Source organism: Phalangium opilio, unplaced genomic scaffold (assembly GCF_054372755.1).
Source record: "Phalangium opilio isolate 3A_F unplaced genomic scaffold, DU_Popi_V2 ptg000246l_1, whole genome shotgun sequence".
Classification (NCBI taxonomy): domain Eukaryota; kingdom Metazoa; phylum Arthropoda; class Arachnida; order Opiliones; family Phalangiidae; genus Phalangium; species Phalangium opilio.
Window position 1 is genome coordinate 6841314 of NW_028324225.1, and position 263919 is coordinate 7105232.

The following is a 263919-nucleotide window of genomic DNA, read 5'->3' on the forward strand; positions in this document are numbered from 1 at the left end:
GCCGCAAAATAAAAATTTTGACTACGAAACTAAATGAATCCTTTATCGTCCTCAAACTTTCACAAAATAGCCCACATTTCAACCCATCTTGCCTGCTTCTTATTGGAGCTTCAGTAGCATTGCGCTGAATCCCAATCAACCAAACCCAATCCCATTCGACCGAAAAAACCCGCACTTTGGCGGATTTACGAGTCTTTCCCCGAAAAACTCGTACTTTGGGTTTTCCTGGTGGAATTTAAATACAAAAAATGCCGGGAACTCAAAGTGAAAATTACATTAACTTAAAACAATTTAAGGCCTACTTAAAATGAACACTAGATTCAAACATTTTCTAAATTTTTATTTTAAAACTAAGGATTATAAGAACAAATAGTAATAAATGAAGAAAATATGACCAGCCTGGGGTGCTATTCTGAGGCGTTCGTTTAAGCTACCGAACGGCCTACCGATCGGATCGTAACGAAGATTTTGAAGAGATCCCAAAAGTAGCAATTCTAAGCGCGCCTCTCAATCCGTTCGTGACGATCGCGCTTTTCGGTACGGAATTGTAGGAGGTTTTTTTCCTCCTACTCTTGGTATGGATGACCATGTAGTAAATAAAGTAAGTGCCTCCCGCTTGTCGTTGGACGATTTTGTTCCAGTTTTATCTCAGAGTAATTATTAATAATGAGATATAGTTTGTTATTAATTTGTGTAATTCATTTAACTAACGTGTGACTGTAAAAGTAAATAGTATCGCGTATAAACAAAGTAGACTTTCGTTGCAATATTAAGAAAAATCAAGACGTCGCTAAGCCTTGGTCATCTTTTAAAATTGATGCTTTTGCGACTTGGAAAGAAAACCCTAATCGTTCAGAAAGGGGGAAAAAAGCCACCTATAATATGGTGAAGCCACGTGCATATTTTTTAGTTCATTGACGTGCAGTGCCGGATTACCGAACAAGCTAACTAAGCTTCAGCTTAGGGCCTCGCCCTGTAAAGGGCCTCAGCATCTCAAGGACGACCTCGAAATTCCCATAAGGGTCGCGTTCCGCAACCCAAAATTTTATACATCGCTGACCAACCGCACCATACTATCTCTCTGATTTACCGCGATTCTCTTCCCGAAGCATACCGTTCTCAAATCAAAAAATATTTCGGCGATCGGTTTTGGATATGAAATGTTTCAAATTCGACACGAGTGACACTGCCCTCTAGAGCCTCTATTGTTAAAAAAAAACCTTATGTCGCTTGCGGATTTTACAATTATCATGTTATAATAGTGTTGTACGAATGAGTCTCTCTCACGAAGTGGGTTGAGGAAAAGCGAAGGGTTTTAGCAGCCTTAAAAACTGTTGCGCTCCCCCTTCGCGCTCAGGCTTAGAAGAGAAAAATATTATATGTCACTGCACGTGATGTCTGTGGCAGCGAGGGTTGGAAATTCCGCTGAGCTGAGGGGGAAACGCGTTGAGACTCGAGTAATAGGCGGGAAGGCGGCGTACCGCGTGCGAGCGTAGGCGAGTGGCTAGTATTTATGGAGGAATAAATTTTTCTCTAGAATTTGTGTACAATACCTTTCAACACAGCTAAGTTTCTTAGGCCTTACATAAAAAATTATAAGTAGACTGTTTATTAGTGGGTATTTCCATTATGAAGAGAAGTTTTGAGAGCGGATCTCAAAAGAGAAAAAAGAAGCAAGTTCTCGATGCTCAAATTAACGCCTTTACAAAAGTCGACCGGTTTTTCAAAAAAACCTTATCTGGGGATCAGCAAAACTCGCCACAAATAAAAGATGATACAAGGGATGATCAGCGAAATTTGCCAGAAGTAAAAGATGTTGCAATTGAAGTAAAAGATGTTGCAATTGAAGTAATTTTGGACCATACAGCCGATAATAATGTTGTTGAAGAAGTTACTAATAAGCCTCATGAAATCCAACCAATACCTTCATCTTTTCACTCTTCGGAGGCGCAAGTTAATTCTCATCCTCGGTCTAATGACCTTGGTTTTTGGGGTCAAAAAATAACGGAAAGTGAAATTCAATTTTGGGTAGAAAAAGGAGTATCAGAATGCCAAAACTGGGATAAACCCTTTACTAATTCCAAAAGAAATATAAAAACCAATCGAGGTTTTGCACAAAAAGCGTCTTTCAATCAACGAAAGCTAAAGGCGAAAAATATGAAAGAGAATGGCTAGTTTATTCACCAGCTACTGGATGTGTCTTCTGTTTTGTATGTAAGATGTTTTCAACCTCAGAGACTGCATTCACAAAAGGGTTTAGTGACTGGCGCAATACATTACTAATCCAAGGACATGAAAACTCGGAAGATCATAGAAGGGCGTTAATAATATATCTATCGAGAAAGCGTGGCACATCTTTAAATTCAAGTTTGATGCAAGAAATAAAAGTTGAACAAAAATACTGGAGAAGTGTACTTGAACGAGTAGAGGCTGTCATATATTCTTTAGCGGAGCGTGGATTAGCTTTTAGAGGAGATGATGAAAAATTTGGTTCCCTACATAACGGAAATTACCTTGCATCTGTGGAACTTATTGCGAAGTTTGACCCTTTTATAGCAGGTCACATAGAAAAGTATGGAAATCGTGGAACAGGAAACCCATCGTATTTATCAAAAACGATATGTGATGAAATAATTAAACTAATGGCGAAAAAAGTACGAAAATCAATATTGGACGATTTAAGAAAAGCAGGTTACTTCAGTATTTCTGTGGATTCAACACCAGATCTTTCACACGTTGATCAACAGACCGTTATTCTTCGGTATGTGACCCATGATGATCCGCATCCTACCGAACGTTTTTTAACGTTTCTCAAGCTTGAAGGGCATACCGGTGAAGCCATGGCCAATCAGGTTATTGAATACCTAATTAATGAATGCCAGATAGATTTTATCAAATGCAGAGGGCAATCCTACGACAACGCAGCCAACTTGTCTGGAAAATTTGAAGGGATGCAAAGTAGAATCATCGATGTGAACAAATACGCAACTCATGTTCCCTGCGCTGGCCATTCATTGAATCTTCTTGGGCAAGCAGCCGTTTACTGTTGCTTAGATGCAGTAACATTTTTTTGGAATTGTACAACAGATTTACACTTTTTTTTCTGCTTCAACAAAACGTTGGAAGGTACTTATATCTTTATTTGACCCAAAATCCAAAGTACCGAAAAGACTATCGGACACAAGATGGGAGGCTCATTCAAAATCAACGTCAGCCGTATTAGAAGGCTACAATAAGTTTATTTTGGCTCTGCAAAACTTACACGATGATACTGAGGAAAAGGGGGATACGAGGAGAGAAGCGGGAGCTATTGAAGAAAAAATGGAAGAACTCGAATTCATGTTCATGCTTATTTTTTGGGATCGCGTTTTAGACCGGTTTAGAAAAACTAGTAAAGCGATTCAAGACCCGAAAATCTCATTAAGTACTTGCGCATAAATGCACGCTAGTATCATTTCGTTTTTAAAGGACACAAGAGGATGTTTTGATGAAATAGAAGGTAAAGCAAAGCACAAGTTACCGGATAAGGACTACAAGACTACTACTAAAAGGAAGATAAAGAAAAAAAGCATTTTGGCGATAGTAAAACGGTTGACGCTGATAATGAACTTTCTCCAAGAGATAAGTTTCGAATTAAAAGTTTTATTCCCATCATGGATGCTCTTGAAACAAAAAGAGCACTGGCTTACCAAGAAGTAGCAGGATTGTTTTCCTTTCTAGTAACTTGAGGCATCTCAGATAATGATCTTTCAGAGGGCGTCAATCGACTAATGGAAACCTATACCGAGGATATCGACGATCGATTAATCGGTGAATTAAAACATTTCCATATATATGTTAAAGATCACTATCAAGAAACAATTAATTCTGGAAGCCAAGATGCCTTTCGAGAACTTTATAAGATCATTATTGAACATAAAATAAAACCTGCTTTCACAGCAGTAGAATCCATTTTACGTTTATTTTTGTGTATAATAGGAAGAAATTGTTCAGGAGACAAAGATCCTTTTCCAAACTTAAACGAATTAAAAACGAACAGAGAACCACTATGGGACAATCCAAACTTACCGAATTAAGCATTCTAAGCATAGAATCAGACAAACTCAGATCTTTGCCATTTGATGTGTAGCAAGGATATTGGATAGTGTCATGGAAAACTACCTATTCCCGTACTTTTCCATGATAACGTTGTTTATTACTTTTAAACCCTTCCCTGTCCGGGGATTTCCAATGACGTGGTTGGAGAACGGGACCCCGGGGCAGAGGAGAGAGAGTAAAGAAAGGACAGTACGTTCTTAACGCTGTAAGAGGAAACACGAAATCCATTAAAGATCTTTTTGATTCAACTTTGTTTCTTCATTTATATCCAGAGTCGCGATTTCATCTTAGTAGTGATCGAGTTATTTCAAGGATTACTAAACCTCGTCACAGATGATGTTATTGACAACTTTGGCAATTGAAAAATCGAGGGAAAAAATGTTCTAATATTAAAAATTCAGTAAATTGTTTGTATGTTTGGAAGAATTTTGTCAATAAACGCTATGTATTTTTCACTTTGTGTAGACAAGGGCCTCAAATATTTTTTATAGCTTAGGGCCTCTATAGAGTAATTTCTTTCCCATATACGGCAACGTCATAACCCTCTATCTCTTACCTTAGTGATATCCCCCCTCCCCTTCCCTTTCGGGGGCAAATAGTATTCTCTAGTACAAAGTTGCCCCTAACGTAGGGGATACACAGTTCACTCCCTCTCTCAACCGAAATTACTCTATAGTCCTTAATCCGGCCCTGTTGACGTGAAATAATCAAAACCGGAGTAGATTCAATCTGATTTTATTATGAAAGGGTAACCATGTGAATATAGCTATACATAGGAAGCCATGCAAAAACTTAAAAGTGTGTTTTCTACGTGCTACCTGTGCTTCTTAGTTTACTAATGATCTGCAACCATGCCTAATTTACCGCGTACCACCACCAAGACCATTACGAGTGTACCTTCGCTGTTACAATCAAAGTCTTCCCCTAACTCTCTTAAAGTCACTCTTACCCCCTCAAAAACACGTGCATTTTTCTTACCAGTAGAGATGTAGACGCGATTTCTCTTTTATAAAATCAAGAATAAAAGCGTAGTTAAGGATATTTCGGTAGATCATAATTATATCAAAAAATACAATTCAAAGAAACCCACAAAGGCCCAACGAAAAAAGATTGAAGAAGGTAAGTGAATATTTACAAAACTTGGGAGCCAGCTTGCGAGTACCCAACTATCTATTGACAAATTTGTATAAAGCGCGTGCTAATATAATATTTTTTTTTATTTTTTCAGGCATTAAACTTGATGAAAAGTACTCAAAAGAAAATCTAGGGGCGATGCTTTGTAGTTCTTCAGATTTACAAAAGGTGACTTTTGTTGGGAGGCCGAAGCCAATTGTTGTAAGTTCTTAGTGCCATGTTATAATGTTAGCTCCCAATTAAAAATAATATCTCTCGTGTTAGGACGCTTTAGAAGAAATCAAGAAAAGTAAAATTACAGAGCTTTCAGAAGAAGGATTCGACTTTTTATCAGTTATGGATGACAAACCGGGGCTTTTACATAAAGAAAATTTTACAGTAAAAGACACGGGCTTTTTACAAACGGAGAATTTGCCGACGAGTTAAAAAAGTCTTTTTTACATATGGAGCCATTTAGGATGCTAGGACCAAAGGATCAGGGTGTATTGACTTCAATTTTTGCTCAACGTCTTTTCAATGAACTTTATTTTCTAATTATTTGGAAAAAAAATTGGCTCGTACACAGTGAACCAATTAATTGGCCTCTACGGAATCCCCAAAATTTTCAAGAAACTGCTTAGTTAAGAAGAGTGATGCAACCGAAGCATATCACCAGTGGACTGCAACTCAAGATAGAGGAGGGTTGTTATATTTGTCAAAACTAGCATATATTTTTTTTAAATATACCTGTGATAAGGTAGTTCCGTTTGTGCAGTCTGATGCACCTTTAAGAGACAATGAAAATAGAAATGCTAAGATCATTGACTTTTTAGAGGAAGATATATTTATAATGAAAAATTGGGAAAACTATGGGGAAATGAGAAGGAAAATTTGAAATCAGCCAGGAAAAAATGTTTTAGTATTCTTATTAACTTTCACTTGAAGGGATTAACGAGAAGCAAAAAAAATGTATACCAGAATGCAAAAAAGGACAGTTTAACTAGCAGCGGTATACGGAAAGAGCTTAAAGCTCCAACCCATAGAAATTTAAACAAGCCTTTCACTAAGAGTAAAGCAAACTTGATTGATTGATGGATGTATTTATTTATTTATATCTCCGATAAATTTTCTGATTTATGATGGGTTTGTGCAACATCTTGTGGCTCTTCTTGGAGTTTCTTACGAGCAATTGTTTTTCGGTTACACCGTTTTTTCTGGGTTGGCGTGCAATTTCCATTTTTAAGTTTTCCGAGTTTAAGTCTTTTAGCCCCTTGCCCATATTGACTGACAGTGGGATTTTCCCTAGAACCACAAGATCCTCTCAGACGTCCAAAATAGTTTTCAACCAAATTCTGATTTAAATTCGCTGTTAATACATACTTTTTCTAACAAAAATTTTACAATCTCTATAGTTGAATAAACTAAAACAATTAAAGAGAGTTAGAATTATTAAACAGTTTGGGATTAATCTAGTTTATTTTACCTGTTATTCTTATGCCTTCTAGATCTTCCCTACTAAGTACCATTTTATTGTTGTCGAAATCTTCTTCAAGTTCCATTTTGCTTACTTCAGATTCCCATTCGTCTAAGTAACCGAGAAAATCATCCTCTAGCCACTAGAAATAATTTAAAGTTCTAAAAATTTCTGGAATTATACATTTTGTTAGTTTTTGTACTTTAACACCTTAAAAGGCCTGTCGGTTAAGTTCTTGAATGGTTTTAATTCAGGTTTCTTCTTTGCAAAGAATGCGTAGGTGTTAGAAATATTCAAGAGGTCAAAAAAGCGTCAAAAAGTCTTAAAAACTTGACAGTCTCTTCCGCTTTATCTCCAACCAATTGCTCGACAGCGTTGGCGGTAGTACTGCTCAGGATTTGGGTTGAAAGCTTTACTCTCATACAACTGTGTGCATTAGGATACACATGATTGTATGTCAACTTGGGCGCTAACCTTAGCAAGGACTTTGAAACAATTTCATAAGCATCAACTATATGCTGCCATAGGAAATGTTTTCCATTTTTTTTAAATAGTCTGATTGGTTTAACTGAACCATCTTTGAGTTTCTTCATTTTACCACTGTTGTTTAGTCCATTTTTAAAAGTTTTATGTGACAAACATCCGACAAGAAATACAAGGGTTCAACGATATTGAAAGGATTTTGGGTTTTATACCCCACTCTGTGATTGGGGTACAAATTTTAATTAATTTCATATTCGTGGAAGCTTTATCACATACCACAGCGAGAATTCGAAATCCCGCTGCCTGTAAATTCTCGATCCCCTCCCAAAATTAAGGAATACAACTCTTCTGCGTGTAGATTTCCACAAGGAAAAAACGCGAATGGATACTTAAAATTGGTCGTCAGTCCTCTGACCATGAACTGAAGAATGTGGTTTGCCAAGTTTATGTTTACAATTTCAACCTTTCCTTTAATGTTATTTTGTAATTCAATCACTTTATTTCGGAATTCATCAAGATTTGCAGCTCCAATTAATTCTCCTGTACTGCTGTTGATTCCTGTTTTATTTGAATTTCGTCAAGGATTAACGTGAAACACTTTTGGTGTTCGTCCAAATTTTTTATATAAATTTTTCCTCTCATTTCCAAGAGATTGGCATCGTTAAATCCACTTTTTGTAGTTAGGTCCACAGAGTAATTATTAAGTGTTCGCTGAGAAGGCAATGAAATTACTTGACGCACGGCTTCGTATGCACAAGGAACCTAGCTTTTATCGAAATACACCACTGTATTATTGCTGGATGCCATTTTCTTGGCCTGAATTTTTTGGTTTGGAGTAATTTCAATTGTTCGCGCATCAATAACTTTTGCAAAACCGATTTGCTCTCAAATGGATTTTTTCTGATTATTACTTCAAAATCAAGACTTGCCTCTTCAGGCATAAAAATTGCGTCCTTTTTAAAGCTCTTCTTTACCTTCAATTCCAATACATTATTCCTTTTTTTTAAACGCCTTGTTTTTTATTTAATATTTAAACTCTGTATTTCATCTGCTCTCCCGTGAAGTAACGAAAATTGGCACGTTTTCCAAAGAATTTTACTTTTCGTTTTCGATTCTCTAAAACAATCTTCGTTTTCTGGCAAGACCGGCAAAGTCTTGAAAATTGGCTAAGAAATAATTTCTCACAATTTTGGGATCGAATTGATTGGGTTACCATGCAAACATATGCAGGCTTTAGATTTTTGTCTTTTAAACACGTAAGCAATTCTCCATCAATGCCTTGACAAGTTTGCCAATTTTCAATTTCAAGTAACACATCCAGCAGATCTTTGAAACACGTAATGGAGTTGCTGAATTTTACAGAACTTGACGAGAAAACCAAATGATCGGCAGGAATTTTTGAATTGCAAAAAAATGTTTGGTGTAAGATTTTTCGATAATTCAACTACAAATAAACTATTTCCACTTCTTCTAAATCTTAGGCATTTTAAATCATGTACATTGGCTTCAGATTCGTGCAAAATTTCCTAGAACCAATCACATGTATCTATGTTTTCCATCTGATAACTTAAATATTCTCGGGCTAGTTTTTTCTGAGAATATACTTCCATTTCAAGTGTAGGAACTCTGATTCCGAAGTGCGCTCATTTTTAAAAAATGATGCAGTTTCTGTATTTGTGAAATTTGAAGGTTGATCTAAAACTGGAGTTGTTCCACTCAGCGGAGTTGTAGCCCAAACTGTACTTTTTTCAGAAGATTCTTCATTTTCTACCATTGGCTCAGTTTTATTTAACGGTGTTCCAATATTCTTCTCAGATAGCAGGCCTAGGCCAACGATATGGTCACCTGAAGCTGAATTTCGAACAACTTGAAAAATTTGAACTCTGTTAAAATATGCACAACCTAGGTTAACTATTAGGAAACTTACGTATTCATTGGGCTTGCTGAGAATTTGAATAAGAACTGCTTTCCAAAGTAATGTTCGCCTATCATAAATGGTTATGATTGTAATTTTAGTACTACAATTTTAGACTAAAACAATTCCCTACCTGCAGGTTATCATTGTAGGGATCAGGATAATCACCTGTGGGCCCATTCCCACCAATAAAATGCATAGAGCAGGCATAATGATGTGACTTACCATCATTATGAGTTCTTATATCGTCACGGTTTATAGCCATAAGCAACCGCATACATTTGAAACAGTTTTTCCTGGGTTTTGGAACTGGATAATATTTTATGCCTTGACTACGGGACTCATCTGACGTGTTGTAGTTTTTACAACTTTTGTACACACAATAGTTTTCCATTTTCACATTAAAAATTTGTTGGAAAAACTTTCAATCAAAGACAGATGAAGACCTTGCCAAACCCAAAACCGCCAAAACTAAGCCTTTTTTCTATTTTATCATTATATCTCCAAACCGCGGCACTAGATGGCGCGAGTTACAGGGTTCTGGCAAAAGGTTTGGTTTCTATGGTAACGTATAACTTGTGTAAACGTTTTACTAGTATGCGATCTACACTTTTTCAACGCACCCCGTTCACCCGTTGTGGGAGTTCACATCACAGCTAGGTACGATTTCTACTCTTCAAAACGACTCCGTACCCCATTTTCCTTGGCCCGGTAAAGGAAAATTTCAAGTAACGAGTGACGCAAATTCAATTATAAAATGAATGATTACATGCTCACCAATTCTCTTCAATGACGTTACTATTGAATATTCCAACAAATAAATTAACTGGTGAAGAACTCCACCAGCAAGTGAACAAGCAAAAAAAAAGAGATACGGCAGCGAGAAACGGCGCGAGGCAAAAAGGAGACTTAAGAGAGAACCCACATCGCCTGCCACCGGATAGCCAGCACCCATTTTGTCTTCCACCGAATATCCAGCACCCATTTTGTCTTGCACCGAATATCCAGCACCCAATTTGCCTGCCACCGGATCGCCAACATCTTCTTCGCCTGCCACCGGATCGCCAATATCTTCTTCGCCTGCCACCGGATCGCCAACACCCTCTTCGTCTGCCACCGGATCGCCAACACCCTCTTCGTCTGCCACCGGATCGCCAACATCTTTTTCGCCTGCCACCGGATCGCCAACATCTTCTTCGCCTGCCACCGGATCGCCAACATCTTCTTCGCCTGCCACCGGATCGCCAACATCTTCTTCGCCTGCCACCGGATCGCCAATATCATCTTCGCCTGCCACCGGATCGCCAACATCTTCTTCGCCTGCCACCGGATCGCCAACATCTTCTTCGCCTGCCACCGGATCGCCAACATCTTCTTCGCCTGCCACCGGATCGCCAGCCTCCATTTTGCCTGCCACCGGATCGCCAGCCTCCATTTTGCCTGCCACCGGATCGCCAGCCTCCATTTTGCCTGCCACCGGATCGCCAGCCTCCATTTTGCCTGCCACCGGATCGCCAGCCTCCATTTTGCCTGCCACCGGATCGCCAGCACCCATTTTGCCTACCACCGGATCGCCAACACCCATTTCGCCTGCCACCGCATCGCCAGACCCATTTCGCCAGCACCGATTTCATCTGCCACCGCATCGCCAGCACCCATTTTGCCTGCCACCGCATCGCCAACATCTTCGCCCGCCACCGCATCGCCAACATCTTCTTCGCCCGCCACCGCATCGCCAACATCTTCTTCGCCCGCCACCGCATCACCAACATCTTCTTCGCCCGCCACGAAGTTGTTAATTATGGTGTAAGCTTGCCCAGCTGGGTTATATGAACTCAAAAAGAACTAGGTTGATATTTTGGTTAGGTTAAAGTTGATTATTTCAACTAAATATTATTAGGTCAGGTTAGGTTTTGATTCGTTTAGTTAGACTTAGGTTAGTAATATTTTGGAAATGGTGCAACAATGTTACACTTTTTCCAAAAACTTAATCTAGACCTAGAACATTTGAACATAAAGATGAAAATTGGTACATGTGCTGTTTTTGACCCAACAAAAAATATAATAAAAGTCCCTTGCTGTAGGGCGCGAGCTTTCGCCGCCATCTTGGAAAATGGCCGTCGGGAATGCCAGCATCAATGTATTCCACATTCTTGTTCAAAAATTACGAAAATTGGTGCATATTATGAATTTAACCACATGATCATCATAGTAAATTTTCACAGCTCTGTGTTTGATAGTTTGTTCGCCATACTGGAAAATGGCCGCCATGATTGCTAGGTACAGTTTATTTCACCATGTTTTTGAAAAATTATGAAAAGTTATAGATATTATAATGAAAGCTGTGTGAACCTCATAATAAAATATTGAAGCCATTCATGATATAGTTTGGCCGCCATGTTGGAAAATGGCTAAGAGGTTTTGGCTAGCAGACATCTCTGAGCACGTCGTAACGAGTAAACTGCGTTTTCTGGAAACCGCTTTTTTGAGGGCTTCCCCGTGAAATCAGACTTTATCTTGTAGCTCACGCGTCAATAATAATAATAATCCGCTTTTAAAACTGGTCCAGGCGCTGTAGTTACTTTATTGGCGAGTTGAGAAATGATTTGTTAAGTCTTATTTTAGGAAGATTATGACGTTGAGAGGAAAGTTCTTGACATCGGAAAGTATCACCCAGGAGATAGGCTTAGTGTGGAATTCCTATGTTATCCGAAAGGACGGTAAATTTTGAAAAGGTTGCCAGCTTATTTTAGGTTAAGATAAACGTTGAATATTTATTGGCAGGTTTAACTTGACGTATATTCCCAGCGATAATATTTTTAAGACGGTAAATTTCGTTTTTGGGTTAAAACGGTTGAATCTGCGCGAGGAAAAATTTCAAACATATAAAATTCGATTTAGGATGGAGATGTTTATCCTAGCGGGGCAATGGTTCAATCTAACGATCTGGAGATATTAGGGAAGTATAATCGAACTGTTACCTACCCGAAGTGGCTCTACGAGTCGAACATGCTGTCTCATTTCCAAGAAGCCGATTACCAAATATCACTTAGTGGAATCTTTGAGGTGTTTCGCCCGAAGGTTGGTAAATATATTCTTCTTTGGGAGACTTTGTCTACCAAAAGCATTGTCTTTCAAAGGTGTGGACGGTTATCGTTCTTTTTCTCTTCGTGTTCAATTTCATGGCGATTACGACCAGTTTGGGATCTCTGACAATTTCCCGAAAAAATTCGAAACTGCCAAGAAGGTTATTTTGGCCACCTATTTTGTTGGCTGTTTCATTTTGTTGGAAGTCTTCAAAGCCCACTTGTCGACCAAATTGATGGTGGACATTGATCGCAACATAAATAACTTGGACGATATATTGAAATATTCTGGCATACGGATTGTTATTCATCATAGCACGTTACAGGAGCTGCAGGTATGAATCACCAAGGTCCATTAAGTATCAGAATCAATAAGATATAACCTAGAAATCCTCGATTATGGCTTCTTTTTTAAACTATTACCATTCTATATTTTGGTCCAGTAACTTAATCGTCTTTAAGAAAATGCATATGTTGAAGTTAGCTATTCCTTTATATTTAACATAAACTCTGCCTACATTATTCATATCCATACTAGTATTATAAATTTAAATAGTAACAGTCTGTGTTCTGATACGTTTACTTAGCTAGAATTCTGAACCGATATTGTTGAATTTTGGTATGGTGGTTTTTTAAAGCGCCAATTTGGATTAAAAAAATCAGTGTTTTTCTCACTTGACACCCTTTCGGGTATGCTGACGCGTATCTGACCCGCAAAATGTTTATGTGCTTGCGACAGACGGTAAAACCAAAAATGTTGAAAACAAAAGTGTGCACTGTTGCCCTGGGATGTTCTTTAATTCCTATAAAATCGAAAGGTTTTCCTAGTTACTTCAGTATCCCTTTCACATATATTTTGGTCTTTATTCTCGAGTGTGTATTTAGGAACTTATTTTTCTTTATAATTAGAAGATCCGTCAGGACCTTGTGTTAGAATACGAAAGAAGATTCCGAAAGTTCAACAGAAGAAAGGGTGTCGACGACGGTATGTTATCGATTGGGCGTGTTATCAAAATAGCATTGTCCAAAACGGCTTTTTCATAAACGCGTTTGCAATTATAGCCATTTCTCGTTTCAGCGCATTTTGATTACAGCGTTTATATCTTGAGCGTTGTTTCGTATTGTTGAAGGTATAAGTATTAGAGCTCGGCATTATCTATCCATTATCCACGTTATTTTATCCATAATCCAGAATTATCAACAGAGGTTGTATATTAAATCGCATCGTAAAAGGTAGATGTGGATCTTCTTGTCGGGGACGGTCGCATGTTTTTACGCTCGTTGATACCTTAAGCCTTGCCAGTTCACGCTTTTAATTATTTTTCAACTACGGTAGATCTTAATAGATCCAAAGTTTGTTTTATCACGGATTTTAACGAGGTTTAAATTATAAACCGATATTTATTTATTTAAACTGTGTTTTTCTGAACACTTTCAAAACTTCGCGCTATGGACAAAGGCAGCCCTTCAAGCGGACGACGGAATAGTACGAGCGTTGCGAAATTTTGTTTGCGGTCCGGATGTAAATTCGATCGAAGGGAAGAGAAATCAAACAGAACTTCTACGGTAATGTGTGAATTTTGCTCACAGACTTATCACATAATATGTATTGAAATTAAGACTACTGACGCGAAAAGATTATATCTTTGTCAAGACTGTAAAAATAAATTCAACACACCTTGCCAATGCAAAGGCTTAGCATCAAAGATTAAGGAAGTAGAATTAACCGTCTCTAATACTTTGGGAGAAATTCAAGCCCTTCGAAAGGCTCATCAGGAGGATAAAGTACGCGTACAACAAGAGCTTAAACAATTAGCAACCATAAACCAAGTCTCAACTCAACTTTCGGCCCATCGAGTTACCTGTAATTCTACCTTCGACACCTTAGTAAATACCATAGAACAAATGAAACATAAGATTATTGACGATGTGGATAAGAAAGTAGAAATAAACCAAGCAAACTTACAAGAAAGCTTCGCTGTACTAGAGAGACAACTGCACGCATTTAATAAACCGCCTGCGTCCGATAGTATATCGGAACTCAGCATTATAAATGCGCCTCCATTACCAGCTAACCGCGCTGTTGAAGTTCTAACATCGGGATCATTAGACGTACCACTAGTAATGCCGTCTAATCAACAGACCCGAGCCACAGAGGCCCTCTCCCATATTTCGTCAACTAGGTTTAACCCTAGAACAAGGCCCGCCCCCATACCAAGGGCCATAAACTTTCACCCTTTACCTAATCTACCATCAAGGCAACAAAAGAAGTCCGAGCCTAAGGGCTTAGGCGCAATGCCCGCAGACAAACTTAATACATGTAAAATTAAACCGTCCCTTAATGTCAATGACTTTTTCATAGGGAACTGTGCCAAAACTAGCACAGAACCTGATCTTACCAGCTATCTCACCACACAAGGTCTTGTCGTTACTAGAATAAGACCATCCTTTAAATCCCAGTCAAATTCAGCCACTTACAACTGCTTTATCTTACGAACCCCATCAGCTGTTGGTGATGTCCTTCAGCCGAAGCTCTGGCCTCAAGGAGTCTCGTGTTTTCTACTTGGCAACTCAACAAACAACCCTAAAATCTGGGGAAACAACATATCTGAGGAGTGTTTAGCGCTCTCCAATAGCCCACTAATGAAATATTTCATATCTAACTGTGATAAAACACTTACATGTGATACCATTAGGGAACATCTACTTGATATTGGCATAGGAAACTCCATAAAAATAATACCATCGTCCAAAAATACAAATTGGACCCAGAGCTTCATTGTTGAAAGCGCTACCACCTGTGATGACATCATGCTAGACCCAAGTAACTGGCCCAATCCCATAAGAGTGCGACGTTATAGGGATAGACAGAGTACGAAACCTAGTGATTGACAACTGATAAACAATGCAGTTGACAATACATCCCCAGATCGTATTAAAGGTTTACATATCGCACATGTGAACATACGTAGTTTAAAAGCTCATACTACTGATGTAGCTAACATTTTATATACTAATAATATAGATATTCTAGCAATTACGGAAACATGGCTATCACCGGGAATGCCAGATACCCTTTTTACAATTCATGGCTATAACTTAATTCGAAAAGACAGGATAAATAAGCGTGGAGGCGGTATTGCCTTGTATTTTAAAGATCATTTAACCATCTGTGAGCTTCTTCTTGAGCATCATCAACCGGACATGTCATCATTGGTATTTCTGTGGTGTTCTCTACTAGAGAAAAACTCCAAGCCATTAAATATAATGTGTTGTTACTGCCCCCCCCAGTCTCGATTATAAAACCACATTCGAAGACATCGGTACAGTGATGTCGAAGATCCATTCAAATACCACTGAAGAGTTAATTATTCTGGGTGACTTTAACACGGACCTGCTACAAAAACCAGCAACGGCAAAGACCAAGCTACTAGCATTAACATTGAACTCTCTCACCCAGTTAGTTAAGGACTCTACGCGAATTACTTTCACAAGTTCTACGTTAATAGACCATTGTTACACTTCTCACCCCCAGTATACGAAGTATGTCAAAACTATCCCAAATGGTGCTTCGGACCACGATATTATTCTGGTTATTCGGAAAAAATCCTGTCCTAGACCTCAAAAAATTCTTGCAAAGGTTCGAAATTTCAGACAAGTAAAAATGGACGATTTTATAGAAACACTTAAGCAGGACTTAAATAACATCCAAGTCAACGATGTTAACGAAGCTACTAAACAATTAACTGAAACACTAATTACAAACGTTGACCAATTTATGCCATTCATCCATTACCGTAAATATGTTAAGTCCCCACCATGGCTTAATAATGAAATAAAGTACAATATGCATCTACGCGATTTGGAGAAAAAAAAATCATATAAAGACCCCGCAAAAATATGCAGCTATCGTAACTTAAGAAATAAGGTAACAGCAATGATTCGCAAAGCTAAAAATGATTATTTTCGATACCATCTAGTCCAGGCCTCAAATCCAAAGACTACCTGGAAAAACTTAAAACCTTTTATTAAAAGTAAAAAGCATACGGTTACAGCCCTAAAATCAGACAAAGACGCAAAGCTACAGACAGATAACAACTTAATGGCAGACCAATTTAATAGACACTTCATAAATAACCAGGCTCTCTTGGACATAGATCTAGCTACATTCAACTCTTTTCAACATGTCGGACCTCGACTTCAATTCACAGAAGTTACTGATACACTAATTTTTGAAATAATAAAGAAGTTGCCAAACAGTAGAGCCGTAGGCACTGACGGGATCTCGACCGCGCTTCTTAAGGGCGCAGCAATTTTAATAGCCCCAATTTTGAGAAAAATTATAAACTTAAGCTTTAAATCTGGCATATACCCCGACCAATGGAAGATAGCTAAGGTTATCCCATTATTTAAATCAGGTGACCCTACATTAACAAATAACTACAGAGGCATTTCCATATTACCAAGCATGTCCAAAATTATTGAAAAATGTGTACATACTCAATTAATGAGGTTTAGTATTGACAACAAGATATTTAATGCCACACAATCAGGTTTTGTCCCGGGCCATTCCACCTTGACTGGAACCCTGAACTTACACGAAAATATACTTAAAGAACTTGAGAAAGGCAAATTTGTGGGGGTAGTATTTATAGATCTTAGCAAGGCCTTCGATTGTGTAAACCACGCGATACTAATTAAAATCGTGGAAGGTTGCAACATGGACCAGACCATCACGGACTGGCTCTCCTCATATTTATGTAGTCGTAGCCAACAAGTCTGCCTTAACGAATGTAGCTCCCCTTTAAGCCAAATTAAGGCGGGAGTTCCTCAAGGAAGCATTCTGGGCCCCTTGCTTTTTAATTTGTATACTAAAGACAATCATCGGGCGGTTGGTGAATCTCTTTTGTCGGAGTATGCCGATGACGAGACTTTACTTGCCTCAGATTGTAATATAACCGCCTTAATTTCCAAACTAGAAACGGATTTCCTAGCCCTTCGTAACGGATTATTTAAAATTGGTTTAGCGACCAATATTTCGAAAACAAACTTTATGATTTTTTCTCCAACTCGCAAACATGCACTCGAAGTCCGCGATATTTCAGTTTTAGGCAAAACAGGAATCATTAGAGTCCCCCTGGTTAAATATTTAGGATTGTATATTGACGAAGATTTTTCATGGAAAACCCATATCGATTACACATGTAAAAAAATAAAAAAAAAGAATCTGGCTATTACAACCCCTATTTAATGCTCTAGAAAAGAAAGCGTCATGCAACTTATATAGTGCGCTAATTCAACCCCTATTTGACTACATGAATATTTTCTACGCTGATGGAAATAAGTCATATATGAATCAACTGCAAGTCCTCCAAAACAGTTGTGCGAGGCGAATCTTACATAGAGGGCGACGCTCATCCGCAACTGTCGCTAGGTCTGAGTTGAATTGGTTGGACGTGGCATGCAGATATGAGTTGCATCTTGCAACACTTATTTTTAATATCATAAAGGGAAATACTCCTGATTATATATTAAATATCTTTGATTACGCTCTAAATGGACCTAAAAACTATCAAACTAGAGGCAGCTCATATAATTTATACATGATGAATACCTCTAATAAATTTAATCAAAAACAAATAAAGACTAGAGGCGTAACACTATGGAACAATTTACCAGTGGGTATAAAACAAATTGAATCTAAACCATGTTTTGTAAAGCAAATGAAAATTTATTTGAAACAAAAATAGCTATTGTACATTATGTAATTTAAAAGGCGGACTCCCTCGTAAACCAGAAAATTTCTGAACGGGAATATCCGATGAATAAAGCCCAATATTATTATTATTATTATTATTATTATTATTATTATTATTATTATTATTATTATTATTATTATTATTATTATTATTATTATTATGTCCACAACATTTATCTATAAATAATCGATTATTCACTAATTTACGGATAACGGATGGATAATGCCGAGCTCTAATTAGTATTGATTTCAGCTTTAGGTTTGAATTTTAATGGTTGTCAAACAAACAGTTTCGTGGTCTAGTGTGTTAATGCGTTTTAATGTTTGGTTGGGATGGGTTTTTTGAACTCCTATAAATTACCTTCCACCTTATCCAAAATATCCTCCTTTTAATTAGCTGCCACCTTTTCCAAAATATTCTGATATTGACTAGCTGCCACCTTCTCCAAAATATTCTCCTGTTAGCTGCCACCTTTTCCAAAATATTCTCCAATTAATTAGCTGCCACCTTTTCCAAAATATTCTCCCATTAATTAGCTGCAAACCTTTTCCAAAATATCCTCCTATTAATTAACTGCCACCTTTTCCAAAATATTCTCCCATTAATTAGCTGCCACCTTTTCCAAAATATCCTCCTATTAATTAGCTGCCACCTTTTCCAAAATATTCTCCTATTAATTAGCTGCCACTTTTTCCAAAATATCCTCCTATTAATTAGCTGCCACCTTTTCCAAAATATACTTTTATTACTTTGCTGCCACCTTTTCCAAAATATACTCTTATTAATTTGCTGCCACCTTTTCCAAAATATATTCCGCGAACCAGTCCATAAACCGAGGATCACAAATGGTTATGAAACGCTGTAGTGCTAAACAGCTGGTTTGGAAAATAGCGCTATATTGAGAAACGCGGAAACAGCAACCGCTGTTTTGGGAAATAGCGCTGTATTGAGAAAAGCGGAAACAGCAACCGCGGTTTTGCTTCCACGCGGTTTTCCAAACCGCTGTTTTGGGCACCGCTTTATTCCATAACGCTCTTTTGAAAACCGCTCAACTACCCGTGAACCGACGACGACGACGTCTTCAATCGTGGGAAAGCCGTCTTCATCGCCACTCATACACATTTGGAATATTTTTGCCTTCACGCCTACGAAGCGGAAAAAGCTTTACATTAGGGCACAAATCATTTTCACTCGGTCGCCTCCGCTTACCACTTGTCCAAGGCGGCTTCGACTACAGTGAAAGACGTCGTCAATATAAGGTAATTAATAGTCTTTCTTTATTTTCCAAAATAGTTAGGCAACACTCTCTCTCTCGATAGACTGATGAACTTTTGGGAGACTGGACATCAAATGAGAGCGAACTATCTCTTGAATCAGCATGCCTGTTCAAAATACCTCAAGACAAAGCGAAACTTGGAGTTTTCGAAGACATCTCTGGGTGATGTTGGCGCCATATTTCTCGTGTATGTCTCTTCAATGACCATGTCTATTTTGGTAATGTTTGTTCAGTTACGACACGCTTTCAGCAACAGAGATGTGGAACGAAGACTTCAAGCTCTTGAACTGCGGACCTGCAGCATGCGTTGAAATTTATAAAAACCACTCTTGTCATACTTCAAATGAACAAAACTTTAAAATAATGTGTTCGAATTTAAAAAGTTTACGCTTTTTGCTCACGATTAAGGTAGCAAAAATGCGTTATTTTCAATCAGCGCGCTACCAGACCAAAAAACAGACTACAAAACTACTAACCGTTTTCAAACTGGTCGCGCAAAGCTTTTAAAGCGTGCGGTTACCGATATCACGTGATAGTGGACGGGTACCAAAACAGTTTCGCCCTTAAAACTATAAACAAGGATGTCGGTCACCTCGAAAAGACATGGTATTTTAAACCTCAGTTCCATAGGTTAGGTTTATGTCTCGCCAATCTTTAACAGCGCCACCTTTCCCGGCTGCCCCTCTTTCTATCCGTAGCATTTCTTTTGTTGCCAATTTCAATAATAGCATAATTGTTACTAGTTATTCAGTCTAAAATATAACACTAACAAGTTGGGAAAACCAAAATGTTACCTCTCCGAGGAGGACTACTTACAAACTTACTTACCCAGATATGGAAATGTTTATTTTTTTAAGAACAAATACTGAAGTTAAAATTTATGAAATATTAAAGCAGTATACAAAGCATAGCAAATATACTGTAAATCAGACGACATTTTACATCCAATAAGGATATACTTGTACACATTAAAATCATCCGATGGGGGGAAAAGCGGGAAATGAAGAGCTAAAACTTTGGAGGGATATTGCCTTTACGTTTTTGTAAAGGCCCAATTTTCTACTCCTCAACTGTATACCCTCTACCTCTATGTTCAAAGCCATATTCACAACAGGGTTGCCATATAAACACTATCCTCTCGTTTCACCTCAACGATTTTCTTAGTTTGTCAACATGACTGTTAACGTTACATAACATCAAAGCTTATTTGTGACTACACACACTGAAAGTAAATGCGCACCATAAAAAGCATGAAAACACCAAGCTATAATCCGATTACGATCAGACCTTTCACTGGTCTGGGCTGCGTCCAGCAGAGCTCCCCAAAATGACAGCGGATTTTGGAAAACGTTTACCGGTGAGATCTGTCGTCATAGCTTTTCTCCGGTCATCGGTGTTTTAAAAATGACGCTAGCGCAATAAAGCGTGCAAGATACCAAGGCTTAACAAAAATTGTATGATAACATATTTAAAGAGATAGATAACAACAACTTTTATAATTAAAATTAGAAAGTAACATGTCTCTTAAAATTCTCGCGTGATCAACTGGTTTCACGCCAATTAAATAGCTATAATCCGATCAGAATCAGCAAGAGCTATTTGCATTAATTCCTCCATGTTCTTTCGCCAAGCTGAGAACTACGCGTTTTACGTCACGTTTTCCAAAAACCCGACGATTTTCTTTGAAGACCGCGCTGGCTCAGCGCTAAGCACCGTCCGTGACGTCAAATTCAAAAACAATATCCCGTCCTGTAGGACACTGCTAACAGCGCTGAGCTCTGCTGAACGCGGCCCAGATTTCCACCATGATTATAAAATCTAAGCCTAATTATTTAACAGTGTATTAACTTTCGGCTCACTCTGAACCGTTAATGTCTCTGCATTACAGAAACGAAAACCAAACCCAAGCGTTTACTTTTTGGTTCACTAGGCCTATTGCCAAATAAAAGTTCAATAGACCTAGATCGTTGCGTTCTTCTTGAAATCACTATAGAAAGGATTATGCTAAAAACAGATGTAGTATAGCTTAAGTAATATATAAACATCCATTTCAAATAACAATATTAGAAATCACCCTTGGAATATCAAAATGAAACAGAGCTTTAAAGCTACAAAAGTACTATATGCATCGTAATTACGAAAAAGATTTCCACATATTCACTTTATTTTATGGAAAAAGTGAATATTAAGGTTCTGTAGGATTTCTTAACACATCAAAACAAAGCGAACTGCTAACTTGGCGCACTAGTGTGACAACGGACAGAAACACACAGACAAAAAAATAGACTGCTTTTTAACTCTTTCCGTTTTAATTTTGAGTTGAGAAACAAGATTATCTTAAATATTAAAATAAATATAACTAATATTAAATATTTTCTTCATTAGTTGTTCGCCTTATTGAGCGTTACATCGTTTTAAAAAAGAATAATTAAACAACCTTCAGAGACTTGACTAATATTGGCGTTTAAAATGAAGCATACGCCGGTTGCCTCACCATACTCAAATAGGTAGTATATAAGGGTGTCGAACTACAGCTAAAAGCAAGGACAACCGCAATTGCGAAAACCTTCGGTGGACGATCCCACCTTAGGGAGGCTAGACGTTTCTCGTAACCCTAGCTGATCGCCGCGAATGTCTTAAACCCAACGATGACGATGGAGTAGAAGCCAGGTGTGCAGACTGGTGTCCATGTGGGATGGACAAAAACAAAGACCAGAAGATGGTGGTGTAGAAGCCAGGTGTACAGACTGGTGTCCATGTGGGATGGACAAAAACAAAGACCAGAAGATGGTGATGTAGAAGCCAGGTGTACAGACTGGTGTCCATGTGGGATGGACAAAAACAAAGACCAGAAGATGGTGGTGTAGAAGCCAGGTGTACAGACTGGTGTCCATGTGGGATGGACAAAAACAAAGACCAGAAGATGGTGGTGTAGAAGCCAGGTGTACAGACTGGTGTCCATGTGGGATGGACAAAAACAAAGACCAGAAGATGGTGGTGTAGAAGCCAGGTGTACAGACTGGTGTCCATGTGGGATGGACAAAAACAAAGACCAGAAGATGGTGGTGTAGAAGCCAGGTGTACAGACTGGTGTCCATGTGGGATGGACAAAAGCAAAGACCAGAAGATGGTGGTGTTAGAAGCCAATGTATACAGATTGGTGTTCATGTGGAATGGATAATTGACTAGTCAGATGAAGTAATAGTGGCCAGGCGAATTGTGGATAGCCTCAAGTTTTGAATTTTCCGGGAACTGTGAATGCGGTCCGGAAATGGCGAACACATTTGCTTCGATTCGGAAACTGCGAACGCGGTCCCCTGGGGTGAAAGTGCCTGACACACACACACACACACAGACAGACAGACAGACAGACACGGCCGTTACAGAACCTCTCCTGGACTACGTCACACGGAGAAGTAATAACGTAATAATGGCAATTAAATTCTAACACAATTTGTTTGTTTTTTATGGCTTTTTCTAAAAAATTTTTGTAGAATTTCTAAATCAATTTTAAATAATAATTTCCTTTTAAAAATTAAATGGCAGGCTATAACACTAATGTCTATAACTCCGTTCGACAGAATAGTTAATTTTTATGGCAAATCTTTAAGTATTGTAATAATTATTTTTATACCAACCAAAGTAAATTTTATTTTTTTTTCTCCGCTAAATTTTATTTGGTTTTCGTTTTCTAATATTTATGGAAGGGTGAGTAATTCTGTTTATCAAAAAATGGGGGTGTACAAAAGCAACTTTGTATGTATTACTTTGTTATTATTGATTTATTTGTCATTTGTTATTTCTCTTTAGCACAATTGGTGCATAAAATATAATGATATTCTTTTTTTTTCTCATTCTGTTAAATTTCCTCAAATGTATCTTAATTTTTATTATTTTCTTTTTCAGGTATCACAAAGTGCTTACGTTTGAAGCAACGTTTTCCGTTAAACTGCGTTCATTTTTTTATTATTATTATTATTATTATTATTTTAAAAAAGGCACGGCTGAAAAAACCATTTCAGAGAGTGAGAGAGCCTCGGAGCACATTGTCCCGTTTTTTTTTCAGAATTTTCACAATCTTCTCAAAAAATTCTCCGTTAAAGTGAAAATAATTTAAATTCAAAACATGACTGAAGTGTTTTTTCGTACAAGAAAATGGTTTAAAATAAAACTGACCTACTAACAACTTTTAATTGTTCAAAATATGATTAAAACATTTCCTAGAAAGTATTATTAAACCCAAACTACTGTGATAACTATTTTGAGGGAAATTAAGGCGTAATTATCATAAACCAAAAACTTAAATAAGCGGGGAAAAAACGATAGAATAAAAATGTTTGAGTTTGCAAAAGTATCGAAACGTTCTCTCGAAATAAGGAAGAACAAAAAGTTCTCTCTTTTGGTCAGTCTAACGGATGCTCTGGACAGGAACGATTGACTTCAAACCAAGCGTCAATGCAACTTTAGTTTGTAAATAAATAAGTAAAAAACGACGAAGTTACAATTTTGTTAAAACCATAAGTTTATAAGATATGTCCCATAAGTTTGACACTGGAGCTTGTCATGAAGTGAATGAGGTAGGTCATAGATTTGAGGTAAAGCGACGCCTGGTAAGGCGCTGTCAAAGGTTTAGTTATACAGACTAAATAGGAAGATGGAAGTCCTGCAAAATTAACCACCGAGTGTAGCTTAGGACTTCAATTCTCGCGTTGTCGTTCTCCCTCGAACTAGCTCGAGCTGTAAGTCTAAGACTAGCATTACGAAGCATAGGAAGCGTCATACTTATAGAACATATCACTTATAAACTTATGGTTAAAGCCAACATTGGTGTAAACCCTAAAAATAACGTTAACTTACGTTTTGTGATATATGCATAAACAGGGTAATCTAGCAATGGTATTTCCCTGCATAAGTTCTTCCAGGCAAATTACGCATTCCCCTTTATCCTCAGTTAAAATACCCTCTTTAAATAGAACGGAGATGTTCAGAAAAAAAACAGTTCCAGGGTAAGCAAGAAGTGATATCTAGTTTATTAGAAGGAAGGTACAAATTCGCCACATTTCTAGATTATCTTGTAGCGGATCAGCTACATGAGCCTTCACCAAAACATAAACAACACACATATTAAATAGTTAAAGAGAAACCCACTTTAGTGCCCTACCGTTCAGGCTCATAATCTTTTGCATTAAGCCTATTGACTCATAGCTTATCAATAGCCGGTTAGGTGGCCTTCTATTGCACTACCTGAAGCGACCCCTATACCACGTTAGGCCTGTCCGTGGGGTATATAAAGTCAGGGTTGCCATGCAGTTCGGCTGGCAGTTCACGTTAGTCTTTAGTAGTTAACAGTTAGTAGCCGTCTAGTTAAGTAGTGGAGTTCGGTAGTTCTCTGAACTTCTCTCCCTTAAACTAACATCTGTTTTAGTGTCAAGTTAGCTAGCTTGTATCAAAGCTTGCTCACGTTTTGTCCAGTTTGAAAAACTCGTTCTTGCCCGAACCTACATCTTAACCAGTTCGCGCCGCGTTATTGGAGACTACACATAGAACACTTTCATGGCTCTATAAAACTTGGTAAGAGAGTTAATCTTTGCTATATAATCGAACCCTATTTACTGGCGCTACTTAATTACTTAATTATAACTAAAGCATTGTAAATATCATGGTCATTTATTAATTATTATTATGTACTTATTATTTATTTATGTTATATGTAAAACGTACCAGAAAGGACCTGGTTATTAAACTGAGATTCAGATAGTAATGCTTGGTCTCATTATTTCAACCTGTTAACCCACTTTTGAAGTGAATCGGTTACAGGGGGAAATAATTGGCGAGCTTGCCAGGACCGACAACATTTAAGTTGCTTAAAAACTTTAACTTTCTGGTTACGTTTCCTTCTAAAAGACTAAGCCTTTGTCTTAACTTGTTAGGACTAGTTTAGCATTGTTACGTATTAACATGAGGCCTATACGTGCACATACGTCAGATTCTGACCCAGACACGGGTGGTGCTACCGCTAGTAGGGCGGTTAGGCCTAAACATGTTCCGTCTTATCCTACGCGTAGAGATAGAAGAGAACAGTCTTCTTTATCGCGTGATAACCTCCGTTCGGGACACATGCAGGCTAGACGTTCGGTTTCTGCCGTAACGGCTCAGTTAAGCCAGTTAACTTTAACTAGTCCTCTCGTTGTCTCTGCCGGAATCTGTACTGTTTCAAGTGTGCCAATGGCTTCTAACCCAGTCACAGTAAGTGCAACTGGATTTCAATTACCTAATTTTAGTACTAGCATTTCTAATGTTAGCGGTATTACCATGCAATCGGGTTTTACTCCGTTTACAAATGTAATTGCGTCTACACCAACGCTTACCACTAATATACATGTCCCTGTTAGTGTTGTAACTACGTCTTCGGTTTTTATGGGTGCTAGGCCTAAAACTACTACTATTACAGTCTTTGGTGGACAACCTAGGGTTTCCTCCAAAATTTTTAATATACCACCACCATCCTTTGGAAATATTTCGCAATCCGCAAATATTCCATTGGTAAGGGGCGTACAGAATCCTTTCTCAGTTTCTGGACCATTGCCACCTATTTCAACTACAGTAACGGGATTTGGTAGTACTTATCCTCATGGACAACCGCCTATGGTTTCGTCTTCAACAAATATTACTCCACAAACTTTTGGAAATATTCCATCGGCAATAGGCTTACAGAATCATTTTTCATTTTCTGGTCCTTCACTATCTGTTCCTCTTCAAGGAACTACACCAGTACAGGGAATGGGAAATGTAACTGCCTATGGACCTTTTACTCCTACTTAAAGTATGGTTACCAATTTTGACCCTATGCAATCGTATCAAGCATTAAACTCTCAGCTTCAAGTTTTAACTAATATAGTAGCTTACCTCGCGACAAATAACGCAATGCTGCTGATTTCTTATTTCAATTGGATGGGTTACAACGAGCACATAGGTTAAGCGACGCAGAAGGGTTAGGTTTAATTCCTACTTTCTTAAATGAGGGTGCGCGTTTTTGGTATCGTCAGGAACGAATGCACTTAGTGACATGTTTAAATACTTTTAAATCACGATTTAGAGAGTACTTTATGTCTGCTGTTAAACAAAGGTTTATGAAGACCGCATTAATTTCTACCAAACAAAGACGTGATGAGAGCGTAGTTCACTTTTTCGAATGGATGCAAGATTTGAATCTAGCTTTAAGAGATCCCCTTCCGGAAATGGAACTAGTGCCACTCTTGGAAGAAAATTTACTTCCAGACATAAATGTTTATTTACGTCACCAATGTTCTACTATTTCGGACTTGTTAATACTAGCAGAAATAATAGAAGCTAGGGTTAAGGATCTTAAGGGGTCACGTGTCACTGCAAGTGATACTCCTAGTCAGAGTTCCAAAAATACCTTAAATACTCGTAGATCTACCGAACCTTCTCGTAGTTCTTTAACATGCCATAAGTGTGGGAAACAAGGGCATATAAGACCAAATTGTTCCAAAATAAAGCAAAATAAGCCTACTACTCAAGGGAAGCCTAGAAGTAAGAAGGGAAACTAACGGGCAGGAATGCACGTAGAGGGCGTCCTTCTTGCCGATATAAATACTCTCATAATTCCCTTATTTTAGAATCATCTTCTAGTAATACCCCAAATTCAAAGTTATCATTTGCTTTAGCTTTAAAATTTCCCGTTGGTAGAACTATATTAGCGAGAGTAGATCAAGGTGCTGAAGTTAGTTTTATATCAACTAAGGCATACCTACAAGTATTTATGGACCTTCACCACACTGACCCTGAAACATTTACACAAAATACAGAAGATTGCATCTTTTTACCCAACGGTCAATATTTCTTTACAAGAGGTAGTGTAGAGTTAGAGTTTACCATATGTGGGACTTCATTCTTACACTATTTTCATATTGTCCCTGATTTATTTTGTGACATTATCTTAGGTGCAGATTTCTTTATGGCACACTTAGCAAATCCCTGATATTTAAGTTCCCAAAAAAAACCAAGTTTCAAATCCCTGGTATCTCAAATCTCCAAAAAAACAAAGTTTCAATTCCCTGGTATTTCCTACCAATAAAGTCACTATGCCCAGAAAATCCGAGACTTTAAAACCAGACACAGGTTTCAAATCCCAGACATATCCACTTAAGAAAACCTTTTCAGAATACAAGATATTTCCAAAACTAGATTAAACTCCTAGTTATTTACAATATAAAAATTTCCATATCTCAAGAACAAATGGTTTTCGAACTCCACAAAAGAGTTTTCAAATCAGTTGTTACGAAACCTTGCCATGAAACATTTCAAATCACAATTTAAATTTTTCAAGCAAAGTAACAGAATTGGCTTACAAAGCCACTCTTAACACACCACGATATTGAAATATTTGAAAACATTTTACATCAATGGTTTAAGTTCTTCTTACGAAAATAACTTCTCTTGTTTTACTGCCTTCTATTCTTTCCTACAGCAGTTGGTACGTTTACACATCATTTTGACTTATTCGACTAACAAAGGCTTCCGTTTTAACTGCGAAAGCTGTACTTTCGTTCCGAGAGCGCATTAAGGCTTCTCAGAAAAGTCCGCACTTCTCTCGGAACTTTAAACTTTCACTTCAATTCAATTTACTTAAATTAACCTCACTTTCATTAGATATATAAACCGATTTCAACCATGGTAAGTGGCACAGTCAGAATCAACTACCACCTTGCTCGGCGTTCCTCGAAAAATAGAACCTCCTTCACGGAGCCTCCGAGAAGAACTGAAAATAGCTGAGTGACGCCGAAAGGCGAGCAACGTGGAAAGGCGATTTTCCCAGCCTCTCTCCAAAGCAGGGGTATTATAGAAGGGATAAGACACATTACCAGAAAAAACATTACACTCTTGTACATTTGGAAGAAAATAAATTCTGGTTTTAATAAAAATTATATAAATACAATTTGCGAAATTTAGTGTTTTAATGAACTTCATTTAAAATTAATTAAATTTTGAGACACGATTTTCAACGGGCTAATAGTGCCCGATCGGAGTCAGACCGTCTTTATTCCAGCTATTTAAAATTCATAGACATATAAAAGAGTAGACTCACTATTGACTGTTGAAAAATCTCTTTTTGATTCCAATTCCCCCCCATCCTCGAGAAATTACTAACGCCATCTATCGCAAACTTAAAAAATATTTTTGTTTTGCGCCGGCGCGTGAAAGTTCGCAGGAAATGCGAATTTAAAATTTTCAAATATAGAAAAGTCGCATTATAATTTTTAACTCGATGCAAAGCTTTCGTAAATTTATTATGTTTGAATACAAGTGGAAAAAAAGGAAAATTAAACTGTTTTTGTATCAAATGTTTAATAAATGTCTAAATAATTTGTAATTAAATACAAATTCTAAAAATGGTAAAATCTTGCGCAGTTTCAAAGTGTAGCAGTCCGTCTACCACACATAGGATTGCATTTCATAGGTATATTGATCCGAAAATTGGTGAAAATGTTTGTATAATTATTAGGATTTAGGTTTAATGCCTGAGTTAACATGTATTAAAAGGTTTCGAGTATCTTACCCTTCATTATGCACGAAGTGGCTCGCCGCGATAAATCGGTCGAATTTCCATCCAGGGAAACAAACACTTCGTATGTGAAACTCACTCTAACAAAAGCGATTATCAGATCTCGTCCAAGCTCAAAACGCAAATCCTTCGGTTTTCGTGGAAATAATTAGGACAGATGATACATTGATGGAAATTGTAGACGACGTTTTAAGAATTTAATAAAACTGGAACTAAAGTATTTATTGTGTTTCTAATATTTTCACATCCAGTTCGATATGTGATACATGTGTTATAGAAAACTTATAGTTGCAATGAGGTAGAATTACCATCGTGTTCCGCTTCATCTTCATCACTCGTAGATAAAACAGTGTGTCGTACCGACTCGTAAAATGTCAATGGCATCGAAACAATTCGCGAAAATTTAGTACAACCTGTTATTTTACTGGATGTCACTCAATGAATTAAGGACTTTGCTAACCATCAGTCGTTAGAAAATATTAAAAATTATATAATGGAAGATTATGTATGAAATAACTTTATTTTTCCCTTTATACCACATTTTTAACATTTTCAGTAACTTCCACAGACATACTCCATGCTGCGCGAATCTAGTGTTGAAGAAATCGAAAACAGGAATTTCTTGATCCATGAAGAAGTTGTTGATGCCTTTGTGGTTCATAAAGACGAAGTTGCCGGTTTGGAGGTCCACGATAAACTCGTAGGTGATAATGGCCATGAAGAGTCCATTGACAATACAGCACTAATCCTTGAACCACCAGCTTCAGAGGTATTAAATTCAAGAGGGCATAGTGTAATTTTGACTTTTGCTCATGAGCATAATCCTCCAGAAATCGTGCCAAACACATGTGAATTTCAAAGATCTTTAATCAACAAGCGAAAATAAAAAAACTAAAAATTACAGGTTAAACAAACCGTAACAAACTTAAGATGATTAAACAGACCAGGAAACGTTTAGACATGAAACTTGGCAACCTAAAATATACCTTAATACAAATGAAAAAGCAAAAACGTTTACTCGAAGAAAACGCCACAGATATTTATGAGGAGTATGGCCCAACAGCGGTACAGCTTTTTTCTCAACTACGAAAGTCTGGACTCAAAAATCGAAAGAAACAACAACATTCGAATCTAATTAGAAGCTTTGCCATGACGCTTCATTTCCATTCACCAAAGGCATAAACCTTCCTTCGAAAACATTTCTGCTCGCATCATCCAAACACACTTAGAGAATGGACTAGTAAAATTGGTGGCAATCCTGGCTTTACCGCAGAAAGTTTCGCCTATATAAAACAAGAGGTTGAGAAATCAGAATATCCAGTGTTAATAGCCTTGTTTCTCCTCTTTGATGAAACACACTGAATAGACAGGCAAGGAATTCGCTGGCTACGTCAACCTTGGACTAGACAATAATGCCGAAGATAACAATGTTGTTGCAACGTCGGCACTTGTGTTTATGGCAACAGCTGTCAATGGACATTGGAAAGTTCCACTAGGATATTTCTTTGTAAATTGAACTGTAGGCTGGCTTCTCAAAAATCTAGTCACCGAATGTTTCTTCAAATTAAAAAATACTGGTACCAAGTGCATTGCTTTATTTTGTGATGGCTTGCGAAGCAACATTACACAGGCAAACTCACTCGGTGTTGTTATTACTGAGGATTTAATCCAGTGCGACTTCTCTAATCCAGGTTATTTGTTTAAATATTTGATGTGCTTGAAATATGTATGTCATTGACCAAAAAACAATTTCAGCTGATTATGAAGAACGGGTTAGTTTTGTTCTTGATGCATGCCACATGTTAAAACTCTTCAGAAATTTATGGGACCACTATGGTATGCTGCTGGACACACGAACTGGCGAAGTATAGTAATCTAGAAGCGTATTAAGCACTGTATTGATTGATACCTGCTAATTATTAGGCTTTTTACTGGGCGTATGTTTCTACTCTTCATCAGTATCAGCAACATGAAGGATTGAAATTAGCCAACAAGCTAACAAAATTCCACATCAAATTTAAAACCCAAAAGATGAAAGTGATATTGGCTGCTCAAGTACTGAGAAATTCAGTAACAAAAAGCATGAAGTTCCTAAAGGAAGCGGGTGATCCTGTATTTCAGGGATGTGGGCCAACAATACAATTTATAGAGACGATTTTATTTTATTTGACTAATGATTATTCCTATCGACATTCGCAACTATACTTCTGTTACTTGCTTTTAGTCTTTTTGATGTTTTGAATTCGAGAAATCCCATGGCTAAGGGTTTCAAACTTCAAAGTGCCAATTCGGCGGTACAACCTTGAGATCACAAAAAAAAACCCGCTGAAAACCAAAAGTCTTTTATTTTATTTAAAAGACACTGTAGGAAATTTAGTTCTTAATGGACCAAGAAAGACTGCCATTTTAGGTTTTGGTGTTGCTATTCATAGCTTTCTAAAAATTGCTGATGCTTATGTCGTCCCACCTGATGCACCACTAAAGTACTTATTATATTTCAAAAACCAATTCCAAAGAAGTTTAAAGGCCTTCGTCGAACCTAGTCCATTCATGGAAAATACGGTGGTATAAAGTAAAAATAATCCCTTTTAAGATGATTTTGAGTTTGTAGTAGGCCAGAATCCTTCTTTATCGAGTAACGTTCACGTGGTTCAACTGATTTTCCCTAATGTTTAGTATTCTGTAAACGGATTTTATAGCTTAAAATTAGATGCAATCTCCTAAACCAGTAAAATTAACCGCTTTTGCTGGTACTCTTAAGAAATTCGCGAGTTTTAACATCGAGTTAACTCAAAAACGTTGGCAAATTGAGTGAGGGACAAGAGTAAGTCGTCACGGGAAGGGAGATTCGTATTACCAAAAGGGTAAGGCTTGTAATATTTTTGAACTCGCGGATAGCGGGCATGTTCCTATATTTGAAACTGCTATAAGTTAATAGTATATTCGTATTTAACTTTTCAGAATTTATCGGACAGCACCGTCCCCTGGCCAACCCCAGCCCCAAGTGGAGGAGGGTCCTCACGTGGCGTGAGGAGCTGGTGAAAATGAGGCCAGAGAGGTGACCCAAGATCCCCCTTTTTTCTTGGGAGAAAGCTTAAGTAAGTTAGCGTAAGGGGGGTCCCTCGGAAACGTTGGCATTGTGCCTATTACATCAGTTAAAACGTTTCAAATCCCAGATATTTGCAGCCCCCATGAAACGTTTCAAATCCCAGATATTTGCAGACCCCAAGGGCACGTTACAAATCCCAGATATTTTGCAGCCCCCAAGGGTAGGCACGTTTCAAATCCCAGATATTTGCAGCCCCCAAGGGCACGTTCCAAATCCCAGATATTTGCAGCCCCCAAGAAACGTTTCAAATCCCAGATATTTGCAGCCCCCAAGGGCAGGCACGTTTCAAATCCCTGATATTTGCAGCCCCCAAGGGCAGGCACGTTTCAAATCTCAGATATTTGCAGCCCCAAGGGCACTGCAAATCTCAGATATTTGCAGCCCCCAAGGGCAGGCACATTTCAAATCCCAGTTATTTGCAGCCTCCAAGGGCAGGCACATTTCAAATCCCAGTTATTTGCAGCCCCCAAGGGCAGGCACGTTTCAAATCCCAGATATTTGCAGCCCCCAAGGGCACGTTTCAAATCCCAGATTTGCAGCCTCAAAGGGCACGTTTCAAATCCCAGATATTTGCAGCCCCCAAGGGCAGGCACGTTTCAAATCCCAGATATTTGCAGCCCCCAAGAAACGTTTCAAATCCCAGATATTTGCAGCCCCCAAGGGTACGTTTCAAATTCCAGCTATTTGCAGCCCCAAAGGGCAGGCACGTTTCAAATCCCAGATATTTGCAGCCCCCAACGGCAGGCACGTTTCAAATCCCAGATATTTGCAGCCTTCATCGGCAGGCACGTTTCAAATCCCAGATATTTGCAGCCCCCAAGGGCATGCACGTTTTAAATCCCAGATATTTACAGCCCCCAAGGGCAGGCACGTTTCAAATCCCAGTTATTTGCAGCCCCCAAGGTCAGGCACGTTACAAATCCCAGATATTTGCAGCCACCGAGGGCAGACGTTTCAAAACCCAGATATTTGCAGCCCCAAAGGTCAGGCACGTTTCAAATCCCAGATATTTGCAGCCCCCGAGGGCAGACGTTTCAAATCCCAGATATTTGCAGCCCCCAAGGGCACGTTTCAAATCCCAGATATTTGCAGCCTCCAAGGGCAGACACGTTTCAAATCCCAGATATTTGCAGCCCCCAAGGACACGTTTCAAATCCCAGATTTGCTGCCTCCAAGGGCACATTTCAAATCCCAGTTATTTGCAGCCTCCAAGGGCAGGCACATTTCAAATCCCAGTTATTTGCAGCCCTTAAGGGCAGGCACGTTTCAAATCCCAGATATTTGCAGCCCCCAAGGGCACGTTTCAAATCCCAGATTAGCAGCCTCAAAGGGCACGTTTCAAATCCCAGATATTTGCAGCCCCCAAGGGCAGGCACGTTTCAAATCCCAGATATTTGCAGCCCCCAAGAAACGTTTCAAATCCCAGATATTTGCAGCCCCCAAGGGTACGTTTCAAATTCCAGCTATTTGCAGCCCCAAAGAGCAGGCACGTTTCAAATCCCAGATATTTGCAGCCCCCAACGGCAGGCACGTTTCAAATCCCAGATATTTGCAGCCTTCAACGGCAGGCACGTTTCAAATCCCAGATATTTGCAGCCCCCAAGGGCATGCACGTTTTAAATCCCAGATATTTGCAGCCCCCAAGGGCAGGCACGTTTCAAATCCCAGATATTTGCAGCCCCCAAGAAACGTTTCAAATCCCAGATATTTGCAGCCCCCAAGGGTACGTTTCAAATTCCAGCTATTTGCAGCCCCAAAGGGCAGGCACGTTTCAAATCCCAGATATTTGCAGCCCCCAACGGCAGGCACGTTTCAAATCCCAGATATTTGCAGCCTTCAACGGCAGGCACGTTTCAAATCCCAGATATTTGCAGCCCCCAAGGGCATGCACGTTTTAAATCCCAGATATTTGCAGCCCCCAAGGGCAGGCACGTTTCAAATCCCAGTTATTTGCAGCCCCCAAGGTCAGGCACGTTACAAATCCCAGATATTTGCAGCCACCGAGGGCAGACGTTTCAAAACCCAGATATTTGCAGCCCCAAAGGTCAGGCACGTTTCAAATCCCAGATATTTGCAGCCCCCGAGGGCAGACGTTTCAAATCCCAGATATTTGCAGCCCCCAAGGGCACGTTTCAAATCCCAGATATTTGCAGCCTCCAAGGGCAGACACGTTTCAAATCCCAGATATTTGCAGCCCCCAAGGACACGTTTCAAATCCCAGATTTGCAGCCTCCAAGGGCACGTTTCAAATCCCAGATATTTGCAGCCTCCAAGGGCAGACACGTTTCAAATCCCAGATATTTGCAGCCCCCAAGGACACGTTTCAAATCCCAGATTTGCAGCCTCCAAGGGCACGTTTCAAATCCCAGATATTTGCAGCCCCCAAGAGCAGGCACGTTTCAAATCCCAGATATTTGCAGCCCCAAGAGCAGGCACGTTTCAAATCCCAGATATTTGCAGCCCCCAAGGGCACGTTTCAAATCCCAGATTAACAGCCTCCAAGGGCATGTTTCAAATCCCAGTTATTTGCAGCCCCCAAGGGCACGTTTCAAATCGCAGATATTTGCAGCCCCCAAGGGCAGACCCGTTTAAAATCCCAGATATTTGCAGCCCCCAAGGACACGTTTAGGGTAGTCCTATGAGTTGAGCATATCTTACTTACGCAGATTGTCCGTTGGTCTAGGGGTATTATACTCGCTTTGGCTGCGAGTGGTCTCGGGTTCAAATCCCGGACAGACCCGAGTTCTTTCAGAAGTAATTTAGCAACTATTTAAATGCAACTAACAACAGGGTAGACCTATGAGTTGGGCATATTTTACTTGAACACACGGTCCGTTGGTCTAGGGGTATGATACTCGCTTAGGGTGCGAGTGGTCCCGGGTTCAAATCCCGGACCTACCCGAGTTTTTGCAGAAGTAATGTAGTGACTATTTAAATGCAACTAATTAATTTGTAGCCCTATGAATTGAGCATATTTCTATTCCATACATGGTGCGCTGGTCTAGGGGTATGATACTCGCTTTGGGTGCGAGTGTTCTAGGTTCCAAATCCCGGACAGACCCGAGTTCTTTCAGGAGTAATTTAGTAACTATTTAAATGCAACTAACTACAGGGTAGACCTATGAGTTGAGCATGTTTTACTTACGCAGATTGTCCGTTGGTTTTGGGGTATGATACTCGCTTTGGCTGCGAGTGGTCCCGGCTCAAATCCCGGACAGGCCCGAGTTCTTTCAGAAGTAGTTTAGCAACTATTTAAATGCAACTAACAACAGGGTAGACCTATGAGTTGGGCATATTTTACTTGAACACACGGTACGTTGGTCTAGGGGTATGATACTCGCTTAGGGTGCGAGTGGTGTCGGGTTCAAAACCCGGACGGACCCGAGTTTTTGCAGAAGTAATGTAGTGACTATTTAAATGCAACTAATTAATTTGTAGCCCTATGAATTGAGCATATTTCTATTCCATACATGGTGCGCTGGTCTAGGGGGATGATACTCGCTTTGGGTGCGAGTGTTCTAGGTTTCAAATCCCGGACGTATCCGAGTTTTTGCAGAAGTAGTTTTGTGACTATTTAATTGCAACTAATTACAGGGTAGACCTATGAGTTGAGCATTTTTTACTTACGCAGATTGTCCGTTGGTCTAGGGGTATGATACTCGCCTTGGCTGCGAGTGGTCCCGGGTTCAAAATCCCGGACAGACCCGAGTTCTTTCAGTTGTAATTTAGTAACTATTTAAATGCAACTAACTACAGGGCAGACCTATGAGTTGAGCATATTTTACTTACGCAGATTGTCCGTTGGTCTAGGGGTATGATACTCGCTTTGACTGCGAGTGGTCCCGGGTTGAAATCCCGGACAGACCCGAGTTCTTTCAGAAGTAATTTAGCAACTATTTAAATGCAACTAACTACAGGGTAGACCTATGAGTTGGGCATATTTTACTTGAACACACGGTGCGTTGGTCTAGGGGTATGATGCTCGCTTAGGGTGCGAGTGGTCCCGGGTTCAAATCCCGGACGGACCCGAGATTTTGCAGAAGTAGTTTTGGGACTATATAATTGCAACTAATTACAGGGTAGTCCTATGAGTTGAGCATATTTTACTTACGCACATTGTCCGTTGGTCTAGGAGTATGATAGTCGCTTAGGTGCGAGTGGTCCCGGGTTGAAACCCCGGACAGACCCGAGTTCTTTCAGAAGTAATTTAGTAACTATTTAAATGCAACTAATTAATTTGTAGCCCTATGAATTGAGCATATTTCTCCTCCATACATGGTGCGCTGGTCCTGGGGGTATGACACTCGCTTTGAGTGCGAGTGTTCTAGGTTTCTAATCCCGGACGCACCCGAGTTTTTGCAGAAGTAATTTAGTGACTATTTAAATGCAACTTATTAATTTGTAGCCCTATGAATTGAGCATATTTCTGTTCCATACATGGTGCCCTGGTCTAGGGGTATGATACTCGCTTTGGGTGCGAGTGTTCTAGGTTTCAAATCCCGGACGTATCCGAGTTTTTGCAGAAGTAGTTTTGTGACTATTTAATTGCAACTAATTACAGGGTAGTCCTATGAGTTGAGCATGTTATACTTACGCAGATTGTCCGTTGGTCTAGGGGTATGATACTCGCTTTTGCTGCGAGTCGTCCCGGGTTCAAATCCCGGACAGGCCCGAGTTCTTTCAGAAGTAATTTAGCAACTATTTAAATGCAACTAACTACAGGGTAGACCTATGAGTTGGGCATATTTTACTTGAACACACGGTGCGTTGGTCAGGGGTATGATACTCGCTTAGGGTGCGAGTGGTCCCGGGTTCAAATCCCGGCCGGACCCGAGTTTTTGCAGAAGTAATGTAGTGACTATTTAAATGCAACTAATTAATTTGTAGCCCTATGAATTGAGCATATTTCTATTCCATACATACTGCGATGGTCTAGGGGTATGATACTCGCTTTCAGTGCGAGTGTTCTAGGTTTCAATTCCCGGACGCACCCGAGTTTTTGCAGAAGTAATTTAGTGACTATTTAAATGCAACTAATTAATTTGTAGCCCTATGAATTGAGCATATTTCTATTCCATACATGGTGCGCTGGTCTAGGGGTATGATACTCGCTTAGGGTGCGAGTGGTCCCGGGTTCAAATCCCGGACGGACCCGAGTTTTTGCAGAAGTAATGTAGTGACTATTTAAATGCAACTAATTAATTTGTAGCCCTATGAATTGAGCATATTTCTATTCCATACATAGTGCGATGGTCTAGGGGTATGATTCTCGCTTTCGGTGCGAGTGTTCTAGGTTTCAAATCCCGGACGCACCCGAGTTTTTGCAGAAGTAATTTAGTGACTATTTAAATGCAACTAATTAATTTGTAGCCCTATGAATTGAGCATATTTCTATTCCACACATGGTGCCCTGATCTTGGGGTATGATACTCGCTTTGGGTGCGAGTGTTCTAGGTTTCAAATCCCGGACGTACCCGAGTTTTTGCAGAAGTAGTTTTGTGACTATTTAATTGCAACTAATTACAGGGTAGTCCTATGAGTTGAGCATATTTTACTTACGCAGATTGTCCGTTGGTCTATGGGTATGATATTCGCTTTGGCTGCGAGTGGTCCCGGGTTCAAAATCCCGGACAGACTTGAGTTCTTTCAGTTGTAATTTAGTAACTATTTAAATGCAACTAACTACAGGGTAGACCTATGAGTTGAGCATATTTTACTTACGCAGGTTGTCCGTTGGTCTAGGGGTATGATACTCGCTTTGGCTGCGAGTGGTCCCGGGTTCAAATCCCGGACAGACCCGAGTTCTTTCAGAAGTAATTTAGCAACTATTTAAATGCAACTAACTACAGGGTAGACCTATGAGTTGGGCATATTTTACTTGAACACACGGTGCGTTGGTCTAGGGGTATGATGCTCGCTTAGGGTGCGAGTGGTCCCGGGTTCAAATCCCGGACGGACCCGAGATTTTGCAGAAGTAGTTTTGGGGCTATATAATTGCAACTAATTACAGGGTAGTCCTATGAGTTGAGCATATTTTACTTACGCACATTGTCCGTTGGTCTAGGAGTATGATACTCGCTTAGGTGCGAGTGGTCCCGGGTTGAAATCCCGGACAGACCCGAGTTCTTTCAGAAGTAATTTAGTAACTATTTAAATGCAACTAATTAATTTGTAGCCCTATGAATTGAGCATATTTCTCCTCCATACATGGTGCGCTGGTCTAGGGGTATGACACTCGCTTTGAGTGCGAGTGTTCTAGGTTTCAAATCCCGGACGCACCCGAGTTTTTGCAGAAGTAATTTAGTGACTATTTAAATGCAACTTATTAATTTGTAGCCCTAAGTAGATAGAAAGTATTGGTTTGGGGACATGGCGTCAGCCAGTGCCAGATGGCACATGATCTGGCACCGATAAATATGGCGTCAATGAATCAGACATGGCGTCCACCGCATTTTTCCTCTTATGGCGCCAGCGAATCAAACATTTCTCCCCCAATATTGTTGTGATGTACATGACGTGTCCTCATATGGTGCCAGTGAATCAATCATGGCGTCAATGTTAGGCTTAAGCGTCATATTCGACAACGTGGTAAATAACCCTTGTCATACACGTGGTTTAAACGCCATGTCCACTATAAGAACATGGTTGGTCTAAAAAGAGCGCCATGTTTACACGGTCAGAAAGTCACGTGACATTAAAGTATAAAAGACGAGGACGGTTTAAAGATAAGACATTCTACATCCTTCCTTGAAGTACCGATCCAGATCCGAAAAATGTAAGTATAATTTCCCATAAAATCTTAGTGCTATAATCTTGGTTCGCATCCTATTTAATGTGATTACCATATTTCTATTTAATGTGAATATTTAGGGATAACTCCAACGTGTTCGAGATTTCCTCAACTAAATCAGTCAGTGTAACGCCGGACTGCAGGATTAGACTAGGAATGACCGATGGCTCAACAGGGATCGTATTAAGCGAGGAGGAATATATGCAACTTTACGGAATGAAGGACTCCATAAACGGATTTTTCGAGAAGGACGACGCTCAACCCACCACGTGCTTTTTCGAGGGATCGATGGACAAGCGAATTCAACTTGTAACTTACCAGGAAAGGAAGATGTTAAATATCCGCCAAGTGATCCAGGGGCGAGGAGCGAACTACGGAATCCAATACCCAACTAGGAATGGATTTGCCATAGGACCATTCCTATGGGAGAAGTTATTGGAAAAACACATTCAGGTGACGACATTCATTACCGAAGCGAAACGTGTGGAGAGTGCGATTAAGGACATAGTAATACAGCAACTAACTGAGGGAATAAAGAATTCGTGCAACGGCTGTATTATCGACCATCCTTCACAATTACAGCATGATTGTATAATGACGGAATGGAGCGAACGTGTAGATGAACATTATTCTAATGCCGTGTCTAATTTAAATATCGAGATGATAGTTAATATTTTTAATAATTCCACTTTCTTAAGTTTTCAATTCTGTAAGCAAATGGTATCTCTAAGTGTATGTAACTCTAAAAAATTCTTGTAATACATTGAATTTAAATAATAAATATTCAAATTTAATACTTTTTCATTAACCTAAATATAAGCCTATTTCAAATTTTAGGAGTTATTTATATTCAAATTTAATACTATTTAACTAAATATATAGGCATATTCCAAATTTTAGGAGTTATTTATATTCAAATTTAATACTTCTAAATATAAACTTTAGAAATTATTTCAACTTAAACCAATTTCTCTTTATTGATAGGCCTATTTCAAGGATAAGAAATGTAAATAACGAGGTCGATGAACGTGAATAGAGAAACTCGGATGGTAAATAAACGGCCCATGTCAATAATTAGAAATCATGATAAGCGCTTGTATGAAAGCGGTTAGTGTTGACATGGGATGATAGTTGAGGTTGCAATGTTTGCTTATGCTAGGAAACTTGTAAGTAAACAAACTAGATTGAAACTTAACGTGAATTTCGAAACACGGCGCGACTCCTTTCGTGACGTCAATGGGGAAACCCATATGATAGTTCAGGCAGAGATTAAATGGACGACGCCGCAATGTTTATTTATGCCAGGAAACTAGTAAATAAACAAAGTAGATTGAAACTTGGCGTGAATTTCGAAACATGGCGCGAATTTTCGAGTTGGCGTCTATTAGAAAACCCAAAGATTAAATGGACGGCGCCAAGAGTATAAAAGCCCGGCACATGTCCATACTCGGTCACTTTTGTTCCTGACTTCAGACGAGATCCAGCCTGCTCCCTAGTTACTTTATAGTATTTTTCAATACTTGGTAACATTTGCTGTTGGAAGTTATTTTGCAGAGGGTAAGAAAAAGTTTACGGGCTAGTACCGAAATTACTTGTGATTTTTACAAGTACTTGCGTTTTTTTTTACAAGTACTTGCGATTTTTTTACAAGTACTTGCGTATTTTTACAAGTACTTGCGATTTTTCTGAGATTAAGATTGTCTTTATCATTCTTTGAGAATGTTTAGGTGCAATATTTGTGAGTGTTCCTACCAAGGGAACAGGGAGCTTTTGAGACATAAAAGGGAGAAACACGAAGGTGTTAAATACCCATGCCCGCAATGTCCGGCCGTTTGTACCAGACTTGCGAATTTAACGTTGCACGCGGCTGCCCGACACTCTACCTTTAAGGTTCCACTCCCCCTCATGAACAATGCGGGCCCATCAACCTCTACCTTTGTCTTATTCTCGGGACCATCAACCTCTACCTTTGTTCCTCCTGTTATCCCATTCTCGGGTCCTTCAACCTCCACCTTTATCCCTCCTGAGACGCAGAGGCCGAAACGGTCCACGTCCGACCCATCCACTCCTGAGACGAAGCGGCCGAAACGGTCCACGTCCTACCCTATTCCTTCCCTAGATGAACTGTCCGACGATGAGAATCGTGCCCTGGACGCGTTCATGAACCGAGAAGAAGGTGTCATCAATGGAGCTCTACTGGGAACTCCTCCACCCGCCGTTTGCGAAAATCTTGATGAGCTGTCCGACGATGGAAATCGTGCCCTGAACGAGTTCATGGACCAGGAGGATGCCTTCCCAGCCCTTTCCAGCCAGGAGAACCGCGACATCCATCGCTTTATGGATCAGCAGGAGGGTGGTGGTGGCCAACAGCAGGAGGAGGAACCCATCGTTGCGTCACCGGAAGTTCCTCTTCACGACGAGCTAGAGGAACTGGAGGTACTCGGTAGGGCTATTTTTTGTGCACGTTTCACACCCGTAGCGACTGAGACAGACGTAGAGCTGTACGTGGGTAGACATAGGGTAGCGATTGAAAATTACTTGCGCAATAAACTGGCTAGGGATAGAGGGATTAAGTGGTATTTAACTGTCAGGGCTCGCTACACCCGTCAGTTAGTCGACACTGACGAGGAAGTGGAAAATTTAATTTATCATAGAACCCAAAACCTTACTATTTTGAACTCCGACGTTATCCCCGGTCAGATAGATTTTAGTATTAGGACTCTGAAACGTTTAATGGAGGAGTACGAAGCGCAAGGTAGTGGGTGGGTTCTAGATAAAATTCTCTTCCTGCAAATTAATATCATAGCGTACCTCCCGCTTCACGGGGGTACGTACTTTGAAACCCCTAAAAGTCTTCTAGCTAAGAGAGCCCTATTAAATGTGCAAAATACGGACAATAAGTGTTTCTTATGGTCAATTTTGGCACATTTACACCCTGTTAACCATGGAAATGCCCCTCATCGTGTAGAAAAGTACCTAGAGTATAGTAATGAAATGGATATGGCCGGTATTACGTTCCCCGTGGAAGTAAATACCGGTAAATTAGAGAATTTCGAACGGGTGAATAACCTTTCGATTAATGTTTTCGGATACGAGAAAGAGGTCTTCCCCCTTTACGTGAGTTCCAACAGAGTTGAGGAACCACGTCAAGTAGATTTATTGCTATTAACCGAGGGTGAGAAGAAGCATTTCTGCCTAATCCGAAGCATGAGTCGACTTCTAGCGAGGGCGTTCACCGCATGCACAAACACGAACTATTACTGCCGTTATTGCCTGCATCGATTCTCCGGTGTAAACTCGGAGGAAAACTACAAGGACCATATCAAGGAGTGTAGTATACACGGCCCCCAGAAGATCGAGATGCCGGTAAAGGAACCTATTCTGGAATTCAAAAACGTCGCATGGCAACAGAAGGTAAACTAAAACTTTTGTTATTTATCAGGGTATTTTGAATAGCGCGCCAAAATAGTTTACTGAGGCTAACGTTAGACGGCGCCTATAGCGAGATAAATAAAGCAGACGATAAGATGCATGGGAGAGAGGGAGAGAATGTTTTGTTTACATCTTATCTAATATACACTGTTAGAAAAAAAGGTGTTTCATAAGTGTACGGAAATACCTTGAGGTGTTTATACACTCTTTTTGGAGTGTTTTTTAACTGAGGTGGTGTTTTCTCCGTAAAAAGGTGCTAGTTGATTCTTTTAAGGTATTTTTTAAGGAAATGGTGATTCACTGGTATGTAGACACACCTTTAGGTGTTAATTGACCCTTATTAAATTGTTTTTTAAACGGAAATAGGGATTTTAATATAAATCTGTTCGAATGGTGCGAATTGACCCTTATTAAATTGTTTTTTAAACGGTAATAGTGTTTTTAATATAAATCTGTTCGAATGGTGCGAATAAACACCTTTGGGCTTTACTTTACACATTTTTAGCTGATATGGTGTTTTTTTTTATTGATATGAGCTTAGAGGAAAATAATCTACTAATTCTACCTGCATAGTTAAGCATCCTAAAAATAACCCAAAGATTTTAAAAATCGAAATTATTTAACATTTCTTAGGACTAGCTTATTCTAATATTTGAAGGAATTTACACTTATTTTGATTTTTCAATCATTGGAAAATAATTCTCGAAGAGTTCAATATGCTGGAATGTCTTGGAATTAGAGTAATTAATAAAATTATCACTTGAATTTCCCCTTGACACAGGTTTTTATCTCTCCGAGTGACGATGACGTCACGGAGAGGTATTAAACTGGACGTATCTGTGTGTCTGAGATGAAGCAAAGCTTTATAGCTACACAACTACTAAAAGAATCGTAATGCCGAAATATATTTAAAATATTTCCATTTAATATTCTACAAAATGAAAATTTTATCGTTTTGTAAGAGATCTTATCATCCTACTCGCTGTATATTAACTTTGATATGCGTGTTGTGTCTCGATTCAGATGCAATCTTCATTACTCGTTCTATATAAACTCTCTTTTTTGTCATTCCAAAGAAAGAAGTTTATCTTAAATAATTAAATAAATATAAGTAATATGAATTATTTTAATTGTCAGTATTTTACGTTAATTATAGTTAGGTCGGTTTAAGAAATTTAATTCCTAAAATAATTTTAAACATAGCTATCTATAAAGTTATACTTCTAGGAAACACCTATATCAGAACTTTTGTAAATTTTGGGTATATAAGGTGATTGATTCACACTATAGGAGATAAGAAATGCGCAATTGCGTGAACCTTTAGTGGAAGCTCTGCCATTAGGAGGCTAGACGTTTCTCATGTCTCACGTGTGGCGTATGTGGTGTACACGAAAGACTAGTGCATGGTGTTGTTGTTAGAAACCATTAAATACCAGTTAGCATTGGGTGAAACAATTGGTTGTTATACAGCAGATGAAGGTGTAACGGAGAGTCAATGATTGACGTTAAATAAGATGGATATAGCAACGAAGTAACATTTTTCGAATTTCTGTATACTGCGAACGCGTTCCGGAAATTACGAACACGTTTGCTTCGATTTGCCAACTGCGAACACGGTGACAGACAGACACACAGACAAGACCAGTCACTCGGAGAGAGGAAAAAGTTCTACTTCATTACGCTATCTCCACACTTGTTTTCCTTATGATATATACCTCATACAAGCTAATCTGTACTTATTGTCTTCTGACAACACCATCATATAGTCTTCTGTGTATACCACATAGACACCAATCTGTAACATTGGCTTCTACTCCATCGTCGTCGTTAGGCTTAAAATGTACGCGGCGAGCGGCTAGGGTTACGAGAAACGTCTAGCCTTCCAATGGCAGGGCTTCGACCAAAGGTTCACGCAATAGCTCTTATTCCTACCATTTGTGAATCAATCGCCTTATATACCCTAAATTTCCAAAAATTGTGAAAACGGTTTACGCTAGAAGTCAAACGTCAACAATAGCTATGTTTAAAATCATTTTAATAATAACGTTCTTAAAACCACTTAACTAGAATTAAGGTAAAATACTGACGATTAAACAAATTAATATCATTTATATTTAAATATTTAAGATAATTTTCTTTCTTCGGAACGACACAAGTGAAAGTTTATATAGAACGAATAATGAAGATTGCATCTGAGTCGAAACACTACATGCATATCACGAGTAGGATAAAACTATATCTTACAAAACCATAACATTTTCTTATTGTAGAATATTAAATGAAAATATGTTAAGTATGATTCGGCATTACGATTCTTTAAGTAGTTTTGTAGCTATAAAGCTCTGTTTCATTTCAATATTCCAAGAAGATCTTTTATATTAATATATCAAATTTGGTGTTTACTTTTTAATTCAGCTTTACTACATTTATATACAGTGTAATCATGAAATTTAACTTTCCTAGTTTCACTAAATATTACTTCTAAATATTTTGGTAAGCGTTGTTTGGATTGGTTCCTTGAATTCGTGTGTCTTTGAGGAGGTCTTAACGGTTCACAATGAGCCGAAAATTAAATACACATTTAAATGATGTAAATCAGGTCCTTCAATAGAACTATTGAGGATATACAGTAAAGGTTAAACGTAACCATTTCACACGCATATCAATTCTTACACGGTTGAATAAGACTTACAGCAGAAAAAACGTTTACCCTTAATCCACTGGATTTGAGCAGCAGATTTTGAGCAGCTATTTTGAAAGACTAATCTATGGTAACTCATGTGTTTTGAAAAAATAATTTCAAAAAACACCATTTACAGAGTCTATAGACACCTTTCTGGTATAATTATATTCCTCTATTAAGGGTGATGGTTTAAACCTAACAAGAATTAAAAAGCACCAACGTCAATGGAATTTAAAAACACCAAATTAGTCTCAAAAAGACCTTTTTTCAAAGGGTTTATTAACTCTTTTTCTGGTATTAATATACACCGCTATTCAAAGTGATTAAAACACCTCACAGGATATAAAAAGCACCTTCGGAGAAGGTATTATTTCGCACCGTTTTCAAAGGTGCGTATTGACATCCTCTCGAATGGTGCTTTTAAACACCAATAGGGGTGCTGCTGGGGATGCATTAGGAAACACCTCTAAAGGTGTCAAACAGTTCCATTTTTTTTAACAGTGTAGTTTTATTTCTATTTCTCACAGGTTAAATACGTCATCTATGCCGATTTCGAGTCCATTCTCCGTAAAGTTCACCGATGCGATCCCGATGCCGACCTCTCTTCAACCACGAAAACTTCGCAGCATATCTCCTGTGGGTTTAGTTATGTCATCGTTAGTCACGACGGTACAGTCTCTAAACCAGTTACTTATCGAGGGATAGATGCCACGGAAAAGTTTTTAGAAAACCTTTTGCGTGAAGACGCAATCATTCAGCGTAAGATTAAAGATAACGCCCCCATGAATCTATCACACTTAGAAAAGGCGCAATTCGCCTCGGCCCAATCCTGTTACTTATGTAACAAGCCTTTCACTGTAAATGACTGTAAAGTTCGTGACCACGACCACACTAACGGAACCTACAGGGGAGCTGCTCATAATTCGTGTAACCTGAAACTGAGGACCCGGAATTTCGTTCCGGTCTTCATGCATAACTTATCTCGTTACGATGCTCATCTTATCATGGACAAAATTGGATTGGTCAAAGATCAATAGATTACGTGTATCCCCACGAATTCCGAAACGTACATTTCGTTTTCTCTGGGTAATTTACGATTCTTAGACTCAATTAGGTTCATGCCGGCATCGCTAGAGACACTCGTATCGAATTTGGCTCGGGGAGGAGCCGATAAGTTCAAGTGTTTAAACTCTGCCTTCAGCGCTGACGAAGTTCCGCACCTGCTGAGGAAGCAGGTTTACCCCTATGACTACTTCGACTGCGAGACTAAATTCGACGAGACCGAGTTGCCACCCAAGGATGCCTTCTTCAATTCCTTAACTGACGAAGAGGTTAGTGAGGAAGATTATTCTCAAGCTCTAAAGGTTTGGGAAAAATTCCAACTCACTAACCTCGGTGAGTACCATGATTTATACGTTAAGACCGACGTTCTGCTCCTAGCGGATATTTTTGAAAGTTTCAGGGCTATGTGTCTAGAATATTACAAGTTAGATTGCGCGCATGCATATACAGGTCCTGGTTTCGCTTGGCAAAGCGCACTGCACATGACCCAAGTGAAATTAGAACTACTCCAGGATCCTGATATGCATCTCTTTATTGAGAAGGGTATAAGAGGGGGTGTTTCTTTAATTACGCATAGACTAGCCATAGCCAATAATAAGGATCTCCCCGAAACATTCAACCCAGCAGAACGTAGCTCTTACATTACCTACCTAGACTGTAATAACCTTTACGGCACCGTAATGTGTCATCACCTGCCGATGAGAGGATTTCGATGGATTCAACCATGTCAAGATTTCACTCGTGAAATTATCTTGAATCACCCAGACGATGATCCTCAGGGATTTATCCTGGAGGTGGATCTTGAGTACCCGGAAAGTTTGCACGAAGAACATAACTGTCTACCCTTAGCACCCGAACGTAGAGTTATTAACGCGGATGAGCTTTCACCGTATTCGATTGAACAGTTGAACAAACTGAAAATTAACGTACATTATAGCCTTCGAAAGTTAGTTCCCTCGCTCTACAATAGGGAAAAATATGTTCTCCACTACCGGAACCTCAAGTTTTACATCGCTAAGGGGATTAAATTGGGGAAAATCCATCGAATACTCACATTCGAGCAGGGTGCGTGGTTAAAACCATTTATCGAGTTCAACACGGAGAAGAGGAAGCAGGCAGTGAACGACTTTGAGAAGGATTTTTTTCAAGTTGGCCAACAATGGGTACGCATCTACGCTACGCTAAGTTATTATTTCACACGTAAATTAATCAAAATTTTCATATATTAACAGTGTTTTCGGGAAGACGATGGAAAACCTCCGCAACAGGATAAACTTCGACCTTGTCCACACCCGGGAGATGGCAATCAAGAAGGCCAGTTCACCGACATTCCAGAGGTTCACCATCTTTAGGAACGAGCTGGTCGGGATCCATCGTCTGAAGCAATCCCTCAAGTTGGACCGACCCATTTACACCGGTTTCGCCATCTTGGACCTCTCAAAGTTGGTCATGTACGACTTCCATTACAACACTATGAAGGCTAAATACGGCGACGACCTCAAACTTCTTTTTACCGACACAGGTATGATTTTTTAAAAACGTTTACTAGATTTAAATCCTTTTTCTACTTTCAATTTTAAAAAACTAATTAAATGTTTTTACGTATAATTGCAGACAGCCTGACCTATCAGATTTTCACCGACGATTTGCCTCGGGACTTTGCCCAGATGAAGGAGATGTTCGACTTTTCCGCCTACCCCAAGGAACATCCGCTCTTCAGCGAGGAGAACAAGAAGGCCCTCGGAAAGTTCAAGGACGAACTCAACAGCGTCCAGATTGAAGAGTTCTGCGGCTTGCGACCGAAAATGTACAGCATCTTGTCGGCAAAAGGTGAAAAGAAGACGGCGAAGGGAATCTGTCGTCGCGTAGTCAAAAAGAAGATACGTCACGCTCAATACAAGGAATGCCTGCTTCAACGTAAACTCACCACTGAGGAGATGAAGAGGATAGTCAGTGTTAAACACGAACTATTTTCCATCACTCAGAAGAAACTCGCTCTTAACCCCTGCTATGATAAGAGATTCATCATCGATGGGGTGTCTACATACGCTCATGGTCATTTTAAAATTAAGGAATAATTCCAAATGTATAATTACTTTCTGTAACCCTATCCCCTCCCATCCTGGGGGCGAAGTGGCCGAACCGGTCCACGCCCTCCTCCCATACCCTTTTGGTGCGAAGTGGCCGAATCTGTCCACGCCCAATTTCCCCTCCCATACCTTTTGGTGCGAAGTGGCCGAATCGGTCCACGCCCAACCCTTTTCCTTTTAAATTTCATAGTTTAATGGATAGTTTATAAGTTTAATTTAATGTATATATATTTTCAATGTTTAATTGTATAGTTTTAAGTTGTTTTTTCTCGAATGAGTTTTACTCCGTGATTCTACGGTTTCTCATTCAAAATAAATTTTTTTTAAATACAAATTTCCTCCCTCTTATTTCATACAACTTAGGCAAACATTTTTTTCTTTTTTCAGGTTAAATGAAGGGTAGCGCGTGGGACCTGCCGCGTGCGCGTGTTTAAATTTCCCGCGTTCGCGTATGTAGGGATAAGTTCGCGCGCGATTTAAAGAAAAACATAAATTCAATCAAAAAAAACCTTTATTAAAAATCTCTTATACATAAATTCCGATATCATTTTATCGTTCAAACTCTTATCTTTTACAAATTTTAAGCAAATATCATACATTTTAATACCTCTGCATCTATACAAAGAAAAATATACGCAAAATTCGCCACATGTCTGACTGGAATTTCCTTGAACTTTCAATTGAATGTTTTCGTTTCACAGCGTTTTCAAACTCATTTTTTTAGTAAATTAACAACACTTTCGGCCACTTTTTAGACATTCAACTTCATTATCAGATTTATTTCAGTAATATAATAACAATATCAAACACATTTAAGTTGAATAGCGGGGCTTTTATTAGACTTTAAACGAAAGCTAAACCTATTTTTGGTGTTTTGCCATTAACAACATTTCCAACCGCTTTTCAGTCATTTAACATCATTTTCTATTATATTGTATTCATTTAACGTCACTTTCAACCACATTTTAGTCATTTATCAACACGTTTAACCATCTTTTCTCAACCCTTTCAACGATTTTTTATTCATTTAACAACACTTTCATGCACGATTTAGTCGTTGAACAACACTGTAACCACCTTTTTGTCATTTAACGACATTTTCACCTCTTTTTAGTCATTTACGGTTTCAAATTACCCGTCAAAGTTTTGGCACAACATAATTTTCTATCATTTTATGGTAACTTAACGACATTTTAGTCATTTAACGACACTTTCAACCACTTTTTAGTCATTTAACGACACTTTTAAGAGAGATCCCCGCCTAAATATCCAGCTTATAACTTATATTGACAAAAGGTTCTTACAAAGTTTTTATTACTCATATGTTTCGTTTCGGAAACACCCACTTAAATTACTTAAAAATATATTAGTTGATTATCTTTATCCCAATTTAAATAGATTGTTCGCAGTGCGATAGGCTAAGAATTGGTTAGGTTTGGTTTTGTTTTGTACCCGAGATTTAAATTACCCACGCAAAGGCCTTTAACATGTCACGTCTGGAGAAAACTTTGTTGCAAACCGAACATGGGAAACCAACTTTCGCGTGTTTTACCTGTTTATGCCTATTGACGTCACGATTCCTGGAGAACTTCGTATTACAAATATCACAAATAAACATTTTAACTAGTTATAAAGACACGTGCCAGGCTTTTATACTCTTTAATCTTTGTGCGAACTATCATATGGGTTTTTCCGTTGACGTCACGACGAGAGACGCGCCATGTTTCGAAATTCACGCCAAGTTTCAATCTAGTTTGTTTATTTACAAGTTTCCTAGCATAAGCAAACATTGTGGTGTCGTCCATTTAATCTCTGCCTGAACTATCAAATGGGTTTTCCCATTGACGTCACGATGAGAGCCCGCCATGTTTCGAAATTCACGTCAAGTTTCAATCTAGTTTGTTTACTTACAAGTTTCCTAGCATAAACAAACATTGCAACCCAACTATCATCCCATGTTGACACTAACCGCTTTCATACAAGCGCTTATCATGATTTCTAATTATTGACATAGGCCGTTTATTTACCATTCGAGTATCTCTATTCCCGATCACCGACCTCGTTATTTACATTACCTATCCATGAAAATGTGAAATAGGCCTATCAATAAAGAGAAATTGGTTTCAGTTGAAATAATTTCTAAAGTTTATATTTAGAAGTATTAAATCCTAAAATTTGGAATATGCCTATATACTTAGTTAAATAGTATTAAATTTGAATATAAACAACTCCTAAAATTTGAAATATGCTTATATTTAGGTAAATGAAAAAGTATTAATGTCGGATGTGCTTATTATTGATATGTATATCGTTTCATATGTGAATTAATGCTGAAAATTAAATAAATACCCAAAAGATAAAGTTTTAAAATGGGTTTAAAATATTAATTATATTAAACCTACGTAAAATAATTAGAAACTTATATCATTCAAACATTTTCTTTTTATTCGAGATTCTACAAATATTGTTTAGTATTTAACACTATTCTTCGCCTACAAAATGTACAACTTACAAACGTTTTATTAATAAAAGAAAGTCTACGAAATACTTATTCGCGAAATAATTATTCGCGTCATTGGATCTCATGTGATAATGCACTTCGTAAAACATTAAACTGTGAGTGTTATCACACAGACACTCGGCTAACCTGCAAATCTGCAGGCCCTTGAATATATAATGCGTAGCTAGGTCGTTTTCATCACTATAATTTTTCCTTACGGTTTTGTTAGTTTTATATGCCATAAACATACACATATGAAGAGCTAAGTTCAAAACTCTTAAGTACTGTTATGGACAATGAAATTCGTATCCACCGTAATAAAAGGTACGAAATTTACATTCCTCCTCATTGCGAGGATGGCAACTTCCTAACTGGCAAATATTTGGGTTTGGTATTCCGTACATTTTGTGCGGTGTGAGGTGTACCGGAAATACGAGGATAGTATCTCCCGCAAATTCTTTCAATTTGAATTGATGGGTCTTCTTATTTATAATACATGGAAACTGTCTAGCAAACATGTCAATTAATGACCCTGCGGGTAATTGTACTGTAGAAGTTAGTAATCTGTACATCGCTAAGTGTTTCAAACCAAAATTTATATTAGGGCCGTTAACGTATTGCCATATATAACCTTCACCATCGTCTACATTATAGACTTCATTCGGTGAGGGGTTTATTAGTAAATACCCCGTTTCGGGATCTGTAGTCCTTTCGGATTTTCCGTAATCTTTATCCCATCCGATAGCACCAAAATTTTCAATTCGTCTTAAGTTGTTTCGTCTAACGGCGGCTTCTAAGGTAATGGGTGAATTCATTCTACCACCCTCAGCACAGCAGATAGGACAGGAAGGCGTGTCCGGCGTATTGTCAGTTTCGGAGAACGCTTTTGATTCGTCCCTGATGGAGTAAAAATTAGCCGAATACTCTAATTATAAGTCTGGATACCAATGGACATGCAAGGGTTAACTATATTGTTAGGAGTATACTTACAATTTAACAAAGTCCATTTCTAAGTGATGACACGTGGATATCGTTAGCTGGGGTGAAAAGCTTGAAGAGTCGTAAAATGACTTATCTTTTAAACTACCGCGTCTTTTATAGGGTCTTATCGCGAGACGATCGCCCAAGATAGGATGGGTGTATTTTCTCAATCAACGACGTAACGGAAATTTACCATGACGCCCTGAACCCGGGTATTTACCATGGCACCCTCAAACACGTTGACGAAAGAAGATATGACGCTTAATCTTTAAGCCTAACATATATAATTTCCCCCCTCCCGCCACGTTGTCGAAAGTCAATGTCACGTAGAAAGTCCCGAGTCACGTGTAAGACAAGGGTTAGCGAAAAGTTCAATTTTCAACTCCAATATCGGGGATAATATGTATTCGTATTTACACTTTAATTGCATTCTAAACCATTGCAGGTTACGAAATTCATGGTTCACCCTGTCCTCTTGAGGAATCACGTACACCGTCGTATCTGAAAACCGTACACTCTTTTTTCCGTTCATATTTCCCGCCTACTTCGTTAAAAATATTAAGCCTAACATAGTGTATTCCTATTATATATTTTAGGACAAACACAGTGTATTCAAATTATATATTTTAGGACAAACACAGTGTATTCAACGCCTCTGTTTTGGCTTACGTTAATGATACGCTATTTGAGGCGGGTGTAGGGATACTATTTAAGATAACGGTTCCAGCGTCATATTCAAGAAATTCGAGCCTATATACCTAGATATTTCGGTCTACCATATTTATATGATCTATTATCTTATCTTACTTGGTGCCCGTTCTAGTTTCAGTTACAGTTTTAGGTATGGTTCTTTTATAGGTTCAAACATGCACTTTATATGTAAAACAACATTACTTCAATTTCTTCCTCTTAACTATATGATAAATAATACACAAGTGTAATATTTTAGATTCATTTAAGAAAAATACGCATATAAGTTCAAATTTAGTGTTAACAGAATTCAACATTTTGTGCTGATATGATAAGGGAACGGAATTGTCTCCTGCGATGAGGCCTTCTACTTTAAACGCGGAAGGTATGAGTGATAGCTGCGTAGCTTATAAAGACCTGTTGATAAGAAAGTGCAAACTTCAACAATCGTGGCGCTGGGGAATTTTACATCAAATGACAGATAAGAGGGGAGCCATCATAAAATCGCAAGGCACATTTTCCCTCGTTATATTTAAGACATTCGAACCTGCGTGTATACTTAATTACAGTTTAAGATGTTCCCATTAAGAGGGGGTGCCTGATTCACTGACGTCATGGGAAGACACGTCATGTACGTTTCACTGACGTTACAACAAGATTGGGGGGAAAATGTTTGATTCACTGGCGCCATAAGAAGAAAAATGCAGTGGACGCCATGTTTGATTCATTGACGCCATATTAACTGGTGCCATCTGGCACGATGCTGGCACTACATTGACGCCATGGTTGATTCACTGGCACCATATGAGGACACGTCATGTACATCACAACAATATTGGGGGAAAAATGTTTGATTCGCTGGCGCCATAAGAGGAAAAATGCGGTGGACGCCATGTCTGATTCATTGACGCCATATTTATCGGTGCCAGATCATGTGCCATCTGGCACTGGCTGACGCCATGTCCCCAAACCAATACTTTCTATCTACTGCCCTATGAATTGAGCATATTTCTGTTCCACACATGGTGCCCTGGTCTAGGGGTATGATACTCGCTTTGGGTGCGAGTGTTCTAGGTTTCAAATCCCGGACGTACCCGAGTTTTTGCAGAAGTAATTTGGCAACTATTTAAATGCAACTAACAACAGGGTAGACCTATGAGTTGAGCATATTTTACTCACACACATGGTCCGTTGGTCTAAGAGTATGATACTCGCTTTGAGTGCGAGTGTTCTAGGATTCAAATCCCGGACGGACCCGAGTCTTTGAAGAAGTAATTTAGTGACTATTTAAATGCAACTAATTAAATTGTAGCCCTATGAATTGAGCATATTTCTCCTCCATACATGGTGCGCTGGTCTAGGGGTATGACACTCGCTTTGAGTGCGAGTGTTCTAGGTTTCAAATCCCGGACGCACCCGAGATTTTGCAGAAGTAATTTAGTGACTATTTAAATGCAACTTATTAATTTGTAGCCCTATGAATTGAGCATATTTCTATTCCATACATGGTGCCCTGGTCTAGGGGTATGATACTCGCTTTGGGTGCGAGTGTTCTAGGTTTCAAATCCCGGACGTACCCGAGTTTTTGCAGAAGTAGTTTTGTGACTATTTAATTGCAACTAATTACAGGGTAGTCCTATGAGTTGAGCATGTTTTACTTACGCAGATTGTCCGTTGGTCTAGGGGTATGATACTCGCTTTTGCTGCGAGTCGTCCCGGGTTCAAATCCCGGACAGGCCCAAGTTCTTTCAGAAGTAATTTAGCAACTATTTAAATGCAACTAACAACAGGGTAGACCTATGAGTTGGGCATATTTTACTTGAACACACGGTCCGTTGGTCTAGGGGTATGATACTCGCTTACGGTGCGAGTGGTCCCGGGTTCAAATCTCGGACAGACCCGAGTTCTTTCAGAAGTAATTTAGTAACTTTTTAAATGCAACTAACTACAGGGTAGACCTATGAGTTGGGCATATTTTACTTGAACACACGGTCCGTTGGTCTAGGGGTATGATACTCGCTTAGGGTGCGAGTAGTCCCGGGTTCAAATCCCGGACGGACCCGAGTGTTTGCAGAAGTAGTTTTGGGACTATATAATTGCAACTAATTACAGGGTAGTCCTATGAGTTGAGCATGTTTTACTTACGCAGATTGTCCGGTGGTCTAGGGGTGTGATACTCGCTTTGGCTGCGAGTGGGCCCGGGTTCAAATCCCGGACAGGCCCGAGTTCTTTCAGAAGTAATTTAGCAACTATTTAAATGCAACTAACAACAGGGTAGACCTATGAGTTGAGCATATTTTACTCACACACATGGTCCGTTGGTCTAAGAGTATGATACTCGCTTTGAGTGCGAGTGTTCTAGGATTCAAATCCCGGACGGACCCGAGTCTTTGAAGAAGTAATTTAGTGACTATTTAAATGCAACTAATTAAATTGTAGCCCTATGAATTGAGCATATTTCTCCTCCATACATGGTGCGCTGGTCTAGGGGTATGACACTCGCTTTGAGTGCGAGTGTTCTAGGTTTCAAATCCCGGACGCACCCGAGATTTTGCAGAAGTAATTTAGTGACTATTTAAATGCAACTTATTAATTTGTAGCCCTATGAATTGAGCATATTTCTGTTCCACACATGGTGCCCTGGTCTAGGGGTATGATACTCGCTTTGGGTGCGAGTGTTCTAGGTTTCAAATCCCGGACGTACCCGAGTTTTTGCAGAAGTAGTTTTGTGACTATTTAATTGAACTAATTACAGGGTAGTCCTATGAGTTGAGCATATTTTACTTGCGCAGATTGTCCGTTGGTCTAGGGGTATGATACTCGCTTTGGCTGCGAGTGGTCCCGGGTTCACATCTCGGACAGACCCGAGTTCTTTCAGAAGTAATTTAGCAACTATTTAAATGCAACTAACTACAGGGTAGACCTATGAGTTGGGCATATTTTACTTGAACACACGGTCCGTTGGTCTAGGGGTATGATGCTCGCTTAGGGTGCGAGTGGTCCCGGGTTCAAATCCCGGACGGACACGAGATTTTGCAGAAGTAGTTTTGGGACTATATAATTGCAACTAATTACAGGGTAGTCCTATGAGTTGAGCATATTTTACTTACGCAGATTGTCCGTTGGTCTAGGGGTATGATACTCGCTTTGGCTGCGAGTGGTCCCGGGTTCAAAATCCCGGACAGACCCGAGTTCTTTCAGGTGTAATTTAGTAACTATTTAAATGCAACTAACTACAGGGTAGTCCTATGAGTTGAGCATGTTTTACTTACGCAGATTGTCTGTTGGTCTAGGGGTATGATACTCGCTTTGGCTGCGAGTGGTCCCGGGTTAAATCCCGGACAGACCCGAGTTTTTAAGAAGTATTTCTATTCCATACATGGTGCGCTGGTCTAGTGGTATGATACTCGTTTGAGTGCGAGTGTTCTAGGTTTCAAATCCCGGACGTACCCGAGTTTTTGCAGAAGTAGTTTTGTGACTATTTAATTGCAACTAATTACAGGGTAGTCCTATGAGTTGAGCATGTTTTACTTACGCAGATTGTCCTTGGGTCTAGGGGTATGATACTCGCTTTGGCTGCGAGTGGTCCCGGGTTCAAATCCCGGACGGACCCGAGTTTTTGCAGAAGTAATGTAGTGACTATTTAAATGCAACTAATTACAGGGTAGTCCTATGAATTGAGCATGTTTTACTAACGCAGATTGTCCGTTGGTCTAGGAGTATGGTACTCGCTTTGGCTGCGAGTCGTCCCGGGTTCAAATCCCGGACAGGCCCGAGTTCTTTCAGAAGTACTTTAGCAACTATTTAAATGCAACTGATAACAGGGTTGACCTATGAGTTGGGCATATTTTTTACTTGCACACACGGTCCGTTGGTCTAGGGGTATGATACTCGCTTAGGGTGCGAGTGGTCCCGGGTTCAAATCCCGGACGGACCCGACTTTTAGCAGAAGTAATCTAGTGACTATTTAAATGCAACTAATTAATTTGTAGCCCTATGAATTGAGCATTTTTCTATTCCATACATGGTGCGATGGTCTAGGGGTATGATACTCGCTTTGGGTGCGAGTGTTCTAGGTTTCAAATCCCGGACTTATCCGAGGTTTTGCAGAAGTAATTTTGTGACTATTTAATTGCAACTAATTACAGGGTAGTCCTATGAGTTGAGCATATTTTACTTACGCAGATTGTCCGTTTGTCTAGGGGTATGATACTCGCTTTGGCTGCGAGTCGTCCCGGGTTCAAATCCCGGACAGGCCCGAGTTCTTTCAGAAGTAATTTAGCAACTATTTAAATGCAACTAATAGCAGGGTAGACCTATGAGTTGGGCATATTTTTTACTTGAACACACGGTCCGTTGGTCTAGGGGTATGATACTCGCTTAGGGTGCGAGTGGTCCCGGGTTCAAATCCCGGACAGACCCGAGTTCTTTCAGAAGTAATTTACCAACTATTTAAATGCAACTAACTACAGGGTAGACCTACGAGTTGGGCATATTTTACTTGAACACACGGTCCGTTGGTCTAGGGGTATGATGCTCGCTTAGGGTGCGAGTGGTCACGGGTTCAAATCCCGGACGGACCCGAGATTTTGCATAAGTAGTTTTGGGACTATATAATTGCAACTAATTACAGGGTAGTCCTATGAGTTGAGCATATTTTACTTACGCACATTGTCCGTTGGTCTAGGAGTATGATACTCGCTTAGGTGCGAATGGTCCCGGGTTGAAATCCCGGACAGACCCGAGTTCTTTCAGAAGTAATTTAGTAACTATTTAAATGCAACTAATTAATTTGTAGCCCTATGAATTGAGCATATTTCTCCTCCATACATGGTGCGCTGGTCTAGGGGTATGACACTCGCTTTGAGTGCAAGTGTTCTAGGTTTCAAATCCCGGACGCACCCGAGTTTTTGCAGAAGTAATTTAGTGACTATTTAAATGCAACTAATTAATTTGTAGCCCTATGAATTGAGCATATTTCTATTCCACACATGGTGCCCTGGTCTAGGGGTATGATACTCGCTTTGGGTGCGAGTGGTCCCGGGTTCAAATCCCGGACGGACCCGAGATTTTGCAGAAGTAGTTTTGTGACTATTTAATTGCAACTAATTACAGGGTAGTCCTATGAGTTGAGCATGTTTTACTTACGCAGATTGTCCGTTGGTCTAAGGGTATGATACTCGCTTTGACTGCGAGTGGTCCCGGGTTCAAATCCCGGACAGACCCGAGTTCTTTCAGAAGTAATTTAGTAACTATTTAAATGCAACTAACTACAGGGTAGACCTATGAGTTGAGCATATTTCACTTTCGCACATTGTCCGTTGGTGTAGGGGTATGATACTCGCTTAGGGTGCGAGTGGTCCCGGGTTCAAATGCCGGACAGACCGGAGTTTTTGCAGAAGTAATTTAGTGACAATTTAAATGCAACTAATTAATTTGTAGCCCTATGAATTGAGCCTATTTCTATTCCATACATGGTGCGCTGGTCTAGGGTTATGATACTCGCTTTGAGTGCGAGAGTTCTAGGTTTCAAATCCCGGACGTACCCGAGTTTTTGCAGAAGTAGTTTTGTGACTATTTAATTGCAACTAATTACAGGGTAGTCCTATGAGTTGAGCATGTTTAACGTACGCAGATTGTCCCTTGGTCTAGGGGTATGATACTCGCTTTGGCTGCGAGTGGTCCCGGGTTCAAATCCCGGACAGACCCGAGTTCTTTCAGAAGTAATTTAGCAACTATTTAAACGCAACTAACAACAGGGTAGACCTATGAGTTGGGCATATTTTACTTGAACACACGGTCCGTTGGTCTAGGGGTATGATACTCGCTTAGGGTGCGAGTGGTCCCGGTTTCAAATCCCAGACAGACCCTAGTTCTTTCAGAAGTAATTTAGTAACTATTTAAATGCAACTAACTACAGGGTAGACTATGAGTTGGGCATATTTTACTAGAACACGGTCCGTTGGTCTAGGGGTATGATACGCGCTTAGGGTGCGAGTGGTCCGGGTTCAAATGCCGGACAGACCGGAGTTTTTGCAGAAGTAATTTAGTGACTATTTAAACGCAACTAATTAATTTGTAGCCCTATGAATTGAGCATTTTTCTATTCCATACATGGTCCGATGGTCTAGGGGTATGATACTCGCTTTGGGTGCGAGTGTTCTAGGTTTCAAATCCCGGACTTATCCTAGTTTTTGCAGAAGTAATTTTGTGACTATTTAATTGCAACTAATTACAGGGTAGTCCTATGAGTTGAGCATATTTTACTTACGCAGATTGTCCGTTTTTCTAGGGGTATGATACTCGCTTTGGCTGCGAGTGGTCCCGGGTTCAGATCCCGGACAGATCCGAGTTCTTTCAGAAGTAATTTAGCAACTATTTAAATGCAACTAATAACAGGGTAGACCTATGAGTTGGGCATATTTTTTACTTGAACACACGGTCCGTTGGTCTAGGGGTATGGTACTCGCTTAGGGTGCGAGTGGTCCCGGGTTCAAATCCCGGACGGACCCGAGTTTTTGCAGAAGTAATTTAGTAACTTTTTAAATGCAACTAACTACAGGGTAGACCTATGAGTTGGGCATATTTTACTTGAACACACGGTCCGTTGGTCTAGGGGTATGATACTCGCTTTGGCTGCGAGTGGTCCCGGGTTCAAATGGCGGACAGACCGGAGTTTTTACAGAAGTAATTTAGTGACTATTTAAACGCTACTAATTAATTTGTAGCCCTATGAATTGAGCCTATTTCTATTCCATACATGGTGCGCTGGTCTAGGGTTATGATACTCGCTTTGAGTGCGAGTGTTCTAGGTTTCAAATCCCGGACGTACTCGAGTTTTTGCAGAAGTAGTTTTGTGACTATTTAATTGCAACTAATTACAGGGTAGTCCTATGAGTTGAGCATGTTTTACTTAAGCAGATTGTCCGTTGGTCTAGGGGTATTATACTCGCTTTGGCTGCGAGTGGTCCCGGGTTCAAATCCCGGACAGACCCGAGTTCTTTCAGAAGTAATTTAGCAACTATTTAAATGCAACTAACAACAGGGTAGACCTATGAGTTGGGCATATTTTACTTGAACACACGGTCCGTTGGTCTAGGGGTATGATACTCGCTTAGGGTGCGAGTGGTCCCGGGTTCAAATCCCGGACGGACCCGAGATTTTGCAGAAGTAGTTTTGGGACTATATAATTGCAACTAATTACAGGGTAGTCCTATGAGTTGAGCATATTTTACTTACGCACATTGTCCGTTGGTCTAGGAGTATGATACTCGCTTAGGCGCGAGTCGTCCAGGGTTCAAATCCCGGACAGACCCGAGTTCTTTCAGAAGTAATTTAGTAACAATTAAAATGCAACTAACTACAGGGTAGACCTATGAGTTGGGCATATTTTACTTGAACACACGGTCCGTTGGTCTAGGAGTATGATACTCGCTTAGGCGCGAGTGGTCCAGGGTTCAAATCCCGGACACACCCGAGTTCTTTCAGAAGTAATTTAGTAACTATTAAAATGCAACTAACTACAGGGTAGACCTATGAGTTGAGCATATTTTACTTACGCACATTGTCCGTTGGTGTAGAGGTATGATACTCGCTTTGACTGCGAGTGGTCCTGGGTTCAAATCCCGGACGGACCCGAGTTTTTGCAGAAGTAATTTAGTGACTATTTAAATGCAACTAATTAATTTGAAGCCCTATGAATTGAGCATATTTCTATTCCATACATGGTGCGATGGTCTAGGGGTATGATACTCGCTTTGGGTGTGAGTGTTCTAGGTTTCAAATCCCGGACTTATCCGAGGTTTTGCAGAAGTAATTTTGTGACTATTTAATTGCAACTAATTACAGGGTAGTCCTATGAGTTGAGCATATTTTACTTACGCAGATTGTCCGTTTTTCTAGGGGTATGATACTCGCTTTGGCTGCGAGTCGTCCCGGGTTCAAATCCCGGACAGGCCCGAGTTCTTTCAGAAGTAATTTAGCAACTATTTAAATGCAACTAACAACAGGGTAGACCTATGAGTTGGGCATATTTTTTACTTGAACACACGGTCCGTTGGTCTAGGGGTATGATACTCGCTTAGGGTGCGAGTGGTCCCGGGTTCAAATCCCGGACGGACCCGAGATTTTGCAGAAGTAGTTTTGGGACTATATAATTGCAACTAATTACAGGGTTGTCCTATGAGTTGAGCATATTTTACTTACGCACATTGTCCGTTGGTCTAGGAGTATGATACTCGCTTAGGCGCGAGTGGTCCAGGGTTCAAATCACGGACGGACCCGAGTTTTTGCAGAAGTAATTTAGTAACTTTTTAAATGCAACTAACTACAGGGTAGACCTATGAGTTGGGCATATTTTACTTGAACACACGGTCCGTTGGTCTAGGGGTATGATACTCGCTTTGGCTGCGAGTGGTCCCGGGTTCAAATCCCGGACGGACCCGAGATTTTGCAGAAGTAGTTTTGGGACTATATAATTGCAACTAATTACAGGGTTGTCCTATGAGTTGAGCATATTTTACTTACGCACATTGTCCGTTGGTCTAGGAGTATGATACTCGCTTAGGCGCGAGTGGTCCAGGGTTCAAATCACGGACGGACCCGAGTTTTTGCAGAAGTAATTTAGTAACTTTTTAAATGCAACTAACTACAGGGTAGACCTATGAGTTGGGCATATTTTACTTGAACACACGGTCCGTTGGTCTAGGGGTATGATACTCGCTTTGGCTGCGAGTGGTCCCGGGTTCAAATCCCGGACGGACCCGAGATTTTGCAGAAGTAGTTTTGGGACTATATAATTGCAACTAATTACAGGGTTGTCCTATGAGTTGAGCATATTTTACTTACGCACATTGTCCGTTGGTCTAGGAGTATGATACTCGCTTAGGCGCGAGTGGTCCAGGGTTCAAATCCCGGACAGACCCGAGTTCTTTCAGAAGTAATTTAGTAACAATTAAAATGCAACTAACTACAGGGTAGACCTATGAGTTGGGCATATTTTACTTGAACACACGGTCCGTTGGTCTAGGGGTATGATACGCGCTTAGGGTGCGAGTGGTCCCGGGTTCAAATGGCGGACAGACCGGAGTTTTTACAGAAGTAATTTAGTGACTATTTAAACGCAACTAATTAATTTGTAGCCCTATGAATTGAGCCTATTTCTATTCCATACATGGTGCGCTGGTCTAGGGTTATGATACTCGCTTTGAGTGCGAGTGTTCTAGGTTTCAAATCCCGGACGTACCCGAGTTTTTGCAGAAGTAGTTTTGTGACTATTTAATTGCAACTAATTACAGGGTAGTCCTATGAGTTGAGCATGTTTTACTTACGCAGATTGTCCGTTTTTCTAGGGGTATGATACTCGCTTTGGCTGCGAGTGGTCCCGGGATCAGATCCCGGACAGACCCGAGTTCTTTCAGAAGTAATTTAGTAACTATTTAAATGCAACTAACAACAGGGTAGACCTATGAGTTGGGCATATTTTACTTGAACACACGGTCCGTTGGTCTAGGGGTATGATACTCGCTTAGGGTGCGAGTGGTCCCGGGTTCAAATCCCGGACGGACCCGAGATTTTGCAGAAGTAGTTTTGGGACTATATAATTGCAACTAATTACAGGGTAGTCCTATGAGTTGAGCATATTTTACTTACGCACATTGCCCGTTGGTCTAGGAGTATGATACTCGCTTAGGCGCGAGTGGTCCAGGGTTCAAATCCCGGACAGACCCGAGTTCTTTCAGAAGTAATTTAGTAACAATTAAAATGCAACTAACTACAGGGTAGACCTATGAGTTGGGCATATTTTACTTGAACACACGGTCCGTTGGTCTAGGAGTATGATACTCGCTTAGGCGCGAGTGGTCCAGGGTTCAAATCCCGGACACACCCGAGTTCTTTCAGAAGTAATTTAGTAACTATTAAAATGCAACTAACTACAGGGTAGACCTATGAGTTGAGCATATTTTACTTACGCACATTGTCCGTTGGTGTAGAGGTATGATACTCGCTTTGACTGCGAGTGGTCCTGGGTTCAAATCCCGGACGGACCCGAGTTTTTGCAGAAGTAATTTAGTGACTATTTAAATGCAACTAATTAATTTGAAGCCCTATGAATTGAGCATATTTCTATTCCATACATGGTGCGATGGTCTAGGGGTATGATACTCGCTTTGGGTGTGAGTGTTCTAGGTTTCAAATCCCGGACTTATCCGAGGTTTTGCAGAAGTAATTTTGTGACTATTTAATTGCAACTAATTACAGGGTAGTCCTATGAGTTGAGCATATTTTACTTACGCAGATTGTCCGTTTTTCTAGGGGTATGATACTCGCTTTGGCTGCGAGTGGTCCCGGGTTCAAATCCCGGACAGACCCGAGTTCTTTCAGAAGTAATTTAGCAACTATTTAAATGCAACTAACAACAGGGTAGACCTATGAGTTGGGCATATTTTACTTGAACACACGGTCCGTTGGTCTAGGGGTATGATACTCGCTTAGGGTGCGAGTGGTCCCGGGTTCAAATCCCGGACGGACCCGAGATTTTGCAGAAGTAGTTTTGGGACTATATAATTGCAACTAATTACAGGGTTGTCCTATGAGTTGAGCATATTTTACTTACGCACATTGTCCGTTGGTCTAGGAGTATGATACTCGCTTAGGCGCGAGTGGTCCAGGGTTCAAATCCCGGACAGACCCGAGTTCTTTCAGAAGTGATTTAGTAACAATTAAAATGCAACTAACTACAGGGTAGACCTATGAGTTGGGCATATTTTACTTGAACACACGGTCCGTTGGTCTAGGGGTATGATACGCGCTTAGGGTGCGAGTGGTCCCGGGTTCAACTCCCGGACGGACCCGAGTTTTTGCAGAAGTAATGTAGTGACTATTTAAATGCAACTAATTACAGGGTAGTCCTATGAGTTGAGCACATTTTACTTACGCACATTGTCCGTTTGTCTAGGGGTATGATACTCGCTTTGACTGCGAGTGGTCCCGGGTTCAAATCCCGGACAGACCCGAGTGCTTTCAGAAGTAATTTAGTAACTATTTAAATGCAACTAAATACAGGGTAGACCTATGAGTTGAGCATATTTTACTTACGCACCTTGTCCGTTGGTGTAGAGGTATGATACTCGCTTTGACTGAGAGTGGTCCCGGGTTCAAATCCCGGACGGACCCGAGTTCTTTCAGAAGTAATTTAGCAACTATTTAAATGCAACTAACAACAGGGTAGACCTATGAGTTGGGCATATTTTACTTGAACACACGGTCCGTTGGTCTAGGGGTATGATACTCGCTTTGAGTGCGAGTGTTCTAGGTTTCAAATCCCGGGCGTACCCAAGTTTTTGCAGAAGTAGTTTTGTGACTATTTAATTGCAACTAATTACATTGTAGTCCTATGAGTTTAACATGTTTTACTTACGCAGATTGTACTTTGGTCTAGGGGTATGGTACTCGCTTTGGCTGCGAGTCGTCCCGGGTTCAAATCCCGGACAGGCCCGAGTTCTTTCAGAAGTAGTTTAGCAACTATTTAAATGCAACTAACCACAGGATAGACCTATGAGTTGGGCATATTTTTTACTTGAACACACGGTCCGTTGGTCTAGGGGTATGGTACTCGCTTAGGGTGCGAGTGGTCCCGGGTTCAAATCCCGGACGGACCCGAGTTTTTGCAGAAGTAATGTAGTGACTATTTAAATGAAACTAATTAATTTGTAGCCCTATGAATTGAGCATATTTCTACTTCATACATGGTGCGATGGTCTAGGGGTATGATACTCGCTTTGGGTGCGAGTGTTCTATTTTTCAAATCCCGGACTTATTCGAGGTTTTGCAGAAGTAATTTTGTGACTATTTAATTGCAACTAATTACAGGGTAGTCCTATGAGTTGAGCATATTTTACTTACGCAGATTGTCCGTTTTTCTAGGGGTATGATACTCGCTTTGGCTGCGAGTGGTCCCGGGTTCAGATCCCGGACAGACCCGAGTTCTTTCAGAAGTAATTTAGTATCTTTTTAAATGCAACTAACTACAGGGTAGACCTATGAGTTGGGCATATTTTACTTGAACACACGGTCCGTTGGTCTAGGGGTATAATACTCGCTTTGAGTGCGAGTGTTCTAGGTTTCAAATCCCGGACGTACCCGAGTTTTTGCAGAAGTAGTTTTGTGACTATTTAATTGCAACTAATTACAGGGTAGTCCTATGAGTTGAGCATGTTTTACTTACGCAGATTGTCCGTTGGTCTAGGGGTATGATACTCGCTTTGGCTGCGAGTGGTCCCGGGTTCAAATCCCGGACAGACCCGAGTTCTTTCAGAAGTAATTTAGCAACTATTTAAATGCAACAAACAACAGGGTAGACCTATGAGTTGGGCATATTTTACTTGAACACACGGTCCGTTGGTCTAGGGGAATGATACTCGCTTAGGGTGCGAGTGGTCCCGGGTTCAAATCCCGGACGGACCCGAGTTTTTGCAGAAGTAATGTAGTGACTATTTAAATGCAACTAATTACAGGGTAGTCCTATGAGTTGAGCACATTTTACTTACGGACATTGTCCGTTTGTCTAGGGGTATGATACTCGCTTTGACTGCGAGTGGTCCCGGGTTCAAATTCCGGACAGACCCGAGTGCTTTCAGAAGTAATTTAGTGACTATTTAAATGCAACTAACTACAGGGTAGACCTATGAGTTGAGCATATTTTACTTACGCACATTGTCCGTTGGTGTAGAGGTATGATACTCGCTTTGTCTGCGAGTGGTCCCGGGTTCAAATCCCGGACGGACCCGAGTTTTTGCAGAAGTAATTTAGTGACAATTTAAATGCAACTAATTAATTTGTACCCCTATGAATTGAGCCTATTTCTATTCCATACATGGTGCGCTGGTCTAGGGTTATGATACTCGCTTTGAGTGCGAGTGTTCTAGGTTTCAAATCCCGGACGTACCCGAGTTTTTGCAGAAGTAGTTTTGTGACTATTTAATTGCAACTAATTACAGGGTAGTCCTATGAGTTGAGCATGTTTTACTTACGCAGATTGTCCGTTTTTCTAGGGGTATGATACTCGCTTTGGCTGCGAGTGGTCCCGGGATCAGATCCCGGACAGACCCGAGTTCTTTCAGAAGTAATTTAGTAACTATTTAAATGCAACTAACAACAGGGTAGACCTATGAGTTGGGCATATTTTACTTGAACACACGGTCCGTTGGTCTAGGGGTATGATACTCGCTTAGGGTGCGAGTGGTCCCGGGTTCAAATCCCGGACGGACCCGAGATTTTGCAGAAGTAGTTTTGGGACTATATAATTGCAACTAATTACAGGGTAGTCCTATGAGTTGAGCATATTTTACTTACGCACATTGCCCGTTGGTCTAGGAGTATGATACTCGCTTAGGCGCGAGTGGTCCAGGGTTCAAATCCCGGACAGACCCGAGTTCTTTCAGAAGTAATTTAGTAACAATTAAAATGCAACTAACTACAGGGTAGACCTATGAGTTGGGCATATTTTACTTGAACACACGGTCCGTTGGTCTAGGAGTATGATACTCGCTTAGGCGCGAGTGGTCCAGGGTTCAAATCCCGGACACACCCGAGTTCTTTCAGAAGTAATTTAGTAACTATTAAAATGCAACTAACTACAGGGTAGACCTATGAGTTGAGCATATTTTACTTACGCACATTGTCCGTTGGTGTAGAGGTATGATACTCGCTTTGACTGCGAGTGGTCCTGGGTTCAAATCCCGGACGGACCCGAGTTTTTGCAGAAGTAATTTAGTGACTATTTAAATGCAACTAATTAATTTGAAGCCCTATGAATTGAGCATATTTCTATTCCATACATGGTGCGATGGTCTAGGGGTATGATACTCGCTTTGGGTGTGAGTGTTCTAGGTTTCAAATCCCGGACTTATCCGAGGTTTTGCAGAAGTAATTTTGTGACTATTTAATTGCAACTAATTACAGGGTAGTCCTATGAGTTGAGCATATTTTACTTACGCAGATTGTCCGTTTTTCTAGGGGTATGATACTCGCTTTGGCTGCGAGTGGTCCCGGGTTCAAATCCCGGACAGACCCGAGTTCTTTCAGAAGTAATTTAGCAACTATTTAAATGCAACTAACAACAGGGTAGACCTATGAGTTGGGCATATTTTACTTGAACACACGGTCCGTTGGTCTAGGGGTATGATACTCGCTTAGGGTGCGAGTGGTCCCGGGTTCAAATCCCGGACGGACCCGAGATTTTGCAGAAGTAGTTTTGGGACTATATAATTGCAACTAATTACAGGGTTGTCCTATGAGTTGAGCATATTTTACTTACGCACATTGTCCGTTGGTCTAGGAGTATGATACTCGCTTAGGCGCGAGTGGTCCAGGGTTCAAATCCCGGACAGACCCGAGTTCTTTCAGAAGTGATTTAGTAACAATTAAAATGCAACTAACTACAGGGTAGACCTATGAGTTGGGCATATTTTACTTGAACACACGGTCCGTTGGTCTAGGGGTATGATACGCGCTTAGGGTGCGAGTGGTCCCGGGTTCAACTCCCGGACGGACCCGAGTTTTTGCAGAAGTAATGTAGTGACTATTTAAATGCAACTAATTACAGGGTAGTCCTATGAGTTGAGCACATTTTACTTACGCACATTGTCCGTTTGTCTAGGGGTATGATACTCGCTTTGACTGCGAGTGGTCCCGGGTTCAAATCCCGGACAGACCCGAGTGCTTTCAGAAGTAATTTAGTAACTATTTAAATGCAACTAAATACAGGGTAGACCTATGAGTTGAGCATATTTTACTTACGCACCTTGTCCGTTGGTGTAGAGGTATGATACTCGCTTTGACTGAGAGTGGTCCCGGGTTCAAATCCCGGACGGACCCGAGTTCTTTCAGAAGTAATTTAGCAACTATTTAAATGCAACTAACAACAGGGTAGACCTATGAGTTGGGCATATTTTACTTGAACACACGGTCCGTTGGTCTAGGGGTATGATACTCGCTTTGAGTGCGAGTGTTCTAGGTTTCAAATCCCGGGCGTACCCAAGTTTTTGCAGAAGTAGTTTTGTGACTATTTAATTGCAACTAATTACATTGTAGTCCTATGAGTTTAACATGTTTTACTTACGCAGATTGTACTTTGGTCTAGGGGTATGGTACTCGCTTTGGCTGCGAGTCGTCCCGGGTTCAAATCCCGGACAGGCCCGAGTTCTTTCAGAAGTAGTTTAGCAACTATTTAAATGCAACTAACCACAGGATAGACCTATGAGTTGGGCATATTTTTTACTTGAACACACGGTCCGTTGGTCTAGGGGTATGGTACTCGCTTAGGGTGCGAGTGGTCCCGGGTTCAAATCCCGGACGGACCCGAGTTTTTGCAGAAGTAATGTAGTGACTATTTAAATGAAACTAATTAATTTGTAGCCCTATGAATTGAGCATATTTCTACTTCATACATGGTGCGATGGTCTAGGGGTATGATACTCGCTTTGGGTGCGAGTGTTCTATTTTTCAAATCCCGGACTTATTCGAGGTTTTGCAGAAGTAATTTTGTGACTATTTAATTGCAACTAATTACAGGGTAGTCCTATGAGTTGAGCATATTTTACTTACGCAGATTGTCCGTTTTTCTAGGGGTATGATACTCGCTTTGGCTGCGAGTGGTCCCGGGTTCAGATCCCGGACAGACCCGAGTTCTTTCAGAAGTAATTTAGTATCTTTTTAAATGCAACTAACTACAGGGTAGACCTATGAGTTGGGCATATTTTACTTGAACACACGGTCCGTTGGTCTAGGGGTATAATACTCGCTTTGAGTGCGAGTGTTCTAGGTTTCAAATCCCGGACGTACCCGAGTTTTTGCAGAAGTAGTTTTGTGACTATTTAATTGCAACTAATTACAGGGTAGTCCTATGAGTTGAGCATGTTTTACTTACGCAGATTGTCCGTTGGTCTAGGGGTATGATACTCGCTTTGGCTGCGAGTGGTCCCGGGTTCAAATCCCGGACAGACCCGAGTTCTTTCAGAAGTAATTTAGCAACTATTTAAATGCAACAAACAACAGGGTAGACCTATGAGTTGGGCATATTTTACTTGAACACACGGTCCGTTGGTCTAGGGGAATGATACTCGCTTAGGGTGCGAGTGGTCCCGGGTTCAAATCCCGGACGGACCCGAGTTTTTGCAGAAGTAATGTAGTGACTATTTAAATGCAACTAATTACAGGGTAGTCCTATGAGTTGAGCACATTTTACTTACGGACATTGTCCGTTTGTCTAGGGGTATGATACTCGCTTTGACTGCGAGTGGTCCCGGGTTCAAATTCCGGACAGACCCGAGTGCTTTCAGAAGTAATTTAGTGACTATTTAAATGCAACTAACTACAGGGTAGACCTATGAGTTGAGCATATTTTACTTACGCACATTGTCCGTTGGTGTAGAGGTATGATACTCGCTTTGTCTGCGAGTGGTCCCGGGTTCAAATCCCGGACGGACCCGAGTTTTTGCAGAAGTAATTTAGTGACAATTTAAATGCAACTAATTAATTTGTACCCCTATGAATTGAGCCTATTTCTATTCCATACATGGTGCGCTGGTCTAGGGTTATGATACTCGCTTTGAGTGCGAGTGTTCTAGGTTTCAAATCCCGGACGTACCCGAGTTTTTGCAGAAGTAGTTTTGTGACTATTTTATTGCAACTAATTACAGGGTAGTCCTATGAGTTGAGCATGTTTTACTTACGCAGATTGTCCGTTGTTCTAGGGGTATGGTACTCGCTTTGGCTGCGAGTCGTCCCGGGTTCAAATCCCGGACAGGCCCGAGTTCTTTCAGAAGTAATTTAGCAACTATTTAAATGCAACTAACAACAGGGTAGACCTATGAGTTGGGCATATTTTTTACTTGAACACACGGTCCGTTGGTCTAGGGGTATGATACTCGCTTAGGGTGCGAGTGTTCTAGGTTTCAAATCCCGGACGTACCCGAGTTTTTGCAGAAGTAGTTTTGTGACTATTTAATTGCAACTAATTACAGGGTAGTCCTATGAGTTTAACATGTTTTACTTACGCAGATTGTACTTTGGTCTAGGGGTATGGTACTCGCTTTGGCTGCGAGTCGTCCCGGGTTCAAATCCCGGACAGGCCCGAGTTCTTTCAGAAGTAGTTTAGCAACTATTTAAATGCAACTAACCACAGGATAGACCTATGAGTTGGGCATATTTTTTACTTGAACACACGGTCCGTTGGTCTAGGGGTATGGTACTCGCTTAGGGTGCGAGTGGTCCCGGGTTCAAATCCCGGACGGACCCGAGTTTTTGCAGAAGTAATGTAGTGACTATTTAAATGAAACTAATTAATTTGTAGCCCTATGAATTGAGCATATTTCTACTTCATACATGGTGCGATGGTCTAGGGGTATGATACTCGCTTTGGGTGCGAGTGTTCTATTTTTCAAATCCCGGACTTATCCGAGGTTTTGCAGAAGTAATTTTGTGACTATTTAATTGCAACTAATTACAGGGTAGTCCTATGAGTTGAGCATATTTTACTTACGCAGATTGTCCGTTTTTCTAGGGGTATGATACTCGCTTTGGCTGCGAGTGGTCCTGGGTTCAGATCCCGGACAGACCCGAGTTCTTTCAGAAGTAATTTAGTATCTTTTTAAATGCAACTAACTACAGGGTAGACCTATGAGTTGGGCATATTTTACTTGAACACACGGTCCGTTGGTCTAGGGGTATAATATTCGCTTTGAGTGCGAGTGTTCTAGGTTTCAAATCCCGGACGTACCCGAGTTTTTGCAGAAGTAGTTTTGTGACTATTTAATTGCAACTAATTACAGGGTAGTCCTATGAGTTGAGCATGTTTTACTTACGCAGATTGTCCGTTGGTCTAGGGGTATGATACTCGCTTTGGCTGCGAGTGGTCCCGGGTTCAAATCCCGGACAGACCCGAGTTCTTTCAGAAGTAATTTAGCAACTATTTAAATGCAACAAACAACAGGGTAGACCTATGAGTTGGGCATATTTTACTTGAACACACGGTCCGTTGGTCTAGGGGAATGATACTCGCTTAGGGTGCGAGTGGTCCCGGGTTCAAATCCCGGACGGACCCGAGTTTTTGCAGAAGTAATGTAGTGACTATTTAAATGCAACTAATTACAGGGTAGTCCTATGAGTTGAGCACATTTTACTTACGGACATTGTCCGTTTGTCTAGGGGTATGATACTCGCTTTGACTGCGAGTGGTCCCGGGTTCAAATTCCGGACAGACCCGAGTGCTTTCAGAAGTAATTTAGTGACTATTTAAATGCAACTAACTACAGGGTAGACCTATGAGTTGAGCATATTTTACTTACGCACATTGTCCGTTGGTGTAGAGGTATGATACTCGCTTTGTCTGCGAGTGGTCCCGGGTTCAAATCCCGGACGGACCCGAGTTTTTGCAGAAGTAATTTAGTGACAATTTAAATGCAACTAATTAATTTGTACCCCTATGAATTGAGCCTATTTCTATTCCATACATGGTGCGCTGGTCTAGGGTTATGATACTCGCTTTGAGTGCGAGTGTTCTAGGTTTCAAATCCCGGACGTACCCGAGTTTTTGCAGAAGTAGTTTTGTGACTATTTAATTGCAACTAATTACAGGGTAGTCCTATGAGTTGAGCATGTTTTACTTACGCAGATTGTCCGTTTTTCTAGGGGTATGATACTCGCTTTGGCTGCGAGTGGTCCCGGGATCAGATCCCGGACAGACCCGAGTTCTTTCAGAAGTAATTTAGTAACTATTTAAATGCAACTAACAACAGGGTAGACCTATGAGTTGGGCATATTTTACTTGAACACACGGTCCGTTGGTCTAGGGGTATGATACTCGCTTAGGGTGCGAGTGGTCCCGGGTTCAAATCCCGGACGGACCCGAGATTTTGCAGAAGTAGTTTTGGGACTATATAATTGCAACTAATTACAGGGTAGTCCTATGAGTTGAGCATATTTTACTTACGCACATTGCCCGTTGGTCTAGGAGTATGATACTCGCTTAGGCGCGAGTGGTCCAGGGTTCAAATCCCGGACAGACCCGAGTTCTTTCAGAAGTAATTTAGTAACAATTAAAATGCAACTAACTACAGGGTAGACCTATGAGTTGGGCATATTTTACTTGAACACACGGTCCGTTGGTCTAGGAGTATGATACTCGCTTAGGCGCGAGTGGTCCAGGGTTCAAATCCCGGACACACCCGAGTTCTTTCAGAAGTAATTTAGTAACTATTAAAATGCAACTAACTACAGGGTAGACCTATGAGTTGAGCATATTTTACTTACGCACATTGTCCGTTGGTGTAGAGGTATGATACTCGCTTTGACTGCGAGTGGTCCTGGGTTCAAATCCCGGACGGACCCGAGTTTTTGCAGAAGTAATTTAGTGACTATTTAAATGCAACTAATTAATTTGAAGCCCTATGAATTGAGCATATTTCTATTCCATACATGGTGCGATGGTCTAGGGGTATGATACTCGCTTTGGGTGTGAGTGTTCTAGGTTTCAAATCCCGGACTTATCCGAGGTTTTGCAGAAGTAATTTTGTGACTATTTAATTGCAACTAATTACAGGGTAGTCCTATGAGTTGAGCATATTTTACTTACGCAGATTGTCCGTTTTTCTAGGGGTATGATACTCGCTTTGGCTGCGAGTGGTCCCGGGTTCAAATCCCGGACAGACCCGAGTTCTTTCAGAAGTAATTTAGCAACTATTTAAATGCAACTAACAACAGGGTAGACCTATGAGTTGGGCATATTTTACTTGAACACACGGTCCGTTGGTCTAGGGGTATGATACTCGCTTAGGGTGCGAGTGGTCCCGGGTTCAAATCCCGGACGGACCCGAGATTTTGCAGAAGTAGTTTTGGGACTATATAATTGCAACTAATTACAGGGTTGTCCTATGAGTTGAGCATATTTTACTTACGCACATTGTCCGTTGGTCTAGGAGTATGATACTCGCTTAGGCGCGAGTGGTCCAGGGTTCAAATCCCGGACAGACCCGAGTTCTTTCAGAAGTGATTTAGTAACAATTAAAATGCAACTAACTACAGGGTAGACCTATGAGTTGGGCATATTTTACTTGAACACACGGTCCGTTGGTCTAGGGGTATGATACGCGCTTAGGGTGCGAGTGGTCCCGGGTTCAACTCCCGGACGGACCCGAGTTTTTGCAGAAGTAATGTAGTGACTATTTAAATGCAACTAATTACAGGGTAGTCCTATGAGTTGAGCACATTTTACTTACGCACATTGTCCGTTTGTCTAGGGGTATGATACTCGCTTTGACTGCGAGTGGTCCCGGGTTCAAATCCCGGACAGACCCGAGTGCTTTCAGAAGTAATTTAGTAACTATTTAAATGCAACTAAATACAGGGTAGACCTATGAGTTGAGCATATTTTACTTACGCACCTTGTCCGTTGGTGTAGAGGTATGATACTCGCTTTGACTGAGAGTGGTCCCGGGTTCAAATCCCGGACGGACCCGAGTTCTTTCAGAAGTAATTTAGCAACTATTTAAATGCAACTAACAACAGGGTAGACCTATGAGTTGGGCATATTTTACTTGAACACACGGTCCGTTGGTCTAGGGGTATGATACTCGCTTTGAGTGCGAGTGTTCTAGGTTTCAAATCCCGGGCGTACCCAAGTTTTTGCAGAAGTAGTTTTGTGACTATTTAATTGCAACTAATTACATTGTAGTCCTATGAGTTTAACATGTTTTACTTACGCAGATTGTACTTTGGTCTAGGGGTATGGTACTCGCTTTGGCTGCGAGTCGTCCCGGGTTCAAATCCCGGACAGGCCCGAGTTCTTTCAGAAGTAGTTTAGCAACTATTTAAATGCAACTAACCACAGGATAGACCTATGAGTTGGGCATATTTTTTACTTGAACACACGGTCCGTTGGTCTAGGGGTATGGTACTCGCTTAGGGTGCGAGTGGTCCCGGGTTCAAATCCCGGACGGACCCGAGTTTTTGCAGAAGTAATGTAGTGACTATTTAAATGAAACTAATTAATTTGTAGCCCTATGAATTGAGCATATTTCTACTTCATACATGGTGCGATGGTCTAGGGGTATGATACTCGCTTTGGGTGCGAGTGTTCTATTTTTCAAATCCCGGACTTATTCGAGGTTTTGCAGAAGTAATTTTGTGACTATTTAATTGCAACTAATTACAGGGTAGTCCTATGAGTTGAGCATATTTTACTTACGCAGATTGTCCGTTTTTCTAGGGGTATGATACTCGCTTTGGCTGCGAGTGGTCCCGGGTTCAGATCCCGGACAGACCCGAGTTCTTTCAGAAGTAATTTAGTATCTTTTTAAATGCAACTAACTACAGGGTAGACCTATGAGTTGGGCATATTTTACTTGAACACACGGTCCGTTGGTCTAGGGGTATAATACTCGCTTTGAGTGCGAGTGTTCTAGGTTTCAAATCCCGGACGTACCCGAGTTTTTGCAGAAGTAGTTTTGTGACTATTTAATTGCAACTAATTACAGGGTAGTCCTATGAGTTGAGCATGTTTTACTTACGCAGATTGTCCGTTGGTCTAGGGGTATGATACTCGCTTTGGCTGCGAGTGGTCCCGGGTTCAAATCCCGGACAGACCCGAGTTCTTTCAGAAGTAATTTAGCAACTATTTAAATGCAACAAACAACAGGGTAGACCTATGAGTTGGGCATATTTTACTTGAACACACGGTCCGTTGGTCTAGGGGAATGATACTCGCTTAGGGTGCGAGTGGTCCCGGGTTCAAATCCCGGACGGACCCGAGTTTTTGCAGAAGTAATGTAGTGACTATTTAAATGCAACTAATTACAGGGTAGTCCTATGAGTTGAGCACATTTTACTTACGGACATTGTCCGTTTGTCTAGGGGTATGATACTCGCTTTGACTGCGAGTGGTCCCGGGTTCAAATTCCGGACAGACCCGAGTGCTTTCAGAAGTAATTTAGTGACTATTTAAATGCAACTAACTACAGGGTAGACCTATGAGTTGAGCATATTTTACTTACGCACATTGTCCGTTGGTGTAGAGGTATGATACTCGCTTTGTCTGCGAGTGGTCCCGGGTTCAAATCCCGGACGGACCCGAGTTTTTGCAGAAGTAATTTAGTGACAATTTAAATGCAACTAATTAATTTGTACCCCTATGAATTGAGCCTATTTCTATTCCATACATGGTGCGCTGGTCTAGGGTTATGATACTCGCTTTGAGTGCGAGTGTTCTAGGTTTCAAATCCCGGACGTACCCGAGTTTTTGCAGAAGTAGTTTTGTGACTATTTTATTGCAACTAATTACAGGGTAGTCCTATGAGTTGAGCATGTTTTACTTACGCAGATTGTCCGTTGTTCTAGGGGTATGGTACTCGCTTTGGCTGCGAGTCGTCCCGGGTTCAAATCCCGGACAGGCCCGAGTTCTTTCAGAAGTAATTTAGCAACTATTTAAATGCAACTAACAACAGGGTAGACCTATGAGTTGGGCATATTTTTTACTTGAACACACGGTCCGTTGGTCTAGGGGTATGATACTCGCTTAGGGTGCGAGTGTTCTAGGTTTCAAATCCCGGACGTACCCGAGTTTTTGCAGAAGTAGTTTTGTGACTATTTAATTGCAACTAATTACAGGGTAGTCCTATGAGTTTAACATGTTTTACTTACGCAGATTGTACTTTGGTCTAGGGGTATGGTACTCGCTTTGGCTGCGAGTCGTCCCGGGTTCAAATCCCGGACAGGCCCGAGTTCTTTCAGAAGTAGTTTAGCAACTATTTAAATGCAACTAACCACAGGATAGACCTATGAGTTGGGCATATTTTTTACTTGAACACACGGTCCGTTGGTCTAGGGGTATGGTACTCGCTTAGGGTGCGAGTGGTCCCGGGTTCAAATCCCGGACGGACCCGAGTTTTTGCAGAAGTAATGTAGTGACTATTTAAATGAAACTAATTAATTTGTAGCCCTATGAATTGAGCATATTTCTACTTCATACATGGTGCGATGGTCTAGGGGTATGATACTCGCTTTGGGTGCGAGTGTTCTATTTTTCAAATCCCGGACTTATCCGAGGTTTTGCAGAAGTAATTTTGTGACTATTTAATTGCAACTAATTACAGGGTAGTCCTATGAGTTGAGCATATTTTACTTACGCAGATTGTCCGTTTTTCTAGGGGTATGATACTCGCTTTGGCTGCGAGTGGTCCTGGGTTCAGATCCCGGACAGACCCGAGTTCTTTCAGAAGTAATTTAGTATCTTTTTAAATGCAACTAACTACAGGGTAGACCTATGAGTTGGGCATATTTTACTTGAACACACGGTCCGTTGGTCTAGGGGTATAATATTCGCTTTGAGTGCGAGTGTTCTAGGTTTCAAATCCCGGACGTACCCGAGTTTTTGCAGAAGTAGTTTTGTGACTATTTAATTGCAACTAATTACAGGGTAGTCCTATGAGTTGAGCATGTTTTACTTACGCAGATTGTCCGTTGGTCTAGGGGTATGATACTCGCTTTGGCTGCGAGTGGTCCCGGGTTCAAATCCCGGACAGACCCGAGTTCTTTCAGAAGTAATTTAGCAACTATTTAAATGCAACTAACAACAGGGTAGACCTATGAGTTGGGCATATTTTACTTGAACACACGGTCCGTTGGTCTAGGGGAATGATACTCGCTTAGGGTGCGAGTGGTCCCGGGTTCAAATCCCGGACGGACCCGAGTTTTTGCAGAAGTAATGTAGTGACTATTTAAATGCAACTAATTACAGGGTAGTCCTATGAGTTGAGCACATTTTACTTACGCACATTGTCCGTTTGTCTAGGGGTATGATACTCGCTTTGACTGCGAGTGGTCCCGGGTTCAAATTCCGGACAGACCCGAGTGCTTTCAGAAGTAATTTAGTGACTATTTAAATGCAACTAACTACAGGGTAGACCTATGAGTTGAGCATATTTTACTTACGCGCATTGTCCGTTGGTGTAGAGGTATGATACTCGCTTTGACTGCGAGTGGTCCCGGGTTCAAATCCCGGACGGACCCGAGTTTTTGCAGAAGTAATTTAGTGACAATTTAAATGCAACTAATTAATTTGTACCCCTATGAATTGAGCCTATTTCTATTCCATACATGGTGCGCTGGTCTAGGGTTATGATACTCGCTTTGAGTGCGAGTGTTCTAGGTTTCAAATCCCGGACGTACCCGAGTTTTTGCAGAAGTAGTTTTGTGACTATTTTATTGCAACTAATTACAGGGTAGTCCTATGAGTTGAGCATGTTTTACTTACGCAGATTGTCCGTTGTTCTAGGGGTATGGTACTCGCTTTGGCTGCGAGTCGTCCCGGGTTCAAATCCCGGACAGGCCCGAGTTCTTTCAGAAGTAATTTAGCAACTATTTAAATGCAACTAACAACAGGGTAGACCTATGAGTTGGGCATATTTTTTACTTGAACACACGGTCCGTTGGTCTAGGGGTATGATACTCGCTTAGGGTGCGAGTGGTCCCGGGTTCAAATCCCGGACGGACCCGAGTTTTTGCAGAAGTAGTTTTGTGACTATTTAATTGCAACTAATTTCAGGGTAGTCCTATGAGTTGAGCATGTTTTACTTACGCAGATTGTCCTTTGGTCTAGGGGTATGATACTCGCTTTGGCTGCGAGTGGTCCCGGGTTCAAATCCCGGACAGACCCGAGTTCTTTCAGAAGTAATTTAGCAACTATTAAATGCAACTAACAACAGGGTAGACCTATGAGTTGGGCATATTTTACTTGAACACACGGTGCGTTGGTCAACTGGTATGATACTCGCTTAGGGTGCGAGTGGTCCCGGGTTCAAATCCCGGACGGACCCGAGATTTTGCAGAAGTAATGTAGTGACTATTTAAATGCAACTAACTACAGGGTAGTCCTATGAGTTGAGCATGTTTTAGTTACGCAGATTGTCTGTTGGTCTAGGGGTATGGTACTCGCTTTGGCTGCGAGTCGTCCCGGGTTCAAATCCCGGACAGGCCCGAGTTCTTTCAGAAGTAATTTAGCAACTATTTAAATGCAACTAACAACAGGGTAGACCTATTAGTTGGGCATATATTTTACTTTAACACACGGTCCGTTGGTCTAGGGGTATGATACTCGCTTAAAGTGCGAGTGGTCCCGGGTTCAAATTCCGGACGGACCCCAGTTTTTGCAGAAGTAATGTAGTGACTATTTAAATGCAACTAATTAATTTGTAGCCCTATGAATTGAGCCTATTTCTATTCCATACATGGTGCGCTGGTCTAGGGGTATGATAGTCGCTTTGAGTGCGAGTGTTCTAGGTTTCAAATCCCGGACGTACCCGAGTTTTTGCAGAAGTAGTTTTGTGACTATTTAATTGCAACTAATTACAGGGTAGTCCTATGAGTTGAGCATGTTTTATTTACGCAGATTGTTCGTTGGTCTAGGGGTATGATACTCGCTTTGGCTGCGAGTGGTCCCGGGTTCAGATCCCGGACAGACCCGAGTTCTTTCAGAAGTAGTTTAGCAACTATTTAAATGCAACTAATAACAGGGTAGACCTATGAGTTGGGCATATTTTTTACTTGAACACACGGTCCGTTGGTCTAGGGGTATGATACTCGCTTAGGGTGCGAGTGGTCCCGGGTTCAGATCCCGGACAGGCCCGAGTTCTTTCAGAAGTAATTTAGTAACTTTTTAAATGCAACTAACTACAGGGTAGACCTATGAGTTGGGCATATTTTACTTGAACACACGGTCCGTTGGTCTAGGGGTATAATACTCGCTTTGAGTGCGAGTGTTCTAGGTTTCAAATCCCGGACGTACCCGAGTTTTTGCAGAAGTAGTTTTGTGACTATTTAATTGCAACTAATTACAGGGTAGTCCTATGAGTTGAGCATGTTTTACTTACGCAGATTGTCCGTTGGTCTAGGGGTATGATACTCGCTTTGGCTGCGAGTGGTCCCGGGTTCAAATCCCGGACAGACCCGAGTTCTTTCAGAAGTAATTTAGCAACTATTTAAATGCAACTAACAACAGGGTAGACCTATGAGTTGGGCATATTTTACTTGAACACACGGTCCGTTGGTCTAGGGGTATGATACTCGCTTAGGGTGCGAGTGGTCCCGGGTTCAAATCCCGGACGGACCCGAGTTCTTTCAGAAGTAATTAAGTAACTTTGTAAATGCAACTAATAACAGGGTAGGCCTATGAGTTGGGCATATTTTTTACTTGAACACACGGTCCGTTGGTCTAGGGGTATGATACTTGCTTAGGGTGCGAGTGGTCCCGGGTTCAAATCCCGGACGGACCCGAGTTTTAGCAGAAGTAATCTAGTGACTATTTAAATGCAACTAATTAATTTGTAGCCCTATGAATTGAGCATATTTCTATTCCATACATGGTGCGATGGTCTAGGGGTATGATACTCTTTTTGGGCGCGAGTGTTCTAGGTTTCAAATCCCGGACTTATCCGAGTTTTTGCAGAAGTAATTTTGTGACTATTTAATTGCAACTAATTACAGGGTAGTCCTATGAGTTGAGCATATTTTACTTACGCAGATTGTCCGTTTTTCTAGGGGTATGATACTCGCTTTGGCTGCGAGTGGTCCCGGGTTCAGATCCCGGACAGACCCGAGTTCTTTCAGAAGTAATTTAGTAACTTTTTAAATGCAACTAACTACAAGGTAGACCTATTCGTTGGGCATATTTTACTTGAACACACGGTCCGTTGGTCTAGGGGTATGATACTCGCTTTGGCTGCGAGTGGTCCCGGGTTCAGATCCCGGACAGACCCGAGTTCTTTCAGAAGTAATTTAGTAACTTTTTAAATGCAACTAACTACAGGGTAGACCTATGAGTTGGGCATATTTTACTTGATCACACGGTCCGTTGGTTTAGGGGTATGATACTCGCTTAGGGTGCGAGTGGTCCCGGGTTCAAATCCCGGACGGACCCGAGTTTTTGCAGAAGTAGTTTTGAGACTATATAATTGCAACTAATTACAGGGTAGTCCTATGAGTTGAGCATGTTTTACTTACGCAGATTGTCCGTTGGTCTAGGGGTATGATACTCGCTTTGGCTGCGAGTCGTCCCGGGTTCAAATACCGGACAGGCCCGAGTTCTTTCAGAAGTGATTTAGCAACTATTTAAATGCAACTAATAACAGGGTAGACCTATGAGTTGGGCATATTTTTTACTTAAACACACGGTCCGTTGGTCTAGGGGTATGATACTCGCTTTGGCTTCGAGTGGTCCCGGGTTCAGAACCCGGACAGACCCGAGTTCTTTCAGAAGTAATTTAGAAACTTTTTAAATGCAACTAACTACAGGGTAGACCTATGAGTTGGGCATATTTTACTTGAACACACGGTCCGTTGGTCTAGGGGTATGATACTCGTTTGGCTGCGAGTGGTCCCGGGTTCAGATCCCGGACAGACCCGAGTTCTTTCAGAAGTAATTTAGTAACTTTTTAAATGCAACTAACTACAGGGTAGACCTATGAGTTGGGCATATTTTACTTGAACACACGGTCCGTTGGTCTAGGGGTATGATACTCGCTTTGGCTGCGAGTGGTCCCGGGTTCAGATCCCGGACAGACCCGAGTTCTTTCAGAAGTAATTTATTAACTTTTTAAATGCAACTAACTACAGGGTAGACCTATGAGTTGGGCATATTTTACTTGAACACACGGTCCGTTGGTCTAGGGGTATGATACTCGCTTAGGGTGCGAGTGGTCCCGGGTTCAAATCCCGGACGGACCCGAGTTTTTGCAGAAGTAGTTTTGAGACTATATAATTGCAACTAATTACAGGGTAGTCCTATGAGTTGAGCATGTTTTACTTTCGCAGATTGTCCGTTGGTCTAGGGGTATGATACTCGCTTTGGCTGCGAGTCGTCCCGGGTTCAAATCCCGGACAGGCCAGAGTTCTTACAGAAGTAATTTAGCAACTATTTAAATGCAACTAATAACAGGGTAGACCTATGAGTTGGGCATATTTTTTACTTGAACACACGGTCCGTTGGTCTAGGGGTATGATACTCGCTTAGGGTGCGAGTGGTCCCGGGTTCAAATCCCGGACGGACCCGAGTTTTAGCAGAAGTAATCTAGTGACTATTTAAATGCAACTAATTAATTTGTAGCCCTATGAATTGAGCATATTTCTATTCCATACATGGTGCGATGGTCTAGGGGTATGATACTCGCTTTGGGTGCGAGTGTTCTAGGTTTCAAATCCCGGACTTATCCGAGGTTTTGCAGAAGTAATTTTGTGACAATTTAATTGCAACTAATTACAGAGTAGTCCTATGAGTTGAGCATATTTTAGTTACGCAGATTGTCCGTTTTTCTAGGGGTATGATACTCGCTTTGGCTGCGAGTGGTCCCGGGTTCAGATCCCGGACAGACCCGAGTTCTTTCAGTAGTAATTTAGCAACTATTTAAATGCAACTAATAACAGGGTAGACCTATGAGTTGGGCATATTTTTTACTTGAACACACGGTCCGTTGGTCTAGGGGTATGATACTCGCTTAGGGTGCGAGTGGTCCCGGGTTCAAATCCCGGACAGACCCGAGTTCTTTCAGAAGTAATTTAGTAACTTTTTAAATGCAACTAACTACAGGGTAGACCTATTAGTTGGGCATATTTTACTTGAACACACGGTCCGTTGGTCTAGGGGTATGACACTCGCTTAGAGTGCGAGTGGTCCCGGGTTCAAATCCCGGACGGACCCGTGTTTTTGCAGAAGTAGTTTTGGGACTATATAATTGCAACTAATTACAGGGTAGTCCTATGAGTTGAGTATGTTTTACTTACGAGATTGTCCGTTGGTCTAGGGGTATGATACTCGCTTTGGCTGCGAGTCGTCCGGGTTCAAATACCGGACAGGCCCGAGTTCTTTCAGAAGTAATTTAGCAACTATTTAAATGCAACTAATAACAGGGTAGACCTATGAGTTGGGCATATTTTACTTGAACACACGGTCCGTTGGTCTAGGGGTATGATACTCGCTTAGGGTGCGAGTGGTCCCGGGTTCAAATCCCGGGCAGACCCGAGTTCTTTCAGAAGTAATTTAGTAACTTTTTAAATGCAACTAACTACAGGGTAGACCTATTAGTTGGGCATCTTTTACTTGAACACACGGTCCGTTGGTCTAGGGGTATGATACTCGCTTAGGGTGCGAGTGGTCCCGGGTTCAAATCCCGGACGGACCCGAGTTTTTGCAGAAGTAGTTTTGGGACTATATAATTGCAACTAATTACAGGGTAGTCCTATGAGTTGAGCATGTTTTACTTACGAGATTGTCCGTTGGTCTAGGGGTATGATACTCGCTTTGGCTGCGAGTCGTCCCGGGTTCAAATACCGGACAGGCCCGAGTTCTTTCAGAAGTAATTTAGCAACTATTTAAATGCAACTAATAACAGGGTAGACCTATGAGTTGGGCATATTTTTTACTTAAACACACGGTCCGTTGGTCTAGGGGTATGATACTCGCTTTGGCTGCGAGTGGTCCCGGGTTCAGATCCCGGACAGACCCGAGTTCTTTCAGAAGTAATTTAGTAACTTTTTAAATGCAACTAACTACAGGGTAGACCTATGAGTTGGGCATATTTTACTTGAACACACGGTCCGTTGGTCTAGGGGTATGATACTCGTTTGGCTGCGAGTGGTCCCGGGTTCAGATCCCGGACAGACCCGAGTTCTTTCAGAAGTAATTTAGTAACTTTTTAAATGCAACTAACTACAGGGTAGATCTATGAGTTGGGCATATTTTACTTGAACCCACGGTCCGTTGGTCTAGGGGTATGATACTCGCTTAGGGTGCGAGTGGTCCCGGGTTCAAATCCCGGACGGACCCGAGTTTTTGCAGAAGTAGTTTTGGGACTATATAATTGCAACTAATTACAGGGTAGTCCTATGAGTTGAGCATGTTTTATTTACGCAGATTGTCCGTTGGTCTAGGGGTATGATACTCGCTTTGGCTGCGAGTCGTCCCGGGTTCAAATCCCGGACAGGCCCGAGTTCTTTCAGAAGTAATTTAGCAACTATTTAAATGCAACTAATAACAGGGTAGACCTATGAGTTGGGCATATTTTTAAGTTGAACACACGGTCCGTTGGTCTAGGGGTATGATACTCGCTTAGGGTGCGAGTGGTCCCGGGTTCAAATTCCGGACGGACCCGAGTTTTAGCAGAAGTAATCTAGTGACTATTTAAATGCAACTAATTAATTTGTAGCCCTATGAATTGAGCATATTTCTATTCCATACGTGGTGCGATGGTCTAGGGGTATGATACTCGCTTTGGGTGCGAGTGTTCTAGGTTTCAAATCCCGGACTTATCCAAGGTTTTGCAGAAGTAATTTTGTGACAATTTAATTGCAACTAATAACAGGGTATTACTATGAGTTGAGCATATTTTACTTACGCAGATTGTCTGTTTTTCTAGGGGTATGATACTCGCTTTGGCTGCGAGTGGTCCCGGGTTCAGATCCCGGACAGACCCGAGTTCTTTCAGTAGTAATTTAGCAACTATTTAAATGCAACTAATAACAGGGTAGACCTATGAGTTGGGCATATTTTTTACTTGAACACACGGTCCGTTGGTCTAGGGGTATGATACTCGCTTAGGGTGCGAGTGGTCCCGGGTTCAAATCCCGGACAGACCCGAGTTCTTTCAGAAGTAATTTAGTAACTTTTTAAATGCAACTAACTACAGGGTAGACCTATTAGTTGGGCATATTTTACTTGAACACACGGTCCGTTGGTCTAGGGGTATGATACTCGCTTAGGGTGCGAGTGGTCCCGGGTTCAAAACCCGGATGGACCCGAGTTTTTGCAGAAGTAGTTTTGGGACTATATAATTGCAACTAATTACAGGGTAGTCCTATGAGTTGAGCATGTTTTACTTACGAGATTGTCCGTTGGTCTAGGGGTATGATACTCGCTTTGGCTGCGAGTCGTCCCGGGTTCAAATACCGGACAGGCCCGAGTTCTTTCAGAAGTAATTTAGCAACTATTTAAATGCAACTAATAACAGGGTAGACCTATGAGTTGGGCATATTTTTTACTTAAACACACGGTCCGTTGGTCTAGGGGTATGATACTCGCTTTGGCTGCGAGTGGTCCCGGGTTCAGATCCCGGACAGACCCGAGTTCTTTCAGAAGTAATTTAGTAACTTTTTAAATGCAACTAACTACAGGGTAGACCTATGAGTTGGGCATATTTTACTTGAACACACGGTCCGTTGGTCTAGGGGTATGATACTCGTTTGGCTGCGAGTGGTCCCGGGTTCAGATCCCGGACAGACCCGAGTTCTTTCAGAAGTAATTTAGTAACTTTTTAAATGCAACTAACTACAGGGTAGATCTATGAGTTGGGCATATTTTACTTGAACCCACGGTCCGTTGGTCTAGGGGTATGATACTCGCTTAGGGTGCGAGTGGTCCCGGGTTCAAATCCCGGACGGACCCGAGTTTTTGCAGAAGTAGTTTTGGGACTATATAATTGCAACTAATTACAGGGTAGTCCTATGAGTTGAGCATGTTTTATTTACGCAGATTGTCCGTTGGTCTAGGGGTATGATACTCGCTTTGGCTGCGAGTCGTCCCGGGTTCAAATCCCGGACAGGCCCGAGTTCTTTCAGAAGTAATTTAGCAACTATTTAAATGCAACTAATAACAGGGTAGACCTATGAGTTGGGCATATTTTTAAGTTGAACACACGGTCCGTTGGTCTAGGGGTATGATACTCGCTTAGGGTGCGAGTGGTCCCGGGTTCAAATTCCGGACGGACCCGAGTTTTAGCAGAAGTAATCTAGTGACTATTTAAATGCAACTAATTAATTTGTAGCCCTATGAATTGAGCATATTTCTATTCCATACGTGGTGCGATGGTCTAGGGGTATGATACTCGCTTTGGGTGCGAGTGTTCTAGGTTTCAAATCCCGGACTTATCCAAGGTTTTGCAGAAGTAATTTTGTGACAATTTAATTGCAACTAATAACAGGGTAGTACTATGAGTTGAGCATATTTTACTTACGCAGATTGTCTGTTTTTCTAGGGGTATGATACTCGCTTTGGCTGCGAGTGGTCCCGGGTTCAGATCCCGGACAGACCCGAGTTCTTTCAGTAGTAATTTAGCAACTATTTAAATGCAACTAATAACAGGGTAGACCTATGAGTTGGGCATATTTTTTACTTGAACACACGGTCCGTTGGTCTAGGGGTATGATACTCGCTTAGGGTGCGAGTGGTCCCGGGTTCATATCCCGGACAGACCCGAGTTCTTTCAGAAGTAATTTAGTAACTTTTTAAATGCAACTAACTACAGGGTAGACCTATTAGTTGGGCATATTTTACTTGAACACACGGTCCGTTGGTCTAGGGGTATGATACTCGCTTAGGGTGCGAGTGGTCCCGGGTTCAAAACCCGGATGGACCCGAGTTTTTGCAGAAGTAGTTTTGGGACTATATAATTGCAACTAATTACAGGGTAGTCCTATGAGTTGAGCATGTTTTACTTACGAGATTGTCCGTTGGTCTAGGGGTATGATACTCGCTTTGGCTGCGAGTCGTCCCGGGTTCAAATACCGGACAGGCCCGAGTTCTTTCAGAAGTAATTTAGCAACTATTTAAATGCAACTAATAACAGGGTAGACCTATGAGTTGGGCATATTTTTTACTTAAACACACGGTCCGTTGGTCTAGGGGTATGATACTCGCTTTGGCTGCGAGTGGTCCCGGGTTCAGATCCCGGACAGACCCGAGTTCTTTCAGAAGTAATTTAGTAACTTTTTAAATGCAACTAACTACAGGGTAGACCTATGAGTTGGGCATATTTTACTTGAACACACGGTCCGTTGGTCTAGGGGTATGATACTCGTTTGGCTGCGAGTGGTCCCGGGTTCAGATGCCGGACAGACCCGAGTTCTTTCAGAAGTAATTTAGTAACTTTTTAAATGCAACTAACTACAGGGTAGACCTATGAGTTGGGCATATTTTACTTGAACACACGGTCCGTTGGTCTAGGGGTATGATACTCGCTTAGGGTGCGAGTGGTCCCGGGTTCAAATCCCGGACGGACCCGTGTTTTTGCAGAAGTAGTTTTGGGACTATATAATTGCAACTAATTACAGGGTAGTCCTATGAGTTGAGTATGCTTTACTTGCGAGATTGTCCGTTGGTCTAGGGGTATGATACTCGCTTTGGCTGCGAGTCGTCCGGGTTCAAATACCGGACAGGCCCGAGTTCTTTCAGAAGTAATTTAGCAACTATTTAAATGCAACTAATAACAGGGTAGACCTATGAGTTGGGCATATTTTACTTGAACACACGGTCCGTTGGTCTAGGGGTATGATACTCGCTGAGGGTGCGAGTGGTCCCGGGTTCAAATCCCGGGCAGACCCGAGTTCTTTCAGAAGTAATTTAGTAACTTTTTAAATGCAACTAACTACAGGGTAGACCTATTAGTTGGGCATATTTTACTTGAACACACGGTCCGTTGGTCTAGGGGTATGATACTCGCTTAGGGTGCGAGTGGTCCCGGGTTCAAATCCCGGACGGACCCGAGTTTTTGCAGAAGTAGTTTTGGGACTATATAATTGCAACTAATTACAGGGTAGTCCTATGAGTTGAGCATGTTTTACTTACGAGATTGTCCGTTGGTCTAGGGGTATGATACTCGCTTTGGCTGCGAGTCGTCCCGGGTTCAAATACCGGACAGGCCCGAGTTCTTTCAGAAGTAATTTAGCAACTATTTAAATGCAACTAATAACAGGGTAGACCTATGAGTTGGGCATATTTTTTACTTAAACAAACGGTCCGTTGGTCTAGGGGTATGATACTCGCTTTGGCTGCGAGTGGTCCCGGGTTCAGATCCCGGACAGACCCGAGTTCTTTCAGAAGTAATTTAGTAACTTTTTAAATGCAACTAACTACAGGGTAGACCTATGAGTTGGGCATATTTTACTTGAACACACGGTCCGTTGGTCTAGGGGTATGATACTCGTTTGGCTGCGAGTGGTCCCGGGTTCAGATCCCGGACAGACCCGAGTTCTTTCAGAAGTAATTTAGTAACTTTTTAAATGCAACTAACTACAGGGTAGATCTATGAGTTGGGCATATTTTACTTGAACACACGGTCCGTTGGTCTAGGGGTATGATACTCGCTTAGGGTGCGAGTGGTCCCGGGTTCAAATCCCGGACGGACCCGAGTTTTTGCAGAAGTAGTTTTGGGACTATATAATTGCAACTAATTACAGGGTAGTCCTATGAGTTGAGCATGTTTTACTTACGCAGATTGTCCGTTGGTCTAGGGGTATGATACTCGCTTTGGCTGCGAGTCGTCCCGGGTTCAAATCCCGGACAGGCCCGAGTTCTTTCAGAAGTAATTTAGCAACTATTTAAATGCAACTAATAACAGGGTAGACCTATGAGTTGGGCATATTTTTAAGTTGAACACACGGTCCGTTGGTCTAGGGGTATGATACTCGCTTAGGGTGCGAGTGGTCCCGGGTTCAAATTCCGGACGGACCCGAGTTTTAGCAGAAGTAATCTAGTGACTATTTAAATGCAACTAATTAATTTGTAGCCCTATGAATTGAGCATATTTCTATTCCATACGTGGTGCGATGGTCTAGGGGTATGATACTCGCTTTGGGTGCGAGTGTTCTAGGTTTCAAATCCCGGACTTATCCAAGGTTTTGCAGAAGTAATTTTGTGACAATTTAATTGCAACTAATAACAGGGTAGTACTATGAGTTGAGCATATTTTACTTACGCAGATTGTCTGTTTTTCTAGGGGTATGATACTCGCTTTGGCTGCGAGTGGTCCCGGGTTCAGATCCCGGACAGACCCGAGTTCTTTCAGTAGTAATTTAGCAACTATTTAAATGCAACTAATAACAGGGTAGACCTATGAGTTGGGCATATTTTTTACTTGAACACACGGTCCGTTGGTCTAGGGGTATGATACTCGCTTAGGGTGCGAGTGGTCCCGGGTTCAAATCCCGGACAGACCCGAGTTCTTTCAGAAGTAATTTAGTAACTTTTTAAATGCAACTAACTACAGGGTAGACCTATTAGTTGGGCATATTTTACTTGAACACACGGTCCGTTGGTCTAGGGGTATGATACTCGCTTAGGGTGCGAGTGGTCCCGGGTTCAAAACCCGGATGGACCCGAGTTTTTGCAGAAGTAGTTTTGGGACTATATAATTGCAACTAATTACAGGGTAGTCCTATGAGTTGAGCATGTTTTACTTACGAGATTGTCCGTTGGTCTAGGGGTATGATACTCGCTTTGGCTGCGAGTCGTCCCGGGTTCAAATACCGGACAGGCCCGAGTTCTTTCAGAAGTAATTTAGCAACTATTTAAATGCAACTAATAACAGGGTAGACCTATGAGTTGGGCATATTTTTTACTTAAACACACGGTCCGTTGGTCTAGGGGTATGATACTCGCTTTGGCTGCGAGTGGTCCCGGGTTCAGATCCCGGACAGACCCGAGTTCTTTCAGAAGTAATTTAGTAACTTTTTAAATGCAACTAACTACAGGGTAGACCTATGAGTTGGGCATATTTTACTTGAACACACGGTCCGTTGGTCTAGGGGTATGATACTCGTTTGGCTGCGAGTGGTCCCGGGTTCAGATCCCGGACAGACCCGAGTTCTTTCAGAAGTAATTTAGTAGCTTTTTAAATGCAACTAACTACAGGGTAGACCTATTAGTTGGGCATATTTTACTTGAACACACGGTCCGTTGGTCTAGGGGTATAATACTCGCTTAGGGTGCGAGTGGTCCCGGGTTCAAATCCCGGACGGACCCGAGTTTTTGCAGAAGTAGTTTTGGGACTATATAATTGCAACTAATTACAGGGTAGTCCTATGAGTTGAGCATGTTTTACTTACGAGATTGTCCGTTGGTCTAGGGGTATGATACTCGCTTTGGCTGCGAGTCGTCCCGGGTTCAAATACCGGACAGGCCCGAGTTCTTTCAGAAGTAATTTAGCAACTATTTAAATGCAACTAATAACAGGGTAGACCTATGAGTTGGGCATATTTTTTACTTAAACACACGGTCCGTTGGTCTAGGGGTATGATACTCGCTTTGGCTGCGAGTGGTCCCGGGTTCAGATCCCGGACAGACCCGAGTTCTTTCAGAAGTAATTTAGTAACTTTTTAAATGCAACTAACTACAGGGTAGACCTATGAGTTGGGCATATTTTACTTGAACACACGGTCCGTTGGTCTAGGGGTATGATACTCGTTTGGCTGCGAGTGGTCCCGGGTTCAGATCCCGGACAGACCCGAGTTCTTTCAGAAGTAATTTAGTAACTTTTTAAATGCAACTAACTACAGGGTAGATCTATGAGTTGGGCATATTTTACTTGAACACACGGTCCGTTGGTCTAGGGGTATGATACTCGCTTAGGGTGCGAGTGGTCCCGGGTTCAAAACCCGGATGGACCCGAGTTTTTGCAGAAGTAGTTTTGGGACTATATAATTGCAACTAATTACAGGGTAGTCCTATGAGTTGAGCATGTTTTACTTACGAGATTGTCCGTTGGTCTAGGGGTATGATACTCGCTTTGGCTGCGAGTCGTCAAGGGTTCAAATACCGGACAGGCCCGAGTTCTTTCAGAAGTAATTTAGCAACAATTTAAATGCAACTAATAACAGGGTAGACCTATGAGTTGGGCATATTTTTTACTTAAACACACGGTCCGTTGGTCTAGGGGTATGATACTCGCTTTGGCTGCGAGTGGTCCCGGGTTCAGATCCCGGACAGACCCGAGTTCTTTCAGAAGTAATTTAGTAACATTTTAAATGCAACTAACTACAGGGTAGACCTATGAGTTGGGCATATTTTACTTGAACACACGGTCCGTTGGTCTAGGGGTATGATACTCGCTTAGGGTGCGAGATGTCCCGGGTTCAAATCCCGGACGGACCCGAGTTTTTGCAGAAGTAGTTTTGGGACTATATAATTGCAACTAATTACAGGGTAGTCCTATGAGTTGAGCATGTTTTACTTACGCAGATTGTCCGTTGGTCTAGGGGTATGATACTCGCTTTGGCTGCGAGTCGTCCCGGGTTCAAATCCCGGACAGGCCCGAGTTCTTTCAGAAGTAATTTAGCAACTATTTAAATGCAACTAATAACAGGGTAGGCCTATGAGTTGGGCATATTTTTTACTTGAACACATGGTCCGTTGGTCTAGGGGTATGATACTCGCTTATGGTGCGAGTGGTCCCGGGTTCGAATCCCGGACAGACCCGAGTTCTTTCAGAAGTAATTTAGTAACTTTTTAAATGCAACTAACTACAGGGTAGACCTATTAGTTGGGCATATTTTACTTGAACACACGGTCCGTTGGTCTAGGGGTATGATACTCGCTTAGGGTGCGAGTGGTCCCGGGTTCAAATCCCGGATGGACCCGAGTTTTTGCAGAAGTAGTTTTGGGACTATATAATTGCAACTAATTACAGGGTAGTCCTATGAGTTGAGCATGTTTTACTTACGAGATTGTCCGTTGGTCTAGGGGTATGATACTCGCTTTGGCTGCGAGTCGTCCCGGGTTCAAATACCGGACAGGCCCGAGTTCTTTCAGAAGTAATTTAGCAACTATTTAAATGCAACTAATAACAGGGTAGACCTATGAGTTGGGCATATTTTTTACTTAAACACACGGTCCGTTGGTCTAGGGGTATGATACTCGCTTTGGCTGCGAGTGGTCCCGGGTTCAGATCCCGGACAGACCCGAGTTCTTTCAGAAGTAATTTAGTAACTTTTTAAATGCAACTAACTACAGGGTAGACCTATTAGTTGGGCATATTTTACTTGAACACACGGTCCGTTGGTCTAGGGGTATGATACTCGCTTAGGGTGCGAGTGGTCCCGGGTTCAAATCCCGGACGGACCCGAGTTTTTGCAGAAGTAGTTTTGGGACTATATAATTGCAACTAATTACAGGGTAGTCCTATGAGTTGAGCATGTTTTACTTACGCAGATTGTCCGTTGGTCTAGGGGTATGATACTCGCTTTGGCTGCGAGTCGTCCCGGGTTCAAATCCCGGACAGGCCCGAGTTCTTTCAGAAGTAATTTAGCAACTATTTATATGCAACTAATAACAGGGTAGACCTATGAGTTGGGCATATTTTTTACTTGAACACACGGTCCGTTGGTCTAGGGGTGTGACACTCGCTTAGGGTGCGAGTGGTCCCGGGTTCAAATCCCGAACGGACCCGAGTTTTAGCAGAAGTAATCTAGTGACTATTTAAATGCAACTAATTAATTTGTAGCCCTATGAATTGAGCATATTTCTATTCCATACATGGTGCGATGGTCTAGGGGTATGATACTCGCTTTGGGTGCGAGTGTTCTAGGTTTCAAATCCCGGACTTATCCGAGGTTTTGCAGAAGTAATTTTGTGACAATTTAATTGCAACTAATTACAGGGTAGTCCTATGAGTTGAGCATGTTTTACTTACGCAGGTTGTCCGTTTTTCTAGGGGTATGATACTCGCTTTGGCTGCGAGTGGTCCCGGGTTCAGATCCCGGACAGACCCGAGTTCTTTCAGAAGTTTTTTAGTAACTTTTTAAATGCAACTAACTACAGGGTAGACCTATGAGTTGGGCATATTTTACTTGAACACACGGTCCGTTGGTCTAGGGGTATGATACTCGCTTTGAGTGCGTGTGTTCTAGGTTTCAAATCCCGGACGTACCCGAGTTTTTGCAGAAGTAGTTTTGGGACTATATAATTGCAACTAATTACAGGGTAGTCCTATGAGTTGAGCATGTTTTACTTACGCAGATTGTCCGTTGGTCTAGGGGTATGATACTCGCTTTGGCTGCGAGACGTCCCGGGTTCAAATCCCGGACAGGCCCGAGTTCTTTCAGAAGTAATTTAGCAACTATTTATATGCAACTAATAACAGGGTAGACCTATGAGTTGGGCATATTTTTAAGTTGAACACACGGTCCGTTGGTCTAGGGGTATGATACTCGCTTAGGGTGCGAGTGGTCCCGGGTTCAAATCCTGGACGGACCCGAGTTTTAGCAGAAGTAATCTAGTGACTATTTTAATGCAACTAATTAATTTCTAGCCCTATGAATTGAGCATATTTCTATTCCATACATGGTGCGATGGTCTAGGGGTATGATACTCGCTTTGGGTGCGAGTGTTCTAGGTTTCAAATCCCGGACTTACCCGAGTTTTTGCAGAAGTAATTTTGTCACTATTTAATTGCAACTAATTACAGGGTAGTCCTATGAGTTGAGCATATTTTACTTACGCAGATTGTCCGTTTTTCTAGGGGTATGATACTCGCTTTGGCTGCGAGTGGTCCCGGGTTCAGATCCCGGACAGACCCGAGTTCTTTCAGAAGTAATTTAGTGACTTTTTAAATGCAACTAACTACAGGGTAGACCTATGAGCTGGGCATATTTTACTTGAACACACGGTCCGTTGGTCTAGGGGTATGATACTCGCTTTGGCTGCGAGTGCACCCGGGTTCAGATCCCGGAAGGGCCCGAGTTCTTTCAGAAGTAATTTAGTAACTTTTTAAATGCAACTAACTACAGGGTAGACCTATGAGTTGGGCATATTTTACTTGAACACACGGTCCGTTGGTCTAGGGGTACGATACTCGCTTAGGGTGCGAGTGGTCCCGGGTTCAAATCCCGGACGGACCGAGTTTTTGCAGAAGTAGTTTTGGGACTATATAATTGCAACTAATTACAGGGTAGTCCTATGAGTTGAGCATGTTTTGCTTACACAGATTGTCCGTTGGTCTAGGGGTATGATACTCGCTTAGGGTGCGAGTGGTCCCGGGTTCAAATCCCGGACGGACCCGAGTTTTAGCAGAAGTAATCTAGTGACTTTTTAAATGCAACTAATTAATTTGTAGCCCTATGAATTGAGCATATTTCTATTCCATACATGGTGCGATGGTCTAGGGGTATGATACTCGCTTTGGGAGCGAGTGTTCTAGGTTTCAAATCCCGGACTTATCCGAGGTTTTGCAGAAGTAATTTTGTGACTATTTAATTGCAACTAATTACAGGGTAGTCCTATGAGTTGAGCATATTTTACTTACGCAGATAGTCCGTTTTTCTAGGGGTATGATACTCGCTTTGGCTGCGAGTGGTCCCGGGTTCAGATCCCGGACAGACCCGAGTTCTTTCAGAAGTAATTTAGTAACTTTTTAAATGCAACTAACTACAGGGTAGACCTATGAGTTGGGCATATCTTACTTGAACACACGGTCCGTTGGTCTAGGGGTATGATACTCGCTTTGAGTGCGAGTGTTCTAGGTTTCAAATCCCGGACGTACCCGAGTTTTTGCAGAAGTAGTTTTGTGACTATTTAATTGCAACTAATTACAGGGTAGACCTATGAGTTGAGCATGTTTTACTTACGCAGATTGTCCTTTTGTCTAGGGGTATGATACTCGCTTTGGCTGCGAGTCGTCCCGGGTTCAAATCCCGGACAGGCCCGAGTTCTTTCAGAAGTAATTTATCAACTATTTAAATGCAACTAATAACAGGGCAGGCCTATGAGTTGGGCATATTTTTTACTTGAACACACGGTCCGTTGGTCTAGGGGTATGATACTTGCTTAGGGTGCGAGTGGTCCCGGGTTCAAATCCCGGACAGACCCGAGTTTTAGCAGAAGTAATCTAGTGACTATTTAAATGCAACTAATTAATTTGTAGCCCTATGAATTGAGCATATTTCTATTCCATACATGGTGCGATGGTCTAGGGGTATGATACTCGCTTTGGGTGCGAGTGTTCTAGGTTTCAAATCCCGGACTTATCTGAGTTTTTGCAGAAGTAGTTTTGTGACTATTTAATTGCAACTAATTACAGGGTAGACCTATGAGTTGAGCATGTTTTACTTACGCAGATTGTCCGTTTGTCTAGGGGTATGATACTCGCTTTGGCTGCGAGTCGTCCCGGGTTCAGATCCCGGACAGACCCGAGTTCTTTCAGAAGTAATTTAGTAACTTTTTAAATGCAACTAACTACAGGGTAGACCTATGAGTTGGGCATATCTTACTTGAACACACGGTCCGTTGGTCTAGGGGTATGATACTCGCTTTGAGTGCGAGTGTTCTAGGTTTCAAATCCCGGACGTACCCGAGTTTTTGCAGAAGTAGTTTTGTGACTATTTAATTGCAACTAATTACAGGGTAGACCTATGAGTTGAGCATGTTTTACTTACGCAGATTGTCCTTTTGTCTAGGGGTATGATACTCGCTTTGGCTGCGAGTCGTCCCGGGTTCAAATCCCGGACAGGCCCGAGTTCTTTCAGAAGTAATTTATCAACTATTTAAATGCAACTAATAACAGGGCAGGCCTATGAGTTGGGCATATTTTTTACTTGAACACACGGTCCGTTGGTCTAGGGGTATGATACTTGCTTAGGGTGCGAGTGGTCCCGGGTTCAAATCCCGGACAGACCCGAGTTTTAGCAGAAGTAATCTAGTGACTATTTAAATGCAACTAATTAATTTGTAGCCCTATGAATTGAGCATATTTCTATTCCATACATGGTGCGATGGTCTAGGGGTATGATACTCGCTTTGGGTGCGAGTGTTCTAGGTTTCAAATCCCGGACTTATCTGAGTTTTTGCAGAAGTAGTTTTGTGACTATTTAATTGCAACTAATTACAGGGTAGACCTATGAGTTGAGCATGTTTTAATTACGCAGATTGTCCGTTTGTCTAGGGGTATGATACTCGCTTTGGCTGCGAGTCGTCCCGGGTTCAGATCCCGGACAGACCCGAGTTCTTTCAGAAGTAATTTAGTAACTTTTTAAATGCAACTAACTACAGGGTAGACCTATGAGTTGGGCATATCTTACTTGAACACACGGTCCGTTGGTCTAGGGGTATGATACTCGCTTTGAGTGCGAGTGTTCTAGGTTTCAAATCCCGGACGTACCCGAGTTTTTGCAGAAGTAGTTTTGTGACTATTTAATTGCAACTAATTACAGGGTAGACCTATGAGTTGAGCATGTTTTACTTACGCAGATTGTCCGTTTGTCTAGGGGTATGATACTCGCTTTGGCTGCGAGTCGTCCCGGGTTCAAATCCCGGACAGGCCCGAGTTCTTTCAGAAGTAATTTATCAACTATTTAAATGCAACTAATAACAGGGTAGGCCTATGAGTTGGGCATATTTTTTACTTGAACACACGGTCCGTTGGTCTAGGGGTATGATACTTGCTTAGGGTGCGAGTGGTCCCGGGTTCAAATCCCGGACAGACCCGAGTTTTAGCAGAAGTAATCTAGTGACTATTTAAATGCAACTAATTAATTTGTAGCCCTATGAATTGAGCATATTTCTATTCCATACATGGTGCGATGGTCTAGGGGTATGATACTCGCTAAGGGTGCGAGTGGTCCCGGGTTCAAATCCCGGACGGACCCGAGTTTTTGCAGAAGTAATTTTGGGACTATATAATTGCAACTAATTACAGGGTAGACCTATGAGTTGAGCATGTTTTACTTACGCAGATTGTCCGTTTGTCTAGGGGTATGATACTCGCTTTGGCTGCGAGTCGTCCCGGGTTCAAATCCCGGACAGGCCCGAGTTCTTTCAGAAGTAATTTATCAACTATTTAAATGCAACTAATAACAGGGTAGGCCTATGAGTTGGGCATATTTTTTACTTGAACACACGGTCCGTTGGTCTAGGGGTATGATACTTGCTTAGGGTGCGAGTGGTCCCGGGTTCAAATCCCGGACAGACCCGAGTTTTAGCAGAAGTAATCTAGTGACTATTTAAATGCAACTAATTAATTTGTAGCCCTATGAATTGAGCATATTTCTATTCCATACATGGTGCGATGGTCTAGGGGTATGATACTCGCTTTGGGTGCGAGTGTTCTAGGTTTCAAATCCCGGACTTATCTGAGTTTTTGCAGAAGTAATTTTGTGACTATTTAATTGCAACTAATTACAGGGTAGTGCTATGAGTTGAGCATATTTTACTTACGCAGATTGTCCGTTTTTCTAGGGGTATGATACTCGCTTTGGCTGCGAGTGGTCCCGGGTTCAGATCCCGGACAGACCCGAGTTCTTTCAGAAGTAATTTAGTAACTTTTTAAATGCAACTAACTACAGGGTAGACCTATGAGCTGGGCATATTTTACTTGAACACACGGTCCGTTGGTCTAGGGGTATGATACTCGCTTTGGCTGCGAGTGCACCCGGGTTCAGATCCCGGAAGGGCCCGAGTTCTTTCAGAAGTAATTTAGTAACTTTTTAAATGCAACTAACTACAGGGTAGACCTATGAGTTGGGCATATCTTACTTGAACACACGGTCCGTTGGTCTAGGGGTATGATACTCGCTTTGAGTGCGAGTGTTCTAGGTTTCAAATCCCGGACGTACCCGAGTTTTTGCAGAAGTAGTTTTGTGACTATTTAATTGCAACTAATTACAGGGTAGACCTATGAGTTGAGCATGTTTTACTTACGCAGATTGTCCGTTTGTCTAGGGGTATGATACTCGCTTTGGCTGCGAGTCGTCCCGGGTTCAAATCCCGGACAGGCCCGAGTTCTTTCAGAAGTAATTTATCAACTATTTAAATGCAACTAATAACAGGGTAGGCCTATGAGTTGGGCATATTTTTTACTTGAACACACGGTCCGTTGGTCTAGGGGTATGATACTTGCTTAGGGTGCGAGTGGTCCCGGGTTCAAATCCCGGACAGACCCGAGTTTTAGCAGAAGTAATCTAGTGACTATTTAAATGCAACTAATTAATTTGTAGCCCTATGAATTGAGCATATTTCTATTCCATACATGGTGCGATGGTCTAGGGGTATGATACTCGCTTTGGGTGCGAGTGTTCTAGGTTTCAAATCCCGGACTTATCTGAGTTTTTGCAGAAGTAGTTTTGTGACTATTTAATTGCAACTAATTACAGGGTAGACCTATGAGTTGAGCATGTTTTACTTACGCAGATTGTCCGTTTGTCTAGGGGTATGATACTCGCTTTGGCTGCGAGTCGTCCCGGGTTCAGATCCCGGACAGACCCGAGTTCTTTCAGAAGTAATTTAGTAACTTTTTAAATGCAACTAACTACAGGGTAGACCTATGAGTTGGGCATATCTTACTTGAACACACGGTCCGTTGGTCTAGGGGTATGATACTCGCTTTGAGTGCGAGTGTTCTAGGTTTCAAATCCCGGACGTACCCGAGTTTTTGCAGAAGTAGTTTTGTGACTATTTAATTGCAACTAATTACAGGGTAGACCTATGAGTTGAGCATGTTTTACTTACGCAGATTGTCCTTTTGTCTAGGGGTATGATACTCGCTTTGGCTGCGAGTCGTCCCGGGTTCAAATCCCGGACAGGCCCGAGTTCTTTCAGAAGTAATTTATCAACTATTTAAATGCAACTAATAACAGGGCAGGCCTATGAGTTGGGCATATTTTTTACTTGAACACACGGTCCGTTGGTCTAGGGGTATGATACTTGCTTAGGGTGCGAGTGGTCCCGGGTTCAAATCCCGGACAGACCCGAGTTTTAGCAGAAGTAATCTAGTGACTATTTAAATGCAACTAATTAATTTGTAGCCCTATGAATTGAGCATATTTCTATTCCATACATGGTGCGATGGTCTAGGGGTATGATACTCGCTAAGGGTGCGAGTGGTCCCGGGTTCAAATCCCGGACGGACCCGAGTTTTTGCAGAAGTAATTTTGGGACTATATAATTGCAACTAATTACAGGGTAGACCTATGAGTTGAGCATGTTTTACTTACGCAGATTGTCCGTTTGTCTAGGGGTATGATACTCGCTTTGGCTGCGAGTCGTCCCGGGTTCAAATCCCGGACAGGCCCGAGTTCTTTCAGAAGTAATTTATCAACTATTTAAATGCAACTAATAACAGGGTAGGCCTATGAGTTGGGCATATTTTTTACTTGAACACACGGTCCGTTGGTCTAGGGGTATGATACTTGCTTAGGGTGCGAGTGGTCCCGGGTTCAAATCCCGGACAGACCCGAGTTTTAGCAGAAGTAATCTAGTGACTATTTAAATGCAACTAATTAATTTGTAGCCCTATGAATTGAGCATATTTCTATTCCATACATGGTGCGATGGTCTAGGGGTATGATACTCGCTTTGGGTGCGAGTGTTCTAGGTTTCAAATCCCGGACTTATCTGAGTTTTTGCAGAAGTAATTTTGTGACTATTTAATTGCAACTAATTACAGGGTAGTGCTATGAGTTGAGCATATTTTACTTACGCAGATTGTCCGTTTTTCTAGGGGTATGATACTCGCTTTGGCTGCGAGTGGTCCCGGGTTCAGATCCCGGACAGACCCGAGTTCTTTCAGAAGTAATTTAGTAACTTTTTAAATGCAACTAACTACAGGGTAGACCTATGAGCTGGGCATATTTTACTTGAACACACGGTCCGTTGGTCTAGGGGTATGATACTCGCTTTGGCTGCGAGTGCACCCGGGTTCAGATCCCGGAAGGGCCCGAGTTCTTTCAGAAGTAATTTAGTAACTTTTTAAATGCAACTAACTACAGGGTAGACCTATGAGTTGGGCATATCTTACTTGAACACACGGTCCGTTGGTCTAGGGGTATGATACTCGCTTTGAGTGCGAGTGTTCTAGGTTTCAAATCCCGGACGTACCCGAGTTTTTGCAGAAGTAGTTTTGTGACTATTTAATTGCAACTAATTACAGGGTAGACCTATGAGTTGAGCATGTTTTACTTACGCAGATTGTCCGTTTGTCTAGGGGTATGATACTCGCTTTGGCTGCGAGTCGTCCCGGGTTCAAATCCCGGACAGGCCCGAGTTCTTTCAGAAGTAATTTATCAACTATTTAAATGCAACTAATAACAGGGTAGGCCTATGAGTTGGGCATATTTTTTACTTGAACACACGGTCCGTTGGTCTAGGGGTATGATACTTGCTTAGGGTGCGAGTGGTCCCGGGTTCAAATCCCGGACAGACCCGAGTTTTAGCAGAAGTAATCTAGTGACTATTTAAATGCAACTAATTAATTTGTAGCCCTATGAATTGAGCATATTTCTATTCCATACATGGTGCGATGGTCTAGGGGTATGATACTCGCTAAGGGTGCGAGTGGTCCCGGGTTCAAATCCCGGACGGACCCGAGTTTTTGCAGAAGTAATTTTGGGACTATATAATTGCAACTAATTACAGGGTAGACCTATGAGTTGAGCATGTTTTACTTACGCAGATTGTCCGTTTGTCTAGGGGTATGATACTCGCTTTGGCTGCGAGTCGTCCCGGGTTCAAATCCCGGACAGGCCCGAGTTCTTTCAGAAGTAATTTATCAACTATTTAAATGCAACTAATAACAGGGTAGGCCTATGAGTTGGGCATATTTTTTACTTGAACACACGGTCCGTTGGTCTAGGGGTATGATACTTGCTTAGGGTGCGAGTGGTCCCGGGTTCAAATCCCGGACAGACCCGAGTTTTAGCAGAAGTAATCTAGTGACTATTTAAATGCAACTAATTAATTTGTAGCCCTATGAATTGAGCATATTTCTATTCCATACATGGTGCGATGGTCTAGGGGTATGATACTCGCTTTGGGTGCGAGTGTTCTAGGTTTCAAATCCCGGACTTATCTGAGTTTTTGCAGAAGTAATTTTGTGACTATTTAATTGCAACTAATTACAGGGTAGTGCTATGAGTTGAGCATATTTTACTTACGCAGATTGTCCGTTTTTCTAGGGGTATGATACTCGCTTTGGCTGCGAGTGGTCCCGGGTTCAGATCCCGGACAGACCCGAGTTCTTTCAGAAGTAATTTAGTAACTTTTTAAATGCAACTAACTACAGGGTAGACCTATGAGCTGGGCATATTTTACTTGAACACACGGTCCGTTGGTCTAGGGGTATGATACTCGCTTTGGCTGCGAGTGCACCCGGGTTCAGATCCCGGAAGGGCCCGAGTTCTTTCAGAAGTAATTTAGTAACTTTTTAAATGCAACTAACTACAGGGTAGACCTATGAGTTGGGCATATTTTACTTGAACACACGGTCCGTTGGTCTAGGGGTACGATACTCGCTTAGGGTGCGAGTGGTCCCGGGTTCAAATCCCGGACGGACCGAGTTTTTGCAGAAGTAGTTTTGGGACTATATAATTGCAACTAATTACAGGGTAGTCCTATGAGTTGAGCATGTTTTGCTTACACAGATTGTCCGTTGGTCTAGGGGTATGATACTCGCTTTGGCTGCGAGTCGTTCCGGGTTCAAATACCGGACAGGCCCGAGTTCTTTCAGAAGTAATTTAGCAACTATTTAAATGCAACTAATAACAGGGTAGACCTATGAGTTGGGCATATTTTTTACTTGAACACACGGTCCGTTGGTCTAGGGGTATGATACTCGCTTTGGCTGCGAGTGGTCCTGGTTTCAGATCCCGGACAGACCCGAGTTCTTTCAGAAGTAATTTAGTAACTTTTTAAATGCAACTAACTACAGGGTAGACCTATGAGTTGGGCATATTTTACTTGAACACACGGTCCGTTAGTCTAGGGGTATGATACTCGCTTAGGGTGCGAGTGGTCCCGGGTTCAAATCCCGGACGGACCCGAGTTTTTGCAGAAGTAGTTTTGGGACTATATAATTGCAACTAATTACAGGGTAGTCCTATGAGTTGAGCATGTTTTACTTACGCAGATTGTCCGTTGGTCTAGGGGTATGATACTCGCTTTGGCTGCGAGTCGTCCCGGGTTCAAATCCCGGACAGGCCCGAGTTCTTTCAGAAGTAATTTAGCAACTATTTATATGCAACTAATAACAGGGTAGACCTATGAGTTGGGCATATTTTTTACTTGAACACACGGTCCGTTGGTCTAGGGGTGTGATACTCGCTTAGGGTGCGAGTGGTCCCGGGTTCAAATCCCGAACGGACCCGAGTTTTAGCAGAAGTAATCTAGTGACTATTTAAATGCAACTAATTAATTTGTAGCCCTATGAATTGAGCATATTTCTATTCCATACATGGTGCGATGGTCTAGGGGTATGATACTCGCTTTGGGTGCGAGTGTTCTAGGTTTCAAATCCCGGACTTATCCGAGGTTTTGCAGAAGTAATTTTGTGACAATTTAATTGCAACTAATTACAGGGTAGTCCTATGAGTTGAGCATATTTTACTTACGCAGGTTGTCCGTTTTTCTAGGGGTATGATACTCGCTTTGGCTGCGAGTGGTCCCGGGTTCAGATCCCGGACAGACCCGAGTTCTTTCAGAAGTTTTTTAGTAACTTTTTAAATGCAACTAACTACAGGGTAGACCTATGAGTTGGGCATATTTTACTTGAACACACGGTCCGTTGGTCTAGGGGTATGATACTCGCTTTGAGTGCGTGTGTTCTAGGTTTCAAATCCCGGACGTACCCGAGTTTTTGCAGAAGTAGTTTTGGGACTATATAATTGCAACTAATTACAGGGTAGTCCTATGAGTTGAGCATGTTTTACTTACGCAGATTGTCCGTTGGTCTAGGGGTATGATACTCGCTTTGGCTGCGAGTCGTCCCGGGTTCAAATCCCGGACAGGCCCGAGTTCTTTCAGAAGTAATTTAGGAACTATTTATATGCAACTAATAACAGGGTAGACCTATGAGTTGGGCATATTTTTAAGTTGAACACACGGTCCGTTGGTCTAGGGGTATGATACTCGCTTAGGGTGCGAGTGGTCCCGGGTTCAAATCCCGGACGGACCCGAGTTTTAGCAGAAGTAATCTAGTGACTATTTTAATGCAACTAATTAATTTCTAGCCCTATGAATTGAGCATATTTCTATTCCATACATGGTGCGATGGTCTAGGGGTATGATACTCGCTTTGGGTGCGAGTGTTCTAGGTTTCAAATCCCGGACTTACCCGAGTTTTTGCAGAAGTAATTTTGTCACTATTTAATTGCAACTAATTACAGGGTAGTCCTATGAGTTGAGCATATTTTACTTACGCAGATTGTCCGTTTTTCTAGGGGTATGATACTCGCTTTGGCTGCGAGTGGTCCCGGGTTCAGATCCCGGACAGACCCGAGTTCTTTCAGAAGTAATTTAGTAACTTTTTAAATGCAACTAACTACAGGGTAGACCTATGAGCTGGGCATATTTTACTTGAACACACGGTCCGTTGGTCTAGGGGTATGATACTCGCTTTGGCTGCGAGTGCACCCGGGTTCAGATCCCGGAAGGGCCCGAGTTCTTTCAGAAGTAATTTAGTAACTTTTTAAATGCAACTAACTACAGGGTAGACCTATGAGTTGGGCATATTTTACTTGAACACACGGTCCGTTGGTCTAGGGGTACGATACTCGCTTAGGGTGCGAGTGGTCCCGGGTTCAAATCCCGGACGGACCGAGTTTTTGCAGAAGTAGTTTTGGGACTATATAATTGCAACTAATTACAGGGTAGTCCTATGAGTTGAGCATGTTTTGCTTACACAGATTGTCCGTTGGTCTAGGGGTATGATACTCGCTTAGGGTGCGAGTGGTCCCGGGTTCAAATCCCGGACGGACCCGAGTTTTAGCAGAAGTAATCTAGTGACTTTTTAAATGCAACTAATTAATTTGTAGCCCTATGAATTGAGCATATTTCTATTCCATACATGGTGCGATGGTCTAGGGGTATGATACTCGCTTTGGGAGCGAGTGTTCTAGGTTTCAAATCCCGGACTTATCCGAGTTTTTGCAGAAGTAATTTTGTGACTATTTAATTGCAACTAATTACAGGGTAGTCCTATGAGTTGAGCATATTTTACTTACGCAGATAGTCCGTTTTTCTAGGGGTATGATACTCGCTTTGGCTGCGAGTGGTCCCGGGTTCAGATCCCGGACAGACCCGAGTTCTTTCAGAAGTAATTTAGTAACTTTTTAAATGCAACTAACTACAGGGTAGACCTATGAGTTGGGCATATCTTACTTGAACACACGGTCCGTTGGTCTAGGGGTATGATACTCGCTTTGAGTGCGAGTGTTCTAGGTTTCAAATCCCGGACGTACCCGAGTTTTTGCAGAAGTAGTTTTGTGACTATTTAATTGCAACTAATTACAGGGTAGACCTATGAGTTGAGCATGTTTTACTTACGCAGATTGTCCTTTTGTCTAGGGGTATGATACTCGCTTTGGCTGCGAGTCGTCCCGGGTTCAAATCCCGGACAGGCCCGAGTTCTTTCAGAAGTAATTTATCAACTATTTAAATGCAACTAATAACAGGGCAGGCCTATGAGTTGGGCATATTTTTTACTTGAACACACGGTCCGTTGGTCTAGGGGTATGATACTTGCTTAGGGTGCGAGTGGTCCCGGGTTCAAATCCCGGACAGACCCGAGTTTTAGCAGAAGTAATCTAGTGACTATTTAAATGCAACTAATTAATTTGTAGCCCTATGAATTGAGCATATTTCTATTCCATACATGGTGCGATGGTCTAGGGGTATGATACTCGCTTTGGGTGCGAGTGTTCTAGGTTTCAAATCCCGGACTTATCTGAGTTTTTGCAGAAGTAGTTTTGTGACTATTTAATTGCAACTAATTACAGGGTAGACCTATGAGTTGAGCATGTTTTACTTACGCAGATTGTCCGTTTGTCTAGGGGTATGATACTCGCTTTGGCTGCGAGTCGTCCCGGGTTCAGATCCCGGACAGACCCGAGTTCTTTCAGAAGTAATTTAGTAACTTTTTAAATGCTACTAACTACAGGGTAGACCTATGAGTTGGGCATATCTTACTTGAACACACGGTCCGTTGGTCTAGGGGTATGATACTCGCTTTGAGTGCGAGTGTTCTAGGTTTCAAATCCCGGACGTACCCGATTTTTTGCAGAAGTAGTTTTGTGACTATTTAATTGCAACTAATTACAGGGTAGACCTATGAGTTGAGCATGTTTTACTTACGCAGATTGTCCGTTTGTCTAGGGGTATGATACTCGCTTTGGCTGCGAGTCGTCCCGGGTTCAAATCCCGGACAGGCCCGAGTTCTTTCAGAAGTAATTTATCAACTATTTAAATGCAACTAATAACAGGGTAGGCCTATGAGTTGGGCATATTTTTTACTTGAACACACGGTCCGTTGGTCTAGGGGTATGATACTTGCTTAGGGTGCGAGTGGTCCCGGGTTCAAATCCCGGACAGACCCGAGTTTTAGCAGAAGTAATCTAGTGACTATTTAAATGCAACTAATTAATTTGTAGCCCTATGAATTGAGCATATTTCTATTCCATACATGGTGCGATGGTCTAGGGGTATGATACTCGCTAAGGGTGCGAGTGGTCCCGGGTTCAAATCCCGGACGGACCCGAGTTTTTGCAGAAGTAATTTTGGGACTATATAATTGCAACTAATTACAGGGTAGACCTATGAGTTGAGCATGTTTTACTTACGCAGATTGTCCGTTTGTCTAGGGGTATGATACTCGCTTTGGCTGCGAGTCGTCCCGGGTTCAAATCCCGGACAGGCCCGAGTTCTTTCAGAAGTAATTTATCAACTATTTAAATGCAACTAATAACAGGGTAGGCCTATGAGTTGGGCATATTTTTTACTTGAACACACGGTCCGTTGGTCTAGGGGTATGATACTTGCTTAGGGTGCGAGTGGTCCCGGGTTCAAATCCCGGACAGACCCGAGTTTTAGCAGAAGTAATCTAGTGACTATTTAAATGCAACTAATTAATTTGTAGCCCTATGAATTGAGCATATTTCTATTCCATACATGGTGCGATGGTCTAGGGGTATGATACTCGCTTTGGGTGCGAGTGTTCTAGGTTTCAAATCCCGGACTTATCTGAGTTTTTGCAGAAGTAATTTTGTGACTATTTAATTGCAACTAATTACAGGGTAGTGCTATGAGTTGAGCATATTTTACTTACGCAGATTGTCCGTTTTTCTAGGGGTATGATACTCGCTTTGGCTGCGAGTGGTCCCGGGTTCAGATCCCGGACAGACCCGAGTTCTTTCAGAAGTAATTTAGTAACTTTTTAAATGCAACTAACTACAGGGTAGACCTATTCGTTGGGCATATTTTACTTGAACACACGGTCCGTTGGTCTAGGGGTATGATACTCGCTTTGGCTGCGAGTGGTCCCGGGTTCAGATCCCGGACAGACCCGAGTTCTTTCAGAAGTAATTTAGTAACTTTTTAAATGCAACTAACTACAGGGTAGACCTATTCGTTGGGCATATTTTACTTCAACACACGGTCCGTTGGTCTAGGGGTATGATACTCGCTTTGGCTGCGAGTGGTCCCGGGTTCAGATCCCGGACAGACCCGAGTTCTTTCAGAAGTAATTTAGTAACTTTTTAAATGCAACTAACTACAGGGTAGACCTATGAGTTGGGCTTATTTTACTTGAACACACGGTCCGTTGGTCTAGGGGTATGATACTCGCTTAGGGTGCGAGTGGTCCCGGGTTCAAATCCCGGGCAGACCCGAGTTCTTTCAGAAGTAATTTAGTAACTTTTTAAATGCAACTAACTACAGGGTAGACCTATTAGTTGGGCATATTTTACTTGAACACACGGTCCGTTGGTCTAGGGGTATGATACTCGCTTAGGGTGCGAGTGGTCCCGGGTTCAAATCCCGGACGGACCCGAGTTTTTGCAGAAGTAGTTTTGGGACTATATAATTGCAACTAATTACAGGGTAGTCCTATGAGTTGAGCATGTTTTACTTACGAGATTGTCCGTTGGTCTAGGGGTATGATACTCGCTTTGGCTGCGAGTCGTCCCGGGTTCAAATACCGGACAGGCCCGAGTTCTTTCAGAAGTAATTTAGCAACTATTTAAATGCAACAAATAACAGGGTAGACCTATGAGTTGGGCATATTTTTTACTTAAACACACGGTCCGTTGGTCTAGGGGTATGATACTCGCTTTGGCTGCGAGTGGTCCCGGGTTCAGATCCCGGACAGACCCGAGTTCTTTCAGAAGTAATTTAGTAACTTTTTAAATGCAACTAACTACAGGGTAGACCTATGAGTTGGGCATATTTTACTTGAACACACGGTCTGTTGGTCTAGGGGTATGATACTCGTTTGGCTGCGAGTGGTCCCGGGTTCAGATCCCGGACAGACCCGAGTTCTTTCAGAAGTAATTTAGTAACTTTTTAAATGCAACTAACTACAGGGTAGACCTATGAGTTGGGCATATTTTACTTGAACACACGGTCCGTTGGTCTAGGGGTATGATACTCGCTTAGGGTGCGAGTGGTCCCGGGTTCAAATCCCGGACGGACCCGAGTTTTTGCAGAAGTAGTTTTGGGACTATATAATTGCAACTAATTACAGGGTAGTCCTATGAGTTGAGCATGTTTTACTTACGCAGATTGTCCGTTGGTCTAGGTGTATGATACTCGCTTTGGCTGCGAGTCGTCCCGGGTTCAAATCCCGGACAGGCCCGAGTTCTTTCAGAAGTAATTTAGCAACTATTTAAATGCAACTAATAACAGGGTAGACCTATGAGTTGGGCATATTTTTAAGTTGAACACACGGTCCGTTGGTCTAGGGGTATGATACTCGCTTAGGGTGCGAGTGGTCCCGGGTTCAAATCCCGGACGGACCCGAGTTTTTGCAGAAGTAGTTTTGGGACTATATAATTGCAACTAATTACAGGGTAGTCCTATGAGTTGAGCATGTTTTACTTACGAGATTGTCCGTTGGTCTAGGGGTATGATACTCGCTTTGGCTGCGAGTCGTCCCGGGTTCAAATACCGGACAGGCCCGAGTTCTTTCAGAAGTAATTTAGCAACTATTTAAATGCAACAAATAACAGGGTAGACCTATGAGTTGGGCATATTTTTTACTTAAACACACGGTCCGTTGGTCTAGGGGTATGATACTCGCTTTGGCTGCGAGTGGTCCCGGGTTCAGATCCCGGACAGACCCGAGTTCTTTCAGAAGTAATTTAGTAACTTTTTAAATGCAACTAACTACAGGGTAGACCTATGAGTTGGGCATATTTTACTTGAACACACGGTCCGTTGGTCTAGGGGTATGATACTCGTTTGGCTGCGAGTGGTCCCGGGTTCAGATCCCGGAAAGACCCGAGTTCTTTCAGAAGTATTTTAGTAACTTTTTAAATGCAACTAACTACAGGGTAGACCTATAAGTTGGGCATATTTTACTTGAACACACGGTCCGTTGGTCTAGGGGTATGATACTCGCTTAGGGTGCGAGTGGTCCCGGGTTCAAATCCCGGACGGACCCGAGTTTTTGCAGAAGTAGTTTTGGGACTATATAATTGCAACTAATTACAGGGTAGTCCTATGAGCTGAGCATGTTTTACTTACGCAGATTGTCCGTTGGTCTAGGGGTATGATACTCGCTTTGGCTGCGAGTCGTCCCGGGTTCAAATCCCGGACAGGCCCGAGTTCTTTCAGAAGTAATTTAGCAACTATTTAAATGCAACTAATAACATGGTAGACCTATGAGTTGGGCATATTTTTAAGTTGAACACACGGTCCGTTGGTCTAGGGGTATGATACTCGCTTAGGGTGCGAGTGGTCCCGGGTTCAAATTCCGGACGGACCCGAGTTTTTGCAGAAGTAGTTTTGGGACTATATAATTGCAACTAATTACAGGGTAGTCCTATGAGTTGAGCATGTTTTACTTACGCAGATTGTCCGTTGGTCTAGGGGTATGATACTCGCTTTGGCTGCGAGTCGTCCCGGGTTCAAATCCCGGACAGGCCCGAGTTCTTTCAGAAGTAATTTAGCAACTATTTAAATGCAACTAATAACAGGGTAGACCTATGAGTTGGGCATATTTTTAAGTTGAACACACGGTCCGTTGGTCTAGGGGTATGATACTCGCTTAGGGTGCGAGTGGTCCCGGGTTCAAATCCCGGACGGACCCGAGTTTTTGCAGAAGTAGTTTTGGGACTATATAATTGCAACTAATTACAGGGTAGTCCTATAAGTTGAGCATGTTATACTTACGAGATTGTCCGTTGGTCTAGGGGTATGATACTCGCTTTGGCTGCGAGTCGTCCCGGGTTCAAATACCGGACAGGCCCGAGTTCTTTCAGAAGTAATTTAGCAACTATTTAAATGCAACAAATAACAGGGTAGACCTATGAGTTGGGCATATTTTTTACTTAAACACACGGTCCGTTGGTCTAGGGGTATGATACTCGCTTTGGCTGCGAGTGGTCCCGGGTTCAGATCCCGGACAGACCCGAGTTCTTTCAGAAGTAATTTAGTAACTTTTTAAATGCAACTAACTACAGGGTAGACCTATTCGTTGGGCATATTTTACTTGAACACACGGTCCGTTGGTCTAGGGGTATGATACTCGCTTTGGCTGCGAGTGGCCCCGGGTTCAGATCCCGGACAGACCCGAGTTCTTTCAGAAGTAATTTAGTAACTTTTTAAATGCAACTAACTACAGGGTAGACCTATTCGTTGGGCATATTTTACTTGAACACACGGTCCGTTGGTCTAGGGGTATGATACTCGCTTTGGCTGCGAGTGGTCCCGGGTTCAGATCCCGGACAGACCCGAGTTCTTTCAGAAGTAATTTAGTAACTTTTTAAATGCAACTAACTACAGGGTAGACCTATGAGTTGGGCATATTTTACTTGAACACACGGTCCGTTGGTCTAGGGGTATGATACTCGCTTAGGGTGCGAGTGGTCCCGGGTTCAAATCCCGGGCAGACCCGAGTTCTTTCAGAAGTAATTTAGTAACTTTTTAAATGCAACTAACTACAGGGTAGACCTATTAGTTGGGCATATTTTACTTGAACACACGGTCCGTTGGTCTAGGGGTATGATACTCGCTTAGGGTGCGAGTGGTCCCGGGTTCAAATCCCGGACGGACCCGAGTTTTTGCAGAAGTAGTTTTGGGACTATATAATTGCAACTAATTACAGGGTAGTCCTATGAGTTGAGCATGTTTTACTTACGAGATTGTCCGTTGGTCTAGGGGTATGATACTCGCTTTGGCTGCGAGTCGTCCCGGGTTCAAATACCGGACAGGCCCGAGTTCTTTCAGAAGTAATTTAGCAACTATTTAAATGCAACAAATAACAGGGTAGACCTATGAGTTGGGCATATTTTTTACTTAAACACACGGTCCGTTGGTCTAGGGGTATGATACTCGCTTTGGCTGCGAGTGGTCCCGGGTTCAGATCCCGGACAGACCCGAGTTCTTTCAGAAGTAATTTAGTAACTTTTTAAATGCAACTAACTACAGGGTAGACCTATGAGTTGGGCATATTTTACTTGAACACACGGTCCGTTGGTCTAGGGGTATGATACTCGTTTGGCTGCGAGTGGTCCCGGGTTCAGATCCCGGAAAGACCCGAGTTCTTTCAGAAGTATTTTAGTAACTTTTTAAATGCAACTAACTACAGGGTAGACCTATAAGTTGGGCATATTTTACTTGAACACACGGTCCGTTGGTCTAGGGGTATGATACTCGCTTAGGGTGCGAGTGGTCCCGGGTTCAAATCCCGGACGGACCCGAGTTTTTGCAGAAGTAGTTTTGGGACTATATAATTGCAACTAATTACAGGGTAGTCCTATGAGCTGAGCATGTTTTACTTACGCAGATTGTCCGTTGGTCTAGGGGTATGATACTCGCTTTGGCTGCGAGTCGTCCCGGGTTCAAATCCCGGACAGGCCCGAGTTCTTTCAGAAGTAATTTAGCAACTATTTAAATGCAACTAATAACATGGTAGACCTATGAGTTGGGCATATTTTTAAGTTGAACACACGGTCCGTTGGTCTAGGGGTATGATACTCGCTTAGGGTGCGAGTGGTCCCGGGTTCAAATTCCGGACGGACCCGAGTTTTTGCAGAAGTAGTTTTGGGACTATATAATTGCAACTAATTACAGGGTAGTCCTATGAGTTGAGCATGTTTTACTTACGCAGATTGTCCGTTGGTCTAGGGGTATGATACTCGCTTTGGCTGCGAGTCGTCCCGGGTTCAAATCCCGGACAGGCCCGAGTTCTTTCAGAAGTAATTTAGCAACTATTTAAATGCAACTAATAACAGGGTAGACCTATGAGTTGGGCATATTTTTAAGTTGAACACACGGTCCGTTGGTCTAGGGGTATGATACTCGCTTAGGGTGCGAGTGGTCCCGGGTTCAAATCCCGGACGGACCCGAGTTTTTGCAGAAGTAGTTTTGGGACTATATAATTGCAACTAATTACAGGGTAGTCCTATAAGTTGAGCATGTTATACTTACGAGATTGTCCGTTGGTCTAGGGGTATGATACTCGCTTTGGCTGCGAGTCGTCCCGGGTTCAAATACCGGACAGGCCCGAGTTCTTTCAGAAGTAATTTAGCAACTATTTAAATGCAACAAATAACAGGGTAGACCTATGAGTTGGGCATATTTTTTACTTAAACACACGGTCCGTTGGTCTAGGGGTATGATACTCGCTTTGGCTGCGAGTGGTCCCGGGTTCAGATCCCGGACAGACCCGAGTTCTTTCAGAAGTAATTTAGTAACTTTTTAAATGCAACTAACTACAGGGTAGACCTATTCGTTGGGCATATTTTACTTGAACACACGGTCCGTTGGTCTAGGGGTATGATACTCGCTTTGGCTGCGAGTGGCCCCGGGTTCAGATCCCGGACAGACCCGAGTTCTTTCAGAAGTAATTTAGTAACTTTTTAAATGCAACTAACTACAGGGTAGACCTATTCGTTGGGCATATTTTACTTGAACACACGGTCCGTTGGTCTAGGGGTATGATACTCGCTTTGGCTGCGAGTGGTCCCGGGTTCAGATCCCGGACAGACCCGAGTTCTTTCAGAAGTAATTTAGTAACTTTTTAAATGCAACTAACTACAGGGTAGACCTATGAGTTGGGCATATTTTACTTGAACACACGGTCCGTTGGTCTAGGGGTATGATACTCGCTTAGGGTGCGAGTGGTCCCGGGTTCAAATCCCGGGCAGACCCGAGTTCTTTCAGAAGTAATTTAGTAACTTTTTAAATGCAACTAACTACAGGGTAGACCTATTAGTTGGGCATATTTTACTTGAACACACGGTCCGTTGGTCTAGGGGTATGATACTCGCTTAGGGTGCGAGTGGTCCCGGGTTCAAATCCCGGACGGACCCGAGTTTTTGCAGAAGTAGTTTTGGGACTATATAATTGCAACTAATTACAGGGTAGTCCTATGAGTTGAGCATGTTTTACTTACGAGATTGTCCATTGGTCTAGGGGTATGATACTCGCTTTGGCTGCGAGTCGTCCCGGGTTCAAATACCGGACAGGCCCGAGTTCTTTCAGAAGTAATTTAGCAACTATTTAAATGCAACAAATAACAGGGTAGACCTATGAGTTGGGCATATTTTTAAGTTGAACACACGGTCCGTTGGTCTAGGGGTATGATACTCGCTTAGGGTGCGAGTGGTCCCGGGTTCAAATCCCGGACGGACCCGAGTTTTTGCAGAAGTAGTTTTGGGACTATATAATTGCAACTAATTACAGGGTAGTCCTATGAGTTGAGCATGTTTTACTTACGAGATTGTCCGTTGGTCTAGGGGTATGATACTCGCTTTGGCTGCGAGTCGTCCCGGGTTCAAATACCGGACAGGCCCGAGTTCTTTCAGAAGTAATTTAGCAACTATTTAAATGCAACAAATAACAGGGTAGACCTATGAGTTGGGCATATTTTTTACTTAAACACACGGTCCGTTGGTCTAGGGGTATGATACTCGCTTTGGCTGCGAGTGGTCCCGGGTTCAGATCCCGGACAGACCCGAGTTCTTTCAGAAGTAATTTAGTAACTTTTTAAATGCAACTAACTACAGGGTAGACCTATGAGTTGGGCATATTTTACTTGAACACACGGTCCGTTGGTCTAGGGGTATGATACTCGTTTGGCTGCGAGTGGTCCCGGGTTCAGATCCCGGAAAGACCCGAGTTCTTTCAGAAGTAATTTAGTAACTTTTTAAATGCAACTAACTACAGGGTAGACCTATAAGTTGGGCATATTTTACTTGAACACACGGTCCGTTGGTCTAGGGGTATGATACTCGCTTAGGGTGGGAGTGGTCCCGGGTTCAAATCCCGGACGGACCCGAGTTTTTGCAGAAGTAGTTTTGGGACTATATAATTGCAACTAATTACAGGGTAGTCCTATGAGCTGAGCATGTTTTACTTACGCAGATTGTCCGTTGGTCTAGGGGTATGATACTCGCTTTGGCTGCGAGTCGTCCCGGGTTCAAATCCCGGACAGGCCCGAGTTCTTTCAGAAGTAATTTAGCAACTATTTAAATGCAACTAATAACATGGTAGACCTATGAGTTGGGCATATTTTTAAGTTGAACACACGGTCCGTTGGTCTAGGGGTATGATACTCGCTTAGGGTGCGAGTGGTCCCGGGTTCAAATTCCGGACGGACCCGAGTTTTTGCAGAAGTAGTTTTGGGACTATATAATTGCAACTAATTACAGGGTAGTCCTATGAGTTGAGCATGTTTTACTTACGCAGATTGTCCGTTGGTCTAGGGGTATGATACTCGCTTTGGCTGCGAGTCGTCCCGGGTTCAAATCCCGGACAGGCCCGAGTTCTTTCAGAAGTAATTTAGCAACTATTTAAATGCAACTAATAACAGGGTAGACCTATGAGTTGGGCATATTTTTAAGTTGAACACACGGTCCGTTGGTCTAGGGGTATGATACTCGCTTAGGGTGCGAGTGGTCCCGGGTTCAAATCCCGGACGGACCCGAGTTTTTGCAGAAGTAGTTTTGGGACTATATAATTGCAACTAATTACAGGGTAGTCCTATAAGTTGAGCATGTTATACTTACGAGATTGTCCGTTGGTCTAGGGGTATGATACTCGCTTTGGCTGCGAGTCGTCCCGGGTTCAAATACCGGACAGGCCCGAGTTCTTTCAGAAGTAATTTAGCAACTATTTAAATGCAACAAATAACAGGGTAGACCTATGAGTTGGGCATATTTTTTACTTAAACACACGGTCCGTTGGTCTAGGGGTATGATACTCGCTTTGGCTGCGAGTGGTCCCGGGTTCAGATCCCGGACAGACCCGAGTTCTTTCAGAAGTAATTTAGTAACTTTTTAAATGCAACTAACTACAGGGTAGACCTATGAGTTGGGCATATTTTACTTGAACACACGGTCCGTTGGTCTAGGGGTATGATACTCGTTTGGCTGCGAGTGGTCCCGGGTTCAGATCCCGGACAGACCCGAGTTCTTTCAGAAGTAATTTAGTAACTTTTTAAATGCAACTAACTACAGGGTAGACCTATGAGTTGGGCATATTTTACTTGAACACACGGTCCGTTGGTCTAGGGGTATGATACTCGCTTAGGGTGCGAGTGGTCCCGGGTTCAAATCCCGGACGGACCCGAGTTCTTTCAGAAGTAATTTAGCAACTATTTAAATGCAACTAATAACAGGGTAGACCTATGAGTTGGGCATATTTTTAAGTTGAACACACGGTCCGTTGGTCTAGGGGTATGATACTCGCTTAGGGTGCGAGTGGTCCCGGGTTCAAATTCCGGACGGACCCGAGTTTTAGCAGAAGTAATCTAGTGACTATTTAAATGCAACTAATTAATTTGTAGCCCTATGAATTGAGCATATTTCTATTCCATACATGGTGCGATGGTCTAGGGGTATGATACTCGCTTTGGGTGCGAGTGTTCTAGGTTTCAAATCCCGGACTTATCCGAGGTTTTGCAGAAGTAATTTTGTGACAATTTAATTGCAACTAATTACAGGGTAGTCCTATGAGTTGAGCATATTTTACTTACGCAGATTGTCTGTTTTTCTAGGGGTATGATACTCGCTTTGGCTGCGAGTGGTCCCGGGTTCAGATCCCGGACAGACCCGAGTTCTTTCAGTAGTAATTTAGCAACTATTTAAATGCAACTAATAACAGGGTAGACCTATGAGTTGGGCATATTTTTTACTTGAACACACGGTGCGTTGGTCTAGGGGTATGATACTCGCTTAGGGTGCGAGTGGTACCGGGTTCAAATCCCGGACAGACCCGAGTTCTTTCAGAAGTAATTTAGTAACTTTTTAAATGCAACTAACTACAGGGTAGACCTATTAGTTGGGCATATTTTACTTGAACACACGGTCCGTTGGTCTAGGGGTATGATACTCGCTTAGGGTGCGAGTTGTCCCGGGTTCAAATCCCAAATGGACCCGAGTTTTTGCAGAAGTAGTTTTGGGACTATATAATTGCAACTAATTACAGGGTAGTCCTATGAGTTGAGCATGTTTTACTTACGAGATTGTCCGTTGGTCTAGGGGTATGATACTCGCTTTGGCTGCGAGTCGTCCCGGGTTCAAATACCGAACAGGCCCGAGTTCTTTCAGAAGTAATTTAGCAACTATTTAAATGCAACAAATAACAGGGTAGACCTATGAGTTGGGCATATTTTTTACTTAAACACACGGTCCGTTGGTCTAGGGGTATGATACTCGCTTTGGCTGCGAGTGGTCCCGGGTTCAGATCCCGGACAGACCCGAGTTCTTTCAGAAGTAATTTAGTAACTTTTTAAATGCAACTAACTACAGGGTAGACCTATAAGTTGGGCATATTTTACTTGAACACACGGTCCGTTGGTCTAGGGGTATGATACTCGCTTAGGGTGGGAGTGGTCCCGGGTTCAAATCCCGGACGGACCCGAGTTTTTGCAGAAGTAGTTTTGGGACTATATAATTGCAACTAATTACAGGGTAGTCCTATGAGCTGAGCATGTTTTACTTACGCAGATTGTCCGTTGGTCTAGGGGTATGATACTCGCTTTGGCTGCGAGTCGTCCCGGGTTCAAATCCCGGACAGGCCCGAGTTCTTTCAGAAGTAATTTAGCAACTATTTAAATGCAACTAATAACATGGTAGACCTATGAGTTGGGCATATTTTTAAGTTGAACACACGGTCCGTTGGTCTAGGGGTATGATACTCGCTTAGGGTGCGAGTGGTCCCGGGTTCAAATTCCGGACGGACCCGAGTTTTTGCAGAAGTAGTTTTGGGACTATATAATTGCAACTAATTACAGGGTAGTCCTATGAGTTGAGCATGTTTTACTTACGCAGATTGTCCGTTGGTCTAGGGGTATGATACTCGCTTTGGCTGCGAGTCGTCCCGGGTTCAAATCCCGGACAGGCCCGAGTTCTTTCAGAAGTAATTTAGCAACTATTTAAATGCAACTAATAACAGGGTAGACCTATGAGTTGGGCATATTTTTAAGTTGAACACACGGTCCGTTGGTCTAGGGGTATGATACTCGCTTAGGGTGCGAGTGGTCCCGGGTTCAAATCCCGGACGGACCCGAGTTTTTGCAGAAGTAGTTTTGGGACTATATAATTGCAACTAATTACAGGGTAGTCCTATAAGTTGAGCATGTTATACTTACGAGATTGTCCGTTGGTCTAGGGGTATGATACTCGCTTTGGCTGCGAGTCGTCCCGGGTTCAAATACCGGACAGGCCCGAGTTCTTTCAGAAGTAATTTAGCAACTATTTAAATGCAACAAATAACAGGGTAGACCTATGAGTTGGGCATATTTTTTACTTAAACACACGGTCCGTTGGTCTAGGGGTATGATACTCGCTTTGGCTGCGAGTGGTCCCGGGTTCAGATCCCGGACAGACCCGAGTTCTTTCAGAAGTAATTTAGTAACTTTTTAAATGCAACTAACTACAGGGTAGACCTATGAGTTGGGCATATTTTACTTGAACACACGGTCCGTTGGTCTAGGGGTATGATACTCGTTTGGCTGCGAGTGGTCCCGGGTTCAGATCCCGGACAGACCCGAGTTCTTTCAGAAGTAATTTAGTAACTTTTTAAATGCAACTAACTACAGGGTAGACCTATGAGTTGGGCATATTTTACTTGAACACACGGTCCGTTGGTCTAGGGGTATGATACTCGCTTAGGGTGCGAGTGGTCCCGGGTTCAAATCCCGGACGGACCCGAGTTCTTTCAGAAGTAATTTAGCAACTATTTAAATGCAACTAATAACAGGGTAGACCTATGAGTTGGGCATATTTTTAAGTTGAACACACGGTCCGTTGGTCTAGGGGTATGATACTCGCTTAGGGTGCGAGTGGTCCCGGGTTCAAATTCCGGACGGACCCGAGTTTTAGCAGAAGTAATCTAGTGACTATTTAAATGCAACTAATTAATTTGTAGCCCTATGAATTGAGCATATTTCTATTCCATACATGGTGCGATGGTCTAGGGGTATGATACTCGCTTTGGGTGCGAGTGTTCTAGGTTTCAAATCCCGGACTTATCCGAGGTTTTGCAGAAGTAATTTTGTGACAATTTAATTGCAACTAATTACAGGGTAGTCCTATGAGTTGAGCATATTTTACTTACGCAGATTGTCTGTTTTTCTAGGGGTATGATACTCGCTTTGGCTGCGAGTGGTCCCGGGTTCAGATCCCGGACAGACCCGAGTTCTTTCAGTAGTAATTTAGCAACTATTTAAATGCAACTAATAACAGGGTAGACCTATGAGTTGGGCATATTTTTTACTTGAACACACGGTGCGTTGGTCTAGGGGTATGATACTCGCTTAGGGTGCGAGTGGTACCGGGTTCAAATCCCGGACAGACCCGAGTTCTTTCAGAAGTAATTTAGTAACTTTTTAAATGCAACTAACTACAGGGTAGACCTATTAGTTGGGCATATTTTACTTGAACACACGGTCCGTTGGTCTAGGGGTATGATACTCGCTTAGGGTGCGAGTTGTCCCGGGTTCAAATCCCAAATGGACCCGAGTTTTTGCAGAAGTAGTTTTGGGACTATATAATTGCAACTAATTACAGGGTAGTCCTATGAGTTGAGCATGTTTTACTTACGAGATTGTCCGTTGGTCTAGGGGTATGATACTCGCTTTGGCTGCGAGTCGTCCCGGGTTCAAATACCGAACAGGCCCGAGTTCTTTCAGAAGTAATTTATCAACTATTTAAATGCAACTAATAACAGGGTAGACCTATGAGTTGGGCATATTTTTTACTTGAACACACGGTCCGTTGGTCTAGGGGTATGATACTCGCTTTGGCTGCGAGTGGTCCCGGGTTCAGATCCCGGACAGACCCGAGTTCTTTCAGAAGTAATTTAGTAACTTTTTAAATGCAACTAACTACAGGGTAGACCTATGAGTTGGGCATATTTTACTTGAACACACGGTCCGTTTGTCTAGGGGTATGATACTCGCTTAGGGTGCGAGTGGTCCCGGGTTCAAATCCCGGTCAGACCCGAGTTCTTTCAGAAGTAATTTAGTAACTTTTTAAATGCAACTAACTACAGGGTAGACCTATTAGTTGGGCATATTTTACTTGAACACACGGTCCGTTGGTCTAGGGGTATGATACTCGCTTAGGGTGCGAGTGGTCCCGGGTTCAAATCCCGGACGGACCCGAGTTTTGGCAGAAGTAGTTTTGGGACTATATAATTGCAACTAATTACAGGGTAGTCCTATGAGTTGAGCATGTTTTACTTACGAGATTGTCCGTTGGTCTAGGGGTATGATACTCGCTTTGGCTGCGAGTCGTCCCGGGTTAAAATCCCGGACAGGCCCGAGTTCTTTCGGAAGTAATTTAGCAACTATTTTAATGCAACTAATAACAGGGTAGACCTATGAGTTGGGCATATTTTTAAGTTGAACACACGGTCCGTTGGTCTAGGGGTATGATACTCGCTTAGGGTGCGAGTGGTCCCGGGTTCAAATCCCGGACGGACCCGAGTTTTTGCAGAAGTAGTTTTGGGACTATATAATTGCAACTAATTACAGGGTAGTCCTATGAGTTGAGCATGTTTTACTTACGAGATTGTCCGTTGGTCTAGGGGTATGATACTCGCTTTGGCTGCGAGTCGTCCCGGGTTCAAATACCGGACAGGCCCGAGTTCTTTCAGAAGTAATTTAGCAACTATTTAAATGCAACAAATAACAGGGTAGACCTATGAGTTGGGCATATTTTTTACTTAAACACACGGTCCGTTGGTCTAGGGGTATGATACTCGCTTTGGCTGCGAGTGGTCCCGGGTTCAGATCCCGGACAGACCCGAGTTCTTTCAGAAGTAATTTAGTAACTTTTTAAATGCAACTAACTACAGGGTAGACCTATGAGTTGGGCATATTTTACTTGAACACACGGTCCGTTGGTCTAGGGGTATGATACTCGTTTGGCTGCGAGTGGTCCCGGGTTCAGATCCCGGACAGACCCGAGTTCTTTCAGAAGTAATTTAGTAACTTTTTAAATGCAACTAACTACAGGGTAGACCTATGAGTTGGGCATATTTTACTTGAACACACGGTCCGTTGGTCTAGGGGTATGATACTCGCTTTGGGTGCGAGTGTTCTAGGTTTCAAATCCCGGACTTATCCGAGGTTTTGCAGAAGTAATTTTGTGACAATTTAATTGCAACTAATTACAGGGTAGTCCTATGAGTTGAGCATATTTTACTTACGCAGATTGTCTGTTTTTCTAGGGGTATGATACTCGCTTTGGCTGCGAGTGGTCCCGGGTTCAGATCCCGGACAGACCCGAGTTCTTTCAGTAGTAATTTAGCAACTATTTAAATGCAACTAATAACAGGGTAGACCTATGAGTTGGGCATATTTTTTACTTGAACACACGGTGCGTTGGTCTAGGGGTATGATACTCGCTTAGGGTGCGAGTGGTCCCGGGTTCAAATCCCGGACAGACCCGAGTTCTTTCAGAAGTAATTTAGTAACTTTATAAATGCAACTAACTACAGGGTAGACCTATTAGTTGGGCATATTTTACTTGAACACACGGTGCGTTGGTCTAGGGGTATGATACTCGCTTAGGGTGCGAGTTGTCCCGGGTTCAAATCCCGGATGGACCCGAGTTTTTGCAGAAGTAGTTTTGGGACTATATAATTGCAACTAATTACAGGGTAGTCCTATGAGTTGAGCATGTTTTACTTACGAGATTGTCCGTTGGTCTAGGGGTATGATACTCGCTTTGGCTGCGAGTCGTCCCGGGTTCAAATACCGGACAGTCCCGAGTTCTTTCAGAAGTAATTTAGCAACTATTTAAATGCAACTAATAACAGGGTAGACCTATGAGTTTGGCATATTTTTTACTTAAACACACGGTCCGTTGGTCTAGGGGTATGATACTCGCTTTGGCTGAGAGTGGTCCCGGGTTCAGATCCCGGACAGACCCGAGTTCTTTCAGAAGTAATTTAGTAACTTTTTAAATGCAACTAACTACAGGGTAGACCTATTAGTTGGGCATATTTTACTTGAACACACGGTCCGTTGGTCTAGGGGTATGATACTCGCTTAGGGTGCGAGTGGTGCCGGGTTGAAATCCCGGACGGACCCGAGTTTTTGCAGAAGTATTTTTGGGACTATATAATTGCAACTAATTACAGGGTAGTCCTATGAGTTGAGCATGTTTTACTTACGAGATTGTCCGTTGGTCTAGGGGTATGATACTCGCTTTGGCTGCGAGTCGTCCCGGGTTCAAATACCGGACAGGCCCGAGTTCTTTCAGAAGTAATTTAGCAACTATTTAAATGCAACTAATAACAGGGTAGACCTATGAGTTGGGCATATTTTTTACTTGAACACACGGTCCGTTGGTCTAGGGGTATGATACTCGCTTTGGCTGCGAGTGGTCCTGGGTTCAGATCCCGGACAGACCCGAGTTCTTACAGAAGTAATTTAGTAACTTTTTAAATGCAACTAACTACAGGGTAGACCTATGAGTTGGGCATATTTTTAAGTTGAACACACGGTCCGTTGGTCTAGGGGTATGATACTCGCTTAGGGTGCGAGTGGTCCCGGGTTCAAATTCCGGACGGACCCGAGTTTTAGCAGAAGTAATCTAGTGACTATTTAAATGCAACTAATTAATTTGTAGCCCTATGAATTGAGCATATTTTTATTCCATACATGGTGCGATGGTCTAGGGGTATGATACTCGCTTTGGGTGCGAGTGTTCTAGGTTTCAAATCCCGGACTTATCCGAGGTTTTGCAGAAGTAATTTTGTGACAATTTAATTGCAACTAATTACAGGGTAGTCCTATGAGTTGAGCATATTTTACTTACGAAGATTGTCTGTTTTTCTAGGGGTATGATACTCGCTTTGGCTGCGAGTGGTCCCGGGTTCAGATCCCGGACAGACCCGAGTTCTTTCAGTAGTAATTTAGCAACTATTTAAATGCAACTAATAACAGGGTAGACCTATGAGTTGGGCATATTTTTTACTTGAACACACGGTGCGTTGGTCTAGGGGTATGATACTCGCTTAGGGTGCGAGTGGTCCCGGGTTCAGATCCCGGACAGACCCGAGTTCTTTCAGTAGTAATTTAGTAACTTTTTAAATGCAACTAACTACAGGGTAGACCTATTAGTTGGGCATATTTTACTTTAACACACGGTCCGTTGGTCTAGGGGTATGATACTCGCTTAGGGTGCGAGTTGTCCCGGGTTCAAATCCCGGATGGACCCGAGTTTTTGCAGAAGTAGTTTTGGGACTATATAATTGCAACTAATTATAGGGTAGTCCTATGAGTTGAGCATGTTTTACTTACGAGATTGTCCGTTGGTCTAGGGGTATGATACTCGCTTTGGCTGCGAGTCGTCCCGGGTTCAAATACCGGACAGGCCCGAGTTCTTTCAGAAGTAATTAAGCAACTATTTAAATGCAACTAATAACAGGGTAGACCTATGAGTTGGGCATATTTTTTACTTGAACACACGGTCCGTTGGTCTAGGGGTATGATACTCGCTTTGGCTGCGAGTGGTCCCGGGTTCAGATCCCGGACAGACCCGAGTTCTTTCAGAAGTAATTTAGTAACTTTTTAAATGCAACTAACTACAGGGTAGACCTATTAGTTGGGCATATTTTACTTGAACACACGGTCCGTTGGTCTAGGGGTATGATACTCGCTTAGGGTGCGAGTGGTCCCGGGTTCAAATCCCGGACGGACCCGAGTTTTTGCAGAAGTAGTTTTGGGACTATATAATTGCAACCAATTACAGGGTAGTCCTATGAGTTGAGCATGTTTTACTTACGAGATTGTCCGTTGGTCTAGGGGTATGATACTCGCTTTGGCTGCGAGTCGTCCCGGGTTCAAATTCCGGACGGACCCGAGTTTTAGCAGAAGTAATCTAGTGACTATTTAAATGCAACTAATTAATTTGTAGCCCTAAGAATTGAGCATATTTCTATTCCATACATGGTGCGATGGTCTAGGGGTATGATACTCGCTTTGGGTGCGAGTGTTCTAGGTTTCAAATCCCGGACTTATCCGAGGTTTTGCAGAAGTAATTTTGTGACAATTTAATTGCAACTAATTACAGGGTAGTCCTATGAGTTGAGCATATTTTACTTACGCAGATTGTCTGTTTTTCTAGGGGTATGATACTCGCTTTGGCTGCGAGTGGTCCCGGGTTCAGATCCCGGACAGACCCGAGTTCTTTCAGTAGTAATTTAGCAACTATTTAAATGCAACTAATAACAGGGTAGACCTATGAGTTGGGCATATTTTTTACTTGAACACACGGTGCGTTGGTCTAGGGGTATGATACTCGCTTAGGGTGCGAGTGGTCCCGGGTTCAAATCCCGGACAGACCCGAGTTCTTTCAGAAGTAATTTAGTAACTTTATAAATGCAACTAACTACAGGGTAGACCTATTAGTTGGGCATATTTTACTTGAACACACGGTGCGTTGGTCTAGGGGTATGATATTCGCTTAGGGTGCGAGTTGTCCCGGGTTCAAATCCCGGATGGACCCGAGTTTTTGCAGAAGTAGTTTTGGGACTATATAATTGCAACTAATTACAGGGTAGTCCTATGAGTTGAGCATGTTTTACTTACGAGATTGTCCGTTGGTCTAGGGGTATGATACTCGCTTTGGCTGCGAGTCGTCCCGGGTTCAAATACCGGACAGTCCCGAGTTCTTTCAGAAGTAATTTAGCAACTATTTAAATGCAACTAATAACAGGGTAGACCTATGAGTTGGGCATATTTTTTACTTAAACACACGGTCCGTTGGTCTAGGGGTATGATACTCGCTTTGGCTGAGAGTGGTCCCGGGTTCAGATCCCGGACAGACCCGAGTTCTTTCAGAAGTAATTTAGTAACTTTTTAAATGCAACTAACTACAGGGTAGACCTATTAGTTGGGCATATTTTACTTGAACACACGGTCCGTTGGTCTAGGGGTATGATACTCGCTTAGGGTGCGAGTGGTGCCGGGTTGAAATCCCGGACGGACCCGAGTTTTTGCAGAAGTAGTTTTGGGACTATATAATTGCAACTGATTACAGGGTAGTCCTATGAGTTGAGCATGTTTTACTTACGAGATTGTCCGTTGGTCTAGGGGTATGATACTCGCTTTGGCTGCGAGTCGTCCCGGGTTCAAATACCGGACAGGCCCGAGTTCTTTCAGAAGTAATTTAGCAACTATTTAAATGCAACTAATAACAGGGTAGACCTATGAGTTGGGCATATTTTTTACTTGAACACACGGTCCGTTGGTCTAGGGGTATGATACTCGCTTTGGCTGCGAGTGGTCCTGGGTTCAGATCCCGGACAGACCCGAGTTCTTACAGAAGTAATTTAGTAACTTTTTAAATGCAACTAACTACAGGGTAGACCTATGAGTTGGGCATATTTTTAAGTTGAACACACGGTCCGTTGGTCTAGGGGTATGATACTCGCTTAGGGTGCGAGTGGTCCCGGGTTCAAATTCCGGACGGACCCGAGTTTTAGCAGAAGTAATCTAGTGACTATTTAAATGCAACTAATTAATTTGTAGCCCTATGAATTGAGCATATTTCTATTCCATACATGGTGCGATGGTCTAGGGGTATTATACTCGCTTTGGGTGCGAGTGTTCTAGGTTTCAAATCCCGGACTTATCCGAGGTTTTGCAGAAGTAATTTTGTGACAATTTAATTGCAACTAATTACAGGGTAGTCCTATGAGTTGAGCATATTTTACTTACGAAGATTGTCTGTTTTTCTAGGGGTATGATACTCGCTTTGGCTGCGAGTGGTCCCGGGTTCAGATCCCGGACAGACCCGAGTTCTTTCAGTAGTAATTTAGCAACTATTTAAATGCAACTAATAACAGGGTAGACCTATGAGTTGGGCATATTTTTTACTTGAACACAAGGTGCGTTGGTCTAGGGGTATGATACTCGCTTAGGGTGCGAGTGGTCCCGGGTTCAGATCCCGGACAGACCCGAGTTCTTTCAGTAGTAATTTAGTAACTTTTTAAATGCAACTAACTACAGGGTAGACCTATTAGTTGGGCATATTTTACTTGAACACACGGTCCGTTGGTCTAGGGGTATGATACTCGCTTAGGGTGCGAGTTGTCCCGGGTTCAAATCCCGGATGGACCCGAGTTTTTGCAGAAGTAGTTTTGGGACTATATAATTGCAACTAATTATAGGGTAGTCCTATGAGTTGAGCATGTTTTACTTACGAGATTGTCCGTTGGTCTAGGGGTATGATACTCGCTTTGGCTGCGAGTCGTCCCGGGTTCAAATACCGGACAGGCCCGAGTTCTTTCAGAAGTAATTTAGCAACTATTTAAATGCAACTAATAACAGGGTAGACCTATGAGTTGGGCATATTTTTTACTTAAACACACGGTCCGTTGGTCTAGGGGTATGATACTCGCTTTGGCTGCGAGTGGTCCCGGGTTCAGATCCCGGACAGACCCGAGTTCTTTCAGAAGTAATTTAGTAACTTTTTAAATGCAACTAACTACAGGGTAGACCTATTAGTTGGGCATATTTTACTTGAACACACGGTCCGTTGGTCTAGGGGTATGATACTCGCTTAGGGTGCGAGTTGTCCCGGGTTCAAATCCCGGACGGACCCGAGTTTTTGCAGAAGTAGTTTTGGGACTATATAATTGCAACCAATTACAGGGTAGTCCTATGAGTTGAGCATGTTTTACTTACGAGATTGTCCGTTGGTCTAGGGGTATGATACTCGCTTTGGCTGCGAGTCGTCCCGGGTTCAAATTCCGGACGGACCCGAGTTTTAGCAGAAGTAATCTAGTGACTATTTAAATGCAACTAATTAATTTGTAGCCCTATGAATTGAGCATATTTCTATTCCATACATGGTGCGATGGTCTAGGGGTATGATACTCGCTTTGGGTGCGAGTGTTCTAGGTTTCAAATCCCGGACTTATCCGAGGTTTTGCAGAAGTAATTTTGTGACAATTTAATTGCAACTAATTACAGGGTAGTCCTATGAGTTGAGCATATTTTACTTACGCAGATTGTCTGTTTTTCTAGGGGTATGATACTCGCTTTGGCTGCGAGTGGTCCCGGGTTCAGATCCCGGACAGACCCGAGTTCTTTCAGTAGTAATTTAGCAACTATTTAAATGCAACTAATAACAGGGTAGACCTATGAGTTGGGCATATTTTTTACTTGAACACACGGTGCGTTGGTCTAGGGGTATGATACTCGCTTAGGGTGCGAGTGGTCCCGGGTTCAAATCCCGGACAGACCCGAGTTCTTTCAGAAGTAATTTAGTAACTTTTTAAATGCAACTAACTACAGGGTAGACCTATTAGTTGGGCATATTTTACTTGAACACACGGTCCGTTGGTCTAGGGGTATGATACTCGCTTAGGGTGCGAGTTGTCCCGGGTTCAAATCCCGGATGGACCCGAGTTTTTGCAGAAGTAGTTTTGGGACTATATAATTGCAACTAATTATAGGGTAGTCCTATGAGTTGAGCATGTTTTACTTACGAGATTGTCCGTTGGTCTAGGGGTATGATACTCGCTTTGGCTGCGAGTCGTCCCGGGTTCAAATACCGGACAGGCCCGAGTTCTTTCAGAAGTAATTTAGCAACTATTTAAATGCAACTAATAACAGGGTAGACCTATGAGTTGGGCATATTTTTTACTTAAACACACGGTCCGTTGGTCTAGGGGTATGATACTCGCTTTGGCTGCGAGTGGTCCCGGGTTCAGATCCCGGACAGACCCGAGTTCTTTCAGAAGTAATTTAGCAACTATTTAAATGCAACTAACAACAGGGTAGACCTATGAGTTGGGCATATTTTACTTGAACACACGGTCCGTTGGTCTAGGGGTATGATACTCGCTTAGGGTGCGAGTGGTCCCGGGTTCAAATCCCGGACGGACCCGAGATTTTGCAGAAGTAGTTTTGGGACTATATAATTGCAACTAATTACAGGGTTGTCCTATGAGTTGAGCATATTTTACTTACGCACATTGTCCGTTGGTCTAGGAGTATGATACTCGCTTAGGCGCGAGTGGTCCAGGGTTCAAATCCCGGACAGACCCGAGTTCTTTCAGAAGTGATTTAGTAACAATTAAAATGCAACTAACTACAGGGTAGACCTATGAGTTGGGCATATTTTACTTGAACACACGGTCCGTTGGTCTAGGGGTATGATACGCGCTTAGGGTGCGAGTGGTCCCGGGTTCAACTCCCGGACGGACCCGAGTTTTTGCAGAAGTAATGTAGTGACTATTTAAATGCAACTAATTACAGGGTAGTCCTATGAGTTGAGCACATTTTACTTACGCACATTGTCCGTTTGTCTAGGGGTATGATACTCGCTTTGACTGCGAGTGGTCCCGGGTTCAAATCCCGGACAGACCCGAGTGCTTTCAGAAGTAATTTAGTAACTATTTAAATGCAACTAAATACAGGGTAGACCTATGAGTTGAGCATATTTTACTTACGCACCTTGTCCGTTGGTGTAGAGGTATGATACTCGCTTTGACTGAGAGTGGTCCCGGGTTCAAATCCCGGACGGACCCGAGTTCTTTCAGAAGTAATTTAGCAACTATTTAAATGCAACTAACAACAGGGTAGACCTATGAGTTGGGCATATTTTACTTGAACACACGGTCCGTTGGTCTAGGGGTATGATACTCGCTTTGAGTGCGAGTGTTCTAGGTTTCAAATCCCGGGCGTACCCAAGTTTTTGCAGAAGTAGTTTTGTGACTATTTAATTGCAACTAATTACAGGGTAGTCCTATGAGTTTAACATGTTTTACTTACGCAGATTGTACTTTGGTCTAGGGGTATGGTACTCGCTTTGGCTGCGAGTCGTCCCGGGTTCAAATCCCGGACAGGCCCGAGTTCTTTCAGAAGTAGTTTAGCAACTATTTAAATGCAACTAACCACAGGATAGACCTATGAGTTGGGCATATTTTTTACTTGAACACACGGTCCGTTGGTCTAGGGGTATGGTACTCGCTTAGGGTGCGAGTGGTCCCGGGTTCAAATCCCGGACGGACCCGAGTTTTTGCAGAAGTAATGTAGTGACTAATTAAAGGAACATTCCACAATAATTTTTTCTTTGCTTTAAACCGTTCATTTAAACTTAAAACTCAAAGATCTATTATTATTCTGTCAAAAAGAATCTCAATTAGTTAGTAATTAGCATTTAATCATCTTAACTAAGACGGTGCCATTTTTAAAAAGCTAGAGGCAAAAATTGGGGGTAACTTTCTATTCGTTGATGTCTAGGCCAATGAGCTACGGGAAATCATGTTGTCTGCTTACCCTTCCAAGATCAAAGTTCCCAGCTGCAGCCCGCGCATTTAGGCTTCCAGAATGTCGAAGTGTATTATTGAAGGGTGTGAGGTTTATTCGAAAAAACAAAGAGTTAGTTGTTTTAGAATTCCGGATGTTGAATCCAATTTAGAAATGGCAAGAATGTGGGTTAAATTTGCTAAAATACCGGTGAGAGAGGAATTCGAAGCGCTCGTAACGTCATTAGAGACTAAGCCTTTGCCAGAAAGACGTACCGCAATCAGGAAATTTAGGGAAGCTACTAGAGTATGCCAGTTACATTTTGCTCCTGAATGTTTAAACATTAACGTTTCGTATGGCCGTAATTTGTCGAAAGAAGTAGTAAGATTGAAACCGTTATCCGTACCAACAATAAACCTACCAAGTACAGAAGAAACGATGGAAATATTTCCAATAGAAGCAATTGAAATTCCAAGTAACGAAGAGGTAAGACTGGAATATTTTTAGACAGTGTCACATTGCTTCCTTTTCTAGGATTATAATATGAAATTTTATTTGTTACATTGTTATAGGTTCCAACTGTAACTGAGATCTATAATATAACAAAAGTAAATACAACGGAAATTGGAACTCAAACTGATCCAGAGTTAAGCATTGAAGCCCTCCGAGCTACAATTCCTATTCAAACGGATTTTTGCAAGATTGATTGCGCTACTGAAGCATGTACTGAAGAGGAAATTACTTCAGAAGTCTTAGCTTTGTTTCAAGATACAATTACTGCAGTGTCAAAAGATCACGCATACTTCGCTCACAGTTTAGATTACGAAACAGAATCGACACCAAAGAAATGCACACATGATAGCGACAAAACAATACTTTTGAATTGCGCAAAATCCGATTTAGAAAATTTGAAGGATATGGCATCTCCCGTATCTGTAAGCATGATTTTTGATGAGACCCCTGAAAATTCTCCCAGTGTCTCAATGTACGAGCCTAGTATACCCAGTTCAGCGTCAACAACGAACTATTCACCTCCCCCTAAAAATATTTCTGATCAATTTATTGAGGAAAAAAAGTATATTGTTTTTGAGAGCCAACTGAACCAACTCTTAGCAAGACTAAGGTGTGATAAGGCTGGCTGTGATAGTGCCATTGATATTACTGAAAATTTCAAGTCTGAAACTTGTGGATCTCAATTATCTGTCAAGATGACCTGTCTAAGTGGCCACGAATTTATTTGGCGCTCACAGCCTGTGCTGGGAAGAATGCCAGTGGGGAATTTACTGCTAGCTTCAAGTATTTTGCTCTCAGGGGCCACATTTCAACGAATCAACACTATTTTTCAATTTATGGGATTATGTGGAATTCAAAAATCAGCTTTCTACAACATTCAAAAAAAATATATCATTCCAGAAATTAGGGTCAGCTGGAGAAATGAACAAAGCAATATTTTAGAGAAATTAAAATGTTCTTCAGAAGTCACGATTTCTGGTGATGGACGATATGACTCGCCAGGGCATTCGGCCAAATATTGCGGATACACATTCATTGACCAGGAAAGTGACAAATGTGTCCATTTTGAAATCGTAAAGAAAAATGAGGTTCAATACAAGTCTAGCAATATGGAGTTAGAAAGTTTGAAAAGATGTCTGACAAAAATGGAAAAATTTGGAGTTAATATATTTAGAATCACAACTGACAGACACATACAGATTAGGGCCTTTTTAAGGGATAATTATCCGAATATAGACCATCAATTCGATGTTTGGCATTTTTCAAAAAGCGTTTCCAAAAAAATTACGGCTATAAGTAAAAAAAAGGATAATAAGGATCTTGAACCCTGGGTGAAATCTCTCAGCCGCCACTTGTGGTTTGCCGCAGAAAACTGTGATGGGAACCCTGATATCCTAATTGAAATGTGGAAATCAGTTCTTTTTCACGTCACAAATGTCCATTCATTTCCTAGTTTTAATCAACATAAACGGTGTATCCACGATCGTCTTTCAGTCGAAACAGCAAGAAAAAAAAAATGGCTCACACCTGATACCCCCCCTTATGACGCTCTAAATGAAATTGTCAACAAAAAAAGTACTTTACGAGATTTAAAGCAAGTTTGCGCATTTAGTCACACTTCTAAGTTGGAATCGTACCACAGTCTTCTGCTTAAATATTGCCCAAAACGACTAGATTTTGACCAAGATGTCATGGAAGCCCGTACTATGTTGGCAGCTTTGGACCATAATTTTAATGTAGACAGAAAATTCTATTTTGAACTAGAAACAGAATCAACAACCCAAGATGGGAATAAGGAAGATTTTGAATTTTATTTTTCTAAAGCCACTGCTGAGTGGTACGCTAGACCTCGAAAGGAGCCAAAATCGTACACATTTGTTTATGAAATAATGAAAAACATAATAAAGCGTAAACAAATTGACGAAGATGAAATTCCACTAGCGAATTTAATGACAAGCTATCGTAAGAGAGGTAATATAGCTCCAACTCCACGGCCTGACAAGCAAGTTTTAATTCAAGCAGCGAAAAGGAGGAGGTTATTTTAATTGAAAACTCTAAACATGGATTTAATACTGAAATTAATAAACATGGATTTAATACTGAAATTTATAAACATGGATTTAATACTGAAATTTCTTGACTAGGTCATAATAAACCAGAAAATATACAAAATTTGTACTTCAAATGTAAATAAACTGTGACCGTAGTAACTTACGAACATAATTTTTTTGTTACACCTTAATAGCAGGTCTGTTAATTATATTTACTTAGTATTCAACTCTGTTTTTTATGACCAGAAGTTACGACTAATATGACCATTTTAGTAACTTGTTTAAGTATCCATTTAATATTCGAAGGCTTTTAATTATGACTAATAATATCACACTGTTAGGAACCTTGGCAATCACAATTATTTAAAAAAAAATGAATATCAATCCTTACTCTAAGTGGATTCAATAATTTTTATATCTCATAAGAGTAATATAATAATTATGAATTTTAATTTAGGTTAGCTAATTTTTATGTAAATTTTATGCTTTAATTTTAAAACTTAATCTGGTCATTTTAAACTAAAAAATTTAGGATGGCTTTTTTGTAAGCAAATATATCACAATACTTTCGTGACTTCAAGGTTATTCATTCAACTCGGTTAATTGGCTCTAAATCCTTCTATTTCAACACCTGGTTTGTAGCTTATGTATGAATTTACATCATTTTCTGGGAAAAGCTTTCGTATATCAAGCAGGACACAATGGGGAACTGCTCTTCTATTAGCTCTTCCAAGTTTATGGTAAATTAAATGGGTGTACGTGCGATATGCTATATAGCGATAGGTTCTACAATAAAACAATATTAGCTTACATAAAAAATTATATTTCATAGAGGCTGTTCCCTTACGATTAATTAAAAATTTACCTATTCGAAACATTAATGGGCAATGGCCTTCTACGTGTTTGCAAATAACCCCTGTACGTTGCGATTAAAGCTCGCTTTCTTTGGCACATAGATTTGTAGTCAATATCACAAGTGACACATGGCGCAACACCTTGTGGATCATCTGTATCGTTTAAAAATTCAACGACATCTTCTATTTGTTTACAACAAATAAATCCTGCCCTTAAATCCTTCCAATTTAGATAGTTTTTCATGTTTACAATTTTTTCTTCGTCATTGCTAAGGCCTAACCAATCGGGAATGCAGTGGCCACAAGTACAGTTGTTTTTTATTTCCTCTAGGTTAATGATAACTTCTTGATTCGCTATTTCTAACTCATTCTCTCGCTGCAATTGTCGTTCCCTTAATTCTTCTTCTGTAAATTCCGGTTCTACTTCAAAGGGATTAATACGAGGCATCGCTAATAGAGTTTAAGGGAGCCAGCGAGGGATTAAACAAGCAGACGATATAAGGCTGCAGAGGGCAGTTTCTTGTTGGTCCATTGCTATGGAAAGCCGGCCAATGAAAAGTTACCCCCTCTAGAAAATCGAGCCAGTTACAAGCACTGCGGAATTTTTAAATATCAGAAATGGCGGCGTTCAATTTCCTTCTAGTGGCCAGCTAATTTGAGCTTAAATATTAATTAATAAGAGCTAATCTCCATTTCTAATTTTTTTTGTATATATATAAGCGTAAGGAACCATTTTAAACCAAGAAAATATTATTGTGGCTTTTTCCTTTAAATGAAACTAATTAATTTGTAGCCCTATGAATTGAGCATATTTCTACTTCATACATGGTGCGATGGTCTAGGGGTATGATACTCGCTTTGGGTGCGAGTGTTCTATTTTTCAAATCCCGGACTTATCCGAGGTTTTGCAGAAGTAATTTTGTGACTATTTAATTGCAACTAATTACAGGGTAGTCCTATGAGTTGAGCATATTTTACTTACGCAGATTGTCCGTTTTTCTAGGGGTATGATACTCGCTTTGGCTGCGAGTGGTCCCGGGTTCAGATCCCGGACAGACCCGAGTTCTTTCAGAAGAAATTTAGTATCTTTTTAAATGCAACTAACTACAGGGTAGACCTATGAGTTGGGCATATTTTACTTGAACACACGGTCCGTTGGTCTAGGGGTATAATACTCGCTTTGAGTGCGAGTGTTCTAGGTTTCAAATCCCGGACGTACCCGAGTTTTTGCAGAAGTAGTTTTGTGACTATTTAATTGCAACTAATTACAGGGTAGTCCTATGAGTTGAGCATGTTTTACTTACGCAGATTGTCCGTTGGTCTAGGGGTATGATACTCGCTTTGGCTGCGAGTGGTCCCGGGTTCAAATCCCGGACAGACCCGAGTTCTTTCAGAAGTAATTTAGCAACTATTTAAATGCAACTAACAACAGGGTAGACCTATGAGTTGGGCATATTTTACTTGAACACACGGTCCGTTGGTCTAGGGGAATGATACTCGCTTAGGGTGCGAGTGGTCCCGGGTTCAAATCCCGGACGGACCCGAGTTTTTGCAGAAGTAATGTAGTGACTATTTAAATGCAACTAATTACAGGGTAGTCCTATGAGTTGAGCACATTTTACTTACGGACATTGTCCGTTTGTCTAGGGGTATGATACTCGCTTTGACTGCGAGTGGTCCCGGGTTCAAATTCCGGACAGACCCGAGTGCTTTCAGAAGTAATTTAGTGACTATTTAAATGCAACTAACTACAGGGTAGACCTATGAGTTGAGCATATTTTACTTACGCACATTGTCCGTTGGTGTAGAGGTATGATACTCGCTTTGTCTGCGAGTGGTCCCGGGTTCAAATCCCGGACGGACCCGAGTTTTTGCAGAAGTAATTTAGTGACAATTTAAATGCAACTAATTAATTTGTACCCCTATGAATTGAGCCTATTTCTATTCCATACATGGTGCGCTGGTCTAGGGTTATGATACTCGCTTTGAGTGCGAGTGTTCTAGGTTTCAAATCCCGGACGTACCCGAGTTTTTGCAGAAGTAGTTTTGTGACTATTTTATTGCAACTAATTACAGGGTAGTCCTATGAGTTGAGCATGTTTTACTTACGCAGATTGTCCGTTGTTCTAGGGGTATGGTACTCGCTTTGGCTGCGAGTCGTCCCGGGTTCAAATCCCGGACAGGCCCGAGTTCTTTCAGAAGTAATTTAGCAACTATTTAAATGCAACTAACAACAGGGTAGACCTATGAGTTGGGCATATTTTTTACTTGAACACACGGTCCGTTGGTCTAGGGGTATGATACTCGCTTAGGGTGCGAGTGTTCTAGGTTTCAAATCCCGGACGTACCCGAGTTTTTGCAGAAGTAGTTTTGTGACTATTTAATTGCAACTAATTACAGGGTAGTCCTATGAGTTTAACATGTTTTACTTACGCAGATTGTACTTTGGTCTAGGGGTATGGTACTCGCTTTGGCTGCGAGTCGTCCCGGGTTCAAATCCCGGACAGGCCCGAGTTCTTTCAGAAGTAGTTTAGCAACTATTTAAATGCAACTAACCACAGGATAGACCTATGAGTTGGGCATATTTTTTACTTGAACACACGGTCCGTTGGTCTAGGGGTATGGTACTCGCTTAGGGTGCGAGTGGTCCCGGGTTCAAATCCCGGACGGACCCGAGTTTTTGCAGAAGTAATGTAGTGACTATTTAAATGAAACTAATTAATTTGTAGCCCTATGAATTGAGCATATTTCTACTTCATACATGGTGCGATGGTCTAGGGGTATGATACTCGCTTTGGGTGCGAGTGTTCTATTTTTCAAATCCCGGACTTATCCGAGGTTTTGCAGAAGTAATTTTGTGACTATTTAATTGCAACTAATTACAGGGTAGTCCTATGAGTTGAGCATATTTTACTTACGCAGATTGTCCGTTTTTCTAGGGGTATGATACTCGCTTTGGCTGCGAGTGGTCCCGGGTTCAGATCCCGGACAGACCCGAGTTCTTTCAGAAGTAATTTAGTATCTTTTTAAATGCAACTAACTACAGGGTAGACCTATGAGTTGGGCATATTTTACTTGAACACACGGTCCGTTGGTCTAGGGGTATAATATTCGCTTTGAGTGCGAGTGTTCTAGGTTTCAAATCCCGGACGTACCCGAGTTTTTGCAGAAGTAGTTTTGTGACTATTTAATTGCAACTAATTACAGGGTAGTCCTATGAGTTGAGCATGTTTTACTTACGCAGATTGTCCGTTGGTCTAGGGGTATGATACTCGCTTTGGCTGCGAGTGGTCCCGGGTTCAAATCCCGGACAGACCCGAGTTCTTTCAGAAGTAATTTAGCAACTATTTAAATGCAACTAACAACAGGGTAGACCTATGAGTTGGGCATATTTTACTTGAACACACGGTCCGTTGGTCTAGGGGAATGATACTCGCTTAGGGTGCGAGTGGTCCCGGGTTCAAATCCCGGACGGACCCGAGTTTTTGCAGAAGTAATGTAGTGACTATTTAAATGCAACTAATTACAGGGTAGTCCTATGAGTTGAGCACATTTTACTTACGCACATTGTCCGTTTGTCTAGGGGTATGATACTCGCTTTGACTGCGAGTGGTCCCGGGTTCAAATTCCGGACAGACCCGAGTGCTTTCAGAAGTAATTTAGTGACTATTTAAATGCAACTAACTACAGGGTAGACCTATGAGTTGAGCATATTTTACTTACGCGCATTGTCCGTTGGTGTAGAGGTATGATACTCGCTTTGACTGCGAGTGGTCCCGGGTTCAAATCCCGGACGGACCCGAGTTTTTGCAGAAGTAATTTAGTGACAATTTAAATGCAACTAATTAATTTGTACCCCTATGAATTGAGCCTATTTCTATTCCATACATGGTGCGCTGGTCTAGGGTTATGATACTCGCTTTGAGTGCGAGTGTTCTAGGTTTCAAATCCCGGACGTACCCGAGTTTTTGCAGAAGTAGTTTTGTGACTATTTTATTGCAACTAATTACAGGGTAGTCCTATGAGTTGAGCATGTTTTACTTACGCAGATTGTCCGTTGTTCTAGGGGTATGGTACTCGCTTTGGCTGCGAGTCGTCCCGGGTTCAAATCCCGGACAGGCCCGAGTTCTTTCAGAAGTAATTTAGCAACTATTTAAATGCAACTAACAACAGGGTAGACCTATGAGTTGGGCATATTTTTTACTTGAACACACGGTCCGTTGGTCTAGGGGTATGATACTCGCTTAGGGTGCGAGTGGTCCCGGGTTCAAATCCCGGACGGACCCGAGTTTTTGCAGAAGTAGTTTTGTGACTATTTAATTGCAACTAATTTCAGGGTAGTCCTATGAGTTGAGCATGTTTTACTTACGCAGATTGTCCTTTGGTCTAGGGGTATGATACTCGCTTTGGCTGCGAGTGGTCCCGGGTTCAAATCCCGGACAGACCCGAGTTCTTTCAGAAGTAATTTAGCAACTATTAAATGCAACTAACAACAGGGTAGACCTATGAGTTGGGCATATTTTACTTGAACACACGGTGCGTTGGTCAACTGGTATGATACTCGCTTAGGGTGCGAGTGGTCCCGGGTTCAAATCCCGGACGGACCCGAGATTTTGCAGAAGTAATGTAGTGACTATTTAAATGCAACTAACTACAGGGTAGTCCTATGAGTTGAGCATGTTTTAGTTACGCAGATTGTCTGTTGGTCTAGGGGTATGGTACTCGCTTTGGCTGCGAGTCGTCCCGGGTTCAAATCCCGGACAGGCCCGAGTTCTTTCAGAAGTAATTTAGCAACTATTTAAATGCAACTAACAACAGGGTAGACCTATTAGTTGGGCATATATTTTACTTTAACACACGGTCCGTTGGTCTAGGGGTATGATACTCGCTTAAAGTGCGAGTGGTCCCGGGTTCAAATTCCGGACGGACCCCAGTTTTTGCAGAAGTAATGTAGTGACTATTTAAATGCAACTAATTAATTTGTAGCCCTATGAATTGAGCCTATTTCTATTCCATACATGGTGCGCTGGTCTAGGGGTATGATAGTCGCTTTGAGTGCGAGTGTTCTAGGTTTCAAATCCCGGACGTACCCGAGTTTTTGCAGAAGTAGTTTTGTGACTATTTAATTGCAACTAATTACAGGGTAGTCCTATGAGTTGAGCATGTTTTATTTACGCAGATTGTTCGTTGGTCTAGGGGTATGATACTCGCTTTGGCTGCGAGTGGTCCCGGGTTCAGATCCCGGACAGACCCGAGTTCTTTCAGAAGTAGTTTAGCAACTATTTAAATGCAACTAATAACAGGGTAGACCTATGAGTTGGGCATATTTTTTACTTGAACACACGGTCCGTTGGTCTAGGGGTATGATACTCGCTTAGGGTGCGAGTGGTCCCGGGTTCAGATCCCGGACAGGCCCGAGTTCTTTCAGAAGTAATTTAGTAACTTTTTAAATGCAACTAACTACAGGGTAGACCTATGAGTTGGGCATATTTTACTTGAACACACGGTCCGTTGGTCTAGGGGTATAATACTCGCTTTGAGTGCGAGTGTTCTAGGTTTCAAATCCCGGACGTACCCGAGTTTTTGCAGAAGTAGTTTTGTGACTATTTAATTGCAACTAATTACAGGGTAGTCCTATGAGTTGAGCATGTTTTACTTACGCAGATTGTCCGTTGGTCTAGGGGTATGATACTCGCTTTGGCTGCGAGTGGTCCCGGGTTCAAATCCCGGACAGACCCGAGTTCTTTCAGAAGTAATTTAGCAACTATTTAAATGCAACTAACAACAGGGTAGACCTATGAGTTGGGCATATTTTACTTGAACACACGGTCCGTTGGTCTAGGGGTATGATACTCGCTTAGGGTGCGAGTGGTCCCGGGTTCAAATCCCGGACGGACCCGAGTTTTTGCAGAAGTAATGTAGTGACTATTTAAATGCAACTAATTACAGGGTAGTCCTATGAGTTGAGCACATTTTACTTACGCACATTGTCCGTTTGTCTAGGGGTATGATACTCGCTTTGACTGCGAGTGGTCCCGGGTTCAAATTCCGGACAGACCCGAGTGCTTTCAGAAGTAATTTAGTGACTATTTAAATGCAACTAACTACAGGGTAGACCTATGAGTTGAGCATATTTTACTTACGCATATTGTCCGTTGGTGTAGAGGTATGATACTCGCTTTGACTGCGAGTGGTCCCGGGTTCAAATCCCGGACGGACCCGAGTTTTTGCAGAAGTAATCTAGTGACTTTTTAAATGCAACTAATTAATTTGTAGCCCTATGAATTGAGCATATTTCTATTCCATACATGGTGCGATGGTCAAGGGGTATGATACTCGCTTTGGGAGCGAGTGTTCTAGGTTTCAAATCCCGGACTTATCCGAGGTTTTGCAGAAGTAATTTTGTGACTATTTAATTGCAACTAATTATAGGGTAGTCCTATGAGTTGAGCATATTTTACTTACGCAGATAGTCCGTTTTTCTAGGGGTATGATACTCGCTTTGGCTGCGAGTGGTCCCGGGTTCAGATCCCGGACAGACCCGAGTTCTTTCAGAAGTAATTTAGTAACTTTTTAAATGCAACTAACTACAGGGTAGACCTATGAGTTGGGCATATCTTACTTGAACACATGGTGCGCTGGTCTAGGGGTATTATAGTCGCTTTGAGTGCGAGTGTTCTAGGTTTCAAATCCCGGACGTACCCGAGTTTTTGCAGAAGTAGTTTTGTGACTATTTAATTGCAACTAATTACAGGGTAGTCCTATGAGTTGAGCATGTTTTATTTACGCAGATTGTTCGTTGGTCTAGGGGTATGATACTCGCTTTGGCTGCGAGTGGTCCCGGGTTCAGATCCCGGACAGACCCGAGTTCTTTCAGAAGTAGTTTAGCAACTATTTAAATGCAACTAATAACAGGGTAGACCTATGAGTTGGGCATATTTTTTACTTGAACACACGGTCCGTTTGTCTAGGGGTATGATACTCGCTTAGGGTGCGAGTGGTCCCGGGTTCAGATCCCGGACAGGCCCGAGTTCTTTCAGAAGTAATTTAGTAACTTTTTAAATGCAACTAACTACAGGGTAGACCTATGAGTTGGGCATATTTTACTTGAACACACGGTCCGTTGGTCTAGGGGTATAATACTCGCTTTGAGTGCGAGTGTTCTAGGTTTCAAATCCCGGACGTACCCGAGTTTTTGCAGAAGTAGTTTTGTGACTATTTAATTGCAACTAATTACAGGGTAGACCTATGAGTTGAGCATGTTTTACTTACGCAGATTGTCCGTTTGTCTAGGGGTATGATACTCGCTTTGGCTGCGAGTCGTCCCGGGTTCAAATCCCGGACAGGCCCGAGTTCTTTCAGAAGTAATTTATCAACTATTTAAATGCAACTAACTACAGGGTAGACCTATTCGTTGGGCATATTTTTCTTGAACACACGGTCCGTTGGTCTAGGGGTATTATACTCGCTTTGGCTGCGAGTGGTCCCGGGTTCAGATCCCGGACAGACCCGAGTTCTTTCAGAAGTAATTAAGTAACTTTTTAAATGCAACTAATAACAGGGTAGGCCTATGAGTTGGGCATATTTTTTACTTGAACACACGGTCCGTTGGTCTAGGGGTATGATACTTGCTTAGGGTGCGAGTGGTCCCGGGTTCAAATCCCGGACGGACCCGAGTTTTAGCAGAAGTAATCTAGTGACTATTTAAATGCAACTAATTAATTTGTAGCCCTATGAATTGAGCATATTTCTATTCCATACATGGTGCGATGGTCTAGGGGTATGATACTCTTTTTGGGTGCGAGTGTTCTAGGTTTCAAATCCCGGACTTATCCGAGTTTTTGCAGAAGTAATTTTGTGACTATTTAATTGCAACTAATTACAGGGTAGTCCTATGAGTTGAGCATATTTTACTTACGCAGATTGTCCGTTTTTCTAGGGGTATGATACTCGCTTTGGCTGCGAGTGGTCCCGGGTTCAGATCCCGGACAGACCCGAGTTCTTTCAGAAGTAATTTAGTAACTTTTTAAATGCAACTAACTACAAGGTAGACCTATTCGTTGGGCATATTTTACTTGAACACACGGTCCGTTGGTCTAGGGGTATGATACTCGCTTTGGCTGCGAGTGGTCCCGGGTTCAGATCCCGGACAGACCCGAGTTCTTTCAGAAGTAATTTAGTAACTTTTTAAATGCAACTAACTACAGGGTAGACCTATGAGTTGGGCATATTTTACTTGATCACACGGTCCGTTGGTTTAGGGGTATGATACTCGCTTAGGGTGCGAGTGGTCCCGGGTTCAAATCCCGGACGGACCCGAGTTTTTGCAGAAGTAGTTTTGAGACTATATAATTGCAACTAATTACAGGGTAGTCCTATGAGTTGAGCATGTTTTACTTACGCAGATTGTCCGTTGGTCTAGGGGTATGATACTCGCTTTGGCTGCGAGTCGTCCCGGGTTCAAATACCGGACAGGCCCGAGTTCTTTCAGAAGTAATTTAGCAACTATTTAAATGCAACTAATAACAGGGTAGACCTATGAGTTGGGCATATTTTTTACTTAAACAGACGGTCCGTTGGTCTAGGGGTATGATACTCGCTTTGGCTTCGAGTGGTCCCGGGTTCAGAACCCGGACAGACCCGAGTTCTTTCAGAAGTAATTTAGAAACTTTTTAAATGCAACTAACTACAGGGTAGACCTATGAGTTGGGCATATTTTACTTGAACACACGGTCCGTTGGTCTAGGGGTATGATACTCGTTTGGCTGCGAGTGGTCCCGGGTTCAGATCCCGGACAGACCCGAGTTCTTTCAGAAGTAATTTAGTAACTTTTTAAATGCAACTAACTACAGGGTAGACCTATGAGTTGGGCATATTTTACTTGAACACACGGTCCGTTGGTCTAGGGGTATGATACTCGCTTTGGCTGCGAGTGGTCCCGGGTTCAGATCCCGGACAGACCCGAGTTCTTTCAGAAGTAATTTATTAACTTTTTAAATGCAACTAACTACAGGGTAGACCTATGAGTTGGGCATATTTTACTTGAACACACGGTCCGTTGGTCTAGGGGTATGATACTCGCTTAGGGTGCGAGTGGTCCCGGGTTCAAATCCCGGACGGACCCGAGTTTTTGCAGAAGTAGTTTTGAGACTATATAATTGCAACTAATTACAGGGTAGTCCTATGAGTTGAGCATGTTTTACTTTCGCAGATTGTCCGTTGGTCTAGGGGTATGATACTCGCTTTGGCTGCGAGTCGTCCCGGGTTCAAATCCCGGACAGGCCAGAGTTCTTACAGAAGTAATTTAGCAACTATTTAAATGCAACTAATAACAGGGTAGACCTATGAGTTGGGCATATTTTTTACTTGAACACACGGTCCGTTGGTCTAGGGGTATGATACTCGCTTAGGGTGCGAGTGGTCCCGGGTTCAAATCCCGGACGGACCCGAGTTTTAGCAGAAGTAATCTAGTGACTATTTAAATGCAACTAATTAATTTGTAGCCCTATGAATTGAGCATATTTCTATTCCATACATGGTGCGATGGTCTAGGGGTATGATACTCGCTTTGGGTGCGAGTGTTCTAGGTTTCAAATCCCGGACTTATCCGAGGTTTTGCAGAAGTAATTTTGTGACAATTTAATTGCAACTAATTACAGAGTAGTCCTATGAGTTGAGCATATTTTAGTTACGCAGATTGTCCGTTTTTCTAGGGGTATGATACTCGCTTTGGCTGCGAGTGGTCCCGGGTTCAGATCCCGGACAGACCCGAGTTCTTTCAGTAGTAATTTAGCAACTATTTAAATGCAACTAATAACAGGGTAGACCTATGAGTTGGGCATATTTTTTACTTGAACACACGGTCCGTTGGTCTAGGGGTATGATACTCGCTTAGGGTGCGAGTGGTCCCGGGTTCAAATCCCGGACAGACCCGAGTTCTTTCAGAAGTAATTTAGTAACTTTTTAAATGCAACTAACTACAGGGTAGACCTATTAGTTGGGCATATTTTACTTGAACACACGGTCCGTTGGTCTAGGGGTATGACACTCGCTTAGAGTGCGAGTGGTCCCGGGTTCAAATCCCGGACGGACCCGTGTTTTTGCAGAAGTAGTTTTGGGACTATATAATTGCAACTAATTACAGGGTAGTCCTATGAGTTGAGTATGTTTTACTTACGAGATTGTCCGTTGGTCTAGGGGTATGATACTCGCTTTGGCTGCGAGTCGTCCGGGTTCAAATACCGGACAGGCCCGAGTTCTTTCAGAAGTAATTTAGCAACTATTTAAATGCAACTAATAACAGGGTAGACCTATGAGTTGGGCATATTTTACTTGAACACACGGTCCGTTGGTCTAGGGGTATGATACTCGCTTAGGGTGCGAGTGGTCCCGGGTTCAAATCCCGGGCAGACCCGAGTTCTTTCAGAAGTAATTTAGTAACTTTTTAAATGCAACTAACTACAGGGTAGACCTATTAGTTGGGCATATTTTACTTGAACACACGGTCCGTTGGTCTAGGGGTATGATACTCGCTTAGGGTGCGAGTGGTCCCGGGTTCAAATCCCGGACGGACCCGAGTTTTTGCAGAAGTAGTTTTGGGACTATATAATTGCAACTAATTACAGGGTAGTCCTATGAGTTGAGCATGTTTTACTTACGAGATTGTCCGTTGGTCTAGGGGTATGATACTCGCTTTGGCTGCGAGTCGTCCCGGGTTCAAATACCGGACAGGCCCGAGTTCTTTCAGAAGTAATTTAGCAACTATTTAAATGCAACTAATAACAGGGTAGACCTATGAGTTGGGCATATTTTTTACTTAAACACACGGTCCGTTGGTCTAGGGGTATGATACTCGCTTTGGCTGCGAGTGGTCCCGGGTTCAGATCCCGGACAGACCCGAGTTCTTTCAGAAGTAATTTAGTAACTTTTTAAATGCAACTAACTACAGGGTAGACCTATGAGTTGGGCATATTTTACTTGAACACACGGTCCGTTGGTCTAGGGGTATGATACTCGTTTGGCTGCGAGTGGTCCCGGGTTCAGATCCCGGACAGACCCGAGTTCTTTCAGAAGTAATTTAGTAACTTTTTAAATGCAACTAACTACAGGGTAGATCTATGAGTTGGGCATATTTTACTTGAACCCACGGTCCGTTGGTCTAGGGGTATGATACTCGCTTAGGGTGCGAGTGGTCCCGGGTTCAAATCCCGGACGGACCCGAGTTTTTGCAGAAGTAGTTTTGGGACTATATAATTGCAACTAATTACAGGGTAGTCCTATGAGTTGAGCATGTTTTATTTACGCAGATTGTCCGTTGGTCTAGGGGTATGATACTCGCTTTGGCTGCGAGTCGTCCCGGGTTCAAATCCCGGACAGGCCCGAGTTCTTTCAGAAGTAATTTAGCAACTATTTAAATGCAACTAATAACAGGGTAGACCTATGAGTTGGGCATATTTTTAAGTTGAACACACGGTCCGTTGGTCTAGGGGTATGATACTCGCTTAGGGTGCGAGTGGTCCCGGGTTCAAATTCCGGACGGACCCGAGTTTTAGCAGAAGTAATCTAGTGACTATTTAAATGCAACTAATTAATTTGTAGCCCTATGAATTGAGCATATTTCTATTCCATACGTGGTGCGATGGTCTAGGGGTATGATACTCGCTTTGGGTGCGAGTGTTCTAGGTTTCAAATCCCGGACTTATCCAAGGTTTTGCAGAAGTAATTTTGTGACAATTTAATTGCAACTAATAACAGGGTAGTACTATGAGTTGAGCATATTTTACTTACGCAGATTGTCTGTTTTTCTAGGGGTATGATACTCGCTTTGGCTGCGAGTGGTCCCGGGTTCAGATCCCGGACAGACCCGAGTTCTTTCAGTAGTAATTTAGCAACTATTTAAATGCAACTAATAACAGGGTAGACCTATGAGTTGGGCATATTTTTTACTTGAACACACGGTCCGTTGGTCTAGGGGTATGATACTCGCTTAGGGTGCGAGTGGTCCCGGGTTCAAATCCCGGACAGACCCGAGTTCTTTCAGAAGTAATTTAGTAACTTTTTAAATGCAACTAACTACAGGGTAGACCTATTAGTTGGGCATATTTTACTTGAACACACGGTCCGTTGGTCTAGGGGTATGATACTCGCTTAGGGTGCGAGTGGTCCCGGGTTCAAAACCCGGATGGACCCGAGTTTTTGCAGAAGTAGTTTTGGGACTATATAATTGCAACTAATTACAGGGTAGTCCTATGAGTTGAGCATGTTTTACTTACGAGATTGTCCGTTGGTCTAGGGGTATGATACTCGCTTTGGCTGCGAGTCGTCCCGGGTTCAAATACCGGACAGGCCCGAGTTCTTTCAGAAGTAATTTAGCAACTATTTAAATGCAACTAATAACAGGGTAGACCTATGAGTTGGGCATATTTTTTACTTAAACACACGGTCCGTTGGTCTAGGGGTATGATACTCGCTTTGGCTGCGAGTGGTCCCGGGTTCAGATCCCGGACAGACCCGAGTTCTTTCAGAAGTAATTTAGTAACTTTTTAAATGCAACTAACTACAGGGTAGACCTATGAGTTGGGCATATTTTACTTGAACACACGGTCCGTTGGTCTAGGGGTATGATACTCGTTTGGCTGCGAGTGGTCCCGGGTTCAGATCCCGGACAGACCCGAGTTCTTTCAGAAGTAATTTAGTAACTTTTTAAATGCAACTAACTACAGGGTAGATCTATGAGTTGGGCATATTTTACTTGAACCCACGGTCCGTTGGTCTAGGGGTATGATACTCGCTTAGGGTGCGAGTGGTCCCGGGTTCAAATCCCGGACGGACCCGAGTTTTTGCAGAAGTAGTTTTGGGACTATATAATTGCAACTAATTACAGGGTAGTCCTATGAGTTGAGCATGTTTTATTTACGCAGATTGTCCGTTGGTCTAGGGGTATGATACTCGCTTTGGCTGCGAGTCGTCCCGGGTTCAAATCCCGGACAGGCCCGAGTTCTTTCAGAAGTAATTTAGCAACTATTTAAATGCAACTAATAACAGGGTAGACCTATGAGTTGGGCATATTTTTAAGTTGAACACACGGTCCGTTGGTCTAGGGGTATGATACTCGCTTAGGGTGCGAGTGGTCCCGGGTTCAAATTCCGGACGGACCCGAGTTTTAGCAGAAGTAATCTAGTGACTATTTAAATGCAACTAATTAATTTGTAGCCCTATGAATTGAGCATATTTCTATTCCATACGTGGTGCGATGGTCTAGGGGTATGATACTCGCTTTGGGTGCGAGTGTTCTAGGTTTCAAATCCCGGACTTATCCAAGGTTTTGCAGAAGTAATTTTGTGACAATTTAATTGCAACTAATAACAGGGTAGTACTATGAGTTGAGCATATTTTACTTACGCAGATTGTCTGTTTTTCTAGGGGTATGATACTCGCTTTGGCTGCGAGTGGTCCCGGGTTCAGATCCCGGACAGACCCGAGTTCTTTCAGTAGTAATTTAGCAACTATTTAAATGCAACTAATAACAGGGTAGACCTATGAGTTGGGCATATTTTTTACTTGAACACACGGTCCGTTGGTCTAGGGGTATGATACTCGCTTAGGGTGCGAGTGGTCCCGGGTTCAAATCCCGGACAGACCCGAGTTCTTTCAGAAGTAATTTAGTAACTTTTTAAATGCAACTAACTACAGGGTAGACCTATTAGTTGGGCATATTTTACTTGAACACACGGTCCGTTGGTCTAGGGGTATGATACTCGCTTAGGGTGCGAGTGGTCCCGGGTTCAAAACCCGGATGGACCCGAGTTTTTGCAGAAGTAGTTTTGGGACTATATAATTGCAACTAATTACAGGGTAGTCCTATGAGTTGAGCATGTTTTACTTACGAGATTGTCCGTTGGTCTAGGGGTATGATACTCGCTTTGGCTGCGAGTCGTCCCGGGTTCAAATACCGGACAGGCCCGAGTTCTTTCAGAAGTAATTTAGCAACTATTTAAATGCAACTAATAACAGGGTAGACCTATGAGTTGGGCATATTTTTTACTTAAACACACGGTCCGTTGGTCTAGGGGTATGATACTCGCTTTGGCTGCGAGTGGTCCCGGGTTCAGATCCCGGACAGACCCGAGTTCTTTCAGAAGTAATTTAGTAACTTTTTAAATGCAACTAACTACAGGGTAGACCTATGAGTTGGGCATATTTTACTTGAACACACGGTCCGTTGGTCTAGGGGTATGATACTCGTTTGGCTGCGAGTGGTCCCGGGTTCAGATCCCGGACAGACCCGAGTTCTTTCAGAAGTAATTTAGTAACTTTTTAAATGCAACTAACTACAGGGTAGATCTATGAGTTGGGCATATTTTACTTGAACCCACGGTCCGTTGGTCTAGGGGTATGATACTCGCTTAGGGTGCGAGTGGTCCCGGGTTCAAATCCCGGACGGACCCGAGTTTTTGCAGAAGTAGTTTTGGGACTATATAATTGCAACTAATTACAGGGTAGTCCTATGAGTTGAGCATGTTTTATTTACGCAGATTGTCCGTTGGTCTAGGGGTATGATACTCGCTTTGGCTGCGAGTCGTCCCGGGTTCAAATCCCGGACAGGCCCGAGTTCTTTCAGAAGTAATTTAGCAACTATTTAAATGCAACTAATAACAGGGTAGACCTATGAGTTGGGCATATTTTTAAGTTGAACACACGGTCCGTTGGTCTAGGGGTATGATACTCGCTTAGGGTGCGAGTGGTCCCGGGTTCAAATTCCGGACGGACCCGAGTTTTAGCAGAAGTAATCTAGTGACTATTTAAATGCAACTAATTAATTTGTAGCCCTATGAATTGAGCATATTTCTATTCCATACGTGGTGCGATGGTCTAGGGGTATGATACTCGCTTTGGGTGCGAGTGTTCTAGGTTTCAAATCCCGGACTTATCCAAGGTTTTGCAGAAGTAATTTTGTGACAATTTAATTGCAACTAATAACAGGGTAGTACTATGAGTTGAGCATATTTTACTTACGCAGATTGTCTGTTTTTCTAGGGGTATGATACTCGCTTTGGCTGCGAGTGGTCCCGGGTTCAGATCCCGGACAGACCCGAGTTCTTTCAGTAGTAATTTAGCAACTATTTAAATGCAACTAATAACAGGGTAGACCTATGAGTTGGGCATATTTTTTACTTGAACACACGGTCCGTTGGTCTAGGGGTATGATACTCGCTTAGGGTGCGAGTGGTCCCGGGTTCATATCCCGGACAGACCCGAGTTCTTTCAGAAGTAATTTAGTAACTTTTTAAATGCAACTAACTACAGGGTAGACCTATTAGTTGGGCATATTTTACTTGAACACACGGTCCGTTGGTCTAGGGGTATGATACTCGCTTAGGGTGCGAGTGGTCCCGGGTTCAAAACCCGGATGGACCCGAGTTTTTGCAGAAGTAGTTTTGGGACTATATAATTGCAACTAATTACAGGGTAGTCCTATGAGTTGAGCATGTTTTACTTACGAGATTGTCCGTTGGTCTAGGGGTATGATACTCGCTTTGGCTGCGAGTCGTCCCGGGTTCAAATACCGGACAGGCCCGAGTTCTTTCAGAAGTAATTTAGCAACTATTTAAATGCAACTAATAACAGGGTAGACCTATGAGTTGGGCATATTTTTTACTTTAACACACGGTCCGTTGGTCTAGGGGTATGATACTCGCTTTGGCTGCGAGTGGTCCCGGGTTCAGATCCCGGACAGACCCGAGTTCTTTCAGAAGTAATTTAGTAACTTTTTAAATGCAACTAACTACAGGGTAGACCTATGAGTTGGGCATATTTTACTTGAACACACGGTCCGTTGGTCTAGGGGTATGATACTCGTTTGGCTGCGAGTGGTCCCGGGTTCAGATCCCGGACAGACCCGAGTTCTTTCAGAAGTAATTTAGTAACTTTTTAAATGCAACTAACTACAGGGTAGACCTATGAGTTGGGCATATTTTACTTGAACACACGGTCCGTTGGTCTAGGGGTATGATACTCGCTTAGGGTGCGAGTGGTCCCGGGTTCAAATCCCGGACGGACCCGTGTTTTTGCAGAAGTAGTTTTGGGACTATATAATTGCAACTAATTACAGGGTAGTCCTATGAGTTGAGTATGCTTTACTTGCGAGATTGTCCGTTGGTCTAGGGGTATGATACTCGCTTTGGCTGCGAGTCGTCCGGGTTCAAATACCGGACAGGCCCGAGTTCTTTCAGAAGTAATTTAGCAACTATTTAAATGCAACTAATAACAGGGTAGACCTATGAGTTGGGCATATTTTACTTGAACACACGGTCCGTTGGTCTAGGGGTATGATACTCGCTGAGGGTGCGAGTGGTCCCGGGTTCAAATCCCGGGCAGACCCGAGTTCTTTCAGAAGTAATTTAGTAACTTTTTAAATGCAACTAACTACAGGGTAGACCTATTAGTTGGGCATATTTTACTTGAACACACGGTCCGTTGGTCTAGGGGTATGATACTCGCTTAGGGTGCGAGTGGTCCCGGGTTCAAATCCCGGACGGACCCGAGTTTTTGCAGAAGTAGTTTTGGGACTATATAATTGCAACTAATTACAGGGTAGTCCTATGAGTTGAGCATGTTTTACTTACGAGATTGTCCGTTGGTCTAGGGGTATGATACTCGCTTTGGCTGCGAGTCGTCCCGGGTTCAAATACCGGACAGGCCCGAGTTCTTTCAGAAGTAATTTAGCAACTATTTAAATGCAACTAATAACAGGGTAGACCTATGAGTTGGGCATATTTTTTACTTAGACAAACGGTCCGTTGGTCTAGGGGTATGATACTCGCTTTGGCTGCGAGTGGTCCCGGGTTCAGATCCCGGACAGACCCGAGTTCTTTCAGAAGTAATTTAGTAACTTTTTAAATGCAACTAACTACAGGGTAGACCTATGAGTTGGGCATATTTTACTTGAACACACGGTCCGTTGGTCTAGGGGTATGATACTCGTTTGGCTGCGAGTGGTCCCGGGTTCAGATCCCGGACAGACCCGAGTTCTTTCAGAAGTAATTTAGTAACTTTTTAAATGCAACTAACTACAGGGTAGATCTATGAGTTGGGCATATTTTACTTGAACACACGGTCCGTTGGTCTAGGGGTATGATACTCGCTTAGGGTGCGAGTGGTCCCGGGTTCAAATCCCGGACGGACCCGAGTTTTTGCAGAAGTAGTTTTGGGACTATATAATTGCAACTAATTACAGGGTAGTCCTATGAGTTGAGCATGTTTTACTTACGCAGATTGTCCGTTGGTCTAGGGGTATGATACTCGCTTTGGCTGCGAGTCGTCCCGGGTTCAAATCCCGGACAGGCCCGAGTTCTTTCAGAAGTAATTTAGCAACTATTTAAATGCAACTAATAACAGGGTAGACCTATGAGTTGGGCATATTTTTAAGTTGAACACACGGTCCGTTGGTCTAGGGGTATGATACTCGCTTAGGGTGCGAGTGGTCCCGGGTTCAAATTCCAGACGGACCCGAGTTTTAGCAGAAGTAATCTAGTGACTATTTAAATGCAACTTATTAATTTGTAGCCCTATGAATTGAGCATATTTCTATTCCATACGTGGTGCGATGGTCTAGGGGTATGATACTCGCTTTGGGTGCGAGTGTTCTAGGTTTCAAATCCCGGACTTATCCAAGGTTTTGCAGAAGTAATTTTGTGACAATTTAATTGCAACTAATAACAGGGTAGTACTATGAGTTGAGCATATTTTACTTACGCAGATTGTCCGTTTTTCTAGGGGTATGATACTCGCTTTGGCTGCGAGTGGTCCCGGGTTCAGATCCCGGACAGACCCGAGTTCTTTCAGTAGTAATTTAGCAACTATTTAAATGCAACTAATAACAGGGTAGACCTATGAGTTGGGCATATTTTTTACTTGAACACACGGTCCGTTGGTCTAGGGGTATGATACTCGCTTAGGGTGCGAGTGGTCCCGGGTTCAAATCCCGGACAGACCCGAGTTCTTTCAGAAGTAATTTAGTAACTTTTTAAATGCAACTAACTACAGGGTAGACCTATTAGTTGGGCATATTTTACTTGAACACACGGTCCGTTGGTCTAGGGGTATGATACTCGCTTAGGGTGCGAGTGGTCCCGGGTTCAAAACCCGGATGGACCCGAGTTTTTGCAGAAGTAGTTTTGGGACTATATAATTGCAACTAATTACAGGGTAGTCCTATGAGTTGAGCATGTTTTACTTACGAGATTGTCCGTTGGTCTAGGGGTATGATACTCGCTTTGGCTGCGAGTCGTCCCGGGTTCAAATACCGGACAGGCCCGAGTTCTTTCAGAAGTAATTTAGCAACTATTTAAATGCAACTAATAACAGGGTAGACCTATGAGTTGGGCATATTTTTTACTTAAACACACGGTCCGTTGGTCTAGGGGTATGATACTCGCTTTGGCTGCGAGTGGTCCCGGGTTCAGATCCCGGACAGACCCGAGTTCTTTCAGAAGTAATTTAGTAACTTTTTAAATGCAACTAACTACAGGGTAGACCTATGAGTTGGGCATATTTTACTTGAACACACGGTCCGTTGGTCTAGGGGTATGATACTCGTTTGGCTGCGAGTGGTCCCGGGTTCAGATCCCGGACAGACCCGAGTTCTTTCAGAAGTAATTTAGTAGCTTTTTAAATGCAACTAACTACAGGGTAGACCTATTAGTTGGGCATATTTTACTTGAACACACGGTCCGTTGGTCTAGGGGTATAATACTCGCTTAGGGTGCGAGTGGTCCCGGGTTCAAAACCCGGATGGACCCGAGTTTTTGCAGAAGTAGTTTTGGGACTATATAATTGCAACTAATTACAGGGTAGTCCTATGAGTTGAGCATGTTTTACTTACGAGATTGTCCGTTGGTCTAGGGGTATGATACTCGCTTTGGCTGCGAGTCGTCAAGGGTTCAAATACCGGACAGGCCCGAGTTCTTTCAGAAGTAATTTAGCAACAATTTAAATGCAACTAATAACAGGGTAGACCTATGAGTTGGGCATATTTTTTACTTAAACACACGGTCCGTTGGTCTAGGGGTATGATACTCGCTTTGGCTGCGAGTGGTCCCGGGTTCAGATCCCGGACAGACCCGAGTTCTTTCAGAAGTAATTTAGTAACATTTTAAATGCAACTAACTACAGGGTAGACCTATGAGTTGGGCATATTTTACTTGAACACACGGTCCGTTGGTCTAGGGGTATGATACTCGCTTAGGGTGCGAGATGTCCCGGGTTCAAATCCCGGACGGACCCGAGTTTTTGCAGAAGTAGTTTTGGGACTATATAATTGCAACTAATTACAGGGTAGTCCTATGAGTTGAGCATGTTTTACTTACGCAGATTGTCCGTTGGTCTAGGGGTATGATACTCGCTTTGGCTGCGAGTCGTCCCGGGTTCAAATCCCGGACAGGCCCGAGTTCTTTCAGAAGTAATTTAGCAACTATTTAAATGCAACTAATAACAGGGTAGACCTATGAGTTGGGCATATTTTTTACTTGAACACACGGTCCGTTGGTCTAGGGGTATGATACTCGCTTAGGGTGCGAGTGGTCCCGGGTTCAAATCCCGATCGGACCCGAGTTTTAGCAGAAGTAATCTAGTGACTATTTAAATGCAACTAATTAATTTGTAGCCCTATGAATTGAGCATATTTCTATAACATACATGGTGCGATGGTCTAGGGGTATGATACTCGCTTTGGCTGCGAGTCATCCCGGGTTCAAATCCCGGACAGGCCCGAGTTCTCATAAGTAATTTATCAACTATTTAAATGCAACTAATAACAGGGTAGGCCTATGAGTTGGGCATATTTTTTACTTGAACACATGGTCCGTTGGTCTAGGGGTATGATACTCGCTTATGGTGCGAGTGGTCCCGGGTTCGAATCCCGGACAGACCCGAGTTCTTTCAGAAGTAATTTAGTAACTTTTTAAATGCAACTAACTACAGGGTAGACCTATTAGTTGGGCATATTTTACTTGAACACACGGTCCGTTGGTCTAGGGGTATGATACTCGCTTAGGGTGCGAGTGGTCCCGGGTTCAAATCCCGGATGGACCCGAGTTTTTGCAGAAGTAGTTTTGGGACTATATAATTGCAACTAATTACAGGGTAGTCCTATGAGTTGAGCATGTTTTACTTACGAGATTGTCCGTTGGTCTAGGGGTATGATACTCGCTTTGGCTGCGAGTCGTCCCGGGTTCAAATACCGGACAGGCCCGAGTTCTTTCAGAAGTAATTTAGCAACTATTTAAATGCAACTAATAACAGGGTAGACCTATGAGTTGGGCATATTTTTTACTTAAACACACGGTCCGTTGGTCTAGGGGTATGATACTCGCTTTGGCTGCGAGTGGTCCCGGGTTCAGATCCCGGACAGACCCGAGTTCTTTCAGAAGTAATTTAGTAACTTTTTAAATGCAACTAACTACAGGGTAGACCTATTAGTTGGGCATATTTTACTTGAACACACGGTCCGTTGGTCTAGGGGTATGATACTCGCTTAGGGTGCGAGTGGTCCCGGGTTCGAATCCCGGACGGACCCGAGTTTTTGCAGAAGTAGTTTTGGGACTATATAATTGCAACTAATTACAGGGTAGTCCTATGAGTTGAGCATGTTTTACTTACGAGATTGTCCGTTGGTCTAGGGGTATGATACTCGCTTTGGCTGCGAGTCGTTCCGGGTTCAAATTCCGGACAGGCCCGAGTTCTTTCAGAAGTAATTTAGCAACTATTTAAATGCAACTAATAACAGGGTAGACCTATGAGTTGGGCATATTTTTTACTTGAACACACGGTCCGTTGGTCTAGGGGTATGATACTCGCTTTGGCTGCGAGTGGTCCTGGTTTCAGATCCCGGACAGACCCGAGTTCTTTCAGAAGTAATTTAGTAACTTTTTAAATGCAACTAACTACAGGGTAGACCTATGAGTTGGGCATATTTTACTTGAACACACGGTCCGTTAGTCTAGGGGTATGATACTCGCTTAGGGTGCGAGTGGTCCCGGGTTCAAATCCCGGACGGACCCGAGTTTTTGCAGAAGTAGTTTTGGGACTATATAATTGCAACTAATTACAGGGTAGTCCTATGAGTTGAGCATGTTTTACTTACGCAGATTGTCCGTTGGTCTAGGGGTATGATACTCGCTTTGGCTGCGAGTCGTCCCGGGTTCAAATCCCGGACAGGCCCGAGTTCTTTCAGAAGTAATTTAGCAACTATTTATATGCAACTAATAACAGGGTAGACCTATGAGTTGGGCATATTTTTTACTTGAACACACGGTCCGTTGGTCTAGGGGTGTGACACTCGCTTAGGGTGCGAGTGGTCCCGGGTTCAAATCCCGAACGGACCCGAGTTTTAGCAGAAGTAATCTAGTGACTATTTAAATGCAACTAATTAATTTGTAGCCCTATGAATTGAGCATATTTCTATTCCATACATGGTGCGATGGTCTAGGGGTATGATACTCGCTTTGGGTGCGAGTGTTCTAGGTTTCAAATCCCGGACTTATCCGAGGTTTTGCAGAAGTAATTTTGTGACAATTTAATTGCAACTAATTACAGGGTAGTCCTATGAGTTGAGCATATTTTACTTACGCAGGTTGTCCGTTTTTCTAGGGGTATGATACTCGCTTTGGCTGCGAGTGGTCCCGGGTTCAGATCCCGGACAGACCCGAGTTCTTTCAGAAGTTTTTTAGTAACTTTTTAAATGCAACTAACTACAGGGTAGACCTATGAGTTGGGCATATTTTACTTGAACACACGGTCCGTTGGTCTAGGGGTATGATACTCGCTTTGGCTGCGAGTGCACCCGGGTTCAGATCCCGGAAGGGCCCGAGTTCTTTCAGAAGTAATTTAGTAACTTTTTAAATGCAACTAACTACAGGGTAGACCTATGAGTTGGGCATATTTTACTTGAACACACGGTCCGTTGGTCTAGGGGTACGATACTCGCTTAGGGTGCGAGTGGTCCCGGGTTCAAATCCCGGACGGACCGAGTTTTTGCAGAAGTAGTTTTGGGACTATATAATTGCAACTAATTACAGGGTAGTCCTATGAGTTGAGCATGTTTTGCTTACACAGATTGTCCGTTGGTCTAGGGGTATGATACTCGCTTAGGGTGCGAGTGGTCCCGGGTTCAAATCCCGGACGGACCCGAGTTTTAGCAGAAGTAATCTAGTGACTTTTTAAATGCAACTAATTAATTTGTAGCCCTATGAATTGAGCATATTTCTATTCCATACATGGTGCGATGGTCTAGGGGTATGATACTCGCTTTGGGAGCGAGTGTTCTAGGTTTCAAATCCCGGACTTATCCGAGGTTTTGCAGAAGTAATTTTGTGACTATTTAATTGCAACTAATTACAGGGTAGTCCTATGAGTTGAGCATATTTTACTTACGCAGATAGTCCGTTTTTCTAGGGGTATGATACTCGCTTTGGCTGCGAGTGGTCCCGGGTTCAGATCCCGGACAGACCCGAGTTCTTTCAGAAGTAATTTAGTAACTTTTTAAATGCAACTAACTACAGGGTAGACCTATGAGTTGGGCATATCTTACTTGAACACACGGTCCGTTGGTCTAGGGGTATGATACTCGCTTTGAGTGCGAGTGTTCTAGGTTTCAAATCCCGGACGTACCCGAGTTTTTGCAGAAGTAGTTTTGTGACTATTTAATTGCAACTAATTACAGGGTAGACCTATGAGTTGAGCATGTTTTACTTACGCAGATTGTCCTTTTGTCTAGGGGTATGATACTCGCTTTGGCTGCGAGTCGTCCCGGGTTCAAATCCCGGACAGGCCCGAGTTCTTTCAGAAGTAATTTATCAACTATTTAAATGCAACTAATAACAGGGCAGGCCTATGAGTTGGGCATATTTTTTACTTGAACACACGGTCCGTTGGTCTAGGGGTATGATACTTGCTTAGGGTGCGAGTGGTCCCGGGTTCAAATCCCGGACAGACCCGAGTTTTAGCAGAAGTAATCTAGTGACTATTTAAATGCAACTAATTAATTTGTAGCCCTATGAATTGAGCATATTTCTATTCCATACATGGTGCGATGGTCTAGGGGTATGATACTCGCTTTGGGTGCGAGTGTTCTAGGTTTCAAATCCCGGACTTATCTGAGTTTTTGCAGAAGTAGTTTTGTGACTATTTAATTGCAACTAATTACAGGGTAGACCTATGAGTTGAGCATGTTTTACTTACGCAGATTGTCCGTTTGTCTAGGGGTATGATACTCGCTTTGGCTGCGAGTCGTCCCGGGTTCAGATCCCGGACAGACCCGAGTTCTTTCAGAAGTAATTTAGTAACTTTTTAAATGCAACTAACTACAGGGTAGACCTATGAGTTGGGCATATCTTACTTGAACACACGGTCCGTTGGTCTAGGGGTATGATACTCGCTTTGAGTGCGAGTGTTCTAGGTTTCAAATCCCGGACGTACCCGAGTTTTTGCAGAAGTAGTTTTGTGACTATTTAATTGCAACTAATTACAGGGTAGACCTATGAGTTGAGCATGTTTTACTTACGCAGATTGTCCGTTTGTCTAGGGGTATGATACTCGCTTTGGCTGCGAGTCGTCCCGGGTTCAAATCCCGGACAGGCCCGAGTTCTTTCAGAAGTAATTTATCAACTATTTAAATGCAACTAATAACAGGGTAGGCCTATGAGTTGGGCATATTTTTTACTTGAACACACGGTCCGTTGGTCTAGGGGTATGATACTTGCTTAGGGTGCGAGTGGTCCCGGGTTCAAATCCCGGACAGACCCGAGTTTTAGCAGAAGTAATCTAGTGACTATTTAAATGCAACTAATTAATTTGTAGCCCTATGAATTGAGCATATTTCTATTCCATACATGGTGCGATGGTCTAGGGGTATGATACTCGCTAAGGGTGCGAGTGGTCCCGGGTTCAAATCCCGGACGGACCCGAGTTTTTGCAGAAGTAATTTTGGGACTATATAATTGCAACTAATTACAGGGTAGACCTATGAGTTGAGCATGTTTTACTTACGCAGATTGTCCGTTTGTCTAGGGGTATGATACTCGCTTTGGCTGCGAGTCGTCCCGGGTTCAAATCCCGGACAGGCCCGAGTTCATTCAGAAGTAATTTATCAACTATTTAAATGCAACTAATAACAGGGTAGGCCTATGAGTTGGGCATATTTTTTACTTGAACACACGGTCCGTTGGTCTAGGGGTATGATACTTGCTTAGGGTGCGAGTGGTCCCGGGTTCAAATCCCGGACAGACCCGAGTTTTAGCAGAAGTAATCTAGTGACTATTTAAATGCAACTAATTAATTTGTAGCCCTATGAATTGAGCATATTTCTATTCCATACATGGTGCGATGGTCTAGGGGTATGATACTCGCTTTGGGTGCGAGTGTTCTAGGTTTCAAATCCCGGACTTATCTGAGTTTTTGCAGAAGTAATTTTGTGACTATTTAATTGCAACTAATTACAGGGTAGTGCTATGAGTTGAGCATATTTTACTTACGCAGATTGTCCGTTTTTCTAGGGGTATGATACTCGCTTTGGCTGCGAGTGGTCCCGGGTTCAGATCCCGGACAGACCCGAGTTCTTTCAGAAGTAATTTAGTAACTTTTTAAATGCAACTAACTACAGGGTAGACCTATGAGTTGGGCATATCTTACTTGAACACACGGTCCGTTGGTCTAGGGGTATGATACTCGCTTTGAGTGCGAGTGTTCTAGGTTTCAAATCCCGGACGTACCCGAGTTTTTGCAGAAGTAGTTTTGTGACTATTTAATTGCAACTAATTACAGGGTAGACCTATGAGTTGAGCATGTTTTACTTACGCAGATTGTCCGTTTGTCTAGGGGTATGATACTCGCTTTGGCTGCGAGTCGTCCCGGGTTCAAATCCCGGACAGGCCCGAGTTCTTTCAGAAGTAATTTATCAACTATTTAAATGCAACTAATAACAGGGTAGGCCTATGAGTTGGGCATATTTTTTACTTGAACACACGGTCCGTTGGTCTAGGGGTATGATACTTGCTTAGGGTGCGAGTGGTCCCGGGTTCAAATCCCGGACAGACCCGAGTTTTAGCAGAAGTAATCTAGTGACTATTTAAATGCAACTAATTAATTTGTAGCCCTATGAATTGAGCATATTTCTATTCCATACATGGTGCGATGGTCTAGGGGTATGATACTCGCTAAGGGTGCGAGTGGTCCCGGGTTCAAATCCCGGACGGACCCGAGTTTTTGCAGAAGTAATTTTGGGACTATATAATTGCAACTAATTACAGGGTAGACCTATGAGTTGAGCATGTTTTACTTACGCAGATTGTCCGTTTGTCTAGGGGTATGATACTCGCTTTGGCTGCGAGTCGTCCCGGGTTCAAATCCCGGACAGGCCCGAGTTCTTTCAGAAGTAATTTATCAACTATTTAAATGCAACTAATAACAGGGTAGGCCTATGAGTTGGGCATATTTTTTACTTGAACACACGGTCCGTTGGTCTAGGGGTATGATACTTGCTTAGGGTGCGAGTGGTCCCGGGTTCAAATCCCGGACAGACCCGAGTTTTAGCAGAAGTAATCTAGTGACTATTTAAATGCAACTAATTAATTTGTAGCCCTATGAATTGAGCATATTTCTATTCCATACATGGTGCGATGGTCTAGGGGTATGATACTCGCTTTGGGTGCGAGTGTTCTAGGTTTCAAATCCCGGACTTATCTGAGTTTTTGCAGAAGTAATTTTGTGACTATTTAATTGCAACTAATTACAGGGTAGTGCTATGAGTTGAGCATATTTTACTTACGCAGATTGTCCGTTTTTCTAGGGGTATGATACTCGCTTTGGCTGCGAGTGGTCCCGGGTTCAGATCCCGGACAGACCCGAGTTCTTTCAGAAGTAATTTAGTAACTTTTTAAATGCAACTAACTACAGGGTAGACCTATGAGTTGGGCATATTTTACTTGAACACACGGTCCGTTGGTCTAGGGGTATGATACTCGCTTAGGGTGCGAGTGGTCCCGGGTTCAAATCCCGGACGGACCCGAGTTTTTGCAGAAGTAGTTTTGGGACTATATAATTGCAACTAATTACAGGGTAGTCCTATGAGTTGAGCATGTTTTACTTACGAGATTGTCCGTTGGTCTAGGGGTATGATACTCGCTTTGGCTGCGAGTCGTTCCGGGTTCAAATACCGGACAGGCCCGAGTTCTTTCAGAAGTAATTTAGCAACTATTTAAATGCAACTAATAACAGGGTAGACCTATGAGTTGGGCATATTTTTTACTTGAACACACGGTCCGTTGGTCTAGGGGTATGATACTCGCTTTGGCTGCGAGTGGTCCTGGTTTCAGATCCCGGACAGACCCGAGTTCTTTCAGAAGTAATTTAGTAACTTTTTAAATGCAACTAACTACAGGGTAGACCTATGAGTTGGGCATATTTTACTTGAACACACGGTCCGTTAGTCTAGGGGTATGATACTCGCTTAGGGTGCGAGTGGTACCGGGTTCAAATCCCGGACGGACCCGAGTTTTTGCAGAAGTAGTTTTGGGACTATATAATTGCAACTAATTACAGGGTAGTCCTATGAGTTTAGCATGTTTTACTTACGCAGATTGTCCGTTGGTCTAGGGGTATGATACTCGCTTTGGCTGCGAGTCGTCCCGGGTTCAAATCCCGGACAGGCCCGAGTTCTTTCAGAAGTAATTTAGCAACTATTTATATGCAACTAATAACAGGGTAGACCTATGAGTTGGGCATATTTTTTACTTGAACACACGGTCCGTTGGTCTAGGGGTGTGATACTCGCTTAGGGTGCGAGTGGTCCCGGGTTCAAATCCCGAACGGACCCGAGTTTTAGCAGAAGTAATCTAGTGACTATTTAAATGCAACTAATTAATTTGTAGCCCTATGAATTGAGCATATTTCTATTCCATACATGGTGCGATGGTCTAGGGGTATGATACTCGCTTTGGGTGCGAGTGTTCTAGGTTTCAAATCCCGGACTTATCCGAGGTTTTGCAGAAGTAATTTTGTGACAATTTAATTGCAACTAATTACAGGGTAGTCCTATGAGTTGAGCATATTTTACTTACGCAGGTTGTCCGTTTTTCTAGGGGTATGATACTCGCTTTGGCTGCGAGTGGTCCCGGGTTCAGATCCCGGACAGACCCGAGTTCTTTCAGAAGTTTTTTAGTAACTTTTTAAATGCAACTAACTACAGGGTAGACCTATGAGTTGGGCATATTTTACTTGAACACACGGTCCGTTGGTCTAGGGGTATGATACTCGCTTTGAGTGCGTGTGTTCTAGGTTTCAAATCCCGGACGTACCCGAGTTTTTGCAGAAGTAGTTTTGGGACTATATAATTGCAACTAATTACAGGGTAGTCCTATGAGTTGAGCATGTTTTACTTACGCAGATTGTCCGTTGGTCTAGGGGTATGATACTCGCTTTGGCTGCGAGTCGTCCCGGGTTCAAATCCCGGACAGGCCCGAGTTCTTTCAGAAGTAATTTAGCAACTATTTATATGCAACTAATAACAGGGTAGACCTATGAGTTGGGCATATTTTTAAGTTGAACACACGGTCCGTTGGTCTAGGGGTATGATACTCGCTTAGGGTGCGAGTGGTCCCGGGTTCAAATCCCGGACGGACCCGAGTTTTAGCAGAAGTAATCTAGTGACTATTTTAATGCAACTAATTAATTTCTAGCCCTATGAATTGAGCATATTTCTATTCCATACATGGTGCGATGGTCTAGGGGTATGATACTCGCTTTGGGTGCGAGTGTTCTAGGTTTCAAATCCCGGACTTACCCGAGTTTTTGCAGAAGTAATTTTGTCACTATTTAATTGCAACTAATTACAGGGTAGTCCTATGAGTTGAGCATATTTTACTTACGCAGATTGTCAGTTTTTCTAGGGGTATGATACTCGCTTTGGCTGCGAGTGGTCCCGGGTTCAGATCCCGGACAGACCCGAGTTCTTTCAGAAGTAATTTAGTAACTTTTTAAATGCAACTAACTACAGGGTAGACCTATGAGCTGGGCATATTTTACTTGAACACACGGTCCGTTGGTCTAGGGGTATGATACTCGCTTTGGCTGCGAGTGCACCCGGGTTCAGATCCCGGAAGGGCCCGAGTTCTTTCAGAAGTAATTTAGTAACTTTTTAAATGCAACTAACTACAGGGTAGACCTATGAGTTGGGCATATTTTACTTGAACACACGGTCCGTTGGTCTAGGGGTACGATACTCGCTTAGGGTGCGAGTGGTCCCGGGTTCAAATCCCGGACGGACCGAGTTTTTGCAGAAGTAGTTTTGGGACTATATAATTGCAACTAATTACAGGGTAGTCCTATGAGTTGAGCATGTTTTGCTTACACAGATTGTCCGTTGGTCTAGGGGTATGATACTCGCTTAGGGTGCGAGTGGTCCCGGGTTCAAATCCCGGACGGACCCGAGTTTTAGCAGAAGTAATCTAGTGACTTTTTAAATGCAACTAATTAATTTGTAGCCCTATGAATTGAGCATATTTCTATTCCATACATGGTGCGATGGTCTAGGGGTATGATACTCGCTTTGGGAGCGAGTGTTCTAGGTTTCAAATCCCGGACTTATCCGAGTTTTTGCAGAAGTAATTTTGTGACTATTTAATTGCAACTAATTACAGGGTAGTCCTATGAGTTGAGCATATTTTACTTACGCAGATAGTCCGTTTTTCTAGGGGTATGATACTCGCTTTGGCTGCGAGTGGTCCCGGGTTCAGATCCCGGACAGACCCGAGTTCTTTCAGAAGTAATTTAGTAACTTTTTAAATGCAACTAACTACAGGGTAGACCTATGAGTTGGGCATATCTTACTTGAACACACGGTCCGTTGGTCTAGGGGTATGATACTCGCTTTGAGTGCGAGTGTTCTAGGTTTCAAATCCCGGACGTACCCGAGTTTTTGCAGAAGTAGTTTTGTGACTATTTAATTGCAACTAATTACAGGGTAGACCTATGAGTTGAGCATGTTTTACTTACGCAGATTGTCCTTTTGTCTAGGGGTATGATACTCGCTTTGGCTGCGAGTCGTCCCGGGTTCAAATCCCGGACAGGCCCGAGTTCTTTCAGAAGTAATTTATCAACTATTTAAATGCAACTAATAACAGGGCAGGCCTATGAGTTGGGCATATTTTTTACTTGAACACACGGTCCGTTGGTCTAGGGGTATGATACTTGCTTAGGGTGCGAGTGGTCCCGGGTTCAAATCCCGGACAGACCCGAGTTTTAGCAGAAGTAATCTAGTGACTATTTAAATGCAACTAATTAATTTGTAGCCCTATGAATTGAGCATATTTCTATTCCATACATGGTGCGATGGTCTAGGGGTATGATACTCGCTTTGGGTGCGAGTGTTCTAGGTTTCAAATCCCGGACTTATCTGAGTTTTTGCAGAAGTAGTTTTGTGACTATTTAATTGCAACTAATTACAGGGTAGACCTATGAGTTGAGCATGTTTTACTTACGCAGATTGTCCGTTTGTCTAGGGGTATGATACTCGCTTTGGCTGCGAGTCGTCCCGGGTTCAGATCCCGGACAGACCCGAGTTCTTTCAGAAGTAATTTAGTAACTTTTTAAATGCTACTAACTACAGGGTAGACCTATGAGTTGGGCATATCTTACTTGAACACACGGTCCGTTGGTCTAGGGGTATGATACTCGCTTTGAGTGCGAGTGTTCTAGGTTTCAAATCCCGGACGTACCCGAGTTTTTGCAGAAGTAGTTTTGTGACTATTTAATTGCAACTAATTACAGGGTAGACCTATGAGTTGAGCATGTTTTACTTACGCAGATTGTCCGTTTGTCTAGGGGTATGATACTCGCTTTGGCTGCGAGTCGTCCCGGGTTCAAATCCCGGACAGGCCCGAGTTCTTTCAGAAGTAATTTATCAACTATTTAAATGCAACTAATAACAGGGTAGGCCTATGAGTTGGGCATATTTTTTACTTGAACACACGGTCCGTTGGTCTAGGGGTATGATACTTGCTTAGGGTGCGAGTGGTCCCGGGTTCAAATCCCGGACAGACCCGAGTTTTAGCAGAAGTAATCTAGTGACTATTTAAATGCAACTAATTAATTTGTAGCCCTATGAATTGAGCATATTTCTATTCCATACATGGTGCGATGGTCTAGGGGTATGATACTCGCTAAGGGTGCGAGTGGTCCCGGGTTCAAATCCCGGACGGACCCGAGTTTTTGCAGAAGTAATTTTGGGACTATATAATTGCAACTAATTACAGGGTAGACCTATGAGTTGAGCATGTTTTACTTACGCAGATTGTCCGTTTGTCTAGGGGTATGATACTCGCTTTGGCTGCGAGTCGTCCCGGGTTCAAATCCCGGACAGGCCCGAGTTCTTTCAGAAGTAATTTATCAACTATTTAAATGCAACTAATAACAGGGTAGGCCTATGAGTTGGGCATATTTTTTACTTGAACACACGGTCCGTTGGTCTAGGGGTATGATACTTGCTTAGGGTGCGAGTGGTCCCGGGTTCAAATCCCGGACAGACCCGAGTTTTAGCAGAAGTAATCTAGTGACTATTTAAATGCAACTAATTAATTTGTAGCCCTATGAATTGAGCATATTTCTATTCCATACATGGTGCGATGGTCTAGGGGTATGATACTCGCTTTGGGTGCGAGTGTTCTAGGTTTCAAATCCCGGACTTATCTGAGTTTTTGCAGAAGTAATTTTGTGACTATTTAATTGCAACTAATTACAGGGTAGTGCTATGAGTTGAGCATATTTTACTTACGCAGATTGTCCGTTTTTCTAGGGGTATGATACTCGCTTTGGCTGCGAGTGGTCCCGGGTTCAGATCCCGGACAGACCCGAGTTCTTTCAGAAGTAATTTAGTAACTTTTTAAATGCAACTAACTACAGGGTAGACCTATTCGTTGGGCATATTTTACTTGAACACACGGTCCGTTGGTCTAGGGGTATGATACTCGCTTTGGCTGCGAGTGGTCCCGGGTTCAGATCCCGGACAGACCCGAGTTCTTTCAGAAGTAATTTAGTAACTTTTTAAATGCAACTAACTACAGGGTAGACCTATTCGTTGGGCATATTTTACTTGAACACACGGTCCGTTGGTCTAGGGGTATGATACTCGCTTTGGCTGCGAGTGGTCCCGGGTTCAGATCCCGGACAGACCCGAGTTCTTTCAGAAGTAATTTAGTAACTTTTTAAATGCAACTAACTACAGGGTAGACCTATGAGTTGGGCTTATTTTACTTGAACACACGGTCCGTTGGTCTAGGGGTATGATACTCGCTTAGGGTGCGAGTGGTCCCGGGTTCAAATCCCGGGCAGACCCGAGTTCTTTCAGAAGTAATTTAGTAACTTTTTAAATGCAACTAACTACAGGGTAGACCTATTAGTTGGGCATATTTTACTTGAACACACGGTCCGTTGGTCTAGGGGTATGATACTCGCTTAGGGTGCGAGTGGTCCCGGGTTCAAATCCCGGACGGACCCGAGTTTTTGCAGAAGTAGTTTTGGGACTATATAATTGCAACTAATTACAGGGTAGTCCTATGAGTTGAGCATGTTTTACTTACGAGATTGTCCGTTGGTCTAGGGGTATGATACTCGCTTTGGCTGCGAGTCGTCCCGGGTTCAAATACCGGACAGGCCCGAGTTCTTTCAGAAGTAATTTAGCAACTATTTAAATGCAACAAATAACAGGGTAGACCTATGAGTTGGGCATATTTTTTACTTAAACACACGGTCCGTTGGTCTAGGGGTATGATACTCGCTTTGGCTGCGAGTGGTCCCGGGTTCAGATCCCGGACAGACCCGAGTTCTTTCAGAAGTAATTTAGTAACTTTTTAAATGCAACTAACTACAGGGTAGACCTATGAGTTGGGCATATTTTACTTGAACACACGGTCTGTTGGTCTAGGGGTATGATACTCGTTTGGCTGCGAGTGGTCCCGGGTTCAGATCCCGGACAGACCCGAGTTCTTTCAGAAGTAATTTAGTAACTTTTTAAATGCAACTAACTACAGGGTAGACCTATGAGTTGGGCATATTTTACTTGAACACACGGTCCGTTGGTCTAGGGGTATGATACTCGCTTAGGGTGCGAGTGGTCCCGGGTTCAAATCCCGGACGGACCCGAGTTTTTGCAGAAGTAGTTTTGGGACTATATAATTGCAACTAATTACAGGGTAGTCCTATGAGTTGAGCATGTTTTACTTACGCAGATTGTCCGTTGGTCTAGGGGTATGATACTCGCTTTGGCTGCGAGTCGTCCCGGGTTCAAATCCCGGACAGGCCCGAGTTCTTTCAGAAGTAATTTAGCAACTATTTAAATGCAACTAATAACAGGGTAGACCTATGAGTTGGGCATATTTTTAAGTTGAACACACGGTCCGTTGGTCTAGGGGTATGATACTCGCTTAGGGTGCGAGTGGTCCCGGGTTCAAATCCCGGACGGACCCGAGTTTTTGCAGAAGTAGTTTTGGGACTATATAATTGCAACTAATTACAGGGTAGTCCTATGAGTTGAGCATGTTTTACTTACGAGATTGTCCGTTGGTCTAGGGGTATGATACTCGCTTTGGCTGCGAGTCGTCCCGGGTTCAAATACCGGACAGGCCCGAGTTCTTTCAGAAGTAATTTAGCAACTATTTAAATGCAACAAATAACAGGGTAGACCTATGAGTTGGGCATATTTTTTACTTAAACACACGGTCCGTTGGTCTAGGGGTATGATACTCGCTTTGGCTGCGAGTGGTCCCGGGTTCAGATCCCGGACAGACCCGAGTTCTTTCAGAAGTAATTTAGTAACTTTTTAAATGCAACTAACTACAGGGTAGACCTATGAGTTGGGCATATTTTACTTGAACACACGGTCCGTTGGTCTAGGGGTATGATACTCGTTTGGCTGCGAGTGGTCCCGGGTTCAGATCCCGGAACGACCCGAGTTCTTTCAGAAGTATTTTAGTAACTTTTTAAATGCAACTAACTACAGGGTAGACCTATAAGTTGGGCATATTTTACTTGAACACACGGTCCGTTGGTCTAGGGGTATGATACTCGCTTAGGGTGCGAGTGGTCCCGGGTTCAAATCCCGGACGGACCCGAGTTTTTGCAGAAGTAGTTTTGGGACTATATAATTGCAACTAATTACAGGGTAGTCCTATGAGCTGAGCATGTTTTACTTACGCAGATTGTCCGTTGGTCTAGGGGTATGATACTCGCTTTGGCTGCGAGTCGTCCCGGGTTCAAATCCCGGACAGGCCCAAGTTCTTTCAGAAGTAATTTAGCAACTATTTAAATGCAACTAATAACATGGTAGACCTATGAGTTGGGCATATTTTTAAGTTGAACACACGGTCCGTTGGTCTAGGGGTATGATACTCGCTTAGGGTGCGAGTGGTCCCGGGTTCAAATTCCGGACGGACCCGAGTTTTTGCAGAAGTAGTTTTGGGACTATATAATTGCAACTAATTACAGGGTAGTCCTATGAGTTGAGCATGTTTTACTTACGCAGATTGTCCGTTGGTCTAGGGGTATGATACTCGCTTTGGCTGCGAGTCGTCCCGGGTTCAAATCCCGGACAGGCCCGAGTTCTTTCAGAAGTAATTTAGCAACTATTTAAATGCAACTAATAACAGGGTAGACCTATGAGTTGGGCATATTTTTAAGTTGAACACACGGTCCGTTGGTCTAGGGGTATGATACTCGCTTAGGGTGCGAGTGGTCCCGGGTTCAAATCCCGGACGGACCCGAGTTTTTGCAGAAGTAGTTTTGGGACTATATAATTGCAACTAATTACAGGGTAGTCCTATAAGTTGAGCATGTTATACTTACGAGATTGTCCGTTGGTCTAGGGGTATGATACTCGCTTTGGCTGCGAGTCGTCCCGGGTTCAAATACCGGACAGGCCCGAGTTCTTTCAGAAGTAATTTAGCAACTATTTAAATGCAACAAATAACAGGGTAGACCTATGAGTTGGGCATATTTTTTACTTAAACACACGGTCCGTTGGTCTAGGGGTATGATACTCGCTTTGGCTGCGAGTGGTCCCGGGTTCAGATCCCGGACAGACCCGAGTTCTTTCAGAAGTAATTTAGTAACTTTTTAAATGCAACTAACTACAGGGTAGACCTATTCGTTGGGCATATTTTACTTGAACACACGGTCCGTTGGTCTAGGGGTATGATACTCGCTTTGGCTGCGAGTGGCCCCGGGTTCAGATCCCGGACAGACCCGAGTTCTTTCAGAAGTAATTTAGTAACTTTTTAAATGCAACTAACTACAGGGTAGACCTATTCGTTGGGCATATTTTACTTGAACACACGGTCCGTTGGTCTAGGGGTATGATACTCGCTTTGGCTGCGAGTGGTCCCGGGTTCAGATCCCGGACAGACCCGAGTTCTTTCAGAAGTAATTTAGTAACTTTTTAAATGCAACTAACTACAGGGTAGACCTATGAGTTGGGCATATTTTACTTGAACACACGGTCCGTTGGTCTAGGGGTATGATACTCGCTTAGGGTGCGAGTGGTCCCGGGTTCAAATCCCGGGGAGACCCGAGTTCTTTCAGAAGTAATTTAGTAACTTTTTAAATGCAACTAACTACAGGGTAGACCTATTAGTTGGGCATATTTTACTTGAACACACGGTCCGTTGGTCTAGGGGTATGATACTCGCTTAGGGTGCGAGTGGTCCCGGGTTCAAATCCCGGACGGACCCGAGTTTTTGCAGAAGTAGTTTTGGGACTATATAATTGCAACTAATTACAGGGTAGTCCTATGAGTTGAGCATGTTTTACTTACGAGATTGTCCGTTGGTCTAGGGGTATGATACTCGCTTTGGCTGCGAGTCGTCCCGGGTTCAAATACCGGACAGGCCCGAGTTCTTTCAGAAGTAATTTAGCAACTATTTAAATGCAACAAATAACAGGGTAGACCTATGAGTTGGGCATATTTTTTACTTAAACACACGGTCCGTTGGTCTAGGGGTATGATACTCGCTTTGGCTGCGAGTGGTCCCGGGTTCAGATCCCGGACAGACCCGAGTTCTTTCAGAAGTAATTTAGTAACTTTTTAAATGCAACTAACTACAGGGTAGACCTATGAGTTGGGCATATTTTACTTGAACACACGGTCCGTTGGTCTAGGGGTATGATACTCGTTTGGCTGCGAGTGGTCCCGGGTTCAGATCCAGGACAGACCCGAGTTCTTTCAGAAGTAATTTAGTAACTTTTTAAATGCAACTAACTACAGGGTAGACCTATGAGTTGGGCATATTTTACTTGAACACACGGTCCGTTGGTCTAGGGGTATGATACTCGCTTAGGGTGCGAGTGGTCCCGGGTTCAAATCCCGGACGGACCCGAGTTTTTGCAGAAGTAGTTTTGGGACTATATAATTGCAACTAATTACAGGGTAGTCCTATGAGTTGAGCATGTTTTACTTACGCAGATTGTCCGTTGGTCTAGGGGTATGATACTCGCTTTGGCTGCGAGTCGTCCCGGGTTCAAATCCCGGACAGGCCCGAGTTCTTTCAGAAGTAATTTAGCAACTATTTAAATGCAACTAATAACAGGGTAGACCTATGAGTTGGGCATATTTTTAAGTTGAACACACGGTCCGTTGGTCTAGGGGTATGATACTCGCTTAGGGTGCGAGTGGTCCCGGGTTCAAATCCCGGACGGACCCGAGTTTTTGCAGAAGTAGTTTTGGGACTATATAATTGCAACTAATTACAGGGTAGTCCTATGAGTTGAGCATGTTTTACTTACGAGATTGTCCGTTGGTCTAGGGGTATGATACTCGCTTTGGCTGCGAGTCGTCCCGGGTTCAAATACCGGACAGGCCCGAGTTCTTTCAGAAGTAATTTAGCAACTATTTAAATGCAACAAATAACAGGGTAGACCTATGAGTTGGGCATATTTTTTACTTAAACACACGGTCCGTTGGTCTAGGGGTATGATACTCGCTTTGGCTGCGAGTGGTCCCGGGTTCAGATCCCGGACAGACCCGAGTTCTTTCAGAAGTAATTTAGTAACTTTTTAAATGCAACTAACTACAGGGTAGACCTATGAGTTGGGCATATTTTACTTGAACACACGGTCCGTTGGTCTAGGGGTATGATACTCGTTTGGCTGCGAGTGGTCCCGGGTTCAGATCCCGGAAAGACCCGAGTTCTTTCAGAAGTAATTTAGTAACTTTTTAAATGCAACTAACTACAGGGTAGACCTATAAGTTGGGCATATTTTACTTGAACACACGGTCCGTTGGTCTAGGGGTATGATACTCGCTTAGGGTGGGAGTGGTCCCGGGTTCAAATCCCGGACGGACCCGAGTTTTTGCAGAAGTAGTTTTGGGACTATATAATTGCAACTAATTACAGGGTAGTCCTATGAGCTGAGCATGTTTTACTTACGCAGATTGTCCGTTGGTCTAGGGGTATGATACTCGCTTTGGCTGCGAGTCGTCCCGGGTTCAAATCCCGGACAGGCCCGAGTTCTTTCAGAAGTAATTTAGCAACTATTTAAATGCAACTAATAACATGGTAGACCTATGAGTTGGGCATATTTTTAAGTTGAACACACGGTCCGTTGGTCTAGGGGTATGATACTCGCTTAGGGTGCGAGTGGTCCCGGGTTCAAATTCCGGACGGACCCGAGTTTTTGCAGAAGTAGTTTTGGGACTATATAATTGCAACTAATTACAGGGTAGTCCTATGAGTTGAGCATGTTTTACTTACGCAGATTGTCCGTTGGTCTAGGGGTATGATACTCGCTTTGGCTGCGAGTCGTCCCGGGTTCAAATCCCGGACAGGCCCGAGTTCTTTCAGAAGTAATTTAGCAACTATTTAAATGCAACTAATAACAGGGTAGACCTATGAGTTGGGCATATTTTTAAGTTGAACACACGGTCCGTTGGTCTAGGGGTATGATACTCGCTTAGGGTGCGAGTGGTCCCGGGTTCAAATCCCGGACGGACCCGAGTTTTTGCAGAAGTAGTTTTGGGACTATATAATTGCAACTAATTACAGGGTAGTCCTATAAGTTGAGCATGTTATACTTACGAGATTGTCCGTTGGTCTAGGGGTATGATACTCGCTTTGGCTGCGAGTCGTCCCGGGTTCAAATACCGGACAGGCCCGAGTTCTTTCAGAAGTAATTTAGCAACTATTTAAATGCAACAAATAACAGGGTAGACCTATGAGTTGGGCATATTTTTTACTTAAACACACGGTCCGTTGGTCTAGGGGTATGATACTCGCTTTGGCTGCGAGTGGTCCCGGGTTCAGATCCCGGACAGACCCGAGTTCTTTCAGAAGTAATTTAGTAACTTTTTAAATGCAACTAACTACAGGGTAGACCTATGAGTTGGGCATATTTTACTTGAACACACGGTCCGTTGGTCTAGGGGTATGATACTCGTTTGGCTGCGAGTGGTCCCGGGTTCAGATCCCGGACAGACCCGAGTTCTTTCAGAAGTAATTTAGTAACTTTTTAAATGCAACTAACTACAGGGTAGACCTATGAGTTGGGCATATTTTACTTGAACACACGGTCCGTTGGTCTAGGGGTATGATACTCGCTTAGGGTGCGAGTGGTCCCGGGTTCAAATCCCGGACGGACCCGAGTTCTTTCAGAAGTAATTTAGCAACTATTTAAATGCAACTAATAACAGGGTAGACCTATGAGTTGGGCATATTTTTAAGTTGAACACACGGTCCGTTGGTCTAGGGGTATGATACTCGCTTAGGGTGCGAGTGGTCCCGGGTTCAAATTCCGGACGGACCCGAGTTTTAGCAGAAGTAATCTAGTGACTATTTAAATGCAACTAATTAATTTGTAGCCCTATGAATTGAGCATATTTCTATTCCATACATGGTGCGATGGTCTAGGGGTATGATACTCGCTTTGGGTGCGAGTGTTCTAGGTTTCAAATCCCGGACTTATCCGAGGTTTTGCAGAAGTAATTTTGTGACAATTTAATTGCAACTAATTACAGGGTAGTCCTATGAGTTGAGCATATTTTACTTACGCAGATTGTCTGTTTTTCTAGGGGTATGATACTCGCTTTGGCTGCGAGTGGTCCCGGGTTCAGATCCCGGACAGACCCGAGTTCTTTCAGTAGTAATTTAGCAACTATTTAAATGCAACTAATAACAGGGTAGACCTATGAGTTGGGCATATTTTTTACTTGAACACACGGTGCGTTGGTCTAGGGGTATGATACTCGCTTAGGGTGCGAGTGGTACCGGGTTCAAATCCCGGACAGACCCGAGTTCTTTCAGAAGTAATTTAGTAACTTTTTAAATGCAACTAACTACAGGGTAGACCTATTAGTTGGGCATATTTTACTTGAACACACGGTCCGTTGGTCTAGGGGTATGATACTCGCTTAGGGTGCGAGTTGTCCCGGGTTCAAATCCCAAATGGACCCGAGTTTTTGCAGAAGTAGTTTTGGGACTATATAATTGCAACTAATTACAGGGTAGTCCTATGAGTTGAGCATGTTTTACTTACGAGATTGTCCGTTGGTCTAGGGGTATGATACTCGCTTTGGCTGCGAGTCGTCCCGGGTTCAAATACCGAACAGGCCCGAGTTCTTTCAGAAGTAATTTATCAACTATTTAAATGCAACTAATAACAGGGTAGACCTATGAGTTGGGCATATTTTTTACTTGAACACACGGTCCGTTGGTCTAGGGGTATGATACTCGCTTAGGGTGCGAGTGGTCCCGGGTTCAAATTCCGGACGGACCCGAGTTTTAGCAGAAGTAATCTAGTGACTATTTAAATGCAACTAATTAATTTGTAGCCCTATGAATTGAGCATATTTCTATTCCATACATGGTGCGATGGTCTAGGGGTATGATACTCGCTTTGGGTGCGAGTGTTCTAGGTTTCAAATCCCGGACTTATCCGAGGTTTTGCAGAAGTAATTTTGTGACAATTTAATTGCAACTAATTACAGGGTAGTCTTATGAGTTGAGCATATTTTACTTACGCAGATTGTCTGTTTTTCTAGGGGTATGATACTCGCTTTGGCTGCGAGTGGTCCCGGGTTCAGATCCCGGACAGACCCGAGTTCTTTCAGTAGTAATTTAGCAACTATTTAAATGCAACTAATAACAGGGTAGACCTATGAGTTGGGCATATTTTTTACTTGAACACACGGTGCGTTGGTCTAGGGGTATGATACTCGCTTAGGGTGCGAGTGGTACCGGGTTCAAATCCCGGACAGACCCGAGTTCTTTCAGAAGTAATTTAGTAACTTTTTAAATGCAACTAACTACAGGGTAGACCTATTAGTTGGGCATATTTTACTTGAACACACGGTCCGTTGGTCTAGGGGTATGATACTCGCTTAGGGTGCGAGTTGTCCCGGGTTCAAATCCCAAATGGACCCGAGTTTTTGCAGAAGTAGTTTTGGGACTATATAATTGCAACTAATTACAGGGTAGTCCTATGAGTTGAGCATGTTTTACTTACGAGATTGTCCGTTGGTCTAGGGGTATGATACTCGCTTTGGCTGCGAGTCGTCCCGGGTTCAAATACCGAACAGGCCCGAGTTCTTTCAGAAGTAATTTATCAACTATTTAAATGCAACTAATAACAGGGTAGACCTATGAGTTGGGCATATTTTTTACTTGAACACACGGTCCGTTGGTCTAGGGGTATGATACTCGCTTTGGCTGCGAGTGGTCCCGGGTTCAGATCCCGGACAGACCCGAGTTCTTTCAGAAGTAATTTAGTAACTTTTTAAATGCAACTAACTACAGGGTAGACCTATGAGTTGGGCATATTTTACTTGAACACACGGTCCGTTTGTCTAGGGGTATGATACTCGCTTAGGGTGCGAGTGGTCCCGGGTTCAAATCCCGGTCAGACCCGAGTTCTTTCAGAAGTAATTTAGTAACTTTTTAAATGCAACTAACTACAGGGTAGACCTATTAGTTGGGCATATTTTACTTGAACACACGGTCCGTTGGTCTAGGGGTATGATACTCGCTTAGGGTGCGAGTGGTCCCGGGTTCAAATCCCGGACGGACCCGAGTTTTGGCAGAAGTAGTTTTGGGACTATATAATTGCAACTAATTACAGGGTAGTCCTATGAGTTGAGCATGTTTTACTTACGAGATTGTCCGTTGGTCTAGGGGTATGATACTCGCTTTGGCTGCGAGTCGTCCCGGGTTCAAATACCGGACAGGCCCGAGTTCTTTCAGAAGTAATTTAGCAACTATTTAAATGCAACAAATAACAGGGTAGACCTATGAGTTGGGCATATTTTTTACTTAAACACACGGTCCGTTGGTCTAGGGGTATGATACTCGCTTTGGCTGCGAGTGGTCCCGGGTTCAGATCCCGGACAGACCCGAGTTCTTTCAGAAGTAATTTAGTAACTTTTTAAATGCAACTAACTACAGGGTAGACCTATGAGTTGGGCATATTTTACTTGAACACACGGTCCGTTAGTCTAGGGGTATGATACTCGTTTGGCTGCGAGTGGTCCCGGGTTCAGATCCCGGACAGACCCGAGTTCTTTCAGAAGTAATTTAGTAACTTTTTAAATGCAACTAACTACAGGGTAGACCTATGAGTTGGGCATATTTTACTTGAACAAACGGTCCGTTGGTCTAGGGGTATGATACTCGCTTAGGGTGCGAGTGGTCCCGGGTTCAAATCCCGGACGGACCCGAGTTTTTGCAGAAGTAGTTTTGGGACTATATAATTGCAACTAATTACAGGGTAGTCCTATGAGTTGAGCATGTTTTACTTACGCAGATTGTCCGTTGGTCTAGGGGTATGATACTCGCTTTGGCTGCGAGTCGTCCCGGGTTAAAATCCCGGACAGGCCCGAGTTCTTTCGGAAGTAATTTAGCAACTATTTTAATGCAACTAATAACAGGGTAGACCTATGAGTTGGGCATATTTTTAAGTTGAACACACGGTCCGTTGGTCTAGGGGTATGATACTCGCTTAGGGTGCGAGTGGTCCCGGGTTCAAATCCCGGACGGACCCGAGTTTTTGCAGAAGTAGTTTTGGGACTATATAATTGCAACTAATTACAGGGTAGTCCTATGAGTTGAGCATGTTTTACTTACGAGATTGTCTGTTGGTCTAGGGGTATGATACTCGCTTTGGCTGCGAGTCGTCCCGGGTTCAAATACCGGACAGGCCCGAGTTCTTTCAGAAGTAATTTAGCAACTATTTAAATGCAACAAATAACAGGGTAGACCTATGAGTTGGGCATATTTTTTACTTAAACACACGGTCCGTTGGTCTAGGGGTATGATACTCGCTTTGGCTGCGAGTGGTCCCGGGTTCAGATCCCGGACAGACCCGAGTTCTTTCAGAAGTAATTTAGTAACTTTTTAAATGCAACTAACTACAGGGTAGACCTATGAGTTGGGCATATTTTACTTGAACACACGGTCCGTTGGTCTAGGGGTATGATACTCGTTTGGCTGCGAGTGGTCCCGGGTTCAGATCCCGGACAGACCCGAGTTCTTTCAGAAGTAATTTAGTAACTTTTTAAATGCAACTAACTGCAGGGTAGACCTATGAGTTGGGCATATTTTACTTGAACACACGGTCCGTTGGTCTAGGGGTATGATACTCGCTTTGGGTGCGAGTGTTCTAGGTTTCAAATCCCGGACTTATCCGAGGTTTTGCAGAAGTAATTTTGTGACAATTTAATTGCAACTAATTACAGGGTAGTCCTATGAGTTGAGCATATTTTACTTACGCAGATTGTCTGTTTTTCTAGGGGTATGATACTCGCTTTGGCTGCGAGTGGTCCCGGGTTCAGATCCCGGACAGACCCGAGTTCTTTCAGTAGTAATTTAGCAACTATTTAAATGCAACTAATAACAGGGTAGACCTATGAGTTGGGCATATTTTTTACTTGAACACACGGTGCGTTGGTCTAGGGGTATGATACTCGCTTAGGGTGCGAGTGGTCCCGGGTTCAAATCCCGGACAGACCCGAGTTCTTTCAGAAGTAATTTAGTAACTTTATAAATGCAACTAACTACAGGGTAGACCTATTAGTTGGGCATATTTTACTTGAACACACGGTGCGTTGGTCTAGGGGTATGATACTCGCTTAGGGTGCGAGTTGTCCCGGGTTCAAATCCCGGATGGACCCGAGTTTTTGCAGAAGTAGTTTTGGGACTATATAATTGCAACTAATTACAGGGTAGTCCTATGAGTTGAGCATGTTTTACTTACGAGATTGTCCGTTGGTCTAGGGGTATGATACTCGCTTTGGCTGCGAGTCGTCCCGGGTTCAAATACCGGACAGTCCCGAGTTCTTTCAGAAGTAATTTAGCAACTATTTAAATGCAACTAATAACAGGGTAGACCTATGAGTTTGGCATATTTTTTACTTAAACACACGGTCCGTTGGTCTAGGGGTATGATACTCGCTTTGGCTGAGAGTGGTCCCGGGTTCAGATCCCGGACAGACCCGAGTTCTTTCAGAAGTAATTTAGTAACTTTTTAAATGCAACTAACTACAGGGTAGACCTATTAGTTGGGCATATTTTACTTGAACACACGGTCCGTTGGTCTAGGGGTATGATACTCGCTTAGTGTGCGAGTGGTGCCGGGTTGAAATCCCGGACGGACCCGAGTTTTTGCAGAAGTATTTTTGGGACTATATAATTGCAACTAATTACAGGGTAGTCCTATGAGTTGAGCATGTTTTACTTACGAGATTGTCCGTTGGTCTAGGGGTATGATACTCGCTTTGGCTGCGAGTCGTCCCGGGTTCAAATACCGGACAGGCCCGAGTTCTTTCAGAAGTAATTTAGCAACTATTTAAATGCAACTAATAACAGGGTAGACCTATGAGTTGGGCATATTTTTTACTTGAACACACGGTCCGTTGGTCTAGGGGTATGATACTCGCTTTGGCTGCGAGTGGTCCTGGGTTCAGATCCCGGACAGACCCGAGTTCTTACAGAAGTAATTTAGTAACTTTTTAAATGCAACTAACTACAGGGTAGACCTATGAGTTGGGCATATTTTTAAGTTGAACACACGGTCCGTTGGTCTAGGGGTATGATACTCGCTTAGGGTGCGAGTGGTCCCGGGTTCAAATTCCGGACGGACCCGAGTTTTAGCAGAAGTAATCTAGTGACTATTTAAATGCAACTAATTAATTTGTAGCCCTATGAATTGAGCATATTTTTATTCCATACATGGTGCGATGGTCTAGGGGTATGATACTCGCTTTGGGTGCGAGTGTTCTAGGTTTCAAATCCCGGACTTATCCGAGGTTTTGCAGAAGTAATTTTGTGACAATTTAATTGCAACTAATTACAGGGTAGTCCTATGAGTTGAGCATATTTTACTTACGAAGATTGTCTGTTTTTCTAGGGGTATGATACTCGCTTTGGCTGCGAGTGGTCCCGGGTTCAGATCCCGGACAGACCCGAGTTCTTTCAGTAGTAATTTAGCAACTATTTAAATGCAACTAATAACAGGGTAGACCTATGAGTTGGGCATATTTTTTACTTGAACACACGGTGCGTTGGTCTAGGGGTATGATACTCGCTTAGGGTGCGAGTGGTCCCGGGTTCAAATCCCGGACAGACCCGAGTTCTTTCAGAAGTAATTTAGTAACTTTATAAATGCAACTAACTACAGGGTAGACCTATTAGTTGGGCATATTTTACTTGAACACACGGTGCGTTGGTCTAGGGGTATGATACTCGCTTAGGGTGCGAGTTGTCCCGGGTTCAAATCCCGGATGGACCCGAGTTTTTGCAGAAGTAGTTTTGGGACTATATAATTGCAACTAATTACAGGGTAGTCCTATGAGTTGAGCATGTTTTACTTACGAGATTGTCCGTTGGTCTAGGGGTATGATACTCGCTTTGGCTGCGAGTCGTCCCGGGTTCAAATACCGGACAGTCCCGAGTTCTTTCAGAAGTAATTTAGCAACTATTTAAATGCAACTAATAACAGGGTAGACCTATGAGTTTGGCATATTTTTTACTTAAACACACGGTCCGTTGGTCTAGGGGTATGATACTCGCTTTGGCTGAGAGTGGTCCCGGGTTCAGATCCCGGACAGACCCGAGTTCTTTCAGAAGTAATTTAGTAACTTTTTAAATGCAACTAACTACAGGGTAGACCTATTAGTTGGGCATATTTTACTTGAACACACGGTCCGTTGGTCTAGGGGTATGATACTCGCTTAGTGTGCGAGTGGTGCCGGGTTGAAATCCCGGACGGACCCGAGTTTTTGCAGAAGTATTTTTGGGACTATATAATTGCAACTAATTACAGGGTAGTCCTATGAGTTGAGCATGTTTTACTTACGAGATTGTCCGTTGGTCTAGGGGTATGATACTCGCTTTGGCTGCGAGTCGTCCCGGGTTCAAATACCGGACAGGCCCGAGTTCTTTCAGAAGTAATTTAGCAACTATTTAAATGCAACTAATAACAGGGTAGACCTATGAGTTGGGCATATTTTTTACTTGAACACACGGTCCGTTGGTCTAGGGGTATGATACTCGCTTTGGCTGCGAGTGGTCCTGGGTTCAGATCCCGGACAGACCCGAGTTCTTACAGAAGTAATTTAGTAACTTTTTAAATGCAACTAACTACAGGGTAGACCTATGAGTTGGGCATATTTTTAAGTTGAACACACGGTCCGTTGGTCTAGGGGTATGATACTCGCTTAGGGTGCGAGTGGTCCCGGGTTCAAATTCCGGACGGACCCGAGTTTTAGCAGAAGTAATCTAGTGACTATTTAAATGCAACTAATTAATTTGTAGCCCTATGAATTGAGCATATTTTTATTCCATACATGGTGCGATGGTCTAGGGGTATGATACTCGCTTTGGGTGCGAGTGTTCTAGGTTTCAAATCCCGGACTTATCCGAGGTTTTGCAGAAGTAATTTTGTGACAATTTAATTGCAACTAATTACAGGGTAGTCCTATGAGTTGAGCATATTTTACTTACGAAGATTGTCTGTTTTTCTAGGGGTATGATACTCGCTTTGGCTGCGAGTGGTCCCGGGTTCAGATCCCGGACAGACCCGAGTTCTTTCAGTAGTAATTTAGCAACTATTTAAATGCAACTAATAACAGGGTAGACCTATGAGTTGGGCATATTTTTTACTTGAACACACGGTGCGTTGGTCTAGGGGTATGATACTCGCTTAGGGTGCGAGTGGTCCCGGGTTCAGATCCCGGACAGACCCGAGTTCTTTCAGTAGTAATTTAGTAACTTTTTAAATGCAACTAACTACAGGGTAGACCTATTAGTTGGGCATATTTTACTTTAACACACGGTCCGTTGGTCTAGGGGTATGATACTCGCTTAGGGTGCGAGTTGTCCCGGGTTCAAATCCCGGATGGACCCGAGTTTTTGCAGAAGTAGTTTTGGGACTATATAATTGCAACTAATTATAGGGTAGTCCTATGAGTTGAGCATGTTTTACTTACGAGATTGTCCGTTGGTCTAGGGGTATGATACTCGCTTTGGCTGCGAGTCGTCCCGGGTTCAAATACCGGACAGGCCCGAGTTCTTTCAGAAGTAATTAAGCAACTATTTAAATGCAACTAATAACAGGGTAGACCTATGAGTTGGGCATATTTTTTACTTGAACACACGGTCCGTTGGTCTAGGGGTATGATACTCGCTTTGGCTGCGAGTGGTCCCGGGTTCAGATCCCGGACAGACCCGAGTTCTTTCAGAAGTAATTTAGTAACTTTTTAAATGCAACTAACTACAGGGTAGACCTATTAGTTGGGCATATTTTACTTGAACACACGGTCCGTTGGTCTAGGGGTATGATACTCGCTTAGGGTGCGAGTGGTCCCGGGTTCAAATCCCGGACGGACCCGAGTTTTTGCAGAAGTAGTTTTGGGACTATATAATTGCAACCAATTACAGGGTAGTCCTATGAGTTGAGCATGTTTTACTTACGAGATTGTCCGTTGGTCTAGGGGTATGATACTCGCTTTGGCTGCGAGTCGTCCCGGGTTCAAATTCCGGACGGACCCGAGTTTTAGCAGAAGTAATCTAGTGACTATTTAAATGCAACTAATTAATTTGTAGCCCTATGAATTGAGCATATTTCTATTCCATACATGGTGCGATGGTCTAGGGGTATGATACTCGCTTTGGGTGCGAGTGTTCTAGGTTTCAAATCCCGGACTTATCCGAGGTTTTGCAGAAGTAATTTTGTGACAATTTAATTGCAACTAATTACAGGGTAGTCCTATGAGTTGAGCATATTTTACTTACGCAGATTGTCTGTTTTTCTAGGGGTATGATACTCGCTTTGGCTGCGAGTGGTCCCGGGTTCAGATCCCGGACAGACCCGAGTTCTTTCAGTAGTAATTTAGCAACTATTTAAATGCAACTAATAACAGGGTAGACCTATGAGTTGGGCATATTTTTTACTTGAACACACGGTGCGTTGGTCTAGGGGTATGATACTCGCTTAGGGTGCGAGTGGTCCCGGGTTCAAATCCCGGACAGACCCGAGTTCTTTCAGAAGTAATTTAGTAACTTTATAAATGCAACTAACTACAGGGTAGACCTATTAGTTGGGCATATTTTACTTGAACACACGGTGCGTTGGTCTAGGGGTATGATATTCGCTTAGGGTGCGAGTTGTCCCGGGTTCAAATCCCGGATGGACCCGAGTTTTTGCAGAAGTAGTTTTGGGACTATATAATTGCAACTAATTTCAGGGTAGTCCTATGAGTTGAGCATGTTTTACTTACGAGATTGTCCGTTGGTCTAGGGGTATGATACTCGCTTTGGCTGCGAGTCGTCCCGGGTTCAAATACCGGACAGTCCCGAGTTCTTTCAGAAGTAATTTAGCAACTATTTAAATGCAACTAATAACAGGGTAGACCTATGAGTTGGGCATATTTTTTACTTAAACACACGGTCCGTTGGTCTAGGGGTATGATACTCGCTTTGGCTGAGAGTGGTCCCGGGTTCAGATCCCGGACAGACCCGAGTTCTTTCAGAAGTAATTTAGTAACTTTTTAAATGCAACTAACTACAGGGTAGACCTATTAGTTGGGCATATTTTACTTGAACACACGGTCCGTTGGTCTAGGGGTATGATACTCGCTTAGGGTGCGAGTGGTGCCGGGTTGAAATCCCGGACGGACCCGAGTTTTTGCAGAAGTAGTTTTGGGACTATATAATTGCAACTGATTACAGGGTAGTCCTATGAGTTGAGCATGTTTTACTTACGAGATTGTCCGTTGGTCTAGGGGTATGATACTCGCTTTGGCTGCGAGTCGTCCCGGGTTCAAATACCGGACAGGCCCGAGTTCTTTCAGAAGTAATTTAGCAACTATTTAAATGCAACTAATAACAGGGTAGACCTATGAGTTGGGCATATTTTTTACTTGAACACACGGTCCGTTGGTCTAGGGGTATGATACTCGCTTTGGCTGCGAGTGGTCCTGGGTTCAGATCCCGGACAGACCCGAGTTCTTACAGAAGTAATTTAGTAACTTTTTAAATGCAACTAACTACAGGGTAGACCTATGAGTTGGGCATATTTTTAAGTTGAACACACGGTCCGTTGGTCTAGGGGTATGATACTCGCTTAGGGTGCGAGTGGTCCCGGGTTCAAATTCCGGACGGACCCGAGTTTTAGCAGAAGTAATCTAGTGACTATTTAAATGCAACTAATTAATTTGTAGCCCTATGAATTGAGCATATTTCTATTCCATACATGGTGCGATGGTCTAGGGGTATTATACTCGCTTTGGGTGCGAGTGTTCTAGGTTTCAAATCCCGGACTTATCCGAGGTTTTGCAGAAGTAATTTTGTGACAATTTAATTGCAACTAATTACAGGGTAGTCCTATGAGTTGAGCATATTTTACTTACGAAGATTGTCTGTTTTTCTAGGGGTATGATACTCGCTTTGGCTGCGAGTGGTCCCGGGTTCAGATCCCGGACAGACCCGAGTTCTTTCAGTAGTAATTTAGCAACTATTTAAATGCAACTAATAACAGGGTAGACCTATGAGTTGGGCATATTTTTTACTTGAACACAAGGTGCGTTGGTCTAGGGGTATGATACTCGCTTAGGGTGCGAGTGGTCCCGGGTTCAGATCCCGGACAGACCCGAGTTCTTTCAGTAGTAATTTAGTAACTTTTTAAATGCAACTAACTACAGGGTAGACCTATTAGTTGGGCATATTTTACTTGAACACACGGTCCGTTGGTCTAGGGGTATGATACTCGCTTAGGGTGCGAGTTGTCCCGGGTTCAAATCCCGGATGGACCCGAGTTTTTGCAGAAGTAGTTTTGGGACTATATAATTGCAACTAATTATAGGGTAGTCCTATGAGTTGAGCATGTTTTACTTACGAGATTGTCCGTTGGTCTAGGGGTATGATACTCGCTTTGGCTGCGAGTCGTCCCGGGTTCAAATACCGGACAGGCCCGAGTTCTTTCAGAAGTAATTTAGCAACTATTTAAATGCAACTAATAACAGGGTAGACCTATGAGTTGGGCATATTTTTTACTTAAACACACGGTCCGTTGGTCTAGGGGTATGATACTCGCTTTGGCTGCGAGTGGTCCCGGGTTCAGATCCCGGACAGACCCGAGTTCTTTCAGAAGTAATTTAGTAACTTTTTAAATGCAACTAACTACAGGGTAGACCTATTAGTTGGGCATATTTTACTTGAACACACGGTCCGTTGGTCTAGGGGTATGATACTCGCTTAGGGTGCGAGTTGTCCCGGGTTCAAATCCCGGACGGACCCGAGTTTTTGCAGAAGTAGTTTTGGGACTATATAATTGCAACCAATTACAGGGTAGTCCTATGAGTTGAGCATGTTTTACTTACGAGATTGTCCGTTGGTCTAGGGGTATGATACTCGCTTTGGCTGCGAGTCGTCCCGGGTTCAAATTCCGGACGGACCCGAGTTTTAGCAGAAGTAATCTAGTGACTATTTAAATGCAACTAATTAATTTGTAGCCCTATGAATTGAGCATATTTCTATTCCATACATGGTGCGATGGTCTAGGGGTATGATACTCGCTTTGGGTGCGAGTGTTCTAGGTTTCAAATCCCGGACTTATCCGAGGTTTTGCAGAAGTAATTTTGTGACAATTTAATTGCAACTAATTACAGGGTAGTCCTATGAGTTGAGCATATTTTACTTACGCAGATTGTCTGTTTTTCTAGGGGTATGATACTCGCTTTGGCTGCGAGTGGTCCCGGGTTCAGATCCCGGACAGACCCGAGTTCTTTCAGTAGTAATTTAGCAACTATTTAAATGCAACTAATAACAGGGTAGACCTATGAGTTGGGCATATTTTTTACTTGAACACACGGTGCGTTGGTCTAGGGGTATGATACTCGCTTAGGGTGCGAGTGGTCCCGGGTTCAAATCCCGGACAGACCCGAGTTCTTTCAGAAGTAATTTAGTAACTTTTAAAATGCAACTAACTACAGGGTAGACCTATTAGTTGGGCATATTTTACTTGAACACACGGTCCGTTGGTCTAGGGGTATGATACTCGCTTAGGGTGCGAGTTGTCCCGGGTTCAAATCCCGGATGGACCCGAGTTTTTGCAGAAGTAGTTTTGGGACAATATAATTGCAACTAATTATAGGGTAGTCCTATGAGTTGAGCATGTTTTACTTACGAGATTATCCGTTGGTCTAGGGGTATGATACTCGCTTTGGCTGCGAGTCGTCCCGGGTTCAAATACCGGACAGGCCCGAGTTCTTTCAGAAGTAATTTAGCAACTATTTAAATGCAACTAATAACAGGGTAGACCTATGAGTTGGGCATATTTTTAACTTAAACACACGGTCCGTTGGTCTAGGGGTATGATACTCGCTTTGGCTGCGAGTGGTCCCGGGTTCAGATCCCGGACAGACCCGAGTTCTTTCAGAAGTAATTTAGTAACTTTTTAAATGCAACTAACTACAGGGTAGACCTATTAGTTGGGCATATTTTACTTGAACACACGGTCCGTTGGTCTAGGGGTATGATACTCGCTTAGGGTGCGAGTGGTCCCGGGTTCAAATCCCGGACGGACCCGAGTTTTTGCAGAAGTAGTTTTGGGACTATATAATTGCAACCAATTACAGGGTAGTCCTATGAGTTGAGCATGTTTTACTTACGAGATTGTCCGTTGGTCTAGGGGTATGATACTCGCTTTGGCTGCGAGTCGTCCCGGGTTCAAATTCCGGACGGACCCGAGTTTTAGCAGAAGTAATCTAGTGACTATTTAAATGCAACTAATTAATTTGTAGCCCTATGAATTGAGCATATTTCTATTCCATACATGGTGCGATGGTCTAGGGGTATGATACTCGCTTTGGGTGCGAGTGTTCTAGGTTTCAAATCCCGGACTTATCCGAGGTTTTGCAGAAGTAATTTTGTGACAATTTAATTGCAACTAATTACAGGGTAGTCCTATGAGTTGAGCATATTTTACTTACGCAGATTGTCTGTTTTTCTAGGGGTATGATACTCGCTTTGGCTGCGAGTGGTCCCGGGTTCAGATCCCGGACAGACCCGAGTTCTTTCAGTAGTAATTTAGCAACTATTTAAATGCAACTAATAACAGGGTAGACCTATGAGTTGGGCATATTTTTTACTTGAACACACGGTGCGTTGGTCTAGGGGTATGATACTAGCTTAGGGTGCGAGTGGTCCCGGGTTCAAATCCCGGACAGACCCGAGTTCTTTCAGAAGTAATTTAGTAACTTTTTAAATGCAACTAACTACAGGGTAGACCTATTAGTTGGGCATATTTTACTTGAACACACGGTCCGTTGGTCTAGGGGTATGATACTCGCTTAGGGTGCGAGTTGTCCCGGGTTCAAATCCCGGATGGACCCGAGTTTTTGCAGAAGTAGTTTTGGGACTATATAATTGCAACTAATTACAGGGTAGTCCTATGAGTTGAGCATGTTTTACTTACGAGATTGTCCGTTGGTCTAGGGGTATGATACTCGCTTTGGCTGCGAGTCGTCCCGGGTTCAAATACCGGACAGGCCCGAGTTCTTTCAGAAGTAATTTAGCAACTATTTAAATGCAACTAATAACAGGGTAGACCTATGAGTTGGGCATATTTTTTACTTAAACACACGGTCCGTTGGTCTAGGGGTATGATACTCGCTTTGGCTGCGAGTGGTCCCGGGTTCAGATCCCGGACAGACCCGAGTTCTTTCAGAAGTAATTTAGTAACTTTTTAAATGCAACTAACTACAGGGTAGACCTTTTAGTTGGGCATATTTTACCTGAACACACGGTCCGTTGGTCTAGGGGTATGATACTCGCTTAGGGTGCGAGTGGTCCCGGGTTCAAATCCCGGACGGACCCGAGTTTTTGCAGAAGTAGTTTTGGGACTATATAATTGCAACTAATTACAGGGTAGTCCTATGAGTTGAGCATGTTTTACTTACGAGATTGTCCGTTGGTCTAGGGGTATGATACTCGCTTTGGCTGCGAGTCGTCCCGGGTTCAAATACCGGACAGGCCCGAGTTCTTTCAGAAGTAATTTAGCAACTATTTAAATGCAACTAATAACAGGGTAGACCTATGAGTTGGGCATATTTTTTACTTAAACACACGGTCCTTTGGTCTAGGGGTATGATACTCGCTTTGGCTGAGAGTGGTCCCGGGTTCAGATCCCGGACAGACCCGAGTTCTTACAGAAGTAATTTAGTAACTTTTTAAATGCAACTAACTACAGGGTAGACCTATTAGTTGGGCATATTTTACTTGAACACACGGTCCGTTGGTCTAGGGGTATGATACTCGCTTTGGCTGCGAGTGGTCCCGGGTTCAGATCCCGGACAGACCCGAGTTCTTTCAGAAGTAATTTAGTAACTTTTTAAATGCAACTAACTACAGGGTAGACCTATTAGTTGGGCATATTTTACCTGAACACACGGTCCGTTGGTCTAGGGGTATGATACTCGCTTAGGGTGCGAGTGGTCCCGGGTTCAAATCCCGGACGGACCCGAGTTTTTGCAGAAGTAGTTTTGGGACTATATAATTGCAACCAATTACAGGGTAGTCCTATGAGTTGAGCATGTTTTACTTACGAGATTGTCCGTTGGTCTAGGGGTATGATACTCGCTTTGGCTGCGAGTCGTCCCGGGTTCAAATTCCGGACGGACCCGAGTTTTAGCAGAAGTAATCTAGTGACTATTTAAATGCAACTAATTAATTTGTAGCCCTATGAATTGAGCATATTTCTATTCCATACATGGTGCGATGGTCTAGGGGTATGATACTCGCTTTGGGTGCGAGTGTTCTAGGTTTCAAATCCCGGACTTATCCGAGGTTTTGCAGAAGTAATTTTGTGACAATTTAATTGCAACTAATTACAGGGTAGTCCTATGAGTTGAGCATATTTTACTTACGCAGATTGTCTGTTTTTCTAGGGGTATGATACTCGCTTTGTCTGCGAGTGGTCCCGGGTTCAGATCCCGGACAGACCCGAGTTCTTTCAGTAGTAATTTAGCAACTATTTAAATGCAACTAATAACAGGGTAGACCTATGAGTTGGGCATATTTTTTACTTGAACACACGGTGCGTTGGTCTAGGGGTATGATACTCGCTTAGGGTGCGAGTGGTCCCGGGTTCAAATCCCGGACAGACCCGAGTTCTTTCAGAAGTAATTTAGTAACTTTTTAAATGCAACTAACTACAGGGTAGACCTATTAGTTGGGCATATTTTACTTGAACACACGGTCCGTTGGTCTAGGGGTATGATACTCGCTTAGGGTGCGAGTTGTCCCGGGTTCAAATCCCGGATGGACCCGAGTTTTTGCAGAAGTAGTTTTGGGACTATATAATTGCAACTTATTACAGGGTAGTCCTATGAGTTGAGCATGTTTTACTTACGAGATTGTCCGTTGGTCTAGGGGTATGATACTCGCTTTGGCTGCGAGTCGTCCCGGGTTCAAATACCGGACAGGCCCGAGTTCTTTCAGAAGTAATTTAGCAACTATTTAAATGCAACTAATAACAGGGTAGACCTATGAGTTGGGCATATTTTTTACTTAAACACACGGTCCGTTGGTCTAGGGGTATGATACTCGCTTTGGCTGCGAGTGGTCCCGGGTTCAGATCCCGGACAGACCCGAGATCTTTCAGAAGTAATTTAGTAACTTTTTAAATGCAACTAACTACAGGGTAGACCTATTAGTTGGGCATATTTTACTTGAACACACGGTCCGTTGGTCTAGGGGTATGATACTCGCTTAGGGTGCGAGTGGTCCCGGGTTCAAATCCCGGACGGACCCGAGTTTTTGCAGAAGTAGTTTTGGGACTATATAATTGCAACTAATTACAGGGTAGTCCTATGAGTTGAGCATGTTTTACTTACGAGATTGTCCGTTGGTCTAGGGGTATGATACTCGCTTTGGCTGCGAGTCGTCCCGGGTTCAAATACCGGAGAGGCCCGAGTTCTTTCAGAAGTAATTTAGCAACTATTTAAATGCAACTAATAACAGGGTAGACCTATGAGTTGGGCATATTTTTTACTTAAACACACGGTCCGTTGGTCTAGGGGTATGATACTCGCTTTGGCTGCGAGTGGTCCCGGGTTCAGATCCCGGACAGACCCGAGTTCTTTCAGAAGTAATTTAGTAACTTTTTAAATGCAACTAACTACAGGGTAGACCTATTAGTTGGGCATATTTTACTTGAACACACGGTCCGTTGGTCTAGGGGTATGATACTCGCTTAGGGTGCGAGTTGTCCCGGGTTCAAATCCCGGACGGACCCGAGTTTTTGCAGAAGTAGTTTTGGGACTATATAATTGCAACCAATTACAGGGTAGTCCTATGAGTTGAGCATGTTTTACTTACGAGATTGTCCGTTGGTCTAGGGGTATGATACTCGCTTTGGCTGCGAGTCGTCCCGGGTTCAAATTCCGGACGGACCCGAGTTTTAGCAGAAGTAATCTAGTGACTATTTAAATGCAACTAATTAATTTGTAGCCCTATGAATTGAGCATATTTCTATTCCATACATGGTGCGATGGTCTAGGGGTATGATACTCGCTTTGGGTGCGAGTGTTCTAGGTTTCAAATCCCGGACTTATCCGAGCTTTTGCAGAAGTAATTTTGTGACAATTTAATTGCAACTAATTACAGGGTAGTCCTATGAGTTGAGCATATTTTACTTACGCAGATTGTCTGTTTTTCTAGGGGTATGATACTCGCTTTGGCTGCGAGTGGTCCCGGGTTCAGATCCCGGACAGACCCGAGTTCTTTCAGTAGTAATTTAGCAACTATTTAAATGCAACTAATAACAGGGTAGACCTATGAGTTGGGCATATTTTTTACTTGAACACACGGTGCGTTGGTCTAGGGGTATGATACTCGCTTAGGGTGCGAGTGGTCCCGGGTTCAAATCCCGGACAGACCCGAGTTCTTTCAGAAGTAATTTAGTAACTTTTTAAATGCAACTAACTACAGGGTAGACCTATTAGTTGGGCATATTTTACTTGAACACACGGTCCGTTGGTCTAGGGGTATGATACTCGCTTAGGGTGCGAGTTGTCCCGGGTTCAAATCCCGGATGGACCCGAGTTTTTGCAGAAGTAGTTTTGGGACTATATAATTGCAACTAATTATAGGGTAGTCCTATGAGTTGAGCATGTTTTACTTACGAGATTGTCCGTTGGTCTAGGGGTATGATACTCGCTTTGGCTGCGAGTCGTCCCGGGTTCAAATACCGGACAGGCCCGAGTTCTTTCAGAAGTAATTTAGCAACTATTTAAATGCAACTAATAACAGGGTAGACCTATGAGTTGGGCATATTTTTTACTTAAACACACGGTCCGTTGGTCTAGGGGTATGATACTCGCTTTGGCTGCGAGTGGTCCCGGGTTCAGATCCCGGACAGACCCGAGTTCTTTCAGAAGTAATTTAGTAACTTTTTAAATGCAACTAACTACAGGGTAGACCTATTAGTTGGGCATATTTTACTTGAACACACGGTCCGTTGGTCTAGGGGTATGATACTCGCTTAGGGTGCGAGTGGTCCCGGGTTCAAATCCCGGACGGACCCGAGTTTTTGCAGAAGTAGTTTTGGGACTATATAATTGCAACCAATTACAGGGTAGTCCTATGAGTTGAGCATGTTTTACTTACGAGATTGTCCGTTGGTCTAGGGGTATGATACTCGCTTTGGCTGCGAGTCGTCCCGGGTTCAAATACCGGACAGGCCCGAGTTCTTTCAGAAGTAATTTAGCAACTATTTAAATGCAACTAATAACAGGGTAGACCTATGAGTTGGGCATATTTTTTACTTAAACACACGGTCCGTTGGTCTAGGGGTATGATACTCGCTTTGGCTGCGAGTGGTCCCGGGTTCAGATCCCGGACAGACCCGAGTTCTTTCAGAAGTAATTTAGTAACTTTTTAAATGCAACTAACTACAGGGTAGACCTATTAGTTGGGCATATTTTACTTGAACACACGGTCCGTTGGTCTAGGGGTATGATACTCGCTTAGGGTGCGAGTTGTCCCGGGTTCAAATCCCGGACGGACCCGAGTTTTTGCAGAAGTAGTTTTGGGACTATATAATTGCAACCAATTACAGGGTAGTCCTATGAGTTGAGCATGTTTTACTTACGAGATTGTCCGTTGGTCTAGGGGTATGATACTCGCTTTGGCTGCGAGTCGTCCCGGGTTCAAATTCCGGACGGACCCGAGTTTTAGCAGAAGTAATCTAGTGACTATTTAAATGCAACTAATTAATTTGTAGCCCTATGAATTGAGCATATTTCTATTCCATACATGGTGCGATGGTCTAGGGGTATGATACTCGCTTTGGGTGCGAGTGTTCTAGGTTTCAAATCCCGGACTTATCCGAGGTTTTGCAGAAGTAATTTTGTGACAATTTAATTGCAACTAATTACAGGGTAGTCCTATGAGTTGAGCATATTTTACTTACGCAGATTGTCTGTTTTTCTAGGGGTATGATACTCGCTATAGCTGCGAGTGGTCCCGGGTTCAGATCCCGGACAGACCCGAGTTCTTTCAGTAGTAATTTAGCAACTATTTAAATGCAACTAATAACAGGGTAGACCTATGAGTTGGGCATATTTTTTACTTGAACACACGGTGCGTTGGTCTAGGGGTATGATACTCGCTTAGGGTGCGAGTGGTCCCGGGTTCAAATCCCGGACAGACCCGAGTTCTTTCAGAAGTAATTTAGTAACTTTTTAAATGCAACTAACTACAGGGTAGACCTATTAGTTGGGCATATTTTACTTGAACACACGGTCCGTTGGTCTAGGGGTATGATACTCGCTTAGGGTGCGAGTTGTCCCGGGTTCAAATCCCGGATGGACCCGAGTTTTTGCAGAAGTAGTTTTGGGACTATATAATTGCAACTAATTATAGGGTAGTCCTATGAGTTGAGCATGTTTTACTTACGAGATTGTCCGTTGGTCTAGGGGTATGATACTCGCTTTGGCTGCGAGTCGTCCCGGGTTCAAATACCGGACAGGCCCGAGTTCTTTCAGAAGTAATTTAGCAACTATTTAAATGCAACTAATAACAGGGTAGACCTATGAGTTGGGCATATTTTTTACTTAAACACACGGTCCGTTGGTCTAGGGGTATGATACTCGCTTTGGCTGCGAGTGGTCCCGGGTTCAGATCCCGGACAGACCCGAGTTCTTTCAGAAGTAATTTAGTAACTTTTTAAATGCAACTAACTACAGGGTAGACCTATTAGTTGGGCATATTTTACTTGAACACACGGTCCGTTGGTCTAGGGGTATGATACTCGCTTAGGGTGCGAGTGGTCCCGGGTTCAAATCCCGGACGGACCCGAGTTTTTGCAGAAGTAGTTTTGGGACTATATAATTGCAACCAATTACAGGGTAGTCCTATGAGTTGAGCATGTTTTACTTACGAGATTGTCCGTTGGTCTAGGGGTATGATACTCGCTTTGGCTGCGAGTCGTCCCGGGTTCAAATACCGGACAGGCCCGAGTTCTTTCAGAAGTAATTTAGCAACTATTTAAATGCAACTAATAACAGGGTAGACCTATGAGTTGGGCATATTTTTTACTTAAACACACGGTCCGTTGGTCTAGGGGTATGATACTCGCTTTGGCTGCGAGTGGTCCCGGGTTCAGATCCCGGACAGACCCGAGTTCTTTCAGAAGTAATTTAGTAACTTTTTAAATGCAACTAACTACAGGGTAGACCTATTAGTTGGGCATATTTTACTTGAACACACGGTCCGTTGGTCTAGGGGTATGATACTCGCTTAGGGTGCGAGTTGTCCCGGGTTCAAATCCCGGATGGACCCGAGTTTTTGCAGAAGTAGTTTTGGGACTATATAATTGCAACTAATTATAGGGTAGTCCTATGAGTTGAGCATGTTTTACTTACGAGATTGTCCGTTGGTCTAGGGGTATGATACTCGCTTTGGCTGCGAGTCGTCCCGGGTTCAAATTCCGGACGGACCCGAGTTTTAGCAGAAGTAATCTAGTGACTATTTAAATGCAACTAATTAATTTGTAGCCCTATGAATTGAGCATATTTCTATTCCATACATGGTGCGATGGTCTAGGGGTATGATACTCGCTTTGGGTGCGAGTGTTCTAGGTTTCAAATCCCGGACTTATCCGAGGTTTTGCAGAAGTAATTTTGTGACAATTTAATTGCAACTAATTACAGGGTAGTCCTATGAGTTGAGCATATTTTACTTACGCAGATTGTCTGTTTTTCTAGGGGTATGATACTCGCTATAGCTGCGAGTGGTCCCGGGTTCAGATCCCGGACAGACCCGAGTTCTTTCAGTAGTAATTTAGCAACTATTTAAATGCAACTAATAACAGGGTAGACCTATGAGTTGGGCATATTTTTTACTTGAACACACGGTGCGTTGGTCTAGGGGTATGATACTCGCTTAGGGTGCGAGTGGTCCCGGGTTCAAATCCCGGACAGACCCGAGTTCTTTCAGAAGTAATTTAGTAACTTTTTAAATGCAACTAACTACAGGGTAGACCTATTAGTTGGGCATATTTTACTTGAACACACGGTCCGTTGGTCTAGGGGTATGATACTCGCTTAGGGTGCGAGTTGTCCCGGGTTCAAATCCCGGATGGACCCGAGTTTTTGCAGAAGTAGTTTTGGGACTATATAATTGCAACTAATTATAGGGTAGTCCTATGAGTTGAGCATGTTTTACTTACGAGATTGTCCGTTGGTCTAGGGGTATGATACTCGCTTTGGCTGCGAGTCGTCCCGGGTTCAAATACCGGACAGGCCCGAGTTCTTTCAGAAGTAATTTAGCAACTATTTAAATGCAACTAATAACAGGGTAGACCTATGAGTTGGGCATATTTTTCACTTAAACACACGGTCCGTTGGTCTAGGGGTATGATACTCGCTTTGGCTGCGAGTGGTCCCGGGTTCAGATCCCGGACAGACCCGAGTTCTTTCAGAAGTAATTTAGTAACTTTTTAAATGCAACTAACTACAGGGTAGACCTATTAGTTGGGCATATTTTACTTGAACACACGGTCCGTTGGTCTAGGGGTATGATACTCGCTTAGGGTGCGAGTTGTCCCGGGTTCAAATCCCGGATGGACCCGAGTTTTTGCAGAAGTAGTTTTGGGACTATATAATTGCAACTAATTATAGGGTAGTCCTATGAGTTGAGCATGTTTTACTTACGAGATTGTCCGTTGGTCTAGGGGTATGATACTCGCTTTGGCTGCGAGTCGTCCCGGGTTCAAATACCGGACAGGCCCGAGTTCTTTCAGAAGTAATTTAGCAACTATTTAAATGCAACTAATAACAGGGTAGACCTATGAGTTGGGCATATTTTTTACTTAAACACACGGTCCGTTGGTCTAGGGGTATGATACTCGCTTTGGCTGCGAGTGGTCCCGGGTTCAGATCCCGGACAGACCCGAGTTCTTTCAGAAGTAATTTAGTAACTTTTTAAATGCAACTAACTACAGGGTAGACCTATTAGTTGGGCATATTTTACTTGAACACACGGTCCGTTGGTCTAGGGGTATGATACTCGCTTAGGGTGCGAGTGGTCCCGGGTTCAAATCCCGGACGGACCCGAGTTTTTGCAGAAGTAGTTTTGGGACTATATAATTGCAACCAATTACAGGGTAGTCCTATGAGTTGAGCATGTTTTACTTACGAGATTGTCCGTTGGTCTAGGGGTATGATACTCGCTTTGGCTGCGAGTCGTCCCGGGTTCAAATTCCGGACGGACCCGAGTTTTAGCAGAAGTAATCTAGTGACTATTTAAATGCAACTAATTAATTTGTAGCCCTATGAATTGAGCATATTTCTATTCCATACATGGTGCGATGGTCTAGGGGTATGATACTCGCTTTGGGTGCGAGTGTTCTAGGTTTCAAATCCCGGACTTATCCGAGGTTTTGCAGAAGTAATTTTGTGACAATTTAATTGCAACTAATTACAGGGTAGTCCTATGAGTTGAGCATATTTTACTTACGCAGATTGTCTGTTTTTCTAGGGGTATGATACTCGCTTTGGCTGCGAGTGGTCCCGGGTTCAGATCCCGGACAGACCCGAGTTCTTTCAGTAGTAATTTAGCAACTATTTAAATGCAACTAATAACAGGGTAGACCTATGAGTTGGGCATATTTTTTACTTGAACACACGGTGCGTTGGTCTAGGGGTATGATACTCGCTTAGGGTGCGAGTGGTCCCGGGTTCAAATCCCGGACAGACCCGAGTTCTTTCAGAAGTAATTTAGTAAATTTTAAATGCAACTAACTACAGGGTAGACCTATTAGTTGGGCATATTTTACTTGAACACACGGTCCGTTGGTCTAGGGGTATGATACTCGCTTAGGGTGCGAGTTGTCCCGGGTTCAAATCCCGGATGGACCCGAGTTTTTGCAGAAGTAGTTTTGGGACTATATAATTGCAACTAATTACAGGGTAGTCCTATGAGTTGAGCATGTTTTACTTACGAGATTGTCCGTTGGTCTAGGGGTATGATACTCGCTTTGGCTGCGAGTCGTCCCGGGTTCAAATACCGGACAGGCCCGAGTTCTTTCAGAAGTAATTTAGCAACTATTTAAATGCAACTAATAACAGGGTAGACCTATGAGTTGGGCATATTTTTTACTTGAACACACGGTGCGTTGGTCTAGGGGTATGATACTCGCTTAGGGTGCGAGTGGTCCCGGGTTCAAATCCCGGACAGACCCGAGTTCTTACAGAAGTAATTTAGTAACTTTTTAAATGCAACTAACTACAGGGTAGACCTATTAGTTGGGCATATTTTACTTGAACACACGGTCCGTTGGTCTAGGGGTATGATACTCGCTTAGGGTGCGAGTTGTCCCGGGTTCAAATCCCGGATGGACCCGAGTTTTTGCAGAAGTAGTTTTGGGACTATATAATTGCAACTAATTACAGGGTAGTCCTATGAGTTGAGCATGTTTTACTTACGAGATTGTCCGTTGGTCTAGGGGTATGATACTCGCTTTGGCTGCGAGTCGTCCCGGGTTCAAATCCCGGACAGGCCCGAGTTCTTTCAGAAGTAATTTAGCAACCATTTAAATGCAACTAATAACAGGGTAGACCTATGAGTTGGGCATATTTTTAAGTTGAACACACGGTCCGTTGGTCTAGGGGTATGATACTCGCTTAGGGTGCGAGTGGTCCCGGGTTCAAATCCCGAACGGACCCGAGTTTTAGCAGAAGTAATCTAGTGACTATTTAAATGCAACTAATTAATTTGTAGCCCTATGAATTGAGCATATTTCTATTCCATACATGGTGCGATAGTCTAGGGGTATGATACTCGCTTTGGGTGCGAGTGTTCTAGGTTTCAAATCCCGGACTTATCCGAGGTTTTGCAGAAGTAATTTTGTGACAATTTAATTGCAACTAATTACAGGGTAGTCCTATGAGTTGAGCATATTTTACTTACGCAGATTGTCCGTTTTTCTAGGGGTATGATACTCGCTTTGGCTGCGAGTGGTCCCGGGTTCAGATCCCGGACAGACCCGAGTTCTTTCAGAAGTTTTTTAGTAACTTTTTAAATGCAACTAACTACAGGGTAGACCTATGAGTTGGGCATATTTTACTAACACACATGGTCCGTTGGTCTAAGAGTATGATACTCGCTTAGGGTGCGAGGGGTCCCGGGTTCAAATCCCGGACGGACCCGAGTTTTTGAAGAATTAATTTAGTGACTATTTAAATGCAACTTATTAATATGTAGCCCTATGAATTGAGCATATTTCTCCTCCATCAATGGTGCGCTGGTCTAGGGGTTTGACACTCGCTTTGAGTGCGAGTGTTCTAGGTTTCAAATCCCGGACGCACCCGAGTTTTTGCAGAAGTAATTTAGTGACTATTTAATTGCTACTAATTACAGGGTAGTCCTATGAGTTGAGCATATTTTACTTACGACGATTGTCCGTTGGTCTAGGGGTATGATACTCGCTTTGACTGCGAGTGGTCCCGGGTTCAAATCCCGAACAGACCCGAGTTCTTTCAGAAGTAATTTAGCAACTATTTAAATGCAACTAATAACAGGGTAGACCTATGAGTTGGGCATATTTTTTACTTAAACACACGGTCCTTTGGTCTAGGGGTATGATACTCGCTTTGGCTGAGAGTGGTCCCGGGTTCAGATCCCGGACAGACCCGAGTTCTTACAGAAGTAATTTAGTAACTTTTTAAATGCAACTAACTACAGGGTAGACCTATTAGTTGGGCATATTTTACTTGAACACACGGTCCGTTGGTCTAGGGGTATGATACTCGCTTTGGCTGCGAGTGGTCCCGGGTTCAGATCCCGGACAGACCCGAGTTCTTTCAGAAGTAATTTAGTAACTTTTTAAATGCAACTAACTACAGGGTAGACCTATTAGTTGGGCATATTTTACCTGAACACACGGTCCGTTGGTCTAGGGGTATGATACTCGCTTAGGGTGCGAGTGGTCCCGGGTTCAAATCCCGGACGGACCCGAGTTTTTGCAGAAGTAGTTTTGGGACTATATAATTGCAACCAATTACAGGGTAGTCCTATGAGTTGAGCATGTTTTACTTACGAGATTGTCCGTTGGTCTAGGGGTATGATACTCGCTTTGGCTGCGAGTCGTCCCGGGTTCAAATTCCGGACGGACCCGAGTTTTAGCAGAAGTAATCTAGTGACTATTTAAATGCAACTAATTAATTTGTAGCCCTATGAATTGAGCATATTTCTATTCCATACATGGTGCGATGGTCTAGGGGTATGATACTCGCTTTGGGTGCGAGTGTTCTAGGTTTCAAATCCCGGACTTATCCGAGGTTTTGCAGAAGTAATTTTGTGACAATTTAATTGCAACTAATTACAGGGTAGTCCTATGAGTTGAGCATATTTTACTTACGCAGATTGTCTGTTTTTCTAGGGGTATGATACTCGCTTTGGCTGCGAGTGGTCCCGGGTTCAGATCCCGGACAGACCCGAGTTCTTTCAGTAGTAATTTAGCAACTATTTAAATGCAACTAATAACAGGGTAGACCTATGAGTTGGGCATATTTTTTACTTGAACACACGGTGCGTTGGTCTAGGGGTATGATACTCGCTTAGGGTGCGAGTGGTCCCGGGTTCAAATCCCGGACAGACCCGAGTTCTTTCAGAAGTAATTTAGTAACTTTTTAAATGCAACTAACTACAGGGTAGACCTATTAGTTGGGCATATTTTACTTGAACACACGGTCCGTTGGTCTAGGGGTATGATACTCGCTTAGGGTGCGAGTTGTCCCGGGTTCAAATCCCGGATGGACCCGAGTTTTTGCAGAAGTAGTTTTGGGACTATATAATTGCAACTAATTACAGGGTAGTCCTATGAGTTGAGCATGTTTTACTTACGAGATTGTCCGTTGGTCTAGGGGTATGATACTCGCTTTGGCTGCGAGTCGTCCCGGGTTCAAATACCGGACAGGCCCGAGTTCTTTCAGAAGTAATTTAGCAACTATTTAAATGCAACTAATAACAGGGTAGACCTATGAGTTGGGCATATTTTTTACTTAAACACACGGTCCGTTGGTCTAGGGGTATGATACTCGCTTTGGCTGCGAGTGGTCCCGGGTTCAGATCCCGGACAGACCCGAGTTCTTTCAGAAGTAATTTAGTAACTTTTTAAATGCAACTAACTACAGGGTAGACCTATTAGTTGGGCATATTTTACTCGAACACACGGTCCGTTGGTCTAGGGGTATGATACTCGCTTAGGGTGCGAGTGGTCCCGGGTTCAAATCCCGGACGGACCCGAGTTTTTGCAGAAGTAGTTTTGGGACTATATAATTGCAACTAATTACAGGGTAGTCCTATGAGTTGAGCATGTTTTACTTACGAGATTGTCCGTTGGTCTAGGGGTATGATACTCGCTTTGGCTGCGAGTCGTCCCGGGTTCAAATACCGGACAGGCCCGAGTTCTTTCAGAAGTAATTTAGCAACTATTTAAATGCAACTAATAACAGGGTAGACCTATGAGTTGGGCATATTTTTTACTTAAACACACGGTCCTTTGGTCTAGGGGTATGATACTCGCTTTGGCTGAGAGTGGTCCCGGGTTCAGATCCCGGACAGACCCGAGTTCTTACAGAAGTAATTTAGTAACTTTTTAAATGCAACTAACTACAGGGTAGACCTATTAGTTGGGCATATTTGACTTGAACACACGGTCCGTTGGTCTAGGGGTATGATACTCGCTTTGGCTGCGAGTGGTCCCGGGTTCAGATCCCGGACAGACCCGAGTTCTTTCAGAAGTAATTTAGTAACTTTTTAAATGCAACTAATAACAGGGTAGACCTATGAGTTGGGCATATTTTTAAGTTGAACACACGGTCCGTTGGTCTAGGGGTATGATACTCGCTTAGGGTGCGAGTGGTCCCGGGTTCAAATCCCGAACGGACCCGAGTTTTAGCAGAAGTAATCTAGTGACTATTTAAATGCAACTAATTAATTTGTAGCCCTATGAATTGAGCATATTTCTATTCCATACATGGTGCGATAGTCTAGGGGTATGATACTCGCTTTGGGTGCGAGTGTTCTAGGTTTCAAATCCCGGACTTATCCGAGGTTTTGCAGAAGTAATTTTGTGACAATTTAATTGCAACTAATTACAGGGTAGTCCTATGAGTTGAGCATATTTTACTTACGCAGATTGTCCGTTTTTCTAGGGGTATGATACTCGCTTTGGCTGCGAGTGGTCCCGGGTTCAGATCCCGGACAGACCCGAGTTCTTTCAGAAGTTTTTTAGTAACTTTTTAAATGCAACTAACTACAGGGTAGACCTATGAGTTGGGCATATTTTACTAACACACATGGTCCGTTGGTCTAAGAGTATGATACTCGCTTAGGGTGCGAGGGGTCCCGGGTTCAAATCCCGGACGGACCCGAGTTTTTGAAGAATTAATTTAGTGACTATTTAAATGCAACTTATTAATATGTAGCCCTATGAATTGAGCATATTTCTCCTCCATCAATGGTGCGCTGGTCTAGGGGTTTGACACTCGCTTTGAGTGCGAGTGTTCTAGGTTTCAAATCCCGGACGCACCCGAGTTTTTGCAGAAGTAATTTAGTGACTATTTAATTGCTACTAATTACAGGGTAGTCCTATGAGTTGAGCATATTTTACTTACGACGATTGTCCGTTGGTCTAGGGGTATGATACTCGCTTTGACTGCGAGTGGTCCCGGGTTCAAATCCCGAACAGACCCGAGTTCTTTCAAAAGTAATTTAGTAACTATTTAAATGCAACAAACTACAGGGTAGACCTATGAGTTGGGCATATTTTACTTACACACATGGTCCGTTGGTCTAAGAGTATGATACTCGCTTAGGGTGCGAGGGGTCCCGGGTTCAAATCCCGGACGGACCCGAGTTTTTGCAGAAGTAATTTAGTGACTATTTAAATGCAACTAATTAATTTGTAGCCCTATGAATTGAGCATATTTCTATTCCATTCATGGTGCCCTGGTCTAGGGGTATGATACTCGCTTTGGGTGCGAGTGTTCTAGGTTTCAAATCACGGACGGACCAAAGTTTTTGCAGAAGTAGTTTTGTGACTATTTAATTCCAACTAATTACAGGGTATTTCAATTCCATTCATGGTGCCCTGGTCTAGGGGTATGATACTCGCTTTGGGTGCGAGTGTTCTAGGTTTCAAATCCCGGACGGACCAAAGTTTTTGCAGAAGTAGTTTTGTGACTATTTAATTGCAACTAATTACAGGGTAGTCCTATGAGTTGAGCATATTTTACTTACGCAGATTGTCCGTTGGTCTAGGGGTATGATACTCACTGTGGCTGCGAGTGGTCCCGGGTTCAAATCCCGGACAGACCCGAGTTCTTTCAGAAGTAATTTAGCAACTATTTAAATGCAACTAACTACAGGGTAGACCTATGAGTTGGGCATATTTTACTCGAACTAACGGTCCGTTAGTCTGGGGGTATGATACTCGCTTAGGGTGCGAGTGGTCCCGGGTTCAAATCCCGGACGGACCCGAGATTTTGCAGAAGTAATTTAGTGACTATTTAAATGCAACTAATTAATTTGTAGCCCTATGAATTGAGCATTTCTACATGGTCCGTTGGTCTAGGGGTATGATACTCGCTTTGGGTGCGAGTGGTCCCGGGTTCAAATCCCAGACGGACCCAAGTTTTTGCAGAAGTAGTTTTGTGACTATTTAATTGCAACTAATTACAGGGTAGTCCTATGAGTTGAGCATATTTTACTTACGCAGATTATCCGTTGGTCTAGGGGTATGATACTCGCTTTGGCTGCGAGTGGTCCCGGGTTCAAATCCCGGACAGACCCGAGTTCCTTCAGAAGTAGTTTAGCAACTATTTAAATGCAACTAACTACAAGGTAGACCTATGAGTTGGGTATATTTTTCTTGATCACACGGTCCGTTGGTCTAGGGGTATGATACTCGCTTTGACTGCGAGTGGTCCCGGGTTCAAATCCCGGACAGACACGAGTTTTTGCAGAAGTAATTTAGTGACTATTTGAATGCAACTAATTAATTTGTAGCCCTATGAATTGAGCATATTTCTATTCCATACATGGTGCCCTGGTCTACGGGTATGATACTCGCTTTGGGTGCGAGTGTTCTAGGTTTCAAATCCCGGACGGACCAAAGTTTTTGCAGAAGTAGTTTTGTGACTATTTAATTGCAACTAATTACAGGGTAGTCCTATGACTTGAGCATATTTTACTTACGCAGATTGTCCGTTGGTCTAGGGGTATGATACTCGCTGTGGCTGCGAGTGGTCCCGGGTTCAAATCCCGGACAGACCCGAGTTCTTTCAGAAGTAATTTAGCAACTATTTAAATGCAACTAACTACAGGGTAGACCTATGAGTTGGGCATATTTTACTCGAACACACGGTCCGCTGGTCTGGGGGTATGATACTCGCTTAGGGTGCGAGTGGTCCCGGGTTCAAATCCCGGACGGACCCGAGTTTTTGCAGAAGTAATTTAGTGACTATTTAAATGCAACTTATTAATTTGTAGCCCTATGAATTGAGCATTTCTACATGGTCCGTTGGTCTAGGGGTATGATACTCGCTTTGGGTGCGAGTGGTCCCGGGTTCAAATCCCAGACGGACCCAAGTTTTTGCAGAAGTAGTTTTGTGACTATTTAATTGCAACTAATTACAGGGTAGTCCTATGACTTGAGCATATTTTACTTACGCAGATTGTCCGTTGGTCTAGGGGTATGATACTCGCTTTGGCTGCGAGTGGTCCAGGGTTCAAATCCCGGACGGACCCGAGTTTTTGCAGAAGTAATTTAGTGACTATTTAAATGCAACTAATTAATTTGTAGCCCTATGAATTGAGCATATTTCTATTCCATACATGGTGCGCTGGTCTAGAGGTGTGATACTCCCTTTGGGTGCGAGTTTTCTAGGTTTCAAATCCCGGACGGACCCAAGTTTTTGCAGAAGTAGTTTTGTGACTATTTAATTGCAACTAATTACAGGGTAGTCCTATGAGTTGAGCATATTTTACTTACGCAGATTGTCCGTTGGTCTAGGGGTATGATACTCTCTGTGGCTGCGAGTGGTCCCGGGTTCAAATCCCGGACATACCCGAGTTCTTTCAGAAGTAATTTAGCAACTATTTAAATGCAACTAACTACAGGGTAGACCTATGAGTTGGGCATATTTCACTCGGACACACGGTCTGTTGGTCTGGGGTATGATACTCGCTTAGGGTGCAAGTGGTCCCGGGTTCAAATCCCAGACGGACCCGAGATTTTGCAGAAGTAGTTTTGGGACTGTATAATTGCAACTAATTACAGGGAAGTCCTATGAGTTGAGCATATTTTACTTACGTACATTGTCCGTTGGTCTAGGGGTATGATACTCGCTTTGACTGCGAGTGGTCCCGGGTTCAAATCCCGGACAGACCTGAGTTCTTTCAGAAATAATTTAGCAACTATTTAAATGCAACTAACTACAGGGTAGACCTATGAGTTGGGCATATTATACTCGAACACACGGTCCGTTAGTCTAGGGGTTTGATATTTGCTTAGGGTGCGAGTGGTCCCGGGTTCAAATCCCGGACGGACCCGAGCTTTTGCAGAAGTAGTTTTGGGACTGTATAAATGCAACTAATTACAGGGTAGTCCTATGAGTTGAGCATATTTTACTTACGCACATTGTCCGTTGGTCTAGGGGTATGATACTCGCTTTGACTGCGAAGGGTCCCGGGTTCAAATCCCGGACAGACCCGAGTTCTTTCAGAAGCAATTTAGTGACTATTTAAATGCAACTTATTAATTTGTAGCCCTATGAATTGAGCATTTCTACATGGTCCGTTGGTCTAGGGGTATGATACTCGCTTTGACTGCGAGTGGTTCTTGGTTCAAATCCCGGACAGACACGAGTTTTTGCAGAAGTAATTTAGTGACTATTTGAATGCAACTAATTAATTTGTAGCCCTATGAATTGAGCATATTTCTATTCCAAACATGGTGCCCTGGTCTAGGGGTATGATACTCGCTTTGGGTGCGAGTGTTCTAGGTTTCAAATCCCGGACGGACCAAAGTTTTTGCAGAAGTAGTTTTGTGACAATTTAATTGCAACTAATTACAGGGTAGTCCTATGAGTTGAGCATATTTTACTTACGCAGATTGTCCGTTGGTCTAGGGGTATGATACTCGCTGTGGCTGCGAGTGGTCCCGGGTTCAAATCCCGGACAGACCCGAGTTCTTTCAGAAGTAATTTAGCAACTATTTAAATGCAACTAACTACAGGGTAGACCTATGAGTTGGGCATATTTTACTCGAACACACGGTCCGCTGGTCTGGGGGTATGATACTCGCTTAGGGTGCGAGTGGTCCCGGGTTCAAATCCCGGACGGACCCGAGTTTTTGCAGAAGTAATTTAGTGACTATTTAAATGCAACTAATTAATTTGTAGCCCTATGAATTGAGCATTTCTACATGGTCCGTTGGTCTAGGGGTATGCTGCTCGCTTTGGGTGCGAGTGGTCCCGGGTTCAAATCCCAGACGGACCCAAGTTTTTGCAGAAGTAGTTTTGTGACTATTTAATTGCAACTAATTACAGGGTAGTCCTATGAGTTGAGCATATTTTACTTACGCAGATTGTCCGTTGGTCTAGGGGTATGATACTCGCTTTGGCTGCGAGTGGTCCCGGGTTCAAATCCCGGACAGACCCGAGTTCTTTCAGAAGTAATTTAGCAACTATTTAAATGCAACTAACTACAAGGTAGACCTATGAGTTGGGTATATTTTTCTTCATCAAACGGTGCGTTGGTCTAGGGGTATGATACTCGGTTAGGGTGCGAGTGGTCCAGGGTTCAAATCCCGGACGGACCCGAGTTTTTGCAGAAGTAATTTAGTGACTATTTAAATGCAACTAATTAATTTGTAGCCCTATGAATTAAGCATATTTCTATTCCATACATGGTGCGCTGGTCTAGGGGTGTGATACTCCCTTTGGGTGCGAGTGTTCTAGGTTTCAAATCCCGGACGGACCCAAGTTTTTGCAGAAGTAGTTTTGTGACTATTTAATTGCAACTAATTACAGGGTAGTCCTATGAGTTGAGCATATTTTACTTACGCAGATTGTCCGTTGGTCTAGGGGTATGATACTCTCTGTGGCTGCGAGTGGTCCCGGGTTCAAATCCCGGACATACCCGAGTTCTTTCAGAAGTAATTTAGCAACTATTTAAATGCAACTAACTACAGGGTAGACCTATGAGTTGGGCATATTTTACTCGGACACACGGTCTGTTGGTCTGGGGTATGATACTCGCTTAGGGTGCAAGTGGTCCCGGGTTCAAATCCCAGACGGACCCGAGATTTTGCAGAAGTAGTTTTGGGACTGTATAATTGCAACTAATTACAGGGAAGTCCTATGAGTTGAGCATATTTTACTTACGTACATTGTCCGTTGGTCTAGGGGTATGATACTCGCTTTGACTGCGAGTGGTCTCGGGTTCAAATCCCGGACAGACCCGAGTTCTTTCAGAAGTAATTTAGCAACTATTTAAATGCAACTAACTACAGGGTAGACCTATGAGTTGGGCATATTATACTCGAACACACGGTCCGTTAGTCTAGGGGTTTGATATTTGCTTAGGGTGCGAGTGGTCCCGGGTTCAAATCCCGGACGGACCCGAGCTTTTGCAGAAGTAGTTTTGGGACTGTATAAATGCAACTAATTACAGGGTAGTCCTATGAGTTGAGCATATTTTACTTACGCACATTGTCCGTTGGTCTAGGGGTATGATACTCGCTTTGACTGCGAAGGGTCCCGGGTTCAAATCCCGGACAGACCCGAGTTCTTTCAGAAGCAATTTAGTAACTATTTAAACTCAACTAACTACAGGGTAGACCTATGAGTTGGGAATATTTTTCTTGAACACACGGTCCGTTGGTCTAGGGGTATGATACTCGGTTAGGGTGCGAGTGGTCCCGGGTTCAAATCCCGGACGGACCCGAGTTTTTGCAGAAGTAATTTGGTGACTATTTAAATGCAACGAATTAATTTGTAGCCCTATGAATTGAGCATATTTCTATTCCATACATGGTGCCCTGGTCTAGGGGTATGATACTCGCTTTGGGTGCGAGTGTTCTAGGTTTCAAATCCCGGACGTACCCGAGTTTTTGCAAAAGTAGTTTTGTGACTATTTAATTGCAACTAATTACAGGGTAGTCCTATGAGTTGAGCATATTTTACTTACGCAGATTGTCCGTTGGTCTAGGGGTATGATACTCGCTTTGACTGCGAGTGGTCCCGGTTTCATATCCTGGACAGACCCGAGTTCTTTCAGCTGTAATTTAGTAATTATTTAAATGCAACTAACTACAGGGTAGTCCTATGAGTTGAGCACATTTTATTTACGCACATTGTCCGTTTGTCTAGGGGTATGATACTCGCTTTGGCTGTGAGTGGTCCCGGGTTGAAATCTTGGACAGACCCGAGTTCTTTCAGAAGTAATTTAGCAACTATTTAAATGCAACTAACTACAGGGTAGACCTGTGAGTTGGGCATATTTTACATGAACACACGGTCCGTTGTTCTAGGGGTATAATGCTCGCTTAGGGTGCGAGTGGTCCCGGGTTCAAATCCCGGACAGACCCGAGTTCCTTCAGAAGTAACTTAGCAACTATTTAAATGCAACTAACTACAAGGTAGACCTATGAGTTGGGTATATTTTTCTTGATCACACGGTCCGTTGGTCTAGGGGTATGATACTCGCTTTGACTGCGAGTGGTCCTTGGTTCAAATCCCGGACAGACACGAGTTTTTGCAGAAGTAATTTAGCAACTATTTAAATGCAACTAACTACAGGGTAGACCTATGAGTTGGGCATATTATACTCGAACACACGGTCCGTTAGTCTAGGGGTTTGATATTTGCTTAGGGTGCGAGTGGTCCCGGGTTCAAATCCCGGACGGACCCGAGCTTTTGCAGAAGTAGTTTTGGGACTGTATAAATGCAACTAATTACATGGTAGTCCTATGAGTTGAGCATATTTTACTTACGCAGATTGTCCGTTGGTCTAGGGGTATGATACTCGCTTTGGCTGCGAGTGGTCCCGGGTTCAAATCCCGGACAGACCCGAGTTCCTTCAGAAGTAATTTAGCAACTATTTAAATGCAACTAACTACAAGGTAGACCTATGAGTTGGGTATATTTTTCTTGATCACACGGTCCGTTGGTCTAGGGGTATGATACTCGCTTTGACTGCGAGTGGTCCTTGGTTCAAATCCCGGACAGACACGAGTTTTTGCAGAAGTAATTTAGCAACTATTTAAATGCAACTAACTACAGGGTAGACCTATGAGTTGGGCATATTATACTCGAACACACGGTCCGTTAGTCTAGGGGTTTGATATTTGCTTAGGGTGCGAGTGGTTCCGGGTTCAAATCCCGGACGGACCCGAGCTTTTGCAGAAGTAGTTTTGGGACTGTATAAATGCAACTAATTACAGGGTAGTCCTATGAGTTGAGCATATTTTACTTACGCACATTGTCCGTTGGTCTAGGGGTATGATACTCGCTTTGACTGCGAAGGGTCCCGGGTTCAAATCCCGGACAGACCCGAGTTCTTTCAGAAGCAATTTAGTAACTATTTAAACTCAACTAACTACAGGGTAGACCTATGAGTTGGGAATATTTTTCTTGAAAACACGGTCCGTTGGTCTAGGGGTATGATACTCGGTTAGGGTGCGAGTGGTCCCGGGTTCAAATCCCGGACGGACCCGAGTTTTTGCAGAAGTAATTTGGTGACTATTTAAATGCAACGAATTAATTTGTAGCCCTATGAATTGAGCATATTTCTATTCCATACATGGTGCCCTGGTCTAGGGGTATGATACTCGCTTTGGGTGCGAGTGTTCTAGGTTTCAAATCCCGGACGTACCCGAGTTTTTGCAAAAGTAGTTTTGTGACTATTTAATTGCAACTAATTACAGGGTAGTCCTATGAGTTGAGCATATTTTACTTACGCAGATTGTCCGTTGGTCTAGGGGTATGATACTCGCTTTGACTGCGAGTGGTCCCGGTTTCATATCCTGGACAGACCCGAGTTCTTTCAGCTGTAATTTAGTAATTATTTAAATGCAACTAACTACAGGGTAGTCCTATGAGTTGAGCACATTTTATTTACGCACATTGTCCGTTTGTCTAGGGGTATGATACTCGCTTTGGCTGCGAGTGGTCCCGGGTTGAAATCTTGGACAGACCCGAGTTCTTTCAGAAGTAATTTAGCAACTATTTAAATGCAACTAACTACAGGGTAGACCTGTGAGTTGGGCATATTTTACATGAACACACGGTCCGTTGTTCTAGGGGTATAATGCTCGCTTAGGGTGCGAGTGGTCCCGGGTTCAAATCCCGGACGGACCCGAGATTTTGCAGAAGTAGTTTTGGGACTATATAATTGCAACTAATTACAGGGTAGTCCTATGAGTTGAGCATATTTTACATACGCACATTGTCCGTTGGTCTAGGGGTATGATAATCGCTTTGACTGCGAGTGGTCCCGGGTTCAAATCCCGGACAGACCCAAGTTTTTGCAGAAGTAGTTTTGTGACTATTTAATTGCAACTAATTACATGGTAGTCCTATGAGTTGAGCATATTTTACTTACGCAGATTGTCCGTTGGTCTAGGGGTATGATACTCTCTGTGGCTGCGAGTGGTCCCGGGTTCAAATCCCGGACATACCCGAGTTCTTTCAGAAGTAATTTAGCAACTATTTAAATGCAACTAACTACAGGGTAGACCTATGAGTTGGGCATATTTTACTCGGACACACGGTCTGTTGGTCTGGGGTATGATACTCGCTTAGGGTGCAAGTGGTCCCGGGTTCAAATCCCAGACGGACCCGAGATTTTGCAGAAGTAGTTTTGGGACTGTATAATTGCAACTAATTACAGGGAAGTCCTATGAGTTGAGCATATTTTACTTACGTACATTGTCCGTTGGTCTAGGGGTATGATACTCGCTTTGACTGCGAGTGGTCTCGGGTTCAAATCCCGGACAGACCCGAGTTCTTTCAGAAGTAATTTAGCAACTATTTAAATGCAACTAACTACAGGGTAGACCTATGAGTTGGGCATATTATACTCGAACACACGGTCCGTTAGTCTAGGGGTTTGATATTTGCTTAGGGTGCGAGTGGTCCCGGGTTCAAATCCCGGACGGACCCGAGCTTTTGCAGAAGTAGTTTTGGGACTGTATAAATGCAACTAATTACAGGGTAGTCCTATGAGTTGAGCATATTTTACTTACGCACATTGTCCGTTGGTCTAGGGGTATGATACTCGCTTTGACTGCGAAGGGTCCCGGGTTCAAATCCCGGACAGACCCGAGTTCTTTCAGAAGCAATTTAGTAACTATTTAAACTCAACTAACTACAGGGTAGACCTATGAGTTGGGAATATTTTTCTTGAACACACGGTCCGTTGGTCTAGGGGTATGATACTCGGTTAGGGTGCGAGTGGTCCCGGGTTCAAATCCCGGACGGACCCGAGTTTTTGCAGAAGTAATTTGGTGACTATTTAAATGCAACGAATTAATTTGTAGCCCTATGAATTGAGCATATTTCTATTCCATACATGGTGCCCTGGTCTAGGGGTATGATACACGCTTTGGGTGCGAGTGTTCTAGGTTTCAAATCCCGGACGGACCCAAGTTTTTGCAGAAGTAGTTTTGTGACTATTTAATTGCAACTAATTACAGGGTAGTCCTATGAGTTGAGCATATTTTACTTACGCAGATTGTCCGTTGGTCTAGGGGTATGATACTCTCTGTGGCTGCGAGTGGTCCCGGGTTCAAATCCCGGACATACCCGAGTTCTTTCAGAAGTAATTTAGTAACTATTTAAATGCAACTAACTACAGGGTAGACCTGTGAGTTGGGCATATTTTACATGAACACACGGTCCGTTGTTCTAGGGGTATAATGCTCGCTTAGGGTGCGAGTGGTCCCGGGTTCAAATCCCGGACGGACCCGAGATTTTGCAGAAGTAGTTTTGGGACTATATAATTGCAATTAATTACAGGGTAGTCCTATGAGTTGAGCATATTTTACATACGCACATTGTCCGTTGGTCTAGGGGTATGATAATCGCTTTGACTGCGAGTGGTCCCGGGTTCAAATCCCGGACAGACCCAAGTTTTTGCAGAAGTAGTTTTGTGACTATTTAATTGCAACTAATTACATGGTAGTCCTATGAGTTGAGCATATTTTACTTACGCAGATTGTCCGTTGATCTAGGGGTATGATACTCGCTTTGGCTGCGAGTGGTCCCGGGTTCAAATCCCGGACAGACCCGAGTTCCTTCAGAAGTAATTTAGCAACAATTTAAATGCAACTAACTACAAGGTAGACCTATGAGTTGGGTATATTTTTCTTGATCACACGGTCCGTTGGTCTAGGGGTATGATACTCGCTTTGACTGCGAGTGGTCCTTGGTTCAAATCCCGGACAGACACGAGTTTTTGCAGAAGTAATTTAGTGACTATTTGAATGCAACTAATTAATTTGTAGCCCTATGAATTGAGCATATTTCTATTCCAAACATGGTGCCCTGGTCTAGGGGTATGATACTCGCTTTGGATGCGAGTGTTCTAGGTTTCAAATCCCGGACGGACCAAAGTTTTTGCAGAAGTAGTTTTGTGACAATTTAATTGCAACTAATTACAGGGTAGTCCTATGAGTTGAGCATATTTTACTTACTCAGATTGTCCGTTGGTCTAGGGGTATGATACTCGCTGTGGCTGCGAGTGGTCCCGGGTTCAAATCCCGGACAGACCCGAGTTCTTTCAGAAGTAATTTAGCAACTATTTAAATGCAACTAACTACAGGGTAGACCTATGAGTTGGGCATATTTTACTCGAACACACGGTCCGCTGGTCTGGGGGTATGATACTCGGTTAGGGTGCGAGTGGTCCAGGGTTCAAATCCCGGACGGACCCGAGTTTTTGCAGAAGTAATTTAGTGACTATTTAAATGCAACTAATTAATTTGTAGCCCTATGAATTGAGCATATTTCTATTCCATACATGGTGCGCTGGTCTAGGGGTGTGATACTCCCTTTGGGTGCGAGTGTTCTAGGTTTCAAATCCCGGACGGACCCAAGTTTTTGCAGAAGTAGTTTTGTGACTATTTAATTGCAACTAATTACAGGGTAGTCCTATGAGTTGAGCATATTTTACTTACGCAGATTGTCCGTTGGTCTAGGGGTATGATACTCTCTGTGGCTGCGAGTGGTCCCGGGTTCAAATCCCGGACATACCCGAGTTCTTTCAGAAGTAATTTAGCAACTATTTAAATGCAACTAACTACAGGGTAGACCTATGAGTTGGGCATATTTTACTCGGACACACGGTCTGTTGGTCTGGGGTATGATACTCGCTTAGGGTGCAAGTGGTCCCGGGTTCAAATCCCAGACGGACCCGAGATTTTGCAGAAGTAGTTTTGGGACTGTATAATTGCAACTAATTACAGGGAAGTCCTATGAGTTGAGCATATTTTACTTACGTACATTGTCCGTTGGTCTAGGGGTATGATACTCGCTTTGACTGCGAGTGGTCTCGGGTTCAAATCCCGGACAGACCCGAGTTCTTTCAGAAGTAATTTAGCAACTATTTAAATGCAACTAACTACAGGGTAGACCTATGAGTTGGGCATATTATACTCGAACACACGGTCCGTTAGTCTAGGGGTTTGATATTTGCTTAGGGTGCGAGTGGTCCCGGGTTCAAATCCCGGACGGACCCGAGCTTTTGCAGAAGTAGTTTTGGGACTGTATAAATGCAACTAATTACAGGGTAGTCCTATGAGTTGAGCATATTTTACTTACGCACATTGTCCGTTGGTCTAGGGGTATGATACTCGCTTTGACTGCGAAGGGTCCCGGGTTCAAATCCCGGACAGACCCGAGTTCTTTCAGAAGCAATTTAGTAACTATTTAAACTCAACTAACTACAGGGTAGACCTATGAGTTGGGAATATTTTTCTTGAACACACGGTCCGTTGGTCTAGGGGTATGATACTCGGTTAGGGTGCGAGTGGTCCCGGGTTCAAATCCCGGACGGACCCGAGTTTTTGCAGAAGTAATTTGGTGACTATTTAAATGCAACTAATTAATTTGTAGCCCTATGAATTGAGCATATTTCTATTCCATACATGGTGCCCTGGTCTAGGGGTATGATACTCGCTTTGGGTGCGAGTGTTCTAGGTTTCAAATCCCGGACGTACCCGAGTTTTTGCAGAAGTAGTTTTGTGACAATTTAATTGCAACTAATTACAGGGTAGTCCTATGAGTTGAGCATATTTTACTTACGCAGATTGTCCGTTGGTCTAGGGGTATGATACTCGCTGTGGCTGCGAGTGGTCCCGGGTTCAAATCCCGGACAGACCCGAGTTCTTTCAGAAGTAATTTAGCAACTATTTAAATGCAACTAACTACAGGGTAGACCTATGAGTTGGGCATATTTTACTCGCACACACGGTCCGCTGGTCTGGGGGTATGATACTCGCTTAGGGTGCGAGTGGTCCCGGGTTCAAATCCCGGACGGACCCGAGTTTTTGCAGAAGTAATTTAGTGACTATTTAAATGCAACTAATTAATTTGTAGCCCTATGAATTGAGCATTTCTACATGGTCCGTTGGTCTAGGGGTATGATGCTCGCTTTGGGTGCTAGTGGTCCCGGGTTCAAATCCCAGACGGACCCAAGTTTTTGCAGAAGTAGTTTTGTGACTATTTAATTGCAACTAATTACAGGGTAGTCCTATGAGTTGAGCATATTTTACTTACGCAGATTGTCCGTTGGTCTAGGGGTATGATACTCGCTTTGGCTGCGAGTGGTCCCGGGTTCAAATCCCGGACAGACCCGAGTTCTTTCAGAAGTAATTTAGCAACTATTTAAATGCAACTAACTACAAGGTAGACCTATGAGTTGGGTATATTTTTCTTGATCAAACGGTGCGTTGGTCTAGGGGTATGATACTCGGTTAGGGTGCGAGTGGTCCAGGGTTCAAATCCCGGACGGACCCGAGTTTTTGCAGAAGTAATTTAGTGACTATTTAAATGCAACTAATTAATTTGTAGCCCTATGAATTGAGCATATTTCTATTCCATACATGGTGCGCTGGTCTAGGGGTGTGATACTCCCTTTGGGTGCGAGTGTTCTAGGTTTCAAATCCCGGACGGACCCAAGTTTTTGCAGAAGTAGTTTTGTGACTATTTAATTGCAACTAATTACAGGGTAGTCCTATGAGTTGAGCATATTTTACTTACGCAGATTGTCCGTTGGTCTAGGGGTATGATACTCTCTGTGGCTGCGAGTGGTCCCGGGTTCAAATCCCGGACATACCCGAGTTCTTTCAGAAGTAATTTAGCAACTATTTAAATGCAACTAACTACAGGGTAGACCTATGAGTTGGGCATATTTTACTCGGACACACGGTCTGTTGGTCTGGGGTATGATACTCGCTTAGGGTGCAAGTGGTCCCGGGTTCAAATCCCAGACGGACCCGAGATTTTGCAGAAGTAGTTTTGGGACTGTATAATTGCAACTAATTACAGGGAAGTCCTATGAGTTGAGCATATTTTACTTACGTACATTGTCCGTTGGTCTAGGGGTATGATACTCGCTTTGACTGCGAGTGGTCTCGGGTTCAAATCCCGGACAGACCCGAGTTCTTTCAGAAGTAATTTAGCAACTATTTAAATGCAACTAACTACAGGGTAGACCTATGAGTTGGGCATATTATACTCGAACACACGGTCCGTTAGTCTAGGGGTTTGATATTTGCTTAGTGTGCGAGTGGTCCCGGGTTCAAATCCCGGACGGACCCGAGCTTTTGCAGAAGTAGTTTTGGGACTGTATAAATGCAACTAATTACAGGGTAGTCCTATGAGTTGAGCATATTTTACATACGCACATTGTCCGTTGGTCTAGGGGTATGATACTCGCTTTGACTGCGAGTGGTCCCGGGTTCAAATCCCGGACAGACCCGAGTTCTTTCAGAAGCAATTTAGTAACTATTTAAACTCAACTAACTACAGGGTAGACCTATGAGTTGGGCATATTTTTCTTGAACACACGGTCCGTTGGTCTAGGGGTATGATACTCGATTAGGGTGCGAGTGGTCCCGGGTTCAAATCCCGGACGGACCCGAGTTTTTGAAGAAGTAATTTAGTGACTATTTAAATGCAACTAATTAATTTGTAGCCCTATCAATTGAGCATATTTCTATTCCATACATGGTGCGATGGTCTAGGGGTATGATACTCGCTTTGGGTGCGAGTGTTCTAGGTTTCAAATCCCGGACTTATCTGAGTTTTTGCAGAAGTAGTTTTGTGACTATTTAATTGCAACTAATTACAGGGTAGACATATGAGTTGAGCATGTTTTACTTACGCAGATTGTCCGTTTGTCTAGGGGTATGATACTCGCTTTGGCTGCGAGTGGTCCCGGGTTCAAAATCCCGGACAGACCCGAGTCCTTTCAGGTGAAATTTAGTAACTATTTAAATACAACTAACTACAGGGTAGACCTATGAGTTGGGCATATTTTACTTACGCAGATTGTCCGTTGGTCTAGGGGTGTGATGCTCGTTTTGGGTGCGAGTGGTCTCAGGTTCAAATCCCGGACGTACCCGAGTCTTTGCAAAAGTAGTTTTGTGACTATTTAATTGCAACTAATTACAGGGTAGTCCTATGAGTTGAGCATATTTTACTTACGCAGATTGTCCGTTGGTCTAGGGGTATGATACTCGCTTTGACTGCGAGTGGTCCCGGTTTCATATCCTGGACAGGCCCGAGTTCTTTCAGCTGTAATTTAGTAATTATTTATATGCAACTAACTACAGGGTAGTCCTATGAGTTGAGCACATTTTATTTACGCACATTGTCCGTTTGTCTAGGGGTATGATACTCGCTTTGGCTGCGAGTGGTCCCGGGTTGAAATCTTGGACAGACCCGAGTTCTTTCAGAAGTAATTTAGCAACTATTTAAATGCAACTAACTACAGGGTAGACCTGTGAGGTGGGCATATTTTACATGAACACACGGTCCGTTGTTCTAGGGGTATAATGCTCGCTTAGGGTGCGAGTGGTCCCGGGTTCAAATCCCGGACGGACCCGAGATTTTGCAGAAGTAGTTTTGGGACTATATAATTGCAACTAATTACAGGGTAGTCCTATGAGTTGAGCATATTTTACATACGCACATTGTCCGTTGGTCTAGGGGTATGATACTCGCTTTGACTGCGAGTGGTCCCGGGTTCAAATCCCGGACAGACCCGAGTTCTTTCAGAAGCAATTTAGTAACTATTTAAACTCAACTAACTACAGGGTAGACCTATGAGTTGGGCATATTTTTCTTTAAAAACATCTTTTCCCATCAATTCCGTAAGGTGGACTTTCATTCCTGACGGCTCAAATAAAAATGGCCATTGATTTTTCAAAATTTCAACTGTGCTTCCCTGGTTAATATACAGCCTCTGAAGAGTAAATGTTTGAAGCATCTTTGCTTCAATAACATTTGGATTTGGCTCCATTTCTAAAGCCATGTTCATCAAACTTTCGCGAACATCCTCGTAGGTTTTTTTTCTCCTTCACTGATTTCAGGGCTGAATTTAAGCTTCGTTGTGGTCAAGTCAACTAACCGACCATTTTTGTTCTTCTTTACATCCTTTATTCTAGGCATCACTTGGTCAACTTGTCGAGAAAGGTTTTCCAGCCTTGTGTAAAATTGAACCACAAAGCTATAATAGCCTGTTCCTAAGACCTTAATTGCATAAGGAAAGCAACGCGTAAATTTTTCAGCAATTTTCCTCATATCACTACGACTAGGTCGATCGCATAGTTTTATAGCGTCATCAACGAGGTTTCTAACAATTATATTTCTGAATTTAGGTGTCAATTTGCCACCCTTTGAGAGATTCGCTTGAGTCTGCTTGTTAAATATTTCTTTATTCAAAACATAGTTGTCAGCCCATGTGTCATGGTTAATGACTTTGGTCCTCCATTGTTTTTAAAAAAATTAAATTTAGTAAATTGCCAATAATGAATTGAAATTTGAAGCTGTATTGTTTTTAGAGTGTTCTTTGAGAGAACTATCTCCGTCTTGTTCAATGATAACAGTTGATCCGTTCGGTGATTGTCCTGAAATGTAAATTTTATCCATATACTATAAGCATTGAACTAAAGCTCAACATTAAAAGAATATAAGCTTATTTCAAAATGTTTTGATATGTATAATTTGCATAGCGTTTTCGTTGTTTCGTCAATTGCCACTTTGCAATACAGAAATGATAGTAAGAAAATGTAACTCAGGCTTGCTTATGTCTCACAAGTCTGTCTTGTGTTAAAAGAACAGATCCCGGTTCTACACATTATACCTTAAAGGAACGGCTTAACTAAATATAAAAGGGAAAATATTAAAAAAATAATTGGCATTTAATGTCTTAAAAGTGTTGACTACTGCCTTGCCATTGGTTTAGTGGCGTCTTCTAGTTTGAGCTCCGTACCCCTACGGGATTGGTTGAAATAATCCCTTGCGGGTTCAGGCTAACAGACGCTTCTAAAAATGGCGACTAATTAAATGCTAATCATTTTGTAATAAGAGATAATTTTTTTAAATATTTTCCCTTCTATTATTAGAAAAAACGCCGTGCTTTTAAGGTATAATGTTATTACCAGCTGTACAAGCTCGTATACTAGTCGACATTCTCTACTAGTAATTTTCCATATTTTAATAGCTTAATAAGTACATCTTACCAACCTGTTTCTAAAGGTGGCCCGGTAAAAAGTGAGCTTATGGATCCCAAAGTTTCCTTGCTTGAATTTGTTTTAGAGAAGTTTTACTTAGATCCGCCAGAGTGATAAACTTCATATCTTCCATCTTTTCCACACCTATTTCGCCACTGGTTAGATATTGAACTATAGCTTCGATGTCGCTTTCTATCAAACTTGGCAACGCATCCAATAACAAAGTTTTAATTTTCTGCTTTTCAGAGGTTTCAAAAATATTTGTGGCCATCTTAAGACAAAAAATTTGCAATTTATGTTTTAATTCAGTATTTAATCTTTTGGTTACACGAGTTCTATATTCTATGAGCGTAACAAATATTTGGAATTGTGAAAAACTGGAACCGTATTGTTGAATATCAAAATAAATCATTATTTTAATAAAAAAATTTAGATGCCATTTTAAATTATGCTACATTGTATTATTTAAAATTTTTACTTCCAAAGTTTAAGGGTGGAAAACACTGTGTTCAAGAGTAACGATTTTTTTTCCCGAAAATGTAATAACAGGGAAGAGGGTAGTAATCCGATAGATCCGTAATCTTTACGATACGTTTTTCAGCAGCTTCAGTTAATTCAAAGGCAAGCAATTCCAAGTTGTGCGTGGAATAGAACAGAGAAACACAAATATAAACTTCATAAGATTTATTTTTAGGAATAATCAAAATTTCGATACGTCCAAACAGTAAGTCATCTTCAAATGACTCCAAAACCACAAATTTTCCGCGCTCGTAAAGAGTGCCTTTGTACTCTAGCTTTGTTTAGCAAACAGCGTTCTGGCTTGTTAACTCTAAAATTCCATATTTTTCCATAAGATCCAGTGAAAATATCTCTTCACGAAAAATCGTAGAATTATGACGTTTCATAATGGGTGGGAAGGGAGAACCAGATAAAAAATACGCTTGCTGAAGTTGATGTTTTTCGGATAATGTTTTGGTTATATTTATGAAGTTTTTCGTGTTCTCAGCAAATTTTTTATATTCTAGGAGAGCGGTCGCTCTCTTAGATAAGACTTGATACTGCCTCTAATGCTAAAAGAGGGTTCTTTGATTGGCCTTAACTTTTTTCGTATTGTGTTTGCTGCTTTGAAATTTTGCCAGTGAACTAAAATTTGGGCCCTTATTTTGTGGTTAAAATTTCAAAGAGATCCAACTAATAGTTAATTCTATGAAGAAAAAAGTTGTTAAGGGTGGTTTTAGAATCCATAAAATGAATCCGACATTTGGTGAAAAATACTATATTGTTCCATAGAGATAACATGGGATTTTTTTGAAAAATAACCTTAATTGGGATAGTGTATAAAGAAAACTATTCATTCGTTACGTTTGGGAACCATCTTAAATGAAAGATAACGGTCCATAGATGTGCCTTCCCTAAGTTTTATTAAGATAAATTATGTTTAAGTATTGATTTTTATCATTATTAACACATACTTTGACTTACGTTGTTTTGGGTATTGGAATTACGGCGTTTTACCACTGTTAGAGACACGCATTTTAGCCCTCATTTTTCACGTTGGACTTACGGCGTTTGTTTCGTGATTCACGCCGTTAGCGGGATATTAAGCAAGAAAAACATGGCGTTTGAGCTCTCGGTTAAAATTAAAATTTTGGATTTGGAATTAAACTGGAGGCTAATTAGGTATGATTTTTATTGTTTTCACAACAAAAAACGTGCATGAAATTTACTAAAATTAATTTTAAATTTAAAAGCCAACAGAATATTTTATTATTAACCAATTTCGCTAAGCCTCGGTCAAGGTAGCGTTATGTTGATGTTATAGGAAAAGGCAAAATTAACTGCGGTTGAGATAAAAGCCACACATTACGAATACAGTTGGTATGTTCAAAATAATTATTAATCTTACTGGTAGATCAATTAATTACTACATTACTATCTGTGTCAGCTAGGACACATCAATCAGCTGTGGAGGTAAATTTTACACCTTGATGATGAAACCTCCGCTGGCTGAACGCTAGCGACAACTTTTCAAGGGAAATAATGACAAACAGAACTGTATATAGTCTTTCATTTAATAACATTTTATATTTGCATTATTTAAATTTAAATTTTGTATTAAACGTGCAAAAGATTGCTGTTCATTGGTTCTCACATGTTTTCGTAATTTTCGACATACTAATGTAGCTTTTGTATTTTGAGGGCGCGTTTTTTTAAAGGCGCTTATAACACGATGGATAGTTAAAATTATATTTATTTTGGTTTATGTTTAATGTATCACACATTGTTCAGTGTTACAGTGGTTCTGCAGGGAAAAATATATTAGAGGGAAAGTCTGGACAACCAGAAAATGTGTTTTCTGACTGTCTGAGATTTGACCAAAGCCCCAAATTCGCCTAGCTTCTTTAAATTTAAAAAAATATTTTGTTTACAATACGCCTTGTTTAGACTTTAATTCATTCAAAAAAATATGTTTATACAATTTAAAAAAAAATAAAAAAATTTATAGTGATAATACAATTTAAAAAAAAATAAAAAAATTATAACGTATATACAATTTAATTATAAATTCGGCTTTTCCAGAACATATACGTGAAACATAATCTCAACATTTTTCCATTCAAGGAAAAAAATTAACTGTGAATTACACTTATTAGTTTTTTTCGGTGTCCTCCTCCATTTTTTTCTTATTCCTGAATTTTTTTATTTTCCTCTTCCATTTTTTTCTTTCTCCTCTTTTTCTTCCTTTTCTTCGAATAATATTTGATAGATATAAAATTAATTGACATTAACTAAGAATATTGTCCTACTGTTCTGCTATATAAGCTTGACAAAAGAACATTATTCCATAGCGCTATCAGTGTTGCCACAAGTCAGCAAAATTCTGGGAAAGTTCCAATTAAAAAAAGCTAACGAAAAGTCACGGAATTTCAAGAATTTGAATATAATCTTGGAGAGTTAAGAGATCACGTTTGACCAGACACGAAAATTGCAGAGCTCGCATCACTTCACACTAAACCAGAAGAAAATTTATTTCTGCTTAAACGCAATTGTTTATTAATATCACAAATGCTTATACTTAAACCAATAAAAATAACAATTGTAATTGTTGGGAAAGACGCGAAATAGTAAAAGATAAGTTCAGTGCCTAGAAACGCTAGGAAATAATATAGCAAAATGTCGAAAAATAGTAAAATGCATTCAGTCCATTTGAATTTGAAAATTTATGGCAACGCCTTCTTTAAGTTGTTTTAAATTATAACTCGTAATTAAGGATGTTTTTGTTCAATAAAAGACCCAGGTAAATTTATAAAATTATTTTCTTGTCCTACCTTCCCTTTTTCGGCAATTTTTGGCAATATGCCCTGGTTTTTTGCAGTTGTAGCAAATCCTTTTTCCACCTCTATGCCCACCTCCTCCCCTACCTCCACGTCCTCCTCCACCACCCCGTCCTCCTCCACGTCCCCCTCCACCACCCCGTCCTCCTCCACGTCCCCCTCTTCATCCACGTCCTCCTCCACCATAAAAACTAACAAGGCCAGTGTCCAGTGACCCCCTGTTTGAATTGAAAATTTATAGGACATTGCCCACTGGAGCGTGCAAAAATAGTGTTGCATCTCTATAGTCAAGCTATCAAAACTTGGGAAAATTTATTGGTCAAACTCTCCAGTGTCCTGTGCTTATTTCCGGCCCTGATCACAGGCCAATAGCCAGTTTAAAAATTACCTGGGCCAGTTTAAAAATTAAACGCTTTGGGGACTACTGGCCCTGGTGGCCACTTAATTAATTCAAAGTTTTCCCCCCTCAAGATTTCGGTTCATTAAATAAATACTTGTGTTAATCCCTAAAATTGCCTAGTCTTTGCTTCTATGCTGTGTGCTTGTTTGGCCTGAATTGTGGGAGTGGGATTGGGATTATAGGTGGGTTTCGTATGTCTGTCTACGCTCTACACACAGTGTAGAATCTGTAGATGAAGTGATTTTTACAGTTAGAAAAAGGGAAGATAATCTCTCGGTAGTTTTGTTTGGGTCTGGTCTATAGGGAAAGCAGCCTGCTTCCTTTGACTGTATTAGCGTCTATGGGAAGATGAAAATGGAGTGTCAACTCCCTCCCTACGGGCCGAATTTTTTAATTTAGCATTACGCAATAAAGACCTATAGTTCTTAATTTAAGACTCCAATATTTTAAAATACCCATACCTATAAAAACTATCGTACTACGGAACAGGAAAATTTGGTCTCGCCATTTTGGTCTCGCCGATTTGGTCGCGGGACTAATTGGTCTCACCGATTTGGTCTCGGTACTATTTGGTCTCGTGATTTTTTGGTCTCGGGTCTATTTGGTCTCGTGATTTTTTGGTCTCGGGACTATTTGGTATCGTGATTATTTGGTTTCGTGATTATTTGGTCTCGGGACTATTTGGTATGGTGATTATTTGGTCTCGTGACTATTTGGTATCGTGATTATTTGGTATCGTGATTATTTGCTTACCTAATTAGTTGCCTTCTTTTCAAAAGCAATGGTCCCAATAATTCGTTGCCATCTTTTCTAAAATATTCTCCTATTAATTAGTTGCCACCTTTTCCTAAATATTCTCCTATTAATTAGCTGCCACCTTTTCCAAAATATTCTGCTATTAATTAGCTGCTACCTTTTCCAAAATATTCTGCTGTTAACTAGCTGCTACCTTTTCCAAAATATTCTCCTATTTATTAGCTGCCACCTTTTCCAAAACATTCTCCTACTAATTAGCTGCCACCTTTTCAAAATATTCTCCTATTTTTTAGCTGCCACCTTTTCCAATACATTCTCCTACTAATTAGCTGCCACCTTTTCCAAAATATTCTCCTAATAGTTAGCTGCCACCTTTTCCAAAATATTCTGCTATTAATTAGCTGCCACCTTTTCCAAAATATTCTAATATTTATTAGCTGCCACCTTTTCCAAAACATCCTCCTACTAATTAGCTGCCACCTTTTCCAAAACGTTCTCCTACTAATTAGCTGCCACCTTTTCCAAAATATTCTCCAAATAGTTAGCTGCCACCTATTCCAAAATATTCTGCTATTAGTTAGCTGCCACCTTTTCCAAAATTTTCTCCTATTTATTAGCTGCCACCTTTTCCAGAACATTCTCCTACTAATTAGCTGCCACCTTTTCCAAAATATTCTCCTAATAGTTAGCTGCCACCTTTTCCAAAATAGCTCATATTAATTATCTGACACCTTTTCCCAAATATTTCTATTATTGCTAATAAATTGTTCGTGGTAAGAGGCGGGCTTTTATTACTCATATAAATAATCTTCTTACCTCCAAACAAGGTTGGGTTGGGTTAGGTTCCGAGACCCATTTCTCTCGAGACCCAATTGTCCCGAGACCCATTTGTCCCGAGACCCAATTGTCCCGAGACCCATTTGTCCCGAGACCCATTTGTCCCGAGACCCAATTGTCCCGAGCCCCATATGTCCCGAGACCCATATGTCCCGAGACCCAATTGTCCCGAGACCCATTTGTCCCGAGACCCATTTGTCCCGAGACCCAATTGTCCCGAGACCCAATTGTCCCGAGCCCCATATGTCCCGAGACCCATATGTCCCGAGACCCATTTGTCCCGAGACCCAATTGTCCCAAGACCCATTTGTCCCAAGACCCATTTGTCCCGAGACCAAATCGGCGAGACCAAAACGGCGAGACCAAATCGGCGAGACCATAACGGCGAGACCAAATTGTCGCGTACCGATCCTACTAAGCCTATGTCCAAGCACATATTGTCAAAAATATGTGAACAACACATTCAAATAAATAAATAAATAATTAGGCCATAAATTACGAAAGCCTGAATTTTGAGACTAAAAATGGTAGGTGGCACTGTGGCCAGTTTTTTAATTAAAATACCTAGGCTCTTCCGGCCACAGGTCCAGTTTAAAAAAAATCCTTATTTCCCACACTGGGAGGATGTATAGTTGTATACCCCCTTGATAGAAGTACGCCTTGTGCCATTCTCATGCCTTGCCTTTCGCTGGCCTCGTTACCAAGGCAATAGCCCACTCAATTACGCATTAAACTGCTCGAGAATTCTGTGTGAATTACTTTTTAAGGTATTCGTCAGCAAATAGTACTTGTTTTTGAGAGCATTCCTCGCCTTGAAATAGGACAACTACGAAAGAATTCGACCAAATTGAAGTTTAAATATTCGAACAAAGTTTATTTTATATATATCTTCTACCATTTCAGTTTCTATAAAACTGTTCTACCAAATGCATACAGAGTGTTACGAGAAGTCTCTGGGGCTAATAGAAATACTACTTTTACTATAGGAAGATAATAATAATAATAATAATATAATAATCTAAGCTTGGTCTATGAGGGGGATTTCCACACTAAGCCTGTGGCTTGTTTACAGGTGGGTCCCTTTACAATGCATAGAGGGGTGCTGGCTAGCCCCTATGCCACAGCTAACCTACAGCGCCCTATACTAACTATTACCGTTAACCTCTGCAAATTTTGATGGAAAGGAGAAACCGGGTTAGACCGCGGAGGAAAACTCCTTTTAACAAGCGGGGAGAGAACTTGCAAACTCTACGCAGAAGGATTTCTTCCCAGATTTTCACCCGGTGCCACAGTCCGGGATCGAACCCGGGATCCTCTTGCTGCGAGGCGAAAGCGCTAGCCGCTACGCCACCCCACCTTACAGCGACAAGTTTATAAATCCCATATTCCTTTAAAAACCGTTAATACATGTTCCGTGTTCCTGAAGATATACAGACTAAGTAGCGGAGTCGAGCCACAGCGTCCTAGATCACGCGACTCGGTGAACGCAGGCTATATTGCAAAATAACCAAGTCAGAATTTTCAGGCTACGACCGTGCTTAAGTTAGCAATTGCAACAAAGAAAATCAAAAAATTACGAATATCATGGACGCCCCTACTGCTTGCGAACCATACAAACGCCATGGCATAGAACCGTGTGACCATTGTCTGTCGTACCGCTGCTATAGACCCATTCTACGTAAAAAAAAGAGATTGTCAATCCTCAGTATCGGGACATACAGGGTAGGTTCACCCCTCGCCATCTCTGCTATCTCTGCTCTATTTATGATCTTTCCATCGAGCGAGTTGGAAGGCTAAGTTTTACCCCCGTGTCTTTCCCTCTAAGATATGTCGAAGTGGTCTATTACATAATTCATTTTTACTAAGAGCAAAAATCATAACGTCCCTATTGAATGTGCTGCCATTGTTGAAATTTGCACTAAAATTAACAAAAGGTTTCACTATGGAGCGTACAGGGCATGAACGGGGGGATATGTTAGCAACCTATCAACGACACAATGTCGTACACGTACTCTCTTAAAAATAATAATAAATGTAGTTATAAAATGTTTTCGGGGAATGGAATTGTGCTCGAAAACCCGAGATAAGTAAATTTTTCAAATTATTGAGAGGGAAAATATTTACCACCAGTAAAATAAGTTTATTCAATGGAATAGGGTGATGGAACATTACTTTCTTAAGCATGTAAGATTTGATTATAAAAAGTTTCAATATCTGCTCATTCAGTCAAGTGATTAACCTTGTTCTTATCGATACTTTTTAGGTCTTGGTTAAATCCAAGACGCGCTTTGATTAATAGTGAAAATGGGCTTATCGAATACCGGATCGAGTAATTCGGTTCAGTATTCGATTGAAACGGTTTACCGCACACCTCTAATTTTGATCCAAATTTAATCGAAATATATGAAACTCAACGTCTACTGTTTTTGACACTATAAAAAGAATATTAACAAGTTGGGAAAACCAAAATATTACCTCTCCGTGTCGAGAAGATTATATAAACTTAAGTATCCAAAGAAAACGTCGACCTTTTTGCCCTCATCCTTTGCCGCGCTTTGCGCTTCCGCATTTCATCAATACTCTCAACATTATCTTCCTCCATTTTACATACAGAAATCAAATACTCACAAAAAGAAGCGGCAAAAACCTGCTGGCTCTTTACAACCACTTAATTTGACTTAATATCCAACTTCCAAACCCAAATATTTACTGGTAGATAAATTGACATCCTACAAGCAAAGAAAAATTCTGAAAACTGGCTCCCGCAAATTTAATAGGTCTATTTTCAACTAAGCGGGCGTATATTTTTGAAATTTTTGGTCCGACTGTTATCTACACCTAGATGGTTTTCAGTAAAACAAACAAGCAGCATAAACACAATAGTGGAAGCTTCAGTCTTATTTAAAACATGTAAAACAATTATCATCTCTGCAAATAGCTTACACATGTCTTTTTTACCATTGCCTAACGGTATGGATTTTTCTAAAGCAATCTCAGCACCAAAAATATTTTTTGATACAAAGTAAATGTTTTATATTCTTATTAAGAATAAAACAAGAGGATAAAAAAGGTCTGTCCTCTCGTAACTTTGTAAGCTTTTATCATGATTACTCTATACAACAGTAACTAGGAGTATAAACCCATTAGTGGAAGCAGTATTTTTTTTCCAAAACAATCACGCTTATGTTTATCCTCTCTAGACTTCGATAAAAACGTATTACTCCTACTTAAAATATTAATAGACAGGAAAGGATTCATACCATTAAAGAAAGAGCGCAATATTATCCATATTTTCATTTCATATACAGAGAAAAGAAATTATTATGTTTCTGAGACGAGCTTCCCATTTTTGTTGTTGTTTTGAAAAATATATCGCAATGCACGGGCCTTGATAGATATAGGAGGCAATGAATGAAATATATCATAATGCACGGGCCTTGATAGATATAGGAGGCAATGAATGAAATATATCACAAGGCACGGGCCTTGATAGATATAGGAGGCAATGAAGGAAATATATCGCATGCACGGGCCTTGGTAGATATAGGAGGCAATGATAATCTCTCTCTTTGCACGAGAGGTTTATCTTTAATATTTAAAAAAATATAATTATTTTAATTATTTTAATCTTCAATAATTAACATTAATAATAGTTAAATCGTTTAAAATAAAGTTATACCTATTTTCTTCTCAAACTTGGCTAATATTGACGTTTAAATTGAAGCGTACCCCTCTTACCCGATTCTTTTAAAGTTTTGGTATATATATGGAAATCGTTTCCCTTATAATAGTAAGGAAAAAGCGCAATTGCGAAAACCTTTGGTGGCCGATCCCACCTTAGGGAGGCAAGGCGTTTCTCGTAACCCTAGCTGATCGCCGCGTATATCCTAAAACCAAACGAAGATAATGGAGCAGAAGCCAATGATACAGATTGGTGTCTATGTGGGATAGACGGAAGACCAGTGGATGGTGGTGTTAGAAGCCAATGATACAGATAAGTGTCTATGTGGGATAGACGGAAGACCAGCGGATGGTGGTGTTATAAGCCAATGATACAGATTGGTATCTATGTGGAATAGACGGAAGGCCAGTGGATGGTGGTGTTAGAAGCAAGTGTAAGTGCCGACTGGTGTCAATGTGGGATTGACAAAGAACAGAAGATGGTGGTGATTAGAAGCCAGTAATGTACAGACTGGTGTCCAAGTGGAATGGACGAAGACCAGAAGATGGAGGTGATTAGAAGCCAGTATGTACAGACTGGTGTCCATGTGGGATGGACGAAGACCAAACATGGTGGTGTGAGAACTCAAGTATAGAGTAGCCAACGGAAACAAAACAATTTTCCAAATTTCTGTGAACTGTCAATGTGGTCCGGAAATTGGGAACACGTTTGCTTCGATACGCTAACTGGGAACGCGGTCACGTGGGTGTAACAACGGACAGACAGACAGACACACACACACACCTCGCGATAGAACGCTATTATTGCGAAGAAACACCTCCATTTCGAAAGGTGAATTATATTAAACTTGTAAGGACTCCAGTTCCTCGTAAGTTAGACGGCCTATGTAATTTTTCGCTTCGCATAATTTTCAATTTTAAAATATCAAAATTTTAGTTCATCAAGTTCAATTTTTCAGATATCCGAGTAATTGAACCTCTTAAAAGAAATTTTTAGTCGAAATTAAACACTGGTATGAAGCTAGTATCCCTTAAAATATTCTTTGAAATGCCATTTTTTTCTAGACCTATTATTAAGAGCAAAACACTTGTTTAAATAATTTTAAAAAATATTTTCGACAAATCAAATTTTGGTGAAAAAAACTAAGATAAGCATTTTTTTAAAATATTTATTGTTTTATAACAGGGATAGAATTATTTCTTAAGAAGGAATGGGTAACAGGGTTATTCGGGTGCGCGTCCAAATCCACGACCCCCTTACCCGTGACGGAGGGGGTATGAAAGAAGAGGCGGGTTCTATTTTCGTTATGGCGTTGTATAAATATCCGGGTCAAATAAACGTCGTCTGCCTCTTTGTCTGCCAAGTTAGAATGGGCTCGGATTGTAATTTTTGAAAGAACATTGTTTAAAAATGGAAGTCACACAATACATAGGGCTTGCAACTGACAAAAAACGGGGAAGACCCATGAAAATTAAAAGTGAGTTAGAATTGAGTAAAAGTCTTCACAGATATTACAACACGAACAGGTTTTAACCAAACACTAAGCTCACAAAACTCCTGGCGATTCACTAAGCCTTGGTTAACTTCATCAAATTTGTTTACAAAATCATGAGAATAGTAGACATGATTGGCTTAAGAAAGAATTAGCGAACACTTTTCACCCTAAAGGTGTGTTTCCAAACGCGCTTGAACAGCTAAAAGATTGAGCTCAAGCTTGAAAATTTCAAGTTTACGCTTAAGCTCCACGTCGGTACCATTTCCAAACTCGCTTTTTAAGAAGCTTGCGACTGAAAAGTAGCCCGCTTGCGCTTGAAAATCGCGTTAAGCTTGTATCTGTCGTGAGTAGATATTTGCTTGAGCTTAGACAGTTCAAGCTTGACGTCATAGACGTTTTGGCCAATGAGGATCAAATTTCATGTAGCCAAGGCCCAAGTTTTTGTAAGTTCGGACTCGGATTGAGAAAGTGAAATCAAATGAGGATGCCTACTCAACGCGAATTGAAAGAGTTAATTAAAATTTAAGCAGAGAAATGAAGAAACGGCGGTGGTGAAAGAAATATTTATCTAGTTATAAATTAGCCAGCAATTTGGGATAGACAAAGAAACCCACTGCAAATTTATTGCAACTGGAATGAAATTATCAAGTAGGTTCAATATAGTTTTTAAGCTATTCAAATAGCCTTTGAAAGTTTGAGGACATGTGTAAATCTATAGGCGTTTATTTTTGTTGGTTTGAACTTTGAAATTAGTTGATAATACAACTGAATTAGCAACAAATTCAGTTAATAAGCAAACGTCGTTTCCGCTGGTTAATAATTTCAGATTTTTTTGAACTATGCAACGCCAACTAAGCAGCTATATTTAGATTCTTTGGAAACAGGTAAAGCTTGTGCTCATACTTATGCTTCGGCGCAAGATGGCACTAGTTATAGGAGCGCTTGAGACGCGCGAATTTTGAAACGCTCAAGCTCAATCTTTTTGATTTTCAAGCGCGTTTGGAAACCCGCCTTTACAGATGTACTCCAAATCCAAAACACCGGCACCAAATTCACTAACTACCTTCTTTATTGCTATTAAAAACAATTCCCGAATAATTTCCAGACCCTCGCTTTTAGACGGCTCCATTTTGAACCCCTGTGAAGACGCTTATCTGTACAACGCAAGAGGGGTCGTTGTCATAGCGACAGAGGTAAACAGGAATTACGTATTTTTGGCCCTCCTTGTCAGCAACGTCATTAATACGTAGTTTTAGTGAGCCAATAATATAATTTAATTTTTTGGTTACGTGTTGAAGGAAGGGGCTCTATACTCGGCTATGAGTCGGACTGAAGTAAAGGCCAAACGTTGTGCATTCCGCCTTAAAAAAATCTATCCCTGGTTTTATTAAGCTAGTTATTTGTAGTATTATATAGTGTGAGTAAAACCCATTAAAACCGTGGGTTTTTGGGGTGGGTTTATAATTCGAACCTTGGTTAGGGAACCAATTAATTTCCAATTATTTAATGTTTTTCATTGTCACTCGCAAATGAGAAGAGCACATTGATTTCAATTTATGGACAATGAAAATATACTGTCAAGATACAGGGAGAGGTTTTCATAATTATTTTGCAACTCTTATCAAAAATAGGCCTATATGCAAGTTTGATAAATTAACAAATATGTTAAACTTCCTCACCCAAGAACTGCATTTTTCATGCCAGAATCACCAGATGGTGACGGTGACCGAGGCAATTTCAGAATTCTTATTTATTCAGATTTCAGACCCGCACAATATACACAAAAATTATACATTATCTCTCTAAATAAAATTTTGTAGAAAAAACGTTTGGGCTAAAACAACGGTCTCCAGCATTTAAATTTGTAAAAATCCTTTGGTTTTGGAATTTTGAAATTCCGGGCTCTTTATCGATTGTATAATGTCATGTGAAACGTCAATAAGGTCGGATATGATTAGGAAAGCTCTACAGGGTGTTTTTGAAAAGTTCATCAATAATAATGGAGCGTGATTATTGGGCCCAACTGAGTGGCAAGCATCAAGAACATGGGGTGTATAACATTCGGTTACGGGGATATGGCCCCTAAAACAAGGAAATATCCAACAATTTAGAGTTCGAATTTAAACCGAGTAGCCAGCTTTTTTAGAACTATTTGACAATTTCAATAGCTTTCAATCTAAAAACGTATTGTACCTTTACTCAGCAGAAGGGTATGAAATGTGGACAAGTATGCCTACGACGGTAATGTCAACCCAATCCCAAGTTTCATTATTGAGAGATTGAAACATTCTAATAACAGCTGTAGGGTGTTGAACATTGAATAGAATTCCCGCTGATAGCAATAAATTAGCAAGCGGCAGCTTTCCATGCAACGGCTGGCTATACCGCTGTAAGACATGACCATTTACGCAGAGACTTTCAATGCACACCTTCATTTATGGAAAAAAGTACAGCCCACTGAAATAACTATCTTGTTTAAAATCAAATCTGGGTTTCTCACCATTGAACCCTTTATGTATTTGATTTAGGGTGCACACCGAGCAAAACATTTAGAACAAAATTGAAATAATTGCAAAAGGCAGCTCATAAAAACAATAAATTTTTTCTCTTCGTTGGGGCGTTTGGATAGGTTTGGTGGTTCATCTTGATCATCATCCCTAAAATAATAAGTGTTTATTTGTTTGTCATTCATATTTAAATTTGCTTGAGACATACTCTGTCTCTGAATCTGAGGAAGGTTCATAAAACGATAAGTTTGGATCTTCAGAATTAACTTCTTCATCCTCAGTATCACACAAAAAATACTGAGTACCCTTGTCAATAAAAATTTTGACTGGCAGGGATGCAATTTCCACAACGTCTGATAATTTTAAAATTGTAAAGTGGGTCTTATATTGGTTAACAGTTATGTAATTATTTATTTACCTGAACCTTTCTCCGTTAATGTGCCAGCTGACTTATCTTTAGTTTGTGTACCCTTAGACCGAAACTTTGTGATGTTTTTAGTTTGAGATGCTTGATTTCTTGTGTCAATGGTCACTTCTTTACTAGCTTCAGTATTTATGAGGTTAGTCGAATCATCTTGGAAATGTAACCCTACTTCAAAACCACCGCTAGTAGAGGGTATAGTTTCAGCGGGAGAGTTTTTTTTTGTATGTGACTGGTCCTCAAGAATACCAGTTATGATCTTTAAATATTCAATGTTTTATAATTAAGCAAACTAAAATTAAAATTGTAAGGTGCCATTCTGGTAGCACTTACTTTTTTTCTTAGCCTTTTTGACACTGCTTGTCTGGGTGGTTTAACAATTTTAGAATAGGTCAATAAGGTTGGAACCACGTTAGGTTTCAATCTTCTTATAGTTTTACTTGAGCTTTTAACACCAATTAAATCTAGGTAAGAGCTACTGCTTCGTGGTTCAAAACAATCGCTATCAGAATGCTCCTGACAAAGCCGCGAATGCTTAGTTGGAACAAACTTTTGTCGCTTAACTTTCACCAGCCATTCCTTTAACAATGTGGGATTTCCTAAAGGAAACTTAAAAAAACTGTTTCCAGGAGTAGCACTTGACGTTTTACAACCATACGCGCAACAATACTGAACCATGATTAAAATAAACTAAGCAATTAAAGTAAACTTCCTACGACTATATGCCTGCGATGCATTCAAAAGCTAGCAGACTACGAGAAACGTATCCCAATCCTGACGTCACGCTCCCGCGCGCCGCAGTCAACCCGTTTTTGGCGCGAAAGAGAAATTTCGTGTGTATTGCAGTGAAGCACGGCTTAGCTGGATGTAACCTTTAATAATTTTACCACTGTCTAGGGCCTCTTAAGGTTACATTATAAATTTATTGATGTAAATGAATTAAATATAATTAACAGAGAAACCCCCTCTCCCCGGCTTCCTGTATTAAGGTCAGCCTCTTTTTGACAATGAGCGATAAAGGTCTTCAATCACGTTGCATACACAAGCGACACTTTGACCTGATGTTCATGAATAAATTCCTGCTTCAGTACAGTGAAAGTTTAAACGTGTGTACCTACTAGTCTTCGCGGAAAAATACCCATATATGCAATCATTTTCATTCGGTAACTAAATATTCCCGTAAATTTGGTACAATTAAAATTAATTTACATTTTTCAGTCGTTCGGGAATAATGCCTAATTCCATGAAAAAATATCTGTTTGGCTACCCGCATCATTCATTGATTTCAAATCTGTACTTGCCCTTAAATGATTACTATGTTGAAATTAAAGTATTTAGAGAAGGAGTATAGCGAAACCTACAAATTGTTTAAAAGTAAAGTAGCAAAATCTTCATTAGTTAACTTTCGCTTTTCTCTTTCACAAGCCCATCTTTGGTACTAGTGTTTTATATCAACGTGAAGAATTTTATTTTCTCAAGGAATTTTAAACCGTAGTTACATTTAAATTTCACTTTATAATTAGAAATATTTATTTACCTTTTAGACTCATTTTGAGTTTTTACTTTATAAGAGAAAATGCAAGATAAATTTCTATCACCAACACAAACAATTTATGCATTCAGTATCAATAAAATGCCCGCGCGCGGAATCTACCAATAATCCTTTTCGAACCGTAATAAATTCAACGAAAAAGATTCAGGAGCTTGAACCCTCTTACATAGGCCTAGATCGAACAGGATTCTGCGCCAATTTTTGAACTCAAGAAGTTTGAGATAACAGGAACTTATAGAATCGTGATGGAATTATTTACGCTATTGTTCAATAAAAAACACCCCAATTTTAGATATATTTAAAATGTACATCGCTTTCAGTAATATATGAGATACGCTAGGCGAATAGGGTCATTTGACAACGACGATTCAACCTCTCAAAACCTTTCCATCGGAGAGGGTTAGATATTTTTTACCCCAATCCGTCCTAAGTGGGCGATACGACAACAAAAGACTTTTCCAACAACTACTAGGATCTTAAGAGGTTTTTCGAGGGGAAAAACCTACTACTTTACTCAAAGAATAGAGACAGATTCGCTGTAAACTACTTTTGCTTCAATGAAAATTTCCATACTCTTAAAGTAATAAAGAGCTATCTCGTTAGTACATATAGGAAGTCTTTTTATTGGCCGTCCAATGAAGCATAATATTCGAAATTCGCGCCTAGTTATTTCAACCAATAAGATGAAATACCAGAGTTGTACAACTGCATCGCCAGCGCAGCAATTTGGCAAAGTGACTGAACTAACAGCAACCGCATGGGACTTTAAAAGGAATTCTTACCCCAGCAGAGAAGTACGCCATACCAGCTATTGCAGTTGTTTACTTCCTAAGCCAATTTAATGGACTTTTGCAATTGGGTTGATTGTGTTTTTTACAGAAAAACGAGAAGGCAAAATATGTGATAGTAAAACTTGAATTGGTTTCGTGCCTCGTTTTCCGTATGAACTATTCCATAGAATATCACGCACGAAATAGAAACTTAACATTGCATTTCATAAGGTAGTTTCATTAAAGATCTTGATTAAAGACGTAATTCTTATTTTTTACTTCTCTGAGTGACGATGACGTCACGGAGAGGTATTACACTGGACTTGTCTGTGTGTGAGTGTGTGTCTGTCACGGCGTTCGCAGTAGGCAAATCGGAGCAAACGTGTTCGTATAAAGCAATTTTTGGCTTTTAGCACCATCGTTAGGATTAAGAGGTACGCGGCGATCAGCTAGGGTTACGAGAAACGTGTAGCCTTCCAAAGTAAGGCCTTCCAACAAAGATTCACGTAATTGCGAGTTTTCCTATCATTTAAAGTGAATATATACATTAAATTTCCAAAAAATGTTAAAAAGGCATACGCTTGAATTCAAACGTCAACAAAAGCTATGTTTAAAATGATTTTAAGAATGAAGTTTTTTAAAACGAACTAGAATTAACGTATAAAAATGACGATTAAAATACTTAATATAAACAAAAGGAGATGATCTAAAAGGACATAGCTTTCCAGCTTAGGAATGAAGGTATTGTGTATCAGGTTCTCTCTAACGAACGTCTCATCTCGAGTGTTCCTAAAACTTGATATCCCAAGGCTAGGCCGAATGTATTTACTGTAGAGTAAATGGAAGTTTTTCTCTCCTAACATTTTTTCTCGGCGCCAACTAACATCAGCCGCGGAAAGCTGGGTCTCACTAAAAAAATTCCACCCCCCCTTTAAAAATTAACGAAACTTCAATTTTTGGATTGGAGGTTGGGTCCGCTTGTGGTAAGTTACTCAGCCAATAGAGAGACGGATATCTTATAAGACGATCGGAGTTTACGTTATGGCGGAGCAAGTTACGAATAACGAATCGGTTGTAAATGTATTAATTTAGAAATGGATAAAAGGCTCTCAAAACAAACTCAGAGTATTTCAGTCCCAGAAAAATATAATTCCGTCGGCTTTCTTTAAAAACGTTTGCACTCCACACGATACACCGTTGCCATAAAAAAAGCAAACACCGTGCACTTGGATGAACCCTCCATTCTTGAACTTACTTCGATAAAAAAATTAACCCCGCCTGTTTTACTTCACTCTCCACCGCTGTGGAGCGCTGCTTCAAAAACTCGTTCTCGGTCGTGGCCGATATTTTAGAAATTTTATCTCTCCATTCACGCGAGCTCCGATGGGAACTTTAAAAAGCTTAACGTCAGAACTTTCAGACACAGAGGCTACGGCAAAAAATCTTACATACGAACTTGGTGTAAGATTATTCTACTTGTGGCTATACCTTTATATTTAACATAAACTCTGCCTAAATTATTCATATTCATACTAGTATTATAAATTTGAATAGTTACAGTCTGTGTGTCTGATACGTTTACTCAGTTAGAACTCTGAACCGATATTGTTGAATTTTGGTATGGTGGTTTTTTAAAGCGCCAATTTGGATTAAGAAAAATCAGTGTTTTTCTCACTTGACACCCTTTCTGGTATGCTGACGCGTATCTGACCCGCAAAATGTGCTTGCGACAGACGGTAAAACCAAAAAGGTTGAATACAAAAGTGTGCACTGTTGCCCTGGGATGTTCTTTAATTCCTATAAAATCGAAAGGTTTTCCTAGTTACTTCAGTATCCCTTTTACATATATTATGGTAAAAAGGGAAGGTCTTTTTTCTCGAGTGTGTATTTAGGAACTTACTTTTCTTTATAATTAGAAGATCCGTCAGGACCTTGTGTTAGAATACGAAAGAAGATTCCGAAAGTTCAACAGAAGAAAGGGTGACGACGACGACGTCTTCAATCGTGGGAAAGCCGTCTTCATCGCCACTCTTACACATTTGGAATATTTTTGCCTTCACGCCTACGAAGCGGAAAAAGCTTTACACTACGGCACAAATCCTTTTCACTCGGTCGCCTCCGCTTACCACTTGTCCAAGGCGGCTTCGACTACAGTGAAAAAAGTCGTCAATATAAGGTAAATATTAGTCTTTCTTTATTTTCCAAAATAGTTAGGCGACACTCTCTCTCTCGATAGACTGATGAACTTTTGGGAAACTGGACATCAAATGAGAGCCAACTATCTGTTGAATCGGCACGCCTGTTCAAAATACCTCAAGACAAAGCGAAACTTTGAGTTTTCGAAGACATCTCTGGGTGATCTTGGCGCAATATTTCTCGTGTACGTCTCTTCAATGACCATGTCTGTTTTGGTAATGTTTGGTCAGTTACGACACGCTTTCAGCAACAGAGATGTGGAACGAAGGTGGAAGACATCAGAAATGTTTCTAGTAGAAGGTTTAAAATATATTCATGTAGAATATTTAAAATATGTTTCTATTTACGTAGAATATTTTAAACATGTTTCTATTAATGTAGAATATTTGAGAATTTTTTCTACTTATGTAGAATATTTAAAACTAGTTTCTATTTATTGAAAGTGAAATTGAGGTTTATTGTGCATAACCAAAAGAAACAAACTCACGAGATTATACACATGGAGCAAATTTAAAATACAAAAATAAACGGAATAACACAAATTAAATAGTAACACGAACAGCTATAAATGGGAAATGAAGCAAGTAACTTATTGATTTTTTCCGGTTTCTATTTGGGTAAATATTTCAAACATGTTTCTATTTATGTAGAATTATTAAAACATGTTTCTATTTATTAGAATATTTAGATCATGTTTCTAGTTATGTAGAATATTTAGAAATTAGAACATATTTCTATTTATGTAGAATTATTAAAACATGTTTCTATTTATTAGAATATTTAGATCATGTTTCTAGTTATGTAGAATATTTAGAAATTAGAACATATTTCTATCTATGAAACTTATTACTATTTATGTATACTTTTTAAACTATGCTTATATTGGTGTAGAATATTTAAAACATGTTTCTATTTATGTATAATGTTTAAACCGTGTTTATATTGGTGTAAAATAAATAATGCAGAATATTTAAAATGTAATTCTATTCGTGTGGAATGTTTAAAAAACGTTTCTATTCATCTAAAATTTTTATAATACTTTTCTATTTATAAAAAATAATTAAAACACCTTTCTATATATGTAAAATAATTAAAACACCTTTCTATATATGTAAAATAATTAAAACACCTTTCTATATATGTAAAATAATCAAAACACGTTTCTATTTGTGTAGAATACTTAAAACATGATTATATTGGTTTTGAAAATTAAAAACATATTTCTATTCGTGTGGAATATTTAAAAGACGTTTCTATTTGTGTAAAAGTTTTATAATCACGTTTCTATTTATGTAAAATAATTAAAAAACGTTTCTATTTATGTAAAATAATTAAAACACGTTTCTATTTATGTAAAATAATTAAAACAAGTTTCTATTTATGTAAAATAATTAAAACACGTTTCTATTTATGTAAAATAATTAAAACACGTTTCTATTTATGTAAAATAATTAAAACACGTTTCAATTTATGTAAAATTTTTATAACACTTAAAACATTTCTATTTATGTAGAATATTTAAAACATGTTTATATTTGTGTAGAACATTTAAAACATGATTCTTTTTGTGATGAAAATTTAAAACATGTTTAAAAGACGTTTCTATTTATGTAAAATTTTTAAAACCCGTTTCTTTTTATGAAAAATATTTAATTTCTAGTGATACACAATTTTTCAATTTAAATCTTATAACTATTTCGCTTAACGAAAATAGAGCACTTGGACTAAACATTGGCGAGTGGTATCGATGACTCTTTGTTTTCGGCCAATTGGTTGAATTCCTTGCTCATAGTAACAAAAGAAATATCACTACAAAATTTTCTTCTTACTTCTTCATGGTTACTAAAACACTACTTTTCATGGTGATCTTTATGTATAAATGCTATTTGCGAGTTAGCTTTCTTTCACAAGTCCATTTTTAATGTTTCTGTATATCTGTCCATACAATTTCTGTTGTCAATACATGGAAGTAACTGGCTACTGCTTAATAGGGCAGCATAGATATGCTAAAAAAAGGCTCGACCTAACAAAAGTATACTAAAAGTCCCCTGTTTTAGAGAGTGAGATTTCACCGCCATCTTGGAAAATTTCCGCCAGGAATGCCAGCTTCAATGTATTCCACATTCTTGTTCAAAAATTATGAAATTTGACACACATTATCAACGGAACCAAATAAACATCATAGTAAAATTTTACCGATCTGTGTTTGATAGTTTGGTCGCCATATTGGAAAATGGCCGCCGTGAATGCTGGGTGCAGTATATTTCACCATGTTGTTGGAAAATTTATTGATGTTATAATTATAGCTGTGTGAAACTCATAGTAAAATATTGAAGCCATTCATGAGATAGTTTTGCAACCATGTTGGAAAATGGCCGCCGGGAATGCCATTTAGATGCAGCATATTGTTGAAAAATTACGAGAATTGGTAATAATTATGTTGAAGACCGTCTAAACATCATTATTGAATAATGAAGACGTGCTACTGATAGTTTGGGCGCCATCTTGGAAAATGACTGCTGGAAATGCTAAATATATTTCAAATTCATAAATCTTTTCGAAATTCCTATATGGAGTAGTTTATTTTCATTTGCGTAATAAACACAAAACATTTTCCTCCCCAATTCGAAATTAACGACGCCACCTTTAAAAATGGCCACTCAAATATTATTACCCTAAATTCTGAAAGAAATGAACGTTATTCAAAGCTGTAATTCCCAACATATGGGAATTCAAATTAATATGGGGTTTATACATTCTGGTGTAGTTAAAGATTAGATTTAAGACAAAATCTCTAACATTTCGTTCATATTCATCGTCAGCCTGATGATTTTTTCACAATAATTGCATGTCAGAGGACTAGACTAGGCGCTGCACCGAGCTGGGGGCCTTAACAGCGCCACCCGCAATTGTCGCTCATCATATTCCAAATTGAACCTGCGGAACAACCGTCAAGGCACACGGGATCGGCCAGCGGGCCCGACAAACGCCCCTTGAGCAGGTGACAGAAGCTGGACATCATCAGCAGCGAGCCCAGCCAGAAGGTGACAGGGAAGGATTAAGGCAGCAGAAGGCTCGAGGGGACTGGAGAGCTCCCTCCAAGCAAAGCAGTGCCATATGGCCCAAACAATGTATCCACGACCCTCAGAGGGTTGACAATAGCGGGGAAAGCCAATTAAAGAAACACCTGGGCGGGGAGAGCCAATTAAGGAAACACCTGGGCAGGCCGTCGAGAAAAACCTTTAGGGAATGTGGTATGGAACGGTCTGAAACAATGGCGAACCCATGCACCTCCCGAACCAGCACCTCGAACTCGGGCCCCCTCAGCCACGACAAGCCCTTTTGCTCTGCTCCATCACAGCTAATACCGCGACAATGTTCACGCATTGCTGAGCAAACTAGTTTAGATCGTCTACATTCACAGTTTTTTACACAAGAGGTTCCACACTTAAAGATAATGAGTATTAAAAGTTGGTCTTGAGTGCATGGTGTCAATGGGTCTTAGGATTCGGGATCGCGAATCCATCCCAATTCTTGGGGTTTTAAATCGTTTCCTTGCCACTGTAGTAACGGAATATTTTGGGTCTTTTGCTAGACTATCACACCCGAATTGGAACGTCTTCATTCTTACAAGTGAAACTAAAACGACACCAAGAAGATAATCTCAATTCGGGACATTTGAGAAAAAAGGTTCAGAGAACACTTCTTTCATTTAGATGCTGTAACTGGATGTTGTTATGATAAGGTGGGGTTTGAAGTAATGACAGATAATCAACATCTTACAAATACATTGAGAGTTTTTAATGACAATATTTAGTCGATTAATATTAAACGATTTAATCCCGAACAATGGGGATGGGTTCTCGATCGCGAAAGTCGAAGACCCATTCACACCACTCTCCTACCTGCATCAGATGAAGTTATAACACTTACTACTTGTACTTGAAGTCTGCAGAACATCTTGTGTAAAGAACTGTGAATGTATACGATTGGGATAGGATTTCTTGGTAATGTGCGGTCATTGTCAAGGTATTAATTAAAATAAAAGAATTTTAAGGATGACGATAAATATGAACGAAATGTTCAAAACGTGTCTTAAATCTAATGCTTAACGACACTAGAATGTATAAATCCCATATTAAACGATATTCCCTAATCAACATCTGAGTAATATAGCTGTTTTACAGTGTTTCAGATTTAGGATAGTAATCTTACTTCGACCATTGATAAAGATGGGGTCAATAACTTAGACTTGGAAATAGTTACTTTTATGGGGTATTAATACGTTCATGAAAATCATCTACTCAATAAAAAATATCGAAAAAATTTATATATCGGTAATATATTTGGCATTTCCCGCAGTAATTTTCCAAGACGGCGCCCTAACTATCAGCAGCACGTCTTCAATATTCAAGTATGATGTTAAGACGATCTTCAATAATATATTTACCGATTTCCATAATTTTCGGAAAATATACTGTATCTAAATGACATTTCCGGGGGCCATTATCCAACATGGCTGCCAAACTATCCCGTGAATGGCTTCATTCATTTTACATTGTGGCTCACAAAGCTCTGATTATAATGTGAATAAATTTCATAATTTTCCAACAACATGGTGAAATATAGTGCACCCAGCATTCACGGCGGCTATTTTCCAATATGGTGACCGAACTATCAAACACAGAGCTGTAAAATTTAACTATAATGTTCATGTGGTTACAGTCATAATATGCACCAATTTTCATAATTTTTGAAGAAGAATGTGGAATAAATTGAAGCTGGCATTCCCGGCGACCATTTTTCAAGATGGCGGCAAAAGCTCGCGCTCTAAAGCAGGGGACTTTTAGTATGTTTTTGTTGGGTCAAAAACCACACATGTACCATTTTTTATCTTTATTTTCTTTTTTAGCCTATTCTGAGCTGCTGAAACAATCATACAGAACTACAATTTTAGCCCACATTATATAGTTAAAATTTCTAAGAGATCCGTTGATTATTTTATTTTATAAAAAATAAAGTTGCTAAGGGTTGTTTTCATTTCCATAAAATGAATCACAGGTTTTGACGAAAAACTGGATATTTTCCCATAGGAATAACATGGGAAAAATTTGAAGTAACAGCCAAAGTTTCTCGACCATTTTTTGAAGTCTGTTTGTTCGATAGGTCTAAAAATGGTTTTAAATGAAAGGTTGAACATAAAGCTGGTGTCTTTTTAAGTTTCATTAAAAACAATTAAGTTTTAGTATTGTTTTTCATAGTTTTAATTACATGCTTTCACTTACGTAGTTTTCCCTGAAACCATGGAACTTGCGGCTTTTTAGCATGGATTATGTAGTGTATGAAGCCACTCTTGGACTTTGGTCGCTTTACCGCGGATATAGTCAAATTCTTAGAAACATTGCTAGCTTAATGTACATTTTAACTTTTCTCTGTACAGATTAAAGCTAATACAATAAAAGAATACTAACTTGATCACCATTTAAAGATGATTAAACGAGAGTATCAGTTAAAGCTACTTAAACTAGATTAACATTTAAAATTACTTAAACTAGAATATCAGTTAAAGTTACTTAAACTAGATTCTCAAATAAAGAAGATACGAATTTTAGGTGTTTAAGCTAGATTATCAATTAAACGTACTTAAAATAAATTATGAACTAGAGGTAATCAAACCAGACTACCAATTAGAGGTAGTTAATTTAGATAATAAATTATAGGTAATTAACTAGATTACAAATTCGTATAATAATTCTAGATTACCAAATAAGGGTAATTAATCTAGATTAACAATTAATGGTAATAAACTAGATTACTGACGACTGGTAATTAAACTAGATTACTGACGACTGGTAATTAAACTAGATTACTGACGACTGGTAATTAAACTAGATTACTGACGACTGGTAATTAAAATGGTAGGATTTTACTTTACTTAACTAACTCAACCAACACTTGATTCTGACTAATTAGGACACGGGGAGTTCGAAAAAAATAGTGAAAAAATTCCAAACCCGCCGCAAGTTGGTCAAAAAAATTTTTGAAAATTTGAAAATTGCATGTACTTACCGCCATTAAGACCGCTACGCGCCTAAACGCATTCTGCCCTCGATCTTGAAAAACTACCCGGGGGGGTAAATATAATAACAAGGACTCGCGACGGAAATCAGGGAGCACACACTGCGGAAATATAGCTATGAAATTTTAAACACCCACTGAAACATATAGAATTCTCATACCAGCGAGCTCCAATTTTAAAAATAAACAACGATATTTTGCTAAATTGCGTAGATTATTTCGGAAGTAAATAAAGATAAACCACAATATTTTGGAAAAGGCGTAACATTATTTGGGAAATAAATGAAGATAAACCGCAATATTTTGGAAAAGGCGTAACATTATTTGGGAAATAAATGAAGATAAACCACAATATTTTGGAAAAGGCGTAACATTATTTGGGAAATAAATGGAGATAAACCACAATATTTTGGAAAAGGCGTAACATTATTTGGGAAATAAATGAAGATAAACCACAATATTTTGGAAAAGGCGTAACATTATTTGGGAAGTAAATGAAGATAAACCACAATATTTTGGAAAAGGCGTAACATTATTTGGGAAATAAATGAAGATAAACCACAATATTTTGGAAAAGGCGTAACATTATTTGGGAAGTAAATGAAGATAAACCACAATATTTTGGAAAAGGCGTAACATTATTTGGGAAATAAATGAAGATAAACCACAATATTTTGGAAAAGGCGTAACATTATTTGGGAAATAAATGAAGATAAACCACAATATTTTGGAAAAGGCGTAACATTATTTGGGAAATAAATGGAGATAAACCACAATATTTTGGAAAAGGCGTAACATTATTTGGGAAATAAATGAAGATAAGCCACAATATTTTGGAAAAGGCGTAACATTATTTGGGAAGTAAATGAAGATAAACCACAATATTTTGGAAAAGGCGTAACATTATTTGGGAAATAAATGAAGATAAACCACAATATTTTGGAAAAGGCGTAACATTATTTGGGAAGTAAATGAAGATAAACCACAATATTTTGGAAAAGGCGTAACATTATCTGGGATGATAAACAATATATTTTGGAAAGGCGGTCACTTATTTGGAAAATTATATAAAATTTGCTTAAAATGTGGCACTTAGCGTTACCCGAGAAACACCACATGGAGGTGGCCACACGTCGTTTCTCATGGGGAGTTTTGTTTAGGCAGGTCCCCTTGCCTACTGCCGTATATATTTACTGAAATTCCAGCAAATCTCTTAAAAAAGCTAGTACTCAAGAATGAAAGATACCAATCCAAAATAAAATAATTTAACTTAATTAAGGCGACTCAATTCGAGAGCCAAAATATCTAATGGCCCCATCTAAATATTCAATAAGCCCTGAATGAATATTGTAGGAATAAAATCTACAAAGATTTTCCCGTTTTTTCATGTAAATGAAAAGATCTGCAACATTACGTCCTGCCTTGAGCAATCTTTCCAACGAATGATTCGCCAAAAATTGTACTCTGATATACCATTCAATATGCAGAATGCTACAACTTGCATTCTTTTTAAATACGTACATTCGTCAAAAAAAGCACACACAATATGTTCAGGAACTCTGCTGAAATCTGTTACATCCTTTCCATTTAGCAACCTTCTCATAGCTGCAACGCGATTGCTTTTGAAAGCCATAAATTACGATTTTATTTCAATAATTAACTCTTCCCACAAAAAAATGAATGTTCCCACCAAAGTGTTTTCCTAAAATAAGTTTTATTTAACCTTCGCCTTAGCTCGCTCAGACGCGTCTGACAAGAAAAAAGGCCTCAGTTCGCGCGAGCCGTTGCTATGGTAACGAAGAAAAATCGCCCCGTTACCATGACAACCGTAACCGGGCGATCCTTCTTCGCGCAAACTGAGGCCTTTTTTTCTTGTCAGACGCGTCTGAGCGAGTTAAGGCGAAGGTTTAATTTCATTTTAGCGCAAATATTTTGCTGGGAGGAATAACTTATTTTAGGAGAAACGTTCTTGGTGGGAGGTATAACGCTTCTAGGAGAAACATTTTTGGTGTGAGGAGTAACGTTTTTAGGAGAAACATATTTTTGGTGGGAGGAATAACTTTTTTAGGAGAAACATTTTTGGTGGGAACTGGGAAGCAATATTCAAAGATGGAAAATCCAACTTTCGAAAACCCTAATTTTGAAAGTGTGGAACAGTTTTTCCACAGCATTTCATTAAAAAATTGGGGTGGTTTTTTTCCATCCATGAACGAAGAGTTGAAGGCTAAATCTGAAAGGGATGCTAAAACTTTGGTTGTTTCTCTGGACTTGGTTCCAAGCCTTAATTCTTTTAATGAAAGAAAGATAGCTTGTTCCTGCGGGAATAAGTCCAACGATGGCAACATCAATGGATTTCTTGTGGGGGTGTTCAACGCCCAAATGCGGTTTGGATATATAATCCGATGTTCTGCTGGGCAATCTCGAGCAAACAAGCGAAAGGCTTTGAGTGCTGCGAAGAAAAAGGTACCCGAGTATTTAGCTTCCGAGTGTGTCAAGGCTTTCGTCCCCTCCAAAAACACCTGGTTTTATAATCAAAACTTGTCGGTTACCGACAATCTTTTTCTAGTTTTCCTTTGGGTGTGTAAAATGAGCGTCACCGACGCTATAACCCATAGTGAATGTTCCTCGCGAACAGTCGTTGATTACTATTCCATGTGCCGCGAAGTGACTGAAATTATTATATCGAACAGGGCCGACAAAGTGCAGATTGGAGGACCAGGACTGTTTGTGGAGGTGGACGAAACATACCTTCACACCCGCAAATACCATCGAGGGGCGGAGTTGGCCGGGGAAACAATATGCATTTTTGGGATTTATTGCAGAGACACAAAAGATGGTCTCTTTTTGAGAGTTAGAAATAAGTCCCGTGCCGTTTTGTGGAGCCAGATGGCTAGATATATAGCCCCCGGATCTCTAATTGTGTCTGACGGAGCGCCAATGTATATGAACTGTACATTGATGGGGTTTCAAGAACACTTAACGGTGCTCCATAAGTATGAGTTCGTGAACTCTGAAGATTCACGAGCTCATACCAATAACGTAGAAAACCGGAATAGGCACGTAAAGGATGCTATTAAATCTTACAGAACCGACAGGGCGTTAAATGGTTATATGGCCTCTTACTGGTACAGGTGTCTTTTTTTCAAAGACCAGGATGGTGATTGGCTTCCTCCTGGAACCAACTTTAGTCGCTTCTTGGAGGACGTCAAAGCTTGCTATCCTGGTCCAGGGGAAAAAGGCCTTGAGCTTATTGAAGTTGGTGTGTCGGAGGAAGAACTGGAAACTCTAAATCCTGAAACACAGCCGGCATTCCTTATTGGTGGGCAAAACGAAGACAATACCGTTGATTTCAACGGTGAATGAGTTGGTGTTTTTTTTAGTTTTTGGGCAGTAGGCAAGGGGACCTGCCAGCAAAACTCCCCCTCTGGAATTTTTGGGCAGTAGGCAAGGGGACCTGCCAGCAAAACTCCCCCTCTGGATTTTTTGGGCAGTAGGCAAGGGGACCTGCCTAAACAAAACTCCCCATGAGAAACGACGTGTGGCCACCTCCAAGTGATGTTTCTCGGGTAACGCTAAGAGCCACATTTTAAGGAAATTTTATATAATTTTCCAAATAAGTGACCGCCTTTCCAAAATATATTGTTTATCATCCCAAATAATGTTACGCCTTTTCCAAAATATTGTGGTTTATCTTCATTTATTTCCCAAATAATGTTACGCCTTTTCCAAAATATTGTGGTTTATCTTCATTTATTTCCCAAATAATGTTACGCCTTTTCCAAAATATTGTGGTTTATCTTCATTTATTTCCCAAATAATGTTACGCCTTTTCCAAAATATTGTGGTTTATCTTCATTTATTTCCCAAATAATGTTACGCCTTTTCCAAAATATTGTGGTTTATCTTCATTTATTTCCCAAATAATGTTACGCCTTTTCCAAAATATTGTTGTTTATCTTCATTTATTTCCCAAATAATGTTACGCCTTTTCCAAAATATTGTGGTTTATCTTCATTTATCTCCCAAATAATGTCACGCCTTTTCCAAAATATTGTGGTTTATCTTCATTTATTTCCCAAATAATGCTACGCCTTTTCCAAAATATTGTGGTTTATCTAATTCATTTACTTCCCAAATAATGTTACGCCTTTTCCAAAATATTGTTGTTTATCTTCATTTATTTCCCAAATAATGTTACGCCATTTCCAAAATATTGTGGTTTATCTTCATTTACTTCCCAAATAATGTTTCGCCTTTTCCAAAATATTATTGTTTATCTTCATTTACTTCCGAAATAATCTACGCAATTTAGCAAAATATCGTTGTTTATTTTAAAATTGGAGCTTGCTTCAAATATTTTTCTATTCTGGTATGAGAATTCTATGTGTTTCAGTGGGTGTTTAAAATTTCATAGCTATATTTCCGCAGTGTGTGCTCCCTGATTTCCGTCGCGAGTCCTTGTTATTATATTTACCCCCCCCCGGGTAGTTTTTCAAGATCGAGGGCAGAATGCGTTTAGGCGCGTAGCGGTCTTAATGGCGGTAAGTACATGCAATTTTCAAATTTTCAAAAATTTTTTGACCAACTTGCGGCGGGTTTGGAATTTTTTCACTATTTTTTTCGAACTCCCCGTGGCCTAGTTAGTCAGAATCAGGTGTTGGTTGAGTTAGTTAAGTAAAGTAAAATCCTACCATTAAAATAGATTACCGACGACTGGCAGTTAAGCTAGATTACGGACGACTGGTAATTAAGCTAGATTACCGACGACAGGTAATTTAGCCCGATTACCGATGACTGGTAAAAAAATCGGATTACCAAAGACTGGTAAAAAATCGGATTACCGACGACTGGTAATCAAGCCGGAATACCGTCGGATGGTAATCAAGCCGCATAACCGTCGGCTTGTAATTAAGCCGAGTTACAGACGATTGGTTATTAAGCTAGATTACCGATGACTGGTAATTAAGCTAGATTACCGATGACTGGTAATTAAGCTTGATTGCCGACAACGGGTAATTAAGCTTGATTACCCATGGCTGGTAATGAAGCTTGATTACTGACGGCTGGTAATTTAGCAAGATTACTGACGACTAGTAATTTAGCCGCATTACCAACGACTGGTAATTGAGCCGGATTTCCGACGACTGGTAATTGAGCCGGATTTCCGACGACTGGTAATTGAGCCGGATTTCCGACGACTGGTAATTAAGCCAGAATACCGACGACTGATAATTAATCTAGGTTACCGACGACCGTTAATTAATCTAGTTTACCGACGACTGGTAATTAAGCTACGTTACCGACGACTGGTAATTAAGCCGGTCCGCGACAGTTTGGTCTCGCCGTTATGCTCGAGGGGGTAGACGCTCTAGATCTCTGTGTACACCTGAGTTCAAAAGAGTTCAGCTTTGACAGTGCATAGAGTTCAAATCCTTCGGAAATCAGAGTTCAGCTTTGACAGTACATTGAGTTCAAGTCATATTGTACACCTGAGATTTCAAGCGTCTTCCCCCTCGGTTATGGTCTTGCCGATTTGGTCTCGCCGTTTGGGTCTCGGGACAAATGGGTCTCGGGACCTAACCCAACACCACCTTGTTTGGAGGTAAGAAGATTATTAATATGAGTATTAAAAGCCCGCCTCTTACCACGAACAGTGTATAAGCAATAATAGAAATATTTTGGAAAAGGTGGCAGCTAATTAGTAGGAGAATGTTTTGGAAAAGGTGGCAGCTAATTAGTAGGAGAATGTTTTGGAAAAGGTGGCAGCTAATTAATAGGAGAATGTTTTGGAAAAGGTGGCAGCTAATTAGTAGGAGAATGTTTAGGAAAAGATGGCAGCTAATTAATAGGAGAATATTTTGGAAAAGGTGGCAGCTAAATATTAGGAGAATATTTTGGAAAAGGTGGCAGCTAATTAGTAGGAGAATGTTTTGGAAAATGTGGCAGCTAATTAATAGGAGAATGTTTTGGAAAATGTGGCAGCTAATTAATAGGAGAATATTTAGGAAAAGGTGGCAGCTAATTAATAGGAGAATATTTTGGAAAAGGTGGCAACGAATTATTGGAACCAATGTTTTGGAAAAGGTGGCAACGAATTATTGGGACCATTGCTTTGGAAAAGGAGGCAACTAATTAGGTAACCAAACCGTCCCGGGACCAAATAATCACGATACCAAATAGTCCCGAGACCAAAAAATCACGAGACCAAATAGTCCGGAGACCAAATAATCACGATACTAAATAGTCTCGAGACCAAATAATCACGATACCAAATAGTCCGGAGACCAAAAAATCACGAGACCAAATAGTAAAGTGACCAAATCTTTGAGACCAAAATGGCGAGACCAATTCGGCAAGACTAAATTTTCCTGTTCCGAATTAAGCCGGATTACCGTCGACTGGTAAATCAGCTAGATTACCGACAGCCGTTAATTAAGCCAGATTACCGACAGCCGTTAATTAAGCCAGATTACTGACGGCTGGTAATTAAGCATGATTACCGACGACTGGTAATTAAGCATGATTACCGACGACTGGTAATTAAGCTAGATTACCAACGACTTTAAATTACGCTAGATTACCGACGACTACTAATTGAGCTAGATTACCGACGACTGGTAATTTAGCCGGATTAACGACTGTTAATTTTGCCGGATTAACGACTGTTAATTTTGCCGGATTACCGACGACTGATAATTTAGTCGGATTACCAACGACTTTTAATTGAGCCGGATTTCTGACGGCTGGTAATTAAGCCGGATCACCGACGGCTGGTAATTAAGCTATATAACTGACAACTGGTAATTAAGCTAGGTTACCGACGACTGGTAATTAAGCAAGGTTACCGTCGACTGGTAATTAAGCAAGATTACCGACAGCTGGTAATTAAACCGGATTACTGACGGCTGGTATTTAAGCTATATTCTCGACGGCTGGTATTTAAGACAGATTGTCGACGGCTGGTAATTAAGCCAGATTACTGACGGCTCGTAATAATGCTAGATTACCGACGGCTCGTGATTACGCTAGACTACCAACGATTGGCAATTAGGCTAAATTACCGACGACTGGTAATTAAGCTAGATTACCAACGACTGGTAATTAAGCTAGATTACCAACGACTGGTAATTAAGCTTGATTACTGACTGATGTTAATTAAGCGAGAATACCGACGACTTGTAATTAAGCGAGATTAACAACGACTAACAATTAAGCGAGATTAACAACGACTTGTAATTATGGTAGATAACCGACGACTGGTAGCTTAGCCGGATTACCGACGACTGGTAATTAAGCTACGTTACCGACGACTGGTAATTAAGCTACGTTACCGACGACTGGTAATTAAGCTACGTTACCGACGACTGGTCATTTAGCCGGATTACCAACGACTTTTAATTGAGCCGGATTTCCGTCGGCTGGTAATTAAGCCCGATTACTGACGACTGTTGTAAATTAGCGATAATACCGGTTGTTTTTTATCAATATCCAGATTCTATTTTCTGTACTTGTGTTTTTTATGCATCGCGGTCATTCTTGAAATCTTTATTTTTTTATCGCGATGCCTTAACTATATAACCGGATAACATTCCGATAACGTTTGTCAGCCCCCAGTTATCTGTTCTCAGATATCAGTTGTCAGTGTTCAGTCAGTAGCGTTCCCGGAAATTAACTTAAATGTTTTAATTTAATTAATAAAGAGTTTATAATCAGTTAAACCCAGAGTCGTTCTTGCGTCAAACCACAACAGGTTATGGGCCCAGCACGCTTCCACTGCGCAAAGTTTTAGAAGTCATACGAAGTTCAACGCCGGGAAGATTATCTTTTAAGGCGCGGAGTCAGACGGAGAATGGCCGGAAATCACCTGGGACGAATCGAGACGTTAACTAAAGATAATTATGATACCTGGAAAATGAAAGTGGAAGCCCTGCTTCAAAAGAACGACCTCTGGGAGTACGTAGATGGAACTTCAACGAGGCCAACTCCGGTGTGGGGAACGGAAGGCAACGCCCAGGCGGTCGCTACCTGGGACAGTAATGATCGAAAAGCAAGAGCGGACCTAATCTTGTCGATCAGTCCGTCGGAGTTGAAGCAAGTAAAGAATTGCACCACCTCACGGGAACTGTGGCAGAAGCTCGAATCCATCTACCAGTCCAGTGGACCTGCCCGGAAAGCCACGCTGCTGAAGAAACTGACCCTCAATAAAATGAAGGAGGGAGAAGATGTCCGGGATCACGTCCGAGAATTCTTCGACGCAGTAGACAAGTTGGCTGACATGGGAGTAGCTGTAAACGACGACCTACTGGCCATTATGTTGTTATACAGTCAACCAGAATCGTACGAGAACTTCCGGTGCGCAATAGAGTCCAGGGACACGTTACCTGATCCAGGAGCCTTAAAAATAAAGATCCTGGAGGAATCGGACGCCAAGCAATCTAAAGAAGACGAACCCGTGCAGAATGCGATGATGGGCAGTAACCACTTTTCCCGGAAAACTGTAGAAAGGGGTAGAGGAAGAGGCTTACGTGGACGAGGAAGCACGACCTTTAAGTACAAGTGTCGTGGATGCAGGAAACCCGGCCACAAGGTAGCCGATAGCCCTGACAGAGACAACGGTTCAGGCATAAGAACCCGAAAGAAAGAAAACGCCCATCATGTACTGGCAGATAATTTGGCCGAGAAAGAATTCGCATTGCACCTGAAGGCTGATCACGATTCCTGGTGCCTGGACAGCGGAGCCACCTCACATATGACTTCCAACAGAGACTGCTTCAATGATTACGAAGAGACCACGAAATCTTTAAACCTGGCCACTGCAGAGTCAACGAAGATACGAGGTGTTGGCGAAGTAAAAGTACCCGCAACGAATGGCAGCGACAATCGAATTCTTCGCCTGGAACGCACCCTTCATGTCCCGGATTTAAGAACAAATCTCCTATCCATTGCCAAGATGACAGGCAAAGGACGTGAGGTCACATTCAAGAAGTCGCAAGCCTGGATTAAAACAGCAACCGGGGAAGTGATTGCAGTTGCTGACAGAGTTGGAAACCTTTATTACCTGAGAAAGGCTGAAGAAACGGTCCATTCAGTGCAAGCGGAAATAAAGCCTAGAAGCAACCTGGAGAACTGGCATTTCCTACTCGGTCACTTGAACGAGAGAAGTTTGAAGGAAATGGCCCGGAAGAATTTGGCTACGGGACTCAACATTGAAAAAGATGGGAGCCTGGGAATCTGCCAAATCTGTATCAAATTAAAGCAATCGAAGGAGCCGTTCCCGAAAACCGACGATAGCCGAACCTCGCATGTCCTGGAAATAGTACACTCTGACGTATGCGGGCCGATGAGAGTAACGTCGATGAGCGGAGCCAAGTACATCGTCGGTTTCACTGATGATTATTCCCGGTGGAGTGAAGTCAGTTTTTTAAAACACAAGAGCGAAGTGTTGAATGCCTTTAAAGAATTCAAGCATCGAGCTGAAGTGGAAACCGGGAGAAAAATCAAGATATTGCAGTCCGACAACGGAACCGAATACTGCAACAATGAATTCGACAGATTCCTGAAAGACTGGGATAAAAAGAAGACTCACCGTACCATACACCCCGGAACAGAATGGCATTGCTGAAAGAAAGAACAGAACACTCCTGGATATGGCCCGATGTATGATGATACAAGCGCAACTTCCACCATCATTCTGGGCAGAAGCGATGGCCACGGCCAAATACATTCGAAACCGTTGTCCTTCCCGGAGCATAAATGGAGAAGTACCATTTACCAGATGGACCGGAAAGAAGCCATCCCTACAACATTTGAAGATTTTCGGCGACAAAGCTTTGCTGTTGGACGAAAATAAAAGGAAGGGGAAGTTTGCAGCCAGGAGCAAATAGTGCGTTTTCATCGGCTATTCTGAAGTCTCGAAGGCGTATCGACTCTGGGTTCCGTCCGAGAAGCAAATTTACCGAAGTCAAAATGTCAAGTTCCTGGGAGAATTTAATAAACAAGGCGGATATGATGATTTCGTCACTCCAGAAGTCAACCTGAAATACGGAAGCAAAGCTAAAGGCGAAATCGAAGTCCCGGCCACTACACACGCTGCAAAACCGTCAGGCAGAGAAGAATTCAAAGAAGTCAAAAAGGAGTTCAAAGATGAAACCCCGGAAGAATCTAATGACCAGGAAAACGAGGACGTCTTCGAAGAACCCTCAGAAACCCTCATTCTGAAGAAAGGTCCTGGAAGACCGAAGAAAATAAGAACTGGAGTACCCGGACGACCGAAGAAATCATTCAACATGATTCCGAGCGTCTCAGAAGAGTCCACTGAAGAGGCTAGTGACGAGAAGAAACCCTGTCCGATGAGTCAGCAAACCTAGCCATCTTATCAGAACCTTTGTCGATGAAGCAAGCCCTGGCTTCTCCGTAAGCAAACGATTGGAGGAAAGCAGTAACGGAAGAGTTCGTTTCGCTTATCAAGTGCGAAACCTGGGACTTCGTTGAATGTCCGGAAAACCAGAAGGTCCTCGGAAATCGTCTCGTCTTCCGAACGAAGTACTTACCCAGCGGAGAAGTAGAGAAATGGAAAGCCAGGCTCGTAGCAAAAGGTTTTGCCCAGAGACCAGGGATCTACTACCAGGAGACGTTTGCACCCGTCATTAGATCCAGCTCAATAAGACTGCTTATGGCCCTTGCTGTGGAAATCGGTTTGGAAGTCCACCAAATGGATGTCGTCACGGCCTATCTTAATGGCGAACTCGAGGAAGAAATATATATGGTCGTCCCGGAAGGATTAACAGAATCCCTCGAAGAAATCGTCAAGTCAACCCGGTTCGACAAGTCAATCATTGCCAGAGCAAAGAAATGGACCAGTGACCTGGAAGAAGAGGGACATAAACTCTGTCACATCAAGAAATCCCTCTACGGCCTAAAGCAATCGGGCCGTCAATGGTACAAGAAGTTACATCAAAGACTTTCGGAGAATGGAATGAAACCATTGAAGAGCGACCACTGCTTATACGTTTTAAGATTCGCGGAAGATGTTATGATCATTGGAGTCTACGTTGACGATCTGATCCTTGCAAGCAACAACCCGGATTGGATGACTGATGTAAAGCTTGAACTTGGGAGAAAATTCGATATGAAGGACCTAGGGTCAATCCATCATAGTCTCGGAATGGAATTTCACCAAGATCTAAAGCAAAATCCCATCCGTATTTCCCAAGCGAAATATGCAGAAACGGTTCTGAAACGTTTCAACATGCAAGACTCCAAAGCAATAGCGACTCCAATGGATGCCAACAACAAATCGCAAAATCCGGAACACCCAGTAGCAGAAGACATCAGTCGTATTCCGTATCAATCTCTGGTCGGCTCTCTCATTTACCTGGTAGTATCATCACGACCGGATATGGCGTATTCAGTCAGCGCATTGAGCCAGTTCAACACAAGTTATGACGAAACTCATTGGATTGCCGGGAAAAGAGTTCTAAGATACCTGAAGGGAACTCTTCATCATGGGTTGCTTTATCGGAAGACCGGATTGCCAATCCAAGGTTTCGTTGATGCAGACTATGGAGGCTGTCCGAAAGATAGGAAGTCATATACTGGATATGTGTTCAAACTAGCCGGCGCTGCAGTATCTTGGGAAGCCCGGAAACAGCGATCTGTTACCTTATCCAGTACAGAAGCAGAATATATGGCAATGTCCGACGCAACCAAAGAAGCCATATATCTCAAGGGACTTCTCAACGAACTTGGAGTATCAGTGCAGGCGATCGAGCTGTACAACGACAACCAGGGTGCCCAGAAACTCGTTCAGAATCCTGTTTTCCATGCCAGAACGAAGCACATTGATATCCGGCACCACTTCATTCGAGACACCTACGACCAGGGACATATAGCCTTGCGGTATCTACCAACAGAGGAAATGCAAGCTGACATCTGTACAAAGAGCCTGTTCCGTCCGAAGCACCTCTTCTGCGTCAAAGCCCTTGGACTGGAAATAATTAAATGACCACCCCCTGGATAGAAGATTGAAACCACCGATATTAAGAGGGACTGTTGTAAATTAGCGATAATACCGGTTGTTTTTTATCTATATCCAGATTCTATTTTCTATACTTGTGTTTTTTATGCATCGCGGTCATTCTTGTAATCTTTATTTTTTATCGCGATGCCTTAACTATATAACCGGATAACATTCCGATAACGTTTGTCAGTCCTCAGTTGTGCAGAGGTCAGTTCCCAGTTATCTGTTCTCAGATATCAGTTGTCAGTGTTCCCGGAAATTAACTTAAATGTTTTAATTAAATTAATAAAGAGTTTATAACTAGTTAGTCCCAGAGTCGTTCTTGCGCCAAACAACAACAAAATTTTATTTCATTTTCAACATTTACCCCAGTAGCACAAGCCTTCCGCATAACAGTCGGTTAAAGGTCGAATAGTCGGTTTACGGTCCAGTCAGCTGTACCATGCTTATGTCGATACTTTTCCGACTCATGAAGCCGACTACTTCTTTTAGTTGGCAATGCCGACATCTATCTGACAGTTGGAACAGAGATGGTTTAAAGTAGGCTTGCCTACCGTCGAGAAAATTTCAACTTATTTTTTGCCAATTGATTACCGACTCTCTCGCGCTAGTCGGTATTGTGACGTTTAAGAAGAGTAAAATTAAAAGCAAAGTTATGCTTAGGCCGTTTAGTAACCGACATTTATCCGACAGTTGGAACTGAGATGGTTTAAAGTAGGCTTGCCTACCGTCCTAAACATGTAACCCACTTTTGCCAATTGATTACCAACTCCTTCCCGCTAGTCCGTATGGTCACGTTATAAAAGAGTAAAATGAAAAACTAAGTTGTTGTATAGGCCTTCTTTTTCCGTGGGACGGTTTTTTTGACTTTTACTATTCCGCATATGCCACCAAATTTTTTTTGTTATATATTTAACTTATACTATATTTCGACCCACAAGCAGAAGTTGATAATACGATATTTTTGGCAACACTAGAAACATAACGTTACAAAAAACTGCAAAGCAAGAAAACACATCTGATTTTCTAGTTTGAATTTTCCCTCCTGTAATTTCTCGGGTCAGGTGACACGACTCTGTTCTATTGGCATAACTAAGATAACGCCATTCACGTCATCATCGAAGAGGGCGCTGCTAGTGCGAAAGCTAGTTAGCCTTTCTAGAGAAAAATGTGTGAAATAATACCCTTTAGAATTGTATGTTTTTCTTTTTCCTTAAAAAAATCTGTAAGTGTATATCAGGGTTGCCACAGTACCTGGATATCCAGGAAAAGTCAGGGAATTTAAAAATGGGCCAAAAGGTCAGGGAAAAGTCGGGAAATTTTAAAAATTTTGGCAAATTCTGGGAACTTGATTTTAGTGGGTAAAAGTATTTATTGAAAGAGTAATGAAAGTTTCTCCTTATCCTCTCTTAACACAGAAAACTCCATGAGCAATCCTTAAAAATGTCTAGAATTGTTTTTATAAAGTAAATGCCTTCAAAAAAGCTCTTAAGACTGTTATTTATAGTAAAAATTATTCTTATTCATTTTGGTGCAACAAATACATTGGAAAACTTAATGTAGAGAGTTTATTTAATTATAAGCACTTAAAACGTGCTGTAAAAATTTACCCTACCGCCTTCAAAGGTCTGGGAAAATCTGAGAAAAGGGTCAGGGAAAACCTGGAAAAGTCCGGGAATTTTGTTCTGAAAATTCCGTGGCAACCCTGTATATTTTTCATTAAGATTTTTGTAATTTAAGAGAAAGTAACTGGCCACATCGAAGATATTAACAATGAATATTAATAAATGCTTTAATTGATGTAAATATTATACTCGCCCTGAAAAATTTTACTTTTGGTTAAAACCAATTAGCTAGGCAGCTAATATTTCCATTCGACTAGTCGTGTAATATCAAAAGTAAATAGATACCAAAAAGTTAATAGCTTTAAGTCAATCATACCTTCCCGCCTGCATGCTATGTAAAATGAGTATCGAGTATCACGTGGCTTGCTTGTAACCAATAGGATGTTCGCGTGACGTCATAGAAGCGACAAGAGATATTGGAAAGCAGTACAAATTACTGAGCATCATGGGAGTAAATTTAGGGCAATATCATTGGTAGCCGCGCTTACGTGATGGAAAATGGCGCCGTAGTAGTGCGGGTAATTGCTTAATTATGGTAAATTATATTAAAATACTAAAGTCTAAAACTGTAATTAGTTTCATAATGCCGCGTAAAAAACGATTTTAGTTTCGCCTTCGGTATCGACCTAGTGCAATTTTTATCTGAAACCTACGAATAATACCGCATACTATTCCATCATGTTGCAAACAAAAGTTTTCAAAGTCCTTGGCTCTTCCAACATTGTAGTATTGTTTTACGTTCATCTTTCTGTTTCACGAATTCGTCATAATCATATTCCTTATCCATTTTTCATATTACTATTTTATCACATTCATAGGCAATCACATGTAGTCTTCACAGATTTTGTACTAGGCCTAGGCTATACTGTCACAGTCTCACAGCAGACAGCTGATTGAAATTACCTTTAGAACGCATGCGCGTCGATTAAACGTTCAACAATCCGCACTACTTTGTCTGAGCGGCGCGACACTAGATACGTTAGGTACATGTCAAGTGGTTCGCTAGGTGCTACGCCATTTGTGCGCTGCCGCGGAATAGGAGCGGGAATCTCAACTTTCATAACGCGCCCATGCCGGGGAGATATTAACTTCTTGTTTATAATCTATTTACTTCTGGTAATATCGAATACATTGTTTAATATTTGAAATTGTTATAATTGATGCTCAACCTGTATGTTACTTGAAATATTCAAAGTACAAATTCTAAAGTGATTTTCATTGAAAATGTATTAAAGAAATTTCAATACTTGGTATCAGTATCCTCTACCATAAGCGAATGAAGCCTCGAGTTAAGGTTTGATCGTCGCAAAAGCGTCGGACCTCTTGCTGACAGGCGGTTAAGTCGACTCTCAAACGTGTTGGATGAGAGTCGTATTTCATTCGTGTCGTAACAGTCGGTGAACCAGTGGGCCGTCGTCCCACCGGGCGGACATTTCATTTCTCAAACCCTTACTCTACCTGCCCTTTACCGACGATTTACCGTTCCTATACTAAAAGCAGCGAAATCGTCGGATTGAGCGCGGCTTTAGGTAGGCATAATGACGCCGACATATAGTCGGCCAACAGTCGTTTTATTGTCGCCTCAAAACAGTAGGAAAACCCGCGGGCCGTCGTCCCGCCGGGCGGACATTTCGTTTCTCAAACCCTTACTCTACCAGCCCTTTACCGACGATTTACCGTTCCTATACTAAAAAGCCGCGAAATCGTCGGATTGAGCGCGGCTTTAGGTAGGCATAATGACGCCGACATATAGTCGGCCAACAGTCGTTTTATAGTAGCCTCAAAACAGTAGGAAAACCGGCGGGCCGTCGTCCATCCGGGCGGACATTTCGACTCTCAAACCCTTACTCTACTAGCCCTTTACCGACGATTTACCGTTCCTATACTAAAAAGCCGCGAAATCGTCGGATTGAGCGCGGCTTTAGGTAGGCATAATGACGCCGACATATAGTCGGCCAACAGTCGTTTTATAGTAGCCTCAAAACAGTAGGAAAACCGGCGGGCCATCGTCCCTCCAGGCGGACATTTCGACTTTCAAACCATTACTCTCCCGACTTATTAGTGACTTTTTACCAACTCGTCGGTAACACACAAAGCCGACCATGTAGGCCCTACGTCGGCAGTGCTACTGGGGCGGCAGATTATCCAAGACGCATCGACTTTTGCAAGTGGTTTTTGGCCAGAGTAGAGGACAATCAATTTCCACGGGTCCTTTTAGTAACCGACGAGGCACATTTTTCCCGGGATGGAATTCTGAACTATCACAACCACCACGAATGGCGCCAATTAAACCCACACGCAACTAGTGTTAGAAGTCACCAACAGCAATTTTCTTTAAACGTATGGTGCGGCATTGTCGGTAATCATTTACTAGGTCCGCATTTTCTTCCACCCAGACTAAATGGTGAAGCATATCTCACGTTCTTAAGAGACACTTTACCTGAACTACTCGAGGACATACCGTTAGCATTACTTCGTGACATGTGGTTTATGCACGACGGGGCACCCCCACATTTCAGCCGTGCAGTTAGAGAACATCTTAATGCTACGTTTAATTTGAGGTGGATTGGGCGTGGAGGACCAGTTGCGTGGCCATCCAGATCTCCGGATTTAAATCCGTGCGATTTCTATCTTTGGGGTCATCTCAAAGACATCGTGTACAAGAATGAAGTCCGTGATGAGGAAGACTTGCGAAGACGAATTATTGAAGGTTGTCAAACAATCAGGAACATGCCAGGAATCTTCCAACATGTCCAAGAATCTTTCGAAAGACGGGTTCATGTTTGTCTTAACGCCGTTGGTGGACATTTTGAACAAAACCTGTAACGTCCATGTTAACTTGTTAAGAATAAAAGTAATACCAACCGAAAGGTACCATGATACTTTGAATTTACTTTACTAGAGTAGGCATACTTCTACTCATTTAATACACTTCTGCCAGGTGAAAGTTCAATAACGATGTTAGAGGGAAACTATTGAAATTGTCTCATTATTTCTAAACAAGTTGATAAGGCTGAATTTGTTTTAGTCTACATTTTCGAATATTTTCTTGTTTTAGGGGCCAATGTTTGGGGGGCCATATCTTCGTTGCAAATTCTTGTACACCCCATGTTCTTTGACACTTTCCACTTAGTTTGACCCAAAGAACACGCCCCTTGATTTATGGCAGACTTATCAGAAACACCCTGTATTCGTTGTACATCTTAACTTCAAATGCTTTAATACAAACAATGATATAGTTACACGAATGGGTTAAACAATGTTCCAGACATAGTTACTCGTAGCCTACTGGCTCTGCAAGTGTAATAATGTTCACTACTCAACTCTACGTTGTATGGTGCCATCTAGCTAGGGCTATAACACAAAGAATTTCGATAAAAAAGTACATCGGGGCTTTTGTTTGCGTTTGCAGCAGTTTAACTGACTTCAGACGGACGAAAAATAATTATTCGGGACCCATGTTAAGAAACGGTCCCCTTCCGGCTCTTGGGAGTATTGGGAAAGAAACAACATTGATATCGTCAAAGAATTCGCCCTGTTATATCGCGGAAACTCTCAAAGGTTTAATTTGATGGAAAGCTGTGGCGAAGCCTATTTGTTGAAAGTGTTTCAAATTAAAATATTTTCTCTTTACTACGGTTTCTGGGGTTAGCGCGGGGAGGGGATAGGGAATGCGGTCAAGGTAGCTAGAGTGAAAGATTCATTTTTAGGCGGAAAGGGCACTATGTGTGAAGGCTGGGTTACGATCTGCGAGTGTGTATGATTGTGGTTTGTCTGTGGATGTTGGGTAGACGAAAAGACCATTCTAGCAAGGCGTGGAAAGACCTTAATGTACCCCAATCGAATATTACCTAAAGTGTTATCAGACTTTGCTGTAACATGATTACACAACGATATTGAAATCGTTCCCTTCATGTAAGCTATGACCAAACGTAACGTAACAATTTGAGTTACGAAATGTCAAACTACTCCAAGCAATCAGATATACTCGTCGACCAAACCAAGGAGTTACGATACGGGGCAAACATTTTCCTTTACTTCCAAATTATCTGCTGTTCGTGCAAAATATTTCTTTCAAAATAATGATGTAGAATGGAGTGTATATAAAACATGTAGAATTTTATCTTCGTGTTAATCTGTAGAATGTATATCTTTAAGTACGTGAAGCTTATCCAAGATCTCTGTTGTTAGAGCCGGTGATGTTAAGGTTAGGCCTTAGGCTTGAGAGACATCTATTTTTTTGCAAGTAATTCATAATCGTTGCTTCTCTGAAAACACTTTCAGGTTTGGACCGGGTTGCTTTGCGTCATGGGAGTCTTAACGATGATTGACATCGCACACAAGCGAGTCAAGGGAATTCCAGGATCAATGATGTCCCACGTTGTTCAGAAGCAATTTCTTTATTTCGGAGCCATGTTGGGAAAAGGTAGAGTCTCCAGAGGCGATAAACGATTATTTATAAACAAAGTTGTGGATATAATAAGATTTAAAAAGCAAGTTCCGAGAACAAATTTCGGGTATCGATAAATATAAGATGACGTTGACAATAGAGAGATAATGCCGAGTTCTAAAAAATCCGTCCTAAATACTTTAAAGCCACTATTAAACGCGGAATAGCCAAGGTAGTGAAATTAAACTTTTCCGAATTTCCCTGAAGTATGAATGCGGTCCAGAAAATTTAAACATGTTTGCTTTGATTTGAAAACCGTGAACGCGCTCCCCACACGTCCAGTACAGTGAGGTAAATGAACAGTGCCTTCAACCACTCATTTTTTCTATTGGTTTGTGTTGGTGCAGGCTTTGACATTCCTTCGTCACTGACGATTCGCTTCAGCGTGGAAGTTTAACTCTTGATAATAGTGGTTTTCGTTAATTTGTTCAACGGAGTCTTGAAAGCCAATTTCTCGTCTCAGAAGATAGAGAACATTAACGGAAATCCCGATTTATTGAAAGTTCCCGATGTCAAAGTTTTCATTTCTGAGTCAATAGAAGACAGTGTGAAACAATCGGTGGAGCTTTTTAAACACTTTAATATCATTTTTAAAGTCCTTTAATAAAATTTTAATCCTAACAGACTGACGATGACATGAAAATTCTCTGGAATCAGCGACAGACAGATTTCAACGTTAATAAAGCGAGAGGCTTACTGTCAGGAAAGCAAATATGGTTTGGAGATTTACCTTCTTTACAGATGTGCTTGTTAATGTACTTCGATGAGCCAAAGCTGAAACTATTGCATTTTCATCTTGGTTTGGTCAAGTACTTGCAACAAGCTCTAGTGTTCCCAGTTCGTAATGCAACAATTAATCCGAAAGCTCTGAAGTACATCAACCGAAGGTTCGTTAACTTTCTTAATGCAAGAATAGTCTGCGTTTTCGCCTTTCTCCTTCGCACATTGACGATGATCTTTGACACGAAACGTAGTTAGTCGAGTCTTCTTCAATGATTCTATACCTTAACTGGCGTTCGCGTGTGCATTGACTAATAACGCTGGAAAGTTTCTAATTATTATAGAACTACGTTTGAAAAAAAACTCTTTCCACAGTAAGTCCAAATTGTGGTCCACGGGCCCCTATACTCTATACTTTAGTTTCCATTAAATGATTAATATCTACCCAAGGAGATTTTTATATGTCGAAAACGTTATTCTCAATTCTAAATAACATGGAGGGTCGGATCACTCTCGCATTTCACCGTAACCGAATTTACGCGTTGCGTGTCCCGTGAGACGCGTTTAAAAGATAAATGCGTAAACTTTAGGGCTCACGGGAACAATTACCTTTTCTTTCCATTATGGACTTTATAAAAATTGAGAAGCCGTCGCCATGTAGGTGGCATCTGCTAAGGTTTTATATTACTCTGAAATTTTGCGCGAGCACATAATCGCGAGTTCAAGAGCCGCGGATCGCGTTATGTTACTCGCGTATTTTAATCGAAATCAGGAAAATTATCGTCAACTCTTCATTGTGTCACTTGAAATCTTTGGGGAATATTATATTCGAGACCTTACCAAAATTGTCTTGTGTACCTTGAAACTATCAAAAAAAGTCAGCATTAATCACGCGGACAAATTTTGCAACCTGATTTAAGTTACTAATTTGAAAAATTAAAGTATTTCACCCATTCATGATTGCAGACTGCGATCTTTCTTGGAAACCGGCCAAATCACAGCATTTCACCGCGTGTTCGAGAAAGACTTTCACATCGAATTGGAACCTCAACATTCGACGGCTGAGAATGAAGTACACGTACTCGGGTTCAAGGACATTGAAGCCAAGTTCCGATTGTGGGCGGCAATGCTTGGAGTCGCTTCTTTCGTCTTCACCATCGAGCTACTGACAAGATTCCAGTTTCAAGAACCACTGAACATCATTAGGATGAAACGAAAATTGTTGGGAATGTAAACCCTCTTTAACTTAAAACCGGAAACTGATTTAAATTATTTTGATCCATACTCATCACTAAGAGTAGGTTCAGACTAGTTTTTGCACGAAGCATAGGTATTTTCATTTTTAACATGCAAAATGAAACATTTGAGGCAGTTTTAGCATACACAATAGCAGGCGATGGTAACCTCGAACTAGCACAAGGCCTACTTTTAGGGAATGAATAAGCCTAATAAAGCTATGCCGATTCAACAGCCAATCATGGCAAAACTCTGATGCCTCGCGACTTCTGGCCTCTTTCTAACTTTCCCCTCATCCACTTTTGGTGATACTAAGCTACTTTATTTCTTATTATCGTTCGCGGATGAAACCAAGTTTATTTAAAAAAGTACGACTTGGAAATGACCATAAGCTAAAGTAACTATAATGAAGTGTAAATAGCTAACGCAATCTTTGACAAAGACTCAACTAACCAAAGTGCTAAGTGAAACAAAATAGAAGTTCTCACAATAATTGTAACCGTAAACAAATTCTGTCAGCGGTTGAAAAAGGGCCTAGTCTTTTTCAAAATTTTTAAAAATAAGCATGACCTAGTGATTGTGCGTTCCAATTAAGGAATCCAAAGTTAATAATACATACTACTAAAATTACTTAGAATATTGGAATTACTAATATTTTTGTAAAATCGCGATGACTCTTAAAACGAAAATACGCTTAAGAATTTGTTCACGAGATATTTAAAATACTAAATAGATATTTATTGATGTATTCTAAGATATAAATGGAAAATAAATAATTACTAATTGTATTTGTGGGAAAATAAATAATTACTAAATGTATTTGTGGGAAAATAAATAATTACTAAATGTATTCGTGGGAAAATAAATAATTACTAATTGTATTCGTGGGAAAATAAATAATTACTAAATGTATTCGTGGGAAAATAAATAATTACTATATGTATTTGTTGGGAAATAAACAATTTTTAAATGTATTTGTGTGAAAATAAATAATTACTACCAGAAATGATTCTCATTTTTCAGAAATTTTAAAATTTGTTAGAGCAATTTTTATGGCGTTAAAACTTAGTTGGCAGAGAGGAAACAACATATCGCAATTTTGCATTGCTGAACGCTCAAGTATAAAAATAAAACATTAAAAGACTCTCATGCCAAGAACCGAGAAAGTTGACGTATTTAACAAACGTGACGAAGACGTATGTACCTTGTGCGTCGGTTGACTATCGGTAACTGCATCTTGCGAAGGAAGACTTAATAAATCGGTAAAATGTGTAATCGTGTTAGCGCGGTGTTAAGCAATTTGGATTAGAACTTGCTCATTAGTGATAAAAATTCTTCATCATCCAATTCCAACTTAAATTATTTTCTAAAAGATGTTTCATATGTTAAGATACCTTTTTCAGTTCCCCACTATATCGATTGTCTACCATTGGGTCGAATCCCATTGGATCGAATGTCTCGTTCGACCGAATCCCATTAGACCGAATACCGCAATTTGGGCGGTTTTCCAATCATGAATTTTCCTTTCAATCCTATTTTTCTATTGATTTTCCTATTAAACTTCTTGTTATTGCAGAAAATACTAAACCAAACGTAACCTAATATAACAGTAATGTTTTGGAAAAGGCATATTTTTGGAGAAGTCAATGAAGCTAAATTTCAATATTTTGGAAAAGGCGTAACATTGTTAAATGATTTATAAATTATTACTAACCTAATTTAACCAAACCTAACCTAACATAGAAGTAATGTTTTGGAAAAGGCACATTATTTGAGAAGTCAATGAAGCTAAACATCAATATTTTGGAAAAGGCGTAACATTGTTAAATGATTTATAAAATATTACTAACCTAACCTAAACTAACCTAACCAAACCTAACCTAACCTAACCTAACCTAACCAAACCTAACCAAACCTAACCAAACCTAACCAAACCTAATCAAACCTAACCTAACCTAACCAAACCTAACCTAACCAAACCTAACCAAACCAAACCAAACCTAAACCTAACCTAACCAAACCTAACCTAACCAAACCTAACCTAACCAAACCTAACCTAACCAAACCTAACCTAACCAAACCTAACCTAACCTAACCTAACCAAACCTAACCTAACCTAACCTAACCTAACCAAACCTAACCAAACCTAACCTAACCTGACCTAACCTGACCTAACCAAACCTAACCAAACCTAACCTAACCTAACCTAACCAAACCTAACCAAACCTAACCTAACCTAAACTAACCTAACCTAACCTAACCTAACCTGACCAAACCTAACCTAACCTAACCTAAAAATAAAATTGATTTTCTTACTAAACTTCTTGATACTGCAGCAAATAATATGTGTTCACCAATAACATTCTTCAATAAATTTCAGAAAATAACTTCCATTTTTGGAAATTGTCTAACCCTAACCTAACCATACCTAACGTAATCTAACCTTACCATTAAGAGATCTCCCTCCCAAGTACTGACGGCGCTCGATGCTGCTTAACTTCTTCGATCATCCAAATCACTTTATCCATTGCGCTACTGGAGCCCGGCAACTCAAGGAAAACGTTATGATTTTATATGTGTAAACCCATCCCATTCAGTCGAAAGCTCTTCCATTTAAATATTCCCATTCAGTAGAAAATCGCTCTTTGGGCTATAAATTGTTTTAAATTTGGCTACAATTTTAGAAATTTGAATTCTATCCAACGGTATTCTATCCAATAGGATATTACCACTATATCTCCTTGATTTACGGAAGTTTATTCCGATTTCAACCATGATTAATGATGATCCTTGATTGAGAAATACCCGCTCAATTCAATACTCACGGGATACTGTGTCCACGGCAATATAAGGTGCCATTTCTAGTTTAGCATACATTTTTTTAATTTCATAAATAGTAGAAAATCAACACACCCACAAATAAGACCGTAGAGTAAGAATTTTGTTTGCCCAAAAAATAAAATCCATCAACTTTCTGGTCAACTGAAGGTGTTCCATTTGTTTACGGAATTTCGAAAGCAACCTCACCGCCAGTCCGCCACTAATCGGCTCCTAATGAAGGAAGGCTTTTTGTACATGTATATTTTTACGAAAACTGGCTCTGAAGTTGTAAGGCTGGTACAAGCCGGGAAGATACAAACTCACGCGAAATTCTTCATTTCCAGGACGAGTATAACAAGTCACGAAAATTCTTTCGTATTAGCTATGTGTGTTTGGGATGGGGAGGCTTGTCATGCACGACGTGGAAAAAAGATTGAGGTATAACTTAAATTTTAAGAAATTCACTACGTGGGTTACCCTAACTAAAACTGTAAAGTTTACAATGGGTTGCAAACATTTCAATAGCCCGTTTGTACAACAAATATTGAACTACCAAAGTACCAAAGTCGTCACTTCACCAGTACCCTATAACGTTTTTATAACGCATAGCATCTCGTGCCCTCCCTTGCATCACAACTTACTTGAATTAAAAGTATGATGACTAAGTTAAGGATAACAAAAATTGAGTCGTGAGAAGGGTGCAGTATAGTTCACAATGTTGATGGAAAATTATGAAAATTTATTGATATTCTAGGAGAGCGGTAGCTCTCTTAGATAAGACCTCATACTGACTTTAATGTATAAGGATGGTTTTTGATTGGATATAACTTTTTTTGTATTGTATTAACTGCTTTAAAAAACTTCCACAGAACTACAATTCGGGCCCTCAATGTGTGGTTAAAATTTCAAAAAGATCCATCTATTAGTTTATTTAAAAAAAATAAAGTTGCTAAGGGTGGTTTTCATTTCCATAAAATTAATCAGCCCTTTTGGTGAAAAAGTTAAATTTTCCCATAGAAATAACATGGAGTTTTTTTTCAAATTTGGCCATTTTGTCGCCACCCTTTTGAAATGAAATATTCGTTTGTTACGTTTGGGAACGGTTTTATATCAAAATTTAAACCTTTTTCTAGGACCGTTTTTAAGGTTTTTGAGAAAAATTAATTTTAAGTATGTTTAATTTTAAATTTTAAAAACTACCCCAATCTGCGATATTTTAGCATGGATACGCTGTTTTATTGGTAAATATCAGCGCGACCAATATTGGCCTTTTTTACCGACGACCGGTAATTAAGCTAGATTACCGACGACCGGTAATTAAGCTAGATTACCGACGACCGGTAATTAAGCTAGATTACCGACGACCGGTAATTAAGCTAGATTACCGACGACCGGTAATTAAGCTAGATTACCGACGACCGGTAATTAAGCTAGATTACCGACGACCGGTAATTAAGCTAGATTACCGACGACCGGTAATTAAGCTAGATTACCGACGACCGGTAATTAAGCTAGATTACCGACGACCGGTAATTAAGCTAGATTACCGACGACCGGTAATTAAGCTAGATTACCGACGACTGGTAATTTAGCCGCATTACCGACGACTGGTAATTTAGTCGCATTACCGACGACTAGTAATTTAGCCGTATTACCGACGGCTGGTATTTAAGCTAGATTACCGATGGACGCGCAACGCCCTAGGACTTTTTCTCCCATATTTTCTAAAGAATTTTAATTAATATAAAGACTGAGGTGACAGATATTAATAAAAACTGTCATTGTAGACAAAGACTGGAAAGTGTAAAAGATAAGGTTTGAAAATGAACTGCCTGAAGTAACAGATATTAAAATTTTCACTTTTGAAGACATCATTATAAAACATCAATTATTTTAAAAAATTCTTATCTTACTTTTTTTCACCAAAATTACTTCGGGAAAGTATTTTAAAAAGAAACATGCGCGTTATTTTAAAAATACTACGGCTTTACATTTTATTTTTTATCAAAAATTTAAAATTAGGTAGAAAATTGACCCTATAACGTGAGAAAATCGTTGAGAGCTTACAAAATATAAACCGTATTAAAACTTTACAAAACGTATTCTTAAATTGTAAAGCTTTCAAAGTATTAAATATTAACGTGCTGTGTTGCTCTCAAAGATCACGATCAATCTACAGATCTTTTCGACACTAATAACTAAATCACAAAGAAAAGGCCTATATTATTTTCCGCTTCGCAATATTTTCAATTTTAAAATATAAAAATTTAAACTCTTCAAGAGAAATCTTTTCAGATATCCAAGCATTTGAATCTCCTAGAATCAAATGTTAGTTGTAAGTAAAACCAGTACCAAGCTAGTATCCCTTAAACCCTTCTAGGTGACAACTACTGTTGAGGACAAAATAGTTGGTAAATATTGCTGAAAAATATTTTGGGAAAATGAAATTTTGGTGAAAAAAAGTAAGATAAGAATTTTTTAAAATAATTGATGTTTTATAATGATGTCTTCATAAGTGAAAATTTTAATATCTGTTACTTCAGGCAGTTCATTTTCAAACCTTATCTTTTACACTTTCCAGTCTTTGTCTACAATGACAGTTTTTATTAATTATAATCAGAGCTGTGTAAACCTCATAGTAAAATATTGAAGCCATTCATCAGATAGTTCGGCCGCCATGTTGGAAAATGGCCGCCGGGAATGTCATTTAGATAAGAGTATATTATTCATAAATTATGAAAATTGGTAATAATTAAGTTGAAGACCGTCTAAACATCATTATTGAATATTGAAGACGTGCTACTGCTAGTTTGGGCGCCTTCTTGGAAAATGACTACTGGAAATACCAGAAGTCCATTAAATTAGCCTAGGAAGTGAACAATTACAATGGCTGGTATAGCGTACGTCTCTGCTGGGATAAAAACTCCTTCTAACTCCATGGATAGGGGTTTAAATTTTTTCCCCTTTCCTAACACAGTTACAAATTTCGAGCTCCTCTCTAGAAAGTCTTTCTTGACGTGAGCGGGGCGTGACTTCTTCAGCCCATGAACGCTGCATCTCTAAAGGGTAGATTGTTTGCTTTATAAAAAATTAAAAAAAGGAACGGCCACGGTTGTTAAAGGGAGGGTGAAGTAGAAAATCAAGTGGTTTTTTAATCGATTCTTCTACTAATTATAAAAAACAGTGGGTTACGCGATTGGTCGGACGTCCTTATTTAATATTATCTTTTAAATCTGAACATAATTTGAATTTTAAAATCATTCGGAGCTAGTATTTCCTGAATGTTTGACTATGCAGACTGGTCTTGTAAATAGTAGGGGAATCGATAAAAAACCACTTGATTTTCTACTTCACCCTCCCTTTAAATAGTTTTTTTCAATAGGTTTATGAAGAGTCATAAAAAACTGAATGACCTTGACTGTTCCAAAATTCACACCCCCATCCCTTCTCTTATTTTTAAGCGCGCTCCGTTTTACAGTGGAAGGGGGCGTTTTCGGCCAATAGTTTTTTCTCTCTCGATAGGGCAAATTTTGGCGTAAGAGTCGCACCTAAACCGGAGATCTGAGAAAAATTATCGCGAGGTGGCGAATGTGTCGCCCTTCTTCAGTATTGCTACACAAGAGAGGCGAGTACCAAACCCCGCTTTTGGTTACTTCCTAGGCTAATTTAATGGACTTCTGGAAATACTAAATATATTTCAAACATATAAGTCTTTTCGAAATTCCTATATTGAGTAGATGATATTCATTAACACCAAAAAATAGCCATCTTCAAGTCGATATTATCGACGCCATCTTTAAAAATGGCCACACAAAAATTAATACCCTAAATTCTGAAAAAAAGAAAAATTATTCAAAGCTGTAATTCTCAACATGTTGATTAGGGTGTATAATTTAATATTACGTTTTATACATTCTCGTGTTGTTAAAGATTAGATTTAAGACAAATCTCTAACAGTTCGTTCATATTTATCTCGTCAGCCTGAAGACTTTTTCACAATAGTTGCATGTCAGAGGCCTTGAACAGGCGCAGCGCCTGGCTGGGGCTCATCAAATTCCAAATTGAACCTGTGGAAACGCCGTCAAGGCACACGGGATCGGCCAGCGGCCCCGACAAACGCAATTGATGTCGCACCTCCCCCGGCGGTTTAGTCAAAACCGCAGTTGTGGGAGAATTTCTTCTCCCACTAGATTCACGCGAGGTAGACTTTGCCCTTTCGGTAGGATACAATGAGCTAGAGGGGGTCGCTCGTAAAATTTCTTCTGTCACGCGGCCCTTTTCTATGAAGCTGCGCATTGTCCTTATGTTGTCGTTAAAGACATGGATGCGTATTTCGGGGAGGATATTTTTCTTGCAAATACCAACTAGTTCAGAGTCAGTGTACGGAACGCGTAGGTTTTGATTCAGCGCGGTAATACTGGCGATATACGCGTCAAAAGATACATCGGCAGGTTGTTTAAACTGCGCTATTTCTAGGCGGAGGGATTCCTCCGCTCTCAAAGAAAAGAAATAGTCTCTAAACGCTCCATTGCATGTACGCCACGTTTGTGCTTGATTAGGCCTATTCATGTCTCTAAACCAGGTTAATGCACGGCCCCTTAATTTTTGGGGGAGAAGCGCGATAATGTCATTTCCAGTCATGCCGTGATATTCAGCGAACTCCGTCAAAGTCCGAAGGAATTCCGGCGCGCTTTCACCTTCAACACCGCTAAATATTAAGTGAGGGCGTAGTTTTGGCCTATTTTTGGCGGCTGGTCTAGTTCCTGTGTTCTCTAACGTAGTCGCAAGTGTTTGAATAGTTCGAATCAAAACAATGGACGCTGCACCTTGCGGTGGCGGTGGCGGAGGTGGGATTCCTCCTGCCGCTTGTCCTTGTCCATGCGTAAGACTAGTACCAAGGCTTGGAGGAGGAGTGTTCCTCCTCGGGGGAGTATGGGATCCCGGTAACAGCGCGTTGAGCGCCGCGATCAAAGTTTGCGGTCGGCGGGATTCATGACGCGACAGTTAATTAATTCAAGCAGTGGCACAGGTAATTGTCACAAGTACGCGTGTAAGTACAACTGGTAATGTTAGTCTTAACGAGTCCTGGCAAGCTCGCCACTTTATGTAACCGTAAAATTTAAATGTAGGAAAGGGGGCCTAATTTCACGGCTCACAAAGAATTTAAATTAAAACTAGAAAAACTAAGAAGTGCCCACGTTACCCGTTTAAAGGACTTATTGTCCATGACTAAGATATAATTACCAGGTAGTCCATTGTTGAGAAGAAAATGCAGTTGAACTACACGCAGTTTAGTTAGAAATAATAACTGACTTATTGAGAATAAACAAAACTCGTCCAGACAGGAGCGCGTGTACAAATTGACTGCTGACCCCGTTACAGACGGAGGCGGAAGCTTTTATTCCCGCGAAAACGTTTTTTGTTTTGACAGCAGTGGCCACTTCGGGACAATTTAACATTATACAAAAATAAATGTAAAAATGAAAAATGAAAAATGAACAAAGCAGACGACGCGGTTTTCCCCGGGAAGGAGGTGCTTGAAGTGGACGGTTAAAACTTTCTTTGCTTAATTATGTCAATCGCCCTCGCGAGTCTCAGCGCCCTTATAAACATGAACTACCTTGATTACGCAAACGTCACAAACTTTTTCCAGTCACGACGATTAAGTTTCGGCTTCATACACAAGCAACCGCATCCTTTCTTGTTTGCTTAAAAACGGGTCTTTATTTTATATGCCCAATTCCAGGGTTTGATAAGAATTGAAAAGAACCAAACCGTAATCTTCGACTAGAATAGACACGAAACAAATAACGATAACTTTGGGGAATGTTAAAATCACCAAGGAGACTATTCAATACGGAGTTGTCCATCGACATATTTCTCGATCTCGAAAAACTCTAGTCTGTAATAATTTCTGGAGCGAGATCTCATTCGATTAAAACAGACTTGCCGACGTCAATCTCTTCGACTTTCTTGGTGGCGAGAACCACAACGAATGGGATTTCATCCAAGCAAACGAGATTGTTCTATTTATTCCCCTTTTACTTCCACGTTTTTGTAAGATGCCGCTGCTGGGCTCGAGATGCTAAATGTAGCTTATAATAATAGAAAATTCAAATAATAGACGCAATTTACGATGAGAGAGTAATAAAAAGTGGTAAGTCGAGGTAAGTGACTTTAACGTTCGCATACTATTAGGAATTTGTCGGGTATGAGGAAAACAAATCTAATGTTGATTCCAAACTGAGTAATATATGTTTATCTTAGAAATCTCTTTCCTCACCAACAAAACGACTTCATGAATGTTTTGATATTTCTTCACAGGACCTTTTTTTGAAGATGAGATTGAGTTAACAATCTCTTTTGGTCACCGAAATCGATCAAAGGTAATGATAATAGAAATAGCGATGTTAAAAGTGAAAAGTTAAAGCCAAAGTTGGACAATAATGTGATAATTGTCTCTGATCGGCGTGATGCCGGAGATAAAATAGAAAAAATAGAATGTGAAGGCAAATGGAACTTTAAAAATAAACAAGAAGAAATTTTGGAGGAAAATAACAAGGCTGAAAATAAACAAGAAGGAAAGTCAGAGAAAAAAACTAAAGAAAAAACATTAAAAAAATATTCAGCAACAGTTTATTTTTGGAAAAAAATAAATAAGTCATTTATTAAGAGCCTCCAATGTTTCATTTAATTTTTGTATGAGTAGTGAGAATGAAATAAGTTCAAATAATCGAGAAAAGTCTTTTCAAGAGTTAGTTTAGTGACCTTAAAGGGAGGGTGAAGAGAATAATCAAGCGATTTTTTATCCTTTAATTTATTGATCATAAGACGAATCTGCATAGTGAAACGTCCTGCCTTCTTGTCAACAAAATTCTCGTTGCACGCTTCATGCCGAATGAAATTTAGCGCGATATTTCATAAAAGTTGCGCGATGCGACAATTGTGGCGCGAGATGTAGAGCTTGCAATAGAATTTTTTTAACAGGAAGAGCTTTATTTGATTGGTCGTAGGTGGTTATTTAAAAATATCCATAAAATGTCAATCTAGTTTTAGTTTCAAAACCATTAGGAGGTGTTTCCTGGATGTTTCACTCTTTAACCTGGTTTTGTTATTAGAAGAATCGATA

The 263919-nt window shown here is 41.6% G+C and overlaps 4 protein-coding genes and 236 non-coding genes across 241 annotated transcripts; 239 read left to right on the plus strand and 1 right to left on the minus strand.

The window, feature by feature from the left end:
* The first annotated feature begins 2372 nt into the window (after positions 1-2372).
* Positions 2373-3438, plus strand: LOC149612318 (zinc finger MYM-type protein 1-like). The gene is made up of 2 exons (XM_089858581.1): positions 2373-3059; positions 3127-3438. The coding sequence occupies exons 1-2, from the start codon at positions 2373-2375 to the stop codon at positions 3436-3438; spliced, it is 999 nt and encodes a 332-aa protein (XP_089714707.1).
* Positions 3439-35855: 32417 nt separating this feature from the next.
* On the plus strand, positions 35856-35927 carry TRNAP-AGG (transfer RNA proline (anticodon AGG)). Its single transcript has one exon. It is a non-coding gene; the product is annotated as a tRNA-Pro (tRNA).
* Positions 35928-36981: 1054 nt separating this feature from the next.
* TRNAP-AGG (transfer RNA proline (anticodon AGG)) lies at positions 36982-37053 on the plus strand. The gene has a single exon. It is a non-coding gene; the product is annotated as a tRNA-Pro (tRNA).
* Positions 37054-37787: 734 nt separating this feature from the next.
* On the plus strand, positions 37788-37859 carry TRNAP-AGG (transfer RNA proline (anticodon AGG)). Its single transcript has one exon. It is a non-coding gene; the product is annotated as a tRNA-Pro (tRNA).
* Positions 37860-46261: 8402 nt separating this feature from the next.
* LOC149612322 (uncharacterized) lies at positions 46262-47979 on the plus strand. Of its 2 annotated transcripts, XM_089858429.1 has the most exons (3): positions 46899-47029; positions 47099-47388; positions 47481-47979. In XM_089858429.1, the coding sequence occupies exons 2-3, from the start codon at positions 47115-47117 to the stop codon at positions 47942-47944; spliced, it is 738 nt and encodes a 245-aa protein (XP_089714555.1). In that variant the 5' UTR covers positions 46899-47029; positions 47099-47114; the 3' UTR covers positions 47945-47979. The 2 variants fall into 2 exon arrangements, with proteins under 2 accessions (XP_089714553.1, XP_089714555.1); XM_089858427.1 differs by lacking the exon at positions 47481-47979 and having other exon boundaries at positions 46262-47029; positions 47099-47361.
* A 6138-nt stretch (positions 47980-54117) lies between these two features.
* Positions 54118-54189, plus strand: TRNAP-AGG (transfer RNA proline (anticodon AGG)). The gene has a single exon. It is a non-coding gene; the product is annotated as a tRNA-Pro (tRNA).
* An 893-nt stretch (positions 54190-55082) lies between these two features.
* On the plus strand, positions 55083-55155 carry TRNAP-AGG (transfer RNA proline (anticodon AGG)). The gene has a single exon. It is a non-coding gene; the product is annotated as a tRNA-Pro (tRNA).
* An 837-nt stretch (positions 55156-55992) lies between these two features.
* TRNAP-AGG (transfer RNA proline (anticodon AGG)) lies at positions 55993-56064 on the plus strand. Its single transcript has one exon. It is a non-coding gene; the product is annotated as a tRNA-Pro (tRNA).
* Positions 56065-56477: 413 nt separating this feature from the next.
* On the plus strand, positions 56478-56549 carry TRNAP-AGG (transfer RNA proline (anticodon AGG)). The gene has a single exon. It is a non-coding gene; the product is annotated as a tRNA-Pro (tRNA).
* An 89-nt stretch (positions 56550-56638) lies between these two features.
* TRNAP-AGG (transfer RNA proline (anticodon AGG)) lies at positions 56639-56710 on the plus strand. The gene has a single exon. It is a non-coding gene; the product is annotated as a tRNA-Pro (tRNA).
* Positions 56711-58567: 1857 nt separating this feature from the next.
* Positions 58568-58639, plus strand: TRNAP-AGG (transfer RNA proline (anticodon AGG)). The gene has a single exon. It is a non-coding gene; the product is annotated as a tRNA-Pro (tRNA).
* A 572-nt stretch (positions 58640-59211) lies between these two features.
* TRNAP-AGG (transfer RNA proline (anticodon AGG)) lies at positions 59212-59283 on the plus strand. The gene has a single exon. It is a non-coding gene; the product is annotated as a tRNA-Pro (tRNA).
* Positions 59284-60177: 894 nt separating this feature from the next.
* Positions 60178-60249, plus strand: TRNAP-AGG (transfer RNA proline (anticodon AGG)). Its single transcript has one exon. It is a non-coding gene; the product is annotated as a tRNA-Pro (tRNA).
* A 249-nt stretch (positions 60250-60498) lies between these two features.
* TRNAP-UGG (transfer RNA proline (anticodon UGG)) lies at positions 60499-60570 on the plus strand. Its single transcript has one exon. It is a non-coding gene; the product is annotated as a tRNA-Pro (tRNA).
* Positions 60571-60819: 249 nt separating this feature from the next.
* Positions 60820-60891, plus strand: TRNAP-UGG (transfer RNA proline (anticodon UGG)). The gene has a single exon. It is a non-coding gene; the product is annotated as a tRNA-Pro (tRNA).
* Positions 60892-61623: 732 nt separating this feature from the next.
* Positions 61624-61695, plus strand: TRNAP-AGG (transfer RNA proline (anticodon AGG)). Its single transcript has one exon. It is a non-coding gene; the product is annotated as a tRNA-Pro (tRNA).
* An 892-nt stretch (positions 61696-62587) lies between these two features.
* On the plus strand, positions 62588-62659 carry TRNAP-AGG (transfer RNA proline (anticodon AGG)). Its single transcript has one exon. It is a non-coding gene; the product is annotated as a tRNA-Pro (tRNA).
* Positions 62660-62908: 249 nt separating this feature from the next.
* TRNAP-AGG (transfer RNA proline (anticodon AGG)) lies at positions 62909-62980 on the plus strand. The gene has a single exon. It is a non-coding gene; the product is annotated as a tRNA-Pro (tRNA).
* Positions 62981-63715: 735 nt separating this feature from the next.
* Positions 63716-63787, plus strand: TRNAP-AGG (transfer RNA proline (anticodon AGG)). The gene has a single exon. It is a non-coding gene; the product is annotated as a tRNA-Pro (tRNA).
* Positions 63788-64520: 733 nt separating this feature from the next.
* On the plus strand, positions 64521-64592 carry TRNAP-AGG (transfer RNA proline (anticodon AGG)). Its single transcript has one exon. It is a non-coding gene; the product is annotated as a tRNA-Pro (tRNA).
* A 733-nt stretch (positions 64593-65325) lies between these two features.
* TRNAP-AGG (transfer RNA proline (anticodon AGG)) lies at positions 65326-65397 on the plus strand. Its single transcript has one exon. It is a non-coding gene; the product is annotated as a tRNA-Pro (tRNA).
* Positions 65398-66289: 892 nt separating this feature from the next.
* Positions 66290-66361, plus strand: TRNAP-AGG (transfer RNA proline (anticodon AGG)). Its single transcript has one exon. It is a non-coding gene; the product is annotated as a tRNA-Pro (tRNA).
* Positions 66362-66610: 249 nt separating this feature from the next.
* On the plus strand, positions 66611-66682 carry TRNAP-AGG (transfer RNA proline (anticodon AGG)). Its single transcript has one exon. It is a non-coding gene; the product is annotated as a tRNA-Pro (tRNA).
* Positions 66683-67417: 735 nt separating this feature from the next.
* Positions 67418-67489, plus strand: TRNAP-AGG (transfer RNA proline (anticodon AGG)). The gene has a single exon. It is a non-coding gene; the product is annotated as a tRNA-Pro (tRNA).
* A 733-nt stretch (positions 67490-68222) lies between these two features.
* Positions 68223-68294, plus strand: TRNAP-AGG (transfer RNA proline (anticodon AGG)). Its single transcript has one exon. It is a non-coding gene; the product is annotated as a tRNA-Pro (tRNA).
* Positions 68295-69353: 1059 nt separating this feature from the next.
* TRNAP-AGG (transfer RNA proline (anticodon AGG)) lies at positions 69354-69425 on the plus strand. The gene has a single exon. It is a non-coding gene; the product is annotated as a tRNA-Pro (tRNA).
* A 733-nt stretch (positions 69426-70158) lies between these two features.
* TRNAP-AGG (transfer RNA proline (anticodon AGG)) lies at positions 70159-70230 on the plus strand. Its single transcript has one exon. It is a non-coding gene; the product is annotated as a tRNA-Pro (tRNA).
* A 733-nt stretch (positions 70231-70963) lies between these two features.
* Positions 70964-71035, plus strand: TRNAP-AGG (transfer RNA proline (anticodon AGG)). Its single transcript has one exon. It is a non-coding gene; the product is annotated as a tRNA-Pro (tRNA).
* Positions 71036-71927: 892 nt separating this feature from the next.
* On the plus strand, positions 71928-71999 carry TRNAP-AGG (transfer RNA proline (anticodon AGG)). Its single transcript has one exon. It is a non-coding gene; the product is annotated as a tRNA-Pro (tRNA).
* Positions 72000-72248: 249 nt separating this feature from the next.
* On the plus strand, positions 72249-72320 carry TRNAP-AGG (transfer RNA proline (anticodon AGG)). The gene has a single exon. It is a non-coding gene; the product is annotated as a tRNA-Pro (tRNA).
* Positions 72321-73055: 735 nt separating this feature from the next.
* TRNAP-AGG (transfer RNA proline (anticodon AGG)) lies at positions 73056-73127 on the plus strand. Its single transcript has one exon. It is a non-coding gene; the product is annotated as a tRNA-Pro (tRNA).
* A 733-nt stretch (positions 73128-73860) lies between these two features.
* On the plus strand, positions 73861-73932 carry TRNAP-AGG (transfer RNA proline (anticodon AGG)). Its single transcript has one exon. It is a non-coding gene; the product is annotated as a tRNA-Pro (tRNA).
* A 1059-nt stretch (positions 73933-74991) lies between these two features.
* TRNAP-AGG (transfer RNA proline (anticodon AGG)) lies at positions 74992-75063 on the plus strand. Its single transcript has one exon. It is a non-coding gene; the product is annotated as a tRNA-Pro (tRNA).
* A 733-nt stretch (positions 75064-75796) lies between these two features.
* On the plus strand, positions 75797-75868 carry TRNAP-AGG (transfer RNA proline (anticodon AGG)). Its single transcript has one exon. It is a non-coding gene; the product is annotated as a tRNA-Pro (tRNA).
* Positions 75869-76603: 735 nt separating this feature from the next.
* On the plus strand, positions 76604-76675 carry TRNAP-AGG (transfer RNA proline (anticodon AGG)). The gene has a single exon. It is a non-coding gene; the product is annotated as a tRNA-Pro (tRNA).
* Positions 76676-77248: 573 nt separating this feature from the next.
* TRNAF-AAA (transfer RNA phenylalanine (anticodon AAA)) lies at positions 77249-77320 on the plus strand. The gene has a single exon. It is a non-coding gene; the product is annotated as a tRNA-Phe (tRNA).
* Positions 77321-78216: 896 nt separating this feature from the next.
* On the plus strand, positions 78217-78288 carry TRNAP-AGG (transfer RNA proline (anticodon AGG)). The gene has a single exon. It is a non-coding gene; the product is annotated as a tRNA-Pro (tRNA).
* A 91-nt stretch (positions 78289-78379) lies between these two features.
* TRNAP-AGG (transfer RNA proline (anticodon AGG)) lies at positions 78380-78451 on the plus strand. Its single transcript has one exon. It is a non-coding gene; the product is annotated as a tRNA-Pro (tRNA).
* A 572-nt stretch (positions 78452-79023) lies between these two features.
* TRNAP-AGG (transfer RNA proline (anticodon AGG)) lies at positions 79024-79095 on the plus strand. Its single transcript has one exon. It is a non-coding gene; the product is annotated as a tRNA-Pro (tRNA).
* A 734-nt stretch (positions 79096-79829) lies between these two features.
* TRNAP-AGG (transfer RNA proline (anticodon AGG)) lies at positions 79830-79901 on the plus strand. Its single transcript has one exon. It is a non-coding gene; the product is annotated as a tRNA-Pro (tRNA).
* A 252-nt stretch (positions 79902-80153) lies between these two features.
* Positions 80154-80225, plus strand: TRNAP-AGG (transfer RNA proline (anticodon AGG)). The gene has a single exon. It is a non-coding gene; the product is annotated as a tRNA-Pro (tRNA).
* Positions 80226-80638: 413 nt separating this feature from the next.
* Positions 80639-80710, plus strand: TRNAP-AGG (transfer RNA proline (anticodon AGG)). The gene has a single exon. It is a non-coding gene; the product is annotated as a tRNA-Pro (tRNA).
* Positions 80711-80799: 89 nt separating this feature from the next.
* Positions 80800-80871, plus strand: TRNAS-AGA (transfer RNA serine (anticodon AGA)). Its single transcript has one exon. It is a non-coding gene; the product is annotated as a tRNA-Ser (tRNA).
* Positions 80872-81280: 409 nt separating this feature from the next.
* TRNAP-AGG (transfer RNA proline (anticodon AGG)) lies at positions 81281-81352 on the plus strand. The gene has a single exon. It is a non-coding gene; the product is annotated as a tRNA-Pro (tRNA).
* Positions 81353-81924: 572 nt separating this feature from the next.
* Positions 81925-81996, plus strand: TRNAP-AGG (transfer RNA proline (anticodon AGG)). Its single transcript has one exon. It is a non-coding gene; the product is annotated as a tRNA-Pro (tRNA).
* A 252-nt stretch (positions 81997-82248) lies between these two features.
* On the plus strand, positions 82249-82320 carry TRNAP-AGG (transfer RNA proline (anticodon AGG)). The gene has a single exon. It is a non-coding gene; the product is annotated as a tRNA-Pro (tRNA).
* A 413-nt stretch (positions 82321-82733) lies between these two features.
* Positions 82734-82805, plus strand: TRNAP-AGG (transfer RNA proline (anticodon AGG)). The gene has a single exon. It is a non-coding gene; the product is annotated as a tRNA-Pro (tRNA).
* An 89-nt stretch (positions 82806-82894) lies between these two features.
* On the plus strand, positions 82895-82966 carry TRNAP-AGG (transfer RNA proline (anticodon AGG)). Its single transcript has one exon. It is a non-coding gene; the product is annotated as a tRNA-Pro (tRNA).
* Positions 82967-83538: 572 nt separating this feature from the next.
* On the plus strand, positions 83539-83610 carry TRNAP-AGG (transfer RNA proline (anticodon AGG)). The gene has a single exon. It is a non-coding gene; the product is annotated as a tRNA-Pro (tRNA).
* A 252-nt stretch (positions 83611-83862) lies between these two features.
* TRNAP-AGG (transfer RNA proline (anticodon AGG)) lies at positions 83863-83934 on the plus strand. Its single transcript has one exon. It is a non-coding gene; the product is annotated as a tRNA-Pro (tRNA).
* Positions 83935-84508: 574 nt separating this feature from the next.
* Positions 84509-84580, plus strand: TRNAP-AGG (transfer RNA proline (anticodon AGG)). The gene has a single exon. It is a non-coding gene; the product is annotated as a tRNA-Pro (tRNA).
* A 572-nt stretch (positions 84581-85152) lies between these two features.
* Positions 85153-85224, plus strand: TRNAP-AGG (transfer RNA proline (anticodon AGG)). Its single transcript has one exon. It is a non-coding gene; the product is annotated as a tRNA-Pro (tRNA).
* A 409-nt stretch (positions 85225-85633) lies between these two features.
* On the plus strand, positions 85634-85705 carry TRNAP-AGG (transfer RNA proline (anticodon AGG)). The gene has a single exon. It is a non-coding gene; the product is annotated as a tRNA-Pro (tRNA).
* Positions 85706-86277: 572 nt separating this feature from the next.
* On the plus strand, positions 86278-86349 carry TRNAP-AGG (transfer RNA proline (anticodon AGG)). The gene has a single exon. It is a non-coding gene; the product is annotated as a tRNA-Pro (tRNA).
* A 252-nt stretch (positions 86350-86601) lies between these two features.
* Positions 86602-86673, plus strand: TRNAP-AGG (transfer RNA proline (anticodon AGG)). Its single transcript has one exon. It is a non-coding gene; the product is annotated as a tRNA-Pro (tRNA).
* A 413-nt stretch (positions 86674-87086) lies between these two features.
* TRNAP-AGG (transfer RNA proline (anticodon AGG)) lies at positions 87087-87158 on the plus strand. Its single transcript has one exon. It is a non-coding gene; the product is annotated as a tRNA-Pro (tRNA).
* An 89-nt stretch (positions 87159-87247) lies between these two features.
* TRNAP-AGG (transfer RNA proline (anticodon AGG)) lies at positions 87248-87319 on the plus strand. The gene has a single exon. It is a non-coding gene; the product is annotated as a tRNA-Pro (tRNA).
* A 572-nt stretch (positions 87320-87891) lies between these two features.
* On the plus strand, positions 87892-87963 carry TRNAP-AGG (transfer RNA proline (anticodon AGG)). The gene has a single exon. It is a non-coding gene; the product is annotated as a tRNA-Pro (tRNA).
* A 572-nt stretch (positions 87964-88535) lies between these two features.
* Positions 88536-88607, plus strand: TRNAP-AGG (transfer RNA proline (anticodon AGG)). Its single transcript has one exon. It is a non-coding gene; the product is annotated as a tRNA-Pro (tRNA).
* A 412-nt stretch (positions 88608-89019) lies between these two features.
* Positions 89020-89091, plus strand: TRNAP-AGG (transfer RNA proline (anticodon AGG)). The gene has a single exon. It is a non-coding gene; the product is annotated as a tRNA-Pro (tRNA).
* A 252-nt stretch (positions 89092-89343) lies between these two features.
* Positions 89344-89415, plus strand: TRNAH-AUG (transfer RNA histidin (anticodon AUG)). Its single transcript has one exon. It is a non-coding gene; the product is annotated as a tRNA-His (tRNA).
* Positions 89416-89504: 89 nt separating this feature from the next.
* TRNAP-AGG (transfer RNA proline (anticodon AGG)) lies at positions 89505-89576 on the plus strand. The gene has a single exon. It is a non-coding gene; the product is annotated as a tRNA-Pro (tRNA).
* Positions 89577-89988: 412 nt separating this feature from the next.
* Positions 89989-90060, plus strand: TRNAP-AGG (transfer RNA proline (anticodon AGG)). Its single transcript has one exon. It is a non-coding gene; the product is annotated as a tRNA-Pro (tRNA).
* Positions 90061-90312: 252 nt separating this feature from the next.
* On the plus strand, positions 90313-90384 carry TRNAP-AGG (transfer RNA proline (anticodon AGG)). The gene has a single exon. It is a non-coding gene; the product is annotated as a tRNA-Pro (tRNA).
* Positions 90385-91119: 735 nt separating this feature from the next.
* Positions 91120-91191, plus strand: TRNAP-AGG (transfer RNA proline (anticodon AGG)). The gene has a single exon. It is a non-coding gene; the product is annotated as a tRNA-Pro (tRNA).
* A 572-nt stretch (positions 91192-91763) lies between these two features.
* TRNAP-AGG (transfer RNA proline (anticodon AGG)) lies at positions 91764-91835 on the plus strand. The gene has a single exon. It is a non-coding gene; the product is annotated as a tRNA-Pro (tRNA).
* Positions 91836-91923: 88 nt separating this feature from the next.
* On the plus strand, positions 91924-91995 carry TRNAP-AGG (transfer RNA proline (anticodon AGG)). The gene has a single exon. It is a non-coding gene; the product is annotated as a tRNA-Pro (tRNA).
* Positions 91996-92730: 735 nt separating this feature from the next.
* TRNAP-AGG (transfer RNA proline (anticodon AGG)) lies at positions 92731-92802 on the plus strand. Its single transcript has one exon. It is a non-coding gene; the product is annotated as a tRNA-Pro (tRNA).
* A 735-nt stretch (positions 92803-93537) lies between these two features.
* Positions 93538-93609, plus strand: TRNAP-AGG (transfer RNA proline (anticodon AGG)). Its single transcript has one exon. It is a non-coding gene; the product is annotated as a tRNA-Pro (tRNA).
* A 735-nt stretch (positions 93610-94344) lies between these two features.
* Positions 94345-94416, plus strand: TRNAP-AGG (transfer RNA proline (anticodon AGG)). Its single transcript has one exon. It is a non-coding gene; the product is annotated as a tRNA-Pro (tRNA).
* Positions 94417-94829: 413 nt separating this feature from the next.
* On the plus strand, positions 94830-94901 carry TRNAP-AGG (transfer RNA proline (anticodon AGG)). Its single transcript has one exon. It is a non-coding gene; the product is annotated as a tRNA-Pro (tRNA).
* Positions 94902-95797: 896 nt separating this feature from the next.
* On the plus strand, positions 95798-95869 carry TRNAP-AGG (transfer RNA proline (anticodon AGG)). Its single transcript has one exon. It is a non-coding gene; the product is annotated as a tRNA-Pro (tRNA).
* Positions 95870-96604: 735 nt separating this feature from the next.
* TRNAP-AGG (transfer RNA proline (anticodon AGG)) lies at positions 96605-96676 on the plus strand. The gene has a single exon. It is a non-coding gene; the product is annotated as a tRNA-Pro (tRNA).
* A 413-nt stretch (positions 96677-97089) lies between these two features.
* On the plus strand, positions 97090-97161 carry TRNAP-AGG (transfer RNA proline (anticodon AGG)). The gene has a single exon. It is a non-coding gene; the product is annotated as a tRNA-Pro (tRNA).
* An 896-nt stretch (positions 97162-98057) lies between these two features.
* On the plus strand, positions 98058-98129 carry TRNAP-AGG (transfer RNA proline (anticodon AGG)). Its single transcript has one exon. It is a non-coding gene; the product is annotated as a tRNA-Pro (tRNA).
* Positions 98130-98542: 413 nt separating this feature from the next.
* On the plus strand, positions 98543-98614 carry TRNAP-AGG (transfer RNA proline (anticodon AGG)). Its single transcript has one exon. It is a non-coding gene; the product is annotated as a tRNA-Pro (tRNA).
* Positions 98615-99186: 572 nt separating this feature from the next.
* Positions 99187-99258, plus strand: TRNAP-AGG (transfer RNA proline (anticodon AGG)). Its single transcript has one exon. It is a non-coding gene; the product is annotated as a tRNA-Pro (tRNA).
* Positions 99259-99670: 412 nt separating this feature from the next.
* TRNAP-AGG (transfer RNA proline (anticodon AGG)) lies at positions 99671-99742 on the plus strand. The gene has a single exon. It is a non-coding gene; the product is annotated as a tRNA-Pro (tRNA).
* Positions 99743-100801: 1059 nt separating this feature from the next.
* TRNAP-AGG (transfer RNA proline (anticodon AGG)) lies at positions 100802-100873 on the plus strand. The gene has a single exon. It is a non-coding gene; the product is annotated as a tRNA-Pro (tRNA).
* Positions 100874-101445: 572 nt separating this feature from the next.
* Positions 101446-101517, plus strand: TRNAP-AGG (transfer RNA proline (anticodon AGG)). Its single transcript has one exon. It is a non-coding gene; the product is annotated as a tRNA-Pro (tRNA).
* An 88-nt stretch (positions 101518-101605) lies between these two features.
* Positions 101606-101677, plus strand: TRNAP-AGG (transfer RNA proline (anticodon AGG)). Its single transcript has one exon. It is a non-coding gene; the product is annotated as a tRNA-Pro (tRNA).
* Positions 101678-102412: 735 nt separating this feature from the next.
* On the plus strand, positions 102413-102484 carry TRNAP-AGG (transfer RNA proline (anticodon AGG)). The gene has a single exon. It is a non-coding gene; the product is annotated as a tRNA-Pro (tRNA).
* Positions 102485-103219: 735 nt separating this feature from the next.
* Positions 103220-103291, plus strand: TRNAP-AGG (transfer RNA proline (anticodon AGG)). Its single transcript has one exon. It is a non-coding gene; the product is annotated as a tRNA-Pro (tRNA).
* Positions 103292-103704: 413 nt separating this feature from the next.
* Positions 103705-103776, plus strand: TRNAP-AGG (transfer RNA proline (anticodon AGG)). The gene has a single exon. It is a non-coding gene; the product is annotated as a tRNA-Pro (tRNA).
* An 894-nt stretch (positions 103777-104670) lies between these two features.
* On the plus strand, positions 104671-104742 carry TRNAP-AGG (transfer RNA proline (anticodon AGG)). The gene has a single exon. It is a non-coding gene; the product is annotated as a tRNA-Pro (tRNA).
* A 572-nt stretch (positions 104743-105314) lies between these two features.
* On the plus strand, positions 105315-105386 carry TRNAP-AGG (transfer RNA proline (anticodon AGG)). Its single transcript has one exon. It is a non-coding gene; the product is annotated as a tRNA-Pro (tRNA).
* A 252-nt stretch (positions 105387-105638) lies between these two features.
* Positions 105639-105710, plus strand: TRNAP-AGG (transfer RNA proline (anticodon AGG)). The gene has a single exon. It is a non-coding gene; the product is annotated as a tRNA-Pro (tRNA).
* Positions 105711-106282: 572 nt separating this feature from the next.
* Positions 106283-106354, plus strand: TRNAP-AGG (transfer RNA proline (anticodon AGG)). The gene has a single exon. It is a non-coding gene; the product is annotated as a tRNA-Pro (tRNA).
* A 252-nt stretch (positions 106355-106606) lies between these two features.
* Positions 106607-106678, plus strand: TRNAP-AGG (transfer RNA proline (anticodon AGG)). The gene has a single exon. It is a non-coding gene; the product is annotated as a tRNA-Pro (tRNA).
* A 252-nt stretch (positions 106679-106930) lies between these two features.
* Positions 106931-107002, plus strand: TRNAP-AGG (transfer RNA proline (anticodon AGG)). The gene has a single exon. It is a non-coding gene; the product is annotated as a tRNA-Pro (tRNA).
* Positions 107003-107897: 895 nt separating this feature from the next.
* Positions 107898-107969, plus strand: TRNAP-AGG (transfer RNA proline (anticodon AGG)). The gene has a single exon. It is a non-coding gene; the product is annotated as a tRNA-Pro (tRNA).
* Positions 107970-108541: 572 nt separating this feature from the next.
* TRNAP-AGG (transfer RNA proline (anticodon AGG)) lies at positions 108542-108613 on the plus strand. The gene has a single exon. It is a non-coding gene; the product is annotated as a tRNA-Pro (tRNA).
* Positions 108614-108865: 252 nt separating this feature from the next.
* TRNAP-AGG (transfer RNA proline (anticodon AGG)) lies at positions 108866-108937 on the plus strand. The gene has a single exon. It is a non-coding gene; the product is annotated as a tRNA-Pro (tRNA).
* Positions 108938-109189: 252 nt separating this feature from the next.
* On the plus strand, positions 109190-109261 carry TRNAP-AGG (transfer RNA proline (anticodon AGG)). The gene has a single exon. It is a non-coding gene; the product is annotated as a tRNA-Pro (tRNA).
* An 895-nt stretch (positions 109262-110156) lies between these two features.
* Positions 110157-110228, plus strand: TRNAP-AGG (transfer RNA proline (anticodon AGG)). Its single transcript has one exon. It is a non-coding gene; the product is annotated as a tRNA-Pro (tRNA).
* A 251-nt stretch (positions 110229-110479) lies between these two features.
* TRNAP-AGG (transfer RNA proline (anticodon AGG)) lies at positions 110480-110551 on the plus strand. The gene has a single exon. It is a non-coding gene; the product is annotated as a tRNA-Pro (tRNA).
* Positions 110552-111123: 572 nt separating this feature from the next.
* TRNAP-AGG (transfer RNA proline (anticodon AGG)) lies at positions 111124-111195 on the plus strand. The gene has a single exon. It is a non-coding gene; the product is annotated as a tRNA-Pro (tRNA).
* A 252-nt stretch (positions 111196-111447) lies between these two features.
* Positions 111448-111519, plus strand: TRNAP-AGG (transfer RNA proline (anticodon AGG)). Its single transcript has one exon. It is a non-coding gene; the product is annotated as a tRNA-Pro (tRNA).
* Positions 111520-111771: 252 nt separating this feature from the next.
* Positions 111772-111843, plus strand: TRNAP-AGG (transfer RNA proline (anticodon AGG)). Its single transcript has one exon. It is a non-coding gene; the product is annotated as a tRNA-Pro (tRNA).
* A 572-nt stretch (positions 111844-112415) lies between these two features.
* TRNAP-AGG (transfer RNA proline (anticodon AGG)) lies at positions 112416-112487 on the plus strand. The gene has a single exon. It is a non-coding gene; the product is annotated as a tRNA-Pro (tRNA).
* A 91-nt stretch (positions 112488-112578) lies between these two features.
* TRNAP-AGG (transfer RNA proline (anticodon AGG)) lies at positions 112579-112650 on the plus strand. The gene has a single exon. It is a non-coding gene; the product is annotated as a tRNA-Pro (tRNA).
* Positions 112651-113708: 1058 nt separating this feature from the next.
* On the plus strand, positions 113709-113780 carry TRNAP-AGG (transfer RNA proline (anticodon AGG)). Its single transcript has one exon. It is a non-coding gene; the product is annotated as a tRNA-Pro (tRNA).
* Positions 113781-114032: 252 nt separating this feature from the next.
* On the plus strand, positions 114033-114104 carry TRNAP-AGG (transfer RNA proline (anticodon AGG)). The gene has a single exon. It is a non-coding gene; the product is annotated as a tRNA-Pro (tRNA).
* A 252-nt stretch (positions 114105-114356) lies between these two features.
* Positions 114357-114428, plus strand: TRNAP-AGG (transfer RNA proline (anticodon AGG)). The gene has a single exon. It is a non-coding gene; the product is annotated as a tRNA-Pro (tRNA).
* Positions 114429-115000: 572 nt separating this feature from the next.
* Positions 115001-115072, plus strand: TRNAP-AGG (transfer RNA proline (anticodon AGG)). Its single transcript has one exon. It is a non-coding gene; the product is annotated as a tRNA-Pro (tRNA).
* A 91-nt stretch (positions 115073-115163) lies between these two features.
* On the plus strand, positions 115164-115235 carry TRNAP-AGG (transfer RNA proline (anticodon AGG)). The gene has a single exon. It is a non-coding gene; the product is annotated as a tRNA-Pro (tRNA).
* A 1219-nt stretch (positions 115236-116454) lies between these two features.
* TRNAP-AGG (transfer RNA proline (anticodon AGG)) lies at positions 116455-116526 on the plus strand. Its single transcript has one exon. It is a non-coding gene; the product is annotated as a tRNA-Pro (tRNA).
* Positions 116527-116777: 251 nt separating this feature from the next.
* Positions 116778-116849, plus strand: TRNAP-AGG (transfer RNA proline (anticodon AGG)). Its single transcript has one exon. It is a non-coding gene; the product is annotated as a tRNA-Pro (tRNA).
* A 1057-nt stretch (positions 116850-117906) lies between these two features.
* TRNAP-AGG (transfer RNA proline (anticodon AGG)) lies at positions 117907-117978 on the plus strand. The gene has a single exon. It is a non-coding gene; the product is annotated as a tRNA-Pro (tRNA).
* Positions 117979-118876: 898 nt separating this feature from the next.
* On the plus strand, positions 118877-118948 carry TRNAP-AGG (transfer RNA proline (anticodon AGG)). Its single transcript has one exon. It is a non-coding gene; the product is annotated as a tRNA-Pro (tRNA).
* Positions 118949-119522: 574 nt separating this feature from the next.
* Positions 119523-119594, plus strand: TRNAP-AGG (transfer RNA proline (anticodon AGG)). Its single transcript has one exon. It is a non-coding gene; the product is annotated as a tRNA-Pro (tRNA).
* A 412-nt stretch (positions 119595-120006) lies between these two features.
* TRNAP-AGG (transfer RNA proline (anticodon AGG)) lies at positions 120007-120078 on the plus strand. Its single transcript has one exon. It is a non-coding gene; the product is annotated as a tRNA-Pro (tRNA).
* A 1704-nt stretch (positions 120079-121782) lies between these two features.
* Positions 121783-121854, plus strand: TRNAP-AGG (transfer RNA proline (anticodon AGG)). The gene has a single exon. It is a non-coding gene; the product is annotated as a tRNA-Pro (tRNA).
* A 574-nt stretch (positions 121855-122428) lies between these two features.
* TRNAP-AGG (transfer RNA proline (anticodon AGG)) lies at positions 122429-122500 on the plus strand. The gene has a single exon. It is a non-coding gene; the product is annotated as a tRNA-Pro (tRNA).
* A 412-nt stretch (positions 122501-122912) lies between these two features.
* TRNAP-AGG (transfer RNA proline (anticodon AGG)) lies at positions 122913-122984 on the plus strand. Its single transcript has one exon. It is a non-coding gene; the product is annotated as a tRNA-Pro (tRNA).
* Positions 122985-123718: 734 nt separating this feature from the next.
* On the plus strand, positions 123719-123790 carry TRNAP-AGG (transfer RNA proline (anticodon AGG)). Its single transcript has one exon. It is a non-coding gene; the product is annotated as a tRNA-Pro (tRNA).
* A 412-nt stretch (positions 123791-124202) lies between these two features.
* TRNAP-AGG (transfer RNA proline (anticodon AGG)) lies at positions 124203-124274 on the plus strand. Its single transcript has one exon. It is a non-coding gene; the product is annotated as a tRNA-Pro (tRNA).
* A 249-nt stretch (positions 124275-124523) lies between these two features.
* TRNAP-AGG (transfer RNA proline (anticodon AGG)) lies at positions 124524-124595 on the plus strand. The gene has a single exon. It is a non-coding gene; the product is annotated as a tRNA-Pro (tRNA).
* Positions 124596-125330: 735 nt separating this feature from the next.
* On the plus strand, positions 125331-125402 carry TRNAP-AGG (transfer RNA proline (anticodon AGG)). Its single transcript has one exon. It is a non-coding gene; the product is annotated as a tRNA-Pro (tRNA).
* A 43-nt stretch (positions 125403-125445) lies between these two features.
* LOC149612437 (uncharacterized) lies at positions 125446-128365 on the plus strand. The gene is made up of 2 exons (XM_089858434.1): positions 125446-126124; positions 126211-128365. The coding sequence occupies exons 1-2, from the start codon at positions 125720-125722 to the stop codon at positions 128194-128196; spliced, it is 2391 nt and encodes a 796-aa protein (XP_089714560.1). The 5' UTR covers positions 125446-125719; the 3' UTR covers positions 128197-128365.
* LOC149612438 (uncharacterized) lies at positions 128244-129771 on the minus strand. Its single transcript, XM_089858435.1, has 2 exons — positions 129068-129771; positions 128244-128988 (listed from the first exon to the last, which is right to left on the minus strand). The coding sequence occupies exons 1-2, from the start codon at positions 129502-129504 to the stop codon at positions 128802-128804; spliced, it is 624 nt and encodes a 207-aa protein (XP_089714561.1). The 5' UTR covers positions 129505-129771; the 3' UTR covers positions 128244-128801.
* A 756-nt stretch (positions 129772-130527) lies between these two features.
* TRNAP-AGG (transfer RNA proline (anticodon AGG)) lies at positions 130528-130599 on the plus strand. The gene has a single exon. It is a non-coding gene; the product is annotated as a tRNA-Pro (tRNA).
* A 1059-nt stretch (positions 130600-131658) lies between these two features.
* On the plus strand, positions 131659-131730 carry TRNAP-AGG (transfer RNA proline (anticodon AGG)). The gene has a single exon. It is a non-coding gene; the product is annotated as a tRNA-Pro (tRNA).
* Positions 131731-132463: 733 nt separating this feature from the next.
* Positions 132464-132535, plus strand: TRNAP-AGG (transfer RNA proline (anticodon AGG)). The gene has a single exon. It is a non-coding gene; the product is annotated as a tRNA-Pro (tRNA).
* Positions 132536-133270: 735 nt separating this feature from the next.
* TRNAP-AGG (transfer RNA proline (anticodon AGG)) lies at positions 133271-133342 on the plus strand. Its single transcript has one exon. It is a non-coding gene; the product is annotated as a tRNA-Pro (tRNA).
* Positions 133343-133915: 573 nt separating this feature from the next.
* Positions 133916-133987, plus strand: TRNAF-AAA (transfer RNA phenylalanine (anticodon AAA)). The gene has a single exon. It is a non-coding gene; the product is annotated as a tRNA-Phe (tRNA).
* Positions 133988-134883: 896 nt separating this feature from the next.
* TRNAP-AGG (transfer RNA proline (anticodon AGG)) lies at positions 134884-134955 on the plus strand. Its single transcript has one exon. It is a non-coding gene; the product is annotated as a tRNA-Pro (tRNA).
* A 1703-nt stretch (positions 134956-136658) lies between these two features.
* Positions 136659-136730, plus strand: TRNAP-AGG (transfer RNA proline (anticodon AGG)). Its single transcript has one exon. It is a non-coding gene; the product is annotated as a tRNA-Pro (tRNA).
* Positions 136731-137302: 572 nt separating this feature from the next.
* Positions 137303-137374, plus strand: TRNAP-AGG (transfer RNA proline (anticodon AGG)). Its single transcript has one exon. It is a non-coding gene; the product is annotated as a tRNA-Pro (tRNA).
* A 734-nt stretch (positions 137375-138108) lies between these two features.
* On the plus strand, positions 138109-138180 carry TRNAP-AGG (transfer RNA proline (anticodon AGG)). The gene has a single exon. It is a non-coding gene; the product is annotated as a tRNA-Pro (tRNA).
* Positions 138181-138432: 252 nt separating this feature from the next.
* Positions 138433-138504, plus strand: TRNAP-AGG (transfer RNA proline (anticodon AGG)). The gene has a single exon. It is a non-coding gene; the product is annotated as a tRNA-Pro (tRNA).
* A 413-nt stretch (positions 138505-138917) lies between these two features.
* TRNAP-AGG (transfer RNA proline (anticodon AGG)) lies at positions 138918-138989 on the plus strand. Its single transcript has one exon. It is a non-coding gene; the product is annotated as a tRNA-Pro (tRNA).
* Positions 138990-139078: 89 nt separating this feature from the next.
* TRNAS-AGA (transfer RNA serine (anticodon AGA)) lies at positions 139079-139150 on the plus strand. The gene has a single exon. It is a non-coding gene; the product is annotated as a tRNA-Ser (tRNA).
* Positions 139151-139559: 409 nt separating this feature from the next.
* TRNAP-AGG (transfer RNA proline (anticodon AGG)) lies at positions 139560-139631 on the plus strand. Its single transcript has one exon. It is a non-coding gene; the product is annotated as a tRNA-Pro (tRNA).
* A 572-nt stretch (positions 139632-140203) lies between these two features.
* On the plus strand, positions 140204-140275 carry TRNAP-AGG (transfer RNA proline (anticodon AGG)). Its single transcript has one exon. It is a non-coding gene; the product is annotated as a tRNA-Pro (tRNA).
* A 252-nt stretch (positions 140276-140527) lies between these two features.
* Positions 140528-140599, plus strand: TRNAP-AGG (transfer RNA proline (anticodon AGG)). Its single transcript has one exon. It is a non-coding gene; the product is annotated as a tRNA-Pro (tRNA).
* Positions 140600-141012: 413 nt separating this feature from the next.
* On the plus strand, positions 141013-141084 carry TRNAP-AGG (transfer RNA proline (anticodon AGG)). The gene has a single exon. It is a non-coding gene; the product is annotated as a tRNA-Pro (tRNA).
* An 89-nt stretch (positions 141085-141173) lies between these two features.
* TRNAP-AGG (transfer RNA proline (anticodon AGG)) lies at positions 141174-141245 on the plus strand. The gene has a single exon. It is a non-coding gene; the product is annotated as a tRNA-Pro (tRNA).
* A 572-nt stretch (positions 141246-141817) lies between these two features.
* Positions 141818-141889, plus strand: TRNAP-AGG (transfer RNA proline (anticodon AGG)). Its single transcript has one exon. It is a non-coding gene; the product is annotated as a tRNA-Pro (tRNA).
* A 252-nt stretch (positions 141890-142141) lies between these two features.
* TRNAP-AGG (transfer RNA proline (anticodon AGG)) lies at positions 142142-142213 on the plus strand. The gene has a single exon. It is a non-coding gene; the product is annotated as a tRNA-Pro (tRNA).
* Positions 142214-142626: 413 nt separating this feature from the next.
* On the plus strand, positions 142627-142698 carry TRNAP-AGG (transfer RNA proline (anticodon AGG)). Its single transcript has one exon. It is a non-coding gene; the product is annotated as a tRNA-Pro (tRNA).
* Positions 142699-142787: 89 nt separating this feature from the next.
* TRNAP-AGG (transfer RNA proline (anticodon AGG)) lies at positions 142788-142859 on the plus strand. The gene has a single exon. It is a non-coding gene; the product is annotated as a tRNA-Pro (tRNA).
* Positions 142860-143431: 572 nt separating this feature from the next.
* Positions 143432-143503, plus strand: TRNAP-AGG (transfer RNA proline (anticodon AGG)). The gene has a single exon. It is a non-coding gene; the product is annotated as a tRNA-Pro (tRNA).
* Positions 143504-143755: 252 nt separating this feature from the next.
* TRNAP-AGG (transfer RNA proline (anticodon AGG)) lies at positions 143756-143827 on the plus strand. The gene has a single exon. It is a non-coding gene; the product is annotated as a tRNA-Pro (tRNA).
* A 574-nt stretch (positions 143828-144401) lies between these two features.
* Positions 144402-144473, plus strand: TRNAP-AGG (transfer RNA proline (anticodon AGG)). The gene has a single exon. It is a non-coding gene; the product is annotated as a tRNA-Pro (tRNA).
* Positions 144474-145045: 572 nt separating this feature from the next.
* TRNAP-AGG (transfer RNA proline (anticodon AGG)) lies at positions 145046-145117 on the plus strand. The gene has a single exon. It is a non-coding gene; the product is annotated as a tRNA-Pro (tRNA).
* Positions 145118-145526: 409 nt separating this feature from the next.
* TRNAP-AGG (transfer RNA proline (anticodon AGG)) lies at positions 145527-145598 on the plus strand. Its single transcript has one exon. It is a non-coding gene; the product is annotated as a tRNA-Pro (tRNA).
* A 572-nt stretch (positions 145599-146170) lies between these two features.
* TRNAP-AGG (transfer RNA proline (anticodon AGG)) lies at positions 146171-146242 on the plus strand. The gene has a single exon. It is a non-coding gene; the product is annotated as a tRNA-Pro (tRNA).
* Positions 146243-146979: 737 nt separating this feature from the next.
* TRNAP-AGG (transfer RNA proline (anticodon AGG)) lies at positions 146980-147051 on the plus strand. Its single transcript has one exon. It is a non-coding gene; the product is annotated as a tRNA-Pro (tRNA).
* An 89-nt stretch (positions 147052-147140) lies between these two features.
* On the plus strand, positions 147141-147212 carry TRNAP-AGG (transfer RNA proline (anticodon AGG)). The gene has a single exon. It is a non-coding gene; the product is annotated as a tRNA-Pro (tRNA).
* Positions 147213-147784: 572 nt separating this feature from the next.
* Positions 147785-147856, plus strand: TRNAP-AGG (transfer RNA proline (anticodon AGG)). Its single transcript has one exon. It is a non-coding gene; the product is annotated as a tRNA-Pro (tRNA).
* Positions 147857-148268: 412 nt separating this feature from the next.
* Positions 148269-148340, plus strand: TRNAP-AGG (transfer RNA proline (anticodon AGG)). Its single transcript has one exon. It is a non-coding gene; the product is annotated as a tRNA-Pro (tRNA).
* Positions 148341-148914: 574 nt separating this feature from the next.
* On the plus strand, positions 148915-148986 carry TRNAH-AUG (transfer RNA histidin (anticodon AUG)). The gene has a single exon. It is a non-coding gene; the product is annotated as a tRNA-His (tRNA).
* An 89-nt stretch (positions 148987-149075) lies between these two features.
* Positions 149076-149147, plus strand: TRNAP-AGG (transfer RNA proline (anticodon AGG)). The gene has a single exon. It is a non-coding gene; the product is annotated as a tRNA-Pro (tRNA).
* Positions 149148-149559: 412 nt separating this feature from the next.
* Positions 149560-149631, plus strand: TRNAP-AGG (transfer RNA proline (anticodon AGG)). The gene has a single exon. It is a non-coding gene; the product is annotated as a tRNA-Pro (tRNA).
* Positions 149632-150043: 412 nt separating this feature from the next.
* TRNAP-AGG (transfer RNA proline (anticodon AGG)) lies at positions 150044-150115 on the plus strand. Its single transcript has one exon. It is a non-coding gene; the product is annotated as a tRNA-Pro (tRNA).
* A 252-nt stretch (positions 150116-150367) lies between these two features.
* Positions 150368-150439, plus strand: TRNAP-AGG (transfer RNA proline (anticodon AGG)). Its single transcript has one exon. It is a non-coding gene; the product is annotated as a tRNA-Pro (tRNA).
* Positions 150440-151011: 572 nt separating this feature from the next.
* On the plus strand, positions 151012-151083 carry TRNAP-AGG (transfer RNA proline (anticodon AGG)). The gene has a single exon. It is a non-coding gene; the product is annotated as a tRNA-Pro (tRNA).
* Positions 151084-151171: 88 nt separating this feature from the next.
* TRNAP-AGG (transfer RNA proline (anticodon AGG)) lies at positions 151172-151243 on the plus strand. Its single transcript has one exon. It is a non-coding gene; the product is annotated as a tRNA-Pro (tRNA).
* A 735-nt stretch (positions 151244-151978) lies between these two features.
* On the plus strand, positions 151979-152050 carry TRNAP-AGG (transfer RNA proline (anticodon AGG)). The gene has a single exon. It is a non-coding gene; the product is annotated as a tRNA-Pro (tRNA).
* A 735-nt stretch (positions 152051-152785) lies between these two features.
* TRNAP-AGG (transfer RNA proline (anticodon AGG)) lies at positions 152786-152857 on the plus strand. The gene has a single exon. It is a non-coding gene; the product is annotated as a tRNA-Pro (tRNA).
* Positions 152858-153270: 413 nt separating this feature from the next.
* On the plus strand, positions 153271-153342 carry TRNAP-AGG (transfer RNA proline (anticodon AGG)). The gene has a single exon. It is a non-coding gene; the product is annotated as a tRNA-Pro (tRNA).
* Positions 153343-154077: 735 nt separating this feature from the next.
* On the plus strand, positions 154078-154149 carry TRNAP-AGG (transfer RNA proline (anticodon AGG)). Its single transcript has one exon. It is a non-coding gene; the product is annotated as a tRNA-Pro (tRNA).
* A 413-nt stretch (positions 154150-154562) lies between these two features.
* On the plus strand, positions 154563-154634 carry TRNAP-AGG (transfer RNA proline (anticodon AGG)). The gene has a single exon. It is a non-coding gene; the product is annotated as a tRNA-Pro (tRNA).
* Positions 154635-155045: 411 nt separating this feature from the next.
* Positions 155046-155117, plus strand: TRNAP-AGG (transfer RNA proline (anticodon AGG)). Its single transcript has one exon. It is a non-coding gene; the product is annotated as a tRNA-Pro (tRNA).
* Positions 155118-155529: 412 nt separating this feature from the next.
* Positions 155530-155601, plus strand: TRNAP-AGG (transfer RNA proline (anticodon AGG)). Its single transcript has one exon. It is a non-coding gene; the product is annotated as a tRNA-Pro (tRNA).
* Positions 155602-156660: 1059 nt separating this feature from the next.
* On the plus strand, positions 156661-156732 carry TRNAP-AGG (transfer RNA proline (anticodon AGG)). The gene has a single exon. It is a non-coding gene; the product is annotated as a tRNA-Pro (tRNA).
* A 572-nt stretch (positions 156733-157304) lies between these two features.
* On the plus strand, positions 157305-157376 carry TRNAP-AGG (transfer RNA proline (anticodon AGG)). Its single transcript has one exon. It is a non-coding gene; the product is annotated as a tRNA-Pro (tRNA).
* Positions 157377-157464: 88 nt separating this feature from the next.
* On the plus strand, positions 157465-157536 carry TRNAP-AGG (transfer RNA proline (anticodon AGG)). The gene has a single exon. It is a non-coding gene; the product is annotated as a tRNA-Pro (tRNA).
* A 735-nt stretch (positions 157537-158271) lies between these two features.
* Positions 158272-158343, plus strand: TRNAP-AGG (transfer RNA proline (anticodon AGG)). The gene has a single exon. It is a non-coding gene; the product is annotated as a tRNA-Pro (tRNA).
* Positions 158344-159078: 735 nt separating this feature from the next.
* Positions 159079-159150, plus strand: TRNAP-AGG (transfer RNA proline (anticodon AGG)). The gene has a single exon. It is a non-coding gene; the product is annotated as a tRNA-Pro (tRNA).
* Positions 159151-159563: 413 nt separating this feature from the next.
* On the plus strand, positions 159564-159635 carry TRNAP-AGG (transfer RNA proline (anticodon AGG)). The gene has a single exon. It is a non-coding gene; the product is annotated as a tRNA-Pro (tRNA).
* Positions 159636-160529: 894 nt separating this feature from the next.
* TRNAP-AGG (transfer RNA proline (anticodon AGG)) lies at positions 160530-160601 on the plus strand. The gene has a single exon. It is a non-coding gene; the product is annotated as a tRNA-Pro (tRNA).
* Positions 160602-161173: 572 nt separating this feature from the next.
* Positions 161174-161245, plus strand: TRNAP-AGG (transfer RNA proline (anticodon AGG)). The gene has a single exon. It is a non-coding gene; the product is annotated as a tRNA-Pro (tRNA).
* A 252-nt stretch (positions 161246-161497) lies between these two features.
* TRNAP-AGG (transfer RNA proline (anticodon AGG)) lies at positions 161498-161569 on the plus strand. Its single transcript has one exon. It is a non-coding gene; the product is annotated as a tRNA-Pro (tRNA).
* Positions 161570-162141: 572 nt separating this feature from the next.
* On the plus strand, positions 162142-162213 carry TRNAP-AGG (transfer RNA proline (anticodon AGG)). Its single transcript has one exon. It is a non-coding gene; the product is annotated as a tRNA-Pro (tRNA).
* A 252-nt stretch (positions 162214-162465) lies between these two features.
* TRNAP-AGG (transfer RNA proline (anticodon AGG)) lies at positions 162466-162537 on the plus strand. Its single transcript has one exon. It is a non-coding gene; the product is annotated as a tRNA-Pro (tRNA).
* A 252-nt stretch (positions 162538-162789) lies between these two features.
* On the plus strand, positions 162790-162861 carry TRNAP-AGG (transfer RNA proline (anticodon AGG)). The gene has a single exon. It is a non-coding gene; the product is annotated as a tRNA-Pro (tRNA).
* Positions 162862-163756: 895 nt separating this feature from the next.
* TRNAP-AGG (transfer RNA proline (anticodon AGG)) lies at positions 163757-163828 on the plus strand. Its single transcript has one exon. It is a non-coding gene; the product is annotated as a tRNA-Pro (tRNA).
* A 572-nt stretch (positions 163829-164400) lies between these two features.
* On the plus strand, positions 164401-164472 carry TRNAP-AGG (transfer RNA proline (anticodon AGG)). The gene has a single exon. It is a non-coding gene; the product is annotated as a tRNA-Pro (tRNA).
* Positions 164473-164724: 252 nt separating this feature from the next.
* Positions 164725-164796, plus strand: TRNAP-AGG (transfer RNA proline (anticodon AGG)). The gene has a single exon. It is a non-coding gene; the product is annotated as a tRNA-Pro (tRNA).
* A 572-nt stretch (positions 164797-165368) lies between these two features.
* TRNAP-AGG (transfer RNA proline (anticodon AGG)) lies at positions 165369-165440 on the plus strand. Its single transcript has one exon. It is a non-coding gene; the product is annotated as a tRNA-Pro (tRNA).
* Positions 165441-165692: 252 nt separating this feature from the next.
* TRNAP-AGG (transfer RNA proline (anticodon AGG)) lies at positions 165693-165764 on the plus strand. The gene has a single exon. It is a non-coding gene; the product is annotated as a tRNA-Pro (tRNA).
* A 252-nt stretch (positions 165765-166016) lies between these two features.
* On the plus strand, positions 166017-166088 carry TRNAP-AGG (transfer RNA proline (anticodon AGG)). Its single transcript has one exon. It is a non-coding gene; the product is annotated as a tRNA-Pro (tRNA).
* A 572-nt stretch (positions 166089-166660) lies between these two features.
* On the plus strand, positions 166661-166732 carry TRNAP-AGG (transfer RNA proline (anticodon AGG)). Its single transcript has one exon. It is a non-coding gene; the product is annotated as a tRNA-Pro (tRNA).
* A 91-nt stretch (positions 166733-166823) lies between these two features.
* TRNAP-AGG (transfer RNA proline (anticodon AGG)) lies at positions 166824-166895 on the plus strand. Its single transcript has one exon. It is a non-coding gene; the product is annotated as a tRNA-Pro (tRNA).
* Positions 166896-167792: 897 nt separating this feature from the next.
* On the plus strand, positions 167793-167864 carry TRNAP-AGG (transfer RNA proline (anticodon AGG)). Its single transcript has one exon. It is a non-coding gene; the product is annotated as a tRNA-Pro (tRNA).
* Positions 167865-169083: 1219 nt separating this feature from the next.
* TRNAP-AGG (transfer RNA proline (anticodon AGG)) lies at positions 169084-169155 on the plus strand. The gene has a single exon. It is a non-coding gene; the product is annotated as a tRNA-Pro (tRNA).
* A 572-nt stretch (positions 169156-169727) lies between these two features.
* TRNAP-AGG (transfer RNA proline (anticodon AGG)) lies at positions 169728-169799 on the plus strand. The gene has a single exon. It is a non-coding gene; the product is annotated as a tRNA-Pro (tRNA).
* A 252-nt stretch (positions 169800-170051) lies between these two features.
* On the plus strand, positions 170052-170123 carry TRNAP-AGG (transfer RNA proline (anticodon AGG)). Its single transcript has one exon. It is a non-coding gene; the product is annotated as a tRNA-Pro (tRNA).
* A 1057-nt stretch (positions 170124-171180) lies between these two features.
* TRNAP-AGG (transfer RNA proline (anticodon AGG)) lies at positions 171181-171252 on the plus strand. Its single transcript has one exon. It is a non-coding gene; the product is annotated as a tRNA-Pro (tRNA).
* Positions 171253-172150: 898 nt separating this feature from the next.
* On the plus strand, positions 172151-172222 carry TRNAP-AGG (transfer RNA proline (anticodon AGG)). Its single transcript has one exon. It is a non-coding gene; the product is annotated as a tRNA-Pro (tRNA).
* Positions 172223-172796: 574 nt separating this feature from the next.
* Positions 172797-172868, plus strand: TRNAP-AGG (transfer RNA proline (anticodon AGG)). The gene has a single exon. It is a non-coding gene; the product is annotated as a tRNA-Pro (tRNA).
* An 898-nt stretch (positions 172869-173766) lies between these two features.
* Positions 173767-173838, plus strand: TRNAP-AGG (transfer RNA proline (anticodon AGG)). The gene has a single exon. It is a non-coding gene; the product is annotated as a tRNA-Pro (tRNA).
* A 574-nt stretch (positions 173839-174412) lies between these two features.
* On the plus strand, positions 174413-174484 carry TRNAP-AGG (transfer RNA proline (anticodon AGG)). Its single transcript has one exon. It is a non-coding gene; the product is annotated as a tRNA-Pro (tRNA).
* Positions 174485-174896: 412 nt separating this feature from the next.
* TRNAP-AGG (transfer RNA proline (anticodon AGG)) lies at positions 174897-174968 on the plus strand. The gene has a single exon. It is a non-coding gene; the product is annotated as a tRNA-Pro (tRNA).
* A 1704-nt stretch (positions 174969-176672) lies between these two features.
* On the plus strand, positions 176673-176744 carry TRNAP-AGG (transfer RNA proline (anticodon AGG)). The gene has a single exon. It is a non-coding gene; the product is annotated as a tRNA-Pro (tRNA).
* Positions 176745-177318: 574 nt separating this feature from the next.
* Positions 177319-177390, plus strand: TRNAP-AGG (transfer RNA proline (anticodon AGG)). Its single transcript has one exon. It is a non-coding gene; the product is annotated as a tRNA-Pro (tRNA).
* A 412-nt stretch (positions 177391-177802) lies between these two features.
* On the plus strand, positions 177803-177874 carry TRNAP-AGG (transfer RNA proline (anticodon AGG)). The gene has a single exon. It is a non-coding gene; the product is annotated as a tRNA-Pro (tRNA).
* Positions 177875-178608: 734 nt separating this feature from the next.
* TRNAP-AGG (transfer RNA proline (anticodon AGG)) lies at positions 178609-178680 on the plus strand. Its single transcript has one exon. It is a non-coding gene; the product is annotated as a tRNA-Pro (tRNA).
* A 412-nt stretch (positions 178681-179092) lies between these two features.
* On the plus strand, positions 179093-179164 carry TRNAP-AGG (transfer RNA proline (anticodon AGG)). Its single transcript has one exon. It is a non-coding gene; the product is annotated as a tRNA-Pro (tRNA).
* Positions 179165-179898: 734 nt separating this feature from the next.
* On the plus strand, positions 179899-179970 carry TRNAP-AGG (transfer RNA proline (anticodon AGG)). The gene has a single exon. It is a non-coding gene; the product is annotated as a tRNA-Pro (tRNA).
* A 412-nt stretch (positions 179971-180382) lies between these two features.
* Positions 180383-180454, plus strand: TRNAP-AGG (transfer RNA proline (anticodon AGG)). Its single transcript has one exon. It is a non-coding gene; the product is annotated as a tRNA-Pro (tRNA).
* Positions 180455-181027: 573 nt separating this feature from the next.
* On the plus strand, positions 181028-181099 carry TRNAP-AGG (transfer RNA proline (anticodon AGG)). Its single transcript has one exon. It is a non-coding gene; the product is annotated as a tRNA-Pro (tRNA).
* Positions 181100-181833: 734 nt separating this feature from the next.
* TRNAP-AGG (transfer RNA proline (anticodon AGG)) lies at positions 181834-181905 on the plus strand. Its single transcript has one exon. It is a non-coding gene; the product is annotated as a tRNA-Pro (tRNA).
* A 412-nt stretch (positions 181906-182317) lies between these two features.
* On the plus strand, positions 182318-182389 carry TRNAP-AGG (transfer RNA proline (anticodon AGG)). The gene has a single exon. It is a non-coding gene; the product is annotated as a tRNA-Pro (tRNA).
* A 412-nt stretch (positions 182390-182801) lies between these two features.
* TRNAP-AGG (transfer RNA proline (anticodon AGG)) lies at positions 182802-182873 on the plus strand. The gene has a single exon. It is a non-coding gene; the product is annotated as a tRNA-Pro (tRNA).
* Positions 182874-183607: 734 nt separating this feature from the next.
* Positions 183608-183679, plus strand: TRNAP-AGG (transfer RNA proline (anticodon AGG)). Its single transcript has one exon. It is a non-coding gene; the product is annotated as a tRNA-Pro (tRNA).
* Positions 183680-184091: 412 nt separating this feature from the next.
* TRNAP-AGG (transfer RNA proline (anticodon AGG)) lies at positions 184092-184163 on the plus strand. Its single transcript has one exon. It is a non-coding gene; the product is annotated as a tRNA-Pro (tRNA).
* A 412-nt stretch (positions 184164-184575) lies between these two features.
* TRNAP-AGG (transfer RNA proline (anticodon AGG)) lies at positions 184576-184647 on the plus strand. The gene has a single exon. It is a non-coding gene; the product is annotated as a tRNA-Pro (tRNA).
* Positions 184648-185381: 734 nt separating this feature from the next.
* TRNAP-AGG (transfer RNA proline (anticodon AGG)) lies at positions 185382-185453 on the plus strand. Its single transcript has one exon. It is a non-coding gene; the product is annotated as a tRNA-Pro (tRNA).
* Positions 185454-185865: 412 nt separating this feature from the next.
* Positions 185866-185937, plus strand: TRNAP-AGG (transfer RNA proline (anticodon AGG)). Its single transcript has one exon. It is a non-coding gene; the product is annotated as a tRNA-Pro (tRNA).
* Positions 185938-186349: 412 nt separating this feature from the next.
* Positions 186350-186421, plus strand: TRNAP-AGG (transfer RNA proline (anticodon AGG)). Its single transcript has one exon. It is a non-coding gene; the product is annotated as a tRNA-Pro (tRNA).
* A 734-nt stretch (positions 186422-187155) lies between these two features.
* TRNAP-AGG (transfer RNA proline (anticodon AGG)) lies at positions 187156-187227 on the plus strand. Its single transcript has one exon. It is a non-coding gene; the product is annotated as a tRNA-Pro (tRNA).
* A 412-nt stretch (positions 187228-187639) lies between these two features.
* On the plus strand, positions 187640-187711 carry TRNAP-AGG (transfer RNA proline (anticodon AGG)). Its single transcript has one exon. It is a non-coding gene; the product is annotated as a tRNA-Pro (tRNA).
* A 412-nt stretch (positions 187712-188123) lies between these two features.
* TRNAP-AGG (transfer RNA proline (anticodon AGG)) lies at positions 188124-188195 on the plus strand. The gene has a single exon. It is a non-coding gene; the product is annotated as a tRNA-Pro (tRNA).
* A 733-nt stretch (positions 188196-188928) lies between these two features.
* Positions 188929-189000, plus strand: TRNAP-AGG (transfer RNA proline (anticodon AGG)). Its single transcript has one exon. It is a non-coding gene; the product is annotated as a tRNA-Pro (tRNA).
* Positions 189001-189412: 412 nt separating this feature from the next.
* On the plus strand, positions 189413-189484 carry TRNAP-AGG (transfer RNA proline (anticodon AGG)). Its single transcript has one exon. It is a non-coding gene; the product is annotated as a tRNA-Pro (tRNA).
* A 251-nt stretch (positions 189485-189735) lies between these two features.
* Positions 189736-189807, plus strand: TRNAP-AGG (transfer RNA proline (anticodon AGG)). Its single transcript has one exon. It is a non-coding gene; the product is annotated as a tRNA-Pro (tRNA).
* Positions 189808-190218: 411 nt separating this feature from the next.
* TRNAP-AGG (transfer RNA proline (anticodon AGG)) lies at positions 190219-190290 on the plus strand. The gene has a single exon. It is a non-coding gene; the product is annotated as a tRNA-Pro (tRNA).
* A 735-nt stretch (positions 190291-191025) lies between these two features.
* Positions 191026-191097, plus strand: TRNAP-AGG (transfer RNA proline (anticodon AGG)). Its single transcript has one exon. It is a non-coding gene; the product is annotated as a tRNA-Pro (tRNA).
* A 734-nt stretch (positions 191098-191831) lies between these two features.
* Positions 191832-191903, plus strand: TRNAP-AGG (transfer RNA proline (anticodon AGG)). Its single transcript has one exon. It is a non-coding gene; the product is annotated as a tRNA-Pro (tRNA).
* A 412-nt stretch (positions 191904-192315) lies between these two features.
* Positions 192316-192387, plus strand: TRNAP-AGG (transfer RNA proline (anticodon AGG)). The gene has a single exon. It is a non-coding gene; the product is annotated as a tRNA-Pro (tRNA).
* A 575-nt stretch (positions 192388-192962) lies between these two features.
* On the plus strand, positions 192963-193034 carry TRNAP-AGG (transfer RNA proline (anticodon AGG)). The gene has a single exon. It is a non-coding gene; the product is annotated as a tRNA-Pro (tRNA).
* A 411-nt stretch (positions 193035-193445) lies between these two features.
* On the plus strand, positions 193446-193517 carry TRNAP-AGG (transfer RNA proline (anticodon AGG)). Its single transcript has one exon. It is a non-coding gene; the product is annotated as a tRNA-Pro (tRNA).
* Positions 193518-193928: 411 nt separating this feature from the next.
* On the plus strand, positions 193929-194000 carry TRNAP-AGG (transfer RNA proline (anticodon AGG)). Its single transcript has one exon. It is a non-coding gene; the product is annotated as a tRNA-Pro (tRNA).
* A 553-nt stretch (positions 194001-194553) lies between these two features.
* Positions 194554-194625, plus strand: TRNAP-AGG (transfer RNA proline (anticodon AGG)). The gene has a single exon. It is a non-coding gene; the product is annotated as a tRNA-Pro (tRNA).
* Positions 194626-195510: 885 nt separating this feature from the next.
* On the plus strand, positions 195511-195582 carry TRNAP-AGG (transfer RNA proline (anticodon AGG)). Its single transcript has one exon. It is a non-coding gene; the product is annotated as a tRNA-Pro (tRNA).
* Positions 195583-196627: 1045 nt separating this feature from the next.
* On the plus strand, positions 196628-196699 carry TRNAP-AGG (transfer RNA proline (anticodon AGG)). The gene has a single exon. It is a non-coding gene; the product is annotated as a tRNA-Pro (tRNA).
* Positions 196700-197423: 724 nt separating this feature from the next.
* TRNAP-AGG (transfer RNA proline (anticodon AGG)) lies at positions 197424-197495 on the plus strand. The gene has a single exon. It is a non-coding gene; the product is annotated as a tRNA-Pro (tRNA).
* A 1206-nt stretch (positions 197496-198701) lies between these two features.
* TRNAP-AGG (transfer RNA proline (anticodon AGG)) lies at positions 198702-198773 on the plus strand. The gene has a single exon. It is a non-coding gene; the product is annotated as a tRNA-Pro (tRNA).
* Positions 198774-199023: 250 nt separating this feature from the next.
* On the plus strand, positions 199024-199095 carry TRNAP-AGG (transfer RNA proline (anticodon AGG)). Its single transcript has one exon. It is a non-coding gene; the product is annotated as a tRNA-Pro (tRNA).
* An 894-nt stretch (positions 199096-199989) lies between these two features.
* Positions 199990-200061, plus strand: TRNAP-AGG (transfer RNA proline (anticodon AGG)). The gene has a single exon. It is a non-coding gene; the product is annotated as a tRNA-Pro (tRNA).
* Positions 200062-200794: 733 nt separating this feature from the next.
* Positions 200795-200866, plus strand: TRNAP-AGG (transfer RNA proline (anticodon AGG)). The gene has a single exon. It is a non-coding gene; the product is annotated as a tRNA-Pro (tRNA).
* Positions 200867-202242: 1376 nt separating this feature from the next.
* On the plus strand, positions 202243-202314 carry TRNAP-AGG (transfer RNA proline (anticodon AGG)). The gene has a single exon. It is a non-coding gene; the product is annotated as a tRNA-Pro (tRNA).
* A 250-nt stretch (positions 202315-202564) lies between these two features.
* On the plus strand, positions 202565-202636 carry TRNAP-AGG (transfer RNA proline (anticodon AGG)). Its single transcript has one exon. It is a non-coding gene; the product is annotated as a tRNA-Pro (tRNA).
* Positions 202637-204817: 2181 nt separating this feature from the next.
* On the plus strand, positions 204818-204889 carry TRNAP-AGG (transfer RNA proline (anticodon AGG)). The gene has a single exon. It is a non-coding gene; the product is annotated as a tRNA-Pro (tRNA).
* A 250-nt stretch (positions 204890-205139) lies between these two features.
* On the plus strand, positions 205140-205211 carry TRNAP-AGG (transfer RNA proline (anticodon AGG)). Its single transcript has one exon. It is a non-coding gene; the product is annotated as a tRNA-Pro (tRNA).
* A 411-nt stretch (positions 205212-205622) lies between these two features.
* On the plus strand, positions 205623-205694 carry TRNAP-AGG (transfer RNA proline (anticodon AGG)). Its single transcript has one exon. It is a non-coding gene; the product is annotated as a tRNA-Pro (tRNA).
* Positions 205695-207222: 1528 nt separating this feature from the next.
* On the plus strand, positions 207223-207294 carry TRNAP-AGG (transfer RNA proline (anticodon AGG)). Its single transcript has one exon. It is a non-coding gene; the product is annotated as a tRNA-Pro (tRNA).
* The last annotated feature ends 56625 nt before the right edge of the window (positions 207295-263919 follow it).

What these genes read in the sequence shown, in the direction of transcription:
- LOC149612318 (XM_089858581.1), top strand. Translation starts at nt 2,373, where the DNA reads ATGCAAGAAATAAAAGTTGAACAAAAATACTGGAGAAGTGTACTTGAA. An exon ending in TTTACTGTTGCTTAGATGCA is followed by an intron (nt 3,060 to 3,126) that starts GTAACATTTTTT and finishes AAACGTTGGAAG; the next exon opens with GTACTTATATCTTTATTTGA.
- LOC149612322 (XM_089858427.1), top strand. Translation starts at nt 46,271, where the DNA reads ATGTGTCTAGAATATTACAAGTTAGATTGCGCGCATGCATATACAGGT. An exon ending in TTCAAGTTGGCCAACAATGG is followed by an intron (nt 47,030 to 47,098) that starts GTACGCATCTAC and finishes ATATATTAACAG; the next exon opens with TGTTTTCGGGAAGACGATGG.
- LOC149612437 (XM_089858434.1), top strand. Translation starts at nt 125,720, where the DNA reads ATGTCGAAGTGTATTATTGAAGGGTGTGAGGTTTATTCGAAAAAACAA. An exon ending in AAATTCCAAGTAACGAAGAG is followed by an intron (nt 126,125 to 126,210) that starts GTAAGACTGGAA and finishes ACATTGTTATAG; the next exon opens with GTTCCAACTGTAACTGAGAT.
- LOC149612438 (XM_089858435.1), bottom strand. Translation starts at nt 129,504, where the DNA reads ATGCCTCGTATTAATCCCTTTGAAGTAGAACCGGAATTTACAGAAGAA. An exon ending in CCCATTAATGTTTCGAATAG is followed by an intron (nt 128,989 to 129,067) that starts GTAAATTTTTAA and finishes GTTTTATTGTAG; the next exon opens with AACCTATCGCTATATAGCAT.